The 288,358-nt window shown below is 42.2% G+C and overlaps 1 protein-coding gene across 3 annotated transcripts; it reads left to right on the top strand.

The window, feature by feature from the left end:
- The first annotated feature begins 2,818 nt into the window (after window positions 1-2,818).
- Window positions 2,819-236,761, top strand: LOC124595404 (synaptotagmin-15-like). 3 transcript variants are annotated; one of them, XM_047134133.1, is made up of 9 exons: window positions 2,819-2,916; window positions 162,443-162,595; window positions 184,405-184,526; window positions 192,568-192,752; window positions 200,738-200,881; window positions 208,400-208,665; window positions 211,464-211,788; window positions 229,976-230,105; window positions 236,216-236,761. In XM_047134133.1, exons 2-9 carry the CDS (start codon window positions 162,474-162,476, stop codon window positions 236,527-236,529), a joined length of 1,608 nt encoding a protein of 535 aa, XP_046990089.1. In that variant the 5' UTR covers window positions 2,819-2,916; window positions 162,443-162,473; the 3' UTR covers window positions 236,530-236,761. The 3 variants fall into 3 exon arrangements, with proteins under 3 accessions (XP_046990089.1, XP_046990091.1, XP_046990090.1); XM_047134134.1 differs by having other exon boundaries at window positions 2,826-2,916; window positions 162,461-162,595; XM_047134135.1 differs by lacking the exons at window positions 229,976-230,105; window positions 236,216-236,761 and adding an exon at window positions 213,559-213,789.
- The last annotated feature ends 51,597 nt before the right edge of the window (window positions 236,762-288,358 follow it).

The following is a 288,358-nucleotide window of genomic DNA, read 5'->3' on the forward strand; positions in this document are numbered from 1 at the left end:
AGGACTCCTAAAAGTGGAAAGCTGTTCCTTGATGACGTCATTGTTCGAAATCAAAGGAAGAGTTGGATGACTGACGCTTAAATGCTTGACTGCCTCCGAATCGTAGGGAACTTCTTACTGGTGGGTTTTCCGAAGTGACATCAATGCTTTGTCTTGATGCATTCCGTGGTATCACACTGGTGATGTATAAAGGAAGAGCCACAGCCTAACCAATGACCGTGTTTTTAGTCCTGGAAGAATGACTTCCGTGTTACAACCCCTGGACGTTAGTATAAATAAACCTTTCAAAGGTTACATTCGGAGACAGTACGAAAAATGGCTTTGCGAACTAAACCGTAACTGATTCAGACAGGATAAACTTTGCATGCGTGCTGCACCCTACATTATTGCGCACTGGGTTTCGGCTGGCTGGAAAGGCATAGAGGTACCAATGATTGTAGAATCATCCAAGAAATTTATTTATTTATTTATTTATGCATTTATTTTACCTGGCAAGATTAGGGCCTTCAGGCCCTCTCTTACACCTAACCAGGCATACTCAGATTCAACAAATTTCAGTGTCTACAGAAAATTAGGACGTATAACATGTTAGCCGGCCGAAGTGGCCGTGCGGTTAAAGGCGCTGCAGTCTGGAACCGCAAGACCGCTACGGTCGCAGGTTCGAATCCTGCCTCGGGCATGGATGTTTGTGATGTCCTTAGGTTAGTTAGGTTTAACTAGTTCTAAGTTCTAGGGGACTAATGACCTCAGCAGTTGAGTCCCATAGTGCTCAGAGCCATTTTTTTTTATAACATGTTATACAGTATTAATGTTAAAGAAAAAAATAGAGATTATAAAAGTAGTACAATGATAATTATAACAACCAAAAAATAATTATAACAATCAAGAATAATAATAATAATAATAATAATAATGACTATGTATATGAAAGTAAACATATTTTTCTTTTATGAGTGTCAGTCCTATTGCTAGTTGGGAATTTTCTCGTTATATTCTTGCAGCTTGTGAGTTATTCTCATCAAGCAGAGACATAAGACGATGGAATGGGGTGAAAGAGATATAGGAAAGGTAGATAGGTTAGAGGAAGAGAAATAGAATGGTAAAATTCGAAGCTATGATGGAGGGGAGAAAGAAAAAGATGAGGGGGGGCACAACAATGGTGGCTATACCGTCCCTAATATGTAAGTCTTAATGCTGCATTTCAAATCCTGTTGATGGCAGGGAAGATGGTGTACTCTGGAACTGTACCAAGGATGATTAGGAAAGGGGAAGTGAATCTGTTTCTGAATAGACTCCACCGAGGATACCAGTTATGTTGACATTAATGCAAAATGATGAGTAACGCCTGTGATTTACGGTATGCTTGTTTGCATGTCATGTAGGTACTCAAGTTAGGCGATCTTTTTCAATAATGACAGTGTCCATTAAGAACGGGGCACGTAAAACTTGTTGTTATTTTGATAGTTCGTGTATACATCCACTGTTGTGTAAAATAAATTTAGCCTGCCAGTGATGCAACAAACTCTTTTATGCTTTTAATTTTTAAAAGTGAGTGTGCATAGCGAAGCAGATTCGTGTAAATACGGTATTCCTGGAATCAACAGAAGTCTCCAAAGACGCAGTACTATGAGGATTTTTGGTACTAGTACTCCGTTAGTTTTACAACCAGCCTCGACACTTCCACAATAGCCTATAACTTTGATATAACCGCATTTTGCTATGGTAACTTGTAAACATGTTTTGTATGGGGACATAATTTCTCCGCTAAAAATATTCTAAAGGCAAGATCGCATAAATATGCCTCTATTTAAAACAACAAGTTTCGACGGACTTTGCTGTTTTTTCAGGTCGTAAAAAATCTGTTTGTTACGAAACGTGTTCATTTAAGTTGGACCTCACACAGAGTTGCCATGTTGATAAGAAACAGCATTACAAAAGGTTTGTCATAACTAGAATATTTAAAAACGTAAAGGACATATTGTAGATGACCATGTCCATATATATACCGCTCACAGATGATTGTTACGTCACAAAAACACGGTACACACTAGCAATTCTGTTTACGTAAGCTGGACATACTGTAAGTATTGAAAATGCACTTTAAACGGCTGGTTTTTTTAACCATGTGACAACTTGGCGAGAGGTCCAACTTAAAATGAACATGTTTCACCACAGAAAGATTTATTAAGAGCTGAAGAAGACAGAAAAGTCTGTCGTAATCGGTTGTTTCAAATAAAGAAATATTTATGCGGTCTTGGCTTTGGAATATTTTTAGCAAGTAAAACAGATCGCTGCTTCTGTCTTCTGAAAATGAGAAAATTCAGTAATTTCTCCGGCTTTAGTTTTTCGGTTTTATATAAAATTTACAAGCCTCTTAATTTCCGTTTAGCGATGTTCCGGTGTCGTGCATGGACTATATTTGTAATTCAAAGGTAATTTTGGGCATGCAGCTCTGACGTTTGTCCTATCAGTCATTTACGTGCTCACAGAGCACAACAGGCGAACATTGTGCCACGAAAGGCCGAGAGTGTGTGCGCACCGCTTCGTTATTTTATCTGCGGCGGTCGTCATAAAGTCTGCTCTGCCCATCGAATATGGCTGTGGGAACATTCTGCGAAATCCTTCTCGGGCTGTCCTGCAGTGTAGTGTGGTGTGGCTGTTTGAGGAACGACGCACCGTAACGAGATAGGCGCCACGATGGCAGATAGGGGAAGTGGGGTGAGGGGAGGGGAGGCAAAGTGTCGGGGTGTGGGGTGGTGGGGGGTTGGGGGGGGGGGGGAGGCGTTTCGCCCGGCCGTCGCCTCTGACGCCGCGTGTGCAGATCGCCGGCAGACCCTCTGCGACGCCGACGTCGAAACGCACGGCGCTACGGTCGCGATCCGTCAACTGTTGCTTCTGATTCACCCGCCGCTCTCAGTAAGTCGCTGGACGTCGCTCGCAAGCTACCTACTGCCTTAGCTTTGTCGCCGCTTTGCGCCTGTAATTGTAGCCATCGAACTTGTTTTATACGTAACGAACCTTGGCCATACTACCAGCAGTGCGAGCGCAACGCTTCTGAACGAACTCACCCTGAGTCTAAATCAGGAACGTCGCGTTCACTATTTTTGCACATATGGGAATTCTAAAATAATTAATTTGTACTAGTACTCCCTGGCGGCCTCCACTTGCTCATGGTCTGTCCAAAGAAAATGACAGTAGTACGTTTTCCTGTATCGGCCGTAATACAGCAATGCTCATCGGCACTTTAACATAGATCAGTGTACAGCAAAATTCAAATGTATCCCACTTACCGCCTATACTTGCGAAACTGTATCTTTAATAATGAACTTTTAGTACGACGCACTTTACGAGTGCTGTATTGATCGTTAGATAAGCGGCGAATGACTCTTTACCACTAACTTGCTTCATAAATTATAGTCTAGTGCCAATGGCCAGTTACAAAAATACCCATCCAGTAGGACTGTTTCCTTAAAATTTTTCTGATGATGAACCCAAAATTTGCCCTATTGCGCTAAAAGTATGTTATCTTTTACCTGCGAGTACTTGAGAACTATGTGACTATGCAGCCTACTTCACAAGTCAATATCGTCCACTAAATGCATTATTTTTACTCCAGATATTTTAGAAGAACTCTTTATCTGAACGGCAAAATTGTACATTTCAGAAGGCATGTATACTAGAATTTGAGATGGGATTAGATCCAGCATTAATAATTTGTTCATTGGAGAAAATTAAAACGGGTTAGAGGGTTTTCTTCATTTTTGCAATACGTAAATAGCTGAAAATGAATGTCATTTCGTCACACTGCGCTGTGCCACGTTGTTAAGTACGGAACAACAGCTGCTTCATATCCTCCCTGAAGTCCTTTATCCATCCCACATGTCACAGATAGTATCGGTTCGAGACATCTGTTTCTGTACATAAATACTACCTGTGAAACGGTCTCGATCATAAACATATGTGGAAGTTGTGTGTTACTCCATCTGAAACGAAGGAAGTTACAGCAACGCAGTGAGTTTTAAATGTATAACTGATCATAAACAGTAGAGTTTGCATTCGTTCTAGATGCAATCCACTCGGAACGGATCGGCGGGACTATACACGGCACGTCAGGCTTCAATTTTTGTAAGACTTTCGGTGTTTCGAAAGGTTCCGAATTTGCAAACCATCTGGAAGTAAGGCAACAGCTGTTTCGCGCGCCACATCACGCCTGAGATGGACGAAGCAAGGACAAACAGCAGATCGATCGGGTAGATGTGTTCTCGGCGTCGTCGACCCGCTCTCGTCACTGACGCGCCGTTCGTGTTCGTTAAAGTGATGGACGCTGCGAGAGGGACGTGCCCGTTCCAGCTGCGAGAAACAACAGAACCGCGCTCGCGCTGTAGATGTTTTCTGAAATATCTCGAGGTGTAACTAGTAACGATCTCCAGTCTAGCAATATGAGTGTGAAAGGCGAAGTTCAAGGGGAAGTTCAGAGTTACACACACTATATATATATATATATATATATATATATATATATATATATATATATATAAGAGAGAGAGAGAGAGAGAGGGAGAGAGGGAGAGAGAGAGATCAATATCAAAAAGTCAGTATAAATCTGAAAACTGAATAAATCACGGAATAATGTCGATAGAGAGGTACAAATTGACACACATGCTTGGAATGTCATGGAGTTTTATTAGAACCAAAAATATACAAACGTTCAAAAACGTCCGACAGATGGCGCTTCATCTGATCAGAATAGCAATAATTAGCATAACAAAGTAAGACAAATCAAAGACGATGTTCTTTACAGGAAATGCTCAATATGTCCACCATCATTCCTCAACAATAGCTGTAGTCGAGGAATAATGTTGTGAACAGCACTGTAAAGCATGTCCGGAGTTATGGTGAGGCATTGGCGTCGGATGTTTTCTTTCAGCATCCCTAGAGATGACGGTCGATCACGATACACTTGCGACGTCAGGTAACCCCAAAGCCAATAATCGCACGGACTGAGGTCTGGGGACCTGGGAGGCCAGGCATGACGAAAGTGGCGGCTCAGCACATGATCATCACCAAACGACGAGCGCAAGAGATCTTTCACGCGTCTAGCAATATAGGGTGGAGCGCCATCCTGCATAAACATCGTACGTTCCAGCAGGTGTTTATCAGCCAGTCTCGGGATGATGCGATCCTGTAACATATCGGCGTACCTCTCACGCGTCACGGTAGCAGTTTTGCTGTCCAGCGTCACCTGTCAGACATTTTGTGAATTTTTTTTCTTTTTTTTTTTGCTCTAATAAAACCCCATGGCATTCCAAGCATATGTGTCAACTTTTACCTCTCTATCTACATTATTCCGTAGTTTATTAAGTTTTCAAATTTATACTGACTTTTTGATCACCCTGTATATAGAGTGTGTGTGTGTGTGTGTGTGTGTGTGTGTGTGTGTGTGTGTGTGTAACTCTGAACTTCACCTTGAACTACATCTGATTTTCTCCATTTTTTCCATATGGCGACTATTCAGACCTCGTCCATACAGAATTCATATATCTGTTTTCGAATTCTGTTTGGACGAGGTCTGAATAGTCGCCATATGGGAAAAAATGGAGAAAATCAGATACAGGGTCATGAATCTATTAAGAGGCGCGGAGGAGGTATTTTCTCTTTCTCCTTCTTCTTCTTCTTCTGCTGCTGCTGCTTTTCCGGACTCACTGGACCACTTCAGTCAAAGATTTTCCGTTCATCTTCCAAAAATTTTCTTTCTGAACTGTCCAGTACCTTTTCATTCGTTCTGGTCTAGTTTGTTTATTTTTGTGTTAAGTCTTATATTTATGTTCTTGAGTTTCTTTAAATTTCTATTTTGTTTTGGAAATCGTCCAGAGCTAATTGTAGCTCTTTCATATCCTCCCTGTTATTCATTAACCCTCCTACATGTCACCTAATGACAAATGTTTCTCTATATTTTTTCTTGGTAATCTAGTTTCTGGTTTTCTCATAATGTGCCAAAAAAAAGAAGGAAAGAAAAAAAAGAGATCCTTTTCTTCATAACATCTGTAACAGGTTGGGTTGTTTGGGGGAGGAGACCAAACAGCGAGGTCATCGGTCTCATCGGATTAGGGAAAGACGGGGAAGGAAGCCGGCCGTGCCATTTCAAAGGAACCTAGGGAGATTTAGGGAAATCACGGAAAACATAAATCAGGATGGTCGGAGGCGGGATTGAACCGTCGTCCTCCCGAATGCGGGTCCAGTGTGCTAGCCACTGCGCCATCTCTATCGGTCATGTATAATAGGATCTACTTCTTTGAATACCACTTCATTTGGCACTATCCGCCATTGTTCATCTTTTTGATATTTCTTATTTATGCGTGTTATAGCGGACGCTCACCATTACTGAATAGAGCCGAAATAGTGTTTGCAATCTTTTCTTTGCCGCTTTATCGTACAGCCCTTATTGAGCTGCAGAGGGCCGGTCCAACACCCTGATGGGATGATTTCGGAGACATTTCCCAAACAACGATAACATGACTGCAATGTACACTGAGGATCAAAAGTCATGGGATAGTGATATGCACATAGACTGATAGCGGTGGTATCGCATACAAAAGGTATAAAAGGGCAGTGCATTGGAGAAGCTGTTATTTGCATTCAGGTTATTCATGTGAAAAGATTTCCGAAATGATAACGGCCGCACCACGGTTATTAACAGACTTTGAACGCAGAATGGTACTTGGAGCTAGACGCATGGCACATTCCATTTCGGAAATCGTTAGGGAATTAAATATTCCGAGATCCACAGTGTCAAGAGTCTACATCTACATCTACTTTTATACTCCGCAAGCTACCCAACGGTGTGTGGCGGAGGGCACTTTACGTGGCCACTGTCATTACCTCCCTTTCCTGTTCAAGTCGCGTATGGTTCGCGAGAAGAACGACTGTCTGAAAGCCTTCTTGCGCGCTCGAATCTCTCTAATTTTACATTCGTGATCTCCTCGGGAGGTATAAGTAGGGGGAAGCAATATATTCGATACCTCATCCAGAAACGCACCCTCTCGAAACCTGACGAGCAAGCTACACCGCGATGCAGAGCGCCTCTCTTGCAGAGTCTGCCACTTGAGTTTGTTAAACATCTCCGTAACACTACCACGGTTACCAAATAACCCAGTGACGAAACGCGCCGCTCTTCTTTGGATCTTCTCTATCTCCTCCGTCAACCCGATCTGGTACGGATCCCACACTGATGAGCAATACTCAAGTATAGGTCGAACGAGTGTTTTGTAAGCCACCTCCTTTGTAGACGGACTACATTTTCTAAGGACTCTCCCAATGAATCTCAACCTGGTACCCGCCTTACCAAGAATTAATTTTATATGATCATTCCACTTCAAATCGTTCCGCACGCATACTCCCAGATATTTTACAGAAGTAACTGCTACCAGTGTTTGTTCCGCTATCATATAATCATACAATAAAGGATCCTTCTATCTATGTATTCGCAATACATTACATTTGTCTATGTTAAGGGTCAGTTGCCACTCCCTGCACCAAGTGCCTATCCGCTGCAGATCTTCCTGCATTTCGCTTCAATTTTCTAATGCTGCAACTTCTCTGTATACTACAGCATCATCCGCGAAAAGCCGCATGGAACTTCCGACACTATCTACTAGGTCATTTACATATATTGTGAAAAACAATGGTCCCATAACACTCCCCTGTGGCACGCCAGAGGTTACTTTAACGTCTGTAGACGTCTCTCCATTGATAACAACATGCTGTGTTCTGTTTGCTAAAAACTCTTCAATCCAGCCACACAGCTGGTCTGATATTCCGTAGGCTCTTACTTTGTTTATCAGGCAACAGTGCAGAACTGTATCGAACGCCTTCCGGAAGTCAAGAAAAATAGCATCTACCTGGGAGCCTGTATCTAATATTTTCTGGGTCTCATGAACAAATAAAGCGAGTTGGGTCTCACACGATCGCTGTTTCCGGAATCCATGTTGATTCCTACATAGTAGATTCTGGGTTTCCAAAAACGACATGATACTCGAGCAAAAAACATGTTCTAAAATTCTACAACAGATCGACGTCAGAGATATAGGTCTATAGTTTTGCGCATCTGATCGACGACCCTTCTTGAAGACTGGGACTACCTGTGCTCTTTTCCAATCATTTGGAACCTTCCGTTCCTCTAGAGACTTGCGGTACAAGGCTGTTAGAAGGGGGGCAAGTTCTTTCGCGTACTCTGTGTAGAATCGAAATGGTATCCCGTCAGGTCCAGTCGACTTTCCTCTGTTGAGTGATTCCAGTTGCTTTTCTATTCCTTGGACACTTATTTCGATGTCAGCCATTTTTTCGTTTGTGCGAGGATCTAGAGAAGTAACTGCAGTGCGGTCTTTCTCTGTGAAACAGCTTTGGAAAAAGGTGTTTAGTATTTCAGCTTTATGCGTGTCATCCTCTGTTTCAATGCCTTCATCATCCCGGAGTGTCTGGATATGCTGTTTCGAGCCACTTACTGATTTAACGTAAGACCAGAACTTCCTAGGATTTTCTGTCAAGTCGGTACATAGAATTTTACTTTCGAATTCACTGAACGCTTCACGCATAGCCCCCTTTACGCTAACTTTGACATCGTTTAGCTTCTGTTTGTCTGAGAGGTTTTGGCTGCGTTTAAACTTAGAGTGAAGCTCTCTTTGCTTTCGCAGTAGTTTCCTAACTTTGTTGTTGTATCACGGTGGGTTTTTCCCGTCCCTCACAGTTTTACTCGGCACGTACCTGTCTAAAACGCATTTTACGATTGCCTTGAACTTTTTCCATAAACACTCAACATTGTCAGTGTCGGAACAGAAATTTTCGTTTTGATCTGTTAGGTAGTCTGAAATCTGCCTTCTATTACTCTTGCTAAACAGATAAACCTTCCTCCCTTTTTTATATTCCTATTAACTTCCATATTGCGCTGAGAATACCAAATTTCAGGCGTTACCTGTACCTCTCACCAGGAACAACGCAATGGCACACGGCCTTCACTTAACGGGCGAGAGTAGCGCTGTTTCCGTATAGATGTCAGTGCTAACAGACAAGCAACACTGTGTGAAATAGCCGCAGAAATCAATGTGGGATGTACGACGAACGTATTCGTTAGGACAGTGCGGCGAAATTTGACGTTAGTGGGCTTCGGCAATAGACGTCCGAAACGAGTGCCTTCGCAAAGAAAACGACATCGCATGCAGCAGCTCGCCTGGGGTAGTTATCATATCGGTTTGACCCTAAACGATTGCAAAACCGTGACCTGGTCAGGTGAGTCTCGATTTCATTGGGAGAGAGCTGTTGGTAGGTTTCGAGTGTGGTACAGACCCCACGAAGCCATGGACCCAAGATGTAACAAAGCACTGTGCAAGCTGGTGGTGGCTCTATAATGATGTGCGTCGTGTTTACGTGGAATAGACTGGGTCCTCTGGTTCAGCTAAACCGATCATTGACTGAAAATACACTACTGGCAATTAAAATTGCCACACCAACAATAAATGCAGATGAAACGGGTATTCATTGGATAAATATATTATACTAGAACTGACATGTGATTACATTTTCACGCAATTTGGGTGCATAGATCCTGAGAAATCAGTACCCACAACAACCACCTGTGGCCATAATAACGGCCTTGATAGGCCTGGGCATCGAGTCAAACAGAGCTTGGATGGCGTGTACAGGTACAGCTGCCCATGCAGCTTCAACATGATACCACAGTTCATCAAGAATAGCGACTGGCGTCTTGTGACGAGCCATTAGTGGGCCACCATTGACCAGACGTGCTGAATTGGTGAGGGATCTGGAGAACGGGCTGGACAGGGCAGCAGTCGAACATTTTCTGTATCCAGAAAGGACCGTACAGGACCTGCAACATGCAGTCGTGCATTATCCTACTGAAATGTAGGGTTTCGGAGGGATCGAATGAAGGGTAGAGCCACGGGTCGTCACACGTCTGAAATGTAACGTCCGCTGTTCAAAGTGCCGTCGATGCGAACAAGAGGTGACCGAGACGTGTAACCAATGGCACCCCATACCATCACGCCGGGTGACACGCCAGTATGGCGATGACGAATACACGCTTCCAATGTGCGTTCACCGTGACGTCGCCAAACACGGATGCGACCATCATGATGCCGTATACAGAACCTGGATTCATCCGAAAAAATGACGTTTTGCCTTTCGTGCACCCAGGTTGGTCGTTGAGTACACCATCGCAGGCGCTCCTGTCTGTGATGCAGCGTCAAGGGTAACCGCAGCCATGGTCTCCGAGCTGATAGTCCATGCTGCTGCAAACGTCATCGAACTGTTGGTGCAGATGGTTGTTGTCTTGCAAACGTTCCCATTTGTTGACTCAGGGATCGAGACGTGGCTGCACGATCCTTTACAGCCATGCGGATAAGATGCCTGTCATTTCGACTGCTAGTGATACGAGGCCGCCGGCATCCAGCACGGCGTTCCCTATTACCCTCCTGAACCCACCGATTCCATGTTCTGCTAACAGTCATTGGATCTCGACCAACGCGAGCAGCAATGTCGCGATACGATAAACAGCAATCGCGATAGGCTACAATCCGACCATTATCAAAGTCGGAAACGTGATGGTGCGCATTTCTCCTCCTTGCAAGAGGCATCACAACACCGTTTTACCAGGCAACGCCGGTCAACTGCTGTTTGTGTTTGAGAAATCGGTTGGAAACTTTCCTCATGTCAGCACGTGGTAGGTGTCGCCACCGGCGCCAGCCTTGAGTGAATGCTCTGAAAAGCTTATAATTTGCATATCGCAGCATTTCTTCCTGTCGGTTAAATTTCGCGTCTGTAGTACGTCATCTTCGTGGTTAAATTTCACTTCTGTAGCACGTCATCTTCGTGGTGTAGCAATTTAAATGGCCAGTAGTGTAGTTATGTTCAGCTACTTGGAGACCATTTGCAGCCATTCATGGACTTCGTGTTCTCAAACAACGATGTCATGTCACTGAGCCGCAGTTATTCCGGATTGGTTTCAAGAACGTTCTGGACAGTCCGAGTAAATCATTTGGCCAACCAGATCGCCCAACGTGAATCCCATCAAACATCTGTGGTACATAATCGAGAGGTGAGTTCGCGCACAAAATCCTGCAGCGGCAATACTGTGGCATTTATAGACGGCTTTAGAGGTATCAGGGCTCAATATTTCTGCAGTGGACTTCTTGCCTGTGGAGAAAAGAAAAACTGTGACTCCTTCCTGAGTCTACGCTCGGTTTCACAAGTCAGAGCTACTGCAGTAGATAGGGAAGAACGTAGCCATACAGTTGATGTGTACATCTATACGTCATCTGTTACCCCAAAACATCGAGTGTGAAATTTCAAAGTCGAAAAAAGTGTCTTCTTCAGAAAACGAGAGCTTTTCAAAGCTTATGGAACGCAACGCGGCGCGATATGCACTCGTAGAAGTACGAATCCTGCTGTCCAGTACCAGTGGCAGGACAGTGATGTGGAGACGCGAGCCGCCTTGGTTCAGTCCTAAGCTGTCAAAAGTCAGTTATACCGATCAATTACAGAGTACAAGGAAGGCTTCGCATATGCATCTAGTCGAATGCAGTTCTTGGGCTACGCTCTACCCAAACAACACAAAAAATTAGCTTTCCAAACACATTTTGTCCCACTTTAGTAATGCCAGTCAACATTCAAAAGGTAGGGGGTATGAAACCAATGCAATAAGTGAGTTAAAATGCTCAGACGTGTGATGTTATATGAAAACAAAATGTTATAGATTGCAACCAGACTTGAATAAGCGTTTTTTTAATGTTCATTTCTTATTTCTCGTCTTTGACGTGCATTAATATAGCAATTTTGATTGGCTTTTTATTGATACACAACAAGGATCTTCTTAGTCATTCTTTTCTTTTTCTATTCCGTATTTATAATTTTTACTGTCAATGTAACGTTATTAGTATACGAATGATAATATTTGTTGTGCAAAACTCGTTGGGTACCCTACATTTAAAGAAAAAAAGGGTGTTATTTCAGAATCAGAAAGGTGGCATTCATACTTCGCACTAGTGAATCGGGCAGTATTTAGCAATTGCTATATATGTATGAGAATTGGATATATGTCCTAATCTCGTCCTGCCCCTTCTCTCTCCATCTTTTCCTCCCCCCTCTCTTTATCCTTCTCCTCCTTAACCTTCTTTATGTCCATTCCTCCCCCCCCCCTTTCAGTCCTCTTTGCACCCCCTCCCCCCGCTCTCTCAGATCTTGAACGTTTTTTTGTTGTTATTGCAAATTTAGGTTCAGTAGTAGTATTCTAACCATAAGCCCGAAATATAACTTTCCTGTTTTCTGTGAAAGCCGTTCGCGAGAAAGAAAGCAAACCAGCACATTTCCTGTATATAATTTTTGTAGAGCAATGAAATTTCGGAACTACATTTGCCTAAGTGATTAACAGTGCAAGATCACAGGTTAATGTAATAGCAAATGTTCCGGCCGCTGTGGCCGAGCGGTTCTAGGTGCTTCAGTCCGGCACGGCGCTGTTGCTACGGTCGCAGGTTCGAATCCTGCCTCGGGCATGGATGTGTGTGATGTCCTTAGGTTAGTTAGGTTTAAGTAGTTCTAAGTTCTAGGGGACTGATGACCTCAGATGTTAAGTTCCATAGTGCTCCGAGCCATTTGAACCATTTTGAATAGCAAACGTGAAATGTTGGTACATTAATAACCACTGTAACTGCCAGCATGTTGAATGGAAGCAAGCAAACGTGCATGCAACATGCCGGATGTCAGTTTGTAGGAGGGAGTTCCATGCCTGTTGCACTTGGTGAGTCACTACAGGGACGGTTAATGCTGGTTGTGGACGACGCTGGATTCAAATGTTTCAAATGACTCTGAGCACTTTGGGACTTAACATCTATGGTCATCAGTCCCCTAGAACGTAGAACTACTTAAACCTAACTAACCTAAGGGCATCACACAACACCCAGTCATCACGTCGACGCTGGAATTGTCGTCCGATGATGCCCCACATGTACTCGATTGGAGACACATCTGATGATCAAGCAGTCCAAAACAACAAGTCGACATTCCGTAGAGCATGTTGGGTTATAGCAGCTGTTTACAGGCGAGCGATATCCTGATGGAAAAAACCCCTGGAATTCTGTTCATGAATGGCGGCACAACAGGTCAAATGATCAGATTGACGTACAGATTTGCAGTCAGGGTGCGTGGGATAACCACAAGGGTGCTCCTGCTGTCATACGAAACCAGACCTCAGACTATAGCACCTGCTCTAGTTCCAGTGTGTCTAGCATGCAGTTAGGTTGGTTGCAGGCCCTCAACCGGCCTCCTTCTACCCAACGCACGGCCATCACTGGCACCGAAGCAGAGAAAGCTTTCATCAGAAAACACAACAGACCACCACCCAGCCTCCAACGAGCTCTCGCTTGACATCACTGAAGTCACAAAAGGCGACGTTCTGGGGTGAGTGGAATACACGCTAAAGGGCGTCTGGCTCGGAGCTGTCCTTGAAGTTACCGTTTTGAAGCAATTCGTTGCGTCGTCTTCTGTGGTGCCAACTGCTGCTCAAATTGCTGCTGCAGATGCAGTACGATGCACAAGAGCCATACGCCGAACACGATGGACTTTCCTCTCGGTATTGCCACGTGGCCGTCCGGAACCCGGTCTTCTTGCGATCGTATATTCCCGTGACCACCGCTGCCAGTAATCATATACAGTGGCTACATTCCTGCCAAGTCCTTCTGCAATATCGCACTAGGAAATCCAGCGTCTCATAGCCCTATTTCACGACCTCAGTCGTCTTTGTGGCCGTAAAGGCCTACTTGACTAACATCAACTCACAACATCCAATCTCAAAGGTAACTAACACTCACGACCGTTACAGCATCCATTTAAACACTGGCGCGAAATCTGAATAGACGTCATCTTTCAGGTGTAGAAACACGCCTACCAACTTTCGTTTATGTCACTCAGCTCCTTCTTGGTGTTGCGATTTTTTTCCGGTGGGGCAAATAAAAGTGGTTCGGACGAGTGGATACGACTTGGTGTCAATGTATGCGTATAACCACTCCACCGCGACGCGCACACCACGCGTCCGCCCGCCAGGCGAGCCACAGCGTTTCAAAGCGCAGTGCGGGCTGTGTCAGTGAGAGTGGAGCAGTGCAAAGGGGATGGTGGTACACTCAAGTGGAGCATCGGGTGTTCGTCTACGCAGCTCGTGGGCTAGGGGCTAGCGTTGCTGCCTCTGGATCACGGGGTCTCGGGTCCGATTCCCGGCCGGGTCGGGGATTTTCTCTGCCCGGTGACTGGGTGTTTGTGTTGTCCTCACAATTTCATCATCATCATTTGTGAGAGTGACTAGATTGGATTGTGAAAAGAAAATGGACTGTGTAAAAATTGGGACTTTTGTACGGGCGCTGATGACCGCACAGTTGAGCGCCCCACAAACCAATGATCATCATCATCATCATCGGTTGTTCGTTGTGGAAAGTTACATGACAACAAAGTTGTGGAAACGGTGTGGTCAATTGTTTTTTGAGAAGTTTAATTGTCTTAAAGAGCCAGCCAAGAGTGCCTTGTATCACTTAACGCTTACTTCGATAATGGTATCGGACAGGACCTGTTTTGAACAGGCCAGTAAACATTGCGAAACCTGCCCGCACACCAGGAAATGTGACTGCACTTCACTAGAAAATACTGCAGAGTCCTACCAAATCAACCCCTGGCCTGTCGGAAGAGACCAGCATATCACCTCGATTATGCGGATGAGTATTCTACCTCGACCTGCTGTCTGCTCGCTGCCCTAGCTGGCCACCCAGGTAACGTGGTCCGTCAGTGTGCGATTACTTTGTGTGGGGAACCTTCAAGTCTAAGGTGTATCGCAACAATCCTCATAGTCTGCAGAAACTGCAGCAGAATATTTCGGATGAGACTGCAGCAACTCCAGCAGTCCAGCTTCCACCTTCAGCAACTTGCTGACCAGGGCCCATCAGTGCCAAAAGATGAATGATGGTCGCTTTCAGCATCTGCTATAGTCAGGTTAGCACTGTATTTCTTTTTCTCTGCTGTGTTTCTTTCTAGCCTGGAGCTCTGTTCTCCGGGCCACTTTTATTTGCCCCACCTTATATATATATCCTCGCAGTCAGTTTTAACAGTCAACCAATAGTGACCTCCTTTACTGCTTAAGAGAGACACTTGACATGTGTCCATATGAATGTTTTTTGGAGTACCATGTAAAAATTTGTAGTAAATCGTCAGGTACTTTTCGAGCGTTTTAGTAAAAACGCTATACAACGACTTATCTTTATATGGTAGTATAGATTAATAACACAGATGTACTTCACTTTTAGTCGTACTTACCTTTTAGGTAGCAAAGTACGTAAAAGCTCTAAGTGGAAGCCTATCACGCATCTGAGATACAATACGGCGTGTGTATTTTCTGTCATTGTTACCTCCTGAGGCACGATGCATTCTCATAGCCACTGAATAATTTATAGAAAAAAATGGCAGTTTCAAAATGTTGCCTCGTTTTGGATAAATTTGTATGGATGTAAGACACTGGCAACTAGCTCTTAATGTAGAGAGACGTACAGTTTTTCACTTCAAGCACAACACTGGAATCTGGCAAGTTAGACAAAAAATTGGGAGTAACAGTGAGTGTGTGTGTGTGTGTGTGTGTGTGGGGGGGGGGGGGGGGGTACGAGAGGGAATGATCGCATCGACTCCATTTCCAGTTCAAGCAACTGACAGGCATCTCTATGTATTAATGGGATACTGATAATCTGCAACTTTTCAGCGAGAAAAATTACTCACAGAACACTTATACGGTCTATACATACTGCTCAGCTGTGTGAGCCCGTATCATGTCGGGCTAATAATCGCGTATACGAAAGATGAGGGTAACACGACATATGCTTATTTGTTTTCTTGTAGAGTTTTACATCAAGGCTCGAAAATCTAAACTGGCAGACAGTCCAATAGATACGCCAGACATCTCGAAGAAGCCTGCTCAGAAAATTTCAAGAACCTGCGAATATTTTTCAGCCTCTTATGAATCGCTACCTTAGATAACTGGACATACACACATATAAACTGTCTTTTCTGCCACGTTCCCGCGGTAAATGCCATATGCAGAAAACTAAATACACCATAAAATAGAAAAGTTTCCTCTGCCATGCACTCATAGTGGTATGTATAGATGTATCAGTCTCAAAAAGAGGAATTATGGCGACGAAGATTTCATTTTGATTTTATTTTTCTGGGTGGCCGTTTAAGTGAATTATAGAACAACGAGAGAAATTAATGCAGGCGCAGATCATCTACCCTTGTGCGTTTCCCGATGTAGAAAAATGAAACAGTTCATATCCATGGCAGTTACAGAAATTCCCATGCTACGTCAAGAGGTGCATTAAGGTATCTGTTGGTGCAACGACTTCTTACGACAGCATCGTAGTTCAGGTGTTTTTTTCGTACTAGCTGAACTTGCATTTCTTGGACTCGCTATAAAATCAGCAAAAAGCATTGATTGTGAGGGAGTTGTCACGACGTCATAAACTCGCAGTCGACGTCCACCATGTTAGTAGTCTCAAACAGTAGCTTGTGGAGAAAGCGTTTTGATAAAAAATGCCAGTTTGTATCATTACATGTGTACTAGTCGTCCAGATTATAGTCTAAAGTTTAAAGAAATCAAATTTCAGTCGTAACTGTGCTCACTCAAGCGCTATTTTCTTTCACATACATGAATTTTAGTCGCGCTGATTACTTTTACTGTGCCGGCCGCTGTGAACGAGCGCTTCTGGGCGCTTCAGTCCGGAACCGCGCTGCTGCTACGGTCGCAGGTTCGAATCCTGCCTCGGGCATGGATATGTGTGATATCCTTAAGTTAGTTAGGTTTAAGTAGTTGTAAGTCTAGAGGACTGACCTCAGATGTTAAGTCCCATAGTGCTTTGTTACTTTTACTGTAATGGTTATATTTCTATAATTAGATTTCGTATTTTCTATCAGTGTAACTCGAAGAGCACTCTGGTTGAACTCTGTGAAAAAGAAATATTTCGAACAGACCAGACATAGCAAAACATGTTCGCAGCATTTTTGGGAAGGGGACGTAGATGGAACACGAGTTTCGTTGTTCCACATCCGGAAAAATACCGGATTACGAAAACAGCCTTTTCACATCACATGCATCGCTTCTTGTTTAGAAAAGCGTCCGAAAATGCCTTCGCGATACTGCGTTATTCACAAAGCACCTTAATATTTACTATTTTTTAAAAAAAGTGTTGCGTGGACACAACAGAAAACAAGAACAAGAAGCAATTGTAAAAACCGTCTGATAATGTTTAGCGCTTCTAATATGGCGACGCCCGCTTCAAAGCAAGTCTGTAGCACCACCTCGATGCAGTATCAGAGTTCACGATGGTGGAACTCTCCCTGGCAAGTCTGTACAGCTACAGTATCTGTCTCTGTCTACAGACAGAGAAATGCTAAAGAAAGCGCTCTTAACTGTCAGGAAAGCAATGCGTGAAACCTTTAACGAATGTTGTAGCAGAGTCTTACCGAAAGACTTCTTGCGAAATCGAAAGAAATTCTGGTCATGTGTAAAGGCTGTTAGTGGCACCTAAATTAGTGAGCAGGCGCTCATGGATGACACAAGACAAACTGAGAGTGGCAAATTAAAATAAAAAATGCTGAACTCCGTTTTCAAATGTTCCTTTAGATACGAAATTGCAGGAATACTTCCACTGTCTAAATCTCGTACTAATGAACAGATGAATAATATAGATAATAGTTTCAATGTCGTTGAGAAATCGCTAGAATTGAACAAAGGTCTAAGGACCAGAGGAATCCCTATCAGGTTATCCACAGAATTTGTGGTTGACATAGCCCCTGTTTCAACCACAATATATTATAGATTCCTCGATGATGATTAGTGTTTTAGGGCGCACAACAACCAGGTTATCAGCGCCCGTAGATTCCTCGAACAAAAACTCTGTCCAATATGTGGACACCTGTTTCACCCATAATGTATCGCAGGTCTTTCGAACAAAAACTCGTCCAATACATGGAAGAAAACACAGGTCCCAACCGACTACAGGAAGAGTAGTAGAAGTGACCCACAAAACCAATATCTTTGAGATGAAATGTATTCGCAGATGCGAATATCAACAACCATCAGCTGGATAATGGGAATGACGACAGTGAAAATTTGCGCCAAAACGGGACTAAAACTTTTCCCGTTTATCGTGAGCGGACGCCTTACAATTAGGCTATCTGAGCGCAACCCACGGCCACACATCAACTTTCGTTTGACGTCAAACATGTGTCTACAACCAGTGCCCGTGTACGGGAATATACGTAATGGATGTACGAGCGCAGGCTGTATACACGTGGTTGACGACATATGGAAGTTAGGATGTGACTGTTGATCGTGCGCGGATAATCTAATTGGATAATCTAATTGATGAGGCGGCCGCTTGCAATAATCAGAAAATCTAGGATCGAGTCCCGGTCCGGCATAAATTTTCATTGCTCTCATTCCACTATGCAGTTGATAGTTGTTCATATTCGCAACTGCAAATACTGTATATTCCATAACGGCTGTAGTCGCTGCAGTGCTCTCCCTTCGGACATGCATGCGTGTCCGAAAGAACATTCCACCGCAATTCGGAATAATATGGACACCGCAATCTCGTAAATGTCTTTGACATCCAACTAGAGCTCGAACGTAATGAGGAGTAAAGAACAGGCTCATCTCGCTCATTTCCAAAACATCTGTCATACGAAACCCAAATTGTACTTTTCTCACATGAGATCCTGAAAGCCTTGGGTCAACGTGCCTGCTAGATGGGATATTTCTTGACTTCCGAAAAGAATTTTACACTCCACCACAGCAAAGCTTATTAACGAAAGTACGGTGATATCGAGTATGAAACGAAATTTGTGACTGGCTCTGAGCACTATGGGACTCAACTGCTGAGGTCATTAGTCCCCTAGAACTTAGAACTAGTTAAACCTAACTAACCTAAGGACATCACAAACATCCATGCCCGAGGCAGGATTCGAACCTGCGACCTAGCGGTCTTGCGGTTCCAGACTGCAGCGCCTTTAACCGCACGGCCACTTCGGCCGGCGAAATTTGTGACTGGCCTCAGGATTTTTTGGTGGGTAGAATCATCGGCAGAAGTAAAAATAACTTCATGCGTATACCAGGGAAGTGCTTTGGGACCGTTATCGTTCATGTTACATATTAATGACCTGCCAGACAGTCTAATAGTGACCTCACACTTTTTTCTACTGTTGAAGTAATCTATAATAAAGTACTCCCTGAAAAAAAGACCACAAATACCCAGTCAGATCTTGAATTCAAAGCGGCATAAAAGCTAGTAACGTGCTTTAAATTGTTTCGAGTTCAGGAAACAATAAATCATAGTATCCTACGACAGCAATATCAGTGAGTCACAAGTGGGATAAATCAACTCGTACAAATAGTTGGGGAAACATTTGGGGGGGGGGGGGGGGATATGAAATGGAATGATGACATAGTGAAACTGCTGAGAGGATACCGCGAAAATGCGGTCAGTCTACAAATAAGACTGTATAAACGAACAGTAGTGGAATATTGCTCAAATGTGCAGGTCCCATGCCGCACAGGACTACTAAATAAACAAATAAATGTCGCATGGCACGACGACTTGGTACAAGAATTTCCACTGAACCCCATTTCGGCGACTTGGGTGTCCTGAAAACCAATGGTACCTGGTTTTCCCCGAACGGTCACCCATCCAAAGTATTGGTCAGGCCCAATATTGTTTCACTTCGGTAAGCCGGCGGGAACCGGCGTTACCAACGTGGCAAGGCCATTGGTACAAGACTATTAAGGGATACTGAACGTATACAGAGAAGGGAAGCGCTCTCACGGAGATTCTAAACGACCTGAACCAGCAGACGTTTGAAGACAGAAACCAGTTACCCTGCGGAAGCCTACATAAAATAATCCAAGAGCTAGCATTGAGGAATCTGGTTATATACTACAACCCGCTACAGATCGCTACCGTAGTAGAATAGACTAATTACAGCGCACACAGAAGCATTTGAGTAAAGCTTACTGCGCTCCGCACACGAATGGAATGGGAGGAAGCCGTGAGTGGCAATGTGGGAAGTACTTCCAGTGATTTGTACAGTATAGATGTAGGTTAAGATTTAACAAAAAGTAGCGCGCTCGCGTGAGCGTGTGTTGGGGTGTGTTTAATTTCTATACTCGCTGTATTGTTTCGATACTCTGGTTTAAAATATGTTCTTCTGGTGTCCTCTTTGACTAGTAGATGCTTCCGTATGCGGTTATAACAAGAATTGTATTTTTTCATCACATTCAAGTGTCACACCCTATTAGCAGAACTACACTCCTGGAAATTGAAATAAGAACACCGTGAATTCATTGTCCCAGGAAGGGGAAACTTTATAGACACATTCCTGGGGTCAGATGCATCACATGATCACACTGACAGAACCACAGGCACATAGACACAGGCAACAGAGCATGCACAATGTCGGCACTAGTACAGTGTATATCCACCTTTCGCAGCAATGCAGGCTGCTATTCTCCCATGGAGACGATCGTAGAGATGCTGGATGTAGTCCTGTGGAACGGCTTGCCATGCCATTTCCACCTGGCGCCTCAGTTGGACCAGCGTTCGTGCTGGACGTGCAGACCGCGTGAGACGACGCTTCATCCAGTCCCAAACATGCTCAATGGGGGACAGATCCGGAGATCTTGCTGGCCAGGGTAGTTGACTTACACCTTCTAGAGCACGTTGGGTGGCACGGGATACATGCGGACGTGCATTGTCCTGTTGGAACAGCAAGTTCCCTTGCCGGTCTAGGAATGGTAGAACGATGGGTTCGATGACGGTTTGGATGTACCGTGCACTATTCAGTGTCCCCTCGACGATCACCAGTGGTGTACGGCCAGTGTAGGAGATCGCTCCCCACACCATGATGCCGGGTGTTGGCCCTGTGTGCCTCGGTCGTATGCAGTCCTGATTGTGGCGCTCACCTGCACGGCGCCAAACACGCATACGACCATCATTGGCACCAAGGCAGAAGCGACTCTCATCGCTGAAGACGACACGTCTCCATTCGTCCCTCCATTCACGCCTGTCGCGACACCACTGGAGGCGGGCTGCACGATGTTGGGGCGTGAGCGGAAGACGGCCTAACGGTGTGCGGGACCGTAGCCCAGCTTCATGGAGACGGTTGCGAATGGTCCTCGCCGATACCCCAGGAGCAACAGTGTCCCTAATTTGCTGGGAAGTGGCGGTGCGGTCCCCTACGGCACTGCGTAGGATCCTACGGTCTTGGCGTGCATCCGTGCGTCGCTGCGGTCCGGTCCCAGGTCGACGGGCACGTGCACCTTCCGCCGACCACTGGCGACAACATCGATGTACTGTGGAGACCTCACGCCCCACGTGTTGAGCAATTCGGCGGTACGTCCACCCGGCCTCCCGCATGCCCACTATACGCCCTCGCTCAAAGTCCGTCAGCTGCACATACGGTTCACGTCCACGCTGTCGCGGCATGCTACCAGTGTTAAAGACTGCGATGGAGCTCCGTATGCCACGGCAAACTGGCTGACACAGACGGCGGCGGTGCACAAATGCTGCGCAGCTAGCGCCATTCGACGGCCAACACCGCGGTTCCTGGTGTGTCCGCTGTGCCATGCGTGTGCTCATTGCTTGTACAGCCCTCTCGCAGTGTCCGGAGTAAGTATGGTGGGTCTGACACACCGGTGTCAATGTATTCTTTTTTCCATTTCCAGGAGTGTATTAAAGACCTGAGAAGGGAGAAAGGAATAATTCCTTTGCCATCTCTGTATCCTGACAGGTGGATTCGAAGACGAATTATTTCTTCCTGAATCCGCCTGTCACTGCCAACTGTACGCTTGAGAAACATCACAAAAGGAGAGCTTTCCGGCATACAGAACTAAAATCAATTGTAACATCAGGTGCACTTCACGTAAGTGTAACGGGATCATTAACGTTTTCAGTATATAGGGTGAACATTAATGAAAGCGAAAAACTGCCAGGGACGGGTAGAAGAAATGGGGGAAGAGAGGTCCTATGAGCATGAATCCGGAAATGTACGGTGTGCGTGCAACGACAGCAAATCGTCCCGGAACTCAGAACAGATTTGCATCACATCCACGTCACAACAGATGTTCAAAGTGGCCTTCATGGGATGCAACGCACGCGTTCACACGACACATCATGGACTGCCGCACTTTTCGCATTTTCCGGTCTCTCTCCGAATCGCGTCACAGGCGTAGTGAACAGCCTATTGAAGGGTCTGCACATCAGGAGATGTTGAAGCATATACAACGCCTTTCAGCTGCCCCCAGAGGTAAAAGTGCAGGGGCTTAAGTCCAGTGATCTAGCAGGCCATGCTACAGGGCCTCTGTATTCTATGCAACGCCCGGGGAATATGCTGAGGTGTCGATGAACTGTAATGCGGAAGTAGGGTGGTGTTCCGTCATGCAGAAACCACGTAGCCTGTTGTATTCCCAAAGGCACATTCTCAAGAAGACCTGACAGAGCATTCCCAAGGAAGTCCGTCGAGGCATTGTGGAATAATAACTGGTCCAAGTACACTACTGGCCATTAAAATTGCTACACCAAGAAGAAATGCAGATGATAAACGGGTATTCATTGCACAAATGTACTATACTAGAACTGACATGTGATTACATTTTCACGCAATTTGGGTGCATAGAACCTGAGAAATCAGTACCCAGAACAACCACCTCTGGCCGTAATAACGGCCTTGATACGCCTGGGCATTGAGTCAAACAGAACTTGGATGGCGTGTACAGGTACAGCTGCCCATGTAGCTTCAACACGATACCACAGTTCATCAAGAGTAGGGACTGGCGTATTGTGACGAGCCAGTTGCTCGGCCACCATTGACCAGACGTTTTCAGTTGGTGAGAGATCTGGAGAATGTGCTGGCCAGGGCAGCAGTCGAACATTTCCTGTATCCAGAAAGGTCCGTACAGGACCTGCAACATGCAGTCGTGCATTATCCTGCTGAAATGTAGGGTTTCGCAGGGATCGAATGAAGGGTAGAGCCACGGGTCGTAACACATCTGAAATGTAACGTCCTCTGTTCAAAGTGCGGTCAATGCAAACAAGAGGTGACCGAGACGTATAACCAAACACGGATGTGACCAAAATGATGCTGTAAACAGAACCTGGATTCATCCGAAAAAAATGACGTTTTGCCATTCGTGCACCCAGGTTCATCGTTAAGTACACCATCGCAGGTGCTCCTGTATGTGATGCAGCATCAAGGGTAACCGCAGCCATGTTCTCCGAGCTGATAGTCCATGCTGCTGCAAACGTCGTCGAACTGTTTGTGCAGATGGTTGTTGTCTTGCAAACGTCCCCATCTGTTGACTCAGGGATCGAGACGTGGTTGCACGATCTGTTACAACCATGCGGATAAGATGCCTGTCATCTCGATTGCTACTGATACGAGGCCGTTGGGATCCAGCACGGCGTTCCGTATTACCCTCCTCAACCCACCGATTCGATATTCTGCTAACAGTCATTGGATCTCGACCAACGCGAGCAGCAATGACGCGATACGATAAACAGCAATCGCGATAAGCTACAGTCCGACCTTTATCAAAGTCGGAAACCTGATGGTACGCATTTCTCCTCCTTACACGAGGCATCACAACAACGTTTCACCAGGCAACGCCGGTCAACTGCTGTTTGTGTATGAGAAATCGGTTGGAAGCTTTCCTCATGTCAGTACGTTGTAGATGTCGCCACCGGCGCCAACCTTGGGTGAATGCTCTGAAAATCTAATCATTTGCATATCACAGCATCTTCTTCCTGTCGGTTAAATTTCGCGTCTGTAGCACGTCATCTTCGTGGTGTAGCAATTTTAATGGTCAGCATTGTATGTTGCGCCAAGAATTCCTGCCCACACACTGACGCTGAACCGAAGCCGATGAGACGTTTCAACTATTCCCAAGGATTGTCTGTAGCCCAAAGATGTCGATTATGCAGACTGATGATGCCAGTTCTGATAAAGGTTGCCGGTAAAGAGGACTGATGACAGAAATCCCCTGATTGTGATGACCTGGTGCAAAACCATCGGCAAAATCTTTCCTGTACAGGGAAATCCACTGCTAATAGTGCTTGCACTCGTTGCAGGTGACTGGGATAGTAGTGTTTGACATGGAGTGTACACATAATCGTACTTTGACTTACAGCATGTTGGCGGGCCACTTGCCTGGAGGTTGTACTAGGGTTCGTCTCAATATCCTGTAGAATCTGGTCCTCCATATCTGGTGTACGCACAGTTCGCCGCCTCTCTGCACGCTCGTCTGTCTCACAGGACCCGTGATCACATAAATGCCCATAAAGGGGCTTGAAAAGTTGTGTGATGTGGTTGGTATCTGCGAGGGTACTTGTTTTGGTAAAGCCGTGCTTCCTCTCGACCGTTTCCATTTGCTTGGCCGTACATAAATACCATCTCGGCTTGTTCCCGACATGAATTCCGGACCATTCTGCTGCTTACAGTACGCTGCGTCAATCACAAAGCCTGCAAAAAACAGGGAATACACGGCATGTGGTCAGTGGAACTGTCATTCGTTGGGGGCCATCTACCGTGATAACGACGCATTTCCAGATACATGGTTTATAAGACCTTTTTTCCCCCATTTCCAGTCAGGAAATGTCTGTACCTGCGATTTTTCGATTTTATTAATGTTCACCCTGTATCCAGGATGACTTACCTAAGTCTTGAACTGCAGATATTGCGGAAATGGAAAGTTCTATAGTGTGCGGTTTTTACAGAGCGGGTTGGTAGTCAGTGGTTAAAAAACAGATTGTAATAATATTTATAAAGTGTATTTTTTGTGCAAACATACACTTTTTAAATGGAACTATGCCAATTAACATTAACAGACTAAAGGCAAAATAAATTAGAATGTCAGTAGTGTTTGTTGCAGGAGTCTAGTGCGAGTCGTTTACGAGGTACCGTATTCTGAAAAGTTTTCATACTGTCACTTGTTTGTGCAATTCAAAAAAATGGTTCAAATGGCTCTGAGCACTATGGGACTCAACATCTATGGTCATCAGTCCCCTAGAACTTAGAACTACTTAAACCTAACTAACCTAAGGACATCACGCAACACCCAGTCATCACGAGGCAGAGAAAATCCCTGACCCCGCCGGGAATCGAACCCGGGAACCCGGGCGCGGGAAGCGAGAACGCTACCGCACGACCACGAGCTGCGGACTGCAATTCAACCAGCGTAGTTATCAGGTACGATGTTGTTTTGTTTGTTTACTGTGGGCGTGTGTGTTCCTTGCAACTTACAGTCAGTTAGTAGTGAGTGGACGATCGGATTTAAGAACGCAGTTTGTTCATGTACGGTGTATATGGCAAGATATCCCAACAGACGCATACCGTACCGGCAATTACAATAGCCAATAAAATTTTACATTTTTTCTGTAACTGGCATGAAAAAAGCTAATCTTTCTGTTTTTAGATGTGCTGATAACGAAAATGTTAATGAAAATGTAAGATTAGCTATTGTTTTGAAGTTATAATAACTTTATATTACTGCCCACATAAACTTATTCATGTGGCTATTTACCTCGGTGTTACCTTGGTCACTGAGGGCGCAATCGCGTTGCCTGGTGTTTTTTGTGATTCCCTGATTAGTGTCCAGTGGTAATCGGCTAACAGTGATGCACTCCACATTCCCTGGTATCTCATTTCCATGTCAGAAATTTGCAGTAGAAGCGTTCTCCGTGCTCGTCGGTTACAGCACCACAACTGACAAGAAAGAAGTCCAAGTGGGAATCTAGGAAATGTAACTTAAGGACTTGTTGCACCCCACTTTCTTGTAGCAGTGCCGAAGATTTGCCACAAGATCCTTATAGTTTTCTGCCCTCTTATTTTGTAGAAAGTTTGTCGACAGTTGAACAAAGGTATTCCTAGCTAGCTTTTCATCACTTGTCAGGATGGTGTGGGAATGCTCATCTTTGTAGAGTCTGCGTATCTGGGGATCCACAAAATACCCGCTTTCATTTTCGCCTTACTAAGACGTGCAAATTTCTCGCGCAAATAGAGAAATACTTCTCCGGTTTCGACCATGGCCTTAACGACGTTTCTCATTAGTCCCAATTTCGTATGAAGAGCAGGCAGAATTATGTTCCTGGATTCAAGTGCGTCGAGCATTACATTGTGAGATCGCAGTTCAAGCCAAGTTCAAGTGATTGATGTTTAGGCCAATTTTTCTTTTTATAATGAAGTACTTTGGCGCGGCTATCCCAGAGGCACAGGAAGCAACAGAATTTGGTGTAGTCGTGTTGTAGGCCAAGTAATATTGTAACGTTCTTTTGTTAATGATTAATGCTTTAAGATTACGCTGAATGAATGTCTGAACTGTGGAAAGGGTACTGAACTCGAAGTATCGTGTAGCGTGTTGTAAGTGCAAGTGGTGTGCTTATTCTGTGCTGTTCCTAGCAAAACTTTACACGAATTGATCGGGAAATGTAGCTCCCAATACCAATAAAGAAATACAGTCACAGCAAAATACATACAGCCCGTTAGGCACCGAATCATGTGGCCCTGTTCAAAGTTGATAACTTTGGTCCCTGTGCACATAGCAAATAAATTAAATTGTCTTACCTGTAAAGCAGCAGCGGAGAAACGCGGTAAATTCTGGTGTCTCATGAAAAAATATGAATATGCTAGCTACAGGCTCAGCAATGCTGGCCATAATACTTGAAATTCGCATGAAATTCATTTGGCTGATAAACTATAACATTTAAGAAAATCCAAATTCTTTGAAAAATATATGTCCTGGACTGGGAGGCGGTACTGATTATGGGGAATTACTATCACTCAGTTTTTTTAGCAAAATTATATTGCAAGTTAAATTTGGCTTTTCAAAAACATCTGACAACTGAAGTTACATTACTCGCAATTGATTCACAAACAATGAGATTTAAACAGCAAGTATTATCTAACTTCATAAAACCAACATAAACGCAAATCATCAAATTAAATGTAGCTCTGTTAACAAATCTTAGAAACATCACAAAAATGAAATATCTAACTAGCCTTTTTATCAAAACGGTTTACGTATATTCTGGGGTTACTCAACAATTACAAATTATCAGCCGCCTCATCTATACTAACGCGCTGGCAAAAACAGAAACCACAAGTATTTAACATGTTTATCTTGGTTGCATGAAGACTTCTGCTTCCATGTTCAACAATATTGACACACCTACATTAATCTAACATTCGGTGGCTTCACACTGCACACGACAAAGACTGCCTACTCCATCGCCTTTCTCTCACATACAGCTACCTCCAGATGTGTGCCCAGCGTTCCCTTACTCCAACACTATAATAATGGCAGACCAGATATCTTTGGCTCTGCGGTTGCGCGCAGTCAACAAGTCGTATTATCGTTTGTAATATACTAGTTTCATTTTAATTTATTAATATTCTTATCTTATTCTAATTCCACATACAAGTGCGCCCCAGTATACTTCTTTCAATATGCCCGTGACTTTCAATTCCCCGGAAATGTGCCATTTAGACTTATGATAGTTCAATCGCAATAACAATTGTTTCATGTTATCACATATTTCTTTCGTGTAAGGTGCATGCCAAATCGGAATCGATAGTAACACGTTGCCATTACGCAGCACATACACTTTAGACTTACTTTGGTAGAGTCGCCGAACAATCTTCACTGATCGCTTTTATAGTCAATGTCCATGCTGCCATTAGTTCCTATACATAAGAAAAATACTAAGTGACTTTCACTTTCGAAGAATGGAAAGAATGGCATATGGCGATTACGGAACTCAGTCACATTTGCCATCTTATCAAGACAATTCCATGTTGGAGTCCTTACTCCAGCAGTTAAGCTTTACCTTCCGCCAAATCCAGACCTCCCATAGCTCATTAAATTCACACTGTGTTATTTTGTGAATCTGTGCAGCCACCGTTCTTTCGAAGAACTGGGTTTTAAAGGTGATGGTGCAGTATTAGTTGCACTACCGGCCTCGTCACTATCGTAAACAGATGGGACAGAAACAGGCAGTCTTTCTCCGCGAGGCACTGGTCGCATGGCCGACAGTATGCTAGGACATGTCAAGGAAGAGTTCTTCTTGTTGGAAATACCATGTGTTAATGAAGTTTTAATACAAGAGGAACAGTGATTTGATGGTCCTCCTCCACAGCTGCTGTTACCTGAAACTTCATCACTCTACCATCGGTGGGATTTCGAAGACTTTATGGGATGCTAATGAAATATAATTATAATTAAAGGCACCCCCTCCCCCCCTTTAGCTTAGAAACGAGAGCTAATTCGAGTTTTCCATCGTCGTTTTCGTTATCAGCGTGGTCCATACAGTTAACAACCATTTATTTCATCCCAATTACATTTTCACTGTTGACGAGTGTTATTTACCCATCTCTTCAACCAGTTACGTGAAAGCGGTGGTGTAACAACTAGACAACTTAACAGAAGGAAACATGGACAACAGAAGAGGAGAAATTAATGTTTTTGCTGCTGTTGCAGTTGATCCACACGTTAGCTCCCGAAGAATCGCACGAGGATGCGGCATGAGTCAGGTAAGTGTCCTACGCATAGTCCATCGACATAGGTTCTATCCCTATCACATCTCTCTCCGTCAAGAGCTGCATGGAAACAATTATGAGAATCGTGTTAACGTCTCTACATGGACATTACGATAGGATATGTATCTTGTGTTGACAATACCCGTTGGTTTCATCAGGTGGAACGTCAGCGTCCATGGAGTGTAAAAGTGTGGTGTGGGATAGTGAACCATCAGCTCACAGATCCCGTTTTTCACAGACGGAACACTGAACTTGCACAAGTATTACACCCTCCAAACAGACCGTCTTCCACAGATGCTCTGCAAAGTAGGAGGAAACTGTGGTATCAAATGGTTCAAATGGCTCTGAGCACTATAGGACTTAAAATCTGAGGTCATCAGTCCCCTAGAACTTAGAACTACTTAAACCTAACTAACCTAAGGACATTACACACATCCATGCCCGAGGCAGGATTCGAACCTGCGACCGTAGCGGTCGCGTGCTTCCCGACTGTAGCGCCTAGAACCGCTCGGCCACATCGGCCGGCCACTGTGGTATCAACATGATGGCTGTCCAGCCCATAGTGCACGAAGTACTACAGCATATCTTCACGAATTGTTTCCAAATCGTTGGATAGGATGCAGAGGACCTGTACCTGGCCGGCCGTAGTGGCCGTGCGGTTAAAGGCGCTGCAGTCTGGAACCGCAAGACCGCTACGGTCGCAGGTTCGAATCCTGCCTCGGGCATGGATGTTTGTGATGTCCTTAGGTTAGTTAGGTTTAACTAGTTCTAAGTTCTAGGGGACTAATGACCTCAGCAGTTGAGTCCCATAGTGCTCAGAACCATTTGAACCATTTGAACCTGTACCTGGTTGGCCTGTTGCCCAGATTTGACGCCTCTAGACAATTTTTCTGTGGAGAAAGCCGAAAGATGCTGTCTAAAAGGACATGTCAGCTACACACGATGATATGCAACGACGTATTACTCGTACTTTGGAAAGTACTTGTATTTCTGTTTCCTCCTCCATTATTGTACACTACTGGCAATTAAAATTGCTACACCAAGAAGAAATGCAGATGATAAACGGGTATTCATTGGACAAATATATTATACTAGAACTGGCATGTGATTACATTTTCAAGCAATTTGGGTGCATAGATCCTGAGAAATCAGCACCCAGAACAACCGCCTCTGACCGTAATAACGGCCTTGATGCGCCTGGGCATTGAGTCAAACAGAGCTTGGATGGCGTGTACAGGTACAGCTGCCCATGCAGCTTCAACACGATACCACAGTTCATCACAAGTAGTGACTGACGTATTGTGACGAGCCAGTTCCTCGGCCACCATTGACCAGACGTTTTCAGTTGGTGAGAGATCTGGAGAATGTGCTGGCCAGGGCATCAGTCGAACATTTTCTGTATCCAGAAAGGCCCGTACAGAACCTGCAACATGCGGTCGTGCATTATCCTGCTAAAATGTGGGGTTTCGCAGGGATCGAATGATGGGTAAAGCCACGGGTCGTAACACATGTGAAATGTAACGTCCACTGTTCAGAGTGCCGTCAATGCTAACAAGAGATGACCGAGACGTGTAACCAATGGCACCCCATACCATCACACCAGGTGATACGCCAATATGGCGATGACGAATACACGCTTCCAATGTGCGTTCACCGCGATGACGCCAAACACGGATGCGACCATCATGATGCTGTAAACAGAACCTAGATTCATCCGAAGAAATGACGTTTTGCCATTCGTGCACCCAGGTTCGTCGTTGAGTACACCATCGCAGGCGCTCTTGTATGTGACGCAGCGTCAGGGGTAACTGCAGCCACGGTCTCCGAGCTAATAAATAGTCCATGCTGCTGCAAACGTCGTCGAACTGTTCGTACAGATGTTTGTTGTCTTGCAAACGTCCCCATCTGTTGACTCAGGGATCGAGACGTGGTTGCACGATCCGTTACAACCATGCGGATAAGATGCCTGTCATCTTGATTGCTAGTGATACGAGGTCATTGGGATCCAGCACGGCGTTCCGTATTACCCTCCTGAACCAACCGATTCCATATTCTGCTAACAGTCATTGGATCTCGACCAACGCGAGCAGCGGTGTCGCGATACGATAAACTGCAATCGCGATGGGCTAAAATCCGACCTTTATCAAAATCGGAAACGTGATGGTACGCATTTCTCCTCCTTACACGATACATCACAACAACCATGATCTTCCACCTACGCCCAATGCAGCACGTTATCATGATTTCATACGGGGTACTCTACCTGTGCTGCTAGAACATGTGCCTTTACAAGTACAACACAACATGTGGTTCATGCACGATGGAGCTCCTGCACAGTGTTCGTACGCTTCTCAACAACAGATTCGGTGACCGATGGAATGGTAGAGGCGGACCAATTGCATAGCCTCCACGCTCTCCTGACCTCAACCCTCTCGACTTTCATTTATGGAAGCATTTGAAAGCTCTTGTCTACGCAACCCCGGTACCAAATGTAGAGACTCTTCGTGCTCGTATTGTAGACGGCTGTGATACAATATGCCATTCTCCAGGGCTGCATCAGCGCATCAAGGATTCCATGCGACGGAGGGTGGACGCATGTATCCTCGCTAACGGAGGACATATTGAACATTTCCTGTAACAAAGAGTTTGAAGTCACGCTGGTACGTTCTGTTGCCGTGTGTTTCCATTCCATGATTAATGTGATTTGAAGAGAAGTAACAGAATGAGCTTTAACATGGAAAGTAAGCGTTTCTGGACACATGTCCTCATAAGATATTTTCTTTCTTTGTGTGTGAGGAATGTTTCCCGAAAGTTTGGCCGTACCTTTTTGTAACACCCTGTATGTTTGAGTGACTGTGTGTGCTTGTTGTGTTGAATACCTACACCGTTAGTTTGATACAGGGGGATGTGTGAAACTGCTTTCACACTACATGCTTCCGATGTTGTAGCGATCTGCTCCAGCTGCTGCAGACGCTGTATTGAAGCTGAAAGTGTTAATCAAAGTTGCGGAGAGATTTTTGCCTGGGCTCTGTTGCATATCAATCAGATTTGCTTTCATTTGTTAGAAATGTCCAACATCGGTGGATTTAAATGATCCGTGAAATTACTCCTTTTCCGAAGAAAGCATCAAATTATTTAATTACAACTGAACGCTCCCGCCGGAAATGTTCTCGAGCTGGTTTTCATTAATAGATCATAATTGATGTATACGTCAGTTGTGAAATAAACACGTGCCTTCTTGAAATGAACAATCTTTTACTGACTTTTTTGTCAATGAAATTCTTCTGGTAACATAAATTATCTGTTCACTGGCTTATGTACAAATATATAATACAATTTCCTTCAAAATCTCGCAATGGCGTCGATTTCTACTTCACAAGAATGAAAACTCCTAATGAACTACTTCCTAACAAGAACAAAGACTTACTACTCTAAGAATAATTATCTGAGCGCTAACCGCCACAGAGTAATAAAGAATGTCTTTGTCTCTCTCTCTAGTACCGTCACGTCAAGTCACGCTGCTTTCTCTCGTATTGTATGATACATCATGCCACTCTATCGGTACATGGTGGACAGGGAGTTCAGGAGGGTGAGCAGTTTTACGCCGTAAATAGTTGTAGGCTGTATAGACCAGAATCAGAAGCAAGATGGTACTCGAAGTGGAGACACCTGTCACCATAATTTTGTGCTGGTACTTGCTGCGGTACTGCTGTATTGAAGAAACATTTGCTCTGCACTAATCCGCCCCTCCAGCACTGTTATAAACTTATCCAGAGAACGGAGTACACATGGATCCAGGGTATTGTTCAGAAAGGTCGGATTTTTAGCAGGTTTGTCGGGTAAGTACAGTAGCAGGTATGTCAGATTCAGGATTGTAGCCCCTGTTAACGTTACTGGTAGGTGAAAAGGTTGCCCTGAAATGTCACACATTGAACCGTTTCGTTTCTTAATATTGTGCTACCCTGCAGCTCTAACTATTCTTCTCCCCTAGGTCACCACATGCATGTGAATGCAGTCGGTGGTGACCCGCGCTGATACGATGTGATATAACAACGATAGGGTTTTCTGCTCCAACACTAAAACGAACTCCAACATAGCTGGCAATTCCTTACGTACTTGGCGTAAGCCAATTAGGTAGGGTTAACTAATCGAATGGTGGATGGATTCCTGTAATATCACTATCTCACTGTGGCAAAACGTGAGAAAGAGCCTTGCCACAGCCAAGTGGGTATCCAGCAGGCCCAACCGGCCTTCTGTTATCTAAAATCCTGGTTCACAAAATTGGTGGTCATTCTCACGAGACTCGTCAGCTCTCATGTTAATCCCTACAGCAGTCTAGTATTATTAAACACGCCTGTCTAGCTTTACATAAGCCAGCGAGAGACGGCAGCCAGCACAAAGACCTGGGCTAGAAAGGTGGCAGCAGCAAAGGAGCTATGTCAGTGTCTCGGTGGCGTGTGGCGACGTCTGGTTGGCAGACATCAAGCTAGCAGCGACAGCAGTCTCGGTGGCAGACTGGCCTCGCCATTGGGTGTCAAAGCGGTGGCCAGCCAGCAGCTTGCAGTGGGCTCAGTGCTGGGGGCACCTCAGTGCCGTCTGCGAACCAAAGGACCAGAGAGGTCTTGGAGTTGCCCAAGACTCAGCTGATGTCAGCCAGCTGCAGGCCCCAGCCGGGAGGTGCTGGTTCAGGAGTAGGCGCAGCGAATAGAGCAGGGGCTAGTGGAGGAAGCCGCTAGTTGTAGATGAGGCTGGATGATTCTCACTGGGTCGACATGTGGCGTGAAGACGTTCTCAGTGTAGGCAGCAATCGGCGACATAATACTGCATGGGCGGAGCGGCCATTATTTACTCTACTGGCCATTAAAATTGCTTCACCACGAAGATGACGTGCTACATACGCGAAACGTAACAGACAGGAAGCAGATGCTGTGGTATGCAAATGATTAGCTTTTCAGAGCATTCACACAAGGTTGGCGCCGGTGGCGACACCTACAACATGCTGATATGAGGAACGTTTCCAACCGATTTCTCATACACAAACAGCAGTTGACCGGCATTGCCTGGTGAAACGTTGTTGTGATGCCTCGTGTAAGGAGGAGAAATGCATACCATCACGTTTCCGACTTTGATAAAGGTCGGATTGTAGCCCATCGCGATTGCTGTTTATGGTATCGCGACAATGCTGTTCGCGTTGGTCGAGATCCAATGACTGTTAGCAGAATATCGAATCGGTGGGTTCAGGAGGGTAATAGGGAACGCCGTGCTGGATCCCAGCGGCCTCGTATCACTAGCAGTCGCGATGACAGGCATCTTATCCGCATGGCTGTAACGGATCGTGCAGCCATGTCTTGATCCCTGAGTCAACAGATGGGGACGTTTGCAAGACAACAGCCATCTGCACGAACAGTTCGATTACGTTTGCAGCAGCATGGACTATCAGCTTGGAGACCATGGCTGCGGTTACCCTTGACACTGCATCACAGACAGGAGCGGCCGGCCGCAGTGGCCGAACGGTTCTAGGCGCTTCAGTCTGGAACCACACGACCGCTACGGTCGCAGGTTCGAATCCTGCCTCGGGCATGGATGTGTGTGATGTCTTTAGGTTAGTTAGGTTTAAGTAGTTCTAAGTTCTAGGGGAGTGATGACCTCAGATGTTAAGTCCCGTAGTACTCAGAGCCATTTGAACAGACAGAAGCACCTGCGATGGTGTACTCAACGACGAACCTGGGTGCACGAATGGCAAAACGTCTTTTTTCGGATGAATCCGGGTTCTGTTTACAGCATCATGATGGTCGCATCCGTGTTTGGCGACATCGCGGTGAACAAACATTGGAAGCGTGTATTCGTCATCGCTATACTGGCGTATCACCAGGTGTGATGGTATGGGGTGCCATTGGTTACATGTCTCGGTCACCTCTTGTTCGCATTGACGGCACTTTGAACAGTGGACGTTACATTTCAAATGTGCTACGACCCGTTGCTCTACCCTTCATTCGATCCTTGCGAAACCCTACATTTCAGCAGAATAATGCACGACCGCATGTTGCAGGTCCTGTACGGACCTTTCTGGATACAGAAAATGTTCGACTGCTGCCCTGGCCAGCACATTCTCCAGATCTCTCACCAATTGAAATCATTTGGTCAATGGTGGCCGAGTAACTGGCTCGTCACAATACGCCAGTCACTACTCTTGATGAACTGTGGTACCGTGTTGAAGCTGCATGGGCAGCTGTACCAGTACACGCCATCCAAGCTGTGTTTGACTCAATGCCCAGGCGTATCAAGGCCATTATTACGGTCAGAGGTGGTTGTTCTGGGTACAGATTTCTCAGGATTTATGCACCCAAATTGCGCGAAACTGTAATTACATGTCAGTTCTAGTATAATGTATTTGTCCAATGAATACCCGTTTATCATCTGCATTTCTTCTTGGTGTAGCAATTTTTAATGGCGAGTAGTGTATGTAGGCTAGAGCCGACTCAAAGGGTTCCTCGCAGTTCTTGAATAATTGATCAACCTGCTAAGTCTACAATGCACATCTCTATTAAAATTAAAAAGTTCCTCTACAGTTTCATATTCGGAATAATTCCAATTATGTGCATTGAAGGTGGCGGGAGAAGAAGGGAAAGGAAAGTAACTTTTGATGTCAGTTACAATGGGACTTTATCGGGAATCAGCGGCGACAAGTAAAAAAGTGTCCGGATGTCTCTTGCTTAATAGGCAGTTGCATTAACCGCTGCGCCACCCGGACATAATGTTTATCGTAATTGCGCAGACTATCTCGCCACGCCTCACGGCCGACCCAAATTCCCTCCTAGCGCCATTTATCCGCAGTCTCTGTCCATGTCCTCCATGCTCGCAACTTTGTGATTCCTGCAGGAAGTCGAAAGTAAATGAGCATCCGCACTGCAGTGGATCATCGACTATCGAGGCGAATCAATTAGATGAATCCGTGGTGTCTGTTCATTCAGACATGTCCGAAAGAACACGCACATCGCATTCTTATAAATAATTCAGAGTCACAATGTGACATGAAATCGTGAAATAATCTAATTTCTAACCTCGTACTATGAGGCCACTGGCCACCAAGACAGCAAATTAAGCACAAATGTAATAACCTCACGCCCGCAAGGCAGAGCTCCTCACTCATTCGAGTCTAAACATCATGTTCCTCGCGTTCTCCTCTTCCTGAGTTTCGACATGAATGTCCAGCTTACTATCTACATCTACATCCAAACTCCGCAAGCCACTTGACGGTGTGTGGCGGAGGGTACTTTGAGTACCTCTATCGGTTCTCCATTCTATTCCAGTCTCGTATTGTTCGTGGAAAGAAAGATTGTCGGTATGCTTCTGTGTGGGCTCTAATCTCTGTGATTTTATCCTCATGGTCTCTTCGCGAGACATATCTAGGAAGGAGCAATATACTGCTTGACTCCTCGGTGAAGGTATGTTCTCGAAACTTCAGCAAAAGCCCGTACCGAGATACTGAGCGTCTCTCCTGCAGAGTCTTCCACTGGAGTTTATCTATCATCTCCGTAACGCTTTCGCGACTACTAAATGATCCTGTAACGAAGCGCGCTGCTCTCCGTTGGATCTTCTCTATCTCTTCTGTCAACCCTATCTGGTACGGATCCCACACTGTTGAGCAGTATTCAAGCAGTGGGCGAACAAGTGTACTGTAACCTACTTCCTTTGTTTTCGGATTGCATTTCCTTAGGATTCTTCCAATGAATCTCAGTCTGGCATCTGCTTTACCGACGATTAATTTTATAGTCATTCTATTTTATATCAGTCCTTATGCCTACTCCAAGATAATTTATGGAGTTAACTGCTTCCAGTTGCTGACCTGCTATACTGTAGCTAAATGATAAAGGATCTTTCTTTCTATGTATTCGCAGCACATTACACTTGTCTACATTGAGATTCAATTCCCATTCCCTGCACCATGCGTCAATTCGTTGCAGATCCTCCTGCATTTTATTACAAGTTTCCATTGTTACAACCTCTCGATAGACTTACTACAGCATCATCCGCAAAAAGCCTCAGTGAACTTCCGATGTTATCCACTATGCTTGCCTCCGATTCTTCGCAAGTTTGTTTCCCATTCGTTAATGGTACCGTCTCTTCCTGCTATGCTGCTCCATCCTAGTAGTCGTGCATTACATTACAGTTAACGATAATGCCTTTGAACCAATCGTCCAACAGTAATAAAAAATTTTCATGAGAAATCAACTTCAAACACGGATCAAAAATATGTCAAACACAATGTATCTAAATGAAATACTTGTCATAACACAGGGGATCATAATTGCACTTCCGCTGCTTGAGAGGGCACCCTTGAGAAACGTGTGATCGTAGGATGATAAAATTTTGTGGAAACATTTGCAAGGACATGCAGAAGAGATATAACGAATAAAGCATTAAAAGAAACGCATTTTACTTTTCACGTGAGAGAGTAACATTTATTTATTGCTTATCATATTGACTTTCCAGGTTAAAAAGATTGCTCACTGTGACGATCATCTACACTGAAGCGCCAGAGAAACTGGTATAGTCATGCGTATTCAAATACAGAGATTTGTAAACAGGCAGAATACGTCGATGCGGTCGGTAACGCCTATATAATACAACAAGTGTGTGGCGCAGTTCTTATATCGGTAACTGCTGCTACAATGACAGGTTATCAAGATTTAACTGAGTTTGAACGTGGTGTTATAGTTGATTCACGAGCGATGAGACACAGCAGCGATGAAGTGGGGATTTTCCCGTACGACCATTTCATCAGTGAACTGTGAATATCAGGAAACCGGTAAAACATCAAATCTGCGACATCGCTGCGCGTGGAAAAAGACCCTCCAAGAACGGGACCAACGACGACTGAATAGAATCGTTTAACGTCACAGAAGTGCAACCGTTCCGTAAACTGCTGCACATTTCAATGCTGAGCCTGTAACAAGTGTCAGCGTGCGAACCATTCAACGAAACGTTATCGATATGGGCTAAGCCGAAGGCCCACTCGTGTACCCTCGATGACTGCACGACATATAGGTTTACGCCTCGCCTGGACCTGTTGATGACTGGAAACATCGAGTCTCGTTTCAAATTGTATCTAGCGGATAAACGTGTACGGGTATGGAGACGGTCTCATGAATCCAAGAACCCTGAATGTCAGCAGGGGACTGTTCAAGCTGGTGGAGGCTCTGTAATGGTGTGGGGCTTGTGAAGTCGGAGTGACATGGGTCTCCTGATACATATAGATACGACTCTGACAGGTGACACGTACGTAAGCATCCTGTTTGATCACCTGCATCCATTCATGTCCACTGTGCATTCCGATAGACTTTGGTAATTCCAGCGGGACAATACGACATCCCACACGTCCAGAAATGCTACAGAGTGGCTACAGGAACACTCTTGTGAGTTACACTTCCGCTGGCCACAAGACTCCCCAGACATGAACAATATTGAGCATATCCGGGATGCCTTTCAACGTGCTATTCAGGAGAGATGTCCATCCTATCGTACATACACGATATTAGGCATGTCTTAGGTGGGATGTTAGCTGCGACCCTCGCCACGCTCATCTTCAACCCCCAATGTGTGTTAGTGTCTCACTGACAAACCGTGTCTTTCAGGTGTCTCCACAGCCAGAAATATCAAGGGTTCCTGTCTGGTGATCTTGGTGGTCACGCTTTTTGCAAAGATCTGTCAATGATTCGGTTTTCCTCAAATGCGTTATGGAGTGACCGAGTGACCCCACGAGCAATGTGCGGTGGAGATTCATCGTGCATCAGAAGAACTGAGTTCAAAGTCTTTCCTCTAGAGCAAGAGTCACATGTTGGTGAAGCAGATCATAGTAGTGTGTGCCGTTCACACTGTATGTCCTAGGTCGTTGGGCCCGAGTTCCTCCTTTGGTTGGCATACCGGTGCGGCGCCCAACGGTAAGTCATAACACTAGCACCATTAATAACGCAAATGGTATAGCGCACAGTTTGAATCTGTGTACCTGTACAGTAAATAGTTTTCCGCCTACGTTGGCTCCAGTAGTGAAAGTTTAATTGTAACCACCCTGTGCATTACATTAACATTAATATTCTGTTGCTAACTTAAAGAAATGAGTAATCTGCACACTTTAATATTAACTAAGAATGTGATCATTTAGAAATAAGATAACCTAGTTTTTCACGCTGTTTGGTGTGCATTAAATGTTTCTAAATATGCTTCTGAGAAAATTACGCCTCAGTCACTGGCTAAGAGATACGCTCCTCTTCTCCAGTGGAGGCAGGCAGCTGCTTATCTGGACCTGCCCACGGCTGGATAAGCATGACCGCAGCCACCTGCTCAAGTACCTTGACCGCTCTAAATTGCATACCAGAGCGCGTTCGGTAAAATAGCGCCCCTTTTGCGCTTTCTGTACTGGAAATACTTTGGTCCCATTTAGACACAGAAACAGCCAAAACAGTTTTATAAACTGTGCTGCGAACTCACGGCCTACGTTTGTTCTCTCTTGTGCTTTGTAGCCAGCGCTCCTCTCTAAGCTTATTTAACACACTGAAACCAACACCCAGGAGTTCCGAAATGACCGTTTACATGGCTTGGAACGTCTGTCCAAACGATCAAGAACAAAGTTCCCCATATTGAAATTACTCTTGGAAAAGGTCTGCTCAAACCAGATGCATGTACCCACGTTTGTGAAAAATGTAACTGAATCATAGCAACTGTGAAGTAGTTGAACAACAGAAATTCAGCACACCATGCCAAAATCATCCCAGTACAAAAAAATTTACCCATTCATTTGCGTATATTATCTTTTCATGCCATACTGCCTCGCTTGTTGTCACTGTCACGCTCTTCTACCATACATGGATTTTTCCTTCACTTGACTGAGGCAATGCTTGAGTTTTGTTGTGTTCAGGCATTTTCTCATCCAGTATACAGAGACAGAGGATGCTTCAGTAAAATGCTGTGTTTCTAAAGATAGTGTAGTGATTACGATTCTAGAGTTGCATTTGGGAGAAGAGGGGCTTAAATTGTCTCAAATCGCAATGATTACAGATCACCAGGATCCCTCTTCACTGGTTTAACCTGAAACAACACAAGAATTTTCATTCTTGTGTTGTAGATATTTATGAAGATGCAATATGCAAGTGTAATGAAGAGGACGCTAGTAACAAAGAACAACATTCTAGGAGTTAATGTGTATAATTTGCTTAAAAGTAGGAACTCGTGTTTAGTTTCAAAAAACGATGCCGATAATGTTCATTGACTGACTGAGAACGAACGGGTGAACAGAAGACAGGAAGTATACCGTGTAAATCAGCACTAAGACGCAGACAAGGAGGAGATAAAATGTATGCTTTTGACATAATTTTGATATTAGTAAATTATTCTATCCCCCCTTTTCTCTCCCTCTCTTTCTCTCTCGTCCTGACCCTGCCTCTCTGCCTTTATTCAATCTGTCGGTTAGTCTGTCTGTCTCTCTCTCTCTAAATATATCCTTTTTTTAGGTACAGTAAAAATTTAGTTCTGACAACAGGAACAATTGTAAATAGACATTTTGAAGTGTTATACCGCTAACAATAGAAAGATATACATTAGAATGTTCCTCATTCTCTTTTGTTTTCTATTTCTCTATCTCTGTTTTCGAAAACTGCATGCTTGAGATATAGCAGAAAGTGTTAGTTGTAATAATTGTACTCAGATATCTAAAAGTGTGGTTTACGCAAGTAGAGAAAGTTATACGCCGAAAATACTTGTTGCTGTGAAGTATGATCTACATTAGCATCTACATGGCAGGTTACAAAATTAAAAATAAATAAATAATTTATATATGAAGACTGAGCTGACGAATGACAATTTGTACCTAGGCCGGGATTTGTACATCATAGAAGTTTGTCCTACGACTTATCTTAGAAGCTAGATTAAGGAAAGGCAAACCTACATTTCTAGCATTTGTAGACTTAGAGAAAGCTTTTGACAATGTTGACTGGAATACTCTCTTTCAAATTCTGAAGGTGGCTGGGGTAAAATACAGGGAGCGAAAGGCTATTTACAAGTATACAGAAACCAGATGGCAGTTATAAAAGTCCGGGGACATGAAATGGAAGTAGTGGTTGGGAAGGAAGTGAGACAGTGTTGTAGCCTCTCCCGGATGTTATTCAATCTGTATATTGAGCAAGCAGTGAAGGAAACAAAAGAAAAATTCGGAGTAGGTATTAAAATCCATGGAGAAGAAATAAAAACTTTGAGGTTTGCCGATGACATCGTAATTCTGTCAGAGACAGCAAAGGACTTGGAAGAGCAGTTGAACGGAATGGATAGTGTCTTGAAAGGAGGATATAAGATGAGCATTAACAAAAGCAAAACGAGGATAATGGAATGTAGTCGAATTAAGTCGGGTGATGCTGAGGGAATTAGATTAGGAAATGAGGCACTTAAAGTAGTAAAGGAGTTTTGCTATTTGGGGAGCAAAATAACTGATGATGGTCGAAGTAGAGAGGATATAAAATGTAGGCTGACAATGGCAAGGAAAGCGTTTCTGAAGAAGAGAAATTTGTTAACATCCAGTATTGATTTAAGTGTCAGGAAGTCATTTCTGAAAGTATTCGTATGGAGTGTAGCCATGTATGGAAGTGAAACATGGACGATAAATAGTTTGGACAAGAAGAGAATAGAAGCTTTCGAAATGTGGTGCTACAGAAGAATGCTGGAGATTAGATGGGTAGATCACATAACGAATGAGGAAGTATTGAATAGGATTGGGGAGAAGAGAAGTTTGTGGCACAACTTGACCAGAAGAAGGGATCGGTTGGTAGGACATGTTCTGAGGCATCAAGGGATGACCAATTTAATATTGGAGGGCAGCGTGGAGGGTACAAATCGTAGAGGGAGACCAAGAGATGAATACACTAAGCAGATTCAGACGGATGTAGGCTGCAGTATGTGCTGGGAGATGAAGCTGCTTGTACATGATAGAGTAGCATGGAGAGCTGCATCAAACCAGTCTCAGGACTGAAGACCACAACAACAACAACAACAGAAGGTTGATACTTGAAAATGCCTCTGGAACCATATAGTTTTATTTTATTAAATCGCCTATGCCCGTGTTTCAGGCAGGATCCCTCGTTTCGTTCGATGCTGAGGAGCAATTCCAGTATAGTTGGAAAGCCTCTGCAATGCTGTTGGAGTTTAGTGGGGATACCAGGTGGGCTGAGAAGTGAATGGGACTTTGGACTGATGAGGAGGCGTGCTAGCGTAGTCCGCGCAGTGGCAGAAAGCCCCTGTACTAGGCTGGTGAAGTGGTTAGCGCATCCGCCTGGTGAGCAGGAGACACACGTTCGAATCACAGCCCTCATACAAACTTTCATTTGTCGCTTCAGTCTGCGTATACAGGGTGGTCCACTGATCGTGACCGCGCCAAATATCTCACGAAATAAGCGTCAAACGAAAAAATTACAAACAACGAAACTTGTCTAGCTTGAAGGGGAAAACCAGATGTCGCTATGGTTGGCCCGCTAGATGGCGCTGCCATAGGTCAAACGGTTATCAACTGCGTTTTTTTAAATAGGAACCCCCATTTTTTATTACATACTCGTGTAGTACGTAAAGAGGTATGAATGTATTAGTTGTACCACTTTTTTCGCTTTGTGATACATGGCGCTGTAATAGTCACAAACGTATAAGTATGTGGTATCACGTAACATTCCGCCAGTGCGGACGGTATTTGCTCCGTGATACGTTACCCGTGTTAAAATGGACCGTTTACCAATTGCGGAAAAGGTCGATATCGTGTTGATGTATGGCTATTCTGATCAAAATGCCCAACGGGCGTGTGGTATGTATGCTGCCCGGTATCCTGGACGACATCATCCATGTGTCCGGACCGTTCGCCGGATAGTTACGTTATTTATGGAAACAGGAAGTGTTCAGCCACATGTGAAACGTCAACCACGACCTGCAACAAATTATGATGTCCAATTAGGTGTTTTAGCTGCTGTCGCGGCTAATCCGCACATCAGTAGCAGGCAAATTGCGCGAGAATCGGGAATCTCAAAAACGTCGGTGTTGAGAATGCTACATCAACATCAGTTGTACCCGTACCATATTTCTATGCACGAGGAATTAACGTCGAGTACAGTTCTGCCACTGAGCTCAAGAGAAACTACGGGACGATGACAGATTTTTTGCACGCGTTCTATTTAGCGACGAAGCGTCATTCACCAACAGCGGTAACGTAAACCGGCATAATATGAACTATTGGGCAACGGAAAATCCACGATGGCTGCGACAAGTGGAACATCAGCGACCTTGGCGGGTTTATGTATGATGCAGCATTATGGGAGGAAGGATAATTGGCCCCCATTTTATCGATGGCAATCTAAATGGTGCAATGTATGCTGATTTCCTACCTAATGTTCTACCGATGTTACTCCAAGATGTTTCACTGCATAACAGAACGGCGATGTACTTCCAACATGATGGATGTCCGGCACATAGCTCGCGTGCGGTTGAAGCGGTATTGTATAGCATATTTCATAACAGGTGGATTGGTCGTCGAAGGACTACACCATGGTCAGCACGTTCACCGGATCTGACGTCCCCGGATTTCTTTCTGTGGGGAAAGTTGAAGGATATTTGCTATCGTGATCCACCGACAACGCCTGACAACATGCATCAGCGCATTGTCAATGCGTGTGCGAACATTACGGAAGGCGAACTATTCCCTGTTGAGAAGGATGTCGTTACGCGTATGCCACATGCATTGAGGTTGACGGACATCATTTTGAATATTTATTGCATTAATGTGGTATTTACAGGTAATCACGCTGTAACAGCATGCGTTCTCAGAAATGATGAGTTCACAAAGGTACATGTATCACATTGGAACAACCGAAATAAAATGTTCAAACGTACCTACGTTCTGTATTTTAATTTAAAAAACCTACCTGTTACCAACTGTTAGTCAGAAACATATGGCTCACAATTTTAGACGATTACAGGGCCATCTATCACAAAGCTAAAAAAGTGGTCCAACTAAAACATTCATATTTCTTTACGTACTACACGAATATGTTAAAAAACTGGGGGTTCCTATTTAAAAAAAACGCAGTTGATACCCGTTTGACCTATGGCAGCGCCATCTAGCGGGCCAACCATAGCGCCATTTGGTTTCCCCCTTCAAGCTAGACAAGTTTCGTTCTTTGTAGTTTTTTCGTTTGACGCTTATTTCGTGAGACATTTGGCCCGGTCACGATCAATGAACCACCCTGTTTATGTCTCTGGAACCATATAGATTCATCTGAGATGTGTAATTCCTTAAAATTCTTGAGAATGACGGGATGATTCCGCCATAGGGGCTGTGGACGATGTCCTGAGCCATTTTTGTTCAGTCTCTGGTTACGCTCAGCTCCTACTGGTCTCGTTCGATTAATCGTTATCATCTTTCATTCTTCTTTCCTATTTAACCATTTTTCATCGTTCTCCCATCGTACTGTATTTAAACGAAGAACTGTAGCTTTTAGAAACCTATCGTCTGTTCCTCGAGTTGCCAGTGTCAAAGTTTTTTAATTCTACACTCTTCGTAAATGCTATCGTTTTCACGTAACATTAGGTTCTTACAAAAAATTTTCTCGCTTCTTATACTGAATCTGTCTTTGCTTACGATTCTTTGTAACGGGCAGTCTTAGAAATCCATTGAGTCTTGCACGTATAAGTTTATCTTAAGCACATAGTGAAGATCAGTGTAAGGAGGGGAGCATTCGCAGAGCTTGCCCTTCAGTCATTCAGCTGAGTGTGATGACTAATCGTCCACACAAATCGCCGGCTGTTCAGATCGCAGTTTCCGCTAGTTAAAAGGCTTCACTGACTAACATAAACGGTACAGCAATTTTTCAGACGTACTCTGTGTCACCCTGCAGCCGCTAAGATAGCCTGGTACCAGATGCAATTAACGATATTCTTGCAACCCATCAGCTGTCGGCGTGAATACCTACTATTCCACAAGAGCACATCGCAAACACAGCTGCGACTGTACCGTTCGTGCAAACAAATACACCTGTGCACTTCGTTTCGCACCACTGGGCGGAACTCTTACGTTATTAACTCCAGAGCACTAAAGGCGGGAAAATGTTACATTTTACTAAGCCATCGTGAAGTTCACTTCTCCACATTCTATTCAAAGTTAGTCGTATTTTATAGGATATGGATTAGTTAGTTACAATTACAAGATCTCCAATGAAACATACCAAATTAAGTACAAAATGTCATGTTTCATATCCTACTGCAATCGTAAATTGTACCACGGTTTAGTGGTCTGGGGTTAATGAAGGAAGTAAATTCCCCAGATGATTCTGTGATCACTGTGTGTTTTTGCCGATAGCGTCGTCCAGATCGTCTAATAAGTACTGGGCAGTCAAATGAAAACAAGGCAGATGGAAGAAATGTAAATAAACTGTTTATTATTTCAAAAGTAATCACCATATCAGTTAAAACACGTATCTCACTGTGAGACAAGATGGTCAATGTCTACATGGAAAAATGTTTCTGGTTGCGTATGGAACCATGATTGTACCCAGGTGTTCACCTCTTCGCCCAAAGCAGTAGCGTAGTTGAAACAACCGTGGCAACGCGTGGGCGGGCATTTTGTGGGCAGATTGCTTCGACTAGGCTGCAGAAGATTCGCTGAGAGACCTTTATCCTTCATTATGGCCTCAATCTCTCCCCATGCGATTTCCATATTTTTGGAGCCGTGAAAATAGACATTTGTGGCTATTCACGAAGGCATTCGCCGTCTTGTCTCACAATGGAGTGAAATGTGTTAACAGTTATGGCGATTACTTTTCAAATAATGAACAGTTTACTTATGTTTTTCTATTTGTCTCGTTTTAGTTTGACTGAACTTTATAGTTGATGATGGAAGTCTTTTTTGACGTCTGTTGTTGTTGTGGTCTTCAGTCCAAAGACCGGTTTGATTTAGCTCAACATGCTAACTCTATTCTGTGCAAGCCTGTTCATCTCCGAGTATCTACTGCAAGCTACATCCCTCTGAATCTGCTTAATATATTCATCTCTTGGTCTCTCTCTACGATTCCCCCCCCCCCCCCCCCCTCCCCTACCAACCACGCTTCGCTCAAGCACTAAACTGGTGATCGCTTGATGCCTCAAAATGTGTCCTACCAACCGATCCCTTCTTTTAGTCAGGTTGTACCATAAATTTCTCTTTTCCCCAGTTCTATTCAGTACCTACTCATTAATTGTGTGATCTACCCATCTAATCATCAGTATTCTTCTGTAGCACCACATTTCAAAAGCTTCTGTTCTCCTCTTGTCTAAACTGTTTATCGTCCATGTTTCCTTTCCATACACGGTTACACTCCATACAAATACTTTCAGGAAGGACTTCGTGATACTTATATCTATACTCTATGTTAACAAATTTCTCTTGTTCAGAAACACTTTTGGTGCCATTGACAGTCTACATTTTATATCCTCCCTATTTCGACCATCATCAGTTATTTTGCTCCCCAAATAGCGTACCTCAACTACTACTTTAAGTGACTTATTTCCTAATCTAATTCCCTCAGTATCACATGATTTGATTCAACTACATTCCGTTATCCTCATTTTGATTTTCTTGCTGTTCATCTTCTATCCTCCTTTCAAGACACTGTCTATTCCATTCAACTGCTCTTCCAAGCCCTCTGCTGTTTCTGACAGAATTACAATGTTATCGGTAAACCTCAGAGTTGTTATTTCTTCTCCCTGGAGTTTAATTCCTACTCCAAATTTCTCTTTCGTTTCCTTTACTGCTTGCTCAATATAGAGATGAATAACTTCGGGGATAGGCTACAACCATGTCTCACTCAGTTCTCAACCACTGCTTCCCTTTCATGCCCCTCGACTCTTATAACTGCCATATGGTTTCAGTACGAATTGTAAATAGCCGTTCGCTCCCTGAATTTTACCTTTGCCACCTTTAGAATTTGAAAGAGAGTATTTCAGTCACCATTGTCAAAAGCTTTCTCTAAGTCTACAAATACAAGAAACGTAGGTTTGTCTTTCCTTAATCTATCTTCTAAGATAAGCCGTAGGGTCAGTATTGCCTCGTCTACGACTGTTCAATTGGAGCATAACAAATGTGTTTATTTTCTGTATAATTAGCAGGTATCGCGCAGTCGGCTTTCGAAACCCTGGAGCTGTTTATGAATAATATCATGTAATTCATCTTGTACTGTCCCTAGGTCCTCGCTGGTAAATGGCACGTAAAGAAGCTGTGAAATTTGGGGTTCTAAAGCTTCTCGATGCAGCACTTGTTCCGATTGTGCTCAGTGGGAGGACTAATGTCATTTTCTTTGTATTTCTTTTTTGTTTGTTTGTTTGAGACGTCCGGCGTTGAGATTATTAGCGCCCTCGTAGGAGTACGGATCACTGTTGTATCCAATGGTGCACTAATCCACTCATCAATGCAAGCTACCAGACTGCGGTCTCCACTGTACTTTCTGACACTTATCTGTAAATGGCAGGTTGAGGAAGACGTCCAAATACACTACTCGTACTTTGCCACTCATCCCATCAGCAATGACATCCCCGTCCCCAATATTCCGAAAAGGGTTGTGGTTTCCGGAGAATCTAAGCTGAAATGCGTAGAGAATCTAAGCTGAAATGCGTACCAGCAAACGAATTCGTAGCCGATCGCGTTAAAACGTTGTCGCCCAGGTGCACACGTACTGTTGCTATTCTCCATCGTTTAGCCAGCGCTGTGGACGAGCAGTTCTTAGATCTGTCGGACAAGAGTGGCTGCAGAGTATATATGGTGGAACATAATATATCGGTTGGTTCTTTTGCATTTGATGTGATCCACGGTGGGCAATAAGAGGGTTATGGAGGATCATTAGTTCATGGACGGTTCCTTAGGAAAGCTGCAAGAAGGGAATTTCTGTACCATTTGTTCGTACCAAAACCGAGCCGCTGATTCCATACTGCTATGCACAGCAAAAGGCTGAAATTTTTATATATTCCTAAAATCCCGATGTCGTACAACTTTAAACATTTTTTTAATACTCATATATTTATCCGTTTACGAGGTGTAGAGTTTCAGAGTTATCCTGTTTGTATTCGTTCAACACGCACGTCAAATCCGGTACGAGGTGAGACCGTAGTTTATAAAGTGATGCAGTCCAGGGAAATTTACTCTAAAGCGCCTTCATTGTCATCAGAAGGGTTCTGGGAAGCCCATGTTCTAGTCCTGAAGCACATGCAAAATTGTTGTGCTCCTAAAGTCCGGCCTTATATGTAAAACCAGATTTGCGTTATTTTAGTTTGGCGTAAGTACACTGTCAAAAGTTTACTGACCCATAAAATTCTTTTCACATGAGTGACATACCGTATTGTGGGACGGAAAAGAAGGGAACCAGTGGAAAATTGCTCCTGTCGGAGCTCAAAGAAAGCAAATATGCTCCTGTTTAAAAGACTCTGACTGAAAACTGGGACACAAGTTGCCTCATTCTACCTTTTTCAGCACATTTAAAGATTTTCCCAATAATTTCGGCATGTGAACACATTCGTGCTTTTTTAGTGGCAGTGGCAGTGGGAAAGATAAGGAAAGGCAACAAATAGTGGAAGATTGTAGAAAGTGGTTGTGTTGTCCAAAGAGCGAAGGAGACAGTGGCAGTGTCAGAAGAAGAGGGGACACAGTGGCAGTAGAACGCAGTTCACAGTGACAGAAAAGTGGTAGGAAAAGAGTGAGGGAGACACTGACAGTGGGAAGGGAATAAAGAGTCTGAGAAAGTGGAAGTGGATGAGAGAAAGTGATAACGAAAAACAGAGTCTGTGACAATGACAAAGAGAGAGAGAGAGAGAGAGAGAGAGGGATAGTGACAGTGAGAAGAGACAGCAGCAGTGTGAACGAATGAATGAGATAGTAGCAGTAAGAGAGAGCAAGAGAGAGACAGATAGTGACAGGAGACAGTGGCAGTAGGACAGAACGAAGGGGACTATGGCTGCGACACAGGAGACAGTGACAGCGAGGCACAAAGAGATAATGGCAGTGAGTAGGGCTGAATGAGTTACTGAGAAGGGGCAAATGGGAATAGATGGGTATGAGTGACTTACAGTAATGGACTAGTGGGTGTGAGCGAGTATTAGGGGAGCTTTTGAGAGTGAGAGGTGTGTTGCATTTTAAAAAGAGCACGAATATGTCCGCACTCCAAAATTATTGGGAAAATTTTTAAAGGTGCTGAGGGAGGTAGAATGAGGCAGTTGGTAAGCCCACTTTTCAGTGAGAGTCTTTTAAACAGGATAATTTTCGCTCTAGTGTATAGTTCACCTTTACTTATAATACTTTCTATTTAATTTTCGACTTATTGAAGTCTATCGATGTCGACCGTTATAGACCATCTTCAAATTACTTACAATGTACCATTAGTATGTCAACATAGGTGCCGTGTACGGCTGCCTCAGCATCACTAAAAGACTACTGTTGAGGCATCCATATACATACGGCGACTACGTTGACGTATTACATTGTAACTAATCTGAAAAGATCTGAACACAGCCGATGACGGCCAAAAACAGAATAGCCTATATTTAACAGCAGCTGTCTCTGAAATAAACAGCCAACTTTTCACCATTTCCTGCAACTTTTCACAGACATTATGTCATACATCACTGTAGTCTGTCTATGGACCGTTGTGATTATCTTGTCTTCTGTCCTCTTGTATCACATAAAACAGTTTTATCTACGATGGCAAAAGAGACAATAACAACGTCCACTTTTCTGAAATGTAGTCGTTGTTTAATATGGGCGCTGAATCGATTATGATTAAGAGCGTGTGTACTTATTTTTATCAACGAAAATTGAAAAATTGAGGCGAACAGTTTTGAAATGAGTTGCTATGCTTTCCATGCGGTCCGCAATCATCTAGAAAAAACTGAAATATTAAACAATACAAGCGGGGAAATATCAAACTACGACATCTGGAAAGTCGGGCGAAGTGTGTGAGATTCAGGTTCTCAGAGAGGTGAAGGTAAAATGCTGGACTCGTATAAGGAAACAGCATGTTCCAAATCGTCGTCCATCCAGGCTTGACGTAATTATATGTCGTTTCCCCTGAACCGTTACAGATGAAAACCAGAATGCGTCCACTATCAAGTATAGGGGTCACTCATTTCTCATCGTTATCGAAACAGCTGGAGCGCGGCCTCTTAATGTTCTTTTTACTGATGGGCCTTTAAAACATAACCATGAGACTTATCTTCACGTGCGAAACGATGCCCGTATCGAAATAGATTTCACCGTCGAACAGGAAGACGTAAACAGTAACAAGAAACTGATCGCTTCAGTTTATCATCGTATCATTATAATTTTAAATGGCACGGTTACAAAGTGCATGTGATTTTTACACTCGAATTAGTAAGATTATGTAGAAGTGGAATGTACTTTTATGCGTCGTCAATAAGAAGATTTATAACAAATTATCGCTGGACGCAGCCATGTCTCTAATGAGTTCAGATGTGTGTTTGCGAACATATATCAGAAACACTTCCTCGAAGCGATAATGCCAGGCGGTTAGCAGATGACCCGCTTAGCAAACGACTGTACAGTACAGTGCATTGATCCGCATTAATCATTATTACAATACTGCTATTCCCATAAATTTTGTTTTTCTCAACAAAGCAGGCTCACATGTACTTTTACGTTTAGACACCAAAATTTTCTTTTGCAGTTAGCATTAAAAAAATGGCTCTGGGCACTATGGGACTTAACATCTGAGGACATCAGTCCCGTAGAACGTAGAACTACTTAAACCTAACTAACAATTAGCATTCATTTCAGATATTTTATCCATATGCGTGTACCAGATTACTGATGAGGCACTGTTTGCCAAAAAGTACGAACAACATGATGGGACATCAATATGGCAAAACGTTTAAGTAACGACTGAATGATGTGATGCAAATAGAGTACGCAGACTGCACGCTGCATAACACCAGGGAACACAGAAATGGACAGTGTACTAAGATTGCTAAATTTATAGAGCGTTTTAGTTTTAGCGATAGAGCTGCAGAATGATATTTTATAATTTTATTTTCATTACTGACGCCACGAGAGAAGCGATGTATGTTCTACAGCAATTTTATGTTGTATGATAGTGATTGTTTGAGTCGAAACTGGTAACGAATAAAGGTATCTTTTATCTGCGGCTCTTAGTTTTAAACAATAATGATTCACTGAATTCATCTGCATATGAATCGATAAATGCAAAAGGAAAGTCAAAATTTTTCACGATTCGTTTTATTGCGTCAAGAAGTCCACTTGGTTAGACTCATCGTTTATTGCAGGTACGGAACTTAACCACAGTCAATAAAACGAGGCCTTTATCTAATAAATTTGATAGAGGAAATAGAGAAGATCCAGAGAAAAGCTAAGCTTTTTCGTAACGGGGATATTTAATAAGCGCGAAAGCGTCACGGAGACTCTTACTTAACCCCGGTGGCAGACTATGGGAGGCCTTGTGCGTCACCGGTGTGGTGTACTGTTAAAATTCCGAGAGCAGACTTTTCTAGAAAAGTCAACGGATTTATTGATTTCCCGCGTAAAGTCTACGAAAGTAAAGCTGGATATATTCGAGCTCGCAGGCCGTCTTATCAACAGTCGTTCTTGCCGCGCACCGTCCGCGACGAAAGAGACGGTAGTACCGTACACGAAATGGTTTCCGTTACATATCGTAAAGTGGCTAGTGGAGTGTCGATATAAATGGTGGTTTTAGGTAAACTTTCGCTACTTAAGAGGACCCTCGTGAAAAACGAGTGATCGTAGAACAATGAAACTCTGTGGAAACATTTGTAAAGACAAGCGGAAGAGAAATAACGAATAAATCATTGAAATAAATACGTTTTAATTTCCATATTAGAGGATAACATTTGTTAACAGCGTACCATGTTTGCGTTCGTGGTTACAAACGTTGCTCAGTGTGACGACCATTTGCTTCCACGACAGCCTGGAACAGCACTAGAGATTGCTCTACTACTGCCCGAAACAACGGTGGACCATGGGATGTTCAACTGCTGTGACACAGCTCGTGCACTGCTCGAAGATCGCACATCGCATCCAGTATTCACAGCTATTACAACAGTAACTTCTTCAACAGTCTGTGGCGCAATTGGTCGTCGGCATTTACCAGGAGTGATTCCGAAATTGGCACCCAATTCGAACTTCCGAATCATGTTCTTCAACTCCAATGCGGAAAGAGTATTCCTTCAATGCGTCGATACTCGCGAAGACCAGCATCGCTGTTGCTATTGTTTTGATAAAACAGCTTTGCGAGTGAAGCCCAGCTCACCTTGTCCAGACCCATGTTATCCGCAACTGTAATGAACTCTGAAGCTTGCGTTTCAACCCTATGTCACCAGTATCGGCGCTTAACGGCGAGTCATGGCACTAACACCATTAACAAAGCAAATCCTGCCGCACACAGTCCGAAAATCATTCCTATGAATTGGGTACCGATACGGTAAATAGTTTTCCGTTTACTCTGGCTCAAGCAGCGGAAGTTTAATTATAACCACACTGTAGAGGTAGACTGCAGAGGCACAAAGTTTTTCGTCGGCTGGTCGCATCAGACGAGTAGTCATTTCTGATCACCACGCTACCGCAGTACAAATTAGGACCAATTATGTGATCAGTGTCTGTTAAGACCATCAATGATCCATTTATTGCAAACTGGACAAAGAGCTCTCGCCAGGGGTCTGCCTCCAGCGATGCAGAGAGCTACGCTACTGTGAGGTTCAGGGACGCAAAGATATGTGTTGCGGTAAGGCTGTCTCTGGTTTGGAGTCAGTGACGGTAATAAGCACGTGCGGCGTGGATGAGGAGAATGGAAATTACCAGATTGTATGAGGTAATGATACACACGACGAATGCTGGAAAGTATGGTCTGGAGAACAAATGCATCCAATGATCTGATGATAATGTGTGACGCGACCATTGAGTGCTGGCTATTGTTTAGTTGGCACCAGTTTTACTGTCTACGGAAGCTCTGGGCCTGTGACGTTTTAATATTATGATCTAGCCCTCATGAAACTCTGTTGCGGACAAATTCATTAAGACCATGGATCTGTAATGGATCAGTATTCAAATTCTTTCTCTGTTCCGTACGCTGTGCCGACTCAAAAAAATCCGTACGTCTCCTTAAATACCTAGAACACATTCACCTCTCCTACATCTCCCATAACGCGAGTGTTCAATCCCGCCTAGTCGTCAACTATGAGGAGTCCAGGAAACCGGCTTTCTCGGATAGCTAGACAACAGTTGAAGCAAATCATATTAATGAGTTTTATTACGAAAAGTAAATGACAAACTTAACTTTGAGAATTACATAGATGTGTCGCAAGCAAAGGGCGACCTACAAAATAAGCAAGCTTCTTCAGTATAACAATTCTAATACAAATGAATTAATACAGTTGACTCTTCTATTCAGGTCGCTAGTGTTGAAACTTCGTAGAAATGGGCCGCGACCAGTCGGGCGCGGCGCTTATGTCCTCTTCACATAGAGGCCGCTGCTGTCGCGTTGTTGTCCTGGAGAGGGGTCGGTCAGCGGGCAATTGGCTGACGTCTTCTCACAGCCCTCTCTGCTCTGTCTTTCCCGAATGGCGTGCCGGCGCTTAACTTTACGCCGTAACAGTGAATCCTAACGCCTTATAGTCTGTCTCATCCACAGGAGCTCTCGCCTGCTGCCGCGCTCCTATCACCGTGTCTCGACTTCCCTTCATACTCAAAGACTTCACGTTCGTCCACAGCGTTATTTCGGTCGTCTGCCTCTGGCAGTCTGTTCTCTTCCCCCGAGTCCTTTTTGCTCTCCTCTCCACTGCCTTTCCCACTCCTCACGTCGCCCAGACCCCTTTTTTCTATGTCCTCTCCCTCCGTCGGCTCCCCCCTCTTTTCCTTTCCTCCCCTCTTTTTTCCCCTTCATCGGTCCGGGTCCTCTCTCTCTCTGTCTCTCTCTCTCTCTCTCTCTCTCTCTCTCTCTCTCCCCCTTTCTGCTGTCTTGTCGCCTGTATACTGCTGTTTTAAGTGAGTGTTCAGTGGTGTGCATCCCCTGTCAGTGTTGTGAACAGCTACCATACTGTAGCTAGTTGTGTTTTTTTTATCTCGTGCGAACAGAAAGCAGACTGTGGCCCTGTCTTTTAATTGTGCCTGTCTGTTTATTACGTGCTTTAATCAGCATCGCCGACGGTTTTGTTTTTTATATTTTCTTCGTATCTTTTTCTCTATGTTTCAGTTTTTAACAGTCACCATCTTTTGCCTGCTTTTGTTTGTTTTTCATATCTCCTGAGTCTGTTTTTTAACTTTTCTGTAGGCTGTAGAGCGGCTTATTGTGCTGCTACCAGCCCGCCCCCCTCCCTCTGGGGGGGGGGGGGGGGCAATCGAAATCCAGTAAGGAAAAAAACAAATCTGGCAGTCTGTGAATTCATCCCTGAGGTCTACCTTCACTTCCATCACAATCAACCCTACCCATCCCTAATGAAGGCTCCAACACACACTAACTTACCTGGTCCATTTAGCATCCCACTCATCTCTTAACAATGGCATTTCACCTATCAATTCCTTCCCACATTGACATCCTGCAACATTTCCCAAATAACATCTTTTCCAATACTTCCCACATCTCAATCTCTACCCCATCGTATCATCGACATAACGAAGAGGATATGCATCACATCATCATAACTGTGCCATAAACTTCACAAATCTTAGCATGTTAATTTTTCGTCTTAAAATTATAATTTATTGACGTCCTGACAACAACAATGCAGCACCCGGGAACGTAGGAGGAAACGAAATGAAACGTCACAAGTTGACGAGTTTGTGATATTATTTCAGTGATTACAACGTCGAGTGAAATTTAGAAAGAACTTGGCAGTGTGAGCTCACTTGTCAGTATGACGCTGCACTTCCTCTGGCCTGGATGCATACCGTGATTCGGTTGGGAAGGGCGTCATAAGCCGTTGTATCCTCTCCTGAGGTAAGCTAGCCCACTACTGTTGTAACTGGTCCTTGATATTCTAGACACTTGCAATGCATGTTGATGTCCGTAAGGTCCCACAAATGTTCTATCGGAGACAGATCTGAGGATCTTGCTAGCCACTGGAGTACCTCAAAGCCTTGCAGACAGTCTACAGAGAGAAGTAGACGAGCGCTGTCCTATTTCAAAAAGGCACTGGGATACTGCTGCACGAAATGTTATACACTGAAGAGCCAAAGAAACTGGTACACGTGCCTAATTTCGTGTACGGCCACCGTGAGTACGCATAAATGCCGCAACACGACGTGGCATGGACTTGACTAATGTCTGAAGTAGTGCTGGAGGGAACAGACACCATAAATCCTGCAGGGCTGTCCATAAATGCGTAAGGGGGTGGCGATGTCTCCTGAACAGCACCTTGCAAGGCATCCCAGATATGCTCAATAGTGTTCTATCTGGGGAATGTGGTGGCCAGCGGAAGTGTTTAAACTCAGAAGAGTGTTCCTGGAGCCACTCTGTAGCAATTCTGGACGTTTTGGGTGTCATATTGTCCTGCTGGAATTGCCCAAGTCCGTCGGAAAGCACAATGGACAGGGATGGATGCAGGTGATAAGACAGGATGCATACGTACGTGTCACCAGTCAGAATCGTACCTAGACGTATCAGGGGTCCCATATCACTCCAACTCCACACGCCCACACCATTACAGAGCATCCACCGGCTTGAACAGTTCCTTGCTGACATGCAGGTTCCATAGGTTCGTGAGACTGTCTCCATAGCCGTACACGTCCATCCGCTCGATACAATTTGAAACGAGACTCGCCCGACCAGGAAACATGTTACTAACAGTCCAATGTCGGTGATGATGGGACCAAGCGAGACGTAAAGCTTTGTGTCGTGCAGACATCGAGGGTACACGAGTGGGCCTTCGGTTCCGAAAGCCCATATCGATGATGTTTAGTTGAGAGGTTTACACGCTGACACTTGTTCATGGGCCAGTATTGAAATCTGCAGCAATATGCGGAGGGGTTGTACTTGTGTCACATCGAACGATTCTCTTCAGTCGTCGTTGACCCCGTTCTTCCAGGATCTTTTTCCGGCCGCAGTGATGTCGGAGATTTGATGTTTTGTCGGATTCTTGATATTCACGGCACACTTGCGAAATGGACGCATGGGGAAATCCCCACTTCATCACTACCTCGGAGATCCTATGTTCATGGCTCCTGTGCCGACTATAAGACCACGTTCAAGCTCACTTAAATTTGGTAACCTGCCATTGTAACTGCAGTGACCGATCGAACAACTACACCAGACACTTGCTGTCTCGTATTGGCGTGCCGACCGCAGCGCCGTATTCTGCCTGTTTACATTTATCTGTATATGAATACGCATGCCTAGACCAGTCTGTTTGACGTTTCAGTTTACATGCGGACGTGGGATGTCTGTGACGTAGTGTTGTGCAGTTGGAATTCCCTCAATCAGTACCAGCTGTGATCTGAAATCGTAAGCGATGGTTCCTCACACTCTTAACACCAGGAGCACCACCGCCGTGCCGCTCCAAAGCTTTGGAAGAATGGGACCTCTCCTCAGATCGACTACATACTCACCGATGATCGGTAACCGGGGTATTGCAGAACTACGATTCATAGCTGAACAAAGTGCGACGCCGTTCGTCAGCAGTGTATGCTTCCCAGCAACTGCACCAGTCCGAACGTACCCGTTTGTGTTGCGTTTACGGCAGCGTGCGCGTGTGACAGTAATTCCTAGACAGGCTGCTGCTGCACTGGTGCGGGTTGACACAGGAAGTGGCAGGGAGTTCTTTACTAATTCTCAGACGGCAGGTGCAGATGTGAAGTGGTTACGATATGCGATGAGCTTGGTGCACAATACCACGTTCCTCCCCTGTTGTGCTGTATATGTATATAGACGTAGAAGTAAATTTTAATTATTTTGCGTGCTTTTGGGAGTAATCAGTATGCCTTTTCCATCACATAGTAAGTCTCCAGACAAGGGTTTATAAAGCACCTAGAGTTCCGCAATGGAAAAGTTCTAGGGGACTGATGACCTAAGATGTTAAGTCCCATAGTGCTCAGAGCCATTTGAACCACTTTTGAATTGAATCCTGTATGGTTTGAAAACGTCGCAACAAAACACGCCAGACAAAACCAAGAGGAACTGCTAACTCTCGGCTGGCACGACGAGCGCACTTCTGTGAACTACCTGCAAAACTCAGAAGAGATTCGTGTGTCTGTGAAAAGATCTATGAGGTAAGCATACAGATACCACCAACGTCATACCTTAGCAAAAGATCTGGCAGAGAACCCGAGAAAATTCTGGTCCTATGCAAAATCGCTAAGTGGCTTCCATCCAGTCAGCTGTTGACCAGCGCAAAGTCCCAAGCGACGGAAAGAAAGCGCAAGTGACTCCTGTGCATAAAGAAGGACAAAAGAACGGAGCCGTCAAATTAGAGACCAGTATCCCTAACTTCGGCTTGCTATAGAATCCTTGAACATATTCCCAGTTCGAATATAATAAATTTTCTTGAGACTGAGAAGGTTATGTCCACGAATCAGCATGGTTTTAGAAAACATCGCTCATGTGAAACTCAGCTTTCCATTTTCTCACATGATATACTGCAAACTATGGTTGTCGAACAACAAGCATATGCCATATTTCTAGATTTCCAAAGAGCGTTTACCACAGTGGCCCACTGCATGTTGTTAAAGAAGACACGAGCATATGGAATAAGTTCGCAGATATGTGAATAGCTTGATGACTTCCTAAATAATAGAATCCAGTATGTTGTCCTCGATGGCGGGTGTTCATCAGTGACAAGGCTATTGTCAGGAGTGCCCTATGGAAGTGCGACAGCACACAGCACACAGATCTCTAAGATACCAGGGGATACGGGAGACAGTCACAAACAGCGTTTTGTCCGTGGCAGGTGTTCGACCCGCATGGCTGCAGCGGTTACGAAATACGGCTAGGGGGTCATCCATCCATCGCTCCTGCCGACGCATCTTGCAGTGCTGCAGACGCCCGCAGGACGTATCCGAACAGAGTGAATGTGTGCATTCACACCGCGTAATGGAGACACATAATTATACCTGTTCCACTACCCCACTTTTACCTTCCTTTCGTAAGTCGGATGGTGTGAACTTAATAGTCATGTTACGCACCAGTGGAGAACTTTTAAAATTTAGGCATGATGTAGACGGCTACTGCCTCTTAAATCAGAAATGCATTTTTAATTACATCGTGTTGATCGCGGTTTAGATGTGTTGTGCGTCACCTTTAGGCGTTACGATCGGTCTACACCTATCTGCTGTAAGATAAAGGCTGAAAATAGAGCTGACTATGTGTCCTATGGTAGGGACACCTGTTCTGGACTCGGTTAGTAGAGGAAATCTTCAAAAAACTGGAAATTCCAAGGCTCCAAAACTGCAGTAGGTACGGATTTTCAATCTTTGAGCATAAGCAACTACTCAAGAAGTGCATACGTAGGTGTTGCAGAGGGACCGCGTGAAAAATTCAAACCCTGCGAGAGATATAGCGCTACTGTGAAAAGCCGAGACGCAAAAAAGGAAACTTCTACATCACTGGTCGGAAATTGGGCGTCACGGGTTCGGTGCACTTGTTTTATGGATGCCTATTCTTCTCCTTCCTCTGAAACGGGAATAGGGGCCAGTTCCGTTTGACGGATTTCCGAAACCATCACGGAACTATTCGAAGTGTGCCCGTCTTCCATCGTATGTCGCCGCGAGGGTTTCTTGCCTTTTTTGGTATAAATAATATAAACAACTACCCGTAACCGGGCACGCGTTGCTGTGGCTATACATGGTTAAATGGAAAAAGAAAAGAAAATGGTTCAAATGGCTCTGAGCACTACGGGACTCAACATCTGAGGTCATCAGTCCCCTAGAACTTAGAACTACTTAAACCTAACTAACCTAAGGACATCACACACGTCTATGTCCGAGGCAGGATTCGAACCTGCCACCGTAGCAGTCACGCGGTTCCGGACTGAAGTGCCTAGAACCGCAGGCCACCGCGGCCGGCAAGAAAAGAAAGCACACGTTTCTAATATGTATGGAAGCTGTCCATCTCCTCCTTTCCGCTCTCTATATCCATTTCCTTCCACCCCTCTGTCCATCTCCTCTCCCCTCTCCCTCGCCTTTTTGCCCTTGAGCGTTGCTTACTGTTATTGCAAATTCAGATCTTATAGCAGTATTCAAATCATAAGCCGACAAGCCAGGAACGCAACTTTTCTGTTTTCTGTGAAAACCATCTTTGAAATGGTTCAAATGGCTCTGAGCACTATGGGACTTAACATCTGTGGTCATCAGTCCCCTAGAACTTAGAACTACTTAAACTAAACTAAACTAAGGATATCACACACATCCATGCCCGAGGTAGGATTCGAACCTGCGACCGTAGCAGTCGCGCGGTTCCGGACTGAAGCACCTAGAACCGCTCGGCCACCGCGGCCGGCCCGTCTTTGAAGAAGGGAGCAACACAGTACATTATTATGTATTCAGTTCATGTTTAAAAACATATATATATATAATAAGAAAGAATACATATGAGAGAAACAATCTGAATAATGAAACTTCCTGGCAGATTAAAACTTTGTGCCGGACCGAGACTCGAACTCGGGTGGCTCAGTTGGTAGGTCCCGAGTTCGAGTCTCGGTCCGGCACACAGTTTTAATCTGTCATGAAGTTTCATATCAGCGTACACTCCGCTGCGGAGTGAAAATCTCAATCTGAATAATGGTTTAAATGTCCCGCTATCGCAGTTAAAACTGCCTGCGGCAAAGGAAGCAAAGTTGCACATTTTTACAGCAAAACATTTTCATTCTCGCAGTCGGTTGTAGCAGAAAAACTTAACATTGTTGTTTAAGAAATATGTAGTTCATTTCCGCCTGAAAGTTGAACAGAGTATCGTTTAAAATTCCAAGTAAATTGGTCAAGAACCTTTCGAGATTTCTGCTAACAACGTTTCGCTACTACAACTGTATACGTATTACATTCGCCCGAAAGTCTGTTAGAGTAACATGAACTTTTTAAATTTTTGGGAACTATATTTCCCTTTTATATACTACACACACACACACACACACACACACACACACACACACACACACACACACACTATCGTGAAAAAATTTGAAGTAAATCGGTGAAGAACTTTTTGAGATTTTTGGTTACGATGTTTATTTCTATAGTATATGTACTAAAAGTAGGTATATTAAAACACGCGTGTATTCGAATGCAGCGTTGTGACATAATTTCAAGTCAATCGACTGACTACTTTTCGAACACGAACGTATGCAGTCTGAATTTTTGAATGGGTATAAAGATTGTCGCTTGCAGTGTTCGGAGAGGTTGCGAATGACTGTTATTTCTCCATTTCTAGAGCGGCGACCCGCTGCTGTCACACTTTCACTGCGTTTTGAAGCCTAGAACACTGTTGCACAGCGTTTTGAGGCCCCTGAGACTGTTGGGTTACGAGTCCGTACAACGCGCTTACGGCGGGTCTAATATAACAGTGTCGCTGGAAACGTCTACGTCAGAGGCCCGGTGTTGAACCTTCTCGAGAGCTCAGATCTGGCGACCCACCCGGACAGTCCCAGGGATGAAATTGCACGCGGTGGGACCCACATTATGAGTGTCTGCGTTTCTACTGTTTGTTCATCCGTATCATTTCGCGCTTCTGGTTTCGCCTCTCGGTTTTTCCCACGCTAACGATGACGGCTGTTGTCACAAATCACGTCAGAAATTATTTTCCTTGTATTCCGCTAAGAGACGCATCATATCTCACGATCTTCACACTTTACTTTAAAGAAATCTGCGTTACCCCAACAACTGACAGGGGTTGGTCATAAGACAGGGTATTTGAAAAAGATCCATCTGGTTTTACAGGACTATATCTTCTACATAAATGATGATAGAAACTTGAAGTGAATTTTAACTTACGTATTGAAACCAAAAGTTTACCTTGGCGCCAATTGTAAGTTGCCGCTACGTGTGGTTGCTGGTTGGAGCCTCCGTGGCTCAACTACTTCGCTCGTTCGTTACCAAATGTGCGTCGAGTCGATATGGCGATAATACAGCAACAAATATAGTTTTGTGTTCTACGTTTCTACGGGTGCATTTCAGTTACAACTATGCGGTGTGATTTTCGTCGTGAGTACGACACTACACACGTCACAGCTCAAAACAATCGATGATGTCATCAGTACTTTGAGCCATTCATCAAATCGAGTACAAATTTTGTCTGAGGCATCTTGTATTCTCCTACAGTCACTCAACTTCGACGCCTTACCATACATCACAGCATCATCAGCAAACAACTGCAGATTGCAGCCCACGCTGTCCGCTAAATTATTTATGTATATAGAGAATAACAACGGTCCTGTCGCACTTCCATAGGGCACTCCTGACAATAGCCTTGTCACTGATGAACACCCGCCATCGAGGACAACATACTGGATTCTATTATTTAGGAAGTCATCAAGCTATTCACATATCTGCGAACTTATTCCATATGCTCGTGTCTTCTTTAACAACATGCAGTGGGCCACTGTGGTAAACGCTCTTTGGAAATCTAGAAATATGGCATATGCTTGTTGTTCGACAACCATAGTTTGCAGTATATCATGTGAGAAAATGGAAAGCTGAGTTTCACATGAGCGATGTTTTCTAAAACCATGCTGATTCGTGGACATAACCTTCTCAGTCTCAAGAAAATTTATTATATTCGAACTGGGAATATGTTCAAGGATTCTATAGCAAGCCGAAGTTAGGGATACTGGTCTCTAATTTGACGGCTCCGTTCTTTTGTCCTTCTTTATGCACAGGAGTCACTTGCGCTTTCTTTCCGTCGCTTGGGACTTTGCGCTGGTCAACAGCTGACTGGATGGAAGCCACTTAGCGATTTTGCATAGGACCAGAATTTTCTCGGGTTCTCTGCCAGATCTTTTGCTAAGGTATGACGTTGGTGGTATCTGTATGCTTACCTCATAGATCTTTTCACAGACACACGAATCTCTTCTGAGTTTTGCAGGTAGTTCACAGAAGTGCGCTCGTCGTGCCAGCCGAGAGTTAGCAGTTCCTCTTGGTTTTGTCTGGCGTGTTTTGTTGCGACGTTTTCAAACCATACAGGATTCAATTCAAAAGTGGTTCAAATGGCTCTGAGCACTATGGGACTTAACATCTTAGGTCATCAGTCCCCTAGAACTTAGAACTACTTAAACCTAACTAACCTAAACCTAACTAACCTAAACCTAACTAACCTAAGGACATCACACACATCCATGCCCGAGGCAGGATTCGAACCTGCGACCGTAGCAGTCAGGATTCAATTGCAATTAACTCTTCATGATAGTGGTAACAACGTTTACAGTTTTGTGAATTCATTATATGCGTGTTATTTTCATGTTAGTTTTCAATGGTGAGCCAACTTATCATTTAAGCGGAAAAGTGAACAACCACAAAAAAGAACATAGGGAACACAGCAGCTGCATGCCTCATAAAGAGGCTGCAAAACATATGTTTTGCAGCTTTTACCGAAAATAAACTTCAGGCCCGTCCTATTTTTCACGGAAAAGTCACAAGAATCGCGTATGTGGATATGTTGGAGATCTAGTTATTTCCGCAACTGAGAGAACATGTCGAAAATTTCATTTTTCAATTACGCAGAGCACCACTGCACTGGCACCATGTCAGAGCGTTTCTTAAGAACGGGTTGCCTCAACTATGGATCAGCTGTAAGGGGCTGAGTAGATCTTGTACTGCACCTTTGGCTTTCCAAGGTAGGCTCATCTTATGTAGTGTGAGCTTTTTTGTGTTTGTTTTTGAAGGACGCACCTCCCCTTCCAACAGCTCACGGTGAACCGCGACGCCGCACAGCAACAGCACTGAATGCGGTAACTCCAGAGAGGCTGGCAAATACTGTATATGGGACGACTCTATTGTCTTCAGGTTTCTCGTGCGTCTGGTAAAGGGTGCACTGATCGTTTATCAAATGTAAATGAAAACTTTGGTCCTAAACGTAATTATAAAACGCAGAAGAGACACCGGTTAGTTGCCATAAGGGGCTAGTTGCCCCACAGCTCCTTCTACCTGCCACCGTGGATCTAGAGCGCTGTCATCGTGATAACGGGGAGTAAGGGTACATCATTCAGCTAACGTCAGTCTCATTGCCACGAACGAAAGACCCTGTTTGGTCCAAATGGTTCAAATGGCTCTGAGGACTATGGGACTTAACATCTGAGGTCATCAGTCCCCTAGAACTTAGAACTAATTAAACCTAACTAACCTAAGGACGTCACACACATCCATGCCCGAGGCAGATTCGAACCTGCGACCGTAGCACGGTTCCGGACTGAAGCGCCTAGAACCGCTCGGCCACCGCGGCCGGCTCGAAAGATCCTGTTTCATCGTTTTTCTGAGTGGTAAGTTAATTTTTTATCGTAATTTTTTTTATTCTGGTGAATCTGTAGAGCGAATTGAGGTGCTGTTGGATTTTCAAAACAGTGGTTATACGTGTCATAATGTTTTGTTTCTGATGTATCACATTCTGTGGCGCCCATTTTGTTCTACGTATCCCTTTGCGGTTAGTTGGCACAGTTCGATATGGCATCAGGTGGCTTAGCTATCTCAACGTGTCACATATAACAAGACCAAAAACGAATGGCCTACAATCTCAAGGGCCTCCTGATCATCCTGAGTACATTTAAATGGCTTTCTTTCTGTGAAGTACTGTGCCCGTTAGTATCCTGGGAAGATTGTCAAAACCGATGGTAACGAAATTCGCGTGTACACATGGTCAAAACGGGAAAAACCGGAAATGGCCAGACGTTGATGATTCAATCTGATATGACCAAAGTGAAATTGCATGAACATTAAACTCACGTGTTCAGATAAACGAGCGGCCAATTCCTACATTCGTGGTTAATTCAACACACTGAACTAATTCTATTTGCATAATTACAGGTACGTATATTAATAGGGAGAAGAACTTATTTTTCTTGAAGAATTTATTGCTTGTCCATATATTTAAGTTTGTGCTCTTGTTTATACATTTAAGTAGAATTTATTATGGTTCAAGTATTATTTCTTCGTGAGTAATTTACATTTCGAAAAATTTATTCTCTGAAAAGGAAGTTACTCCAAGTTTTCATAAAATAAAATGTTTTTCCTTGAAGGTTGCTGTGTCCTGCCAAATAAGAATATGCCATCTCACTTCTAGGCGTATACAGACTAATCCCACATCTGGGCTTAGTTTATATAGTTGCAAGCTTTTAGGAAAAGTGTTCCCTGGTTACCAAAATAGGTATTTAATTAATGGTCCTACGTGATTTTGAAGTAAAAAAAATTAAGCTATCTACCACATTCACCAGAATCTCTCCACGTATGGCAAAATTAAAATAAAAAAAGAGATAAAAAATCAAAAACCAAATCTATCCCAATTAGCCCTGGTCATCCCTACTCCAAAGTTGTAAGTTTCTGTTTATAAAAGATATATGCTTGTAAAATCGGACGGTGAATTATATGTATATTCTGTATATGTATTTAAACCAGCTTCGTTACCCTCTGTGTCAGTTAAAATTTAACATAATTTTCTACCACAACTCTTGTGAAATCAGATGAATCTTTTTGAAACTCTCTAACATGAATGGTCTAGCTTCAAACAATTCACTGAGCTTTAGTTCTGACTTATTTGTAATGCAATGAGATTCACGTTTGTTAACCCTTATACCTTAACATGTTTCGAAGTGTTCTGAACTGCAAGTACTACTGTGATCGTCGCTGTGGAGTGTTGGGGTACTGTACTGCTTAGCCTCAGGAAATCCAAACGAGGTCAAATGGTAAGTGTGTTTTGTTGCTGAGACCATGGAAAAAGTCGCAAAGTCTGTTAATGTTGCCTGTAGCTAATGAAGCTAGTCGTGATAGTATATTGAGTTAATGGAAAAATTTAATACAGTAATGATAGGAAACCTCAACCTTACGGACAAGAGGGAGTTAATGATGACTTTCACCAATAATAAGAAAACCACTTCCACGGAAGTGGCTGCTGAGCTTAAAATGTGTAAGGGGATCACTGTGAAAATGGAGCAATAGCGATACTACCTGCGTCAACAAAACGCTTATGGTAGAGATGAACTTCCCAAATCCCTACTAAGTTAGGTGAATGCAAAGAAGTAACTTCAATGGTACAAGGAGCACAAAATGGACTGCAGACCAATTTAAACATGTAGTGACATCAGTAGAATTTAGTTTTATTCTCTTCCTACCACGGGAAGTGTAGGAATTCCATAGAGCCTTTCTGGAACCGTGAACCAAGGCGCAACTTCAGTAATGGCTCGAGTGTTCGAGTTTATTGTGACGTTCCAGGAAACCATAAATCTCTCTTGTAGGAATCAACGAAGATTCCTTAAACAACGATTGTACGAAACCCAGTTAACTCTGTTTGTCCATTGTATACAGAAGGCGCCCAGATCTGTGCTATGTTCCTTCACTAACGAAAAGCGTTCGAAACAGTTCCGCAATGTTCCCTAATGAACAAAATACGAGCGTACATAATAGCAGACGAGCTTTCTGATTGGGTTGAAGAGTTCCTAGCGAAGAGAACATACTACGTCATGTTTAACAGAGAGAATACTTCAGACGTAAGAGTAACTTCGGGAGTGCTTGAAGGGAATGTTGTAGCACCATTACTTTTCACAATATATGTAAGTGACCTACTGGTGAATATTTCCTCTCTCTCTCTCTCTCTCTCTCTCTCTCTCACACACACACACACACACACACACACACACATACACATACAAGCGCGCTGCTGGTTCTAAAATAGCAGTTTATGAAATGATACTCTCTTTGAAATTCTGAGGGTAGCAGGAGTAAAATGCAGAGAGTGAAAGGTTATTTGCAACTTGTACAGAAGCCAGATGGCTGTTGTAAGAGTCGAGGGGCATGAAGGGGAAGCAGTGGTTGAGAAAGAAGTGAGACAGAGTTGTAGCCTATCCTCGACGTTATTCAATCTGTACATTGAGCAAGGAGTAATAGAAACAAAAGAAAAATTTGGAGTAGGCATTAAAGTCCAGGGAGAAGAAATAAAAACTTCGAGGGTTGTGGATGACATTGTGATTCTGTCAGAGACAGCAAAGGACTTGGAAGAGCAGTTGAACAGAATGGACAGCGTCTTGAAAGGAAAGTATAAGGTGAGCGTCAACAAAAGCAAAACGAGGATAATGGAATGTATTGGAATAAAATCAGGTGATGCTGAGGGAATTAGACTAGGAAATGAGACACTGAAAATAGTAGATGAGTTCTGCTATTTGGGCAGCAAAATAACTGATGGTGACCGAAGTAGAGAAAATAAAATGTAGACTGACAACGGCAAGAAAAGTTTTTCTGAAGAAGAGAAATTTACTAACACCGAGTATAGGTTTAAGCACCAGGAAGTCTTTTCTGGAAGTATTTGTATGGAACTGAGACATAGATGATAACAGTTTAGACAAAAAGAGAATAGAAGCTGGAAGGGATCGGTTTGTAGGACACATTTTGAGACATCAAGGGATCGCCAGTTTAGTACTGGAGGGAAGGGTAAGTGGGGGGGGGGGGGGGGGGGGGTAAAAATCGTAGAGTAAGACAAAGGTGACTACAGTAAGCACTTCAGGAGAATGTAGGCTGAAGTAGTTACTCGGAGGTGATGAGGTTTGCATAGGATAGAGTAGCATAAAGAGCTACATCAAACCGGTCTTCGGACTGAAGACCATAACAACAACAACAGGAAATGAGAAATGTAACAAGCATTTCCCATGGACTGGACGTATTTACTGTGCGTCTCATTTCAGAAAGCTATCGAGGACGTAGTGGTTTCGGCCGAAAAACTTTTTCAGACAGCTCCCTTCCAATAGAGAATTTACGGTGTAAAGTGACGGACATAGTACTCTAAATCGATAAAAAAGAAGTGGGTTCCTCACTTTGAAGTTACCATCAATTAACAGACTAATCGCTCGTTGTTAATAAGGAAATCGAGCACTTAAGGTGACAGGAAAGTATATAAGATGAAATGTTTCACGTTGCTAAGAGAACAACATCTGGGCATTCACGTGGCCGATCTAAGAACATGCTTCAGAATTACCACAACCGAAATTCAAATAGTTATTTTCGTCATAGGCATTGTGTTATATCTGAGTACCTCTACGCTTGAGTTTCTTTAACCGTGGAACCGATATCAGGAATAATTTGAAGAATTTCCCTTTAAAGGTCTTCACTCTTTATTTTTATATTTGCTGCCGGCCGCGGTGGTCTAGCGGTTCTAGGCGCTCAGTCCGGAACCGCGCGATTGCTACGGTGGCAGGTTCGAATCCTGCCTGGGGCATGGATGTGTGTGATGTCCTTAGGTTAGTTAGGTTTAAGTAGTTCTATGTTCTAGGGGACTGATGACCACAGATGTTAAGTCCCATAGTGCTCAGAGCCATTTGAACTATTTTTTATATTTGCTTGCTGTTGTAGAAACTTTTGCAAGTCTTTTTTGACACTCCTCGTTTATTGGGTCATTAAAGACGGCAACCGTCTACTTATACCACACAAGGTCATTGAAATAAGATGGTCTTCGGATGTGTGCCAAGACGTGTAACGAAAGAGGAAAGAAAATGAGTCGATATTGACCCATTCGGAAACGACTGCCGGCCGAAGTGGCCGTGCGGTTAAAGGCGCTGCAGTCTGGAACCGCGAGACCGCTACGGTCGCAGGTTCGAATCCTGTCTCGGGCATGGATGTTTGTGATGTCCTTAGGTTAGTTAGGTTTAACTAGTTCTAAGTTCTAGGGGACTAATGACCTCAGCAGTTGAGTCCCATAGTGCTCAGAGCCATTTGAACCATTTTTGGAAACGATTACGGAATTCTCTGGTTACAACTTCCTTGTTGTAGGATACAGGCGATTTCGTCAGTTGCTGGTTCACGTGACACAGGAATATTTTAACTACAGAATTGTTGATTATGAATATGTTCATCATGAATTATTATAGAGTAACGCCGTGTCGACAAGAGTTTAGGAGAGTCGAAGAAAAATCTGGAACTGTACAAGCTTTAGGAAAACGCATCACACATGACCTAAAAAAACGTACTTGAAGTGGTTTAGGGAGATTACGGAAACCCGCGTCGCTGTGATCGGACAAGAGTTTCAATCCTAAATACGGGAGTAGCGCCTTCCTGGGCCATCAAGAACCGTACATCATCATCATCTGGTGCACCCCTTGTTAAAGTGCACGTTTTGCTTTATTTTATATTTCTTTTACCTGGCACTAAACGATAGTTGTTAACGAACGGAAGCTGTAAGCTGAGTAACACAGGAAACTAAGTAAAAGAAGAAAAAGAATACACGGAAGCTGTTACTCAGAAATGCTGTTGGTGCCTTTCAGGAACAATACAAAAAAAGCGTGACCAGCACCCAGACCCTGTTTGAAAGGGTGGATGATTGTACGACACTTGACGAAGCTTGTGTTAGCAGTAAGAGAGGATGGTTCCACAAATAATGAAGTAGAAAAAGTTTTCATGAATCTTTCCACTGAGAACGAAATAAGGTCTTGCAGACATACTCGCAGGTGTTTCGTATCTTTATGTCATATGTAAGTCATGATAACGTCACACTCTCATGTGAAGATTAATATCATATGTGTTTCAGTATTACTTGATTCACACGTGTTCTTTATTAGAAATGTGTTGATTGGTGTAGGGTGACTAGACTTCCGACGACAATATTTGCAAATCCATCATTAGTGTTAATGTGTTGATTGGTGTAGGATGACTTGATTTCCAACATCAAAATATGAAACACAACTTAGAAATTGAAATGAATCTGCATTTTACGAAAACTTTCGTTAGTACTATATTTTTATATAGGAGAATACTTGGTCTATGCCACAACTACATAGAAGGGTCGAATCTCAGGAACAGTTCTGAAGCGAATGCCACGAAGTGGTTCCTTCATCTTCGGAATCAAATCAAAGTCAGTGACACGTCCGGCGAGTATGGTGGATGGTACAGTACTTCACAGTCTCATCGACCGAACAGAGCAGCCACAGCTTGCGCTGTATGCGCCCGCGCATTGTCGTGCAAAGTAATGAGTGGGTTGCGCAGAAAGTGTCGCCGCTTCTTTCGCAAAGCTGGTCGCAGGTGATGCTCCAGAAACTAACAATAAATCTGTGCACTGACAGTCTGCCGTGGAGGAACGTAATGCGTTAGGATAGCACCCTCACAGTCGTACACAAGAATCACCATAACTTTACACCGCTCCATTCGCACCATCAACAGAACAGGCTCTGCTAACGGTAGACTACGCCTTCCACATCGTTGGCAACGGGTTGTACCCAACGCTGGTGACTACTTTGAAGGACAGTAACAGGTGCAAACATGTAACTCTTATGTATCTGTTGTGAATAAATAGTTGTCACTATTTAAGTTCCAACCCTCGTACATCATCATACCAATTGGCTACAACCACATGGATCATCATACAATTTTGTTAAAACTCCACAAATAAAGATCAAAATACCTTGCATTATTAATCGAATTAATTCAGGCGATGCTGAAGGAATTAGATTAGGAAATGAGACAATTAAAGTAGTAGATGAATAGGAATTAAAATCCATGGACAAGAAATAAAAACTTTTGCCAGTGACATTGTAATTCTGTCACAGATAGCAATATACCTGGAAGAACAACTGAACGGAATGGACAGTGTCTTGAAAGGAGGCTATAAGATGAACATCAACAAAAGCAAAGTAGGATAATGGAATGTAGTCGAATTAAATCCGGCGATGCTGAGGGTAGTAGATTTGGGAATGAGACACTTAAAGTAGTAAATGAGTTTTGCTATTTGGGGAGCAAAATAACTGATGATGGTCGAACTAGAGAGGATATAAAATGTAGACTGGCAATGGCAAGGAAAGCGTTTCTGAAGAAGAGAAATTTGTTGACATCGAGTGTAGATTTAAGTGTCAGAAATTCGTTTCTGAAAGTATTTGTATGGAGTGTAGCCATGTATGGAAGTGAAACATGGACGATAAATAGTTTAGACAAGAAGAGAATAGAAGCCTTCGAAATGTGGTGCTACGGAAGAATGCTGAAGATGAGAAGGGAAGATCACGTACCTAATGAGGAGGTATTGAATAGAATTGAGGAGAAGAGGAATTTGTGGCCCAACTTGACTAAGAAGGAATCGGTTGGTAGGACACATTTTGAGGAGTCAAGCGATCAGCAATTTAGTATTGGAGGGCAGCGTTGAGGGTAAAAATCGTAGAGGAGACCACGAGATGAATACACTAAGCAGATTCAGAAGGATGTATGTTGCAGTAGTTACTTGTAGATGAAGAAGCTTGCACAGGATAGAGTAGCATGGAGAGTTGCATCAAACCAGTCTCTGGACTGAAAACTACACCTACAACAACATTAATCGAGTAAATATTTTTTTGTTTTACTGTTATCACATTACGCAACTTTAATAAAACGTGGACTTCAACTGGGTTCGACTGTGATTATTACTTCATAGGTTACTTATTTTTCGCTCTCCATTATATTTTGCAGAAGAATGTGTGTAATTTAGAAGTTTCATGTTTTCAAACACAATTTTATAAAAATCAGTCCATAAAGCATTTGTGATAGAGAATACTTTTCCTGCTGAATGATTAGTGCCAGGTAGAGCTAGCGCAAATGCAATAATGAGCTGCAAATCTTTGCAGCTGTTATCTTGAGATGTTAGGAAGTTGAAAAGAATAGAGTATTTTTCACCATCACACTTAACAGTTCTTAATTCATGGTTTTTCACTTCACATACATATTTAACATGGTTCGCTTCCCAATAAAGTTCATTTTCACATATTTATTTCAGAATATTTTTATCAGACTGTGCTAGAGTCTTATGACTTTGCTGAATCGACTTCCAAAGAAGGCTGAAATGATAGATTGGAAAATTCTGGCAAAAACGACTTGATACCAAAATCCAAGAAATATAGTTTCCAGAGATCAACAACTATATCAAAAATGGTTCAAATGGCTCGGAGCACTATGGAACTTAACATCTGAGGTCATCAGTTCCCTAGAACTTAGAACTACTTAAACCTAACTAACCTAAGGACATCATACACATCCATGCCCGAGACAGGATTCGAACCTGCGACCGTAGCGGCCGCGCGGTTCCAGACAACAACTATATCCCTATACTATGTATGCCAAGCAACTGTTTGCAGACATAGCACCCCGGTAAGAAAATTGGCAAGTCAAAAAACGGCAATTTTTAGTTTTTGTCACTGAAAAATATGTGCGAAGTGCCCCAACGTGCACGAAAGAGTCACATCTCGCAATTTGACCTCTTCTGGGCAGTTGTGTCAGTTTTGTCGTAGGCTACTTCATGATTCGTCACGGCAAGAACGGAGCCACTTCAGCGTTGCTAGTGGCACATGTGCATGGATCACTCAAGAAGTGTGGCACATTATGAGTTGTTAAACTTTTCATGCACTGTATAAGCCAAGTTGAAAGTAATTTTTAATATCACCGATTATTAAAATGTCCGTGTTTATACTGTGGCAGTATATTACATTACAATGTCCTTCCGACATGCATGCATGTCTGAAGGAGCAGACACTGTTTTGGCGCTTACAGTTGTTGTAAATGCACTGAAGCACCAAAGGAACGGGTATAGGCAGGCGTATTCAAATACAGATATGTAAACAGGCAGAATACGACGCTGCGTTCGGCAACGCATATACCAGGCAAGTGTCTGGCGCAGTTGTTGGATCGGTTACTGCTGCTACAATGGCAGGTTATCAAGATTTAAATGAGTTTGAACGTGGTGTTATAGTCGGCGTACGAGCGAGGGGATGCAGCATCTTCGAGGTAGCGATAATGGGATTTTCTCGCACGCCGTTTCACGAGTGTTCCGTGAATATTAGGAATCCGGTAAAATATCAAATCTCCGACACGCTGCCGCCGGAAAAAAAGATCCTGTAAGAACGGGATCAACGACGACTGAAGAGAATCGTTCAACGTGTCAGCAGTGCAATCCTTCCGTAAATTGTCGCAGATTTCAGTGCTGGGCCGTCAACAACTGTCCTCCTGGGCCCGTCAGCACCGACATTGGCCTGTTGAAACTTCATTGGACTGTTGATGATTGAAAAGATGTTGCTTGGTCGGACGAGTCTCACTTCAAACTGTATCGAGCGGATGGAAGTGTACGGATATGGAGACAACCTCATTAATCCACGGACCCTGCATGTCAGCAGGGGACTGTTCAAGTTGATGAAGGCTCTGTAATTGTATGGGGCGTATGCAGTCGGAGTGATATGAGACCCCTGATATGTCTATATACGCTCTGACGGGTGACATGTACGTAAACATCGTGTCTGATCACCTGCATCCATTCTCATCCATTGTGCATTCCGACGGATTTGGGCAATTGCAGCAGGACAACGCGACACTTCACACGTCCAGAATTGCTACAGAGGAGCTCCAGGAACGCTCTTCTGAGTTTAAACATTTTCGCTGGTCACCAAACTCTCCAGATATAAACATTATTGAGCATATCTGGGATACCTTGCAAGTAATGTTCAGAAGAGGTCTCCACCCTCTCGTACTCTTACGGATTTACGGACAGACATGCGGGATTCATGGTGTAAATTACCTCCAGCACTATTTCAGATATTAGTCGAGTCCATGCCATGTCGTGTTGCGGCACTTCTGTGCATTCGTGGGGGCCCTACACGATATTAGGCAGGTGTACCAGTATCTTTGTCTCTTCAGTATATAAAGAAATTTCGTGCATTGGAGCGTTCAAGAGAACAAATGGAAATTTGTTCTATAAAGGCAGTTAAAACGACTTTCAAATAACGTAGCAAGGTTCCGAGATACAAAGGGTTTTACTTTTAGTGCTAACGGAAAGAACGTTCTAAGTCGGTCTTCTCACAGAAAGAACGGGGCAAGTCCAAGTTGACTTAAACTATCTGCAATACACCTGTTAGGTCAGTTGGGTTGCGGCTGCAAACACGACAGGTTGAGTTTCTTACTCTGTGTTGCTTCCTTACAGTTATAGTGTTTAGTTTGAAATGTGGTAGTAGTGTGGTCCTCTTGCGATCTTCAAAATGTGTATATCATCACAAGATGAAGATCAAATGGCATTTGTTAATCAGTCAGCTAAAAAGAGAAAAAAAAATGACAGAACGATTAACGTTTGTAGGAACCTTCGGGCTGTTTCTGATGAGTTAGGCAGTGACAGCAAACGCTCGCTGTTTGCTTGTTTCAAACAAATACCACGATAAAAAACGGTTTATCAGTTTGTTAGGTGATTGGAATCACAGATCTTTCTATTTAACCAACTTAATTTCGGTGATATTAATTGCTCGTAGAAGGCCTAGACATGACGATTCCAGTGCCTGAGATTGCTCTTTACGATATTTTGTAAGAATCAAACAACATGATACCATGAGTGAAACTCCTGTTTGCCAAAAGGTCTTATTTGCTTTGCATGCAAATATCATTTTACTGTTTCAACATTCATCAAATGTCCAAAAGTGATGCAACGTTTTATACTTACACTGAATATTGGGGAAATAAAGGGAGCGAATGAAATTATGATTTTTTCATTATTATGTGAGTGAAATTCTTGGTCCAAAAGGATGGCTTCTTGGAATATTTTGTGATTTGTGCTCAGGACAGAATGAGAACTATACACTGTCCATATACCGTCAGTATCTCGTCATACCATTAAGACATTAGATAATGTCGAAATATTATTTTCAATAACAACACTCTCTGACATGGAATTTGATAAAAAAGAAAGTTATTGCAGAGTTATCAAAATGCTTTTGAAACAGAAAGAATGAATCAAAGGCCATACCAAGTCATTCCTTTTCAACATGACCTTCTAAAAAGCATCTTACAAACCGAAGGGTTCTTTCAAGACACGACTGTTCAGAGGAGCTCACATTGTGAAGGAAGAGAAGCTGTTCAAACACAGATTTACTTACAGTGGAGCCTGAACACCAGTACATTTGGAACATTCTGTTGATCTACAAGTAGACGTCGAGCCTGAGTATCAACCGTAGGGACTTGACGATTTCTTATTGCAGCATCGAGCATATAACGGCTTTTTGTAATATTAAATTTTTTAAAGGTAAACCACGATTCATTTTGCAAGTAACTAACTCTGGGGGTACGTCTTCACAACTCCCGCCAATAGCTTATGAAAAACATGCAGACTTTCAAAAAATTAAACAGTGTCGTGGTCAAGACGCAAGAAATTGCGGTCTACCACATAATGAACCAAAATCCAAGACCAACAAATAGAAACTTCCAATGCTAAAAACCACAAAGAAGGGACGAAATCTTACCAAAAAGCGATGGACTTACAAGTTCTTTTTGTGGTAGGATGTGCGTCTTTTGTATGTATTGTCTTATTTGTCGTATAATTTCAACTGTCAATATTTCTGATGTACATCCTCTACAACCATTAAATCAGGCATCATAGTTATGTTGGTTACACTCGATTGGATTGTTCCTTAAATTGTACCTAATTGTCATTCCTTTCTAAACTGTATTAATTTTCATAATTTACGGTTTTGCATTTTGTATTTTCCGCCTAATATCGTGTAGGGCCTCCGCGAGCACGCAGGAGTGCCGCAATACGACGTGGCGTGGACTCGACTAATGTCTGAAGTAGTGCTGGAGGGAACTGACACCACGAATCCTGCAGGGCTGTCCATGAATTAGTAAGAGTCCGAGAGGATGGAGATCTCTTCTGAACAGCATATTGCAAGGAATCCCAGACGCGTTCAATAATGTTCACGTCTGGGGAGTTTGCTGACCATCGGATGTGTTTAATCTCAAACGAGTGTTCCTGGAGCCACTCTGTAGCAGTTCTGGACGTCTGGGGTGTCGCATTGCCCAAGTCTGTCGGTATGCACATGTACGTGAATGGAAGCAGGTGATCACACAGGGTGCTTACGTTCATTTTACCTGTCAGAGGCGTATCTAAACGTATCAGGTGTTCCATATCACTCCAACTGCACACACCCCATACCATTAAAGAGCATCCACCAGCCTGAAGGGTCCACTTCTGACATGAGACGTCCATTTATTCACGAGGTTGTCTCCATACCCGTACACGTCCATCCGCTCGATACAATTTGAAACGAGGCTCGTCCGATCAGCGATCAGGTAACATGTTTCCAGTCCGATGTCGGTGTTGACGGGCCCTGGCGAGACGCAAAGCTTTGTGTCGTGCAATCATCAAGGGTACATGAGTGAGCCTTCGGCTCTGAAAGACCATACCGATAATGTTCCTTTGAATGGTTCGCTCGCTGACACTTGTTGATGGTCCAGGATTGAAATATGCAGCAATTTGCGAAAAAGTTTCACTTTTGTCACGTCGAACGATTCTCTTCAGTCGTCATTGGTTCCGTTCTTGCAGGGTCTTCTTCCGGCCGTAGCGATGTCGGAGATCTGATGCTTTACCGGATTCCTAATACTCATGGTACATTCTTGAAATGGTCGTACGGGAAAATCTCCACTTCATCGCTATCTGGGAGATGCTGTGTCTCATCGTTCGTGCACCGACTATAGGCGGCCGAGGTGGCCGGGCGGTTCTAGGCGCTACAATCTGTAACCGCGCGACAGCTACGGTCGCAGGTTCGAATCCTGCCTCGGGCATGGATGTTTGTGATGTCCTTAGGTTAGTTAAGTTTAAGTAGTTCCAAGTTCTAGGGGACTGATGACCTCAGAAGTTAAGTCCCATAGTGCTCAGAACCAATCGAACCATTTTTGAACCGACTATAAAACCACGTTCAGACTCACTTAAATCTTGATGACCTGCCATTGTAGCACCAGTAACCGCTTTAACAATTGCGGCAGACACTTGACACTTCTTGTTTTGTGTAGGCTTTGCCGACAGCAGCGCCGTATTATGCCTGTTTACGTATCACTCGCTGTATTTGAATACGCATGCCTATACCAGTTTCTTTGGCGCTTCAACATATATATATATATATATATATATATCGCTTAAGCGCCAAAGAAACTGATATAAGCGTGCGTATTCAAATACACAGATATGTAAACAGGCAGAATATGGCGCTGCGGTCGGCACAGCCTGTATAAAACAACTGTCAAGTGTCTGGCGCAATTGTTAAAGCGGTTACTGCTGCTACAATGGCAGGTTATCAAGATTTAAGTGTCTGAACGTGATGTTATAGTCGGCGCACGAGCCATGGGACACAGCATCTCCGAGGTAGCGATGAAGTGGAGATTTTCCCGTACGGCCGTTGCACGAGAGTACCGTGAATATCACGAATGCGGTAAACCATCAAATATCCGACGTCGCTGCGGCCGGGAAAAGATACTGCAAGAACGGGACCTACGACGACTGAAGAGAATCGTTCAACGTGACAGAAGTGCAACCCTTCCACAAATTGCTGCATTTTCAATACTGGGTCATCAACAAGTATCAGCGTGCGAATAATTCAACGAAACATCTTCGATATGGGCTTTCGTAGCCGAAGGCTACAACCTCATGAATCCATGCACACACCATGTCAGCAGGGGACTGTTCAAGATGGTGGAGGCTCTGTAATGGTGTTAGGCGTGTGCAGTTGGAGCTATATGGGACCCTGATACGTCTAGATGCGACTGTGAAAGGTGACACGTACGTAAGCATCCTGTCTGATAGCCTGCATCCATTCATGTCCATTGTTCATTCCGACGGACTTGGGCAATTCCAGCAGGACAATGCGATACCCTAGACGTCCAGAATTGCTACAGAGTGGCTCCAGGAACACTCTTCTGAGTTTTAACACTTCCGATGGCCACATTTAAAGGACGCGTACACCATTTCAATATCTGTTTTACAGAATTCTTTAAATCGATGTTTTCAAGTAATGCGTGTTTTAGTTGTGTCACTTTCTTTTTGGTGTGTCACTGTTCTTGCAGGGCTACGATATAGTATTTCGTTTCATCCAACGTACTTTCGAAGAAATTTCAGCTGTGAACAAACTCAGTGAAACAACAGCACCACCTGTTGTCTGTTTTCGTACTGAGGAAAAGGCTTTCCAGTTTTGTTTGTTTTAGGAAGTGTATGCTTGATTTCAGGACTTTTCTTAATTACGTATACCGAGTATTTAACGTTGTTGCCATCTCTTGCGTAATAGCATTAAATAACCAGCATGTGGACGTTATGATGACATATATGCATGTTAAAGCTTCGACATGTGCTGAGGCACAATTTTCGCAGTGTTCTACTTGATAATCGCCACACGGTCGAAATGCAATAGTTGATTTTATGAATAAATAGTTTTACAGTCAGAGGCTATCACAACGACCTTTAAAGTTCTTTCTTGACTTGAACCCCAGCCCCGAAAAGTCGTAACATTAATCTTACCGCAAGGAATAACTTCATTCCTACGAATATAAACAAATGGACTGACATGGTCTAAAGCAAAATGAACGTGTTTAGCCATACCTTTACGCTACATTTGCCTAGACAATTATTAGCTGCGTGAAGATCGGTGATTATTTATTTAATATAGAATTCAGTCTCATCAGTTTGCTTTTGGAGTAAGAAGACTTCGTTCTGACCTTAGCAGTTGATTCAAAATCTGAAAACCATATGATAATTTGGAACGAAAGTACACAAGACATCCCAGCATTCTAATTTTTATATTACTTACGCATGTCACTGGAAATAAAGTTTGGTTTAGGAGTTTCAGTTCCGTGGTATAGTCGTCCCAGCCGCATATCGCAAAGATTTGAAATGTCATTCTGTCTGAAATCTGCAAGTCAGAGGATTTTATTGATATCCGAGAAGAAAGCCACTTTCAAGTCCTAAACTATCTACAGTGACGCTTTCCAAAGTTTAATGACTATAAATTGACTATTTATGAAGGTCCATGAAAATTTCATTACCAGCACTTTCAATAGTTGTATTAAAAATGCACTTGGCCACACACGAATTATAGAAAATCCCGTGTTATGCGTATCTGACTACAAAGGAAAGCGGTTGGAGCCTACTCATCTTGTGAACGAAATGCTTGAGAAACCGTAACGATGGTAACGTGCGAGCCCTGTTACCCAAGCTGGCACATTCATAAAGGAACTAGCTCTTTTTACGCACCGTTATGACCATGAGCCGTAAAACTCGCCGAACGCGATCCACGCCGCAATGTTCATCCACATTCCTGTAGAGGGAAATTCTGCCTATCTGCTACACATGTTAATGAGCGAATTCATTAGTCTCGCAAACCCCGACACTCATCAGTTAAATATCACAGTTGGAAACGTAGGAAGGTCAGTGAAAGTTTCGACAGCGTCTTGGAACTACCAGGTCAGACACGCAGGAGCAGCACCAGCACCAGCATCAAGTTAATCTACTATTTTATATGTCCGTTCGTAATGGGGAGCTCCTCATCCTTCGTACTGAAAAGCTGTAAATACGCTGATGTCCAAAATTAAAGCAGGAAAACGCTACTTCCCGATTCTGTGTCTAATTCACGATATAATCACACAAAGTGTCAACAGACGTCAATACGATCGTGTTCTGCGCGATCAACGGACAACCACGTCATCAATGACGTCAGGGCACCTATCAAACAGGGTTGTATTTGCCGGGTAGTCCCACATCCGCATTCGCTGTGTATACGGTCACAGACGGTGCAGTATGGCACAGAGAAGACGGATACCAGACTCTCTGTGGTGGAAGGCCATAGGAAGAAAGGAAACAGGACAGTTGCAAACTGATGTGGCCCGATGGCTTAATGTGAATCGTTCTGTTGTTTCTCGGATGTGGCGACATTTTATAGAGACCGAAACTGTACCCGAAGACCAGGGCAGGGCCGACCACGTGTGACATCAGAAAAAAAGAACCGGTCTCTGGCCGTAAGGGCACGACGGTGCCGCCATAGTACTACAAGGCAACAGGGATCTGACCACAGCACCCACTGGACGTGTTGTATCGAAGCAAATGGTGTACAGAAGGATTCGGCAGAGTCTCGGAGACCTGCTGTATATGTACTTCTGACGCGTCTTCACAGAAGGGGAAATCTAGACTGGAGTCGTCAATATGCCACCTGGACGGTCGAAAAGAGGGCCAATGTTCTTTTCACAGATGAGTCCGGTTTCGTCTGTAGTGTGATTCTCGGCGGATTTACATCTAAAGGAACACCATTTCTGGATCCAAACACTGTGGAAAGAGACCGATATCGAAGAGATCCCTAATAGTGAAATTTTAGGGGTGAATCGGCAAGGTTTAATTGCTGTAGGTATTGTGACGAGATCTTCGAACAGTTGTCACGAGGTGCTGTGGGCCCAGACTTCGTAACGATGGACGATAATGCTCGACCTCATAGAGCACCGCTGGTTGATGTTGTAATATCTATAATCGATAGTCTGCAAATGACGTAAATACTGATGCAATGTTGTTCGGTACATAGTCCTCGGTCACCTATAGAGATATCTGCACCTATACCCGTTATACCCAGTATATTAATGACCAGGCAGACAATGTAAATATTAATCTCAGGCTTTTGCAGATGATTCAGTTGTCTCTAACGAAAAAAAAAGCTGCACAGATTCAGCCAGATCTCGATAATATTTCAAAGCGGTGAAAACTATCGACAAATTGTATTAAATATTTATAATGTGAAATTTTACACTTCTTATAACATAGTATCTTATTACTGTAAAACCAATAAGTCACAACTGTAATGATTCAGCTCAAAGAGATAGCTGGATTTAACGCGTGGACTTATTCGTAGCTAAAGGAAGTAGTAGATTTCGGTTAATTGGTAGGACACTAGTGAAATGAAACGAGTCTGCAAAGGAGATTACTTACGAAACACTCGTGCGACCAATTCTACGGTACTGCTTAAGTGGGTAGTACCCCATAGGTGTTTATTTGGCCCATGGGAGAAGGTCGCGGAGAAGCTGAAAAATGTGGATAGACAGATGTTTGAAAATATAAGCTAACTATCCTGTGAATGTACGAGTTTCATGAAACATTGTTGAGAAATCTAGGAATATGCGCCGGCCGCGGTGGCCGTGCGGTTCTAGGCGCTCCAGTCCGGAGCCGCGCTGCTGCTACGGTCGCAGGTTCGAATCCTGCCTTGGGCATGGGTGTGTGTGATGTCCTTAGGTTAGTTAGGTTTAAGTAGTTCTAAGTTCTAGGGGACTAATGACCACAGCAGTTGAGTCCCATAGTGCTCAGAGCCATTTTTTTAGGAATATGCTGCAACCCCAGCGTATCGCTCCCCTGGGACTTTGCAGATAAGATCAGACTAATTACAGCGCACAGTGAAGAAAACATTCTTCCATCCTGCCTCGGGTGTGGATGTGTGTGATGTCTTTAGGTTAGTTAGGTTTAAGTAGTTCTAAGTTCTAGGGGACTGATGACCTCAGAAGTTAAGTCCCATAGTGCTCACAGTCATTAGAACCATTTTTTATGAGGGTTTATTCCTAAACACCTAGGACTTGAAGGCCCCCCGCACAAAGTAATCGCATACTGACAGATCAGGCGGCCTAGGTGGCCAATTAGGGCCGCGACCAGACTGACCCCTGCTAACAACTCTGTCCGGCTTGAAGACTGTGTAAATTTGTTCCAAGGTTCGGCCAGCTGTATGGGCAGTTGCTCCATCCTGCTGTAAGTAACTGCAGGTCTTTTCCTCTTCCGTTAGTGCTGCCACAAATGGTTTCAAAAAGCAATGTAACGCGCCAAAGTCAGCGTATGATGAGAGAAGATGGGACCAACGATGCGGCGTGCAGACTGCACACCAAACCCCAACCTTCTGATCATGGAGTGATGTTTCGTGGAAGTTATGCGGATTCTCCGCTGACCAGAACCTGTTATTCTGAGAGTTGACATAACCACTCAGGTGAAACCAGGCGTCATCAGACATAAAGCACAGATACCTGTCCAAGCCATTCACTGTTATCTCAGTGAACAGCCACTCACAGAACTGGAGGCGCTGAGAAGCATCTGCTGGTTTTAATTCAAGAGACCCTCGGTAGGGCATGTGCAGTTCCAGGTGGAATATTCGTCCGCATGATCAACGTAATATGCTGGTCTCTTGTAATAGGTGTCTGATTTGGTGGGACATTCAAGCATTTTCTGGTTAACTGCAGCCACATTTTCTGGTGTGCAGGCACGTTTGGGAGCGTTGCATGGCACTTTGACACCATTAAACTTCTCAGCAAGCAACTGACTACACCGTTTTCACGACGTTGTTGTCACGTAACTTTCCACAACGATCACGCGCAGCTCCATTTGAATACCATCGCCCCCTTTGCGCTGCTCCACTCACACTGACACAGCCCGCACAGGCTCTGAACCGGTGTGGATCACGTGACGGGCGTACATCTGGTGCGCGAGTCACGGGGTTTGGTTATACATACATTCACATGCAATCGTAACCACTCGTCCGGGCCACTTTTATTTGCCCCATCATGTAGATGCAGAATGCACTTTCTTCAATATGTGGTAGTTAGAAGCGATGGAGCAGCCCCCAGTGTCCTGTATACAGTATTCCGTCGTTGTCGGCCATGGAGTTACAAATGAATCTTTCCCGTACATGACAATTTGTGTGAATTTGCGTTTGCATTGGTGCCACGAGTGCCCTCATTTGGTTCTTGAGGATTCTTCTTCATCAATCACGACTATGTTATGGTTTTAGACCCTTTGTGACAAGAATGAACTGTTCTTGAATGTTCGCCCGGGCGTCAACAAACAGTAGAAAATGCGTCACATGTGCTAGGACGACTATAAAGGAAGGCCATTGCAGCTGTCGTCTGTTCAGCAGACACGAGAGCGACTGCGTTAGCTACTGACTCTCTGTGCTAACCGTCAGCGTGGTAGTCGTCTAGAGGATGGGCAAGGCTGACGAAGCCAGTGCTTATCACTGCGAGAAGATCGTTCGTGCCGGACACCTCCGTCGCACAGTTATAGGGCCATCGTGTCTCTGGTGTACAGCGAATACCTCGTTTCGATGATAACTATCGGGGGGTCGCAATATTGATGACAGACGGCGCCGTCGACTCTCTCGGATTCTTGCAAGCGTGAAGCGTGGAGGGTCTTCAGTAATGAGTGGTCTTACTGAGGTCCTCAGCAGGTTCTATGTTCACACTGACAGAACTGATACAAGTAAAATACGTACAGCTAATATGCGGCCGCGCGGTTTGGGGCGCCATGTCACGGACTGCGCGGCCTCTCCCGCCGGAGGTTCGAGTCCTCACTCGGGCATGGGTGTGTGTGTTGTTCTTAGCATAAGTTAGTTTAAATAGTGTGTAAGTCTAGGGACCGATGACCTCAGCAGTTTGGTCCCTTAGGAATGCACACACACACACACACACACACATTACAGGCGGCAATTCAATGACGTAGCGCTGTACACAGCATGGGACAGCAAAATTCAAGATTCTAAGGAAACGCAAAACATCAGATTGTTAAGTGTGAGCCGGCCGCTGTGGCCGAGCGGTTCTAGGCGCCTCAGTCCGGAACCGCGCTGCTGCTACGGTCGCAGGTTCGAATCCTGCCTCGGGCATCGATGTGTGTGATGTCCTTAGGTTAGTTAGGTTTAATTAGTTCTAAGTTCTAGGCGACTGATGACCTCAGAAGTTACGTCGCATAGTGCTCAGAGCCATTTGAACCATTTTTTGAAGTAGAGAGCCATTTGATTTGATAAGTGTGAGAGTGAAAATACGGGGTCTGTTCAAAAATTTCCGGAACTTTGTCCACAAAACTTTTCTACTCTTACCTTTTACTTATTGTCCATAGTTTCCTTCGAAATACCCTCCTCCACAATTGATACATCGCTCCCAACACTGTTTCCTCTTCCGGAAGCAGTCTCGGTACGAGTTTTGCTGGATCGCCGAAGCGCCGTATGCGAATTTTCTTTTATCTTGTCTATCGTTGCAAATCTTCGTCCTTTCAACGGGGTTTTCAACTTTGGAAATAAAAAAAAAGTCCGCAGGGGCCAGATCCAGAGACTACGGACGATGAGGCAGCTCAGTGATTTTGTTTTCTGTGCAACTGTCACGCACCAACAGGGATGAATCTGCGGGTGCGTTGTCATGATGCAAGAGCCATGGATTGTCTCGCCACATTTCAGGCCGTTTCCTTCTCACATTTTCTCGCAGGCATCGCAACATGTCCCGCTAATACCATCGATTAACAGTTTGTCCCTGCGGCACGAATTCATGATGAACTAATTCTTCAAAGTCAAAGAAAACTATCAGCATGGCCTTGAGATCTGATCTGATCTGTCAACCTTTTTTGGTTGTGGAGAACTTTTCCCGACCCATTGTGAAGATTGAACCTTGGTCTCAACATCATTACTTTAGATCCACATCTCATCACCAGTTACGATTCTCTCAAGGAACATCTCGCTCTCATTTACACGATCCAAAAGCTCTTCACAGCTTTCGCAGCGAAGCTGTGTTTGGTCTTGACTCTTGAGCCGTAGGACGAACTTGGCGGCAAAGCGATGTATTGCAAACTGCTGTGTCAGGATTTCATGACGTGATCCAAATGAAATGTTACATTCTTCTGCAACCTCTCTGATGGTAAGTCTTGTCACGCACGATTTCATTGACGTTCCTGACATGAGCGTAGTCGGTAGACGTCGAAGTGCGTCCTGAATGAGGATCATCTTTAACTTCCGTCCGGCCATTTTTAAACCGCGTGGCACAGAGTACGGCTTAAGCACTCATCACCGCAGGCTTCCTGCATCATTTTGTGTGTCTCTGTAAAGGTTTTCATGAGTTTCACGCAAAATTTAATGCAGACGCGTTGCTCCTGTAAGTCTGCCATCTCGAAATTCGCAAACTGTGTGACACAACGTTCTGTTCAATACAGCACTGAACAATAACTAACAGACATGCAACAAAGCAACTTCCGACTGTTACACATTAAACTCAGGCGCGTGCAGGGATGCCAAACGCATTTCGCTCCAACACACCATTGGCGCGAAATAACCAATGATCCGGAATTTTTTGAACAGACCTCGTACGGATATTTCCTATCTTAAACAATCGCCGTATACGAAAATCATAGACCTGCTGCATCTAGTATTTTTTAAAAAATAATGAAGCGCTCATTACCTTTCAGCAGCATCGCTCAATGAAGTAGCAGATGCAGCGCGAGAAATGATACAAAAGTACATTTACCGCAATTTAGAAGTTACAAGCTTCGATTTCCAGAAGGCTTACGGTTGTTCTGGGCGTCCAAGGTGGTTGCACAGTACTATGTGATTATAAATTTTATTTTGTGCAAACTCTGTGTTGCCCAAACAACAGGTTGTTGACCAAATGTCGAGGGTATTGTAATTATCGTTATTATGGGATACAAATAAAACTCGTGGGAATTTTAATTTTAGTTATTGATGTATTTATTGATTAATAAACACGATGTTACAAGCGTGTACTGAAAGGAAGGAAGTGTTTACGCAATGGAATGCGCCAATATGTAAATCAACGTTATTTTTACATTCTGTAGACAAAACGTTGGGGGATATGTAGTTTATCTGGATCCGTTGTTGAAAACACAAACGTTTTAGTTACAAAGAAGCAACTTTTTCTTTCTTTCGCGACGACATAACTGTAGCTAAGCACTGGCGCAGTTTTTAATAGGATAATAACGAATAGCTGCCAGCTAACTATTGTTAACTGTAGTGGAGTGTTTGGCGATATTCCCCCAGAGTCCTGCGTGCTATTTGGTTCATCTCCTATGATGCAGAAATTAATGAACATTAATCAGTCCTACTTGGGTTAATTTCAGAGTTCATTTAACTGAGGATTTTACCGTATTGGGACTGTTGTGGAGCGCAGTAATTGAATATGGATGCAACGGTCTCTCTCGTACATGGGACCCTGTGACAGGAGACAGACAACGTGTTTAGTCGAACTGGCCATCTCAGTATCCCCTACCTTATACACCACTGACGTTTTCAGGGCTGAGGAAGAATGCGAAGATTTCTATAGTTTGTGTTACTCTGGTCTTTTCCCCAAGACGTTCCAATTCTAAAACTACATATTCTGGGAGTGGAAATGTTGCTGTTGTTTGAAGTTTAAGAAGAAACTTACCTACTCATCTGCCGGGGAAGTGACGGAAGACTACGTAGATTTATTCTCCTACTCGTTCGGATCTGCTAAACGAAAATAATTTTAATATTTCGTGTGCAATTGCTACCCCGCTGCTTGTAAATATTTACTGAAAATCATTTTTATGTACCACCATGAGCTGCTGATAAAACAAACCTTTTATTGACTATCAGTTTCGACCAAAACGACCATCGTCAGGTAAATAAAATTATTCAGAAGCCTATTGGTGGCACTCTAACCCTAGCGTCAATAATGAAAATAAAATTATAAAAAGGTTCCTGCATCACTGTTGCTTGGTAATTGTCGTTTCGACTTACACTAGCAGCAAATAAAGATTTGTTTTATCAGCAGCGCTTTATGGAACATAAACGTGCATATCTTGGAAGAGCATTTTCGTCGTGGTCTACAAGAACTGAAAAACTATAGCTGCCAGTCGCCAAACTGAGAGTCAAAGTTGGCGCTATGGCCTGAGGGCGTCTACATTCACTTGATTACTCCTAAATTCATACCTTTTGGCGGAAGGTTCATAGAAGCACTTGCAGATCATATCTCCACCGTTATACTGTCCAGAAGCTCGTGGGAAAAGGCACCTAATACTTAGAATGAAAAATCTTACAAATACGTGCAATAGTCTACAATATTAATTTCTCAGTCCACTTACAACTTTCGGGGTCAGTGTCAGCAGGCCTTTGTATTGCCTGGATATGAAGTTAAAATACACAACCTATACTGCATTAGGTGGTCCGGGGTGTCTCGCCGCAACTGCAAAATTGGTCGGGCCTCTTTTTTTCCAAGGGAAAGGGCAATCCTGACGACCACCGAAGAGACGAGACAGCAGTTGGTCCAGTACATCCACGGAATGAGGCAGACAAATAGGGGAAACCCTAGTCAGCAGAAGAAGACTTTTTCCGCTATAAAAGAAAGTCCTTGAGTAATCCACGGTTCTTGCGTATTCCGTTTGCTGTTTTAAACGTACGTCGGGGCAGATCGAAGCCTGCTGGCTTAGTGCCCGTGTTTAGAGCGGTTTCTACTCTTGGTGGCGCTCTCTTGATCCATATTTGTTTCCATTTATGGTGTATATCAAATCCTTGAACAAGATACTCTGCTGCAGTTTTTATTACTGGTTGTCTGGAGTTTAGCCTGCCAGATGTAGCACTTCGGATACAGCCATGGATGCGAACACTGAGGTTGTCCATTAACTTCTCATACTCATGTAACAAATATCCCCGAATTCTGAGTTCGAGTGGAGAGATATGGCTTTGTATTTGGAGCCAGTAAGTTGATGTAGTGATCCTATGCTTTGTTGTACTGAGTGGGGTATCTTACTTGCTGGTATGGTTACTGTTTATGCCAGTGAATACAGTAACTAGGATTCCTCTCCTGCAGACGCATTCAGCTCATTGCGTCAAATGTGAGTAGGATGGGTGCGAAACCATTGCCCCAAAACTGCTTAAAACTCAATACCGCGCGACTGGGGTCGCTGTTGTGATGGTGGCCTCTAGGGACTGGGGCAAAATCACACAGGGCAGATACAGAGAGTAAGGTGGATGCAAAACTATTATCTTCTTGCTTTTGGCTAGAAACAGCCTGTCAGTTGCAACGATAAAAGTTCGATGGAAGTGGAGGAAATGTTTGGCAGAATACTACTTTTCTTCGCGTTGTAAGTGTAAACATGACACATATGAATTCCTTACCAAAAAATTTGTATTCGTTTGAAACAAGAGTCCAGGAAACACAAAACAGGGCACGACAAAAGACAGGAAAATACAAAACAGCGAAGACGCACTTTCAAAATTTCTAGTGGTAATTGTATGGTCACTTACGAAAGCCAAGTATTATATGGGCGGGATTGTTACCAAGTGGTATAAATCACAAAAATTGAGAAATGGACTGACACCACTTAGCATTACTAGGCACGCACATCTTTGCATCCGACAAGTGGTGTGGTTACTAGTTCAACAGTTCGCTCACAGAGAGTGCTGAATGTTATTGCACTGGACGAAACTGCTTAGCGCCTTGTCAATCAAGTGGTGTAAGTCCAAGTGCTTACGTCAATCAGGTCTGCTACCACCACCTGATAACCTTGTTTACTTGTGTGCTTCGTGTTCTGTCGTATGTGACACATTCCTATCAGGTTTGTGCTGTTCAAGACTAAAATAACGCGACCAGTGCTAAAGACTTTAAAAATATGGATGTGACTGTTGCAGTTCCATGATCTAAAAAGGTTAGAAAATATGATGGACATTAACGTGATAGCCAATAAAGGTTGCGAAACATTGGTGAACCATACAAGGATCGTTCAGGTAGACTTATACCGCCTACAATATTTCGTAATGCTGACAGCACTGCCATAAAAGGTGTTTTCAGTTAAGAGACGTGAGCACTAGATTTACGCGTTCTGACTGAACTTTTATACGAGTATTTGCAAGTCATTGCCGTGTCATAATTCAATTAAGAACTATATAATTATAAATTTACAGTGAGCTGCAAAGTTTAAATTTTCTCTCCTGAAGACCTCGACTTTTGGACATACACCACTTGGTAGCCTTGTGCCAGAAACCATATGTGAATACCATGCATCCTTCATCAGGAACAGCAGCTACTGACGATTGGAAGAATGTTAACATTAATGACGACGCTTGCGAATGTGAGTGCGTCCAGAAGCAGGGACTGTCCTCTCTGCTGTTTTGGCGACTGTGCATCCGGCGTAATTGATAACTTTCCGGAGGTTAATCGCAGCCGCACGGCTTCAGGCGTCATGTCACGGATTGCGCGGCCCTCCCCCCGGAGGTTCGAGTCCTCCCTCGAGCATGTGTGTGTGTGTTGTTCGTAGCATAAGTTAGTTTAAGTAGTGTGTAAGTCTAGGGACCGATGACCTCAGCAGTTTGGTCCCTTAGAAATTCACATACATATATAAGAATATACAGCCTACAGTTGCAGGTTAACTTTATCGTTTACCTAGGTTTCAACGTTAGTAATAACGTCTTCTTCAGAACGTGGATCAAGTTAATATTATAAGGCGCTAGTAGATTATATTAGATATGGTCATCCTACAGGATGCAACGTATAGTACTTACATAAATTATTATTCAAATGTTTGCCTAAAACAGGCCATGTCCTAAGTCAACTTCATAAAACTTGATGCATAACCATAAGGTTTTGTCACTTGTATTGAACCAACTGTAGAAATTCACTTTAAGCCCGTTGTATGGGCCTCGTCGTGTGACTAGAGGCCCATACAACGGGCTTAAAGTGAATTTCTACAGTTGGTTCAATACAAGTGACAAAACCTTATGATTATGCATCAAGTTTTATGAAGTTGACTTAGGACATGGCCTGTTTTAGGCAAACATTTGAATAATAATTTATGTAAGTACAATACGTTGCATCCTGTAGGATGACCATATCTAATATAATTTACTAGCGCACCATAATATTAACTTGTTCCAGGTTCTGAAGAAGACGTTATTACTAACGCTGAAACCTAGGTAAACGATAAAGTTAACCTGCAACTGTAGGCTGTATATTCTTATATAAACAATATCAGTTGCTGTCGCTGCATAAAAATGTTAAAAATTATGAAATTCACATGCATTTGAACATTTTTGTTATTCGCAGCCGCGATCTTGTTAATGCATCGCCGTTTTCGTAGCTTCGGCGGGATTATTTAAGATTGGAAGTACAACAACAACACAGCACTTTTCTTTCAATAGCTGTATTGTGATTCTCTTTTCGGCCAACACAGCAATATAACACAATAACCAGCGTCTTTACGATCACTACAAGCGACTATAATAGTACGGTATCGACACGTCTTCTTTATTTGTAAAACAAACACCAGCACTGTCATCTCCTTCTTATAGCCTCTGTAGCATCACTATTTTTCAGCCAACGGATCACTTTTATCCATGGATACTGGTCAATAGAGCTGACTAGGCAGTCTTTGAAAGAACGGTAATGACAAAGAATATTTACAAAGATATCAGGTGCAGGTTTGGCGCCGCGAATGCAAGAAAGACGTATAGAAATGTTTCCGTACGTGGTAGATTAGGAACGGAATGTGGGCAGAAAAGGTCAAACAGGTGGGAAACGGGTAATGTTGATTTGGTTATTAACCACCGCTTAGAGAATTTGTTCAATATGAACACTGGAGACGTTGAGGAGATGCTGCATCCGTAAGACGCCAGAAATGGTTCAAATGGCTCTAAGCACTGTGGTACTTAACATCTGAGGTCATCAGTCCCCTAGACTTAGAACTACTTAAACCTAACTAACCTAAGGACACCACACACATCCATGCTCGAGGCAGGATTCGAACCTGCGACAGTAGCAGCAGCGCGGTTCTGGACTGAAGCGTCTAGAACCGTTCGGCCACAGTAGCTGGCCGTAAGGCGACATGATCAACGGTTGCTCGCAGCAGTTCGAGTGGAGCATGAGCAACGAGTTCCTGTATACTGGCCTTCAGATCAGGTAGAAGTCGATCGTGTGCCTGGTAAACGCTTTCTTTTAGATATAAAAAATTGTTCAAATTGCTCTGAGCACAATGGGACTTAACTTCTGAGGTCATCAGTCCCCTAGAACTTACAACTAATTAAACCTAACTAACCTAAGGACATCACACACATCCATGCCCGAGGCAGGATTCGAACCTGCGACCGTAGCGGTCGCAGCGGTTCCAAACTGTGGCGCCTAGAACCGTTTTAGATATCCCCAGAGGTAGAAGTCACATGGGTTCAAATCGGGTGATGATGCAGGCCACGCATCTGGAAAACCTCTGGAGATAACACGTTCGTGTAAGGTTGTATTAACCAGATATTTCATTAGGCGAGTGACAAGAGGAGTCGGCCATCTTGCATGAAAACAGTGGTTTCCACGCAGCTGCGCTCTTCCAAAGCAGCAATCGCTTGCTGGAGGTACCGATGACGTGCACACGTCACGGTACACAGGACAGGCCCACTGGCTGTATTCTCTTCAAAGAAGAATGGACCGATAATAAAGGTGCTTGTGAATCCACACCACACAGTCACGTAGGGCGAGTGTAGTGGCAGTTCATGCACAATACGCGGTTTAACAGTACACCAAATTTGGCGGTTTGGTGTATCCTCTGCAACCTGTATGTAAAACATGTGCCTCGTCACTCCACAGCATATTGCCCGGCCATATGTCATCAACTTCGATTCGTGCCAGAACGGAAGAGAAAACTCAGAACGATGCTGCGGATCGTGTGGCTTCAGTTGATGTACCGTCTGAATCTAATACGGGTACCAGTGTAAAATATACCGAAAAACTTTCCGTACTGTTGACCATGGGACGGACAATTCTCGTGACACTGCTCGAGCCCTAGCAGTACTCGGAGCAGGAGCTGCATGGTCAGTTACAGCAACAGCAACCTCGTCAATAATTTCCACCGAGAATGTACGCCTTCCTCTTCTACGTGCCACACCAAGCTCATCCGTGTCTTCAAATTTTATTGTATGTTCTTTAAACTATTTGATGACATGGGGTCTCTCCTCAGACCTTTCTGTCAGCGATACTCTCTCAATGTAGCACTGTAATTCCTGCCGTTCACACAAAACAGTTCCACTAACAGCGCACAGTCTCGCTCCTCGATAGCCATAATGTTCACTCACGTTATGGCTTGTCAGATGACAGCGTGGAAGTCATACCGTAATACAAACGGTGTACAGCGCCAGATTTTCACCTGGGGGCCAAAATTGTAACTGTTTTTTCCAGAGTAAATTGGTTCTGTATTAGCATATCTACCAACTTTCGCTGCCATACAATTACAGCCAACACTGTACCTGCGTGAGTCGCTGCACTTTAATTATATGGTTCAAATTGCTCTAAGCACTATGGGACTTAACATCTGAGGTCATAATTCCCCTAGACTTAGAACTACTTAAACCTGCTAACCTAAGGACATCACACACATCCATGCCCGAGGCAGGATTCGAGCCTGCGACCGTAGCGGCCGCGCGGTTCCAGACTGAAGCGCCTAGAAGCGCTCGGCCACATCGGCCGGCCCTTTAATTATAATCACCCAGTATTTAATATGTGTAAATTTCATTCAATGGAATATACTTACAACTTCGGCTTGATACAGACATACGTTTTACAGTTCACATTTACAAAACATACTACGCTTTACAATTATTTGTTACTGATTTAGTAACACATTACAGTCATCATTCTTACAGAAACATTCGTAAACACTCATTCACACTTGGGTTCGTATGAAAATTCGACTTGAGAAGTCAGAAAAATTACAAAAAAAAAAAAAAAGAAAAAATATGTATGGGAGAGTTGGGGCAATTTTCAGTGTTCCAAGAGCGCAATGAGTAAATTATTTTCCGTTTACTTGCAACCATATTGCAATAGTTTAGAAAGGACGGCAGGATGATTTAGCTACGAGAGATGATGTTGTTCATCTACTCATCCATTTTCTAGTGTCAACAACTCTTGCTCGACAGTAAAGGAAAGGATTCACTAGAGAGAAATTTAGATCTCTTACCTCAACCTTGACTTCCCAGTCACATAATATTGCTTCTAGGCATGACTTATCTTCATAGAAGTGTTGGGCGACGAACGGTGCCTGCGTTCCTTCCTCTCTCTGTGTGCCATTAACCGCAATTTCGAGCTGACTGCACAGCCGGACTTCCGCACGCAACGTGTGTAGCATGGCACGTATAGTTCGTCACGGTAACGAGAGCAGGCCCTGAACAGCTCTGCGGACCACGCAGCGATTTCTCAGAGGAGAAGGGCAACACCTGGCGGAGAAACAGCACCGCGGCAGCGAAACATTCCAATAGCGCAACTGTCAAACACTCTAGATGACAAACATCACATTTGTCAGGAAAATAAAAAAAATAATATATCTCTTTTTGTACATTACTTGTTTGTGCCCAAAAAAATTGAGAAGGCATTCTGCTACAGCAGAATTACGGTGCCCACCTCGTTACCGCAAAATATTATGAGGCAAATTAGAAATAAATACACTACTGGCCATTATAATTGCTACACCACGAAGATGACGTGCTACAGATGCGAAATTTAACCGACCGGAAGAAGATGCTGTGATATGCAAATGATCAGCTTTTCAGAGCATTCACACAAGGTTGGCGCCGGTGGCTGACATGAGGAAACTTTCCAATCAATTTCTCATACACAAACAGCAGTTGATCGGCGTTGCCTGGTGAAACGTTGTTGTGATGCCTCGTGTAAAGAGGAGAAATGCGTACCATCACATTTCCGACTTTGATAAAGGTCGGATTGAGGCCTATCGCGATTGCGGTTTATCGTATCGCGACATTGCTGCTCGCGTTGGTCGAAATCCAATGACTGTTAGCAGAATATGGAATCCGTGGGTTCAGGAGGGTAATATGGAACGCCGAGCTCGATCCCAACGGCCTCGTATCACTAGCAGTCGAGATGACAGGCATCTTATTCGCATGGCTGTAACGGATTGTGCAGCCACGTCTCGATCCCTGAGTCAACAGATGGGGACGTTTGCAGCAGCATGGACTATCAGCTCGGAGACCATGACTGCAGTTACCCTTGACGCTGCATCACAGACAGGAGCGCCTGCGATGGTGTACTCAACGACGAACCTGGGTGCACGAATGGCAAAACGTCATTTTTTCGGATGAATCCAGGTTCTGTTTACAGCATCATGAAGGTCGCATCCGTGTTAGGCGACATCGTGGTGAACGCACATTGGAAGCGTATATTCGTCATCGCCATACTGGCGTATCACCCGGCGTTATGGTATGGGGTACCATTGGTTACACGTCTCGGTCACCTCTTCTACATCTACATTTATACTCCGCAAACCACCCAACAATGTGTGGCGGAGGGCACTTTACGTGCCACTGTCATTACCTCACTTTTCTGTTCCAGTCGCGTATGGTTCCCGGGAAGAACGACTGTCTGACAGCCTCCGTGCGCGCTCGAATCTCTCTAATTTTACGTTCGTGATCTCCTAGGGAGGTATAAGTAAGGGGAAGCAATATATTCGATACCTTATCCAGAAACGCACCCTCTCGAAACCTGGCGAGCAAGCTACACCGCGATGCAGAGCGCCTCTCTTGCAGAGTCTTCCACTTGAGTTTGCTAAACATCTCCATAACGTTATCACGGTTACCAAATAACCCTGTGACGAAACGCGCCGCTCTGCTTTGGATCTTCTCTATCCCCTCCGTCAACCCGATCTGGTACGGATCCCACACTGATGAGCAATACTCGAGTATGGGTCGAACGAGTGTTTTGTAAGCCACCTCCTTTGTTGATGGACTACATTTTCTAAGGACTCTCCCAATGAATCTCAACCTGGTACCCGCCTTACCAACAATTAATTTTATATGATCATTCCACTTCAAATCGTTCCGCACGCATACTCCCAGATATTTTACAGAAGTAACTGCTACCAGTGTTTGTTCCGCTATCATATAATCATACAATAAAGGATACTTCTTTCTATGTATTCGCAATACATTACATTTGTCAATGTTAAGGGTCAGTTGCCACTCCCTGCACCAAGTGCCTATCCGCTGCAAATCTTCCTGCATTTCGCTACAATTTTCTAATGCTGCAACTTCTCTGTATACTACAGCATCATCCGCGAAAGGCCGCATGGAACTTCCGACACTATCTACTGGGTCATTTATATATATTGTGAAAAGCAATGGTCCCATAACACTCCCCTGTGGCACGCCAGATGTTACTTTAACGTCTGTAGACGTCTCTCCATTGAAAACAACATACGAGGTGCATTCAAGTTCAAGGCCTCCGATTTTTTTTCTAATTAACTACTCACCCGAAATCGATGAAACTGGCGTTACTTCTCCACGTAATCGCCCTGCAGACGTACACATTTTTCACAACGCTGACGCCATGATTCCATGGCAGCGGCGAAGGCTTCTTTAGGAGTCTGTTTTGACCACTGGAAGATCGCTGAGGCAATAGCAGTATGGCTGGTGATGTGCGGCCACGGAGAGTGTCTTTCATTGTTGGAAAAAGCCAAAAGTCACTAGGAGCCAGGTCAGGTGTCTAGGGAGCATGAGGAATCACTTCAAAGTTGTTATCACGAAGAAACTGTTGCGTAACGTTAGCTCGATGTGCGGGTGCGTTGTCTTGGTGAAACAGCACATGCGCAGCCCTTCCCGGACGTTTTTGTTGCAGTGCAGGGAGGTATTTGTTCTTCAAAACATTTTTGTAGGATGCACCTGTTACCGTAGTGCCATTTGGAACGCAATGAGTAAGGATTACGCCCTCGCTGTCCCAGAACATGGCCACCATCATTTTTTCACCACTGGCGGTTACCCGAAATTTTTTTGGTGGCGATGAATCTGTGTGCTTCCATTGAGCTGACTGACGCTTTGATTCTGGATTGAAAAATGGCATCCACGTCTCATCCATTGTCACAACCGATGAAAAGAAGGTCCCATTCATGCTGTCGTTGCGCGTCAACATTGCTTGGCAACATGCCCCACGGGCAGCCATGTGGTCGTCCGTCAGCATTCGTGGCACCCACCTGGATGACACTTTGCGCATTTTCAGGTCGTCATGCAGGATTGTGTGCACAGAACCCACAGAAATGCCAACTCTGGAGGCGATCTGTTCGACAGTCATTCGGCGATCCCCCAAAACAATTCTCTCCACTTTCTCGATCATGTCGTCAGACCGGCTTGTGCAAGCCCGAGGTTGTTTCGGTTTGTTGTCACACGATGTTCTGCCTTCATTAAACTGTCGCACCCACGAATGCACTTTTGACACATCCATAACTCCAACACCACAAGTCTCCTTCAACTGTCGATGAATTTCAATTGGTTTCACAGCACGCAAATTCAGAAAACGAATGATTGCACGCTGTTCAAGTAAGGAAAACGTCGCCATTTTAAGTATTTAAAACAGTTCTCATTCTCGCCGTACGGTGCTGCCATCTCTGGGACGTATTGACAATGAATGCGGCCTCATTTTAAAACAATGTGCATGTTTCTATCTCTTTCCAGTCCGGAGAAAAAAAAATCGGAGGCCTTAGAACTTGAATGCACCTTGTACTGTGTTCTGTTTGCTAAAAACTCTTCAATCCAGCCACACAGCTGGTTTGATATTCCGTAGGCTCTTACTTTGTTTATCAGGCGACAGTGCGGAACTGTGTCGAACGCCTTCCGGAAGTCAAGGAAAATAGCATCTACCTGGGAGCCTGTACCTAATATTTTCTGGGTCTTATGAACAAATAAAGCGAGTTGGGTCTCACACGATCGCTGTTTCCGGAATCCATGTTGATTCTTACAGAGTAGATTCTGGGTTTCCAAAAACGACATGATACGCGAGCAAAAAACATGTTCTAAAATTCTACAACAGATCGACGTCAGAGATATAGGTCTATAGTTTTGCGCATCTGCTCGACGACCCTTCTTGAAGACTGGGACTACCTGTGCTCTTTTCCAATCATTTGGAACCTTCCGTTCCTCTAGAGACTTGCGGTATACGGCTGTTAGAAGGGGGGCAAGTTCTTTCGCGTACTCTGTGTAGAATCGAATTGGTATCCCGTCAGGTCCAGTGGACTTTCCTCTGATTCCAGTTGCTTTTCTATTCCTTGGACACTTATTTCGATGTCAGCCATTTTTTCGTTTGTGCGAGGATTTAGAGAAGGAACTGCAGTGCGTTCTTCCTCTGTGAAACAGCTTTGGAAAAAGGTGTTTAGTATTTCAGCTTTACGCGTGTCATCCTCTGTTTCAATGCCATCATCATCCCGGAGTGTCTGGATATGCTGTTTCGAGCCACTTACTGGTTTAACGTAAGACTAGAACTTCCCAGGATTTTCTGTCAACTCGGTACATAGAATTTTACTTGCGAATTCACTGAACGCTTCACGCATAGCCCTCCTTACGCTAACTTTGACATCGTTTAGCTTCTGTTTGTTGAGAGGTTTTGGCTGCGTTTACACTTGGAGTGAAGCTCTCTTTGCTTTCGCAGTAGCTTCCTCACTTTGTTGTTGAACCACGGTGGGTTTTCCCTGTCCCTCACAGTTTTACCCGGCACGTACCTGTCTAAAACGCATTTTACGATTGCCTTGAACTTTTTCCATAATCACTCAACATTGTCAGTGTCGGAACAGAAATTTTCGTTTTGATGTGTTAGGTAGTCTGAAATCTGCCTTCTATTGCTCTTGCTAAACAGATAAACCTTCCTCCCTTTTTTATATTCCTATTAACTTCCATATTCAGGGATGCTGCAACGGCTTTATGATCACTGATTCCCTGTTCTGCACTTACAGAGTCGAAAGGTTCGGGTCTGTTTGTTGTCACTAGGTCCAATATGTTATCTCCACGAGTCGGTTCTCTGTTTAATTGCTCGAGGTAATTTTCGGATAGTGCACTCAGTATAATGTCGCTCAATGCTCTGTCCCTACCACCCGTCCTAAACATCTGAGTGTCCCAGTCTACATCTGGTAAATTGAAGTCTCCACCTAAGACTATAACATGCTGAGAAAATGTATGTGAAATGTATTCCAAATTTTCTCTCAGTTGTTCTGCCAGTAATGGTGCTGAGTCGGGAGGTCGGTAAAAGGAGCCAACTATTAACCTAGCTCGGTTGTTGAGTGTAACCTCCACCCATAATAATTCACAGGAACTATCCACTTCTACTTCACTACATGATAAACTACTACTAACAGCGACAAACACGCCACCACCGGTTGCATGCAATCTATCCTTTCTAAACACCGTCTGTGCCTTTGTAAAAATTTCGGCAGTTCGCACTGACGGCACTTTGAACAGTGGACGTTACATTTCATATGTGTTACGACCCGTGGCTCTACCCTTCATTCGATCCCTGCGAAACCCTACATTTCAGCAGGATAATGCACGACCGCGTGTTGCAGGTCCTGTATGGGCCCTTCTGGATACAGAAAATGTTCGACTGCTGCCCTGGCCAGCACGTTCTCCAGATCTCTCACCAATTGAAAACGTCTGGTCAATGGTGGCCGAAAAATTGGCTCGTCACAATACGCCAGTCACTACTCTTGATGAACTGTGGAATCGTGTTGAAACTGCATGGGCAGCTGTACCTGTACACACCATCCAAGCTCTGATTGACTCAATGCCCAGGCGTATCAAGGCCGTTATTACGGCCAGAGGTGGTAGTTCCAGGTACTGATTTCTCAGGATCTATGCACCCAAATTGCGTGAAAATGTAATCACATGTCAGTTCTAGTATAATATATTTGTCCAATGAATACCCGTTTATCATCTGCATTTCTTCTTGGTGTAGCAATTTTAATGGTCAGCAGTGTAATTTATTAAAAAAGTTGTAGCAGGCAGCTGACTGTTTCTACATGCCAATAAGAAAGTTCATATTTCAAGAGCCATTAACACTGAGGCACTGGGTTTTATTTGCGACAACGCAAGAACGAAAATACAGCAGTCATGTTCTAACCAGTAGAATTGTAGTCAACAGAAAAACATTTCTCATATCTTCTGAATTTTTTTACGAGAGAATACCTAAACTAAACTAAACAAAAGACTCTTTCGGTATTGACTTTTGTCTGTTACACAACTCTGTTCTTAGGAAGAGATGCTGCAAAGTTTACTGTAGAGCTCTCTGTGCTGTTAAAGAAGAAATGACTTCTCCGAACATTTTCTGGACACAAGTTGTTTGATCTGTTCACTTCCCAACATTTTTGACTATTTTTAAAACCCTAATTATCTCCCTGCATTACAAAGCTGTTTTACTGACACTAACAAAAGATTACGTGCACTATGATTACCACACAAACTGTTCATCAACTAAACGGAGGAGGCCTCGAGGTATGGCACTTGGGATTCCAGAGGTAACCAAGTCCATCCGCCATCAGCTAGTAATTAATGTCTGAAACATTTTCTCCACAATTTGGCACTTGGAACAATTCTAGGGAAGTGCAACAGAGTACCGAGAACACACTGTCACTGAAAACCCTTTTTGTGGAAAAAATGGCACTTAAAACGGCTGATATTCCCACTCTTCATTTAGTGCAGAGTCCGCTAGTAGTACAGTCCGCGACCTACCATTCTCAGAAGGTCGTGTGGTTCGCGGGTTGCACGTGTGGTGTACGACACACAGCCATCACAAGCAGGCGCTTCCATCAAGGAAACTACCCCAGCCACTTTCACGGGGTATGCGTCAAGCACTCCGCGAGTTGCTCGTCGGATTCAGCATCAGAACGGGATTTAAATCACATATTCTTTTCGTGAGATCATTACTGAGACCGACATGTATTTTTGCGCAAAAGACTAGAAAAAACAGAAACACCGAAATCCCTCTAACGTTATCGGTATCCTCGTACAAGAAAAAGTGCAATTTGCTTAAACATCATGGAAGTTTTAATAGATTGTAATCTACATATATAACTGTGTGTTCTTTTTTTTTTTTTTGCACATTACTACTGAGCTGTAGGTTATTTCCGGTGTTTTCAATCCGTACATTGAGCAGGCAGTAAAAAAATCCAAGGAGAAGAATGCTGAAGTTTCGATGGGTATATCAGATTACTCACGAGGAGGTGTGGCTCGAATTGGGGAGAAAACGAATTTACGGCACGACAAGGCAAAAGATGGAATCAGTTAGTAGGACACACCTCGAGGTATGACTGAATAGTTAATTTGGTACTGAAGGAGGTGTTTAAATGGGGTGGGGGGTTAAAATTGTAGCGTGAAACCAAGTCTTGGTTACAGTAAACAAGTTCGGGTAGATGTAGACTGCAATAGTTATCAGAGATGAAGAGTCTTGCACAGAATGGACTAGTGTGGAGAAATGGATCAAACTATCATTCGGACAGAAGACCACAGCAGCTTTTCCCACGAAAAGATTTGGGCCATACCATGGACTGTCTATTAAGTGATAGTGCCAAACTTTGACGTTTATTAATATTTACCTTACCGAATCTGTTGTACAATCTGGAGATGTAATAATGTTACGTCAGAACAAATTACGGTATCTACATTGTGCTTTCACAATAACGTAAAATAATTCTTCACCAGATTCCCTCATATTTTATAATGACCTGTCATCAGCTATCATTTGTGCTAATCACCAGCCGTACGACTTATTTGATAATTTGCTGGCTATTTGCAATGTACATCAAATAAAAAATAATAAAAATAAATTTAATTTATTTTTACTCTTAGTAATCGAGTTATTTCAATAGTTCACTAGGAGTGTACACAGCTAACGTGGTTTACTTCTACGTACGAGAGGGAAACGGAAGAATCCGATTCACAGATTCTGTTTTCAAGGGGGAGTTGCGATTCGCACAGGAGCAGGAATTTCAGGTCTTTGAGGTAGTGGACTTCGACCGCTCAGTGAATTAAAGTCACCGGCTTCTTAGCATTTTTTGTACAAAAGTCATAAAATGTTGCCTTCTTCATTTGCTAAAAAGATTGGTTCTAATTTCGAAATAATTAATGTCCTCTACGGGTGAATTTTCTCACGGAATCAATACACAGGAAAGATACAAAATGTACTTCGGTTTTACTTTGTACTTCTTTTAATTTTTCAATATAGTCACTTTATGTAATGAGAAAGTAAGCTTTTCCTTTCTTTTGAATGAGCACTTTTGCTGACAGGCGGTGTATGTTTTCAGGGGTTATGTGTTACTTAAAAATATTCATAAATACCAAAGGAACAATTTATAAAATTGGTGTAAGACCGGCGTTATTGTATTGCAGTGAAGTCTTAGGCATCAAAAAAGACTCACGAACAGAAGCTCCATACAACAGAAATGCGCATGTTACGATGGACAGGAGGAATAACACTGATGGGCAAATAGCGGTTTGAATTCGTAAGTGGTTGTTTTAAGGTCGTCCCCACAAACGAAAAACTCTCACAACCCACGCTGAGGTGGTACGGTTATGTAACACGAACAGTTGACGACCACGCCATGAAAAAGTGCCTTACCACGTATAGAGTGAGGAGAGGGAGAGGAAGAACTGAACCAGATGGTTGATGAACATCCAAAGTCATACGAAGGAGCTGAGCAACGGGAAGATACAAAGACAAAGATGTACTTTTGTGGACATGCTGATATGAAGAGAACCAATGATCACCAAAACTCTTCTGGGTTTTTTAGCCTAAAGGGCGTGGAAGATCAACGGCACTTAATGGTAATGGCAGCGAGAAATGGTAGATGAATCCTTTAAGAGAAAACGAACGAGGAACTCTTATGCATACGATCACTAGCTGAGGAGATGGATCGAGCTATATCGCTGTGAGATTAAATGATGTGTATTACCTGTAGCCAGTGCTGCAAAGCTTCAATGTGCTCAAAGAAAAACATCAGAAACCACCAAAAGCTGTTGTAATGAATTTTTATTTACAGATTACTAGTTTGTCTAGCAATCTTCTTTAATTCACGAATTAACATCAGATCAGAAATAAAGAAGGTTTCTTGGCGTATATATGACAGATGCTGTAACTAAAAAAATTATGTATTTAATGCCAATGAATCTTCCCGAAACTTGATGTAGTGTTAATAGATTAATTGAAGGTTTAACCGAAATTGCCTGTCTAAAAATTGATATTCATTACCTACAGCTACTTTTGATGGTTCTACGATTTCGTGTTATGGATTTCTATTATGTATGAGCATGGCGATAAGGTTTATAACCTTCCAGATTGACATAATTTTGTCAAAGGGAGCTATAACTTGGCGTTAAAAGGGACGGGATTTAATGTCTTAAGAGAAGCTGTCTTGGGACATTAATGCTTCATATTCGATTCACGGGAACAAAGACTGTAGATTCTTCAAAGACAGCGTGGTTGATATGGTGTCTTCTGCGAAGCATCTCGTTCAGATAGGTCCTAACTTTTGTCTCGTTGTACTCAACATTCTCTCCTTAGTCCTCCAGGAAAGTCTCCCTAAACTGCTTGAAGAAGTGAGTCGGGTTTGATAGAGTCCCGTAACAGCAGTTTTTATGATGAAAAAGTTCGAACGGAAAGTAATTTTTTATTTGACTCTAACGTACTTCCCATTTCTGGAAACAACATCGCACCGATCGCTACTGTGGTTTAACGACGAAAATGGTACACAAGATAGCCGGTCCGTCAAAGAAGCTGCTATACAAATATTTTCCCTGTTGTACAATCTCTGGTGCAGAAAGCGTTAGTCTGATGGAGCCACCATTTCTGCCAACTCCTCGCTCTCGCGAAACGAATGTTCATCTCAAACAACCGCTGATGAAATCTCTAAACAGACTACACTGCAGGCGGTAAACTTAAAGAGCGAGACGTCATCTTACGGCTTTATGTGCTCCTCAGATGACCTACATTCGCGCCCAGTGATGTAGCGCGGTTAGCATTATAACTTGATTACAACACAAGTCGTCCAAGGAAATTGCTGCTGCCTGATTACAGAGAAAGTCTAACTGGGAGAGCGGCCAACGAACTTTGCAGTGGATTCTGTATTATCATCGCGTTTCAGCTGTTCGTTACTTACAAGACACTGTTTCGTTTTCTTCATTTACAAATGCATATGTGTATCGCAAGCCACTTCGCACGACATATACAATGGAGGCAACAGATTTGTTTTGCAGTCTATTTGAAGTACACAACAATCTTTTTACAGTGTAAATGAGTAACAAATGATTTATCCTTCTACAATGAGGGCCCAGAGTCACACAGCTAGCCAAAAATAACAGCTCTATTTTTAATATATTTTTATTAAAAGCTGGATTGGTTTTACTTGTTTGTTATTGGCCGTACAGATTGTAGCTAAGGTAGTGCCCTTAGAATCTTTTTGATAGCCTCCTTTGGAGAGAAGTTAATACTTATATCACTTTATCATAATCAAAACGTCAAGTGTTAAGTTGTTCTTCTAATTAAAATAATTATCAGAACTCGAGCTGCTGTTTTTGGCATTGTATTAGCAAATTCCACTTGTACTCCATTCTGGAGAGGAAGACGGAGAAATGATTGACTACATGAGTTAGCTTCTATTTTAAAAAACCTAATTTCATTCACACAATATGTACAAAAGCAGTATGTGTGGAGCTGCTGGATATACCTGATCCTTACTGGAAATTGAAGTTCTGAGTAGTCGCGAGCTGACAAGTATCTTCCTCCTTGTATCTCCGACCGTATTTCGGTTAATATTTTTCAATCACGGACCACTCTTTCTCTCCTTCTCTGTATGCAGTTCGTAACATTACATCGCGACTGGTGCCACGAGTGTCTGTTTAATAGTCCATATCGAAATCAATGATTCTAGCATCTTATTAATGACTTGATGATACCTATATTTAAGTATTTTACTCATTAATGCGTTAAGAAGCCAACTGTACTCAATATGACTAAACATTGTCACTCACTGCCGTCTGACAATATTTAATATTACTTTCAAAATCTTCTTAAAAGTTGAACCAAGAGGCAAAAGACTCCCCGTTACACACTGAGGACAATACTGCAGCTAAGCCATTTGTTTGACCAAATTGGAAGTGCACTAAAAATCTAAAATCAATTAATGAACAGGAAATCTGACGACAGCCGTTTTTACTTTTGTTTTTGTTTTGAGGCACACATAGTACCGACGTGATTTAATGATAGAGGGCTAAACACAGAGGGTCTCTTAGTAGCCAATCTTGTCAGACCATTTGCACAGCGAACTTAGTAGAACTTACAAAAATTATCTTTATAAAAAGCGTTCTTTTGCTAGAGGACAATTTACCGTTTCGACGACAAAAAGTGCACAAGTTGCGCTTGAAAATAATTCGTCACACATCCGATTTCTCATGTTTGGCCCCAAAAATTGCTTTGGACAGAATGAAGTTTTGTCGAATGAAACGTTTATATGTGCTGTAAACGAGTATTATCCTGAGTTTGAAAGATATTGCCCTACCAAGAGAGTAAAAAAGGCTGGATTAAGTGCACAGAGATAACTGCGTTATGCTGAGGCAAAGAGTTGTGTTTCTGAAAAAATATATTGTTTACTATATTTCTTTATCAAGCTTATCACGCCTTCTACACAGATGGTATACAGTACTCCCTACAAACTTATATTAGGACGTTAAAGTCAGTAAAGGAATAATGAATTAAAACAAAAAATTATTACAATCACCATTATCTTTAAATGAGGATAAACAGTACTCTCTATGAACCCATATTAGCAGTTCTAAGAGAGTAAGGAAGTAATGAATCGAAACAAAAAGTTTGTTACAATCGTCTTTACTTATAGCTAAGGATAATCAGGATGGAAAATGTTGCAGTATGTATCGATTCCACGCCCCAGGCGTCCTTACGTTGGTAACGGAAATGCAAGTCTCTGTTCGACGGCGATAGTGGTCGCTCGGGATCAGGCGGACCTTACGATGCACGCCCACTAAGCCACACCTCCAGCTCCATACCAGCAGCGCCCGGCGCTGTTGTTATATAGGATGGCCAGTGGCATCCGCTAAGCTCACCTGCACTTGCAGCCGCTACACTATGATACATCGCTGTTCATATCGAGATAGCTGGACTCTGTTTCTTGCTGCATTATTTGTATTGAGCCTTCGTACACTTGGAGAATACAAGTTAAATAATTCTTCTGGTTGCTGTGTTAACTTGATCACTAATCGTTTCTGTTGTGTCTAGACAAGACAGCCTAGACACAATGAGAGGAAGCCGAAAGGCACGCGCTAAGCCAAAGCAGGGTGCGTGAGGTCTGAAACAGGATACGTAATGAATGCTATAAAGAAAAGTACGTAGCTTCTGGAATACTTAACTTTAATCCATCCTTTTGGTACATCTGGAGATTGTGGCGATACAAGTGAGACTCTTTAGATACATGCAATGTTACTAATGGCGCCTTGCTAGGTCGTAGCCATTGACTTAGCTGAAGGCTATTCTAACTATTGGCTCGGCTAATGAGCAATGCTTCGTCCGTGTAGTCGCTAGCAAAGTCGTCCGTACAACTGGGGCGAGTGCTCGTCAGTCTCTCGAGACCTGCCTTGTGGTGGCGCTCGGTCTGCGATCACACAGTGGCGACACGCGGGTCCGACATGTACTAATGGACCGCGGCCGATTTAAAGCTACCACCTAGCAAGTGTGGTGTCTGGCGGTGACACCACAGTTTCTGCTCCTGTCCAGCTTTCCCAACGACAGTTGCCGCATCACTCTCTAGCCCACCTCTCCTTACCATTGTGCACGAATCTGTACACTACAGAAAGAAACTACAGGGAAAAGGAAACTTCTGGAGGTTCCTCCTGAAGGGAAAAGAAATAGAATTGGCTTTATACACTACTGGCCATTAAAATTGCTACACCACGAAGATGACGTGCTACAGATGCGAAATTTAACCGACGGGAAGAAGATGCTGTGATATGCAAATGATTAGCTTTTCAGAGCAGTCACACAAGGTTGGCGGCGGTGGCGACACCGACAACGTGCTGACATGAGGAGAGTTTCCAACAGATTTCTCATACACAAACAGCAGTTGATCGGCGTTGCCTGGTAAAACGTTGTTGTGATGCCTCGTGTAAGGAGGAGAAATGCGTACCATCACGTTTCCGACTTTGATAAAGGTCGGATTGTAGCCTATCGGGATTGCCTTTTATCGTATCGCTACATTGCTGCTCGCGTTGGTCGAGATCCAATGACTGATAGCAGAATGTGGAATCGGTGGGTTCAGGAGGGTAATACGGAACGCCTTGCTGGATCCCAACGGCCTCGTATCACTAGCAGTCGAGATGACAGGCATCTTATCCGCACGGCTGTAACGGATCGTACTGCCACGTCTCGATCCCTGAGTCAACAGATGGGGACGTTTGCAAGACAACGACCATCTGCACAAACAGTTCGGCGACGTTTGCAGCAGCATGGACTATCAGCTCGGAGACCATGGCTGCGGTTACGCTTGACGCTGCATCACAGACAGGGGCGCCTGCGATGGTGTACTCAATGACGAACCTGGGTGCACGAATGGCAAAACGTCATTTTTTCGGATGAATACAGGTTCTGTTTATAGCATCATGATGGTCGCATCCGTGTTTGGCGACATCACGGTGAACGCACATTGGAAGCGTGTATTCGTCATCGCCATACTGGCGTATCACCCGGCGTGATGGTATGGGGTGCCATTGGTTACACGTCTCTGTCACTTCTAGTTCGCATTGACAGCATTTTTAACAGTGGACGTTACATTTCATATGTGTTACGACCCGTGGCTCTACCTTTCATTCGATCCCTGCGAAACCCTACATTTCAGCAGGATAATGCACGACCGCATGTTGCAGGTCCTGCACGGGCCCTTCTGGATACAGAAAATGTTCGACTGCTGTCCTGGGCAGCACATTCTCCAGATCTCTCACCAACAGATAACGTCTGGTCAATGGAGGCCGAGCAACTGGCTCGTCACAATATGCCAGTCACTACTCTTGATGAACTTTGGTATCGTGTTGAAGCTGCGGGCAGCTGTACCTGTACATGCCATCCAAGCTCTGTTTGACTCAATGCCCAGGCGTATCAAGGCCGTTATTACGGCCAGAGGTAGTAGTTCTGGATACTGATTTCTCAGGGTCTATGCATCCAAATTGCATGAAAATGTAATCACATGTCAGTTCTAGTATAATATATTTGTCCAATGAATACCCGGTTATCATCTGCATTTCTTCTTGGCGTAGCAATTTTAATGGCCAGTAGTGTACATTTTCCAAAATAGCTGCCAGTAAGATTATTCCGTAAGTACAACGGTTTTTGCAACATATCAAGTTTTTAGTGAACGTAGTCAGTAGTCCGTCACTAAAACAAGTCAAGTTGGTATTGACATATGCCCACGAGAATGGAATTAGTGAGAAGCCACACGAATTTGTTCTCACAGATTGTACCACCCGCATCACAAGACTTTTGCAGTTATTTTTGGCCGTTTGTGATTTAAAGTGTGTCATTGGTGTTGGGACAGGTATTGTGAATGATGCATGATAAAGTGTCAACTCAGTTCCATATTGCCCTTCCCCAGTTTCTCAACAACATCCTCCACCAGTGGTTGACAGGTGAGCAGGTACTGGTGCGTGACACGGCCGACCACAGATCTTACATGCTTTTGGATTTCATTTGCAACGGCACCTGCGTATGTGTAGATGCATTCACTGTATTGCATGTTGTACAGTTTGTTGCACTACTACTGTGGTGTCTGCTTCTGTGGCTGAGCATCTGGCGTATCTGACAGCGTGCGGCGGATATGGCTTCAATTCAGGCTGTCGTCAGGAATTTTTCCTTAGTGAGGAGACTGGAACGGGGTTCACTCAACCTCACCTGGCTAACTGAGGAGCTGTTTAAGTGAATAGGATCGGTTTCATGCATTGGGAAGCAGACAATGGGTGGGAGACCTGTGTGTTGACTGCAGGCTGCCACAAACTGTACCCCAAATTATGCCACAAGGCAGAGGATGACAAGGTGTCCAGTTTGCGCTTCGAGTTTCTTTGGACCTGATTGCGGAGCTACTTTTTAAGGTTCCGTACCGCAATCGGTAAAAAGGGAAACTTTTTGTATCATTTTGTTGTCAGTCAGTCAGTCCGTCCGTCTGTCTGACTCTTAAAACGCCCTTTTCTCAGGAATGGGTAGCTGTATCACATTGAAATTTATACCACGTGATAAGTCTACGGTGACTTGGCGGCGTAAAGAAATAAGTTTCTAAGTCAAGGCATTCAAAAGATTTATGTCACATATTTTGATACTCGCAAACTCAAAGCCTTTATGATACTTCCCGTTGAGCTAGAATCATGATATTCGGCAGGAAGCAAGGTGTAACGGCACAAGTACAGGACTTTCAACGTCCTACTTTATAATAAGGTGCATACTTTTCTGATTACACGTTGAAGTAGCCTCCTCCGCCCCTGCCCCCAACATCTCTCTCTCTCTCTCTCTCTCTCTATCACACACACACACACACACACACACACACACACACATGCACACGCAAGCATACATACACACTCGGAATAAAGTTTATAACAATCCGTCAGCATCAAGTTCGGGGTGTAAGTATGGGTCGACATTTACTCAACAGTTGGTACAGAATGAATAAAAGTAGTACCCATATTTTCTACGCAATTTCATTCATTTTTAGGGTGCCATACCTCCATCGGTAGAAATGGTACCGTTATACACTGAAGAGCCAAATAAACTTGTCCACGTGGCTAATATCGTGTAGGCCCCCGCGAACACGCCACAACACGGCGTGACATGGACTTGACTTATATCTGAAGTAGTGCTGGAGGGAACTGACACCATGAATCCTGCAGGCCTGTCCATAAATCGGTGAGGGTACAACGGGTTGGAAATCTCTTCTGAACAGAATATTGCAAGGCATCCCAGGTATGCTCAATAATGTTCATGTCTGGGGAGTTGGTGGCCAGCGGAAGTGTTTAAACTCAGAAGAGTTTTTCTGGAGCCACTCTGTAGCCTGGACGTTTGGGGTGTCGCATTGTCCTGCTAGATTTTTCCAAGTCCGTCGGAATGCACAATGGACATGAATGGATGCAAATGATCAGACAGGATGCTTAAGTACGTGTCACCTGTCAGAGTCGTACCTAGTCATATCAGGGGACCCAGACCACTCCAAATGCACATGCCCAACACCATTACAGAGCCTCCATCAGCTTGGGCAGTCCTCTGATGACATGCAGGGTCCATGGATTCGTGAGATTGTCTCCATCCCCGTACACGTCCATCCGCTCGATACAATTTGAAACGAGGCTCGTTCCAGTCATCAACAGTCCAATTTCGGTGTTGACGGGCCCAGCCGAGGGTTCACGAGTGGGCCTCCGGCTCCGAAAGCCCATATCGATGATGTTTCGCTTAGTGGCTCGCACGCGGACACTTGTTGATGGCCCAGCATTGAAATCTGCAGTAATTTGCGGAAGGGTTGTACTTCTGTCACGTTGAACGCTTCTCTTCAGTCGTCTTTGCTCACGTTCTTGCAGGATCTTTCTCCGGCCGCAGCGATGTCGGAGATTTGCTGTTTTACCGGATTCCCGATATTCACGGCACACTCGTGGAATGGTCGTGCGGGAAAATCCCGACTTGATCGCTACCTCGGAGATGCTGTGTCCCATCGCTCGTGCGCCGACTATAGCACCACGTTCAAACTCACTTACATCTTGATAACCTGCCGTTGTAGCAGCAGTATTCGTTCTAACAACTGCGCCAGAAACTTGTTGTCTTAAATGGGAGTTGCCGACCGCAGCGCCGTATTCTGCCTGCTTATATGCTCTGTTTTTGAATACGCATGCCTATTCCAGTTTCTTTGGCGCTTCATTGTAGAATCACTACGTTGTCCGTCTGTCTGTCCGACCGTTAAGACCCCTTTATTCTGAGGAATCGGTAGACGTATCAAGTTGAAATTTATGTCACGTACTCTCTACTAAAGAAAAAATTAGTTTCGCCGTCAATGCAATCAAAAGATACGGCCATTTACGTCAGACTCACTCATCAAAACCTGTATAATACTTCCCGTCGACACAGAATCATGAATTTTGGCAAGAAGCAAGGAATCACCGTACAAGTAAGGGGAAAAATCCGAAAATTGTTAATTCGTAATTATATCATAGAAGAATTATTTCTTTTGTCGTTCGGACTCAAACGTAAAATTAAAAAAATCTCGAAAGTTTTGGAGTACCCGGGACCGATATCTTCATAGTATCAATTTCAGAACAGGCAAAACTCATTGGGATTCTTAAGACTTGATTCTCGGGATGGGTGAACTGTCTGTATACATAACGAATTTTGTACGGAGCGCTAGTCCTCGCACTTGGCAAGGTTTGTTTTCCACTGCTAGTCGCAATTCAGTGCTCTGTTATAGATGCTCAGTTGCAGATTCGACGCATGTTTCAGTAATACGTTAGTATGCACTTTTTTGTTCTTTCTGAATTTTGTCCATATAGATCCTGTACCCCCTGCTCGAATTCAACTTCCTGCTTTAGCATAAGGCCCATACTTTTCTGGTTACACGTTAAAATAGCCTCCTCCCCACACCACCCCACGGCTCTCCCTCCCACCCCCTCCTCTCTCTGTCTCTCTCTCTCTCTCTCACACACACACACACACACACTCACACACACAAATACAAAATGGTTCAAATGGCTCTGAGCACTATGGGACTTAACTTCTGAGGTCATCAGTCCCCTAGAACTTAGAACTACTTAAACCTAACCAACCTAAGGACATCACACTCATCCATGCCCGAGGCAGGATTCGAACCTGCGACCGTAGCGGTCGCTCGGTTCCAGACTGTAGCGCCTAGCCGCTCGGCCTACCCGGCCGGCACACAAATACACAAACATACTCGGAGTAAACCTTTAAACGATCTATTAGCTTTGAGTTCGGGGTGTCAAGTATCGATCGACATTTCCTCAACAGTTGATATAGAATGAATAAAAGTGGTAGCCATCTTTTCACACAAAAATTGATTCATTTTACGGTTTTGTACATCAACTGGTAAAAATGGAAGCTTGATAGTGAAACTTCCCCTTCGAAAAATTGAGAATGACTGTACTGGTAATCTTCTACGTTATTTGATTTTCAAACAGCTGAGCAAAACTCACCGTACTCAAACAGTTTTCTCTTTACTTATTCTGATCATCACTAAACTGACACAATATTTTTAGCGCAACGCAATCTGACTTTCAATAACCCCTACAAAAGAATGGCCCTGTCTAACAATAACCTATAGCTTTCATGAATCACTTATCTCAAAAAATCTTCGTTACTCGAAATACTGCAATACAGCGAGCACCAATACTCCCAGCAAAATAAAGATTGTAACTACTGAAGGCACTAACTACTGATAGCCATAGTTAGCAAATGAAAGATTTTGATAGAGAAAAAACAATGTATTTACCTTAATAGTATTCAAAAGTTATTATATATATATATATATATATATATATATATATATATATATATCAGTTCATGACATCCATCTTTACAAATTTCCTTTTTCTGGCGGACACACGTCCAGATCGTCCGCTTATAATAAACTCTGGCATCTCTCTCTCCACATTCACCACTGCTGGCGGCTCACATCCAACTGCCCAACACTACACAAGCGAATATCCCAACAGTGAGTCCAACCAGCCATAGACTGCACACAGCGCAGTCAGTGATTTTGTTAGAGAGCACTTCGTGGCGTTACCAACATAAAAACCTAAACAGCCTACTCACAATAGTATCACTTTGCTGTATGTCTGTCTGTCTGTCCAACCGTTAAAACCCGTTTTTCTCTGCAACCGGCAGATATAAGTAGTTGAAATTTATGCCGCATACTAAAGTCTGCGGTTCATTCGCGGAGTAAAAAAGTTTAACTTCTACGTCAATGTAATGAAAAGATACGGCCATTTATGTCGAGCACTTTGATATTCCCCATCTCGCTCATCAAAACCTATAGGGTACTTCCCGTTGACTTAGAGTAATGAAATTTGTCAAGAAGCAAGGTTTCACAGTACAAGTAAAGGAAAAAATCTGAAAATTATTAAATTGTAATCATATCAGATAAAAAATATGCCATTTCCCGTTAGAACGTACATTCACCATTAGTCAAAAGCGTATAGGAAAATATTACTGCACGCAAACATAAAATCTAAGTTGTAGTCATGTTTCTGCAAGTAAATAAAAAAATATTTTATTAAATCTTCTCTCTCTGCATATATTAACTGAAGACGGCTACTCGTTCGTTTTGTATGTCAGGGCTATTCTCAGATTGTATATACAAAATTATAAGATATACTTAATTATATACATAATTATAAGATTGTATATACATCAGTTTCTACACAACCCTCAGAGCACAAGTTCTACTGGCACATGACCAATTCATATTTAAAAACAATAGGCTGAGGAAGATACCGGTTATTACATATCCGCCGGCCTGTGTGGCCGAGCGGTTCTAGGCACGTCAGTCTGGAACCGCGCGAGACCGCTACGGTCGCAGGTTCGAATCCTGCCTCGGGCATGGATGTGTGCGATGTCCTTAGGTTAGGTTTAAGTAGTTCTAAGTTCTAGGGGACTGATGACCTCAGATGTTAAGTCCCATAGTGCTCAGAGCCAATTACATATCCATAGCCTAACATAATACAAAGTGAAGCTGAGACCTCCAGTTACAAAAATGGTTCAAATGGCTCTATGGGACTTCACATCTGAGGTCATCAGTCCCCTAAGACTTACAACTACTTAAAATAACTAACCTAAGGACATCACACACATCCATGCCCGAGGCAGGTTCAAATGGTTCAAATGGCTCTGAGCACTATGGGACTCAACTGCTGAGGTCATTAGTCCCCTAGAACTTAGAACTAGTTAAACCTAACTAACCTAAGGACATCACAAACATCCATGCCCGAGGCAGGATTCGAACCTGCGACCGTAGCAGCAGCGCGGTTCCGGACTGAAACGCCTAGAACTGCTCGGCCACAGCGGCCAGACCTTCAGTTTCACCAGCCTGGATTGAGAGTCTGTAATTTTTTTTCCCCCTACGTATGTTACAGCTTACCACTCGCATTACTTAATTTTCAAAGTACTTTTATATGGAAAGTCTTTGATAGTTTCGTTGGCAGTATCAGATGCTGTTGGTCTTCTTGAGCATATGTTTCCGATGCCTCCACAACCGTAGGAGAGTTTATTCGTTTAAGTACGGGCGCCTGAACATCAGTTCGCTCAACGGCGCGGCAACAAACCCAGCAAATCGGCCACCAAACCGACGGTGCGCCGTGTCGGTAGCGGCCTATCAGCCTCCGGGGGAAGTACTTGTGGTCTACATTTTAGCGCCCGGCGTATCTAATCGCGGCGTGCATACCGCGAACTTTTAAGCGTGTTCGTCCTCAACACTTGTGCCGGGTCGTACAGTAATGTTGGAACATTAACGATGTAGCTGCGTATTATATAATTAATGCAGTGTGTACTTCATTAAAACATATTTTATTTCTTCAAAGATAGGAAATAAACCTTAATGTTTCATTTACGTTTCTGATAAAGCTACAGAACTATGATTAACAGAGCATTCTGTGGCAGTGATGTTACTGTTGTTTGTCGAAAGATGGTGTTGGCCGTGCGGCCAAAATGATCCTCTGTTCGGGAACTATTGACAAATAACAGAAAGCAGCACGAATATGTAATTATTTTGTTGTAACTTATTAAAAATTTGAGTCCAGAAATAGAAATAATAAAAGTGGTGAAAACTCTATCCTTCATCTGCATATCGGTCTGTGTACGGCAGCTCTATTCATCACAGAGATGAAGGGGGAAATGATTTAGTTAACCGTTGACCTAGCGTACATTTGTATACCTGTAGGAAGACTGGGCTTACTGAAGCTAGCCTACAGTACAAGGTCCGAATTTTAACATTACACACTTCTTCCAGTTCAGGCAAATTGAGCAAATCGCATGGTTCTTTTGTATTAGGTGTGATCTACGGTAGGCCATCACTATTTGTCATTCGCGGTTCCTGAGAAAATCCCTAGAAACCAAACTTTTTGGGTATGGAAAGTACCAGTTGTAGGGACGGCTACATTTATAATTTCTGTTCATGGCAAAGAGTCGAAATTTTTACCGTTTGTTCTTAAGATGATGTTATCGGTGAAGCTTGAAACAATTTTCGATGATTATCCGTTAGTGAGGTACAGAGGTTCAAAGTTACAGTACTCATGCACCTAAAATGCGCACGTTAACGTCCGGTCAGAGGCCTAAATGTAGTTTTAACTGATGTAGTGAACACATGGCAAGGGTTCTGGGGTCATCTCAAGAGTTCTGACCTAGTTTTACGCCTACTATTGTTTATATGTGGAAAAGTATGTACATGTGTCGAAGTATATAAATAAGTCGTCAAAACTTTACTGAGCTGTAGAATTCGGTTTATATAGGCAATACACGCTGTTGTAACACTGAAAAGAAGGGACCCGCTACGTCAATCCTCATTCCACCTTTCTCGTCAAAAATTGTGGCATGCGAACATAATCGCAATTTTTTGTGCTGAAAAAAAGTAGCGGAGAGACAGTGGTGGTGAAAGAGAGAGGAGAATTTGCCAGTGGGAGAGAAAGAGAGAGGAGACATTGATGCAGGAGAGAGAAAGTGGCAGTGAAAAGAGAAAGAGAGATGGATGAAGACAACAGCAGTGGGAACCAAAGAGAGAGGAGATAGTGATGGTCAGTGAGAGACAGTGGCAGTAAAAGTGAAAGAGAGATGGATGGCGATAGTAGCAGTGGGAGAAAAAGAGAGAGAAGACAGTGGAAATGAAAAAGAGGGTCTGGTGTTAGTTTCCTGGTCTAGGAATCAAAACACTGAACAAACTGTTCCCAAGGACTTGTATGAAGAGGAGATGATGGTGGTTGAAGAGAAAGACAGCAGACTGTAAATGAGAAACAAAGAGACAGTGGCAATGGAAGAGAAAAAGAATGAGACAAAGATAGTGGCAGTGGGATAGTGAGACAATGAAACTGGCAGAGAAGGAGACATTGGTAAGGAAGATCGAGAGGAGGATGTGAAGACAGTAGGCAGTACAATGGGAGAGACAGACAGGAGAAATTACCAATCGTAGAAATAGGAGACAGGGACAGGGTGATTATAATTCAAGTTAAACTATCAAACCGCTGTAGAAATAACACCACTGGCCAGAATGACGTCAAATATCGACGGAATATTATCGGAAAAGGGGGAAAACGTATAGCGGAAGAAAAATAAGTAGTTACAAAATGTAGCAGTAGATGACGCTGTAAGCACCATAATTTAACATTGGTCGACTACAAATGACAAATGAATCATGCAACAATGCCGAAGGTGTTTGTTTGAGGTTGAACAAACTGTACTAATGAGTGTGCATGGGTGTACAGGTGCGAACTGTTAGTTACATATGCCCATTGAGGCGTAGCGCCATATACCGATCCTGCCTTGGAGGCAGTTAAGTGGCAGATGTGTCTCAGAGATGGTTAGTGAAAGATGGTGACGCGAGACTGGTTGCGCACGTAGTTTATGTATCAGCCGATAGAGGAAAATATAGGGTAGTGGATTGATTTAGTTTCGATTGTGGCCACTAGAGTGCACTAAAGTAAAAGAATGTTTTTCATAAACTGTTCTAGTATTTTCATAAAGTGTTATTATGTCTTTTTTGTGTAGATAAAATGTTATAAATGTGTTTTAGCAGTATGAATGATGCGTTTGTGTGGTTTAAGCTTAATAATAAGATAATTGTTTAACGAGTTATGTAGTGGGATTTAGTGTGGGAACATTTCGAAGAAGTATGGATGTGGACAAAGGGGATTGTAGGATAGATTTGTAAAGTAAGTTTTTGGTAAAAGGAAAGTTAATTCAGGTATAAATAACAATAGCAAATAACTTAACGCATAAACAAAACTTCAGCATGTTAGATAATTACGTCGGTAAAAAGTGCAGTCGTTAGGTTTACTGTTTTGCAATTGGTTATTGATGAAAAGCGCGGACTGACGAAGGAGAATGTTGTTTCGCTATTGGCTGTTGAGTAAACTGACCAATGGTAAAGCAATATTCTTCGCGCACCTTTCTCTGCTGGTAGAGAAGACAGAGTATTCTAGGGAAAGTCGGAGCCTAGCCATGAAACAGTTCGAGTCGGAGCCTAGCCATGGAACAGTTCGGACGCGTGAAGTAGTAGTTCCGATGTAAATGATAAGTTGCCAGATCTAGCAGTGTTTCATACATCAAAAGTGTTGTAAAGTGACGGCATAATTATTCCGATGGGTGTGTAGAAATTCTGGAATTTTTAAGTGAATTTTGTGACGAGAAAAGACATAAATTCCTCGTGGCGTATTTAATAGGTCGGTGGCTAAAATCTGTGACTGCATTAGGTACCGACAGACTTAATATTTGGCGAGCATTCTCAACCAAAATCAATACATGCTTTTGTAGCTATTACGTTTTCGGGAAATGCAACACCATAAACTTGCTGACGGGACTGAAAGGTATAGTGAGTGACTGCGTTAAGACTAGCACGGGCTTGGCAGTGATACCCGTTCACCTAAGTTTCAGAATACATTAATTAAGGACAAAATTTCCAACCTTTCATTTCGAGTGAAAATTTTCTCCAGAAACGTAGATTAGTGACTTTAATTGCAGCCTGGTTCACGTCGAAGTACAGTAGGTTTCACTCGGCTTTCCTACTGATGATCTGCTGAGACAATGTTCACAGATAGGTGCAGGTTCGTCGTCAAGGGACGGAAAGAACTGCTCCGCCGCACCATTCACCATGGCAAGGTCATATCACATCGAATGGGAAAAATCAACTTTTAAATGTCCTCAGGCCAAAATTCGCATAAAAAGCATCACTCACACCGGTTTTTAATCGTACTGAGGCCAAAGCCGCATAAAAAGCATAAATAAAAATCAAATCGGATTATTAATTTCCGTGTGACAGGGGCAAAACATCTTCAATATGCTGTCCACGTTTTCTGCAACCAGTTGAAATCGAGAAACAGCATATTCCACAACTAATCGAAGTGTTTCTGGGGTCAAGCAACACATTGTGCAATGCATGCCTTCAATGCAGCTAAATGTGGAGTCGGGACTCTGAACGCAACATCTTTCAGATAGCCCCAAAGCCAGAAGTCACATGGATTTAGATCAGATGATCAGGACAGCCACCCATTCCACACAGTTACCTTTTCAGCGTGAAGTGGTACTGCTTGATTTGTGTGTGGATATTCAGCTTCCCATATTCGACAATTCTGTGTATTGATATATCCTGTCAGATCGAAGTGGGCTTTGTCTGTCCACAAAATCTTCCAGGGCCAATCATTGTCCACTTCCACGTGAGCAAGAAATTCTAAAGTAAAGGTCTCTCTTGCTGGCAGGTCAACAGGAAGCAGCTCATGCACATGGCTAATTTTGAATGGATACCAAAGAAGGATGTTTCATAGGATTTTACGCACCATGCTCATGGGGATGTCCAAATTTTGGGCAATTGTCCATGCACTACACGTTTGCACACCACCACTCGTCTCCTCCTGCATTGCTGTGGCCTTTGCTGCCACTGACATCGAATCAATTCGTTTCCTCCCTCTAATAGGTTGCACATCAAAAGAATCCGTCTTTTCGAATTTCTGAATCATTTTTTCCAGACCCAAGGCAGTCATCGGATCAACATCTTTTTTCAAACCCTTTTATGTCTGGAACTTCTGCAGAGCGACGTTTACATAGTCATCATTCCTGTAGGTTTACAAGCAGAGCGTGATCCAGTATTGAGACAGTCGGCGAACGTCGCAGATGCGAAAGGAAGAAAAGCCTTTTTCTTTTCTTTTTTTTTCTTTATTGTAATTTCATTACCCCGCCCCACACAGGCAGGGGAGGGCTGGCAGCAGCACAGTCCACTGCTCTTCAGCCAAATGGCTTTATAAAATACATAAAAAGGGGGATAAAAAAGGGGGACATTAAAAACGCTGGAAATGGAGATGATGGGAGTTAAAATACACACTTATATGGGAACATGCACTGGGGGACAGTTAAAAGTCGACATAAAGTTAAAAGAACACAGCTGGCAATTTGAAGCATAATTAAAAAAAACACTTGAGGCAAAAACAACGTAAAAGCGGGCCACACTATAAAAAGCCATGTACATGCCATGTTTATACCAACTTCAAAAGGGGTGTGCGCATGGCAGGAGTTCTCATTTATGTATTCTGACACATACAGCGCCATCTATTGATCAATTTTTGCACTGTTTTTTTCCTTCTGCCATACATTTTACTCCTTCTCCGAAAATACTCCATTGCAATTTGACATCATTCTGACCAGTGCTGTTATATCTACAGCGTTTCGAAAGTTTAACTTTAATTATAATCACCCTGTATATAGACAGTGCATTGCATGTCCCACCTGCATAAATATATTAAAAATAACCTTTCATGATACTGAAAAATAATCTAAATCCCACTAATAAGAAAGTGTAAGAATAAATCAGACAATAGTGCTTGTCTCTGATGGCAATAGCTATTAAGTTTTCGATAATAAGCAACCAACAACAAGTGTAATACAGCTGGTTTCTAACAACCAAGAAACAATGTTCATCACAGAGGTCTAATCAGATAGAATTAAGCAAAGGAAGAGCACCAACTGAGACATGATACAAAAAATTCACATAATAGATATTGCCAGCCACAACTTCCTTCGTGATCGCCAAATCGAGCCTCTACCACTCAAGCAAAATACGCCAGTAAAAGGTTTGGAACTAAGTGCACACGCCCTCTATGGCACCTCGCACGAAGCCATTGCTTGGTAACTGACAAACAGCATAACCACGTGCAGTATCGACAGGAGCCAACACTGCTCAGTTTTTACGACTCTTCGGGAGCTGGCTAATCTTTCCTATTAATGAACCACTGAACGATAAAAACGAAAGCTCCTTCATCTACTCCTCGGAGGCTTCCTGCTTACGAATCTTTGATGAAATGGCTTGCGAATTGGTTGATTGTTGTAGGTGGTTTCTTTGAGAACTCTCTCTAAGTAGCTCAGTTTTTCGATGTTTTTTCTCCACTCAACCCCCCCCCCCCCCCCCCCCCCGCCCCGCCTCCTGCTTCTAGCTCTTGTAGCTCTTGGGGAAAGGAAAAAAATATAATGTGTTCAGGTGTTTTTCTTTCAAGAAAACAATTTAGAAGTCAGTATTACACAGGTTTTTAACATTGTAGGATCTGAAAATTTTTATAGTTATTTACAAGTTACCATTCATCTTCCAAAATATTAAAAACTATTGAATCCGGCAATGCTTCACAATTGCTAAATATGTGTAGGAATTGCATATACATTCAAAATTCCTTGCCATCCATCTCTCTATCCATCTTCTTATCCCTTCCTTCTCTCCGTAGAGCTCCTCCTCCCCTCATCGCTATGTGCATAACCTTAATCCCGATCTCTGTGTCCATTTCTGTCTGAATAGCCAGTACCCCCTCCCCCGCCCTGCCCCTCTTTCTGTCCATCGACTCCCTCCCTCCTCCATACATCCATTTCTGTCTCAATGTTCAGTAGAGAATCGTGTAAAAATTTGAAGTAAATTCGTCAAAATCTTTTCGAGAGTTTACTAACAATGTTTCCCCTTTATACACTGCATGTATATATGAGTATATATGTATATAATATATAGCTTACATCTGTCTGAATGCTCATCAGAGTATCGTGTAAATATTGGAAGTAAATAGGTCAAGAACATTTCGAGATTTGTGGTAACCACACTTCTGTATATATGAGGTGTGTTTTTAAGTAAGGTCTGTCTGAACGTAAGTACACAACGAAAGGTTACTTCAAAAAAGTAAATTTATTTTCAGAAAGTACATACTTCACTATATTTTTCCAGATAGTTGCCAAGTTTGTTCATACATGTATCATACCTCTCAACCAATTTTAAAATACCCTCTTCATAAAAATTTGCCGCCTCCTCTGATAACAAAGAGTTCACTGCCATTTTCATGTCATTGTCATTGTAACGGTGGGCACTGAGGTGTTGTTTGAGGTGGAGGAACAGATGGTAATTGCTCGACGCAAGATATCAGGACTGTAGGGTGTGGTCTAAAACTTCCCAGCCAAAACTGTGCAGTAAATCGCGGGTCTGACCTGCAGTGTGAGGTCTCGCATTGTTATGGAGAAGGACAATTCCCTTTGTCAGCATGCTGTGTCTTTTGTTTTGAATCACTCTGCGTAGCGTTCTCAGGGTTTGGCAGTATGCTTCTGCACTGATAGTGGTTCCTCATTGCACGAAGTCGAGCAACAGAACACCGTGCCTATTACAAAACACTGACGCTAGAATTTTGCACTGGGATAGAGTCTGTTTGGCCTTCACCTTTACAGGCGAGTGTGTGTGTCTCCATTCAATGCTCAGTTGCTTCGATTCGGGCGTGATATGCGAAACCCATGTTTCATCTCCAGTTACGATCTGACTCAAGCAGCCGTCACCTTCTTCATGAAAACGAGTCAAGAACTTCATCGTACACTCAAATCTTTGGTTTTTGTGGTCCTCTGTTAGGAGTTTCGGGACCCAACGGGAGCACAGTTTCCTAAATTTTACGTGTTCAGAAACAATGTTCTAAAGCACTGATCTCGACATGTCAGGATATTTGTTTGAGAGACCTGTTATTGTGAAGTGCCTGTTCTCACGAATCCTCGCTTCAACTGAAGCCACCAAATCGTCTGTAATCAAAGAACGGCGACCGGCGTGGTCCTCATCATGGACGTCGTCACGGCCATCTTTGAATTCTCGTACCCACTTACACACTTTGTTTTCACTCATAACAGTATCATTGTACACGTCGCAAATCTGTCGATGAACTTCTGCGGCAGAAAGGTTCCTTGCTGACAAAAACCGTATCACTGAGCGAACCTCACACGTGGCGGGCGAGTCTCTAAACATTTTGAAAGCACAGAACAGAACCGTACAGGTTAGCTACAGAGCTGAAACTGAGCACAGTTGTTCCCGAGGCATGCTGGTAACCGACGCACGCGCTCGTTGCGGTTCGCGCGCGAACTACTAATGTCTACAACAAAACGGACCTTACTTAAAAAACACGCCTCGGATGTGTGTGTGTGTGTTGCAAAAGTATATATCCTATATCTGTCCGAACGTTCATTAGAGTGTCGTATAAAAATTTGTAGTAAATCGGCCATGAACTTTTCTAGATTTTCGGTAACAACGTTTCCCCTTACTGTTCTCAAGTGAAGATCTTTCACAATTGATTTTAATCTCCGACTTTCTCTGGTGGATTTTCCAACAAATTTCTTTCATAGAAACCTTGCCCTGACAGTTACGAATGCAACAAAGACAAAAATCAATCAAATCTGTCGGGCTGTTCTTAACTGATTATATTTCATACATGTGGAAAATGACGTTAATTTCCGACTTTTCTGCAGGATTTTCCAAAACTTTTCTTTCATACAAACCTTGTCCTGACAATAATGGACACACACAAAAAAATAAATCAACCAAATCGGTCAAGCCGTTTTCAGGTGATGATCTTTGATACACGCGGCAACTGTTTTTTTATTTGTACATAGACATAGATACACTATACCCTCAGACCTAGCCCCCCCCCCCCCCCCACACACACAAAGAATCGTAGGGGCGCCCTTTAGGGACGTGTTGCAGCTGCTGAGTCACTGGACTCGAATTCACGAGTAGCGAGGTTCAAATTTCACCCTCTTGATTTAGCGTCCATCCTTCTGACTGAAGATTTGAGGAACTTCGGCCGTTCACTTATGCAATAAAATGGAACATCTGCAGCCGACGTTTCGATGTTATTTATTATATTACTACCAGTTTCGGTGCTTCAGTAGGCTATTTTCAGGCCTTAACTGACGTTGAGGGAGTTAATTCCAATCGTAAATACAGTTCCGTCAGTGGCCAACATCTACGAACTGCTTTCCACAGACTACCTGTAACAACGATGTTGCGTCTTCAAGCATCAACTACTTGGTAGCTCCAACTACTATTCCATGTTCAAAGTTTGTTAATTCCCGTAGTGTGTCCATAATCACTCCGGACTCCTTTTCACATGAATGACTTGAGTACAAATGACAGTTTCCCCAGTGCACTACCCTTTCATAGCTCATGGACGCAATACTACCGCCATCAGTATATGTGCATATAACTATCAGAACAAGTCTAAGGTGTCGACATAAAAGTTTTCTGGGTATGGTACCCCGTCATAATGTATAAAACTATTGCTGCTGGAAAAAACCAAAGTTTCGGCCACGGTTGCAGCGGCCTTCTTCTGTAGACCCAGGAGAACGCCGGTGCAATCGTGGCCGAAACGTTGGTTTTTCTCCAGCAGCAGTAGTTTTATACATTATGACGCGGTACCATATCCAGAAAACTTTTATGTTGACTGACTTTGGCCGCGGACGCCTACGCAATGTAAGTCCAAAATGGATTAAAAATATCAAATACATCGGACAAACAAAAGTTAAACACGAAATCCAGAAGTATCGCGCCTTTTGAAACCATTAGTATTCATGATTTCGAATTAATGAAAATATACGTGACTCAGAAAAAAAGAGGAGGAGGGGTGTTTCACGTTTCTAAAGGAACAAATTCAAAGATGCAAGGAATTCATTCACAGATGCCACTGCATTGATCAGTATACATTAACGTCACTGTGGTATGATATCGTTCTTATCGTCTCAGGCTCGCATTCACCTGCTCTTTAATCAAGACGACAAACGCAATGTTTATATTTATGCGCCGATTAGATAAACTGGTTGCCAGTCAACATCAGGAAAAATGCAGAGGAAATTTCATCGTCGCTGCGCGCCAAAATGCGTTAGCTGCCAATAGAAACTTCGCGTTACGAGAACATGCCTGAAATCAATAGTACCATAAGGGCAGTTCAGTGATAACTCTCGGCGAGGTTGCTGATAGTGCCCCTGAATTGATGTAAGTCGAAGTATTTTGGTTAGTACTCGCTGCTAATTTGGCTGGAAGACGCTACGTTTAAAACGAAACGTATATATATATATATATATATATATATATATATATATATATATATAGTTATCATTATTATTATTATTAGACAGGATTAATTCATACTAAGATCAATTAGGGGCCTAATAACATTTATCTGCATTCCTATTATCTTGCTTCAAGCCTCTTTATTCAGGGTATCCTCCATGCGTACACCGCGATGCTCCATTGTTTCCAGTAATGTCACTGTCTCCCGCATTTACGTCTTCCGTCTAGTTTCCATTCGAAAATTTTCTTTCGTCACAGATGATCTAACGTTCTGACAAGTATCCATACCAGGTTACGGTTTTCTTTCAGCCCATCGCTCTTTCATTTGTCCTCATTCTCGCTCTTAGTTCATCATTAGTTTATTTTTCGATTCTGTGTATTCTGGCACTCTTTCATAAATAATCTACACTCCTGGAAATGGAAAAAAGAACACATTGACACCGGTGTGTCAGACCCACCATACTTGCTCCGGACACTGCGAGAGGGCTGTACAAGCAATGATCACACGCACGGCACAGCGGACACACCAGGAACCGCGATGTTGACCGTCGAATGGCGCTAGCTGCGCAGCATTTGTGCACCGCCGCCGTCAGTGTCAGCCAGTTTGCCGTGGCATACGGAGCTCCATCGCAGTCTTTATCACTGGTAGCATGCCGCGACAGCGTGGACGTGAACCGTATGTGCAGTTGACGGACTTTGAGCGAGGGCGTATAGTGGGCATGCGGGAGGCCGGGTGGACGTACCACCGAATTGCTCAACACGTGGGGCGTGAGGTCTCCACAGTACATCGATGTTGTCGCCAGTGGTCGGCGGAAGGTGCACGTGCCCGTCGACCTGGGACCGGACCGCAGCGACGCAAGGATGCACGCCAAGACCGTAGGATCCTACGCAGTGCCGTAGGGGACCGCACCGCCACTTCCCAGCAAATTAGGGACACTGTTGCTCCTGGGGTATCGGCGAGGACCATTCGCAACCGTCTCCATGAAGCTGGGCTACGGCCCCGCACACCGTTAGGCCGTCTTCCGCTCACGCCCCAACATCGTGCAGCCCGCCTCCAGTGGTGTCGCGACAGGCGTGAATGGAGGGACGAATGGAGACGTGTCGTCTTCAGCGATGAGAGTCGCTTCTGCCTTGGTGCCAATGATGGTCGTATGCGTGTTTGGCGCCGTGCAGGTGAGCGCCACAATCAGGACTGCATACGACCGAGGCACACAGGGCCAACACTCGGCATCATGGTGTGGGGAGCGATCTCCTACACTGGCCGTAAACCACTGGTGATCGTCGAGGGGACACTGAATAGTGCACGGTACATCCAAACCGTCATCGAACCCATCGTTCTACCATTCCTAGACCGGCAAGGGAACTTGCTGTTCCAACAGGACAATGCACGTCCGCATGTATCCCGTGCCACCCAACGTGCTCTAGAAGGTGTAAGTCAACTACCCTGGCCAGCAAGATCTCCGGATCTGTCCCCCATTGAGCATGTTTGGGACTGGATGAAGCGTCGTCTCACGCGGTCTGCACGTCCAGCACGAACGCTGGTCCAACTGAGGCGCCAGGTGGAAATGGCATGGCAAGCCGTTCCACAGGACTACATCCAGCATCTCTACGATCGTCTCCATGGGAGAATAGCAGCCTGCATTGCTGCGAAAGGTGGATATACACTGTACTAGTGCCGACATTGTGCATGCTCTGTTGCCTGTGTCTATGTGCCTGTGGTTCTGTCAGTGTGATCATGTGATGTATCTGACCCCAGGAATGTGTCAATAAAGTTTCCCCTTCCTGGGACAATGAATTCACGGTGTTCTTATTTCAATTTCCAGGAGTGTATTTTTAACAGCCGTCAGGCCTCTTTTATGCCAGCGTTTAAAATCCATAGTTCTGATCCACAGCATTGTTGCTGCAAATGTCCTTTTCCCTCTAAAAAGAATTCGTACACTCTTTTAATTTTCTGTTTTGTGGTATTCTGTATTTTATTTCTGTATAACCCAATACACTTTTGTCGCTATATGTCTCTAGATATTTAAATTTTTCTACCTGTCTCATAACTGCCTTATTTCCTCATACATAATTTTGTCAAGTATGTGGATCGTTGTACTTCTGTGGCAGTGAGTGATTCTTCTGCCCCTCTTCTTAAAAATGGGAACCGTATATTTTTTCCGTTCTTGACAACAGTTGTTAATAAATTTCCTTTAATTTACGGCTATGGTCACAAACTTTTTGTTCACAGATTACGGGTTTCGGTCTATAATGACCATCTTCACATCTGTGTTTTATAAAAACAATGTCCTAATGCACTGCAGCCATAGTGGCATCGTCAAATGTTAAATGCAAAATCAGCACCAGGATCGTCAAATATATATATTTATATATATTTGCGATGTTGGCTGCAGTATATTAGGACATTGTTTTTATAAAACACAGATCTGAAGGTGGTCATTATAGACCGAAACCGATAATCTGTGAACAAAAAGCTTGTGACCATAGGCGTAAATTAATGGAAATTTATTCTATATACAGGTCACTGTTTCATTCGCGACAATGACGCAGATTGTGAAAGTTGTTAATAAGATGCGTTATTCCGTTCTTCAAATGACGTCCTCCATCTTTCAATAATTCCAGAGGAACATTTCCAGAATTAGGTGATCGACAATTCTTCATTTTAACTTATGTGTTATTTATCTTTTCCATCGTAGTAATCATATTTCGAATAGTTTCTTCAGACTTAGCTTATCCTATGTTATGAACTGGAGTCTATATTCAATGAGAAGGTCCGCATAATTATTTTTACATTGCGTTAATGGAATTGCCTGCTGCTTTGTTACTGGTGTTTTCTTCATGACTGTAATTTTTAGCCACACTTCTGTAGCTTGTTGTTCCCCGATTAAACTATCAATTGGAATGTATTTCTTTCCAGACCGCTTGTTCTAGGTGAAGTCAGCTGTGATCAGAACGTAATCTTTATGGCGGTCGACGTTATTCTATTACTATCGATTCAGCTACTCCCATCAGCCACCTCACCATGTTGTAAACGGGCGTCCACTACGAATGCTCCGAGCTGCTCTGAAAAACTCAAAAGAAGGGCGGCGCAACGTCGCGCGTTCAGTGAACAAGCAACCACTCCGCGCACAATCCACTGACTGTCGGTACATCAAAGCGAGAGATTCGTACGAGATCGTTGTGTCTGGACGGTTTTTGAGGGCTCGTTTGCGCACACTGTTGAAGAGTTTCACCAAGTGCGTGATTTGCATTGTGTGTAAACAGTTTTGTTACTGACTTCACAAAGTGAGTCCTGAGTGGAACCGCAGATAAATTGGACATTTCATGGGACCTTTAACATTACAAACATCGTATGTAAAAGAAGCCTGGAAGTATTTTGCAAGTGGTGTAGGATGCAGAGAGGAGAAATGACGAACGAAATGACCTCCTTATTGTCTTATTTGATCATTGAGGGAGAGATGTACGTGGTTGTGTTTGCAGTAGCATACGTCAGATAGATATATTTTGCTACCCACGCTCCCAGGTGTAAGCATACCGCGCAGTATCTCTGACAGAAGCCACCCAGTAGCCAGTAATCTCTACTCTCTCCACATAAAACTTGAAATCATTCTTTTACTGTTGCCTTTTATCAAGAACGCAGTGCTATTCCGCATCATCGCTCCAACTCACTCTGGGGACTGGAATATATCCAGCAAGTACTTGAGAACGTTGGGTGTAAGAGCAATTCTATGTTGAAGAAATTGAAACAGCACAGAAAGTTGTTGTGACTTCATCACATCAAATCAGCCAGACGACTAAAAAAAAAGCCCACGTATTAATTCATACTCGATACCTCTCCATAAGTGTTCTACAAGGACTCAGTATTACGTTGTTCCTTGCCTTTTATTATGTACTTACGAAAAACCACATGTTCTGCGGCATCACAATGGCGCCCAAGCATGCCTAGTGTTCCAGCGTAAATATTAGTCCTTACAGAACCTTTCGCAAACAAAGCACACAGCATACATCTGTGTGTGGTCTGTCATATGATACGTCACCTTCAGGCTGTCATCTCCGCTGCGACGTGAGAGAGATAAAGTAGTAGATTTCCTTGTACTCGTTGCGTTAATTTCATGCAGACTTCTGTTTTTAATGAGATATCGGATACTTGATTTTAAGGCCCTTTTAACTCTTCGAAAAGGAGACTGAACTCATCTTGTTGTGCTAATTAGGGACTGCTCCATTTACATTTAAATACATACTCTACGAAGCATTAAAGTCTATGGCAGATGATATTTTCGCTACTATTATGCTATAGCACTCTCTGATAGACCACAAGAAGAATGATTTGCTCATAAGCTTCTGTGCTTGCTGCTGGTTGACTACTTTTATCTTCAGCGTGTAATATTTTATTACAAAGTCTATGGTAAACTTTTGGAGTCTCAAACATCGATTAAATGTTTAGTAATTATACAAAGAAGCCACATGAAGTGGTACGAACACATAACATTATAAGTAGGGAAGACAAATGGATAATTTACATTTGTTGGAAGGACTCCAGCAAAATGCACTACATTTGTGAAGGCAATCGAATACAAGACTAGTGAGAATGACAACAGAGATCAAACGAATTAAGAGGCGTGTTGTTAGGAGAGTAGCAGGTCGATTTTTATTTTTATCATCAGTCTCCCGACTATGTTGATGCGCCCCGTCACAGTATGCTCTTTTGAGGCAGACAATACCTCATCTCTCCACTCAGAGAACCTAAGCATGGTATCACGAAAGTTATTCCCCTCATGTCGTAACACATGTTCTATATTTCTTCTTCAAGGTCAGTTTTCCACACGATAGTATTACAGAGATGCTACGGAACATGTTTGGAAGGAAAATGACGTTGTTCTCTAGAAAGCCTGTTAGGTAACTTAAGAGAAGTGGTGTCTAAGGCAGACTGAGAGACAGTTCTGCTACCGCCATCGTTCAATATGTAAATGGTTCAAATGGTTCTGAGCACTATGGGACTCAACTGCTGAGGTCATTAGTCCCCTAGAACTTAGAACTAGTTAAACCTAACTAACCTAAGGACATCACAAACATCCATGCCCGAGGCAGGATTCGAACCTGCGACCGTCGCGGTCTTGCGGTTCCAGACTGCAGCGCCTTTAACCGCACGGCCACTTCGGCCGGCTAATATGTAAATGGACTAGGGCAGAAAATCGATAACTTTGATATGTGGTACACCCCCCCCCCCTCTCCTCCACCAACTGCAGTCTGTCTTGTGGTGTATAACTGTACCTAAGGTAAGCTGCTGTTCACCAAGTCGTTACAGCTAATCAGCCTTTACACTTCTATATACAATAGAGTTGTCAGCTAACAATCTGAGACGAGCGCTCAGTAATGTATCTTTCATACACACATATCAAAAAAGTTTTGCATCACCGCGGTTCCCAGAACTCCTGAAGACAGACGTTGACTGTGGATATTGTATCACAGACACAGTCCCTTTGACTGTTCATAGATGTCACTAAACCCGCCCAAAGATGTAAGCAATCATGCATGAGCAGCGCCTACTAGACGGAGGGGGCCAGACAGGCTATCAGTTCCTGTGATTCCACCAGGAAGGAGGTACACAGCTCGTGTTGTCTGTAGTTCAACCATGCTTAGATGGTCAATACCGCGGTTCGATCTCGTCCGCATTGTTACTTTCTGCCAGGAAGGGGTCTCAGCAACGGAAGTGTCCAGGCGTCTCTGAGTGACCCAAAGCGATGTTGTTCGGACATGGAGGAGATACAGAGAGACAGGAACAGTCGATGACATGCGTCGCTCAGGGCGCCCAACGGCTACCACTGCAGTGGATGATCGTTACCTACGGCTTATGGATCGGAGGAACCCTGACAGCAACGCCACCATGTTGAATAATGCTTTTCGTGCAGCCACAGGATGTCGTGTTACGACTCAAACTGTGTGCAGTTGGTAGCATGATGCGCAACTTCACTTCCGACGTCCACGGCGAGGTGTATCTTTGTAATCACGACACCATGCAGCGCAGTACAGATGGACCCAACAACATGCCGAATGGAACGCTCACATTGCCATCACGTTCTCTTCACCGATGAGTGTCACATATGCCTTCAGCCAGACAATCGTCGGAAACATGGTTGGAGGTAACTTGGTCAGGCTGAACGCTCTATACACACTGTCCAGCGAGTGCAGCAAGTTGGAGGTTCCCTGCTTTTTTGGGTTGGCACTTCGTGGGGCCGACGTACGCCGCTGGTGGTCATGGAAGGCGCCGTAATGGTTGCACGATACATGAGCGCCATCCTCTGACCGATAGTGCAACCATATCTGCAGCATATTGGCGAGACATTCGTCTTCGTGGACGACAATTCGCGCCCCCATCGTACAGATCTTGTGAACGACTTCCTTCAGGGTAACGACATCGCTCAACTAGAGAAGCCAGCATGTTCTGCAGACATGAACTCTACCGAACATGCCTGGGATCGATTGAAAAGGGCTGTTTATGGGCTACGTGAACCACCAACCACTTTCAGGGCTCTACGCCGAATCGCCGTTGAGGCGTGGGACGTTCTGGACCAACAGTGCCTTGATGAACTTGTGGATAGTATGCCACGACGAATACAGGCATGCATGAATGCAAGAGGATGTGATACTGGGTATTAGGGGTACCGGTGTGTACAGCAATCTGGACCACCACCTCTGAAGGTCTCGCTGTATGGTGGTACAACATGCAATGTGTGGTTTTCATTAGCAATAAAAAGGGCGAAAATAATGTTTATATTGATATTTATTGCAATTTTATGTACAGGTGCCGGAACTCTCGGAACTGAGGTGATGCAAAACTTTTTTTGATGTGTGTATACAGTAAAAACATTAGAACTTCTATCAAGCTTCTTTGTGTTACGCTCACTCTTGTTTATGATGAAAGTAGAAACCGTGAAAGAAACATTATGAAAATGAATAATCACATCATGCAAAATGTCTAAGTAGGGTCTTCAGAAAGTACGAGGGCATGCTGGTAAATAATGACTCCGAACTTTAAGTGTGAAAACTCTTAATGCTTTTTAAGTAGCGTAAAACAAATTTTATTACCATTCTAAATATTTACTCTTGATGTCTACATATTTATTTCTCAACACAGGCACGCTGCCGACCAACACATTTCTCCCAACGAGAGACCATTTGTTGATACCATCACTGCAGCATCTTTCACTTTGTTGACGGAGCCACAATATCACCGCAGCTTTCATCACTTCATCGCTTTCGAAGTGAAGTCATCGAAGGTGTTCTTTAAATTTGAGAAACAGATGAGAATCGGACGGGGCCAAGTCAGAAATGTATGGAGGACGACCGATGACAGTGAACTCAAGGCGTCGGATTGTTGCATATGTTGCAGAGTTCGTGTGTGGTATGCCACTGTAATGCTGAAGACGAGGGTGCTCGATGTGTGGACGAACCCTTCGAATTCGTGCATTCAGTTTCTGAGGGTCTCGCAGTGCCGAGCAGTGTTTATTGGGGTGTCTTTAAGCACGAATTCCAAATGGCCCATACCTTGATCATCCCAGAATACTGTGAGCATGACTTTGCCTGCTGATGGCATGCTCTTGAACTTTATTTATGTCGGTGATCCTCTGTGGCGGAACTCCATTGATGCTCTCTTGTTTTCGGGGTCACAATGCTGAACCCAGCTTTCTCACCCGTCACAGAGTTGTTACGGAGTCGAGTTCATCATCCTCAGGCTCAAAATGCAAAAGAAATTGTTGACAGGTGTCCAGTCTTCTCTGCTTCATGTCAGGAGTGAGCATTCGAGGAACCCACTCTACACAGTTTTCCGTACTGCAGTGCTGCAATGATGGCCTGTACACGCTGTCGTGATAAGCCACCCTTACCTGAGAGCTGTGTCTCTGTTATTCGACGATTTTTACAGATGAGTTCATCAACCTGATTCCTGTGAGTCTCTTCAGTTGCCGTACGCGGTCGTCCGTTCCGAGCGCTGTCATACCCGCTGAGGTTAGTAACAGCGACTACTTCATTACAAGCACGAACAATCCAACGACGCACATTACTGACGTCGATAAACTCTTCACCTTACACAGATTTCATTCTTCTATGCATTTAAATTGGAGGCATGTTTTACGCGGCTAGAAACTCGATTACAGCACGCTGTTTCTCACGCATCTACATAGTACGTTACACGTCGCCTTGTTTCACGCTACAATTCTGTGCCCTCTACCTGCAGAAGGTTGCGACTTGCGTCTGCGAACCGGGAAAGTCGACCGAGTAATATGCATGAAACGTAATACCTTTTAATAACTCTTCTTACGTCTTGACCACACACTTATTTTTCCAACAACCTTACGCGTTTCGACTTCCCGTCATTCTCAAAGGCAGTATTACGACAGCCATATAAAATTGTTCATTAGATACGTTGTATCACGTCAACATCCTCAGTCACAAGACAAATGTACTTGCAATGACGCAAAGTCGAAATGCGTAAGGTTGTTGGGAAAATAAAAGTGTGGTCAAGACATAAGAAAAGTTATTAAAAGCTCATCTAAATGGCCGCGTCGTTTCACATTACTTTCATCCAAAATGTAAATGTAATATCTCAAAGGATACTGTAAACAGAATAAGAAATTTGGAGGCATTACTTTTCATCACGCACTTATATGTTGGACATGCCGTCCCACACTAAGACCATTGCGCAATAAGACTGGCATACTATCAGAAAGAGTACTTATTTTTGCACTCCCTGGACAGACAGTTCTGCTGTGGTACGTGCACCGCAGTGTGGCAGTGATACGGAGCGGCAGCTGGAAAAGTGCTCCAGACTTGAAGTACATAGTACAGCACGATTCATGTGGGCAAAACGTCTGAACTTCACACAGATTCACCGTAAATTCTGCTGCTATATGGACCAAGTGCAGTGTCGCGTTCAGTGGTAGTGAAATGGTGCCAACAATTTGACAAGGCTGCACGAACGTAGCTGATACTGATCGTGATGGAAGGCCTTCGACATCAACCACAGAGGACAATGTTCAGGAAATCGAGGTGAAACCATCTGGCGGTAAAGAGATTTTCCAGTGACGAGGATGCGATTTCTATCGTTGAGGAACTGAACGATTGGTAGAACGTTCAGACCGTTGTTTACAGAGACTTGGTAAGTACCATGACGAGTAATAGCACTTCAAGTGTACGATATATCTTTATTTCTGATCCAAATGGTTTCGCGACGTTAGATCCACATCTTCAGTGATACAGATTTATAATTTATTCCAAACGATAAGCAGTAGATGACCCAACATTCTTTGTCCAATTATGATAAAACTGTTTAGCGGTCAAGAGATCAGTAGTCCAATTTAAAATAGAGCTGAATGCAGGGAACATCATCTCGATGCAGGAAAAGTAAGGCTTGGCATTGTCATGATAACATGAGGTCCACAGAGACCGCTTAGACAAACTGAGATGAACCAACTCCGTGGCCGATAAGTGAAACGGGTACATGCGTCCAAGAACGTATGCAGCGGAAGGCTACATGTAACAGCTATTCCTGATGAGGAAAAAGGGTGCCTGTATGTAGGGACGTATGCAGCGGAAGGCGAGATGGGAATAGCTACTCCTGATAAGGGAGACAAGTGCACGCGTGTAAGAACGCAAGCAACGGAAAGCGACACAGTAATAGCTATTCCCGATAAGGAACACGGGTGTACGCGAGCAAGAACATATGCACTTGCATACGTTTTTACACGTGTGCACCCGTTTTCCTTATCGGCACCGGCGCCAGTTCAGCTCATTTCGTCTAGGTCGTCACTGTGAATCTCATGTCCCCTGCATTCAGCTCTGTTTTATACTAGACTACCGATCTCATGACGGTTAAACAGTTCTATCATAATTGGACAAAGAATGTTGGTCATCTACCACTTATCGTTTGGAATAAATTATAAATCTGTATCCCTGAAGACGTGGATCACAAATAAAGACACACTATGTGATCAAAAGTATCCGGACGACCCCAAAAACATACGTTTTTCATATTAGGTGCATTGTGCTGCCACCTACTGCCAGTTATTCTACATCAGCGACCTCAGTAGTCATTAGACATCATGAGAGAGCAGAACTCACGGACTTCGAACGTGGTCAGGTGGTTGGGTGTCACTTGTATCATACGAGATTTCGACACTCCTAAACATTCCTTGGTCCACTGTTTCCGATGTGATAGTGAAGTGGAAACGTGAAGTGACACGTACAGCACAAAAGTGTACTGAGCGACCTCGTCTGTTGACTGACTGAGACCGCCGACAGTTGAAAAGGGTCGTAATGTGTGATAGGCAGATATCTATCCAGTACATCTTACAGGAATTCAAAAATGCATCAAGATCCACTGCAAGTACTATGACAGTTAGGTGGGAGATGAGAAAACTTGGATTTCATGGTCGAGCAGCTGCTCTTAAGCCACACATGACGCCGGTAAATGTCAAACGACGCCTCGCTTGGTGTAACGAGCGTAAACATTGGACGATTGAACAGTGGGAAAACGTTGTGTGGTGTGACAAATCACGGTACAAAATGTGGCGATCCGGTGGCAGGGAGTGGGTATGGCAAATGCCCGGCGAACGTCATCTGCTAGCGTGTGTAGTGCCAACAATAAAATTCGGAGGCGGTGGTGTTATGGCATGGTCGTGTTTATCAGCGAGGGGGCATGCACCCCTTGTTGTTTTGCGTGGCACTATCGCAGCACAAGCCTAAATTGATGTTTTAAGCACCTTCTTGCTTCCAACTGTTGAAGAGCAATTCGGGGATGTCGATTGCATCTTTAACACGATCGCGCACCTGTTCATAATGCACGGTCTGTGGCGGGGTGGATACACGAAAATAACATCGCTGTAATGGACTGGCCTGCACAGAGTCCTGACCTGAATCCTATAGAACACCTCTGGGATGTCTGGAACGCCGACTTCGTGCCAGGCCTCGTTGACCGACATCGATACCTCTCCTCAGTACAGCGCTCCGTGAAGAATGGACTGCCATTCCCCAAGAAACCTTCCGGCACCCGACTGAACGTAAGCCGGCGAGAGTGGAAGCTGTCATCAAGGCTAAGGTTGGGCTAGCTGCGCGGGATTAGCCGAGCGGTCACAGGCGAGTCCTCCCTCGGGCATGGGTGTGTGTGTTTGTCCTTAGGATAATTTAGGTTAAGTAGTGTGTAAGCTTAGGGACTGATGACCTTAGCAGTTAAGTCACATAAGATTTCACACACATCTGAACATTTGAATAAGGTTGGCTAACAGAATATTGAATTCGAGCATTACCGATGGAGGGCGCCACGAACTTGTAAGTCATTTTCAGCTGGGTGTCCGGATACTTTTGATCACATAGTGTATATCGTACAGCTGAAGTGGTTTTATTTATCATCGTTAAATTCTACGGCTGTGGATGCCCACAGAACAAAATTTGCTACACTTGGTGAGTATGTTGAAAATGGTGTCACGTATCTGTGTCACTTTGAAGTATAGTGTAGCGTTTAGAGTTACTAGCCCTTCCATAATAACGTGCAGCTCATTTTTTGAAAGCCGCTAAAGTAATATTATAAATGAAAATTATACTCTGTCGATTTTAATTATCTACGGGAGTATTTACAGGAATTTGTTCAGAGCGTTTAGACCATGTGCACATAGAATCAAAAATACTGCACACTTATGATGCTGCTAAGTAATTTGATGTGTACCGATTGTATACAACACTATGAGCATTCCTGCGTAATAGCAATGAACCACGCGTTGATCATCTGCATATTGTAAAGGTGTTCACCAGTTGCCGGAGAGACAAAAAAGTTTGACTCGGTACGTAGAGAATGGAGAATTGCTGATTTAAACGACTCTGACAAACGATTGAGTTTGATGGCTGACAGGCTGCAAAGGGCGAGGTTAGTGGTATGGTCAGTAGTATGCATCGAAAGCGGACGAATAGCACTGAAGCAGCTGGTAGTGTGCAAGGTGCTAGATGCGCCTGACCAGTCTAGGCATGCGCACGTCACAGGCTTAACAGCTGTGTAAAGGAGTACAGCTGATAGCTGACAGCAGACTAGAGTACAGGAGGCAGCACAAGTGGACGGTGGTAGACCAGTATGCACGGTAACCATTTTACGAAATAAAACGAAATCTTGTCAAGCGTCACGAACACTGATAAGCAGGAATCTTGCAATGGTTTTGTACGAACTTTTCGAACACAGGCACCTCGCAGTTACTAGTTGTCTGAAATCTTAATTGATCTGTGTACCACGAATCTTAAAAATGTCCCAACAGAAGTATCGTGCATTAATAAAACAATTTTATTTTTAAAATCGCTATGCGCCACCACTATTCAAAATGAATTGAGAGAGCTTCGTGTAGATTTTGACCAGTACTTGAGACAATTTGTTACTGGATAAATTAATTTAAAAGTGCACGAGCCATGCAATTTTCTGCGCGTTCCTGGCACACGATTGTGTCTTCGCAAGACACTGTCGCTGAAATTCTGACTACCCTGATAGAAGATAAATACACTGAGATCTGTGAGCACGGTGTGATGGTCTCTCACGTTAATGGGTACATAATATCCTGGATGGAGGCTGAATGCTGAGTTGATTACAGAAAAAAATAATTTAAAAAGGAAACCAAAGGATCAAAATCTTGTTGAGTATGTTTATTTTTATTTATGTATTTATTTTTGAGCCATCATTTTTCTGACTGGTTTGATGCGACCCGCCACGCCACGCAACTTCTTCTGCAGCATCACATTTCAAACGCTTTGTTTCTCTTCATCTCAGTGTTAGCACGTGCACCCTACGTCATCAGTTAATTGTTGGATGTATTCTAATCTCTGTTTCCCCTACACTTTTTACCTCTACATCTCCCTCTGGTACCATGGAAGTTATTCCCTGGTGAATTAACACATATCATCCTATCCCTTCTTCTTATCAGTGTGTTCCATATGTTCCTTTCTTTGCCGATTCTGAGGAGACCATCCTCACTCCTTACTTTATCAGTCTACCTAATTTTAAACTTCTTCTGCAGCATCACATCTTAAACGCTTTGTTTATCTTCTGTTCCGTTTTCTCTACAGGTAATGTATTACAGTTGACGAAACGTAGATCCATCACTAAAATGCCTTCACAAAACACCAGTAAAAAAGAAAGTGCGCTGGAGAAGGTAAAAGTGCACCGAAAGGAGTAAAAGCAGATTTGTAAGTGGGGGAAGTTCTATGCAAATTTTTTTGGGTTGTCAGGATATAATCATTATTGACTATTGGAAAACAGTAAAACATCAGGACATATACCGTTTGCTTCGAAGTACTTGCATAAAACGTCTTGGCGTGGTACATCGGGTCCTGGGGGACAACTTTTGTCAAAGACAAAGTGCACACTGACCCTTCCCGGCGATGCTAGATGTCCTTCAGTACTCGCCAGTCCTGGGACGAAGAGATTGCACCGAACAACCAGAGTATACTAACCAGGTGCGCTGCATACTATCTGCCCCAGTAAATTAAAAGTGTGATTTTCAACGAGAAAACATTAAGAATGGTTGTCTCTAAGCGGGGAAAGATATTGTAGAACCGCTTCAGGAACTCGGCTTATCCCCTGTCAGGCGGGGCAAATGACTGGATTATGTTCTTTTTGTTGTGGTCTTCACTCCGAAGAATGCTTTGATGTAGCCCTCCATGCTACTCTATACTGTGAAAGCCTTTTCATCTCCGAATAGCTACTGCACCTTACATACTTCTGAGTCTGCTTACTGTATTCATCTCTTGGTCTCCCTCTACGGTTTTTACCCACCACGCTTCGCTCCAGTACTAGGTTGGTGATCCCTTGATGCCTCAAAATGTGTCCTATCAGTTGATCCCTTCTTCTAGTCAGGTTGTGCCACAAACTTCATTTCTTCTCAATTATATTCAATACCTCCTCATTAGTTGCGTAATCTACCCATCTAATCTTCAGCATTATTCTGTAGCACCATATTTCAAAAGCTTCTATTCTCTTCTTGTCTAAACTGTTTATAGTTCATGTTTCACTTCCATACATTGCTACACTCCATACAAATACTTTCTGAAAAAGACTTCCAAACACTTAAATCTATATTCGATGTTAACAAATTTATCTTCTTCAGAAACGCTTTACTTTCCATTGCCAGTTTACATTTTATATCCTCTCTACTTCGGCCATCATCTGATATTTTACTCCACAAAAAGCGAAACTCATCTGCTGCTTTAAATGTCTCGTCTCCTAATCTAATTCGCTCATATTCATCTGATTTTATTCGACTACATTCCATTACCGTTTTACTTTTGTTGATGTTTATCTCATACCCACCTTTCAGACACCGTACATTCCGTTCAACTGCTCTTGCAAGTTTTTTACTGTCTCTGACAGGATAGAAAATGTTATCGGCAAACCTCAAAGATTTCATTTCTTCTCCCTGAAGTCTAAATCCTTCTCCAAGTTTTTATTTGGTTTCCTTCACTGCTTGCTCAATGTACAGATTGAGTAACATCGGGGATAGGCTACAACCCTGTCTCATTCACTTCTTAATCATTGCTTCCTTTTCATGCCCATCGACTCTTACAACTGCTGTCTGGTTTCTGTACAAGTTGTAAATAGACTTTCGGTTCCTGTATTTTACCCCTACTTCCTTCAGAATTTCAAAGAGAGTATTCCAGTCAACATTGTCAAAAGCTTTCTCTAAGTCTACAAATGTTATAAACGTAGGTTTGCCTTTCCTTGGCCTACATTCTAAGATAAGTCGTAGTGTCAGTACTGCTTCGCATGTGCCCACATTTCTCCGGAGCCCAAACTGATCTTTCCGGAGATCGGTGTCTACCAGTTTTTCAATTCTTCTGTAAAGTATTTGTGTTATTATTTTGCAACCATGACTTATTGAACTGATAATTCGGTAATATTCATACCTCTCAGCGCCAGCTTTCTTTGGAATTCGAATGATTATATTCTTCTTGAAGTCTGAGGGTATTTCGCCTGTCTCCTATATCTTGCACACCACGTGGAAGACATTTTGTCTTGGCTGGCTCCTACAAGGCTATCAGTACTTCTGAAGGACTGTCGTTTACTCCCAGGGCCTTGTTTCGACTATGGTATTTCACTACTCTATCAAATTCTTCTTGAAACATCATGTCTCCAATCTCATATTCATCTACGTCCTCTTCCATTTCTATAATATCGCCTGTAAGTTCATCACCCTTGTATAGGCCCTCTATAGACTCATTCCACCTTCCCTTTTAATCAAATTTTTAGACGTTTGTATACCTTTTCGCCTACTTTATCTACTGCATTTGTGTCTTTCTCCTTTCATCAATTAATTTCAATACCTCCTGTGTGACTCAAAGATTTCTACTAGGCCTTGTCTTTTTACCTATTTGACGTTCAGCTGGCTTCACTATTTCATCTCTCAAAGGTAGCCATTCGTCTTCTACTGTATTCCTTTCTCCTGTTCTAGTCCATCGTTCCTTAATGCTCCCTCTGAAACTCTCTATAACCTCTGGTTCTTTCGACTTATCTAGGTTCCATCTCCATAATTTCTAACATTTTTGCAATTTCTTTAGTTTTGGTCTACAGTTCATAACCAATAAATTTTGGTCAGAGTCCACCCACTGGAAATGTCTCACAATTTAAAATCTGGTCCCAGAATCTGTCTTACCGTTGTATAATCAATTTGAAACCTTCCGATGTCTCCAGGTCTCTTCCACGCATAAACCTTATTTCATGATTCCTAAACTGTTAGCTATGACTAAATTATGCTCTGCGCAAATTCTACCAGGCGGCTTCCTCTTTCATTCCTTTCCCCCAAGCCACATTCCCCCACTATTTTTCCTTCTCTTCCTTTTCCTACTCGAATTCCAGTCCCCCATCGCAATTAAATTTTTCTTCTCCCTTAACTATCTGAATAATTTCTCTCACCTCATCTTCAATTTCTTCAATGTCTACATCATCTGCGGAGCTAGTTGCCATATAAAAGTGTGTTACTGTAGTTCATGTAGGTTTTGCGTCTGTTTTGGCTGCGCTAATGCGTTCACTATGCTGTTCATAGTAGCTTACCCGCATTCCTATTTTGTTATTCATTATTATACCTACGCTTGCAATACCTCTGTTTGATTTTGTATTTATAACCCTGTATTCACCTGACCAGAAGTCTTGTTCCTGCTGCCACGGAACTTCACTAATTCCCATCTAACTTACCTACCAGATTAAGGGGTCTAACATTCCACGATCCGATCAATAAAATGCTAGTTTTGTTTCTCCCGATGACGACATTCAGCTGAGTATTCCCCATCCGGAGATCCGAATGGGGGACTATTTTACCTCCGGAATATTTTACTCAAAAGGATGACATCATCTTTTAACAATACAGTAGAGATGTGTGCCCTAGGGAAAATATGGCTGTGGTTACCCGTTGCTTTCAGCCATTCGCACTACCAGTACAGCAAGACCGTTCTGGTTCATGTTACAACACCAGATCAATCAGTCAGACTGTTGCCCCTGCAACTACTGAAAAGGCTGCTGCCCTCTCCAGGAAACACACGTTTGTCTGGCTTCTCAACAGATACCCCTCCGTTGTGGTTGCACCTACGATACGGCTATTTGTATGCCTGAGGAGCGCGAGCCATCCCACCAACGGCAAGGTCCGTGGTTCATTGCGGAGGGGAGAGGGGGGGGGGGGGGGGAATAGGGACTGGACATAGGCAACACACCACATATTGCATACGCCTTGCTGCCTCTTAGGGACATAATCCATAAAAATGGATGTACGTATATTTGTATGTACACTACTGGCCATTAAAATTGCTACACCAAGAAGAAATGCAGATGATGAATGGGTATTCATTGGACAAATATATTACATGTGATTACATTTTCACGCAGTTTGGGTGCATAGATCCTGAGAAATCAGTACCCAGAACAACCATCTCTGGCCGTAATAAGGGCCTTGATACGCCTGGGCATTGAGTCAAACAGAGCTTGGATGGCGTGTACAGGTACAGCTGCCCATGCAGCTTCAACACTATACCACAGTTCATCAAGAGTAGTGACTGGCGTATTGTGACGAGCCAGTTGCTCGGCCACCATTGACGAGACGTTTTCAATTGGTGAGAGATCTAGAGAATGTGCTGGTCAAGGCAGCAGTCGAACATTTTCTGTATCCAGAAAGGCCCGTACAGGACTTGCAACTCGCGGTCGTGCATTATCCTGCTGAAATGTAGGGTTTCGCAGGGATCGAATGAAGGGTAGAAAAAATGCTTCAAATGGCTCTGATCACTGTGGGACTTAACTTCTGAGGTCATCAGTCCCCTAGAACTTAGAACTACTTAAACCTAACTAACCTAAGGACATCACACACATCCATGCCCGATGCAGGATTCGACCCTGCGACCGTAGCGGTCGCGCGGTTCCAGACTGTAGCGCCTAGAACCAAAGTCGGAAACGTAATGGTACGCATTTCTCCTCCTTATACGAATCATCACAACGACGTTTCAACAGGCAACGCCGGTCAACTGTTCTTTGGGTATGAGAGATTGGTTGGAAACTTTCCTCATGTCAGCACATTGTAGGTGTCGCCACCGGCGCCAACCTTGTGTGAATGCTCTGAAAAGTTAATCATTTGCATATCACAGCGCCTTCTTCCTGTCGGTTAAATTTCGCGTCTGTAGCACGTCATCTTCGTGGTGCAGCAATTTTAATGGCCATTAGTCTATGTTCCACATCGCCTCCTAAACTACTGGCCCGATTCCAAACAAAGTTGGTACACATATCCCTTTCTGTATAAAAATCATCTCTGTGGGGGCAAGAACAATCTACCTATCAAATGGGTGGGGTAAGGAGTGAGTAAGTAGCGTAGCCCATGACGCGCGAATAGTCATACTTCAGCCATTCAGTGTTTGAGAATGAGAGCACTTAGAGACATCCAATAAACTTTACATATAATTCCAAACCTTTACGAAACTTTGTCTCCTTGACAACCTCCACAGAATGATGAAAGGAAAAAAGTTATCGCTTACTACGTATTTGCTGTTCATGTAGCAAACCTGCAGCTTGAAGCATGACGTTTTCTTGTATCACTTCCTTACTACTAACTGTACTCGCTACGCCTTTTTCAGATAGGATTTACAGATACCAATGAATGTACCAGAAAGATTATATCATTGTATGACAGTATTTCAGGATGTATGATGACATTAACACCGGGATGAGTGAAAAACTGGCGCAACATGAAAGACGTTTAAATTTATTACTTCGTTGCTACTAACTCTATTCGCAAAAATTTTCGCAGATAGTATCGACATATCCCTCTGAGTGTACATACAAAAATGTGTCGTTGTACGACACATAGTTAAGAAGATATGACGTCAAATACTGAGATGCTTGAAAAATTACTGCATCATGGATGACATTTTAGTTTATCACTTCTTTACTACTAACTCTATTCACACATTTCGCACGATGTAGCCACGTGTACCCTTGAATGTGCTTACAGTTCAGGGAAAACAATGTCATAATCATTGAGCTGTATGAAAATGAAATTGCAGGGCGAAATTCGCAAGAGATACAGGTGAAATATGTACAAATACAAGTGAAATATCTTAAATATATGTGAAATATATTTGACATGTGCATACACAGGTAAAACCAGGGGTAAAAAGCCCATCCTAAACCGGAATGATTTCAACCAAATTTGGTGAATATATTAGTTACAACCTGGAAAGAAACACTGTGTAGATTACAACCACCAGCCTCGTATTGCGGTAAGCGTGATAATGTGGAGAGAGAAAGGGGCGAGGAGGAGATGGACAGACAGCGAGTAGGAAGGAGGAGATGGCCACAGATAGGTGGGAGGAGAGATGGACAAACAGAAGGGGAGAGGGAAAAGGACAGAGAGAAGAGAGAAGAGAAGATGGACAGAGAAAAGAAAAAGGAGGCGATGAACAGGGATGGAGGGGGGGGGGGCGAGGAGATCGATAGAGAGATGCGAGAGGAGAAGATGGACAGAGAAAGGGGGGAAGATTAGATGGACAAGGAGATGGGAAGGAGGAAATGGAATTAGAGGTGAGGAGCAGGAGATGAAAAGAGGGGGAAGGAGCAGATGGTCAGAGCGGGTGAAGGAGATGAACAGAGTGGGTGTGATGGAATGAATGTACAAAGAGAGGGGAAAGGAAGAGATAGGCTAATAAAAGATTGGAATAAATACATATCCGGGCAACGTCAGGTACTCAGGTAGACTGGTTCTAGGCGCTTCAGTCCGGAACCGCGTGACTGCTACGGTCGCAGGTTCGAATCCTGCCTCGGGCATGAATGTGTGTGATCTTCTTAGGTTAGTTAGGTTTGAGTAGATCTAAGTTCTAGGGGACTGATGACCTCAGATGTTAAGTCCCATAATACTCAGAGCCATTTTCAGGTAGACAATAATAAAAGACGCCTAACATTGCTGGGAAACTACAGCGAATATTTTGTCTCTTAACAAAAGTTGTGACCCCATGACGTGATCTGTCACCTCTAGATGTTTGATGCAAAGGCTTGAAACACCCTATATATGTGACCAGGCAGGTAACACCGGTTGTCTTGTAGATCTTACTTCCTTTCTATGTATCTGGAGGTCAATGTATGGGGTAAAGATATCCTTTCTGAAGTAGTTTTTGATTGGTACCATAGAAACGTCGGCTAAGACCCTGTAGTTTACGATGACGAAGACATTTCTGTGTACCATCGTCATTGTGACAGGTCCAAGGCAAGAATAAGCACGCAAAAGTGCATCGGTTACAAGTTATATATACTCAGGAGATGTTTCATGTGCTTACTGCAATCGCCTCAGTACCATAGAAACGTCGGCTTAGACCCTGTTGTATGCAATGTATCATCGTCACTTACCTTTTACTTTAGTCAATGGCTTTTTTAAACACTGAAGTAATATTAGTATTTACGTATATCAGAGAAAGAAGAGGCCCTCTGATAATGGCAAGGCCCTGATGAAACATACACTGTCTGACAAACATAAGCTATGTATCTTGAAGAACAGTAGGAACTGAAATGAAATTCAGATGTCGAGAGCATATTCGAGAGTATATTTGATTTTATTACAGTGATTACAAAAATCAGGTAGAAGGAGCCACAAAGTTATCAGCACGAGTGCACAGCTAGTCCCTTGTCAGTAGGATGTTTCACTCACTCAAGCCGGTATGTACGCACAGATTCAGCTGGAAAGGGCATGATGCAGCTGTTGTGTCCTCTCGCCAGGCACGTTGGCACACAACCGAAATTCCTGGAGTTCCGTATCATGACCATTGGCACTGTGGTGACGTTAACATACGAACTGACTCCACTGAATGGGGAATCTTGGTGGCTCAAATATTTCTAAAATAGAGCTTACTAATAATCATATTCATTAAGCCAAATATTCCTTCTGGCAGTACTGCATACCGTGTTTAGTAAATTCAAAAAGGAAAGAAGATAGGCTTCCACGATCAGTCGACGACGAGATGTTAGATTAGATTAGATTAGATTAGATTTACTTTCATTCCAATTGATCCGTAGTGAGGAGGTCCTCCAGGATGTGGAACATGTCAGAAAAACAACAATATATGACAAATATTTACAACTAAAACAAATAAGCTAATGTACCATTCCACAGGTCCCAAGTGGAATGATCGTCATTTTTTAATGAACACTAAGAGTCATTTTACAAATACTAATGCACTGAACTTAAAATAAAAAAGTTTTTTATTTATTTATAAGCTAGTAAACATGTAATACAACTACTGTAATACTTATTTACAATGAACACATTACTGCACTGAAATGGTGCAGTAGTTAGATTATACTTACACACACACACACACACACAGACACGCAAATTTTCAATGAACACATTACTGCACTGAAATTGTGCAGAAGTTATGTTGTACTTATATACAAATCAGTTGGTTTTACTAAGAAATTCATCAATGGAGTGGAAGGAGTTGGCCACCAATAAATCCTTTAGGCTTCTCTTAAACTGAATTTCAGTGGTTGTTAAGCTTTTTATGGTTGCTGGCAAGTTATTGAAAATGTGTGTTCCTGAATAATGCACACCTTTTTGTACAAGACTAAGTGACTTTAAATCCTTGTGAAGATTATTCTTATTTCTAGTATTGATTCCATGAATTGAGCTGTTGGTTTGAAAAAGTGATATATTTTTAATGACAAATTTCATTAAGGAATAAATATATTGGGAAGCAGTAGTTAGTGTCCCTAGTTCCCTAAACAGGCTTCCACAGGATGTTCTTGAGTTCACACCACATGTAACTCTTACTGCACGTTTTTGTGCCCGGAAAACTTTAGCTTGGCTTGATGAATTACACCAAAAAATAATCCCATATGACATCATGGAATGAAAGTAAGCATAGTATGCCAGCTTTTTCATTTTTATATCCCCTATGTCTGACAAAATTCGCATTGCAAACAGAGATTTGTTAAGACGCTTCAGCAATTCTGTGGTGTGCTCCTCCCAGTTAAATTTATTATCAAGCTGTAATCGCAAGAATTTAACACTGTCCACTTCTTCTATCTTCTTGTCATCGTATGTTAGACATATACTCTTGGGACACCCCTTACAAGTTCTGAACTGCATGTAGTGTGTTTTTTCAAAATTTAGTGACAAAGAATTGGCTAGGAACCAGTGATTAATGTCCACAAATATTTTATTGGCTGATCTTTCTAAGACTACACTTGATTTGCTATTTATTGCAATGTTTGTGTCATCGGCAAACAAAACAAACTTGGCATCTGGTAATGTTACTGATGAAAGGTCATTGATATACACAAGAAAAAGTAAGGGCCCCAAAATGGAACCTTGTGGGACCCCACATGTAATTAGTTCCCAGTTGGAAGATGCCGGATATCTGGATACATGTCTCTTTCCTAATAACACCCTTTGTTTCCTGCCAGAGATATAAGATTTGAACCATTTTGCAGCATTTCCTGTTACACTATAATATTCTAGTTTACTTATACTACTTTCGAAAAGCTCTCCTTGTAACTGAAATGTTTCGAACACTGTTTGATTGCATCGTTCAGAGGTTAAAACTTACTGCGTGCTCCAAAAAACGTCAAGAAGCACTGGAATTTCACTAGTGTAAGTGGTCAAAATGGCGAGACTACAGAGACAATACAGAGACTCATTAGACAACACAGAGCACGCTAGCAGGCAGTTTTCGTTGGCCCCTCCATGACATACTGCGGAGCTACGCCAGTCCAATAGGGAACTCATCCAGGCAAGGTGAGATGAGGTGAGGTCGGCCGCAGTCTGAACAAGCCTCTTGGGTGGCAGCCTTTGTCTCTACAACCCCTTCCCGCCCACCTCTCGACTGTCAGTCTGGCCTGCCTTTCCAAAAACAGCGCCTTGCATGCTTACTAGGACGTCATACGGTTTAATAAACACCACTTGTTTGCTACATTGGAAACACAAATACGAAAATTACAAAAAAATATAAGTTCTGATATAAATCAAAGTCCTGTGAAAGGTTTTATAAGCCACTACTCCTATAATTTATCAGAATATTTGGCCCCAGGAGGCTAAATTCCGCTACACTCTCGTCGTATAATTAAAGAGGTTTTGGACTAGCCTTTATTTGGGCAGTTGACAATGTGTAAAATAGTAAAATTACTTTATTTGAATTATTATGTTCTAATATTACCCCTTCTACTGATTCGAAGTACCAACTGCCACGCACTTGATAGTGGCTTGCGAATTATGTGTGTAGATATACATATAGTGTTAAAATAATCTAGAAGTATGCTTCACGATTATTAATGTGAATACATTATCACTAGCAATAATTCTTTGTCATCATACCTTACAGAAGCAGCCTGCAGTGGCTGCTTTTGCCTGTTAATATTATAACTCATTCCATGTCCCTTAAAGCAGAACTGGACTAACGGGTTGGAGTGAGGAGGGGGCGGTGTCCCGAGGGCATAGCCCTTCCCAGGCCTCTGGTCCTTGGGGGAGGGGTCTCCAAATCTAGAGGCCCCCCAAGACAGACCACTTTTAATTAAATCCCAAACAAGGATGAAATATTAACTTCTCTAGGGTTCACAGTCATGTAGGATTTCTAAAGGATATCGTTTTCGTGGTTAAATGTAGAAATTATTTATTTCTCAACTGCAGTTTCGGCCTTTGTGTCATTTTGAGGTGGTACTGAAAAGCTAAAAGAATACAAAAATGAACCACAGAGTGTATATACACAACTGCACAAACTTGTCATATAGACAGTAGTACTTACAAAACTGGTGAAGATAATACACCGCATATATTTTGCTTCAGTACAGGCCAGACTTTAAAATCCTCGGTAATCTCCAAGAATGATTGCCTATCGAAGTCGCTGGGTCAAAACGATACATATCGCATTTACGATCGGAAATCGATCATGTGACTCCACGGGCGGGCGTTGTGATAAATTATTTGTGATCGTCATTTTTATCTGTTTTCCGTCGTTCCCTTACTTGCGAATTATTTGTGAGTTGCTGGGGAAACGCAGACGATTTGTGTCGTTAGTGAGTGGGATGTCTGGTGTTCTTGATGTTTCTTCAGCGGATTCTCTCACATGGAAGAATCTAATTCCATGTTTATCCATTGTAGAAAATTGTTCGACTTTTTGTCGCAAATATGGAGAACTACCGGACGAGGAAAGAAGGGACTGTGTAGACTGTGGTGGTGCGAAGTGTGTAAAACTTCGTAAGAACAGTTTCAATGCTGAAATACCGTTACAATTTCATTACGGACACATGTAAACATGTCATCGTCAAAAATTAGCCTTTTTCGCTGTAGAAATGACACATCAAACTAGTACGAAGCTCTGTACATCATGAAGTGATTTAAATTACGTGAACTATCACCAATGTTAACGCCGGCCGGAGTGGCCGTGCGGTTCTAGGCGATACAATCTGGAACCGCGCGACCGCTACGGTCGCAGGTTCGAATCCTGCCTCGGGCATAGAAGTGTGTGCTGTCCTTAGGTTAGTTAGGTTTAATTAGTTCTAAGTTCCAGGCGACTGATGACCTCAGAAGTTAAGTCGCATAGTGCTCAGAGCCATTTGAACCAAAGTTAACATCGTTCACGTAAATCGCTACAGTAATAGGTTTAAAGAACATATTAGGCAGATAGCATTACCTATTCAGTCAGTAAACAGTTAAGTGAGAATACGGCAAACATATGATGAGCAACATACATACTGCATACAGTGTCTAAAAGTACAATTATGAATATTCTCGAAGACGCAGAAATTTAAAATTACATTAAAAATCATTCCGACGACTTACTTAGTGAGAAAATGTGCAAATGACACAAGGTAACACTGGTTAAGGATGCTTTACCTTTCCCATCTGATATGGGTTTACTGCCCTAAAAATTCTGTATAGAAATTTGTGTACCCTGATTTCATAAAATGTATGGTGCTTATGACGTTTTCATTCGGTAACATGAAAGAATCGTACTCACAACTACTTTTTTATTTTCATCTTTAATTTACTTATTTTTAGAATCTCTTATCTTATGTGGTGTATTTTACCATCTCTTCATAAATACTGTGCAACAAGTTTTATACGTGCTCCAGACGTTTTCTATTGTATTGCAATTTTATACAAGATAGCGAGGGAGAATCAAGTGCAGTCTCATACATTTTATTTTTGTAAATTACTCTTATCCTCTACATTTCATTTTACCTTTAGAACATGTCCTGTCTTATCTAATCTATTTTAGCAGAGCATAATAATACTGTATAATTATTTTATACAGCTTATAGATACCATTTTAAGTATTTGGAGCTTGTTATTGTATGTACATACAGTTCTGCATAATTACATTCCATAAATTAGGGCTTGGTAAAACACCTATTTTGTATTTACGAGGTACCATCGTGTGACGTAAACAAGGGGATTCCGTTGGTTGCTCTGTTGTTTTTCCGGATCGTGTCCTCAAGGTCCGACTGCCTCAGACTTTTACTGTCTTTGATGCAGAATTGTCTGCGACCCTGCGGGCACTGGAGCACATGAGACGTTCTTCCTGTCCTAAATGTCTTGTCTGTTCCGATTCACTAAGTGCCCTTCACTCTTTGCAACGTTTGTATCCGGCAGATAATATAGTCCAGACCATCCAGGATGCCCTCCTCCACCTACAACGATTGGGGAAGGTGGTGGCTTTCTGCTGGGTTCCGGGGCATGTCGGCATTGCTGGGAATGAAAGGGCAGATCTCGCAGCCAAGGAGGCGTGTCTCGATCCACAAGTATCTCAGTATGCTATACCCCTGCACGCACTCACCTCGCTGTTGAGCTCACGAGTCATGCGTCGGTGGGAGGATGAGTGGCTGGAAGTGACTGACAATAAGCTCCGTATAGTCAAGCCCACAACGCGTGTGTGGTGTACTTACTTTCAGCCCCGTCGACGGGACGAGGTTCTCCTCACTCGGCTTCGGATAGGCCACAGCCCTATGACGCATGGCTTCCTACTCCGGCGGGAGCACCCTCCAATGTGTGGTGCTTGTGGCGTCCAGGTCACTGTGCGCCACGTTTTATTGGATTGCGTTTTATTTTCTGACCAGCGGGCCGCGGCTGACTTGCCAGCGGACCTGCCATCTCTTTTAGGCAACACTCGGACGAATGTGGTTAAAGTTTTGAAGTTCTGTGCTATGTCAAATGTTTTTACAAAGATTTTAGGAAGAGGATCTTAATTTGCTCACTGTGTGACAAGCTCGCCCATATTTTATGTAAGTGGCCAGCCAATGACAATTTACTGTGGCATTCTTGTTGCTACGTTTTCCCTTTCCTTACGTTCTACTTTCTTATGTAGCATTTTCCTTCTTTTCCTGCTTTCTTTGCGTGTGTGTTTCAGTTTTATTAGGTCTGTCCACATTCGTTCCCTTTAATGTGTGTCAGGGCGCTGATGACCTCGACGTTGAGCGCCCATAAGCCCCAACACACACACACACACACACACGCATATTTGAATGTACTAAACAGCCTAAAAACATACTCCCATAATAGCTGTAAACATTAATCAGCAAAGGAAATAAATATTGATCTAATGTTGTTCCACACACTGTTCTCAGTCATCACTTCAATACCTGCGCTTATACCGCTAACAACGTGTGTAGGTGGCAATTACTCAAAAAGCAAGAAGGAACAGGTTTGAAATGATTGTCTGATACTCACTGTAGTGCTTATTAAAATTGAGGTGAAGTCATAAAAGAAAACACCGAAAAATTGGTGAGCACTTTGGAAATATACTAGATCCATCCAAACCAAACCCTGACACTGGACCTGCATCAAGCCCTTTCCTTCCAGCTATATATGATTTTACCGTTTTGACCTACATCACTTCTGGCACAGGATACTGGAGAAAGCAAATCTAGGTCAACAGTTTCAGCAATCTCCGAAAATGACTTTGGATAAGGGACTCGCCGATTTAATAACCATGAAAGAGTCTTTAGTGACGGAACTAACTACAAATTATATGCAGTTCTGTGACCTTTGGCACTAAAAAAAATCAATGAAGTGAGCATTAACATTGACCGACGAGGAAGAAGCAGAGTAAATAAAACAATCCCGGGTATTAACGATGCCTGATTATTGATTTAAGAAGTAGTTCGTCGATCAGTATTTGAGTGCACAGACCGATTTATGCAAAATTGTGACAACAATGCACGGCCACGAAGAAAATCGATGAAATTTTCCAGATTGTTGAAACAAAATTTATGCTTCTGGTGACATTCTGGCTGTAGTACCGGAGAATCTGGTAGAAATTTACGATTAGTTTCACAAGGAACAGGTGCTACAAGGAATAAAATTGTGCAACTTTAATGGTTTCGTAATTTCTTTGAATCATAGTAAGTTGTTGACTATTGCCATCAATTATGCTGGAAGTGAGTGACTAAAATGGTATCGTAGGGATCTAGTGCAGCCGATACGAGTGCGGACGTTGCTGCTAGATGGACAGCCCAAGAAATCCTTCAATTTATAATTAAATGGCACTTCAGTGAATCATTACCCTGTACATCACTTAAAATTCAATACTACCTGACCATTTGTTTCTCAATCGCATCATACGAGAGATGTTTCTCTTAACTGAAACTAATAAGAAACTATCTTTGCTCTACGATGAGTCAAGAACGCTTTGCCAATCTGTCCATTTTATTAACTGAAAGAACAGTTTCATGTTAAATGGATGTCAATGACGTCACTGAGAATTTCGGTAAAATAAAGGCACCAAAGCAACATGCACATATACAATGGCGATAGTGTCCGCCCCCGGTAGCGCGACAGACTGTCAATCCTAAGGGCCCAGGTTCGATTCCCGGCTGGGTCGCAGATTTTCTCCGCTCAGGGACTGGGTGTTGTGTTGTCCTTATCATCGATCATTTCATCCCCATCGACGCGCAAGTCGCCGAAGTGGCGTCAAATCGAAAGACTTGCACCAGGCGAGCGGTCTACCCGACGGGAGGCCCTCGTCACACGCCATTTGTATTTATCGCGCACACAAGATACAAAAGGGCAGAGCTTTGGCGGAGCTGTCATACATAATTAGGTAATTCGTGTAAAAAGGTTTCCGACATCATTACGGTCGCACGACAGGAATTAACAGACATTCTATTTCGGAAATCGTTAGCGAATTTAATATTCCGATATCCACAACGTCAAGAGGGTGCCAAGAATACCAGATCCCAGGAATTACCTTTCACCACAGACAACGCAGTAGCTGACGCCCTCACTTAACGACAGAGGTTCAAAATGGTTCAAATGGCTCTGAGCACTATGGGACTTAACATCTGTGGTCATCAGTCCCCTAGAACTTAGAACTACTTAAACCTAACTAACCTAAGGACATCACACACATCCATGCCCGAGACAGGATTCGAACCTGCGACCGTAGCAGTCGTGCGGTTCCGGACTGAGCGCCTGAACCGCTAGACCACCGCGGCCGGCACTTAACGACAGAGAGCAGCGGCGTTTGCGTAAAGTTGTCAGTGCTGAGAGAGATGCAACACTGCGTGAAACAAGCACAGAAATGAATGTAGGACGCACAACGAACGTATCCGTCAGGATAGTGCGGCGAAATTTGACGTTAACGGGGTATGATAGCAGACAACATGCGAGTACCTTTGCTAGCAGCATGCAGCACATCGCCCACAGCGGCTCTCCTGGGCTCGTGACCTTATCGGTTGGATCCCAGACGACCCGAAACCCATGGCCTGGTCAAATGAGTCGCGATTACAGTTGGTAAGAGCTGTTGATAGAACTCGAGTGTGGCGCAGACCGCACGAAGCCATGGACCCAAGTTGTCGACAAGGCATTGTGCGAGCTAGTGGTGGCTCCATAATGGTGTGGTCTGTGTTTACGTGGAACGGACTGGGTCGTCTGTCCAACTGAACCGATAAGTGACTTGAAACGGATATGCTCGGCTACTTGGAGACCATTAGGAGTCATTCATGGACTACATGCTCCCAAACAACGATTGAATTTTTATAGAGGACAAAGCGTCATGTCACTGGGTCGCAATTGTTATGATTGGTTTGAAGAACGTTCTGGACAGTTCGAGCGAATGATCCGACCACCAGTATCTCCGGACGTGAATCCCACTGAACATTTACGGGACGTGACTGAAAGGTCAGTTCGTGTTCAAAGTCCTGTACCGCCAATACCTTCGCAATTATGGACGGTTGTAGAGGCAGCATGGCTCAACATTTCTGTCAGGAACTCCCAATGACTTGTTGAGTCCATGCCACGTCGAGTTGCTGCACTACCTGGGCAACAGGAGGTCCGATACGATATTACGAGGTACCCAATGACTTTTGTCTGGTTAGTGTAGTAATACCAGTAGTAACTACTATTTCGTATTACTGTTACGAAACTAACTGGTATCGTACAAGCTTTGTTTTCAGCCAAATAAAATAAAAGGTAGTTTTCTTATTCAATTCTTCATTATTACTTTGCACTCTACCTGATGGTTGCTGTGATAATTGCACTTTTGTATTCCAAGTTTCTCACCAACATCTCTAATTATGCATATTACAAATACCAGAGCGTACACACATAAATACGAAGGTTGCCCAGAAAGTAATGCATCACATTTTTTTTCTTCAACACTTCCTTACTGAGCATAATGAGAATTACACACACGAAATAATGGTGTTTTATCCACACATCCTACATTTCCACGTAATCTCCACCTCATTCTATGGCTTTCCTCCAGCGCGAAACAAGGGAATGGATGTCCTGTGTGACGTATAAAAATTTTCGGTGCCTACAGTGTCACGTCTTTCAGTGTCACGCAAATTTTTATTTTTAAAGGGGATAACTTAAGACTATTTCCATGGGTTCGCCCTTTAAATTCCTCCCTCATATCACAAAATTATCGTCTGATGTAGTACAAACTGAAAAAATAAATTACTTTTAAAGCACAGTTTCGTATATAATTTATATTCAAAACCTTACACCAGTGTCACAGGACAAATTCTACATCGAGAATACTTTACACAAGTTTAAGGGAAGAAATGCTTCTGATAATTATTACAGTATTTAAAGTTAGATATAGTGGGAATTAGTGAAGTTTGGTGGCAGCAGGAACAAGACTTCTGGTCAGGTGAATACAGGGTTATAAATACAAAATAAAATAGGGGTAATGTAGGACTCGGTTTAATAATGAATAAAAAAATAGGAGTGCGGGTAAGCTACTACAAACAGCATAGTGAACGCATTATTGTGTCCAAGATAGACACGAAGCCCACGCCTACTACAGTAGTACAAGTTTATATGACAACTAGCTCTGCAGATGAAGTAATTGAAGAAATGTATGACGAGATAAAAGAAATTATTCAGATAGTGAAGGAAGACGAAAATTTAATAGTCATGGGTGACTGGAATTCGACAGTAGGAAAAGGGAGAGGAGAAAACGCAGTAGGTGAATATGGATTGGGGGGAAGAAATGAAAGAAGAAGCCGCCCGATAGAATTTTGCACAGAGCACAACTTAATCATAGCTAACACTTGGTTCAAGAATCATAAAAGATTGTTGTATACATGGAAGAAGCCTGGAGATACTGACAGGTTTCAGATAGATTACATAATGGTAAGACAGAGATTTAGGAACCAGGTTTTAAATTGTAAGACATTTCCAGGGGCAGATGTGGACTCTGATCACGATCTATTGGTTATGAACTGTAGATTAAAACTGAAGAAACTGCAAAAAGGTGGGAATTTAAGGAGATGGGACCTGGACAAACTGAAAGAACCAGAGGTTGTACAGAGTTTCAGGCAGAGCATAAGGGGACAATTGACAGGAACGGGGGAAAGAAATACAGTAGAAGAAGAATGGGTAGCTTTAAGAGATGAAGTAGTGAAGGCAGCAGAGGACCTAGTAGGTAAAAAGACGAGGGCTAATAGAAATCCTTGGGTAACAGAAGAAATACTGAATTTAATTGATGAAAGGAGAAAATATAAAAATGCAGTAAATGAAGCAGGTAACAAGGAATACAAACGTCTCAAAAACAAGATCGATAGGAAGCCAAAATGGCTAAGCAGGGATGGCTAGAGGACAAATGTAAGGATGTAGAGGGTTATCTCACTAGGGGTAAGATATATACTGCCTACAGGAAAATTAAAGAGACCTTTGGAGAACAGAGAACCACTAATATGAATATCAAGAGCTCAGATGGAAACCCAGTTCTAAGCAAAGAAGGGAAAGCAGAAAGGTGGAGGGAGTATATAGATGGCCTATACAAGGGCAATGTACTTGAGGACAATATTATGGAAATGGAAGAGGATGTAGATGAAGATGAGATGGGAGATATGATACTGCGTGTAGAGTTTGACAGAGCACTGAAAGACCTGAGCCGAAACAAGGCCCCGGGAGTAAACAACATTCCATTAGAACTACTGACGGCCTTGGGAGAGCCAGTCCTGACAAAACTCTACCATCTGGTGAGCAAGATGTATGAGACAGGCGAAATACCCTGAGACTTCAAGAAGAATATAATAATTCCGATCCCAAAGAAAGCAGGTGCTGACAGATGTGAAAATTACCGAACAATCAGTTTAATAAGTCACGGATGCAAAATACTCTACAGAAGAATGGAAAAACTGGTAGAAGCTGACCTCGGGGAAGATCAGTTTGGATTCCGTAGAAATGTTGGAACACGTGAGGCAATACTGACCCTACGACTTATCTTAGAAGCTAGATTAAGGAAGGGCAAACCTACGTTTCTAGCATTTGCAGACTTAGAGAAAGCTTTTGACAATGTTGACTGGAATACTCTCTTTCAAATTCTGAAGGTGGCAGGGGTAAAATACAGGGAGCGAAAGGCTATTTACAATTAGTACAGAAACAAGACGGCCGTTATAAGAGTCGAGGGGCACGAAAGGGAAGCAGTGGTTGGTGAAGGGAGTGAGACAGGGTTGTAGCCTATCCCGGATGTTATTCAATCTGTATATTGAGCAAGCAGTGAAGGAAACAAAAGAAAAATTCGGAGTAGGTATTAAAATCCATGGAGAAGAAATAAAAACTTTGAGGTTCACGGATGACATTGTAATTCTGTCAGAGACAGCAAAGGACTTGGAAGAACAGTTGAACGGAATGGACAGTGTCATGAAAGGAGGGTATAAGATGAACATCAACAAAAGCAAATCGAGGATAATGGAATGTAGTAGAATTAAGTCGGGTGATGCTGATGGAATTAGATTAGGAAAAAAAATGGTTCAAATGGCTCTGAGCACTATGGGACTTAACATCTATGGTCATCAGTCCCCTAGAACTTAGAACTACTTAAACCTAAGTAACCTAAGGACATCACACAACACCCAGCCATCACGAGGCAGAGAAAATCCCTGACCCCGCCGGGAATCGAACCCGGGAACCCGGGCGTGGGAAGCGAGGACGCTACCGCACGACCACGAGATGTGGGCAATTAGATTAGGAAATGAGACACTTAAAGTAGTAAAGGAGTTTTGCTATTTGGGGAGCAAAATAACTGATGATGGTCGAAGTAGAGAGGGTATCAAACGTAGACTGGCAATGGCAAGGAAAGCGTTTCTGAAGAAGAGAAATTTGTTAACATCGAGTATTGATTTAAGTGTCAGGAAGTCGTTTCTGAAAGTATTTGTATGGAGCGTAGCCATGTATGGAAGTGAAACATGGACGATAAATAGTTTGGATAAGAAGAGAATAGAAGCTTTCGAAATGTGGTGCAACAGAAGAATGCTGAAGATTAGATGGGTAGATCACGTAACTAATGAGGAGGTGTTGAAGAGGATTGGGGAGAAGAGAAGTTTATGGCACAACTTAACTAGAAGAAGGGAGCGGTTGGTAGGACATGTTCTGAGGCATCACGGGATCACAAATTTAGCATTGGAGGGCAGCGTGGAGGGTAAAAATCGTTGAGGGAGACCAAGAGATGAATACACTAAACAGATTCAGAAGGATGTAGGTTGCAGTAGTTACTGGGAGATGAAGAAGCTTGCACAGGATAGAGTAACATGGAGAGCTGCATCAAACCAGTCTCAGGACTGAAGACCACAACAACAACAACAACAACATCAAAATACGAACAGGCTGAAATGAACAAACAGTACATAAGCCTATGTTAATCAATTCAACTGTAAAAAGCTAAGGAGCATATTATTAGCAAAATGAGAAATATGCCAAAGTGAAACGCCAAAATGAGCACTTCTCAATTGGGAGTAAATCAAAACAATCAGAATGGCTGAAAGAGAGCACAATAACATGAGCCATAAACGAAGAAGAGCTAAGCAACTAAGGAAATAAAAGAATAGGCAAAAATGAGATGCCAACAAAATGAGAGCTGGCCGAACTCCGTCGGCACTTATATACGGTTGCGCTCGTGGCGGCACCTCGCGGCCCGTACGCAACACGCGCGCCTGCGATCGCAATGCACTCTTAGCGCTCGCGGCGGTGTTTAGCAGCCCGTACGCTGTCGCAGGTCGACCCTTAATCTATGATGTTACACCTGTCAGTACCAATCCTTGTCCTGGTGGTGGAGCCAGTGCTTCACTGTGTGAATCACCTCTTCATCGTCCACAAAATGTCTTCCATGAATGGTATCCTCTAATGGCGAATGACAAAATCAGGTCGCTGCAACATGTCAGGTGTGACAGCCGTGGATGGTCTCCCCGACCGCTGTAAATCGCCCAGCTCCGCCGAACCGCTTCTGACGACCTCACCCCCCGTGCCCAGTGACTAACTATACTTCTGTCGACAGCAGATGCTCCATAGACTTTGCACAAGCATTTGTGAATATTCCCCACAGTTTCTTTCTCTGCCGTGAGAAACTGAATGACAGCACGTTACTTGTAACGTACACCACCCGTAGACGCCATTTTGAAACTGTCCTGCAGCTACAGTATTAGTCGGAAGTGACGGAAACAGCGCGTTCACTCAGGAGACTTCAAATAATACGTATGTAACGTTTCGCATTCGTAGCACTGGTTACGACTGAGAAAAAATGCGGTGCATTACTTTCTGGGCAACCCTCGTACTTGGCTTTTTGTCAGCCGTTACATCTATATTAGTCATTTTCTTACGAAATATACACTAAAAATACATCAGTGTCGAAGCAGACTGAGGACCTCCTTTACTTGCTCCGCCTACGATCTCCGACAGGCTTAATCTCCTTCATGATGAGAGTTACGGTATTGGGTTCATGAAGATATTCATGTACTCAATGACCACCAAATCTTTGAATATAGTTAAGACTCACCGGTCGACATTATTGTGACTCTATACTGCTTCCCTATTTGCGTCTTTTCAAGGGTGCATTCAGCCCTAACTTCTTTTTTATCGGTGACAATGGGCAACCGGATAGCGCGTGTGGAGGAGCTCTTGGAACGAGAGGATATTCGGCGTATGGGCTGGCCTGCCCGTTCCCTTGACTAAAATCCCGTCGAGCAGGTGTGGGGTGCGCTGGGAAGACGTATTGCAGCGTATCAGCATGCACTAACGGCAACCCACCAGTTGTCAACCACACTGGTGGAAGAATGGAACTCCTTACCACAAAAACTCCTTACCAATCTTCTTATCAGAATGAGAATACGTTGCTGAGCAGATTTTGCCGTCCGTGGTGATCACACACCATGTCTTTGAATAAGAGGGTCATTTCTGTTCGTCTCATTACATATTTCTTCCTGTTACCCTCTGTACTATACTGTAGCAATTCTTTCTACACTACTGGCCATTAAAATTGCTATACCAAGAAGAAATGCAGATGATAAACGGGTATTCATTGGACAAATGTATTATACTAGAACTGACATGTGATTACATTTTCACGCAAATTGGGTGCATAGATCCTGAGAAATCAGTACCCAGAACAACCACCTCTGGCCGTAATAACGGCCTTGATACGCCTGGGCATTGAGTCAAACAGAGCTTGGTTGGCGTGTACAGGTACAGCTGCCCATGCAGCTTCAACACGATACCACAGTTCATCAACAGTAGTGACGGGCGTATTGTGACGAGCCAGTTGATCGGCCACCATTGACCAGACGTCTTCAGTTGGTGGGAGATCTGGAAAATGTGCTTTCCAGGGCAGCAGTCGAACATTTTCTGTATCCAGAAAGGCCCGTACAGGACCTGCAACATGCTGTCTTGCATTATCCTGCTGAAATGTAGGGTTTCGCAGGGATCGAATGAGGGGTAGAGCCACGGGTCGTGACACATCTGAAATGTAACGTCCACTGTTCAAAGTGCCGTCAGTGTGAACAAGAGGTGACCCCACACCATCACGCCGTGTGATACGGCAGTATGGCGATGACGATGACACGCTTCCAATGTGCGTTCACCGCGATGTCGCCAAGCACGGATGTGACCATCATGATGCTGTTAACAGAACCTGGATTCATCCGAAAAAATGACGTTTTTCCATTCGTGCACCCAGGTTCGTTTTTGAGTACACCATTGCAGGCGCTCCTGTCTCTGATGCAGCGTCAAGGGTAACCGCAGCCATGGTCTCCGAGCTAATAGTCCTTGCTGCTACAAACGTCGTCGAACTGTTCGTGCAGATGGTTGTTGTCTTGCAAACGTCCCCATCCGTTGACTCAGGGATCGAGACGTGGCTGCACGATCCGTTACAGCCACAGGGATAAGATGCCTGTCATCTCGACTGCTAGTGATACGAGGCCGTTGGGATCCAGCACAGCGTTCGTATTACCCTCCTGAACCCACCGATTCCAAATTCTGCTAACAGTCATTGGATCTCGACCGACGCGTCAGCAATGTCGGGATACAACAAACCGCAATCGCGATAGGCTACAATCCGACCTTCATCAAAGTCGGAAACGTGATGGTACACATTTCTCCTCCTTACACGAGACATCACAACAACGATTCACCAGGCAACGCCGGTTAACTGCTGCTCGTGTATGAGAAATTGGTTGGAAACTTTCTTCATGTCAGCACGTTGTAGGTGTCGCCACTGGCACCAACCTTGTGTGAATGCTCTGAAAAGCTAATCATTTGCACATCACAGCATCTGCTTCCTGTCGGTTAAATTTCGTGTCTTCGTGGTGTAGCAATGTTAATGGCCAGTAGTGTATGTATGGCCCAAGTTTCATCGAAGATGAGGATGATGATTATTAGTGTTTGAGGGCGCACTTTTCATCGAACTATAATACTTGACAGCGACACGTACTGCGAAAGTTACTTTCGTCCCTAAGTTTTGCAAAGCAGTGTACCAACGGAATATGCATACCACTTGCGTAACAATATGATATTCCTTAAAAACATTGAATGAAAACCTATTAATCATCCGGGATACATTAAGTTTGTGTACTTCCTGCCAAATTTATATAAAAATGGCAATTTTAGAAACCTGACCCCTCCCTCCCCCGCCCACAGTCTTTATTTTGTTCGCTGAAAACTTAAATCATATTTTTGTACAATTTGTTATCAAGGTTATGGATACAATTAAATGAAAATGGTTCATACGGCGTTAGCCTCTTTCACCCTGCCGTGTGGAACAGCCGGTGTTCGACGCAGAGCAGTTTGACATTTGTAGCCAGAACAAAAGGAACAAGAAGTAATAAAGTGAAGCAAAGGTGGAAGAAAATTGCGTGGTGTGCATGTGCAGACGGACTGTCTTATAGCATTCTCTTTCTAGTATACATTATATCTATTTCAAAATGTCTTTTACGAAGAAAAATTCATCCTTTTGTACATTAATACTTCTCTTTGTACAAACTGTAACTTACAGTTCCTTCGCATTCAACAGTATCGGCACGAATTTGCTATGAACGTGTACATCGTAACAATATTATTCACTTCCACGTGATCATCACAGAAAGTACCCCTTGTGACGCGTAATGCAATAAAATCTTTGTCAAACAGCATACGTCAGCATGTGTCTTCTACGAGAGTGACAGCTGTTGTGGGAAGTGTCCAGGTAACGAGAAAAGAGACACGGCATGCAGGAAATGGCAAGTACGGTAATGAAATCAGAGTGCATCGAATTTATTTGTGCCTTACTGCAACAATGCATGCAATTTAGAGTCTATATTTATTCTACATTATTATTCATATTTTGTATTGTGGAGTTGGTGTTCCATTTTCTATTCCACAACTCTAATTTCAAGAACAGTGGAAAGACGATAATGGTTCGAGTAGTTGTAATAAGAGTGTTTGAAATATATAATTATAAGACTTTTAAAACGTCTTAGATACGATGCTACTAATACAGATAAAAATAAAGAAACAACATTCATTTCCTTCATATCACACAGTCGTCTCAAAAGGAGAGCTTTGACATATTTCAGTTATTGATTTTATCTGTAATGTAGACAGATGAATCCGTAATAATGATACGACATAGAGGGCACGGGCTGCCATTTTAATTCAAGGAGACATTGACGTATGAAGCGTTGAATTTGCCTCTGAACGTTGTAATTAGTCTAAGCGATATGGACAGGGTTTTAATACATTGCTAGATTCCTCACCTGATACTAGTTCTTAAAATTATGTAAGCAGTCTGTGGCTGATTAGTTGGCATCTATCTTCAAGGATCCGCCAGTTTTTCAGTTCAGTTCAACATGAACATTCTACCCTCATACCTTTCGCTTTCGTTGACAAACATAATGTACCAACGATGTTCTCGGAACTTATTACCCTGAACGCAGACACTTAGTCGTAACTGAAACACACTGGCAGAGCGTAAGAGCATATTCCGAAACAAGACCTACATGTGTGCATAGAAAATTGCAAATGAATGTAATTTTTAGGATGACAATACGGGAACAATTTCTGAAGCGACAATGGCAACATAGCGCTCAGCAGTAACCTAAAAATTACATAAAATCCAAGTTCAAAATATAAATTTATCTGTGCTCCACGTCCGCAGAAACTATCACAATTGGTACAAAGCTGGGACGATCAAAACAATTCCGTTTAAAAGAGGCCTTCATGGTAACTTCCAACCTGCAACAACTCGATCATCAAATCTCCGTTCTCAGCCGTAACTTAGAATCGAATCATTTCAACATTTATTTATGTTTTAATCAAAATATGAGATTATTCCTCGCCAGCAAATTAACACAGCTCGCAGTGAATCTGGCACTACTCTCTCCGTGTTGTATCTGTTCCGTGAAGGCTGGGAGTTTACCAGTAGAACAATGATTTTGCATCTAATTGCGTCTGAATCACAAGTGTTGTCTGTGTTGGCACAGACACGCGAGAAACCTGCTGTCGTTGCAGAATAAGAGTTACGCAGTAGACCCATACTTTACCCAAGTACACACGCGGAACAAACAATATTAGGCAACCTTAGGGCGAACCATTTAGCCCTGAAATCATCGAAAGTCATTTGAAGGTACTTAAGGGCTTTCACTTAGCCTCACAAACTCATATACTTGTTCAGTACACAACACACCAACGTTTCACGTATAACAATCTTAGTCTTCATCAACTTACCAGATGCTCATTCTTATAAAGCCGCTTTCTAATTGTTTAATTTTAATTTGTGGTAAGCTTCCATGGGACCAAACTGCTGAGGTCATCGGTCCCTAGACCTACACACTACTTTATCTAACCTAACTTACGCCAAGGACAACACACACACACATGTCAGAGAGAGGACTCGAACCTCAGATGAGGGGAGCCGCGCGAACCGTGGCTGGTTGCCTTGGACCACGCGGCTACCACGTGCGGCCCACTTTCTAAACTCATTAATCTAATTAAGAAGGTAGACTGGTGGAAAAATATTCCTATCGAAGCACAGAAAAAGTCAAATATGCTCCTTCTTAAAGGATTCTGATTGAATAGCTTGGTAACAGCTTCCTCATTCTATCTTCCTTACCACCTTTAAAAATTTTCTCAAAAATTTTTGACACGCGAACATATTCGCGCTGTTTTCAACATGCATTTCCACAATCTCCCCTAATGGTAACTGGCTCACATCTATTTATCCATCATTGAAATCCTTCGTCCCTGTCCAGCTTCGTTGTCATTGTCGTAGACTGTCTCTCATTATCACTAGCTCTCCCACTTCCACTTTCTCTTTCTCTTTATTCCTGTCCCATTGGCACTGTCTCTTTCACTCTTTTCCTCTCACTGTCAGTTATGTTTCATTGCCACAGTGACCCTCCCTTTCTCTAAAACTGCCAATGTCTCCTTCACTCTTTGCATACAACTACCAGTCTACTATCTTCCAGTATTTATTACTTTACTACAGTGTTAATTGTAGTCCAACTAGCATCACAAAGAAATGACTACCAACGAACAGAAGTCCATCGATGTGTGGTTTGCGTGGCAACTGTGCGCTCGGTTCCAACAGCTGCCGCCTACAAAGATTCGAAAATAGAGCTCTAACTGCTAATTCACTACAGTGTTGTAGGATCTGGAAAGTTGGTGAGCGGATGATGACTATTTCACCGCAATTTTGCGATTTGTGGCAACGATACGTATTTTTGTTATCCAGATGTGAATGAAACTCTGGCACACGCTGAATCATCGAAACTGAAGTTTCTTTGTTAATCACTGTGCTAAGCGTTTAACCTATGTAGTACTTGTACCAAACCTCACTGGTCAGTCTTATGAACATGTAGCTCTTATGCGCGTGTATGAACGTAGGAAAAATTGTTTAAACTTAGTTTTTTGTTTTATGATCGTTCGTGTGCGCGCGTCCAAACGTTGTGGAGGAGAAGGGGTGGCTTTTTTTTTGGGGGGGGGGGGGGAGCAGCTAGCTTTCGGCAGTTCTCAGTTCTGTCAGGGGCTCAAGATCACCTCGTTACGGTACTGTAGCCATTGATACCATTCTCATCGTGGAATGAATATACAAAATTGGATTACGCTACTGCCTAGCCTTAGTTGGGATCGGTGCTACATGATCTCTTTTCTTCGCTACTCTTTCGGATGGTACGTGTAAGAACAATTGTGGAAATGGACCAGCGAGAAACTAGCAATGTTAAACATAACTGCTTCACATACCTTCGAAATTACTGACATACTGTTGAACAATTCGTTAATGTTTCTTGATGCAAAGCAGAACAATGAAAATTAGATGATATTACTACTTTTCTTCTGATTTTTCATGGATGTCATTAAATGCTCTATTTGGAACTCTGTGTGGAGTTTATTTGGTGATTTCCAGGTTTTCTGTTTGCAAGGCAATCCCTTGAGAACTGTACTTCTTCGAAATATTGTTAGGTTCTTCGTGTTTTATCATCTTAGCTTGTCCTTGTTGTATTTCCTGTTTGTACCTTTTCTGCGAAAATAATTTTTGATGCATTTCTGCCTACTTTTCTATGAGCCATCAGTTTTCTACAAGTCATTCTAATTTCAACTGTTAAAGCCTCATCTATCAATTTCAGACGTGCCCAATCAATATATCTGATGAAAAATCAAGCACCTTTCAGCTGTCTAATTTCAAATTTTATTGGGCTACCAGTTTCACTGAAATATTTCATCATCTTCAGGGTCCTGCTGGATACAATGATCACTTCAGACATCATGTCGTATGATGTTTGAAGTGATTACTATATCAAGCAGGGGCCTGAAGGTGGCATAATATATTGTTGAAACTGATAGCCCAATAAAATAACTGTTTGTAAATTAGATGGCTGAAAGGTGTTTGATCTGATGTTCAGTATGAACAGCTGAGGTCTCACAGCCACCTCTGAAAAGATGGACATACAGAGACTCAATGAGTATCTGTCTTGATCTATGGTTCTGTGTGACTTCTTTCTTTTTTGTATACTTTACTTACCCTTAAATTTTCTCAATATTAAGAAAAATTCTGCATCTAAAATTTGGAGATAGAAAATGTTACTCCAGATGTGTGTCGGTCAGTCTTACACATATTTTTTCTCATCAAATAGCTGGTAAGTTTGTGGTTTTATTCTATAGCACACATTGTTAAGTGATTACTTCATAATTGCTGAGTTCCTTGTGAAGAGTGAAAGATTATTTATCACTTTGTTTTTATGTAGTACAATAATCCTCAGCTAATGCATACATCTAGTTCTGTGATATGCCCATTTACAGATATCTTTTAAAAACTTTTCATCTTGTTATGCACCGTAATTGTTAATTATCCAGAATGAAATTTTCACTCTGCAGTGGAGTGTGGGCGGATATGAAGTTTGGAGTGTGGGCGGATATGAAGTTTGGAAGGTAGGAGACAAGGTGTTAGCAGATGTACAGCTGTGGGGCGCGCTTGGTTAACTCATTTGGTATAGCACTTATGCACGAAAGGCAAAGTTCGAGTCTCAGTCCAGAACACAATGTTAATTATCATCTATATAAATATAAATAATTTCTATTTTTCTCCACTTTTGTTTATAAATGCCTCTAAACCAAATTTAAATGTTTATTTTCATCATTGTTGTTGTAACAAATAAAAATATGTTCAGGGATTTGCAATCAGAATGTTTTATTCTTACATAGAAAGTAAAAGGAAATATTAGACCATCACTTATGTCAAACCTGGTGTTTTGCACAAATTGATCAAGTTAAGATCCAAAAGAAGCCTGTAAGGTAATCGGACATTCTCTTTTTAACTTGGTTCAGGACTTTCTTTCTTTTTCTTCTTAACTCCAAGTTAAGTTTTCTGTAACCTTAAAGAGATTTCTGATAACTTTTTTTCCATAATGTCTGTGTTCATAGGTTTCATACTGTCAACAGAGCAGACTCTGGTATGTGGCGATGTTGCTGCGCATGCTGCGACTGCTGTCAACCAAGTGTCCAGGATGAGACCACGCTATTAGGTTGCAAACGACCTCAAGATGGCCACCTGTACACTGTTCGCCGCATATCAAGGTATTTATAATGCATTCCCTTAATTGCTTTGCTAAGTGTTCCTGATTGCTACAATTTCTTCAATTACAGTAATGTAATATTATACTCTGTGCAACATTAGATGGATAATGATCAGCTTGTTGAACAGAAAGGTGGCAGTGTAGAATCCACAGGCAAAATGTGTGGTGGAAACCACAGTCTACAACAAACAGTTGCAAAACTGTATGGGAAAAAAGTGCAACCCTTTGACAGCTGAAGTGATGCTAGCATTCCAAGCGGTTAGCATATAGTATCAGATGAGTGGTATGATGTAAACTGAGAACTTGCTATTTTTGAAGCTGTTACTTCCATATTTCCCAATCACTAAATTTGGTAATTATCTTTCCAATTTTCGTAGGAAAATGCAGTCAAAGTAATATCTTGTTAATATTGGTATTTAATAATAAAATCTCAGTGAATTTTAATACAGTGGGACCTTGCATAGTAAGCATAACTCATTCCAGAATCTTATTCATAGTGCGAAACGCACGTTAAGCAAAACTATTTATCCCATATAAACTAATGTAAAATCAGTAATGCGTTCCATGCAGAAAAAAATATTAAAAGTTTTATCTTATTCATGCCACTTACTCAAAGAAAATTATACATACAGTATTACATACTTTATTATTCATGGTACAGAACTAATTCTTTTTCACTAGGAAGCTATCTACAGTCATTTGTTATTGCTGACGTTTCAACACTTGGTGAAAATGGAATACATCATTATTGTATAGTAAAATTGTAGTGCGCGTAGTCACTGCTTTATTGGGGTGGTGGTTTTCATGTATGATGCAACTGTTTCCCATACTTTCAGCTTTTCTCTTACTTTGCCAGAAGGTTGCTGCTTTGTTATTACCGCCTTCTCCTCCTCCTCTGAAGAACTCCTCACCACAACTTCCTGCTGTTAAACATACTGCAACTCCATAAGCTCTTTAGGGGTCATTTCTTCAGTAGATCTTCCACAAGTTCATCAGTATCATTGTTATCCACTTCTAGTCCATGTCCTTGGCAAAAATACAATCTTGTTCAATACAGGCTCCACAGGTACTGACTCAAATGCCTTAGTCACATTCGGCAACACATTCCGACCAAAGATTCTTCCAAGCAGAAGTGAGAGTTCTCTTGGTGACCCCTTCCCATGCCTTCTTGATCGTCTTGACACATGTTTCGATGTTGAAATGATATTTCCAAAACCCTGAGAGTGAGATTGGTAACTTCAGTCAACTCAAAGCAATGCTTGAAGAGTGCTTCTTAAAATTAGAAATAATCTACTGGTTCATAGGATGAAGTAATGGAGTGGTGTTGGGGTGGCAGAAATTGGATCTTGATGAATTGAAGTTCTTCATGGAGGTGGTGTTGTAGGCCTGGAGAATGGGCAGGAACATTGTTCATAACAAGGAAGACATGGAGTGGCAGATTCATCCCAAGCAAATATTTTTTTATTGAAGGACCAAACACTTCGTTGATCCAATCGCAAAAAGATCATGTGTCACCCAAGCCATGTTGTTGGACCTTCACATCACATTTAACCTGCTCTTCTGGGCTTTACACTTCTTGAAGGCTTGTGGAGTTCCTGAATGGTAAACAAGCAGTTTAATTTTCAATTTGCTGCTGGCATTGCCACAGAATAGCAGTGTGAGATGGTCTTTCATTGGCTTGTGACTGGGCAATGCATTCTTCTCTGCTGATATAAAGGTATGCTTCAGCATCTTTTCTCAGAATAGACAAATCTCCTCACAATTAAAAATATGTTGCGGCAGATAACCCTCAGAATCTATGAGCATCTTGAAGTTGCTGTTAAAGTTCTCTGCTGCCTTTGTGTTAGAGCTGCCTACTTCACTGTTCCTCACGACACTCTGGATGCTGGTTCTTCTCTTAAACTCCTTGAACCACTCATGGTTTCGCTTAAACACTTCTTCACTGCTGATGATTCTGGTATTTCTTAATGAGGTCATCAAAAATCATTATCACTTACCCACTAATGATATTCTCATTAATACTGTCACCTTCCAATTGCTTTTCATTTTTCCATATAAGGAGCAACCTTTCGACATCATCCAGAATATGGAACTGTTGTTTAGATACTCTTGTCACTCTCTTTGAAGCGTCTGTCTCTTTAATCTTGTCCTTGTTCTTGAGAATAATGCAACTAGTTGATGTGGACTGATCGTATGTGCATGCTAAATTGGCAGTGCTCACACCATGTTCGCATTTTTCAGTGATTTTACGTTTCATTTCTAAGAACATTTTCTTCCACTTGTGGTCCTCTTCTTGTGACTTTATCTTCGGAGATATGCCTATGAAGTTTATTAAAATTTGTACACTAAAAAGCACTGTGTGAACACAAGTTAAGAAAAATGTGTAATCAGAAGTTGCACTTAGATGGTAGCAGAAAGAGCACTAAACCAAGACTGCAGTATATTTTCCTTGCTGCACGTGATCGGCTGGTGACATCACACCGAATCATTGTCACTCATTATGTGAAACATCGCTTACTAAGCAAGTCATTTTTTAATGATTCGTTTTGCTCATTATGCGAATTGTGCATTACGGGAGGTGCTCGTTAAGCAAGGTTTCAGTGTATATATGATTCAAAGTAGGAGGGACATAATCATATAACTGAAAATACTTCGAGATGGGAAATGAATTCTTACGTGATGTGTTTAAGTTCAAAGGAACTCATTTCAATTATATCCACATACTTGGCATATACTTTCTGAGGCTTGTGCCAATTGTAGTTCACTTCAGTTTTTTGTGGATTTCAGACACATTTTAATACATTCGAAACTAGGCACAGTTTTTACATTCCTGGAGATTAGGTGCTACATATAAATGTTGTTTTGGCATTGTCCTTACTTCTACGCCTTGTGTGTACCTATCATGTTTATCTTTCCCACTTCCCAGATCCTATAAAAAGCTGTATACTTATCTTCAAGGTCCTCTTCCCCAACTGTGACATTTGGTCCTCAATCATGTCCATTAGTGTCACTTTCTACTTATTTGTGTGTCTACCTGAAATTATAGCTAACACATGTCCCATTACATTTAGCACAAAAGCTATTCCTCTTCACTTCAGGCTATCATTGTTGTATCATCAGGTAATTGTATTTTTTGTCCTTAATAATAATAACAGTCCTTTGCAAATACCAAATCCAACTGAAGCTCCTACAATTTATAGTGCCACTCTAAACCCCTAAATAAACCATATCTGCATTTTGAATGTGCTTCTGCATTCCATATACACAATACACAAATGTTTCACAGTATGTTTATACATGCCAGCCACTTGTCGGCACTGCAGTGATGAAGTTTCAGAGAAACAGTGAGAGTTTTGCAGTAGCCACCAGAAAGATCGCGGGAAGCGCACATCGGCACGGCGCGTCACGGACGGTAGTCGCCGCAAGTAGAGTCCCGTCCCACCAGAGGGCACGCGAGAACTCGGACGCGACCTCTGCCGGCGGAACAACAACAACAACAACTCAGGCTGCACGGGCCGTGCCCAGTCAGTTAACATCGGGCATGCCTAGGACACAGTCCCGGTCTACGCTAAATGAAGTGCGACGTAAAACATGAACAGTGTTACTACACAATTGGCGACGAGTAGGGTTGTTCTTACGCATGTTGCGTCGTTGTTCCGGTTTCGCTGCTTATCCACGGCATGGAGGATTTAGTGCGGGTTTTGGTTGAGCAGCAGATGGAGCTCATGGCCACCATGAAACAAGTGCTTCCAGCGTTGCTCTCCACGCAGTCTGCTCCAGCGCCGTTGCCTCCTCCCTTTCCCCCGTATGACGAGACGGCGGAGGATTGGGACACATACGAACATCGCCCTCGGCAGCATTTCCAGGCGTTTCATGCTGCCGATGCGGAGATATGTCGTGCTCTCTTCTTGTCTTGGATATCTCCCTCGCTGTATCAAGTTTTGCGGCAGCTAGCGCCGTTGCAGGAACCCTCGTCCTTGTCTTTTGACGCATTGTGTTCATTGCTGTCTTCATATTATCGCCGCCGCACGCATGTTGTGGCGGCTAGGGTCGAGTTCTATCAGTGCAAGAAACAGCCCCATCTGTCTTACTGGGCGTGGGCCGCTACCCTGCACGGTCTTAGTCGCAAGTGTCATTTTGTCACGGAGCAGACGCGAGAGTCGTATGCCCACGTTATGGTATGCGACGTCATTGTTCGTTCGGTCCCTGATCGGGAGGTCCGGCAACGGACCCTGCAGTTAGAAGACCCTTCCCTTGAGGAAGTCCTGTCCATTGCTCAATCGTATGAAGTCTCTCACGCCGCCGGTCAACAGCTGGAAGCGTGGTGCGACGTTGCGGCGGTTCAGGGCGGCGCGTCCGCGTCCACTGTGTCCGGGGTGGACGACGTGCGAGCGGTACAATCCGGCCGTTACGGCCGCTCCCGTACGGCGCGTAAACAGAATTCCGGCCGCCGGCCCCTGTTGCCGTCCTGTGCGTCGTGCTATATACATCATGATCGGTCAGAGTGTCCCCAGCGTTGGGCCGTTTGTCGCAAATGTAATAAAAAAGGTCACATTGCTAAAGTTTGCCGCTCAGCCTCAAAAGAATCGAAGGAAGCAGGTACAGAGGTCATGGATGTTGACATTCAGGAAGTTTCATTGGGCCACGCTCCCGACGCATCGGCACGCAAACTCTTTATCGAGGTGTCTGTTCGGTCGCGCCGGTTACAACTGCAAGTAGATACGAGCGCGGCAGTTTCGTTGTTGAATGCACAAACTTATTCCGACCTTGGATCGCCCCCGTTGGCGCCAGTTTACTGGCGTCTACGCGGTTATGGTAAATAGTTCATTCCCCTACTGGGTCAATTCACTACCGACGTGACTTACAAATCAGTCACTCGGTCTATTGCTTTTATTATTGTCAGTGATGCGAGCTCCGCTAACCTTTTTGGCCTGGATGCCTTTCAAGCGTTCGGTTTTTCTATCGCTGACACCATACAGTTGGTCTCCAAAATGTTCCCTATCAATCATTGGAATCTTTGATCTCAGACTTTCCAGATATCTTTGAGGACGGCGTGGGGCGTGTTTCAGACTTTGAAGCTCACTTAAAGTTGAAGTCGTCGGCTCGCCCGCGTTTTCTAGGCGCGGGGCAGATCCCCTTGGCTCTCCGCCCTCACTTCTAGTGAGTGGGCTTCGCCCCTCGTTATTGTCAGGAAGCCCTCGGGAAAATTACGTCTTTGTGGCGATTTCAAGGCCACCAATTGGTGGTGGACACCTATCCTTTGCCTCGTGCTGATGAATTGTTCTCCGCCGTGGCGGGAGGCCAATATTTTTCGAAAATCGATCTTTCAGAAGCTTATCATCAGATACCACTTCATGAGGCCTCCAAATGGCCGGCGGTCGTCAACACCCCGTTTGGCCTTTACCAATACCAGCGGTTGGCATTCGGAATATCCAGTGCCCCGGCGATATTCCAGCATTATCTTGAGCACGTCACGTCGACAATCCCTCATTGTATTAATTACCTGGATGACACAATTGTCACAGGCCACAGCACGAAGGAACACTTGCACAACCTTCGCACCCTCTTTCTCAAAATCAGGTCTGTGGGCTTGTGTTGCAACCTGTGTAAGTCAAACTTCTTCCAACCGTCCATTGAGTATGTGGGCTACACCATCTCTCGGCACGGTGTCCAGCCACTAGGAAGTTTGGTCCAAGGTATCGTCGACCTTCCTCGACACTCTTCGCTGAAAGAGTTACAAGCTTTTTTAGGCAAGATAGCCTATTACCACCAGTTCATTCCCAGGGCTTCCACCATAGCCCGCCCCCTGTACTGCCTTCTGCGCAAGGGTGTTCCTTTTGATTGGTCGCCTGCATGCGAGCAAGCGTTCACCTCATTGAAGGGCCTCCTCACGTCAGCGTCTTGTTTGGCTACTTTTGACCCCCATAAGCTGTTGGTCCTGGCTACAGATGCTTCGCAGTATGGGATGGGGGCAGTCCTGGCCCATCGCAATGCAGATGGTTCCGAGCAATCGCTGGCATTTGCGTCTAAAACTCTTAGTCCCGCGCAGGCCCATTACTCCCAGGTGGAAAAAGAGGCTTTGGCCATTGTCTACGCTGTTACCAAGTTTCACCCTTTCTTGTATGGCGCGAAGTTTCAGTTAATCACTGACCATAAGCTGTTAATATCGTTATTTGGCCCCGCCTCTCAGATTCCGGATAGGGCGGCCCACAGACTACAGCGCTGGGCCTTGTTCCTCTCTAAGTACTATTATGACATTCATTTTTGCCATGCCAACGCCGACGCTCTTTCCCGTATTCCGGTGGGCCTGGATCCTAAGTTCGATCGAGAGGAGATTGTTTTCATTTGGATGTGGCGTCCCACCAAGTGGTTGATGGCTTCCCGATCACTAGTTCTCGAGTCACCAGGAAAACGGCAGCTGACCCGGTTCTCCGGCAAGTAGTTCGCCTCATTCAGCAGGGGTGGTCCTCCCGCCCTCCAGGCTGGACCTCGGACCCTCTTTATAATTATTTTATTCTACGAGACCGCCTCTCGGTCTTGGAAGGAGTTCTCCTTCTGGCTGCCGATGATACAGCTCCTCGTGTGGTTGTTCCTGCAAGTTTACGAAGGGAGGTCCTCACGTTATTACATGAGGGGCACTGGGGTGTTTCCCATACTAAAACCTTGGCTTGCAGACATGTGTAGTGGCCTGGTATTGACAGAGGAATTGAGCACCTGGTGGCCGCCTGTTCCCAGTGTGCGAGCCAACAGGCATCTCCCAGGGCAGCGTTCTCTTCATGGCTGCCAGTAACCCAAGCATGGGAACGTGTTCACATCGATTTTGCGGACCCGTTTCTCAATGGCTTTTGGCTCATTGTCATTGATGCTTGTTCCTGATTCCCATATGTGGTTCGCTGCTCCTCAACCACTTCAGAAGTTGCAATCCAGGCACTAGCAAAAATCTTTTCTGTGGAAGCTCTGCCAATCATCCTGGTCTCGGACAATGGACCGCAGTTTATTTCGCAGACCTTCCAGGATTTTAGTAGGCGCTTTGGTATTCGGCACATTTGCTCTCCCCCCTTTCATCCACAATCGAATGGGGAAGCCGTGTTGGATACCGGCGGTGGTCCTGCGCCGAAATGGCCGCCGGCTCTATACCTTGCAAGCGGGGGACCAGGTGGTACGTTGTCACCAAAATCAGCTACGTCCACGTTTGGGCACCCACCCTCCGACTTCTTGGACACCGGCTTCCCCATTGCCTTCACCCGTGTTGGTTTCTCAGGGGACGTTACCGCCTCTCCCCACTGTGACTCCGCCACACTGCGATGGTTCTCAGCCTTGGCAGCCTCCAGTAGCTCCATCTTTAGAGATGCCCCAGCGAGAGCCGGCCCCCCTCGCAGGCCTGGTTTCTCAGGAGGCTGGTTCACCTGTGGTCGTCCCTTCCCCATCGCCCGCGCCACTGGGTCTTGCCCCTCCCGAGGTGGAACAGAATCCGGAGTTAGACAGCTTGTCGCCCGTTCTGTCCCGGGCTTCGGTGGTGGGACGATGGGGGCCTCTTCGTGTGGGTCACTTCCAGCCGTATTCGAAGGTTCTGGCTTGAGGGTTGGCAGATCCCCTCGACTCCAGCCTTCCAATGCATGTGGAGGTCATTGCTCCTGCCCGACACTCCACCTTCCAAGGCAGTGGATCACAGTGGCTTCACCCCCTGAAGGAGGAGGAGTGCAGTAGCCACCAGAAAGATCGCGGGAGGCGCACATCGGCACGGTGCGTCACGGACGGTAGTTGCTGCAAGTAGTCCCGTCCACCAGAGGGCACGCGAGAATTCGGACGCGACCTCTGCCGGCGAAACAACAACAACAACAACAACAACTCAGGCAGCACGGGCTGTGCCCAGTCAGTTAACATCGGGCATGCCTAGGACACAGTCCCGGTCTACACTAAGTGAAGTGCGACGTAAAACGTGAACAGTGTTACTACAAGTTTCATGTCATCATCGGCGTGCCTCCATAGCTGAGTGGTTAGCGTGGCCTACTGCCATGTGGGGGCCCAGGCCAGGAGAGAGTGTTGCTAATATGTAACAAACTTCTAGCTCAATGAGTTATCATTCTGTTTGGCATTGCAAAAGTGGATGAGGTATGAAATACCATATTCTGGTGTTTGTTCAGGGCTGCAAAAATCTCGAAACTGGGTCTCAGCATTTCCAAAATATTGCTGTTTCCAATGTAGTGTAATTATAATTCAGGTAACTTCTTCAGATTTGTCATAACAGTTAAACAGTCATTTGGTAGACACAGTTTCAGCCTGCTGGATTCACTAAACAAAGCATCTTGCTGTCTACACTCTTTATGGCAGTCAGTGCTCATACTGCTATTCCGAGTAACTGATGAAGTATGACTTATTCATCTCATTACAAAAAACTGTAAAATCATTTGAACTGAGTAGGTTGTAGTTGAAATAACTTACAGAAATGCAGCTGGGTACCATCCTCAACAATCACCAATATTTCGATAGGTGAACAGTCCATTTTGAAGGCATACATTTGTGCCTCAAAAATAACAGGGTGTTCAACTGTGGAAATATTGGTGTAGATGAAGTTAGCTGACAATGTCCCTGTTAGTTACGGGAACATTTAACATACAGGAGGAGGGGGCTGGGGCAGCTCAAGTGCCACATGCTTATAGCTGGACTGGGAAAATGACACCTGTACATCCAGTGCTCATCTAAAAATTTCGTGTGTGGTCTTTTACCATACTTCGATAACATAGAATCCAGTCTGTTGATGGCTCATATTCTCTGCACGTTGCAAGTATCACCAAATATCAGAGCATTTTTTTAGTATAAAGTAAATGCACAGATAAAAAAATCTACTTATCAAGTGACGGCAGGGGAACACACACACAAAAGGATTTAACGTTTACAAGGTTTGGAGCCATTGGCTCCTTCTGGCAGAAGAGTTGAAGGGCAAGGAATAGGGATGAAGGAAAAGAGCTGAAGAGGTTTAGTGGAAGGGGTACAGCTCAGAAGTCACCCAGAACCCCAAGTCAGGGGAGACCTACTGTCTTCTGCCAGAAGAAGGAGCTACTGGCTCCTAAAGCTTGTAAACATTAAATCCTTTTTTGTGTGTTCCCCTGCTGCTGCTTGTTGAGTAGATGTTTTATCTGTCCATTTACATTATATTATCAATAACTGGTTATTTTCATTGTTATGTTAGAGCGTTTTTTTCTAATTTCAAAAGCCTTCCATTTAATGTATTCTTACATCACTTCCTGGAGGCTGAAGTGTTTAATATATTTCAGTACATTTTGATGCATATGCCACCAGTATATATGACCAGTATACTCAAGGGTCAGTCCATGTGATATCAACAAATGGTGTGGTTATTAAGACCTCAGATTTTGATAATTTTTATACACTTGTAATAATAGCTGTTTGCATGAAAAATCCTCAATTAAATGTTTTTTGGGCCTTTCATTTTTGAGTTATTATTTTTAAAACTTCCAAAATTCTGTGATTTTTGTTACATTTTTTACCTTAAAAATCACTATGTCTCAAAAACTCTATGACTTATGGACCTAAAATTTGTACTGTTTTATTCAGTTTCTTATGAGCTTTAAAAGTAGGTGGTAATTGAAAATGTTCATAAAGCTGCTGCATTTTCCCAGATGAGATTACTTTTTAATTTTGAAAAGTTCAAAATCACAATATTTTTTGGTTTTGAAGAAACAAGTATGTTACTTGTACACTATTTGTTAATACGTGTGCCATGTTTCATGATGTTCCAATGGGAACATATTAAAATAAATTTTATTTTACGGGTAAGCAAAACACCTTGTTCATAGTCTAACAATGATGTAGCTGTTATTATTTCATAATATGTTATTTGACTGTCTCGCAAAGAGAAATTTTTTACTCATCTTCAGCAAGAAAGATGTCATTGTGATCCACTAACAATCTTGTAGAGTCTAAAATTATGCGTTGTGATTTTCTTTTAAATGATTTAACCTGGTTCTCCCAAGCAACACTAACATAATTGCTGTAGCAACACATTCTTTTGCAATATAATCTGAGGCTTTTTGCAGCACTTCATCTGACAGTCTATATGTTCTTCCAGTGGCAGTTGAGAGATGTAATTTACAGAGTGTGAAGTTTTTTATTACAGTCAATTTATCTGGTCTTCTTGGTTATGAAAAGGAAAGAGATGGTCCACAATCATGCCTAAATAAACGATTTACTTCTACTCTCTCATCCCTCGGTAGCATTGAAGCCTTCCGCTATTTGTTGTCATACACTATGTGATCAAAACTATCTGGACACCTGGCTGAAAGTGACTTACAAGTTCATGGTGCCCTCCATTGGTAATGCTGGAATTCAGTATGGTGCTGACCCACCCTTAGCCTTGATGACAGCTTCCACTCTCGCAGGCACATGTTCAGTCAGGTGCTGGAGGGGTTCTTGGGGAATGGCAGCCCATTCTTCATGGAGTGGTACAATGAGGAGAGGTATCGATGTTGGTCGGTGAGACCTGGCATGAAGATGGCATCCAAAACATCCAAAAGTTGTCCTATGCGATTCAGGGATGTTATTGTTGTATAACCACTCCGCCACAGGCTGTGCATTATGAACAGGTGCTCAATCATGTTGAAAGATGCAGTCGCAATCCCCGAATTGCTCTTCAACAGTGGGAAGCAAGAAGGTGCTTAAAACATCAGTGTAGGCCTGTGCTGTGACAGCGACATGCAAAACAACAAGAAGTACAAGCCCCCTTCATGAAAAACACAGCCACATCATAACACCACCAGCCCCAAATTTTGCCATTGGCACTACACACGCTGGCAGATGATGTTTACCGGGCATTCGCCATACCCACACACTGCCATCTGATCACCACATTATGTACCGTGATTTGTTACTCCACACAATGTTTCTCGACTGTTCAATCGAACATGTTTATGCCCCTTACACTAAGCAAGGTGTCATTTGGCATTTACCAGCATAAGGTGTGGCTTATGAGCAGGCACTCAACCATGAAATCCAAGTTTTCTCACCTCCTGCCTGTCATAGTGCTTGCAGTGGATACTGATGCAGTTTGAAATTCCTGCATGATGGTCTGGATACGTGTCTCCTTATTACACATTACGAACCTCTTCAACTGTCTGGTGGTCTCTGTCAGTCATCAGACAAGGTCGGCCTGTACGCTTTTGTGCTGTACGTGTCCCTTCATGTTTCCACTTCAGTATCACATCGTAAACAGTGGACCTAGGGATGTCTAGGAGTGTGGAAATCTCGTGTACAGACGTATGACCAAAGTGACACCCAATCACCTGACCATGTTCGATGTCTGTGAGTTCTGTGGAGTGCCCCATTCTGCTCTTTCACGATGCCTAATTGGCAGTAGGTGGCAGCACAAGGCACCTAAAACGAAAAACGTATGTTTTTTGGGATGTCCGGATATTTTTGATCACACAGTATACCTACAAGCAACAAATATTGTAATTTCTCCAAAGGATGCAACATTTGGACCCTCATGGATTTTTTACGAACATCAAATTCCTTAAAAATCAGAAACAATTCTTGCTTTACCTTTGACTTTACTTACAGCAATACGTGCATAATACTTCTGTGTCCCTGTGACTGCAATGGCTTTGTAAAAATTTCATGGCATGCTCCTTTTTTATGCTTTAAGATCATCATTTGTCACTTACAAGTGACTGATGACATATGCTTTGCCCCACTCAGACAGTTGGAATGAAGTTAATATTTGATCATGTTGTGCTTCCACTACTGATTAATATGAGTATCAAGAAAACAACTTCGACTATTGTTCTATATGCATTTATTAAACCACTAGTTTCATGCTATATGAACACCACTAGGGGACAAAGAGACAAAAATGTGCCAGTCATGATTTAAAATGCTAAATTTCCCAGTATAAAAATGAAATGCGCATGTCGTAATATGACAAGTACAATATTCCACTTTGTTGTCTATGCTTGGTATGTCATATTCCAACACTTGCCTTTCAACAGTTTATTGGGTGACTAAGCATTCAAAATCATGACACTGGAGTTTTCTGCCACTTTATCCACTGAACTCATGTGCTTAAGGAGTTATACATCCTGGCTGGAGCTGCGTGACTGCTACAGTTGCAGGTTCGAATCCTGTGTGTGATGTCCTTAGGTTAGTTAGGTTTAAGTAGTTCTAATGTCTAGGGGACTGATGACCTCAGAAGTTAAGTCCCATAGTGCTCAGAGCCATTTAAACCATTTAGTTATACATCCATGACCCCCCCTCACCCACACACACACACAGTAAATATGTACTACAAGGACTGTGAATTATAACTTATATAAAATGGAAAATGCATGCTATCTCTTACATAATTTGTCAGTTCACCCATTTAGGATCAAAAAAATGTAACTCCAAAAACAGTGTTTTGAGATAATTCGATTTAAAGGTTTTGTCCAAAATGCTGAGTACCTTCTAATAGTTTTTCACTAACCTTTCTTTTGTAAATAAAGAGTATACTTCATTGACTGTTGTTTTCTTCTAGGTGTTACATATTATAGTCGCTGGGTGGACACTAATGAAATATTTTATGAAATTATGCATGTAGCTATGTTTTTCCAATCCTTAACTTAATGGCTGCTGCTGTATAACAATTGAACATCAAACAAATAATATGCAGCTTTAAGCAATATTATCATATTAAACATTCCTGCAGTTGTGTTAATAATGTCTTCATAAATACAGATTACATGGAATAAGCTATGGGAATGTCTGTCAGTGCCATTCAATGAGTACTACAAGCAAGAGAATAAAAGTCATTATTATTTTCAGTCATTATTATTTAACACTGAACTTAAAAAAAAAATACTGGTAACAAATAATATTCTTGTTTTTTAATCTTTACATAATGTAGGAAAAATCACTTTAACAGAACACAATGCTCCCTCACACCTGTTTTTCTGTTTGTGGATTATTGTTTCAAATGTAATACAGACATTTAAACGAACCAAAATTAGTGGTTTACATGAAATAACTGAGGTGATGAACTAGCATTAATAATAATAATGAGCGTCTGGCATTGGTGGCCGGGAGACCCCTCGCGGGGCGGTTCGGCCGTCGCTCCACAAGTTCTTTAACGCCACTACGGTGACTTGCGAGTGAATGAGGATGAAATGATGATGAGACACACAACACCCAGTCATCTCGAGGCAGAGAAAATCCCTGACCCCGCCGGGATTTGAACCCGGGACCCCGTGTGTGGGAAGCGAGAACGCTACCGCAAGACTATGAGCCGCGGACCTTAGCAGCATTGAGTCCTTGATATAATGTATAATACTTATGAGGTATAATACCCTTATTACATAAATCTATAAGATTTTTTTCTTTACTTATGCAGACAGGACTGTCACATGCTGGGCACAGAGTATTGTCTTCACGTCCTGAATTCGAAGAATTTCTTAGGCCAGGTCTTGATGTGCAAAACTTGAGTCAGGCTGATCTTTCCTATATTGCATCCAAACAACCTTAAGCCATTTCACAGTTTCTCCATTCTCAGCAATTTTCCTATTTCAAATTATTTGCTTCTGAAGTGGTTGAAATCTAAAATTTGAGTGTTATTCATTTCTTTCACTCTATACTTGTTGAAGGTCATTCTTACAATTGTATACCAGCCAATGGGATCAAAAACATCCACATGTTTACTTTTTCTTTCGATGCTTGGATGCACTGAGTCTACTTCCATTTGTAAATGTCCAGGCTCAAAAAAGCATTGGTCAGTAGTTGGAATGTCAAGTGTATTCACTGCATGCCCACAAATGGTGCTCATGTTGGCATTCCTGTTCTGGTCCCCACATGTATCGGAAAAGTGCCCATGTTGGCATTCCTGTTCCGGCCTCCACTTGTATCAGAAAACAAGGTTATTGATTTTCCTATTGCATGATTTTTCAAAAAATCCCACAGTCATGAAACCACTTGTATGGATCCCCTTTTTGCTGTTGTCTTGTCCCAAATGTGGCAAACGGTTTTGTTTTCTCCTACATTAAGAAATGTGAGATTGTAGATGGAGAGCCTTCTTTTATAAAATACTGCCTTTGCATTCACTTAAGGCTGTAAAGCACAGCTTGTAAGTCAAATTCAGCTTGCAAAGATTCGCCTTTTCTTGCACTTTCTTTTCTAATGTTCTTGAATTCCCTTGTCATTTCTTTCCTTTTCAAATGTTCTTCCTGTTCCATTTTAAAATCTCTGCCTTCTTTTTCCTCAGCCAAAAGATGTTAAAACTTTAAACATTTATCACACACATCTTTTTATGGTCTGTGGAATTTCAGATTAAATTTGTTTGTGAATATCTCCATATACAGCCATAATTTCTGGACTGTCTTTCCTTCCTCATAGCATTGTTCCCGATATGACTCATACACTATCTTAATACTCATATCAGCAGATAAATGATCTGTACATTCTTTTGTCTTGTTATGAGAAAGAAGGGTAGGAAAACTCTTAATGTGTTTCCATATAGCCTCTTTACTTTCTTCTGGTCTCTTTATACCTGGCTCATGAAATCCTCTTCACCCTTTCTTAATTACATGATGTGCGTCTCTTTTTTTAATAGTATTTCTTACAAAGGTTTTGCAAATGTCAAATGTCTTGAGAAAAAACTGCACACACACTTGAATCTTATCAGATCCCTTTATTAGATAGAATTTCTTGGTCCTCTTCCTTTGTGAGTTATCTGATTTTGTCCTCACACTTTGTTTCTCTTCTTCTTCCACTGGCTTATTTAGGTTAGTACTCAACTGATCCAAGATCCCAGTAGGCTCTATGGATATTTTGTCTGTCTTGCTCATTAAACTTACTGCTGCACTGTCGTTGACATTTAGAGCAATCTTTTGACTTCATATTTTGCAGGAACTTCGGAAGTCTTTGTAGAAATATATGCCCTACCATGCCGTCGATTAATTTTCTTTGATTTGTTTTCCATTCTTCTTTAACCGCTATCATTTTTTGTCTTCTTGTTTCGTTACTATTCTCAGTACCAGCATTGTCATCTGCAATTTCCTTATCCTGATTGTGATGATTTACTTCTGCAGTAGCTGCATTCTCAGCAGTTTTTGTGAAATTCTTTACAAGGGACGTTCCATGTCCAACACCGCTGCCTATAACAATAACATGACAGGTATTCAGAGGAAGGGAAAAGAAAATTAACTGGAACTGCTCTAGTGTCTAGTAATTGCTTGGCTACTCACCAGAATCTGTAGTGTTGTCCGGTTCATAGGAAGAAGCATCATCATCTGTATCTGAATGGATGAATGTCCTAAGCATCTACACATCACGTTCTTCCTCAGCTATGAACATGAACAACAACAATAATAATAGTTATAATAATAATGACAACAGGAGTAACAGCAATAATTAGAAAATAATAATAATAATGGCAACAGCAGTAATAGCAATAATAATAATAATAATAATAATAATAATATTATTATGTTCTGCCAGTCGTAAAAGGCGACGAAAAGAACAAACCACTAATAGGGCTAACCCCCCTTTTAGTGTGATTAGTTGGTTCAGGACAGAACTAATGAAGCCTCGGACAAGCGCCGTCATGGTCGGGGACGACGCTTGAACCCTATGCCCGCCCACAATGGTAACGACACTGCTAGCCAACTGGAAAATGATTTAAATCCAAATAGAGGTGTTTTGCAGGATATGCTTCCTGCAACCACCCTAGAAGGAAAACAAAGGCAGAGGATGAGATGGTCAGATGAAGTTAATCGACACCTCATGTTCTGTTATTACCAAGCAACAAACCTAGGAACCAACACAACTGGATACAGATCACAAGTATACACAACATTTATTACCAGATACCCAGAATTAAAATTTTTAACAGAACAACGACTGGCTGATCAGATCCGTGTAATAATAAAAAATAACAGGATACCCCAGTCAGAATTAGATAACATCAAACAACAAGTACAACAAATACTGGAACAAAATAATGTGCAATCAGAAGAAGAAGAAAATACAGTAATGGACTCAAACATCCCAGAGCAAACAAACAAAGAACAACACGCACCAATTAAACAATCAGAGGAAAATGAAATCCTAAGGCAGCCACCAGAACAAGCACAAATAGAACACAAAGTGACACAGATATTAGATATAGAAGAAAAATTTCAGCTAACATATATAGAATACAAAGACACAAATACGGACATTAGACCATTCTTGCATAGACCACCAAATAACCCACTAGTCGAAACAACAATAAAAACTATCAACACAATCATACACAACAAAATAAATGAAAACACAACTATGGAAGAGTTAAAACTACTGGTATATATAGGAGCACTCACTACACTAAATATACACACTAGGCAGAGATCAGAACCAACCAACACACAGAAGAAACCCACAAAGCCAGCATGGCAACACAGGCTACAGATCAAAATAGAAAAACTGAGAAAAGACATCGGACAGCTAACACAATTTATAAGAAATGAAATCTCGGAAAAAAAACGAAAAAGGTTAGGTAAAATCTCACAACAAGAAGCGACAGAGCAATTAGACGAAAAGAAGCAGAAATTACAAGCATTCGCCAAACGACTCAGAAGATACAAAAAAAGTGAAAATAGAAGGAAACAAAACCAAACATTCAACACAAACCAAAAGAAATTTTACCAGACAATAGATAACACACACATTGAAATAAACAATCCACCAAACATAACAGACATGGAACACTTCTGGAGCAACATATGGTCAAACCCGGTACAACATAACAGGCATGCACGGTGGATACAAGCAGAAACAGACACATACAAGATGATACCACAAATGCCTGAAGTGACAATTTTGCAACACGAAGTCACCCAAGCAATTAATTCTACTCACAATTGGAAAGCCCCTGGAAATGATAAAATAGCAAATTTCTGGTTAAAGAAGTTCACCTCAACACATTCACATCTAACTAAATTATTTAACAAAAGCGCTGGCAGGTCGATAGACACACAAACAAACACAAACACACACACAAAATTCAAGCTTTCGCAACAAACTGTTGCCTCATCAGGAAAGAGGGAAGGAGAGGGGAAGACGAAAGGAAGTGGGTTTTAAGGGAGAGGGTAAGGAGTCATTCCAATCCCGGGAGCGGAAAGACTTACCTTAGGGGGAAAAAAGGACAGGTATACACTCGCACACACGCACATATCCATCCACACATACAGACCCCACGTGGAATGTTTCCTTCCATTATATTAATAAATTATTTAACAGTTACATTGCAGACCCATACACATTCCCTGATACACTTACACATGGAATAACTTATCTGAAACCTAAAGATCAAGCAGACACAGCGAACCCAGCTAAATATCGCCCCATAACATGCCTACCAACAATATACAAAATATTAACTTCAGTCATTAAACAGAAACTAGTGACACATACAACACAGAACAAAATTATAAATGAAGAACAAAAAGGCTGTTGCAAAGGAGCACGAGGATGTAAAGAGCAACTGATAATAGATGCAGAGGTGACATATCAAGCTAAAACTAAACAAAGGTCGGTACACTACGCATACATCGATTACCAAAAAGCTTTTGATAGTGTACCCCACTCATGGTTACTACAAGTATTGGAAATATATAAAGTAGATCCTAAATTGATACAGTTCCTAAACATAGTAATGAAAAACGGGAAAACCACACTTAATATCCAAACAAATTCAAATAATATCACATCACAGCCAATACAGATTAAGCGTGGAATATACCAAGGAGATTCATTAAGTCCTTTCTGGTTCTGCCTTGCTCTGAACCCACTATCCAACATGCTAAATAATACAAATTATGGTTACAATATTACTGGAACATACCCACACAAAATCACACATTTGCTATACATGGATGATCTAAAACTACTGGCAGCAACAAATCAACAACTCAACCAATTACTAAAGATAACAGAAGTATTTAGCAATGATATAAATATGGCTTTTGGAACAGACAAATGTAAGAAAAACAGCATAGTCAAGGGAAAACACACTAAACAAGAAGATTACATATTGGATAACCACAGCGACTGCATAGAAGCGATGGAAAAAACAGATGCCTATAAATATCTAGGATACAGACAAAAAATAGGAATAGATGATAGAAATATTAAGGAAGAGCTAAAAGAAAAATATAGACAAAGACTAACAAAAATACTGAAAACAGAATTGACAGCAAGAAACAAGACAAAAGCTATAAATACCTATGCTATACCAATATTGACCTACTCATTTGGAGTAGTGAAATGGAGTAACACAGACCTAGAAGCACTCAATACACTTACACGATCACAATGCCACAAATATAGAATACATCACATACATTCAGCAACAGAAAGATTCACATTAAGCAGAAAGGAAGGAGGAAGGGGATTTATCGACATAAAAAACCTACATTATGGACAGGTAGACAATTTAAGAAAATTCTTTCTAGAACGAGCAGAAACTAGCAAAATACACAAAGCAATCACCCATATAAATACATCGGCTACACCACTACAATTTCATAACCACCTCTACAACCCTTTAGATCACATAACATCAACAGATACAAAGAAAGTAAATTGGAAAAAGAAAACACTACATGGCAAGCACCCGTATCATCTAACACAGCCACACATCGATCAAGACGCATCCAACACATGGCTAAGAAGAGGCAATATATACAGTGAGACAGAAGGATTCATGATTGCAATACAGGATCAAACAATAAACATCAGATATTACAGCAAGCATATTATTAAAGATCCCAATACCACAACAGATAAATGCAGACTTTGCAAACAACAAACAGAAACAATAGATCACATCACAAGCGGATGTACAATACTTGCAAATACAGAATACCCCAGAAGACATGACAACATCACAAAAATAATACATCAACAGCTTGCCTTACAACATAAACTTTTAAAACAACACGTTCCTACATACAAGTATACACCACAAAATGTACTGGAGAATGATGAATACAAATTATACTGGAACAGAACCATTATAACAGATAAAACAACGCCACATAACAAACCTGACATCATACTCACCAATAAAAAGAAGAAATTAACACAACTAATTGAAATATCCATACCCAATACAGCAAATATACAGAAGAAAACAGGAGAAAAAATTGAAAAATACATCCAACTGGCTGAAGAAGTCAAGGACATGTGGCATCAGGGTAAAGTTGACATTATACCAATTATACTTTCAACTACAGGAGTCATACCACGCAATATCCACCAGTACATCAATGCAATACAGCTACATCCAAACTTATATATACAACTTCAGAAATCCGTAATTATTGATACATGTTCAATTACCCGAAAGTTCCTAAACGCAATGTAACATATACCGTACAGTTAAAAGGAAGTGACGCTTGATCAAGGTCCGCGTCACTTTCATTCCGAACCAGACCTAAGGTCTGAGAAAGGAAAGATAATAATAATAATAATAATAATAATAATAATAATAATAATAATAATAATAATTTGTTATTGTTATTATCATTATTATTGTTGTTATTATTATAGTACTTACTACCGAAATATACACACTAAGAAACAGGTTCTAATACTTATAAGATTCCATTAAATTCTGTTCCTTCTCCAGGCACATTTTCACCATCCTTCTTCCTTTGGACTCCATAGTGCTCCAACTTGCTTGTAAACACATTCACAACTAAAACAATATTTATCTTACTTGCCAAGAAGTCGCATTTCATTGTTGTCACAGAGTGATGACAACAATGTGTCTAAAGAGAAGTAGAGGAAAAAGCAATTTCTAACAGTTCTGTTAGGATCAGAGAAACGTAAGAGCTGTTCTGTTTCACAAATTAATGCTGTATAATGTGGTCTAAAAATGGATCAGCTCTTCCGTCTATCTGATTTTACTATTATTCATAAAAAGTAGATACGTTGACAAGTAAATTGGAAACCACAGAAGATAGAGTTATGCTTGTTTGATCGTAACATAGATCTCGATTCCGTGTACCTTATGGTACTAACAACTCAAAAGTGGCAAAAATGTAGTTACGGTTGTCTGATCTTAAAGGAGCAAAATGTTATATGGCCTAGTTTAGTACAATTTTAAATTGATAAAGCAAGTATGCTTAATTACTACATAACATTTTCATTTTTAACAGTACCATAATTTAACATGGTGTCTACAGGTCATTAAAGTAGTGAAAAGTAATGAAAATGAACAGGTGGTCATGAAAGTAATGGAAATGTAATAAAATTGAGTGGGTTGTCATGAATTTTGTTTTGGGTGCCAATCAGGTGCAGTTCTAGAAAGAATAACAAGGTAACAAGTTAATACTAAGTCCCCTTCCCAAAACGTTGTATCCAGCTGTCCATTTAATAAGCTGCGTAAGTAAAGCCTCTGCTACTGCAGTTTGCATCCTTGAGGGTCAGGTGCGGATAGAGAAATTTGGAGGTGTGGCTTTGTTGAACTATATGTGGTGTATACACATAGTAAAAATGACTTATAAATTGTAGCTCTGCCCATGACAATGCTGCCATCTCAAGTGTTGCTGGAAGTGTGTCAGCTGCAACAGTTTCTTTAATTTTGTTTCCTCCCACTTCTGTTTAATGCTCTTTAATCCACATCTATTTTGGAAAGATATTTCCTTAAAGACTTTAGTAATTAATATAAAACTACTGTAATTTTAGTCTTATTTTAAAGGTATTAAGGATGATGAGAGTAAAATAGCTTTTTCACAAGCCAAAATGTTTCCCACACTGTATTAGTACTGCTTGCAAAATGTAACTTGGCATCTGTAAAGTTGGGGTAGCAGGGAGAACGTACAGTGTTCGCTGCAGGAAGGGGTGGAGTGCAAGGGTAGGGGGGAGGGGGGGACCCTGCCTCCAAATACTGTAAATATGCAGTACAGACAACACAAATATATGCTTTGAGTTTCCACAAAAGCAGCAATGTATGTGATGGATGTAATCATTAGGTAATCAAAAAGTCAGGATAAGGTCATGAATTTGATCCTTATTATGTTAATTTCCTCTTTGAATACATTCATGTAATTTGGTGTATATATTAACAAATAGTGTACAACTAACATACTTTTTTTCAGAACATAAAAAATTCTGATTTTTAAATTTTTTAAATATAAAAAAGTTTTGGTTTGGGAAAACTTAGCATTTTAATGAATTTGGTCAGACAGTGCATATTTTCAAAGCCTACAATGAACTGAATAAAATGGTATAAGTTTTAGGTCTGTACATGAGATATAGTCATTTTAAGGTTTTGAAACATGACAAAAACACTAAATTTTGGGCACTTTAAAAATTAAAACTCAAAAACAAAATGTCCAAAGAATTTTTAACGTTGGGTTTTGTCTTATTTTGGATGGTGGAATATAAGGATAAAAAATTTCAAAATTCTAAATCATCAGTGTTCAAATTTATTGTTTTATTGGTTGATTTCACATGGAATGACCGTCACATGTTGTAGATAGTCTGTTAATGTAGTCAACATAGTCCATTAATGCAGTCACCAAATCCCTGGTCAAGGGATTCAACAGTGGAGTTTAAATTCAAGGTGTGTTATATTATTAATATGAAGGCAATGGCATTCAGTTTATGTTCTCCAGTCAGGTTAAAATACTGTTATAACATATCAAAACAAAAATGTAGTGATTGCTATGTTTCCTGTATTTGGAAAAAATAATGTTTAATAATTGTTAAAATTCTGATTTTCTGGTCCTTTTATTTCTATCTCGGGGTTCAACAATGCTCATTTTTTCTCTCTTACAGTTTTGGGAGAACAGTCTCTAAAGAAGATCTAGATGATTCCTACACTGATCTCAGATCTGCCACTCCTCAGCAGTTTTCTGACAACATAGCTGGACAGCTAAAAGTCTGCAGAGTGCAGCCTGGTAATAACATGTTGATTTTCTGCCTTTACAACATTTGTTTCTTAATTAAGTCAGCTGATCATTAACAAAAAAAAACTCTTTTCCATCATAATAACTACTGCTCTTACTGGTCTTGTGTTACAATCATGGAATATTTTGAAATGTACATTTGGAAATAAGCGTGGAAAATTATAAAGAAACCAGAGTCAAGCAACAAGATAAAGGTCACATCAAATGAAGCAGCATGTTTTAAAAGCAGAATTTGCTATTAAATTGTACAGCAAATTCTGAGTTTCTGAAGGGTCTGTGAATGCTTTCCTGTAGTTTGACTGGATCCAAATGAGATACAGTATAGCTTTAGTTATCTGAAGTAATTGGGGGATGTGGGTGTTCGGAAATCAGGTTTATTTGGCTAATCAAACTGTATGCTTTTATTTACCAATAAAAACTACACACATTTGTAGTAACGTGAATCTGTTAATATTATTACAAAGGCAAATGCAGTAGGAATGTATGAATGAAGGTAGTAGCAATACAAAGACTGGCATGAGAAGATATTGTGGTTTGAGAAATTGCACAATGTTTTGAAAAATGTTTATGTTAGAATTTAATAATCCAGATGTTCTGTATGTTTTGATAGTAATCTTGTTCAGAAAATATGTGGTGGTTTAGGAAAATACAAAAAATTGTGGAACTGTGTTGTGCATCCACAGTGGGAATAAGACATTTAAAAATAATGACACCGTATTAGATCTATAATCATTTATGCATGTTGTAGGTACTTCTTAATCAAAGGCTTAAGTTCTTAGCAAAGTGTCTCATTCAGTCCCATAAATGTAGAGTGCCAAGAGCACGGTGGTAAAAATTTGAATCTAACAAGCATAATAGCTAAATTGCAATGGAAAATCTAGGTACAGTTGAACTTTATCATGAGTTACGTTAAGTTAATTAGTTTTAGTAAAATCAAAATACATTATTATAAAGCATGGATGTTGATCTTTCTAATGAGCAGTGCCATCATCACACAGTCAGTCTGTTAGCTCAAAATGTTTTTCCCCTTAAATATTGTAGTAGAATTATTATTATTATTATTGTAGTAGAATTATTTTAAATAATAATTGGATAGATTTGTAGCTATGATGCATATAGAAAATTAGAATCAACTAGCAGTGAAAGACAGACAAAAATCAACTATTAGTAGGCATATATGGGGGGTTCCAGTTTGCTCTGTTTCAAATACACCGAGGTGACAAAAATCGTAGGATAGTGTTATGCACATGTACAGATGGCAGTAGTATTGAATGCACAAGGTATAAAAGGCAGTGCATTTTGGAACTGTCATTTGTACTCAGGTGACTCATGTGAAAAGGTTTTTTTTTCCTTTTTTTTCACCTCAGAGTAGCACTTGCAACCTACATCCTCAATTATTTACTGGATGATTTCTAATCTCTGTCTTCCTCTACAGTTTTTGACCTCTACAGCTCCCTTTAGAACCATGGAAGTCATTCCCTGAGTTCTTAACAGATGTTCAGATCATCCTGCTCCTTCTTCTGTTAGTGTTTTCCACATATTCCTTTCCTCTCCGATTCTGTACAGAACCTCCTCAAACCTTTCACCTAATTTTCAACGCTCTTCTGTAGCACCACATCTCAAATGCTTCAATTCTCTTCCATTTGTTTTTCCACAGTTCATGTTTCACTTCTGTATAATGCTGTGTTCCAAACATAGATTCTCAGAAATTTCTTCCTCACATTAAGGCCTATGTTTAATAGTAGTAGACTTCTCTCTGCCATGAATGCCCTTTTTGCTAGTGGTAGCCTGCTTTTGATGTCCTCCTTGATGCATCAGTCATGGGTTATTTTGCTGCCTAAGTAGCAGAATTCCTTAACTTCATCTGCTTCATAACTATCAATCCTATTGTGGCAGCCGCACCGCTCAAACACGCGAAGGGCTGAACTACGGCACAGCCGACACAAGTAAGTGACGCCCGGCATTCACGAGTGCAGCTGTACCGCTGCACCGAATTTTGGCAACGGTGCATCTCGCACCGGACGCTCGGAACAAAGCAAGTGGACAGTGCGAGCCAGTCAATGAAATATGACACACGTCTCCGCTCCACCGACTTCACTGTCGCAGACCACATGCGTCGAGTGAGCGCGACTCCCCCGCAAATGTGTACGCGCAATCTGAAACGCAGTCGCTCGTTTCGTGGAGTGCACCCTTCCATTTGACAGTGCCTTCCTCCCGTTCACGGGCTTCGCGGCGCTTCCGCTCGCGCCGGGAGCTGGACATTCGGCAATGCGGCCTTTATCTTGCTCGGTCCATGCAGTCGTGCCACGGCTGATCACTGGAGTGTACACCCTCCAGGATCTGTGATCAAGCCATACCGCTAGGGCAACATGCCTGTGCGGACGAACGTCAATGGTGCATTGCATTTGTAACATAGTGTAAGTCTTCCAAAGAATAAATGTGACATGACAAAACTGCTGTAGTCATTCCGTCACCAGCCCTCTCCCTTGAACATAGTGTGTGGGCATGGCAATAAAGCCGGTTCACCGCACATTAACGACTGTGAGCGGTGATACCACATGTCACCGCTTCACTATTGTTAAATTTCTTGCTGTTCTCATTTCTGCTACTTCTCATTACTTTTGTCTTTCTTTGATTTACCCTTATAATTCTATATTCAGTAGAGTGTTCATTCCATTCAGCAGATCCTGTAATACGTCTTCAGTTTTGCTGAGGATAGCAAGCTTATCATTGAAATCCATTCTCTTGAATTCTAATTTCACTCTTGAATCTTATTTCCATCATTGCTTCTCCAGTGTCCAGATTAAACAGGTGGGAAAGACTGCATCTCTATCGTACATCCTTTTTAAGCCAAGCACTTCGTTCTTGGTCTTCCACCCTTATTATTCCCTCTCAGCTCTTGTATGTGTTGCACATTATGTGTCTCTCCCTATAGCTTACCGCAATTTTCCTCAGAATTTTGAACATCTTGCACCATTTGACATTGTTGAAGGCTTTTTCCAGGTTGACAAATCCTATGAATATGTCTTGATTTTTCTTTAGCCATGCTTCTATTATGAACTGCAACATTATAGCTGCCTCTCTGGTACCTTTACCTTTCCTAAAGCCGAACTGATTGTTGTCTAACACATCCCCAATTTTTTTTCCATTCGTCTGTGCATTATTCTTGTCACCAACTTGAATGCAGGGCTGTTAAATTGATTGTGCAATAATTCTTGCACTTGTCAACTCTTGCAGTATTTGGAACTGTGTGGATGATATTTTACTGAGAGCCAGATGGTATACCGCCAGATTCATACATTCTACACACTAATGTGGATAGTTGTTTTGTTGCCACTTCCCCCAACGATTTTAGAAATTCTGATGGAATGTTACCATCCCTTCTACCTTATTGGATCATAAGTCTTCCAAAGCTCTTTTAAATTCTCATTCTACTACTGGATTGCATATCTCTTCCCTATCAACTCTTGCTTCTTCTTCTATCACATCAGACAATTCTTCCCCCTCATAGAGGTCCTCAATGTACTTTTTTCGCCTATCTGCTCTCTCCTCAGCATTTAACAGTGGAATTCCCATTGTACTCTTGATGCTATGACGATTTATTTTAATTTCACTAAAGGGTTTTTGACTTTTCTATGTGGTGAGTCAGTCCTTCCAGCAATCATTTCTTTTTTGATTTTTACACATTCTTCATACAGCCATTTCACCTTAGCTTCACTGCACTTCCTATTTGTTTCATTCCTGTGTGACCTGTATTTCTGTATCCCTGAATTTCCATGAACATTTTTATATTTCCTTCTTTCATTGATCAACTGAGGTGTTTCTTCTGTTACCCATAGTTTCTTCGCAGTTACCTTCTTTGTACCTATATTTTTCTTTATAATTTCTGTTACTGACCTTTTTAGAGATGTCCATTCTTTTCAGCTGAACTGCCTACTGAGCTGTTCCTTATCATAGTATCTACAGCCTTACATAACATCAAGCATATCTCTTCATTCGTTAGCACTTCTGTATCTCACTTCTTTGTGCATTGATTCTTCCGGACCAGTGTCTTAACTTCAGTGCAGTCTTCATCACAACGAAATTGTGATCTGGGTCTGTATCTGCTCCTGGGTATGCCTTACAATCCAGTATCTGATTGCAGAATCTCTGCCTGGCCATGATGTAATCTAACTGAAATATTCCTATATCACCCAGCCTTTCCAAGTATGCTTTTGTGATTCTTGAACAGAGTATTTGCCATTACTAGCTGAAATTTATAGCAGAACTCAATTAGTCTTTCTCCCCAATCATTCCTAGTACCAAGCTCTAATTCTACTGTAATACCTTCTTATGATTCTTCCCCTACAACCACATTCCAATCCCCTATGATTATTAGATTTTCATTTTCTTTTACAAACCGAATTACCTGCTCAGTGTCCTTACATACTTTCTCTAGCTCTTCATTTTCAGCTTGCGACATTGGCATGTTTACCTGAACTATTGTTGTCGGTGTTGGTTTGCTGTTTATTCTGATAAGAATAGCCCTATCACTGAAATGTTCACAGTAATGCACTCTCTACCCTACATTCCTATTCATAATGAATCCTACTCCTGTTATACTGTTTTCTGCTGCTGTTGATATTATCCTATACTCACCTGACTGGAAATCCTAGTCTTCTTTCCATTTCACATCACTGATCCCCACTATATCTAGATTGAGCCCTAGCATTTCCCTTTTCAAATTTTCTACTTTCCCTACCACATTGAAACTTCTGAAATTCCATGGCCTGACTTTTATAATGTTATCCTTTTGTTGGTTACTCAATCTTTATTGTATGGTAGCCTCCCCATTGGTAGTCCCTACCGAAGCTCATCATGACACTTTTTCAGTTACAGGCGACATGTTATGTGGACACACATTATGTCTTGCCCTCTGCATCTTCATGCCATTGGTCATTGCTGATTATTTCACCTTTAGGGGAAGTTTCCCATGCCAAGGCCTAGAAAGTACCTCTGTCTGCTTCTCTGCCCTCTTTGACAGTGCCATTTTCAGAATGGAAGTCATGGGCTGCTAGAGCTGATGATTTTTATTCAAACTTTAAGCTGTGGCAGGGTTCAAACCTGGAATCAGGGATATTTTGATTACTAATCAAAGACGCTACCCTTAGACCATGGGTTACTGACATGATTGTGGCCACGTGAAGATAATTAACAGACTTTGAATGCAAGATGGTAGTTAGAGCTAGGTGAATGGGACATTCCATTTCGGAAATCATTAGGGAATTCAATGTTCTGAGATCCATATTGTCAAGAGTTGCCAAGAATACCAAATTTCAGGCATTACTTCCCACCACAGACAATGCAGTGGCCAACAGCCTTCATTTAATGACTGAGAGCAGCAACATTTGCATAGAGTGGTTGGTGATAACTGCATGAAATAATTGCAGAAATCAAATCCATTAGCAGAGCGTGGCCGAATTTGGCGTTAATTGGCTGTGGCAGCAGATGACCGTCATGAGAGCGTTTGCTGATAGCACATCAGCTGCAGTACCTCTCCTGGGCCTGTGACCATGTTGGCTGGACCCCACATGATTGGCAAACCGTGGCCTGTTCAGAGTTGAGTTCTGATTTCTTTTGATAAGAGCTGTCGGCAGGTTTTTAAGTGTGGTGCAGACCCCATGAAGCCATGGACTCAAGTTGTCAACAAGGCACTGTACACAATAGTGATGGTTCCATAGTGGTGTGGGCTGTGTTTATATGGAATGGAAATGGGCAGGGCCCTCTGGTACAAATAAACGAATCATTGACTGGAAATGGTTATGTTCGGCTACTTGGAGACCATTTGCAGTCATTCATGGACTTCATTTTCCTAAGCAACAGTGGAACTTTTATAGATGACAATGCAGCATGTCACAGTTGTTCGTGACTTATTTGGAGCACATTCTGGATAGTTCAGGTAAATGATTTGGTCACCCAAATTTCCTGGCATGAAGCCATCAAACATTTATGGTACATAATTGAGAGACCAGTTCTTGCCCAAAATCCTGCACCAGCAACACTTTCACAGGTATGGAAAATTACAGTCAGCATGGCTCAAGATTTCTGCAGGGGACTTCCAACAACTTGTTGAGTCCATGCCATGTTGCGTAGCTGCACTGCACTTGGAAAAAGGAGGCCCAACACGATATGAGGTGGTATCCCATGACTTTTGTCACCTCAGTGCATAGTCAATATTGTCACATGGTACTTGTCATCTAAAAATGTGATTATCAAAAATCTAGTTAACAGTACAATTTTGCTTTTGATTAGCAATATACTTGCAACATCTTGAGCATGCACAGCATGAGTTAAAAAACAATAACATGAAATAAAAATAGTTAGGATGGAAAAAGTTACAGCTTCTTTTCACAGAACAGCAAAATGTTGCTTCCTGAGATGGCACAAGTGAGGCCTTATAGTAGATCATCATTTCCTTGGAGGAATAAGAGAAAGAGTAAAGTTCCCTTGGTCCTGTGGTTATGGAGTTTAAATAAGTCTGCCAAATGTGGTGTGCTGCCATATCTGAGTATGGGAATATACCTGAATATCAAGTATATTAAATCGCTCTCCAATTATGGAAGCCTGGATATTTTGCTGGAATATTATCACAATCTGGCAAAGTATTCCAGAAAGAGAGAAAGTTGGCTGAGTATATAGAGTATAATGTAATATGAAAATGAACTGCTGACTAAGAAATCCAAATTCCTGATATACTAAACCATGTAAAACTATTTGAAACAGTCATTTCCCTTAGAATCCTAAATCATCAGCATATTTATCAGCCATGTTTGAGGGCATGGTTTGGAACTGAGATGGTATGACACATACCTGGTTCACCTTCGGTGATTGCAGCAACCATAAGTGTAATGTGAAATAGTACTGCATTAGAAAACATATATACATTGTCGTTACTATTTCTACACAACCTGTCAGTACCTCGTAGCTGCAACTGCAAAAAACAACCATATAGTTGTCACAAAAGGTTTAAACTGTATAGTATATGTTAATATAATGTAACTGAACAGACAAAAATGTCTATTCACCAGCAGTGGCAGGAAAACACACATCTATAAAGGTTAAGGAAGCTGCAAGTTTTCAGAGACAGTGGCTCATTCTTCTGGCAGAAGTGTTAAAGGAGAAGGAAGAAGTGTAAAGGATAGGCAAAGTTTAGGAAATGTGGAGAGTTTGGAAAAGTCACTCACAACTGTGGCTCCGGGGAGACATACCGGATGGGATGAGAAGGAAATACTGATTGTTGGGGGACTACACGGGATGATATTTGAAACCCTGAGGGCTTAGAGAGGGAATATTGATGAAATGACATGCAAGAGTTAACAAGACAGGAAAGCTAAGTGCATTGTCAGTTGTTGTGGTAGAAAACTAGACAGGTCAGAAAATAAAAGATCACTACTAACAATAACTACTAAGAAGAAGAAGAAGGATAAGAGAAAGAGAAAAGAGAATTGTGTGGTGGGAATTTCAGATTGAAAATATTCAGTTTATAATGACTTTATGTAAACAGAATTTTATAGAACTCTTTTTTGTGTGGGTCGTGTGATAGATGCTCATCTCTTGGGCCACAAGGTTGGACACCCCTGTTGCAGACCATGCTTTTAGAGTACATGTTAAGCTATCTATTATTACACAACATTTTTATGAAATGCTCTATAAGTTTATACAATTTATAGAAGATTTCTCTGCCTAACCTCTTGTGTTTGAACATTGCACTAAAAAAGATTTGTACAAAAAAAGAATTAAAAAGTGAGAGTATTTGCCATTCAAAATAGTTATTGACATACACATGTGTTTTCCAATCATGGTGCAAGGCAGAGGGAGATGGAGAAAGGGGGGGGGGTGAGGTGTGAGGTTCTGGATCTGGTCAGATTTATACTACATTTTTTAACTGAAAAGCACAACAATTTCTGTTATAAACTCCTGTATGACAGAAATCAATTTGACTGTAATTCTATTTTTTTCTATTTGAATACAAGTGGTGACTTGTTTTGCACAGAGCCCAATGACTGTGAATATGCTGCCAGTACTCCACCTCCAACTCCAAGTCCTGCAGGCAGGAGGAAAGGTCGCTGGCATCGTGCACTGGATACACTGCGTCCTCGGTCTAATAAGAATCTTCCTCTTAAGGCTGTCAAACAGTCAGCAACTTTGCCCTCTATTACAGTATCCTCACCAGATATTGTGAGTACCACATACTACATCTTAACTAATTTACTTGAAATGAGGATATAACCACTGATTATTTCAAGTTTATTTGTGCAAGCTCACATAGCTATAATGATATTTCCAGAAATTAATAGCTTAATTAATTATATTTTATGTGTTATTTACATGTATGTATATCACTGCTGAAAAGATACTTTCATTTTGTTGTTAATTATCAAATTGTAATAGTTTAAATATAACTATGTATTTATCTTTTAATATGTAATATTTCATGGTGTATTATGGAGTATAGTCACTTACCAACATATGCAGTATATTCCATCTATTGGGTGTGCATCCACTATTTCAGTCAATAAATACAGCTAAGATGGAACACAGGGTGTGATGTGTGAACTTCCTTATTTCTTTTTTTTTTTAAAAAAAAGACATAAAACAGAAAGTATTGGAGATAGCAATTTAATTCTCTTTTCTTTACATAGAGGTACATTTAAAGTTTGATTTCATCTTGTTTGGTAAATGATACCTTGAAGGTGGCCTCCATTCTGCAAAATAAATTTGGAGAGTGAAAATCAGAAGTTTCGGTCCACTTTGTCTAGCGATTCTCTGTCTGTGTTGTCAATAGCAGTGTGAATATAATTCTGTGACTCATCTCCAGTACATAAAGACTGTTATTTACCAAGTATTTAAGATACCCAAGAAAAATTCATAGGGGACTAAATCTGGTGAGCATGCTGCCCACTGAAGATTGCCCCTCAAAGAGATGAGATGTGTGGGAAGTGATCGTAGAAGAGATTCATTTCCTGTGAGCTATGGTGCAATCTTGTTAGAACCAGGCATCCCCCACATCCATTTCTTCAAGGTGAGAAAGAAAAACTCCTCAATCATCTGGAGATAACACTCAGAAGTGACCATAACTGCACTTTCATTCTCTTTAAAGATATTGAGCTGGTAATGCCATTTTTGGATGATGTGCACCTAACAGGCAAATGTTCTGTATGCAGCGGCTGCTTATGAAGTTTTGAGAGGTTCGTGCTACACCAATATTGCATGTTTTATTTATTCACACATCCAGACAAACGAAAATGTGTCTCATTGCTGAAGAACATAAGGGCATCATGAGGCATGTTATTGATCAAGGTTTCGCGTACATTTTTTCATGAAACAAAATTGCATGGGTTAAGTGTCTGCACCACTGCTAGTTTCTGTGGATGAAATTTCAAGTTTCATGAAGAATTTGTATCACTGTGTTATCAGAAATTGGAAGAGCAGTTGCATGTTTGCGTGCAGATAATATGGGTGAATTCAAAACTACCAGCACTACTTTCTCTATGATTTATGATGTCCTGCTGGTTTTTGAAGATCCTATCTTTTTTCTTTTTCTTTTTTTCCCCCTCCACACTACCAGTATTCATAAATGTGTCCTTGCACCTGACAATTGGTTTTTGATCAGGTATATGACCTGCAGGTGTTATATTAAACTGTTCCTTGAATGCACTCTGGGTTGTGATGAACGAACAGCCATTGGAAAAGTAAGGCACAATGGCGAGTGCACAATCCTCTCTCATTCACTGCATAATTCTTACCAAACTAACCTTCTTCTTTCTTTTCTTTTTTTCAAGAAGGTAGGTTCCGCCCTTTAGGACATGCCCAACCCCACACAACAATGACTAATGGCCACTGTGTGCCACTCATTTCAAATAAGGAAGTTCCCACACTGTACCCTTCTTTACTGTTCCAGATGCATGTCCAGAAGGTGATGGAATATTATATTGTTTGGGAACGCTTCACGAAAATCATCTGCACAGCAATTTTGTGTGTTTGTGAAACATCGTGTGAATTGCTTATGCAGAAATAAATTTACTGTTATACCTCTCGTAAAAGGAAGGAAAAGAATTCTAGAACATTTCAGGTTGTGTATTATCTGCAGAATCCAAGTCAGAGTAATTAAACTGGAAGATTAAGAAAGACAAATTTGTCTTAAGAATGTTGTAAGGCAGGGTTGCAGCTTATTTTTATTATGGGGATTGTTCTTGCATTACTTGATAGGTGTAACATATATGTAGTAAAGTTCCCAGAAATGAGTAATAATGACAGTACCTTGTAGCATTTAAGAGAAAGTATAAAATATAATCCAATGAAGAAGTCATCAAATCAATAGTAAATGAAAACGACATATGTGTAAATGGAACACAATGCTGTAAGCACTTAACTGCGTAGAGACATATACTATATGACATGTACTATAGTATCTCACAGTTAATAAAGCTTCTTGCTTATAGAATGTGGAAAATTTCCATTTTTTAATGGTGTAAAATGACTGATATGTTTTGCAAGTTAAATACAACACAAGAAACTTTATACATATGGCATCTTTGTAGATACAAATGTCCTCTTCAAACTACATAAGATTTTGCAAACAATGGCATGACTAAAGATAACCACTCATATATTAGAGGTAGAGTAGTGGATAGGCACTGGAACTGCACGACCGCTACGGTCACAGGTTCGAATCCTGCCTCGGGCATGGATGTGTGTGATGTCCTTAGGTTAGTTAGGTTTAAGTAGTTCTAAGTTCTAGGGGACTGATGACCTCAAGTGTTAAGTCCCATAGTGCTCAGAGCCATTTGAACCATAGACACACAAACAATAATGACAACGCAGTAGCTTAACTTACAACTTGGGTTCTTCTTTAGAGGACACAGACACATATTGAATGACTATCTTTAGTCATTCCATTGTACCCCACTCTGGATCTTGAGTATAGTAAATAATATTTCGTCATGCACAGATATTTGTTATCAGCATTACAGAAGATCTCTAGAAACACTATTTACCATATACATTTTTAATGACATTATTATATCCAGTTTCTAGACCTAACAGCTGCACTAAGATGTGTCAGATTTCTCTGTATTATTTACCTTGTAGAGTTTCACAAAGTGCATATTTTGATATGCACTGGAAAACCATTCACCAATGTTATGGATTAAAGAGGCAATTTTCAAAAACCAAAGTTGTTTCCTTGTGGGCCAAGGGAGGGTGGTATTTATGAAGTGATGAAGTTTGTTAACTGTCCATGTGTATGTATGGCAAAAATGAATAATGAGTGGGCTAGTGACACCAATGTGAATAGGCACTGTGGAAGCTGTGGTGCTTCTCACAATATTTATGTCAGAAGTGAGCATAAGAAATGATGGAGGTCAACCAACATGCTACAGTGGAACAAAATACCTGAGCCATGCTTCCAACCAAATCTATGTCTTTTTAACAGTATAGAAGGTAATGTGCCTTGTCATATGGCTTGAAGTGTGTATAAATGCTGGAAGAACATGATAAAAACTTTTAAGTGCTTCCATGGTTACAAAATTTCTGCCAATTAACTCTGCCAATGATGTGCTGAAGTACGTAGACTGCAATGCGCACTGTGTGGAACCTCAGGCCTGTAATCTCTGATATCTGTGCAAAGCATTGATAACAAGACCTAAGAAACCTGTTGAGAACTAGCCTATTACTGTCTTACTAAATCACTTCTGTCTCATGTAGCTGTTGCTTATTTTGAAAACTATGGTTAATCTTGATATTAACTGCTTGTCAACAAGGCACATTTGTCTGTTTGCTACATAACCTTTTGAATATTGATATATTCTCTAGTGATTCAACCAATCATGGTAGCACCACTGAAGCCCTCAACACCTGAAAACTGCTTACCAACAAGATATTCTTTCATTTACAGTCTCAATAAAATGCCAGAATGTCTCCTTACAGATTCTGCATGGATCAATGACTTTGCATGCCTGGAAAGTGTGCATCATTGTGGATCCAAACAACGAAATTGAGAATGTGCCTCTGTTGCTGTTCTCCATAGATTAAAGAAGGCATCAAAGAATATTACAATAGCTACCAACATTATTGGTTGTTAAAATATGACATCACATCTGATTATAATTCAGGAATTGTTGTGAAGTAATCAGAGTCTTTTGTGATGGCATGCGTGAATAAAATTCTCTCAATTTTTAAAGTACATCTGTTGAGTTATAATCCTCAAGATTTTGACAGCTGTCATTGACATCACCTGTGGGAGGTAGAATGTCTGACTGCTGGGTGTGATTGTCATATATGTAAAAAAAAGCAGCAGAGTCCAGATTCATCCAGCAATGGGCCAAATTGATACATGTGTGAAAAGGAAAGTGAAGTAGCTCTTAGCAGACCTGGTGCACTGAAGGGCCACAAGATGACACCAAACATAAGAACATGGTCACTGCTGTTTCCCACCCGTCTGTAGCTGTCAAACATTGTTCTTTGTATTTGTGTTGAAAGCCCACATCCTAGGCCTGCTAAGTGCATACCCCTCTGATGTCTACTGAAATTGTGGTACTGTAATTCAGCCTTGGTTACTCCCCTTAAAGTTGAAACTAAGAAGTTGTTGCTTGGACCAAAATTCTTATCTTTTCTAACAGATTTTCTGGCCATTCTATAGATAATAATGAACCACCACAACCAACTTCTCTTTCACTGTTTCTTAAAATTTTGTCATATTCACAGGCATACGCTCTGGCACTCTAAGGCCTGTCACCTTTAGACAGGTGTAAAATATTTCAGATCACTGCTTTTGCATCATGTGCATAAGGAAGACAAATTGTCATTCAAGGCAGTCAGTTTTTGCACTCCTAAGATGGTGGTAGTAACATCTGGAAAAAACTTGAGAATTATAACTGAACTGATGTGGCTTGAAAGCAGAACAGATGTTCAATTGTTCAGAACGTTTTTTATTCCAGTCTTTCTTCAGAAATTGCAATTAAGGTTGACTGGTTTTGGTATTGTTTATTATATTTATACATCTCTACTCAGTTGTGCTTTTAATTGAGTTATTTGTGTATAAAGATGTGATGATGTTCATAACAACTGAATCCTATTTATTGATATTTACAAAGACTTGAATAAAGAACCTTTACAGTCACTGGCTTTCCAGTGATCCAAAACACCAATGAGTATAATTTGTTGACAGTTCCAGTAAACAGAAGCATTTAAATTTTGGGATGAGAGTATTCCTTTGATTTTTTTAATGGTTTGTGGCAAATAGGCATGCTGGTTTTCCCTGAACTTATTGTTGTAATGAGTAAAATCGATGTTTCAACCCCCTTGAAAATCCATTCGTAACTCAGCAAGAATGTTAATGTCAACGTCAACCCCATTCCTCAGTATCTGAGAGTAAAATGAGAAACATTACAACAAGCCACAGCACAGGATAACATTGCTATTAATTTAGGTGGAAGGGTTAATAGATTAGCAGCCACAGGTAGCAGATATGTGATGATGATTTCTTAAATGTTGTAGAAAACAGTTTAAGAGAAGCATAAAAAGAGTATATTGAAGAAGCTACTTGCATAATATTCAGGCCTCACCCACTTCTCCTTCTGAAACTAAGAAAATTATATATTCTCTCAAACATAAAAGCTCATATGCATTTGAAGGTGTTTCCAACAGACTATGAAAAACTTCTTTCATACAATAAACACCATCTTTTTTGAGATACGTAATGCATCGCTAACTCAGGGCATTTTCTCAGAGACATTGAAATATGCCATTTTTAAACCTTTCTATAATAAAGGTGACAGGAGAGATGTCCATAACTACCAACCCGTTTTACTACTGAATCATTTTCCAAAATTTTTGAGGTTATGTATTTGAGAATAGAATTCCACCAGAGGAACGGTAATATCCTCAGTAAATCACAGTTTGGAATTCAGAAGAATTGCTCAATTGAGAATGCCATTTACACATTCACTCTTCAAATTGTCCACAACTTATGCTCTAGTGGCTAGCATTGCTGCCTCTGGATCATGGGGTCCCGGGTTCGATTTCCGGCCGAGTTGGGGGTTTTCACTGCCCGGGGACTGTGTTTGTGCTGTCCTCATCATTTCATCATCATTATCATCATCATCATATCATCATCATCATTCATGGCAGTGGCTGCATTGGACTGTGTAAAACAAGACTGGACTGTGTAAAAAAAATTGAACTGTGTACGGGCACTGATGACTGCGCAGTTGAGTGCCCCACAAACCAAACATCATCATCAAACTCTCCAAATTTTACAAGCACTAGATAACAAAACAGCACAGCTTGGCATTTTCTATGACCTGTCTAAGACACTTGATTGCATGAATCACAATATTTTCTTTGATAAACTGAGGTTTTATGGAACTCAGAGATCCCACTGACTGAGGAGAAATCACTTATCAGTTTCCACAATGCCCAATCTTAGGTCCTCTATTGTTTCTTGCATATTGAAACGACCTTATGTGTAATATACAACAGGCAGAATTAAGCAGTGGAAAATCCAGGATGGAATGTAACAGCAGTATGAAAAGGATAGTTGCTACTGACCATATAGCAGAGATGCTGAGTCACAGCTAGGTACTGCAAAAAGACTGTCGGAAGATGAGCTTTTGGCCACAAGGCCTTTGTTGAAAATAGAGAAAACACACACACACACACACACACACACACACACACACACACGCACACATATGACCACAGTCTCTGGCAGCTGAACCCAGAGTCTGGCTGCAGATGACAGACTGTGGTCAAACAAGTGTGAGTTGCATTTCTCTCTCTCTCTCTCTCTCTCTCTCTCTCTCTCTCTCTCTCTCTCTCTCTCTCTGTGTGTGTGTGTGTGTGTGTGTGTGTGTGTGTGTGTGTGTTCAATCCAAGTATACATACATCAACAGAGGAAATGGTAAATAATATTCTTAAAAGCGTTAGTGAGTGGCTTTCTGTTAATGATCTCCCTCTCAGCCTCAGAAAGACACAAAATATTCTGTTCTACACACCGAGTGGTAGTTCACCTGTGATAAGTGTAACATGTGGTTAGGAAATAATAACTAGGGTGGAAACATCAACATTTTGAGGAGTACACACTGATGAAAGTTATAACGGAAAGAAACATTTTGGAATTCTTAAGACAACATAGTTCAGCCACATTTGCACTTCCAGTAATTGTTAATCTTGGGGACAGTCAAATCAGTAGTTTGACATATTTTGTCTATGTTCATTCAATAGTGTCATATGGAATAATATTCTGGGGTAACTCATCTTAAAAAGAAAGTCAACGTTAATTCACACATAAAAGTGTGCATAACAATGCCACCCAAAATTTTCTTCACTTAACCAGTGCATAAAATGTCTGACATTCAGGAAAGTTAAATATGAAAACAAACTGAAAAAAAAGTTTCTCCTTGACAGCAACTCTTATTCTGTAGAAGAATTTATGTACGTAAAAGGTGGTGGGTAGGAATCATTAACCCCAGCTGTACTTAAAAGAAAATGCAAATAGTCAGCATGTAACCATATTTCTCTATGAACCTATCAAGTTAATTTCAAGTGGCTCATTCTACATTATTACAATTAATCATGCAAATGATCCATGGAACATGAAACTGGACAACTAACTAGTAGTGCCAGATTTTCAGAGATTTCTTCAGTAAGCAATAATTTGCAATGAAGGTTGCAAACAGAACTGTACATAATACTTTGAGACATTGATAGAATTTTGCTAACTGTCAGACAATGATTATACTCTCTGAATTATAATTATCAGTTTATCTGTTATTAAACATTAAGCACTACTCGGAACACTGTACACATTCGTAACACTTTCGACTACACCAAATGAAGTCTACACTGAATGTGACAAAGTATTATATTTTATGCTAGCAAAAATGGCACTTCATCTCACTGTTCACAATAAGCAGGATGTGCAGCTAGTGTCCACAATTTTATAACCCTCATCAGATAAAAGAATCCACAGTGCCAATGATACCAGGCAAGTTTTTATATCATATTGAAGCTAAAAAATGAACATGCTGCTGCCACAAAATAACAGTGCACAGTCTCTGCACACACATATACTTTTTTCTGTATGACCTTCAGACAAAATTGTATCTGTGATAATTTGTGCTGATATTATCTCTGTTTGTAATGTTAACAATTTTCTGCAGGTTAGGGACATCAAAATGCAGGAAGCAAAACAGTGTGTTCCAGTGGAAGAGCCTAACTTGAGACATGCAGGAACAATGGTAGACATAAGTTCTGTATCAGTTTTAAACAACACTGCTAGCTGGTTAAAATCACAAAGTATGCAGGTGAGATGTACAAATAATAAGTGTCTAAATATCTCCTATTTTGTGTGTGTGTGTGTGTGTGTGTGTGAATGAGCACCTGCTGATTTAGTGTTATTAAACATTTCTGATGGTTTCTCCATTAATGTTTGTGAGTCAGTGAGCCAAATTGAGGTACTACAATTCTTTGTTAATGAACTGTTATATAAAGATGCTCCCCACAGAAGGTCTCTAATTACAGTATGTGAATAACTTATACTGTGGTAGCCTTCATTTATTCATATAAGTGTTAAACATGCACTGGTAAATAAACAGCAGTGGAATGGGATAATGGAAAAATGTACAAAAGTTATTCTTCTCTCAGAGTATTACAATTATTTGCAAGCAAAGTATTTATTCTGTCCTGTTGGTCTGTATCATCTTTTAGGTCGTTATCAAATGCACATGATACACATACTCATTTTTGTGATACAGTATTATACTTTATACAAGGTGGGTAAAATAAGACTGGCCTGAGAAAGCAAAATTGCGAATTGTGTGAACTGACCCATTCAGTGAACAAGAGAACCGCCTAGCACAGAAAATATTGAGAACTGTGATTTTGATGCACCAGACAGGTTGTTGCCACATGGGTGCGCAAGTGCATCTCCTGCATGCTCTATCCTGTCGCTGTGTCCCTAGATTTGAATGAATGAGAAGAGCAGACATGTTTAGTGACTAGTTGAATGCAACACAAAATGACGCTCATCATAAACAGTGTCTGTTTATTGCTGAATGATATCCAAAAATACAATTTTTATAAAACATACATGAAATTGTTTGCCCAAGAGTTTGAGATTGAAAGTGCTTTGGCAGAACCAACTATCCATAAAAACCAGCAAACATTGCTTGAGTGAAGGAAAGCATGGAACGGAGTCCGATGAAATCTTAACACTCTTTATGTGTGTGCTAGTGGGGATTAAGAGATCATCACGTTGAAACTTTTATCAAAAAGGCCCTGCATTTGTATCCCTATAAATGTACTGTTATGCATGTATTTACTGTTGTGGATAAGTCATAAAGTGTCTGAACAATTTTTCATGTGTCAAGTTCTTTTTGAGTGAAGTGGAATCACAACTTTTGGGTACTCAGTTTCTCATTTCTTTAGATGAGGCCTAGTTCAGTCTGTTGTGGTTTGTGAACTCACAGACTGAACGAAGTGATGCAGTGATTAGCACTCTGGACTTCTGTATTTGGGAGGACAATGATTCAAATCTGCTACCAGCCGTCCAGGTTTAGGTCAGCCTGGATTTCCCTAAATTGCTCCTGGAAAATGCCAGGATGGTTCCTTTGAAAGAGCATGGCTGATTTTCTTCCCCATCCTTGAAACATTCAGAGCTTGTGCTCCATCTCTAATGATCTTGATGTTGATGAGATGTTAGACACTAATCGTCCTTGAACTTTGAAGAGCCATTTCATATCTCAAGGCTGTTGTTTGGAGTTTAATGTCTGGTGCCCACATAGTATCATCATTCTGTTGCCAAACTGTTAATTAACTGGTGCATGCAGAAACTTTTTAAGCCATATGTGGATCAATTCACAGAAGATACCCCCTGTATGCATATTTTTACAAGTCAGAGCAACAGCATAAATCATCTTGACAATCTTGTTGTTAATGCATGAGCCTTTACATTAAAGCATGAGGTGTTTGGTGAGGCAAGGATAATCAGCAGAGGCAATGCAATCGCTTGGATATCTTGATTGCCTAATCTCTCTCCCTGTAATTTTCAACTGTGAGGCATATCGAAGGGTCAGGTGTTAAGCCTTCTCAAGTAATTCTCAAACAGTGGAACAGTTACACTAGAATAATGAAAATGTTATTGCCGCTGTCTCTCAGGCAGAGCTGGTACACTTGTCTCACAGTTAGATGAACTGAGCACAGCACTTGTATTGATATCAACGGTGACCATTACCAGCATCTTCTGTGAAGTACATTAAGAAGGGCCAGTCCCACATCATTGTTATTGTAACTTTTCATGCCAGTTTTATTTAGGCCACCCTGTACATCAAGTTCATTATATTGCCATAAACCTCAGGCATGGTTGGTTCCAGAGGATTTTTCCAAACAAGTGACATATCATTTGGTGTCCCTCCCACCCAGTTTTTCCACATAAGCCACATATCATTTTGCTTCCTCCATTTTCCCTCCCTCCCTCACATATTAGTTGCCATTCTTTGGGCTTTTGCTAAGAAGTTTAAAAATAAATCTAAATCTACTAAGCATGGAAATAGCTTGTTTTTGCTACTAATTATGGTAGACAAATTTTCCACATATCAGGTGTTCCTGTCAACTAGGGGCACCAGCGGCTGCTTTAATGCTTAGGTATTAAAAGAGCCCTGACCTCAGGCCACCAGACGTTGCAGACCTGCAGGAGAGCTTCTGTGAAGTTCGGAAGGTAGGAGACGAGGTACTGCCAGAATTAATACTGTGAGGGCAGGCTGTGAGTTGTGCTTGGGTAGATCACATGGTAGAGCACTTGCCCATGAAAGGCAAAGGAACTGAGTTCGAGTCTCAGTCTGGCACAAAGTTTCAATCTGTCATATCGGTGCACACTCTGCTGCTGAGTGAAAATTTCATTCTAGAAACATCCCACAGGCTGTGGCTAAGCCATGTCTCTGCAACAGCCTTTCTTCCAGGAGTGTTAGTTCTCCAAGGACTTCAGGAGAGCTTTCTGAACCTTGGAAGGTAGGAGACGAGGTACTGCAGAATTAAGGCTGTGAGGATGGACCATGAGTCGTGTTTGGGTAGCTCAGTTGATAGAGCACTTGCCCGCGAAAGGCAAAAGTCCAGAATTCGAGTCTTGGTCCAGCACACAGCTTTAATCTTCCAGGAAGATTCGTTTTGTTACATCTTTATTACTAACTCTATTCACAACACATTTTGCAGACAATAGTCACATAAACCACTGGATGTATCTACAAAGTTTTATCATTGCACATCACATAGTTCAGGATATATGACATCATAAACATTGAACTTCATGAAAATGAAACTGCTAGGGTATAGTTGAAATGAGTGTACAAATGTGTGTGAAATATGTTAAATATATGTGAAATGTATTTGATATCTACGTACACAGGCAAAGCCATGGGTAAAAAGCTCATCCTAAATCCTTGGAACAATTTTAGCCAAATTTGGTATGGGTATTAGTTATGATTTGGGAAGAAATACAGTGGGGTTAAGAACCACCAGCATCCTATTGATCTGAGGTGACATGTGGAGAGAGAAAGGGGAGGACGAGATGGACAAAGAGAAGGAGAGGGGGAAATGGATAGAGGGGGGAGAGGAGGAGGTGAACAGAGAAAGGGAAGACGAGGAATAGATAGGGAAGGAGATGGGGCAGTGCCAGATGAACAGAGAAAGGGGAAGGAGGAAATGGACAGAGAAAGGGAGGAGGAGGAGATGAACAGGGAGAGGAGGAGATGGTCAGAGAGAGACAGGAGGAGAAAATGGATAGAGAGGGATTAGGAGGAGACAGACAAAAAGGTGAGGAGGAGATGAAATTAGTGGGAAGGGGGAGGGGATGGACAGAAGAGGAAGGTGTGCTCCATCTACTCCTACCCCCTCTGTCTATCTGTGCGGGGTACTCAGCTGGTGTATGTACAAAAGTGTGTCCTCAATATGAGTGTGAATACACAATTTTCAGTATGAGCATTAATATATTCACAAGCATCTATAATGTTGCACAGGATAATCATCTATAGGAAGCTCATCATTCCAGCTTTCAAATTGAAGATCAGAAAAATAATATAGTACGAAAAACCACATTTTGTATAATAATGCTAAGCAACATTATAGATCGTCATCATCATCATCTTGCAAAGCCTCTGGAAGCTGGCCAAGATTGACTCTCCACACAAGATGACATGCTGTGTCCTCCTTACCAAAAGTCCTCAATCCAGTCACAAATTTCACTTGATACCCCATATGATTGTACTGTTGACAATAATCATAGGTGTGGTACTGAGTCAGGTGTTTTTTGGTAATCAAGAAACATCTACCTGTTTGTCTTGGTCCAAAGATTTCAGTATGTCATGTGCGAAAAGTGTGAGTTGGGTTTGACATTTCATTTTTCTTCTAGTTTTGACCAATACAACCTCCTATAGGAATATGTGACTCTTTTTTTTTTTTTAAACACCATGTACATAATTGATCTATTGAATAATGTTGGAAGTACCATGAGGCTTTTTGCAGGTAATGTTAGTGTCTACAGGAAGTTGGTAATGCCAGAAGACTGTCGCAAAATGTGGGAAGAACTGTAGAGGATTGATGATTGGTGCAGTTACTGGCAGTTGACTCAGAATGTAAATAAATGTAACATATTATGCACAAGTAAGTGGAGAGATCTGTTATGGAAATGATGAGAATCATAAAATACATGATGTTAATTGTAGGAAAAGCAGGTGCCATACTGACATTCATCATAAGAATCTTAACCTGTTAAGTGGGTAGTTTGCGCGCACGTGCTCCTCTTCCACAGTGGGTAATATATGCCAGCACACCCGTTCGCGGTGGTGCTGTGCACTGTTCTCACATTTTCCTTCACGTTTTCATTGTTGAATTTAAATTGATATTGGGTGGAAATGAATAAAATATATTGCAGAAGTTAACAAAACTGTAATTTCACAATATTATATATCGTTTTCAGTGTGAAACATTTTAAAACAAGGTGCTGCACACAAGGAAACTTTGCATTCTGCGCACCAGTATGAAGTCTCTTTGTGAAGGCCTTTTCTCGTACACACCACACACCTCCTTGTTGGTCTTTTCTTTGTTGTGGGTGGCAGAAGGTCTGGAAAATGCCTGGCTATAAGGCATGTTGCTTTTGGTGTTCGAGGTGGGCATCCTACTGATGTCCCTTGATGTGGTGAAGATATGGTCAACTGTTCACAAAGACTTATCAGGAAGCTCATTCTACTTTGTTCGCCACCATGCTTCTTGTACAGAATGTATGCATTGTAGCATGCAATGTCCAACAAGTGGCGGAAAAGCTTCTGATAGTATTTTTTCAGCCTGCTTCTGGCCATCTGGTAGCTTTGTAACTGAGAATCGCACCTATCCACACCCCCTATATTCTTGTTGTAGTCAAGGACAACTTGTGGCTTTTGAATGATTCCCTTCTTCGAGTTTACATTTACAAATGTATCATCATGGAAGGTGCTGACCATAACAACGTCTCTTTTGTCTTTCCATTTCATTACCATCTGCTTGCCTTTGTACCCTGTTATGTACTCCCCTTTCTTCAGTTTTTCCTTTTTTACGAAGTCAGGGAACCCCTTCCTGTCTTGCCGCATTGTACCGACAACATCGGTGTTATTGCTGGTTAGTTTGTCCACCAAATATGTACTGGTGTACCAGTTGTCAAGATAAATACAGTGGCCTTTCCTGAGTAGATCATGTGCAAGCACCAAAACAATTCGAGAGGTTATTTTTTCGTCTCGATAGTGGCTACCATAATTAGTGTCCTTTCCAGTGTAAACAATAAAGTCCCATACATACCTGGAACTGCTTTCACAGAGTTCGTACAATTTGATGCCAAATCTGCTACGCTTTGATGGAATATATTGCTTCCATCCAAGCCGTCCTTTCCAGAGCAACAACAATTCGTCACTGGTGATGTTCCTTTCTGGCATGTACACTGATCTGAATTTACGCTGCAGATGCTCCATAATGGGGTGAATTTTGAATAGTTTTCTGCTGATAGTGCCTAGTGGATCATATGAGGTATTGTCAGCAATCTGGTTTGTGAAGAATTCCTTGAAGTACAAGCATACCAATAAGTGGTTTTACCTTGTCGTGTGTAGTATTCTACCAGGTGTGAACCCTGGAGCATGCTGCTAAATTGGGATGAGAAGCTACGAACTGTTCTGCATATAAGTTCGTCTGTTCAGCTATCATTGTGCACAAAGCATCGTCCACAAAACACATAAAACAACTCATCACATCGTTTTGTTTTAGAGACACAACTGTACCACTATTACCACTGAACAAATATTGAATACGAACTGAACTAGCATGCACAAATTCACTAGGTACTGTCTGCTGCAGTAGTATCTCGTCGTCAGATGTTTCTGAATCGAAGTCACTTTCACTAGCCTCAACATCTGTATCTTGAAAACTGTCAGAACTGTCACTGAAATTATCTTCACTTTCTAAAAGCAGCTTCTCAATCTCCGAATCTGATAAATGACTTATTTTCGTCATTGCAAAAGATCACTCACTAACGCTGCGGTAAACACAGACGACAAAGGCGCGCTTTTGCGGCTGCTTCACAGGACGCATTTTCTCAATGCGCACTCAGGTGGACAGTGTTATAACTAGCCTAGAACACATTGTGTTGCATGACAAGAGCTGCCATCTCGTGAATGAAGCTCAACTAATACCACAGTGTCAACAGCAAGCCGATAACTCGTCATTCCCACTAGCTACTAGCCACAGAACGCAGTGGACAGATATATCTGTCGAACCCACTGTGCAATAGCAGAGCATGAACGGATATATCTGTCATGCCCACTTAAAAGGTTAAGGACATGTAATTCACTCATGAAAGAAATGGCTTGCAAAACAATTGTTTGAGCCATTCTTGAGTAATTTCACCATTCTGAGACCTTTTGCAAGTAGGATTAATAGAAGTTACAGTAAAAGATCCTATGCAGAGTAGCATGATTGATCAGTGGATTGCGTGGTTGATACAAGAACATTACAGAGATGCCAAACAAATGCCAGTGAAAGTTGCTACAAGAGAGGCACTGTTGAAATTCTGAGACTGTACTTGCAAACAGGATACAACAACTTAATACTTCCTCCCTCATGTGTTGTGTGACATGACCACCACCAGAAAAACAGAGAAGTTAATGTGAAGTGCAAAGACAGCCGTTCTTCACACATACCATTGCAAATGGAGCAGATAAAGGGGAAAATGTTGTAGGTACAAGAGGTAACCTCTGCCACACACCATTAAAATGGCATGTGGAATATCAACTATAAATCATACAGGTATCCCATCAGGTTAAGTCACCTTTCCCCTCTTGAGTGATTTCAGTTGATTTCCTATTCTGTGGGCGATTATTACGATATCTGTAATTCTAACATTTGTGCAGCAGGATAATTCTATTGAAATGGCCGTACATGATGTCCTGCCCTGTTGTTGCCCATTCAGAGGTTGTACTCTCGTCAATTTCATGTAGCTTCTGAAATCTGGACATTCAGTTACAGCCAGGTTGGAGGCTGACTGCAAGTGTGGAAACTTCAGGCTCTAAAATCTCCAAAGGTCTATTTCTGTATCATGAGTAGAAATTTATTGTACCTATAGTGTAAGCCTGTTTATTTCAGCCACTTTGAATAATTCGCAATAGAAAAGTGGAAGTGATAAATAAACTTATTATAATCTATTGCCACTGTAGTTTATATTTAGCCATATTTTGTTTGATCTGATGTTATTTATATTAAATAATTTGAAACTTTTATTATCTAATGACAACTTTTTTTTCTTTTTTACAAAGGATATAACAAGTGAAACAGAGCTGCACATAGAAGCAGAAAGTACACCAAAAACCAAGTCTGGAGATCTTGCTCGATCTTTTGGTATTGATACAAGCCTGTATACTACTAGTAGATCAAGTAGCCCAGGAGCTCACTATCAGTGTGGTGACATCATTGACAGCATCTATACATTACCAGATATTTCTGGAAAAGAATGCACAGTTGCACAAGATTTTCCAAGTGGACTCTTAGACTTCAGTTGTTCCTATTTTCCAAAGAGCAAAAAGTAAGAAAGTTACTGTTCATAGTTAATTAGTAATTTAATATCTAATAACTAAATTAAAATTTTAATGTGCAAATTCATGAAATGTCTAAGACCTGCAAAACAAAGTGTATTTATGAATCATTTTATTGTCAACAAATCAGTCCAGAGTTTGGTGCATCTGTTGTATGGAAGCAGTCGTCTGTAACATTTTGTGCTTACAAACATGTTGTTAATTGTACTAAAGGCACCAGAACTGAAAGAAAACCTAAGAAACTCTACCAAAAACCAAAGCTTATAAATTCTTACTTCTATTATTTGTTTAAAACCATCTGTCTTTTGACAGGTTTCATTCTGTGCTCTATTTTAACCTATCTTGTGCTAATCTTTTCTTCTCTGTATAACTATATCTCTTGGCTTGCTCCTGTCACTGACAGGTTAACTACTCCTGGATTCATAGCAGCTATCACACTAGCCTATTTCTTATTCTGGCAAGGGTCTTCCAAAGACTCCTTTTCCCACCTGTTCTTTTTAGTTCATTTTCATTCTATACTTTATTGGACGAATTAATTTTTAACAGTTTTGGTAATGGTTAATTGTAAATGCTTCCAGTTTCTTCTTCTATGGATTTGCCATTGTCCACATTTTACTTCCACATAGTACTGGGCTTCTGATGTTTACTTTCAGGATCTTTCTAAATTTTGTACTTATTCTGATACCAATAGAGATATTTTAGAAAATAAAGCTTTATTCATATGTGCCAATATACTTCCAATATCTTCCCTTCTCTGGCCATCCTTTCTAATGTTACTTTGTAGAGAAAATTCTTTAAAGTTTAAATGTAGATAATGAAAATGATCAAAGAAAAAGTCTATGAACTTTGAAAACACGTTTCATCCTCAGTGCAGATTGTGTGTGTCTGTGAGCGAAAACTGCATAACACTTTCAGTCTCTTTTTCATTTTCATATTCTCAAAAAGGGATAATAGATTCAGTTTCTTCAAGATTCACTAGTTGTCCTCTTGTCTTGTGTCTTCACAGATTGTCAGGTGGTACTCATCACAAAATCAGGAGCAGATAAAACAGTGAACATGCTGCAAACATTGAGTGGTTGATAACTGTGACCATGGTGATCTGTGGCAGCCCTGTAAATCTGCCATTGGTGTTCTGCTATATGGCACAGCATCAGCAGATCTATCCTTCTGCACCATGCCTAGTGATTTTGTTGAATGGATGCATAATTATATTGAGTGAAACGTCCAGCAGGATTACAAGGATCTTGAATGATTAAAATGATTAACTTGTTCAATTATTTGATCATTCACAACAATTTTTCTGTTTGTAGGGTCTTTTTCAATAAATGCTATGGTTTTTGTTTTCTTCTCTGAAATTTCAGTTCACATTATTTAAATGTTTTCTCCAGAATGTAGGCTCTGTTTTGTAGGTCATCTTGTTAGTAGGATGAGATGACCTAAATCTAAAAGAAAGTTCAAAACAGTGTGAGTATGTATATATGAATAACTTTATCAGAAAATACATCATTCATATATATCATAAAAACTGTGGCTAATATACTATGCATGTTCCTGAATCATCTGTTTATTGTGAGAAATTGTATCTCTTTTGTCATTTACTTCTACAGAGGCTGCTTTTATTACGTGAACTAGATATCCCTCTGTTTTACATAATGCTCCAGATATTTTCTTATCTGAGATAATCAATACTCTTTTTGTGGCCTATAAATGTCATGTGTTTCTCTGTGTTGAACTAGCTGTGTTTTTTGATTGTCTGTAATATATACTATGGAAACAGGATCCATTGTCATCTCTCCATTTCTAAAACCTATTTGTTACTCATCTTTCAGATGTTTATCTCAGCTTTTGGGTATTACTGTATTTTTCCAGCACATATTTTAGATGTGGATTAATCATAAGTTTATTCCTTCTGTTCATCCTTTTTTTCTACTTTTCAAAGCCAAGCAGCTTCTACCTCTTCTTATAAACCACTTTTTCTTCTTAGTTTCTGATGAATGCATTTCTTTACAACTTTCTCTTTTGACAAACAATTTCATTGCCCTAAATGCAGACTTATCTTCTGTGATTGCCGTCCTCAGTGTTGCTACTAAATTTCTCGCAGTGTTCTTACGTAGGTTGCCTTCTTTGTTTTCTTTCCAATGTTTTTCTTCACTTTGTGAAGTTAATGATTTAATTCATTTATATTGTTCAGAGGTTGGAGATATGGTAATGATTTATTGAATTTATATTAAATCTAAAACAGTGATTGAATCATGATTTCCATCTATCTTGCTAAATAGAGTAGAAGTTTCATGCTTTTATGCCTGGCTTTTTTGAACGTAGTAAGGAAAGGAATTAATTAGTGCGAGGACACTTCTGAGTGTTAGGAGTCAATGGTTCTCAGAGAATAGAATCTAAAGCCTTGTGTAATGGTGTAAGGGGACTATCTTTAGATCGTTCTTGTAATGAAACAAGAGTGCATTTTCCATAATGATGCAGCATTTTGATACTTGGATCTCATAAAAATAGATGATTTTATGATGACCACATAAATTTGTCACTTTTGATGAGATTGTTTCATTGATAATTCATTCATGCATACATTATATTCTGTAAATCTCATTATGAAGAGGGAACTTCATGTGTGATTAAGTATCTCTTCAGAGTAACTTTATATATTTTAACTTCATGTCTTTGATTAGTGTTGTAGAATGAACCATAAGCTTTCATTTTGCCTGGATATGTTCTGTTTATTTTATTACCCTGTAATTGTAATGAACTATAATGATTATGTTTCAAATCATTTCAGGTTACTAGTGCATGTTAATAAAATAGAAGACCTGGAAGTGAAAAATGAGAATAATACATATGAAATAAATTTGAGGTTGACAATATTACCAGCAGAGAAGCACAACAAGAACTCAAAATCTTACAAAGTGACACAAGTTGTTGAAATAGAAGAGGACTTTCAGTTTACTTTGAAGGACATATCAGAGAAGATATTGAGAATATCAGTTTACAACATAAAGAATATTGGAAAATATAGTGCAGTTGGCCACACTCTTTTAAACATTGAAGATGTACCTTTTGGAAAGGCACAAAGATATTCATTGAAGCTCTATAAACAGTCACAAGTAAGTATTCTATTATATCCCATTTTCTACAACAAAGTAGCTCATTATGTGTTTATTATACGGAAAAATTGTTTGCAATAAATATGGGAAAACAATTATTGCATCAATATTTTTTGACAGAAGACAGGGGAGGAAATAACTCTAAGCAATGTAGTGCAAGAAATACAGGCTATACCAAATGAATGGGAAGTAGCAATGGGATAGCAGCATGCATTCAAATTCCAGTGTAATGTAGATGATGATACACTTGCACAGTTCTACATATTCAATGTCCTTTTTTCTGAGCCTTTGTGTATGTTGTCTTTACAATTATTTAAGTATACTGGCACTCATATGCTTATAAATAAACCTAGTTTTAAACATCTGAGATTAGAAAGACTAGTACCTCAGGCTGTCTTGCCTTAAGTCAAGTCTCAATATTTGCTGGAGCGTTAGAAAATTGAGTTTTGGCTGTACAAGTCACTTCAAATAATGCCATGGATTTGCATTTAACCGAACACTGATTCATGTCTTTTGCAAGCCAAGGAGTTTGTTTCAATCTTTCTGCCTTTCTCATGATCTGACAGGGTCAAGATTTACTTAATCTTTATAACACATGTTGTACTGTCCATGTGTTTTGATTTATGTGGTTAGTTAGTTGGCGGTAACAGCTAACTTGAAATCCAATTTACCAGGCCCGTCAGTCAAAATATGAGGTATGGCTATAAAATAATGGGACTATAGCGGTAAAACATTTTATTTCAAAAACATACATATGTGAATTTTATATTAATTGAAACAGTGCTGGAAGTCTTCCTCTATGAGACCCTTAATGAAGTGTCCCACGTTTTCTTTCACTGCCTGAACAAACTGAAACCTTGTTCCTTTTAATGCAGATATGGCCCTGGGGGAATAAGTAAGTCACATGTGCTAGGTCAGATTAATAAGGTGGGTGGTCTAACACTAGGCAGCTGTATTTTGCTAGAAACCTCTGAACAGACAGTGCTGTATGAGCTGGTGCATTGTCTTGATGCAGCACCCATGACTTGTTCTTCCACAATTTGGGTCATTTTTTTCTTTTTTTTCTCGTGGAGTTGAACAAGAACCTCTAAATAATAATGCTTATCAACAATTTGACCTTCAGAAATCCAAGAAGATTCACAATTCCATGAATATTGGGAAAAAATCATCATTGCTTTGTATCTTGATTTGCTTATTTGAGATTTTCATGCTCTCAATGAAGTTGAACCCTTGCAATGCAAGGACTGGCACTTAGTTTCTGGATTATCAGTGAAAAACCAAAATTTGTCACATGTTATCACTTATTCCAAGAAATTAGGATTGTTTTCAATGGTATTCAAAGCATCAGCACAAATATTTTCATGAACTTCTTTTTGTTCGATTGAGAGAATTTTCAACACCAGTTATGCACACACTTTTCTCAAGTTCAATTGTTTATGCAAAATTTGCCTTACACATAATTTGTCAATTTCTACAGTTTCAGCAATTGATCGAATACTCATCCCGTGGTCAGAGTGAATCAGATTGACTACTTCATCAATATTTTGATCCATTTTCGATGTTGAAGGGCATCATAGGTGTTAATCATCTCCAGCATTTTCTTGGCCATCTTGGGAATGCCTGAACCACACAGAAACTTGTGTGTGTGAGTAACAGTCATTGCCATTCAATTCTTCTACTAAAACATAGGTTTCAGTAGCAGTCTTTCCAAATTTCATGTAAACTTCATGACAGTTTGTTGCTCCATTACTACACTTATCATTTTTTCAGGAAAACAAAATAACAGCTCTTACACAAATGAAGGTGATGGATGTGTTGGTGCTGCAAGATCTGCAAGATCTGCCAACTAGCCCTTCCTGTTCCAGTCTTGTCACGAGTGTATCTTACCTCATAAAAGGCCAGGCACCTGTGAAAGCAGTCATGTCATGTACCAGCTCTGTTGCAACCATTACACAACTTTTTATGTTGGTATGACTACCAACCAACTGTCCACTAGCATGAATGGCCACCACCAGACTGTGGCCAAAAGCAAAGTAGACCACCTTGTGGTACAACATGCAGCTAAACATAACAAGCTTGATTTCAGTGGTGACTTCACAACCTGGTCCATCTCGATCCTCGCTCCCACCACCAGCTTTTCTGAACTGCGCAAATGGAAGTTACAATTAAAAGACATTTTGCACTCCCGAAATTATCCTGGCCTCAATCTATGGTAACCTAATAATGTCCTCACATCTTCCACCCAACAATTTCCACCACTTCTGTCCTGTCATCTCTTCTCTTTTCATATCCCTCACCCTCATTGCATGCCACTCTCTGCCAATTTACCCATCTGTCCTTTCCCCCTCTTTGCTTCTCTCTTTTCTGCTCCCCAATTTTCCTCATTCACCCCACCTTCTGATGCTGCACCTGGCAGTTCATCTGGCCAAGTTCTAATCCTGTCCCTCACCTGTGTACTGCTATCCTTCCCTCTTCCCCACCCCACTCCAAATTGCTATTCACATGACATTCACATTCCAGTCAGAAGTGCTGGTGGTAGCAGTCCTGTGTGCATGAGATGTGCTTGCTTGTGTGAATGTGTGTGTGTGTGTGTGTGTGTGTGTGTGTGTGTGTTTTATTTGCTGAAGAAGACTTTGGACGAAAGCTGTAATAGGTAACAGTCTTTTTGTTGTGCCTGCTTCAACTCAACAGGCCATATTTACGGTGACTAGCAATTTATCCTTTTGAGATATGATGTACATAGTTTTGAATTTTTAATGACTTTATTTAAGAAATGTTACAGTATGCTATAGTTCTACTTTTTATGGGATCAACAAATATCCTTTGTAATTCACACAACTTTATTTTTGTTTTACAGCAAAATCTGGTCCCTATAGTTATCCAGGGTTTCCTTTTAATAACCTGAGGATTGTTTTTTATGACTGTTTTTAAATATAGCTGCAAGTGACACAAGCTCATTAGGAAACATGTTAAACATGTTAAAATGGTATTAACATTCTTTTCCATATCTATAGGGCTCCAGTCTATCAGTTGCAGATAAAATCTGTGAATGAAGATAGAAAAATATGTGTTGGCTAAGAGGGCTGGTAAATTAGCTTCCAAGTTAGCAGCTGTTACAATCAATTGCTTAGCCATGCAAATGTAGGCACATTGCTGGTACAACATGTTCTATAAAGGAGTATAAATAAAACTTCCATCCCATGAAATGAACATAAGGTGTTGTGTCTTAGTAGAAATGGTACAGAGTTTACTTTTGTCCTACTTACATAAATGATCTTCCAATCCCTTCCAAGTCTAGTTTAAAAACTGTAATTTCTTTGATGACACAAACACACTATTGGAAGGTCCAAACTCAACTTTCCAACCACAGTTCGGGTTATAGGTAATTGAGTTACAACTGGTTCACAGCAGACAGTTTGAATCTGAATCTCACAAAGTGTCATAGTGTGCAATTTTAAACAAACAAAAATGATGTGCTAGAAGTAGACATTAATGGTTGTTAATTAAATCAGATGATTTGCATAGATTTTCTTGAGATGTAGCTTTTATGAATAGATAAACTAACCAAGGAGCTCAGTTCAGCATGTCTGTGCTGAGCTAAAGACAACAGTGTTTGCTTAATTAGCATATTTTCAGACATTATTGTCTTTTAGAATCAGCTTTTGTGGTTTCACACTTAAAATGAACAAAATATGTATTTCAAAGAAGAAAGTTTTGGTTGTGGGCACTTAAGATTAATGAACACAGTTTTGTTCTGATTCTAGCTTTTTCAGTGTATTATGTGCACATAATAGCTCATGCTTTATGAGTAATTTTGAGTCACCAATAACAACTCTTGAGCAGTTTGGTCATGCCCCTTACCTGTTGATGCACTCAGTTTCATGTAGCTCAGAGTTTCAAATCTTGGTGTTCCGAAATAATATGGTGAAAGCTGATTCTATAAAGGATAGTGCCAAATGATGTAGGGCACACTTTATTAGCACTATAATGTTGTTAGTGACCAGTTACAGTTTTACATATCACAGTTACACAGGTAAAGAGATGTGCATCTCATCCATCATCATTGTTTTCGAAAGAGAAATAATTTAGATATTAATTAGTGACACAGTCTTTATTTAATTTCACAGTGGCATAATTTGCAGTGACAGAAATGTGAAATCACCATGCACATGATGTAATTTGCAGTACAATTACCAAAATTAATTATGCTGTCCAATTAAATAGTGTTTGTTGAACTTTAACCATTTGAGGTTGCATGTTTACTTTTGTACAGTAGCTTTTATGGTGCAAAGATGTACAGTTGCAACTTTTTCCATACATAGTTGTTATACCCCCCCATGAACCATGGACCTTGCTGTTGGTGGGGAGGCTTGCGTGCCTCAGCGATACAGATGGCCGTACCATAGGTGCAACCACAACGGAGGGGTATCTGTTGAGAGGCCAGACAAACATGTGGTTCCTGAAGAGGGGCAGCAGCCTTTTCAGTAGTTGCAGGGGCAACAGTCTGGATGATTGACTGATCTGGCCTTGTAACATTAACCAAAACGGCCTTGCTGTGCTGGTACTGTGAACGGCTGAAAGCAAGGGGAAACTACAGCCGTAATTTTTCCCGAGGACATGCAGCTTTACTGTATGATTAAATGATGATGGTGTCCTCTTGGGTAAAATATTCCGGAGGTAAAATAGTCCCCCATTCGGATCTCCGGGCGGGGACTACTCAAGAGGACGTCGTTATCAGTAGAAAGAAAACTGGCGTTCTACGGATCGGAGCGTGGAATGTCAGATCCCTTAATCAGGCAGGAAGGTTAGAAAATTTAAAAAGGGAAATGGATAGGTTAAAGTTAGATATAGTGGGAATTAGTGAAGTTCGGTGGCAGGAGGAACAAGACTTTTGGTCAGGTGATTACAGGGTTATAAATCATCATCATCATCATCATCATTTAAGACTGATTACGCCTTTCATCATTCAGTCTGGAGCATAGCCCCCCTTATAAAATTCCTCCATGATCCACTATTCAGTGCTAACATTGGTGCCTCTTCTGATGTTAAACCTATTACTTCAAAATCATTCTTAACCGAATCCAGGTACCTTCTCCTTGGTCTGCCCCGACTCCTCCTACCCTCTACTGCTGAACCCATGAGTCTCTTGGGTAACCTTGCTTCTCCCATGCGTGTAACATGACCCCACCATCTAAGCCTGTTCGCCCTGACTGCTACATCTATAGAGTTCATTCCCAGTTTTTCTTTGATTTCCTCATTGTGGACACCCTCCTGCCATTGTTCCCATCTACTAGTACCTGCAATCATCCTAGCTACTTTCATATCCGTAACCTCAACCTTATTGATAAGGTAACCTGAGTCCACCCAGCTTTCACTCCCATACAACAAATTTGGTCGAAAGATTGAACAGTGCACAGATAACTTAGTCTTGGTACTGACTTCCTTCTTGCAGAAGAGAGTAGATCGTAGCTGAGCGCTCACTGCATTAGCCTTGCTACACCTCGCTTCCAGTTCTTTCACTATGTTGCCATCCTGTGAGAATATGCATCCTAAGTACTTGAAACCGTCCACCTGTTCTAACTTTGTTCCTCCTATTTGGCACTCAATCCGTTTATATTTCTTTCCCACTGACATTACTTTCGTTTTGGAGATGCTAATCTTCATACCATAGTCCTTACATTTCTGATCTAGCTCTGAAATATTACTCTGCAAACTTTCAATCGAATCTGCCATCACAACTAAGTCATCCGCATATGCAAGACTGCTTATTTTGTGTTCACATATCTTAATCTCACCCAGCCAGTCTATTGTTTTCAACATATGATCCATAAATAATATGAACAACGGTGGAGACAGGTTGCAGCCTTGTCTTACCCGTGAAACTACTCTGAACCATGAACTCAGTTTACCGTCAACTCTAACTGCTGCCTGACTATCCATGTAAAGACCTTTAATTGCTTGCAAAAGTTTGCCTCCTATTCCATAATCTCGTAGAACAGGCAATAACTTCCTCCTAAGAACCTGGTCATATGCCTTTTCTAGATCTATAAAGCATAGATACAATTCCCTGTTCCACTCATAACACTTCTCCATTATTTGTCGTAAGCTAAAGATCTGGTCCTGACAACCTCTAAGAGGCCTAAACCCACACTGATTTTCATCCAGTTGCTCCTCAACTAATACTCGCACTTTCCTTTCAACAATACCTGAGAAGATTTTACCCACAACACTGATTAAAGAGATACCTCTGTAGTTGTTACAATCTTTTCTGTTTCCATGTTTAAAGATTGGTGTGATTACTGCTTTTGTCCAGTCTGATGGAACCTGTCCCAACTCCCATTTCAATTATCCTGTGTAGCCATTTAAGACCTGACATTCCACTGTACTTGATGAGTTCCGACTTACTTTCATCCACCCCAGCTGCTTTATTGCACTGCAATCTATTGACCATTTTCTCCACTTCCTCAAACGTGATCCTATTTCCATCATCATTCCTATCCCATTCTACCTCGAAATCTGAAACATTACTGATCGTATTTTCACCTACATTGAGCAACTCTTCAAAATATTCCCCCCATCTGCCCAAGGCATCCACAGGATTCACCAGCAGTTAAATACAAAATCAAATAGGGGTAATGCAGGAGTAGGTTTAATAATGAATAAAAAAATAGGAGTGCGGGTTAGCTACTACAAACAGCATAGTGAACGCATTATTGTGGCCAAGATAGACACAAAGCCCATGCCTACTACAGTAGTACAAGTTTACATGCCAACTAGCTCTGCAGATGATGAAGAAATAGATGAAATGTATGACGAGATAAAAGAAATTATTCAGGTAGTGAAGGGAGACGAAAATTTAATAGTCATGGGTGACTGGAATTCGTCAGTAGGAAAAGGGAGAGAAGGAAACATAGTAGGTGAATATGGATTGGGGGGAAGAAATGAAAGAGGAAGCCGCCTTGTAGAATTTTGCACAGAGCATAACTTAATCATAGCTAACACTTGGTTCAAGAATCATAAAAGAAGGTTGTATACATGGAAGAAGCCTGGAGATACTGACAGGTTTCAGATAGATTATATAATGGTAAGACAGAGATTTAGGAAACAGGTTTTAAATTGTAAGACATTTCCAGGGGCAGATGTGGATTCTGACCACAATCTATTGGTTATGAACTGCAGATTGAAACTGAAGAAACTGCAAAAAGGTGGGAATTTAAGGAGATTGGACCTGGATAAACTGAAAGAACCAGAGGTTGTAGAAAGTTTCAGGGAGAGCATAAGGGAACAATTGACAGGAATGGGGGAAAGAATTACAGTAGAAGAAGAATGGGTAGCTCTGAGGGATGAAGTAGTGAAGGCAGCAGACGATCAAGTAGGTAAAAAGACGAGGGCTAATAGAAATCCTTGGGTAACAGAAGAAATATTGAATTTAATTGATGAAAGGAGAAAATATAAAAATGCAGTAAATAAAGCAGGCAAAAAGGAATACAAACATCTCAAAAATGAGATCGACAGGGAGTGCAAAATGGTTAAGCAGGGATGGCTAGAGGACAAATGTGAGGATGTAGAGGCTTGTCTCACTAGGGGTAAGATAGATACTGCCTACAGGAAAATTAGAGAGACCTTTGGAGAGAAGAGAACCACTTGTATGAATATCAAGAGCTCAGATGGCAACCCAGTTCTAAGCAAAGAAGGCAAAGCAGAAAGGTGGAAGGAGTATATAGAGGGTTTATACAAGGGCGATGTACTTGAGGACAATATTATGAAAATGGAAGAGGATGTAGATGAAGACGAAATGGGAGATAAGATACTGCGTGAAGAGTTTGACAGAGCACTGAAAGACCTGAGTCGAAATAAGGCCCCGGGAGTAGACAACATTCCATTAGAACTACTGATGGCCTTGGGAGAGCCAGTCATGACAAAACTCTACCATCTGGTGAGCAAGATGTATGAGACAGGCGAAATACCCTCAGACTTCAAGAAGAATATAATAATTCCAATCCCAAAGAAATCAGGTGTTGACAGATGTGAAAATTACCAAACTATCAGTTTAATAAGTCACAGCTGCAAAGTAACTGGTAGAAGCAGACCTCGGGGAAGATCAGTTTGGATTCCGTAGAAATGTTGGAACACGTGAGCCAATTCTAACCTTACGACTTATCTTAGAAGAAAGATTAAGAAAAGGCAAACCTACATTTCTAACATTTGTAGACTTAGAGAAAGCTTTTGACAATGTTAACTGGAATACTCTCTTTCAAATTCTGAAGGTGGCAGGGGTAAAATACAGGGAGCGAAAGGCTATTTACAATTTGTACAGAAACCAGATGGCAGTTATAAGAGTTGAGGGGCATGAAAGGGAAGCAGTGGTTGGGAAAGGAGTGAGACCGGGGTGGTAGCCTCTCCCCGATGTTATTCAATCTGTATATTGAGCAAGCAGTAAAGGAAACAAAAGAAAAATTCGGAGTAGGTATTAAAATTCATGGAGAAGAAGTAAAAACTTTGAGGTTCACCGATGACATTGTAGTTCTGTCAGAGACAGCAAAGGACTTGGAAGAGCAGTTGAACGGAATGGACCGTGTCTTGAAAGGAGGATATAAGATGAACATCAACAAAAGCAAAACGAGTATAGTGGAATGTAGTCAAATTAAATCGGGTGATGCTGAGGGAATTAGATTAGGAAATGAGACACTTAAAGTAGTAAAGGAGTTTTGCTATTTGGGGAGCAAAATAACTGATGATGGTCGAAGTAGAGAGGATATAAAATGTAGACTGGGAGTGGCAAGGAAATCGTTTCTGGAGAAGAAAAATTTATTAACATCGAGTATAGATTTAAGTGTCAGGAAGTCGTTTCTGAAAGTATTTGTATGGAGTGTAGCCATGTATGGAAGTGAAACATGGACGATAACTAGTTTGGACAAGAAGAGAATAGAAGCTTTTGAAATGTGGTGCTACAGAAGAAAGCTGAAGATAAGGTGGGTAGATCACATAACTAATGAGGAGGTATTGAATAGGATTGGGGAGAAGACAAGTTTGTGGCACAACTTGACTAGAAGAAGGGATCGGTTGGTAGGACATGTTTTGAGGCATCAAGGGATCACAAATTTAGCATTGGAGGGCAGCGTGGAGGGTAAAAATCGTAGAGGGAGACCAAGAGATCAATACACTAAGCAGATTCAGAAGGATGTAGGTTGCAGTAGGTACTTGGAGATGAAGGAGCTTGCACAAGATAGAGTAGCATGGAGAGCTGCATCAGACCAGTCCCAGGACTGAAGACCACAACAACAACAGTTGTTATACACATGATTGTGTAGTGCAAACTCTTTCTTTAACTGAAACAGTTATTGCATGTACAAAAGCTAATGACAGACTTTGGCTTTAACGAAGATGTGGTTATTAAGTGGTTGCTTGCCAGTCGCAGACTCTAACCTGCCGTAGTTGTTACTTGCTTACTCGCTGAACCAGGACTTTCATGAACTGACATAGAGAAGTTAAATCATTGCTTGCTGATTGTAGACTTTCACTTTAACTGTCACAGACATGTGAGCATCAATCTAGCTGGACGTAGTGAGCATCAAGCTAAATGGACACAGACTATTGATTTTAGGGGAGGGATTTGCTTCAGCCTGCTTTTCAAGACAGTGTCTTGGATAGATGTGTTGCTCTTTGGAAGTAGAATTTTTGTTGAATTTCAAGTACATTTTTTACAAAGAGAGGATTATTAAAGGTATTGGATTGTGCTCAGGTTTGCAAACATGGATACATATAATTTCTTTATATGAACTAAATTCAACTAATGCATCGTAATTGCTAAGTCAGACTCCGGTATTTAGGAATACATTATAGAAACAGTCATACATGAACTTTTGCAGCAAAAAGGTGTTGTAAAACCTCAAATATGTAATAAAATCACCCAGTGTGTGAATTATTCTGTAAACAGATGTGGAACGAGGAGTACATTATGCCTAAGAAAATTGTCCATGTGATTTATTTTATTTATGTATTTTTTTTTCATCATTGGATCGCTTTTGGTAGTGACATTGAATACATCAGGATCTACATGGATGGGTTACAAACTAAATGGTATTTAAAAACTCCTTTACACTGTAACAACAAGCTGAGACCAGTTGACCTTTTAGTTCTTGTTTGAAAGCAGATGGTGTTTTCGAGTTCTTAGTACTGCTTGGAAGTTTGTTATATAATGTACATACACGATTTCAGGTTTTTTGTCACTTAATATGTCTATTTCAAGGCATGTGATAATTATCTTTACACCTAGTACTGTAGTTATATATATATACTTGTTCATCAAAGCTGTACACTTTAATTTTAGGTACACAATTGTTTCATATATGTACAGAGCAGGCACTGTCAGTATTTGCAATTCTTTGAATTCATTTCTGCAGGACTGTCTTGGTGTCAGTTTCCAAAGCACGTCATTACTTTTGTTAGGAGTTTAAGTAATCTGCTTCAGTGTATATTAGCTGCACTATCCCACACAGATATGCTTTAAGAGATATGTGGATAAAGTAGAGCATAATACATTTGTAGCAAAGTGTCATGATCAACAGTTTGTGACTTTTTAGCAGGAGAAATATATTTGTGCTAATTTTTGAGCATATTTTATCTATATGAGTCTCCCATGTCATGAGGCTGTCCACCATCAATCCCAGAAACTTGCTTTGATGAATTTTTGAAGAAGGCCTACTGGAGTCTCCAAGCTTGATATCAAGATCATCTGCTTTGACTGCCCTATTTGCCTGTAATCTCATGTAAGTTGTTCTACTTCCATTTCTGAAAAGGTTGCACTCCCAAAATATTTGTATGCCGTACCATCTCTAAACATGTCCTGGTTACAAGGTCCTTTGCAAACTTGCATGTAATTAGCAGAGATGTGTCATCAGCATACATGATCACTTTCTCATTTATACCTCTTGGCATGTCATTTACATATAGACCGAGCGAGGTGGTGCAGTGGTTCACACACTGGACTCGCATTCATTAGGACGACGGTTCAATCCCATGTCCGGCCATCCTGATTTAGATTTTCTGATTTCCCTAAATCGCTTCAGGCAAATGCCCGGATGGTTCCTTTCAAAGGGCACGGCTGACTTCCTTCCCCGTCCTTCCCCAATCTGATGAGACCGACGACCTTGCTGTTTGGTCTCTTCCCCCAAACAACCCAACAATTTACATATAGAATAAAAAGTATTGGTCATAATACCAAATCTTCCTTTCCACCACTTTTTTTCTTCTTTGAATGCTGATAGCACATTTTCCCATCTGTTGCCCTTTCTATATTTTATCCCTATGCATTGTTGCCTATTTTCAATAAATGTCTTGATAATATCGTTTGCTCTGCCTCTTATGTCATACTGGTTTAATTTTTGTAACAGGACTCTGTGACATACACAACCAGAAGCTTTTGACAGATTGAGGAATAAACTACAAACATGTTCCTATTTTTCCAATGCCCTGGTTACATAAGTAGTGAAATCTGCCACTGCTGTCTTTGTAGATCAACCTTTTCTGAAACCATGCTGTGTGCTGTTTAATATGTTAAGCTTTATATGAAATTTTTTATCCTATCCTTTGTGGCTAATTCTACAATTGTAGACAGTGCAGATATGATTGTAATAGGTCTGTAGTTTCTGTAGTTGCTGGGATTCCCTTTGTCTCCCCCTTTATATATGGGAATTACTTTTCTTTTCTTTGGGCAATTTGGAAATATTTCTTCGTGGAGTACTTGACTTATAAGCAGTGTGAGAGGCTTACTTATGTACAAAGAAATATGCCCAATTATTTGAAGAGACATACCATCCAATGCCTCTGAATTTTTCTCTTCTAAGACTTTAACCGTTTTTATTACTTCCGACTCATCTGTAGGTGATATATACAATCTGTTACCCTCTTGGACTGTTTTTGAATGTTTTGTTTTCTGACCAACCCATCCATTACATCTCTGTAGTACTGACTGAAAATAGCAGTGACTGATACAGTGTAACACAAAGTTTACACTCGCAATAATCATGAAGGGAGTAAATTGATGAAAAGTGGTGAATTAAACATACTAGTAACAAAAAATAGCTCATTTAGAAATAGGTCAAAGCTGATCTTGGAGTTTAACCCTTTCAGTGCTGTGGGCATCTACACACGTCCTGCAACACCATTCCCCAGGTGTTGTGAATGTGTATATGCATGTTGCTTGGGTTTTCCTACAGTGCTGTGCCCCATTGCATACTATCATTTGCAGAGAACCTCATTTAAATTTCTTGAATCATTTGTGAGATATGATGATGTTATGACCACATGGTTCACGATTTGCAAGGATGTGAAAGGGCGAGTCGCGCCAACAATATTTATCACAATGAAAGCCAGCATGTGATATCAACAGTGAAGGGGACAATACTTAAATTACTACTCATAAACTTTTATGTGGTTAGTTTTCCACAGACACTCAACTTAATTGAAAATGCAGAGGTAAGCATGTAGGATGTAAAACAAAGTATCTGGAGAACAAACTGAAATATCATTCTGCTCTCAATTTTAAATAAAATATCGACAGCTTATTTATCTTCCAGTCACTGCTACGTATGAGCTTAAATCAACAATATGCGAAGTTTACACAGCGTGTTTCTAGCTTTGCGAACTCTTTAAAAATTTCGTCCACTGTTTTACATAATTTGATGCAGCACAGTAAGTATTATGGACCAAAAAAAAAATATGCAGCTGCTTTACCAAGTTAAGATATCAGACTGTAATATGTGCAAAAATTAAATTTTTTAGACTAATAGTTTAGAAAAAAATCGGATGATAAGTGTTTTATATCAGCTGGAATGCTGTCTGTCAGCATAGGCATCAGCACTTTTTGTGAGGAGTATGACCATAACAAAAGCAGCCTCAGCACAGAATGCAAAGAGCTCGTCTGTAGCAGCTAAAAAGTTAAACAAATCAAAAATAGAAACAGATCAGTCAGAGAACCTAAAATGTTTAATTTAGTAGGTAGTCATAATGGGGTTGCAATAGAAATTCTAATAAATAGTCAACCAGGCTCATAAGTAACCGGTATTATTAAATAGGGTGCACTCTCCGTAAGTTTTAAGGTCTGTAAAAGAACAGTAATGCCTGACAGCAGTTGCATCATAAGTGGGGGTGCCAGCGAAGTTTATCACAATAAAAGCCAGCCAGCTTGTGATGAGGACAGTGAAGGGGACAATACCTTAATTATTACTCATAAACTTTTATGTTGTTAGCCTTCCACAGAGACATGACTTAACTAAATGTTTATGCATGAATTTTTGATTAACAGCTACAAACAGAAAGTTCCAGAAGATATGCAGAAGCATCTCAAATCCTACCTATGTAAATGTGAACAGCTATTTAAGGGAATACTTCACAAGATAAGCTTTACAAAGGAACATCACAGGGAAGCGGGAAATGTGTTAAGAACTCTTGAGGAAGATAGAGAATGGAACTGCCATGAAGAAAGCCAAAATCCTACTCCTAGCAAAAATGAAATCAAAACAAACCAGTGTCAAATTCAGGAGCAATATCAACTCAGGCAGCTAAATCAATGTCAACACTGGGAATAGCTCTGTCATCCCCAACAGCACCTTTGAAAGATACAGTTACAGTGACTACAGAAGTGAAAGCAGCAGCAAAATTTAAGGGCAGCTCTACAAGTAAGGAAGTAGTACTGACAACAAACACATCAGCAACCAGCAGAAACCAACAAACAAAACTTCTTACATCATATCTGGATGCCATCCTTTCTACTCCAGCAACAGAAGACCATGTTACACCTGAGAGCAGAGGTTCCACAGAAAACTCAAAAACAGCAGCACCAGAAAGTATTTATAGAATGCGTCTGAGGCCCAGAAGAAACATAGCAAACTTATCTTCAGAAACAGCAGCAGCGAACACCCAGAGAATGAGACTGTGACAATAAGAACCATAATACAGGATGATGACTTTTTATGGTGTCATGCTGGAATGAGGACAGATCCATGGAGTTGTAATTTTTGTCAGGGACAGTCTGTGATTCACAAAAGTTGATATAAGCCAATTTTGTTGTGAATTACACATCAATTGCATGGGTTGTTTGTGCCTTCAGTGGAAAAAATTGGGAACAGAATCAACTTGGCCATCATGTCTGCAGGTGAACTACTTGGCAAGCAGTTGCCAGTGAAAAATTATCACATCCACTGATGACAACTTGGCCATCATGTCTGCATGTGAACTACTTGGTGAGCAGTTGCCAGTGAAAAATTATCACATCCACTGATGACATAATAGTGGTAAAAAAATTCTCCAACTGTAAAACTGTGGATAATTACTGGCTATCAAGCTACCTTGTTAAGAAAACTCTTAATTTGATCTGTGAACCTTTGGCACACATTTTTAACAAATTTCTTCAGTTTGGAATTTTCTCTGAGTCATTAAAAATTTCAAGAGTTATGTCTTTAGTTTGGAATTTTCCTTAAGTCATTGAAAATTTTAAAAGTTATACCAGTTTTTAAAAAAGGAGACAAAAATCTGCCCACAGAATTATTGAACTGTCTCAATAGTACCTAGAATATCCAAAATATTTGAAACTGTTCTATACAATCAACTATATGATTATTTTGAAGGAAATAACCTCCCTTATGACAGCCAGTTTGGTTAAAGATGGAGAAAAAGTACCACTTCAGCAGTTCTTAACGCTGTAAACCAATAAGCACTGATTTTGAAAATAAGAATAATGCTTCACTTGTTCTTTGTGACCTAAGTAAAGCTTGAGAAGCTTGAATTTTATAGGGTACATAATACATCAATAAAATTAATAGCTTCATATTTGAGTAACAGAAAGCAGTATGCCACGGTGAGAAACGTTCTATGATGAAAATTGTTAATACTGGGATATTGCAGTTCTGCATCATTCTTTTTCATAATTGCAGTCAACAATTTGCTGCATCACGTTCCTCAAAAAGTGATTTGCCACAATGACACAATGATAATTACACCTCATCAGGACAGCTCAGTATTACAACAAATGTCACTGCAACCACTAGATGCTGTAGTGAAATGGTTCTCCTGTAACGAACTTCTGTGTAACCCTGACAGGACCCACCATCTTCTTTTAGGACTACCTAATAATACAGAAGATAGAGTGTTTAATATTTGAGGATTCCATATTGACCTGGGGAGAACATATCAGTTCTACCAGGTGATTATAATTAAACTGAAGGTGTAGTGCAGTATGGGCTGCATACATTGCAAGCTGGTGAAACATTGTACGCACTTTCATTAATCAGTGTACTCACAGAGTATGCTGAAAAAAATAGTGGTCCAGTTTCTACGCAAAGTGAAAAGATGGTGCTGTAAGCTATTGGTATGTGAAATGTTTCCTGCTCTGACAACAGTATGCTGTTTGTCACTCTGTGGTGCATGTTGATTTCTTTTGTGAAGTGACTGTTAGTGTAAAGTGTAATAAGGTTGAAGTTTTCTGTACAAAACACAATGGCTATTGAGAAGAAAAGACCATGCACTGCTGCTAAAGTTGTTTTATCAGAATGGGAGCAGTAGCAGAACTGCATTGTGGAAATATCACCAAAAGAAACAGCTGTGAAGAGACCCTATACCAATAGATGGACTAAAGGATATGACCAAGAAATTTGAAGAAACAGTTGAATTAGATGGTGCAGCAGGGAGAGGGAGGAACCATATTCCCACGGCAGTTGATGATGAAGTTGCTATAGCTTTTATTGACTGTGCAGCATATGCTTCAAATTCTGGAGCCAGTGCCATGAGAATTATCTCCCCCTTGACCACCAATTCAAAGATTTTATGATGCACAGGATTCAGAATGCGCATCATATGAAGCCCCAAGAAAGGCATGGATGGAAATGGATGACATGGGGATGGGGAGTATTCTTTGGACAGGTGAAGCACATTTTAGTCTGCATGGTGCCGTGAATACACAGAACATGGGATTCTACTAACCCTTGTAAGCCACATATTGTGCAGGAATATTCTTTGCACTCAGCTTATGTGACTTGCGGTGTGGTTTCACAAGCTCATTCATTCTTCGAGGAGGACCTGTTAGGTGTACAGTGACATCTGCAAATTATAAGGACCTCCTTGTGCAATATGTGATCCCAGCTTTGTGAGGATCATTTATTGCACAAGGAGGTCCTTTGCAGGAATGCAACTGTGTCCACACCATTATTCTCATGCAAGATGGGGCACACCACACACACCTGCCAGTGAAAGATTTGCTTTGTGAAACCTTCAGTAATGACTGCATCATCTCAAGGAAATTTTGAGATGTGTGGCCTTACAGATCCCCTGACCTAAATCCATGGGAAATCTGGTTGTGGATATATCTGATAGATCGTGTCTATTAGAGCTGTATCCAGACTCTTCATGATCTGAAGAAGTGTGCACAATGACATATTGGTCTGATTACACCAGATATGTTGTGAGCAGCTGTTGACCATGCTGTGTTACAGATGCAGGATGTTGCTGAGCAAGGAGACCATATTGAATGTTGTAGTTTGTGACCATATTCTAATAAACATGCCAGAACCACTGTTACTAAATGTTTGATCGTTCCTCCAGTTTTCCTGCACCTGAACCACATTCTCACTGCTTACAGTGCCATATTTTCACCTAGTGGTAGAAAGTGAAACAGCTATTTTTTAGCTTAATCGATGAGCACACCAAGTAATGAACATACCTATGATGTTTCAGTGTCTCATGATGTACACAGCACACACAATACAGCTACTCCAGAATATGTAAGATTGGCCTATTTTGTACTGTTACAGTCTCTCATTTCTCATGTGACAGCTGGAATGCGGGCACTCTACACATGTATGTGATGTATTGAAAATAACAAAAGTCATAAATGTGTAGGGCTGGTCAAAGAAATTTCGTCAATCTGTGTTTAGAAACCTTCATATACTTACTATTGTAAATCTGTACATATATGTCACTATACATTAAACTAAATGGAAACGAATTTCAAATAAGAGGAGATATACCCCAACACAACATGAGGACAAAAATTAAAATGGATACTCCAAGACATAGATTGGTAAAAGCAGCTTACTCCCCCATAGTCAGCTCCCTAAATTTTTTTAACGAATTATCACCCTCAGCATGATAGATCTTGACTGCAAATCCATTTTATAACATGAAAAGATTTTTTAGTGTATAGATTGCGAACATCTGTTAAAACTTAAAATTATGCTAAATGTCTGTAACTGTGTGTGCAATTAAATATATGAGAACTGTATTATGTATTACATCCTATTCTGTTGTACAGGTGTATATGGTCAATGGCAAATAAAGATGAATATTTAAAGTCAACTGTAAGACTATTTCTGAAACTGTTTAATTGTTTTGAAAATTGTCTTTTTTAGACTTTGCTATGTTATATGAACTATAAGACTGTACTATTACCTGGTTTATGTAAATGCTGAATGTCAATAAATCATAAAAGTATAAGGAACCTTATAATGCTTCTGTTGTCTGCAATCCCCTACTTATGAGAATGGCATCCATCTTGAAATCAATCCATATTATTCAAAATCTTTATTAGTGATTTAAGTAATTAATAAGTGGCATTGCCTAATCCAGAAAACAATAGAACAACAGAAATATATTATCAAAGTTCAGAATTTTGTAAGTATTGACGCAAAATAGGCAATCAAAATCATGAGTCTTCAAACTTTCAATTCCAGTTATATTAGAAATTAATTAGTTTCAAGTAATTCAAAATAGGTTTCTGGAAAGAGAAGAGTGTCTGCTTTTGAATGAGGGATAACAGTAGCTTGGAATGTATGAATTGGTTCAAAATGTTTTTCCATTACATACTGTGGTTGAAACTGCACTTAGCCATAACTTTTTATTAACTGAGCTTCTAGTGGAATTAACTGCATCTTTGGCATCAGGAAGTTCACTAGGATCACTTAACTTACTGACATTAATGTAAATAATGTTCTGGAACACTCATATGCATTTTATACGTTTTGTGTCTTTACTATAGAATAAAAAAATGAAGAAATTTTAGTAGAAAAGAAAACATATGGAGAAGTTTCCAAAATCTTAAGTTTCATAATCTCATATGAATGTATAGATTGATGCTGTTTATTTTGAGTATGTGTAGTGTTTGTGTCATTATCAAATTTGCTGTCCTCCTTTCCAGCAACAACGGAACCTTGGAAATGTGATGGTCTCCATGTCATACCAAAGCAGTGACCAGCAGCTTATAATTCATGTGAAGAAAGCAAAAAGCCTTTCAGGATCACACATTGTAAAAAATAATAAAGCGACAGGTAAAGTCTTTCTTGTAATGATATTTAATGGTAGGTGAGAGCCTAAACGTAAGATATAACTAGTCTATAGACAGTGAGTGATAGGAAGTTTTACTGGAATTAATGAATGTGTGGCATTTTTAAATAAGAAAAGCCATATCCTTTATTATGTATTGGAATAATCTATCTGTCATACCATTCAATAGTTGTAAATCAGAAGTCCTTCCATAAGCTTTAGTTAATACGAACAATTGTGTAATCTGTTTCTGTAGCTCATGTTGGTTACTGTGGAGAGCAACTTTGTACTAAGGAAAGATTTCGTAACATAAATTTGCAAATTTTTTTGTTTTGGTTCTTTATTTTACTTTCTAGCTTCCAAGCAATAAATTATGAGACTTTCGATATGTAACAGTTGTTCTAGACAAGGCTCTTCTTAACCCTCAAGCAGGCACACAGATTTTTGTAATATGAGTGGGCATGTGGTGTGCTTCGTACATGTGTGAAGAATAGTGGTCTTTATGTGACCAAAATCACTGTTTCATCGTAGTTTAATTAAACAACAATAAAATAAACATACATTATATGAGCTAAATCACTGTTTAATTAAACAATGATAAAATAAACTTTCATTGTATCACTCTGTTGCCGCATATGGTTGTTATCCCTAGTAATGACCCACTTGAAGCACTAAACAGTGCAGTTGCATCAGATCCAAGCCAAACGCTTACTCAATTACTAATTACCTTGTAGACAACTGCCTCACTGTGAGATTGTGCTGCCCGATTGGAATGTGGGGCATTTTCTTGCACAGAACATAAATTTTTTCTCACCTTTCTTGCTGTTTATTTTATATGATTCCTGCTCATTTGGACATATGACAACACAAGTTATCACTGTGTTAACTAAAACAATGAGGGAATGGGTATGGGTTTGCTATTTTAAAACAACAATGGAATGATAGAAGACAATGTTATTTGTGGTTGGCGCACTTTATACATAGGCCAGCGTGCTTGAGGGTGAAGAGGCTGATGGAAACATCATTGAGAACACAAGGGCTAAACTTAATATGATTGAATCCAGTAACCGTTCACCCCATTAGCTGAAAGGTCAGCGCATTGGAATGCCACGCACGGGGTCCCTGGTTTGATTCCCAGCTGGGGTGGGAGATTTTCTCCCTTCAGGGGCTGGGTGTTTTGCTGTCCTCGTCGTCATTTTACCCCCATTGTTGATGCACAAGTCGCCCAATGTGGCGTCACACTCAATAAGACTTGCATCTAGTAGCCTATTTCTTTTATTAATTAATTTTTTATCAGATAATACTAAAATTGAACCATTTCATCTCTGTACTGATGTTGCAATCTCACAGTAGAAGTCAGTCTGATTCTTATTTCCAAAAACTTTGTGGAAGTAAGATTTAACTTATGATCATTTATTAAAAAGATCACCTATTCTGAGAGAGGGTGAAGAATGATTAGAAGACTTGTGATGATTAATTCTTATAGCCACCAGAAAACATACTATGTGGAGTACAACCAATCAAAATAATCAAAATATCACCTGCTGTGTGTTAAATTGATGGATATGAGAGCATATAAAGATGGAAACAATCAAGCTAACTTTTCATCTTGTTATGGAATGTCAGAACTGCTACAGAAACTTTAGATACTGGTGAAAGTGATCTATATGTTTTAAAAGGAAAATAGAGGTCTGTTAATAGATAGTCCGGTGTGTGAAAACTGTATGTTTTTTTTCTTCATTTTTTCCTATCCCCCTGTCTTCACCATTAGTCTGGCTACATCATAGTGAGACACTAAAACACAATTTTTGTTGCTGAAACTAGGCCATTTATTTCATGGCTTTCCAAAGGCCACACCTTTTGCCCCAGTCCCAAATTCAACCATGCGGAACCAGTTAAAGACCTTCTCTTCTTCTCCCGGTCCCTACAGTGGAAACACTTTTTTGCCACCAACCCGACCAATCAGACTCAACAAAAGACCAACATTGAACCTTGCCTAACTCAGTTCCTCCTCCATCCAACCGTGATCCACCCCCACTGCCTCCAAACCACCCCTTGTTACCGTTCCAGAATTTCTTATCCTCGAACCTTGCCTCACCATCATTCCCCAAATCCCTCAACATGCATACTAACCTTACACCCGCAGAAAGAACCACAGTCCACCATCTAAAAACTGATCACGATCTTATAATCCTACCTGCAGACAAAGGCTCCACCACCGTTGTTTTGAACCGCAAGGATTACGTGGCAGAAGGACTCTGTCAGCTATCAGATACATCCACCTACAAACCATGCCACATTGATCCCATTCCAGCAATCCAGCTAGATCTCCAGTCACTATCCAAATCTTTAGGCCCATCCCAGAACCTCTCCCCAGAGTCCATCTCTCTACTTACCCCTACCACTCCCTGCACACCCACCTTCTACATGCTTCCTAAAGTCCATAAACCCAACCACACAGGATGCCCCATTGTGGCCGGTTACTGTGCCCCCACTGAGAGAATCTCTGCCTTCAACCTATTACCCAGAACCTATTCTCGTATATAAAAGATACCAACCATTTCCTCAACTGACTCTCCACAGTTCCTTACCGTTTACCGCACGGTGCCCTGCTCGCCACTATTGATGCCACCTCCCTGTACACTAACATTCCTAATGCCCATGGCCTTACTGCTATCGAGTGCTACCTTTCCAGATGCCCTATGAATTACAAACCAACAACCTCCTTCCTAGCCTCCATGACCAACTATATCCTCACCCACAATTATTTCTCCTTTGAAGGCATTACCTACAAACAAATCCATGGTACGGCTATGGGCACCCCCATGGCACCATCCTATGCTAACCTAATCATGGGCCATCTAGAGGAATCCTTCATAAAAACCCAGAATCCTAAACCCCTCACCTGGTTCAGATTCATTGATGACATCTTTGCTATCTGGATTGAAGGTGAGGACACCTTATTCACATTCCTCCAGGACCTCAACAACTTCTCCCCCATTTGCTTCACCTGGTCCTACTCAACCCAACAAGCCACCTTCCTAGATGTTGACCTCCACCTCAGAGATGGCTACATCAGTACCTCCATCCATATCAAACCTACTAATCACCAGCAGTACCTCCCAAGTCGACAGCTGCCACCCGTTTCATACCAAGAAGTCCCTTCCGTACAGCCTAGCTAGCCGTGGTCATCACATCTGCAGTGACGAGCAGTCCCTCTCTAAATATACTGAGGGTCTCACTGAAGCCTTTGCTGACCGTAATTATCCTCCCATCCTTGTACAAAAACAAATCTCCCGTGCCTTATCTTTCCAGTCTCCCACCACCTCCCAAAGTCCCACAGTCCGGCCACAGAGGAGCATTCCCCTCGTAACTCAGTACCATCCGGGACTGGAGCAACTGAATTAAATTCTCTGCCAGGGTTTTGATTACCTCTTGTCATGTCCTGAAATGAGAAATGTCTTACCCACTATCCTGCCCACCCCTCCTACCATGGCATACCGCCGTCCACTGAACCTACACAGTATACTCATCCATCTTTACACAACCCCTGCTCCCAACCCTTACCTCATGGCTCATAACCCTGTAATAGACCTAGATGCAAGACCTGTCCCATACATCCTCCTACCACCATCTACTCCAGACTGGTCACTAACGTTACCTATCACATCAAAGGCACACCATTTGCATGAAAAGTATATTGTCAGCACTTCACAACATGCTTTCACCCCTATATGCACTTATTGTTGAAGAGACATTCCCACTCTCCACACATACAAGCTCATTTTACGTATGTTAGTGTGATGTGGTGGCTGTGCTGGCTATTTGCTGATTTAACAAGATTGCCAGTCAATAAGAGTTCATTAGCCAGAAATGGGCGACTATTCCTCAATTATGACCAAACATATTCCTTGAGACTTAGTGTTTGAATTAAAAATTTTGACAGTTGGTATTGTTGCTGAATACAGTGCATTGGAAATACGTGCAAAAAGATGAGACGTAGTTATAAGTGGCACAAGAGGAGGTGGTGGCTGACCCCCTTCACCAAGTATTGGCTCAGTCTGGAACACTTCGCACTGACTGTCTTGTTTTTCAATTACCACTGCAACCTGGCAGTAGCTGTATCATAATTGCACATTAAGCTACATATTGGAAGTTGTGGTTGGAACATTGATTGTGGACTATGTCAGCATTTTCTCTCTCACATCTTCCCTCTCCACAATGGCCTAAAATACTCCCTTAACTCCACCATCATCCATGGTGAAAACATCTATCTTTTGTGTCACATAATAACTCATTTAGTCATATTGAATGTCAATAGGAAGAAAATGGGACAAAGTCAAGGGAGACGTCAACTAAGAACTTAGAATTGAGGTAAATCTTACTAGGAAGAAATGTAAAATCGGGGCATTTTTAGCATTTATCTTATGGATTTTTCACAGGGGCTACAAATTTATGGTGGAGAAATACAAAAAATTTAAAATGAGAGAATGTAAAATCGAAGTTCCACTGTATTGCCTCTAAACTTAATATGCCAAATTACCTTTTAGGGTGTGTTTTACCACTTAACAGTGAAATTGGGCAAAATATTGCATAATTTGACTCCTCTATATTCCCATCAAGTTCCATGAAGATTGTTTATTTACACCTGGGAATGTTCCATTGTAAGCAATCATCAATATAATGTGCATAAAAATGGAATCTATAATCCAGGCCGGCCAGTGTGGCTGAGCGTTTCTAGGCACTTCAGTCTGGAACCGCACGACCGGTACGGTCGCAGGTTCGAATTCTGCCTCGGGCATGGAAGTGTGTGGTGTCCTTAGGTTAGTTAGGTTTAAGTAGTTCTAAGTTCTAGGGGACTGATGACCTCAGATGTTAAGTCCCATAGCGCTCAGAGCCATTCTGTTTTTATAATCCAGCTTAGCACCTGAAAATACATTAATGTCAACAACACTGGAAAAAACTTGTAAATCAGGAGTATTCTTATTCTTCTAGGTGCAAGACTTTGCAGTCATCACTTCCTTATACAGGGACATTTTTGAGAAATATCTTGCTTGCATCATTTTGAAATTTAACGTTTCATTTTTAATGAAAGCTGAAAAAGTTAATAGAAAATGCATTCTGCCATATGCACATAAGTGGTGATGCTTCAGAGTCATATATAAGCTTAATGCTCCACAAGAAAAGCAATTGTTTAGAAATCCAAGACATGCTGCAATTTGTGGGATAAAAAAACTGTTCAGGACAGATTACTCTGAGCCACTAAAATGTAGTAAAATAACATTGTGATGCAATATGTACATTTCATAGATAAGTTTGTCTCCATTCTAATCCAATGAAATCTCTTGCAGAAACCAATATGATATTAAATGTCAGCAGTGTTCCTTGTTGTAGACACTAAATACCTGAGCTTTTAACAGTCCTCTTCCTTCCAACAGCTCATCCCTCTTGCCAGAGGAAGAAACCCTTGAAGTTCTCATGTCTTTTTGACCTTTTCTTTTGTTAGTTGTCAACTGTTGATTTGTTTGTTGAAGTTAAGTAAGCAAAATGCAGAACAAATGGTTAAGGATGCTTGATGTAACAGGTACTCTAATATAAAGAGAAATTTAACATAGAGAGAAATATATTACTCAGTTGGACCAGTTAAAAGACTGATGACTATGTAATAGGTGAAATGGTATGCTGAACCCTATCATCTCTTCCCAAAAAGCTGAACATGGGCTTTATATATTCATTTAACTTGGGGCATTGATGTATAATCTTGTGAATAGATGCTATGTGCTTTCTTCTCTCTCACTTTGTTGTCCAAGTCCTGACGGTGAACACTATTCTGAGCAACTGCGTTAAAACTACTTACCAAGTGGCTGACTATCACCAGATGGTGTATCTGGAAAATAGGAGATGATAGAACCAAACAAAAATAAAGTTAGACTTTATGTTACTTTTAAAATAAGAATAAAATAATTCATGAATTTATAATTTTATATTTTCCATGTTCCAGGTAACTATTCTCCAGTATTGTGTTTATGTAAATTACCTGTAAATGTTTTGTGTCATTTACCATATTAATTGAAACTTGGTCTAATATTACTACTTTGCTTGAATTTTGTTTCAGTGAAATGGAATACTTTTGTTAAAATCACTTGCTTCTGTGGTGATGAGAAGATCAAAACAAAAAAGTCACCTGTAATTCAGGATGAGCAAAATCCTGTGTACGACTACAGTTGTGCTCTCAAGCTACCATCAGAACATTCGGATGAATGCTATGTTGTTATATCTGTGATGATGAAAGGACTATTTAAGAAAGATATACCGATTGGGCGTCTGATACTGGGACCCTCTTTTTACTCAGGACATGCTGCAACCATATGGGGAAGGGTTATGCTTTACCATGAGTCCATAACACACTGGTTTCCCTTGTATTTATAGTGATAAAAATGCTTATAACTTTGTATTTACTTCTTGGATGATGCTTAAATGTTCATGTGCACATAGGATCTGTGTCATCAAATGGTTGCTGAGTGCATGTGACTTACATTCCTGCTATCACAATCAAGCAGTTACATATTTAAACAAAAAGAGAATGCAACTTTGTGACCTCCAGGTTTCTGTCTGTGGTACAGATGGTAAATGAAGTGTGAGAAAGTTTTGTTAAGCACAATAATGAGAAATTACTAAACTGTCATACCTCACCAGTGACCCCCAAAAGCATCGCTACAAATTCAGTTTCCTGATATTGATCTGTATATCTGTGAGAACTGCAGAACTTAAAAATGATTGGATATTAGTGTCAACACCTAGTGTGGAAGCAGAATGACCCAGTGCACTACCACATAATGCAATATGAAGGGGGGGGGTGGCAGGGGAGGGGGGGGGGAGTGAGTGAGTAGTGAGTGAGGGAGAGGGAGAGGGAGAGGGAGAGGGAGAGGGAGAGGGAGAGGGAGAGGGAGAGAGAGAGAGAGAGAGAGAGAGAGAGAGAGAGAGAGAGAGAGAGAGAGGGGCTGACAGAAGTGTATAAGACAGTTATGAGATTGCCTCTGTAGACATTCACTGTAAGAAGATATAACACAGATGAAGATATATTAGTACACAGCAAAATTTCACGGTTTTGGCAACATTTTAAATCTCCTTACAGATTTAGATTGTGCTGAGCTAGTACTACAAATGCAAAGTTGTCTTATCAGCTGAGCTTTGCAGACAAACTTCACAGCTAAGACCAGGGCTTTCACCTGCCATTACTTTATTCCTCCTGCTAGAAGCACCCTGTGAGCTGTGTCTAAGACACCCAGTGTTGCATTTTTTCTTTCAGGGCTGTTAGCTACACAATGTAATAGACACACATCCATAGAGTTTGGAAAGTAGGAAAGAAATGCTGTGAAAATTATGCTTGGAATGAGCTGTGAAATGCTGTGAAGTGTAGTTCAGCTGATAAGAGCACTGTGTAAGAAAGGCAAAGGTCCAAATTTGAGTTGTAGTCTAGTATATAGTTGTAATGAGTCAGGAATTTTTGTTAAAATTTAAATCCTGCTGCAGAATAAAAGACTCTTTCTCAGCAGCATTTTGGCACAATCATAAAATAAATCATGTATTTTAGGTTCTTGTTAGCAATCCAGTTCATTGGTTTCCTAAACAAAATCAGTGGGCCTTATGATGTCAAATGCGGGATATTGTTTGATAAATTGTGTTCATAAAAGTATCAGAACATTCCCCATGCAAGACTGAGATTTGTCAAAAGTATTTTATCCATCAGCAACCTTATACATGAAGAATGTTTCCATTTGATGTGTTTTGAGTATATTTTGCTCAGAATCTCAATGATTATTGTTTGTATTATGACTTCATAGCATAGCATAACCAGTATATTGAATGGGTCCTATGTGATATATCTGCAAGAAACTGTAAGAAACTGCATTCAATATTAGAAGTAATATACCAGCAAACAAAAAAGATCAGAGACATAATAAATCATGAATTACTGTCTTCTACAGCTACAGTCATGCTCTACAAACCATTGTGAAGTGCATAAAAGAAGAAATTTTCCATTCTACAATTTATTAGGGCTTCTTTCCCCATTCCATTTGCATGTGGCATGCAGGAAGAATGGTTGCCTAAATACTTCAGTGCACACTGCTTTGGGAAGAAGGATGTAAATCCACTTTCCACAGTTGAACACAGTACGCTTACATCCTTATGCTTGAAAGTTCGTGCATTTAACCCCAAATGAAGAAAAGAAACATGCCCACTTAAAGTATTCAAAATGGGCTGATAACCTGTTGCTCAAGAAAAGTTCTCAATATTCCCTGTTAGAGAGTTACACTATCTCATTTTATTCCTGTTTCTGTACTCACACACATTTTCTGAAAGAAGAGCGATGTATGAAGATTGCTTCAGATGTAATGTACCAGCTCTTTTTCTCAGAGGTTGTGTATCAGAATTTTTTTGGGGTAAAATGCTTTTTAAGTCATCCGATAAGGGTAACTGAGTGAAACGGGTTATGAAGTAATGTTTTTTGATAAATGTTTTTCAATGATAATGAATTTTGATGCCCCTAACAGTTCCTGTACGTTGTGTGTGCATACTCACTCAACAGAAGCTGCAACACCGACCTCTGCAGTTGACACTGTTAAACATCTTAACACCGAGTTTGCCAATTTGAGTCCTGGCAACTGAAATTTGTTTTACCACTTATAAGGTAGTGCAGAAAAAAAAACAAAAAACATAGAAAAATAATGTGAATACTGTACAGAATTAAAGTTCACAGAAACGGATTCCTTCCAAACTGTCATAATGTGATGGAAGTCTGACCTTGGTTCATATGCTGATGAGCCAAAACATTGCGACCACTGTCCTCCACAAGACTGAATGCCAACTGGTGACATTGTTGACACAGAACACAGTATGGGAAGTTTGTGAGTGCAGCAGAGATGAAAGGAGAATCATTCATTGACATAAGGAACTTTGATAAAGGACAGATTGTTGTGATCCAGCATCTGAGAACATGCATCTCAGAGAGCAAAGCTAGTTGGTTGTTCACATGCTACTGTTGTGAGAATCTATGGAAAGTGGTTGAAGAACAGTGAAACCATGATTAGGTGACAAGATGTGGACATCCAAGCCTCATCACAGAACATAGAGATCTCAGGGTTGCCCACTCTGTAACACAGATAAGCTGTGATCTATGGCAGATATCATGCTGGTGCAGTACAAGTGTTTTGAAACACACCTGAATGGTGGGAACAAGTTGGGCATTAGGGTCTGCAGCAATCACTCACTTTGTGTTCACATGTTGATCCAATGATACCACTGAGCAGAGGCCCATCGATATTGGACCATGAATCAATGGAAATATGTTGCCTGGTTGGATGAATATTTTGCCTGGATACACTGTCATCCAATTCACATCTACTCAAAACATACTTTGCACCATGAACACTGCCCTTTGAGGGCTGTAATATGCTACTGGGGGGACATTTTATTGTGCTTCCATGGGTCCTACAATAGTAATCAAACAAAGCCTGAGAGCTGCTGGCTACATGGGCATTTTTGTGGACCACCTGCATCCCTTCCTGTTTTCTCCAGTGGTAAAGGCATCTTCCAGCAGGATAACTGTCTAAGGATCACTTGTGGGATGCTACTTAGTGCCAGTTATGAATGCTCACAAATAGTGCCCCACAATTTACAGGGTCTGAATGACCAATGCATAGACTTCTGGTGCACATACCTCCAGAAACCCAGCAAGGACATGTCAAATTTGTGCAATGTAGAATCATTGCTGTTTACATTTGCAGTACTGTCCTGTCATTCATTTCTAATAGTTGCTCATTGAAGAATTAATATATTCCAAGTATCATGTTAGAATATGGGCACTAGTTACAGTTGGGTATGGTTACCCCTGATAGCATGTTTACTAGTAAATTATTTGTTTTGATGTAGCATCACAACCTTTCACAGCAAATAAAACAGACAAAAATTCACAATTCAGTTTTATGCTGTGGCTTCCACCTTTTTATCTACAGTTGATGAGCCTATGTGCAAGCATATGGGGTCTTTTAAAAAAAATCCAGAACATTTGTAATTCCATGCCAATTATGTTTGTTGTTGTTGTTGTTGTTGTTGTAGTCTTCAGTCCTGAGACTGGTTTGATGGCAGCTCTCCATGCTACTCTATCCTGTGCAAGCTGCTTCATCTCCCAGTATGTACTGCAGCCTACATCCTTCTGAATCTGCTTAGTGTATTCAGCTCTTGGTCTCCCTCTACGATTTTTACCCTCCACGCTGCCCTCCAATACTAAATTGGTGGTCCCTTGATGCCTCAGAACATGTCCTACCAACCAATCCCTTCTTCTAGTCAAGTTTTGTAACAAACTCCTCTTCTCCCCAATTCTATTCAATACCTCCTCATTAGTTATATGATCTACCCATCTAATCTTCAGCATTCTTCTGTAGCACTACATTTTGAAAGCTTCTATTCTCTTCTTGTCCAAACTATTTATCATCCGTGTTTCACTTTCATACATGGCTACACTCCATACAAATACTCTCAGAAACGACTTCCTGACACTTAAATCTATACTTGATGTTAACGAATTTCTCTTCTTCAGAACGCTTTCCTTGCCATTGCCAGTCTACATTTTATATCCTCTCTACTTCGACCATCATCAGTTATTTTGCTCCCCAAATAGCAAAACCCCTTTACTACTTTAAGTGCCTCATTCCATACTCTAATTCCCTTAGCATCACCTGAGTTAATCGACTACATTCTATTATCCTCATTTTGCTTTTGTTGATGTTCATCTTATATACTCCTTTCAAGACACTGTCCATTCCGTTAAACTGCTCTTCCAAGTCCTCTGCTGTCTCTGACCAATGATGTACAGGAGCATAACATGGTTGGTGTTGCTGCATGTGCCTGTGTTTAAAGTGTAACTGCCAGAAGTTTCATTGTTGTATGTCTGTTAGCTATTGTTCAGTGCTGTATTGAGTGGAATGCTGTGTTACACATTTTGTGAATTTTGAGATGGCAGAGTTAGAGGAGCATAGTGTCTGCATTAAATTTTGCTAAAACTCAAGAAAACCTTTACAGAGGCACTCCAAATGATGCAGGAAGCCTACGGCAGTGAGTGCTTAAGCCATGAATGGTTAGCATGGTTTAAAAGTGGTTGGATGGAAGTTAAAAGATGACCCTCATTCAGGATGCCCTTCGACATGTACTAATGGTACTCATGCCAGGTACATTAATGAAATAGTGCATGCCAATCAAAGACTTGCTGTCTGAGAGATTGCAGAAGAATGTAATATTTCAGTTGGATCATGTCATGGAATCCTGACACAGCACCTTGGAATGCATCACCTTTCCACTAAGTTTGTCCCACAGTTCACGAGTCAGGACCAGAAAGACCTTCACCTGCGTGACTATTGCACAAGAAACAGAATCAGTATGCTGCCTCAGCCTCTGTATTCTCCAGACATGGTGCCTGCAGACGTTTTTTATTTCCAAAGTTGAAAACCCCATTGAAAGGATGAAGATTTGCAATGACAGAAGACAAAGAAAATTCACAGACGGTGCTTTGTGTGATCCAGCAAGACATACCAAGACAGTTTCTAGAAATTGAAACAGTGTTGGGAGTGGTGTATCAATTGTGGAGGAGTGTATTTTGAAGGAGACCATGCACAATAAGTAAAAGGTGAGCACATAAAAATTTTGTGGACAAAATTCCAGAATGCTTTAAACAGACCTTGTATGTCTTATTGACATGGAAGCAAGCTACTGTGTCTCTTCTCTTTGTGGCTTAAACAGTACTTGCTGTAACCACTACAGTATTGTGCTTTGTTACATAACTAACCTAAAAAGATGGATGAACATGCTACTAAGAAAAACAAATTTCAAAAAATGTGGACCAACATATTATTAAATGGGTGGTCATAATGTTCTGGTTCAACAGTACATATGTCTGGAATATCAGTTTTACATAGGACACAATACCATACTAGATAGCACAACCTCTCACTAAATTCTGTCTGATTACTCCAAACTGTATTCAGAGTTATGAAGACAAGTGATGCAGTTGTTGTCCCAGTTGACATTTGCAGAATGACTTCCTGCTACACTGCATCCAAACCTTAACTGACTACTGTTGGTCACCTGATTTCTAGCACTGGGTTTCTAGTACCAACACTGTTCTTGCAAACATGCGCCATTCAGCAACAAGCATTTGCACTGAATGGCAGCTGCTAGTCCAATCGGTGGATATAAAATGACCCAGTTTCTAACAAAAATGTAAAATATTCCTTATTCATTGGTATCTAGTAATTTTCCCTAAGGAGAGGTTCACCTGCTCACATTGTGTATCACTCTTGGTCACAAAATAAAGTGAAAAGCTTTTTGAAAGCCCTATGAATGCTGCTGGACGCTCTAAGAAAAATACAATTGTTTTCTGGGGCCAAGGTATTTACAATGGGGCTACTTGGCACAGCCTCATGCTATATTAATGTAAAGCTAGTATTGCAGTATGAGATGTAAGCTCCAGTAATGTGTATTACTTATGTCCTTGGAGTCTTTCGTGGTTGCATGTCTGAAAAAATCTTGGTTTTCAGGCCAAGTCAATTTGAAAAAAAAAAAAAAAAAAAAAAAAAAAAAAGCTTTTGGGGTTTCAACGGCTGTTCTTGCAGTAAATCTCAGCGCACATTTTTCCATATGAGCATAAGTAAGACATTGAGAAATCTGCGTGGTAGTGGTTTGTACCCATGTCAAATTCATGTTCATGAGGCATTAAATAAAGATGAATTCCAGTCTACAATTTCCTTCTGCAAGTGACTGGACTCATAGCAACTACATAGATTCTGCAGTATGGGCTGGTGATATCACTTTCAAATCTGTAGATGGAGTAAATATAAACAATGTTCACTTTTGATTGGAAGAAAATCCTAATTATAATGTCAGCATAAATAACTGGTGTGGGCTCATACATGATAAAGTTATCAGCTGTCCTTTTGTGTTATGAACATTCAAATATTGATCAGTGCTCTGAATTTCTCCAGCATATACTAAAAGAGTTGCTAAGTGATGTCCCACTAGCAGCATGGTGTTACAGAAAGATGGATGTCTGACATTTTTCTTGGTGGTCAGTGTACCATGCCTCCAATGTTTTCTGTTTCATGGATTGGCAGCGGAGGACTATTGACTTTGTTCTGACCAGGCAAAATTACTTTCCTCTGGCCATAACTGTGGGTTCTTTGATAGCTCTGGGAGAAGGCCCATCATACTAGAACACATGAAATATTAGTTCACTTTATTACATAAATGAATAAAAGATTTACTTAATTTTGATGTAGACCTTTGCCACAGGAGTACTAGATAATTTACAACTGTCATGGACTAGCAAACACTATCAAAGCATCGTTTGATGCAGTAAGTAACAAACTGTTCTCTCTCTTGAGGTACAATGTTCGACATTAACAAATGTATATGTCCATCTGAAAAGATGAGGTCATGAACTGGGAGAGCTCTGGCATGCTTGACACTATATTCATCTCAATGTGGAGGTGTTGTGGAGCTGATATGGGCGATGTGGTGTTCAGGATTGTAAAGAGACCTTGCTAATGCTTGTGGTACTGATTTGCTTTGCCAACTTTAGTGTGGCAACATGATCTCTGTACAATACCACAGACTTTGCCACCAATTTTCCAAATTTAACTTCTGTTGGTTATTTCCTTTGGGCAGCCATCAGACAGTGTATCAACAGGTTTATTGGTGGTCACGCACAGTGTTGATTTACACAATTCTTCCTGCCTTATACACTTCTTTCAAGAGGCCTACTTTTTTTTGAGGTTGTTTCTGAAATCAGTGAAGGTATTTTAAATCTGTCTTGTGACTCCAAGGAAATGTGTTTTTTTGTCAACAAATGTGTTTTGTTCTTTTGAAGAAAAATAACATCAATGGTCTTACTGAAACAAATATACCATTTGGCTTGTTTTCTCCATATAAAACAGTTTGTTACAAAAGATGTTGATGTTAAGTACTTAAGATTTTTGCTCACATCAGGAAATGCCATCTTTTCCAAGTTTGTTTTAGATATTTCCTCATTTGCGCTGTTGTTTCTTGTACTGTAGCTGCAAAGACAGATTGTCAACATACGGTTTAACGTACCTATGATATCTCAAAATTTGTCAGAGTAAAATGCTAAAATTTGTGTGGAAATCAGGGAATTTCACTTAGGGAAACTTGTGGCAACCCTGTGAACACAATTGTGATTAGCTCAAGGTGAAAAGCATTAACTCCTACTACCATAGTGTAAACAGGAAAATTTGCTCTTTTATAATAGTGTTTAAAGGTGCTAAAGTAGCATACAGTATTTATTCACAGTTAAAAGTATCATAAAAGTATTTTACATACTTGTACTTTAAAAGAGACACACCTTTTCCTGAAAAATCTACTTTTCATTCCTGAAGCATTGTTCAAGTAATCATCTTCATATTGATTAACATTTCACAATAAAATCATTTTGTATTAGTGCATTATGTCTTAACAATAGGTAAACCTAGTTGTTGTCTTGAAAGAGATGACCACCTAGAATCAGATGTGAAATCACTCTGCTACTGATGTATCTGATTTTCTTGTCTGACCATCTAGCCAAACTGTGCTTGTTTGTATAGACATGGTTAATACATGATATAATTTTTCTAGGTGTATTTATTAAACAGCAGATCTTTAAAGCCCTTGAAGTACACAGTAACAGGTTACCAGGAAGACCAAACAAAAACAGCCAAATGGTGTATCTGGAATAGCATCAACATTTTCCCCCTTCAAAGTAGTGACCATTCTGCGCACCAGAAAAGATATTCCTTTTCAGCCATGTTACATAATAGCCTAGGTAGAGTGAATCAGTCATCTTGATTAATAGCACATAACCAGACCACTAATAAGTAAGTTAGCTATCAGTGTAAAAGGTGAAACTAGTTTTTAATAATCAGAATTTGATTTGGAAAAGAAAAGAAAAGAAAGAAAAAAAAACAATGGAGGTTCCAGGGGTGTTTTTGATATTTAGACTTATTAAAATGTTGTTTTAATGCTTTTCTGAGCATTTTCAAAGGGCGAACACAACATTTGTTTTACATCATGTAAATAGCAGCAAAAGTTCTACCATACCATATCTCAGAATCTGCAATTCTGAGTGTGTGTGTGTTTTTTTTAAATCAGAGGTTCCTGTATGGCATACTGGTGCACACCATCACAAATTAAGCACTGGTTATAACTGTGTTCTCTGCAATTCTATATCTGCTGAGTTATTCTGTATTTTTGATTGTGATGCTTAATGTTGATATCGTGACTGGGTGTCAGGATAGCTTGGAGTGGGCAAGTGATTATCTTTTAGAGATGGGTGTGGGTGTAGCAGAAGAAGACAGTCCATGGATATAAATGCCCTTCATTGTTTATTATTTACAATCATTCAGCCTTCTTTGCCATGGTTGTTGATTTCCGGGGCCTCAGTGAATGCAGCAAGTACATTGCCACAGTGTCTCCCAATGCATTGTCCACTCAGTGTCATCCTTGTCAGCCCTGGCACATATCAAGCTCCCACTGCAGATGTGTCATCCCACTGTGGACATCTCATGTAACTGAGCCAATAGCAGTCCCAGCTGCATCATCTACTGTTGTCCCAGGGAAGGTGGCAAAGTGATGGCAGAGCAACCCAATGCCCTGAAATCAGCAATGTGTCAGTTCACAGTGGTGCAGGGCTGGGGAGACCTCAGTTTGAGCCCTGGTATATGCAAAGCTGGCTGAATACTGACAGGTTGACGTGAGGTGGTGGCAGAGAACAGGGCTGCAAAGATTCTTGGTGATCGGGTAGCAGTCAAAGGTTCAAGATGTAGTGGCGGCTGCTGTGTGGGCATCATAGCATAGTCCAGATGTCCCATGATGACTGACTGACCCTTTGGGGTACAACTACTACTGTCTGGAGGCTGATCATGTGGTAAAGTAGCACTGCTGCATTCCTCCATCATACAGAAGCATCTCAAAGGGTGGCCAATGTCCGAGGACTAGCCTCACAGAAATAAGTTGAAGTTTGGAAGAGGCTTACTGATTTTGGGGGTGCTGTGTCAGTACAGGTTGTCAACTACAGCAGTCAGTGCCCAGTACACAGTACTATGGCTAGAGGCATTTTTTGGTTCATTACAATATTTATGGCACCTTCATTACATCATGTATTAATGTTTATCCTCATTCCACTCATACATGGATTAAGCTAGGGGAAGAATTGCTTGCGTTCGTCTGTGCAGGATGGTGTGAGCCTAATCATAACCTCACAAATTATACAGAAGCTGAATCCAGGAAAATATCTGCAAATACTATTATCAAAAGAAATTCTTAGAAGTTTCTAAGGAGGTTTATGGCACATATGGATATACTTCTTCATATCTGCTGGTACAGATTTTTCAGCATTTCTGTTAAAACACCAGCAAGCCAAAGAAGCTTGTAACCATTTGTACGTTCTTGTTTGTGCAGATCAGTATTCCCTCTTAATACAACCTGATATGGTTCCCACACACTTGAACATTATTCCAGCATGTATATTACAAGCAGTATCTGATATTAAGAAACTGTATTCCCATTATTTTCCTAATGAATCACTGCCACTTAGTTTACCTGTAACTGAATTTTCAGTAATGATTCAGTTTCATATTTCTAGAAGTTTTGTTCCAAAGTATTATATAACACCAGTGGCTCTACTTGTGACATTAATCCAGTGTCAACAGATACTACTTTATACCACACTATGTTGTAGGAGCACATGTGCATTTTTATTTACTTAAGTCCAGTTGTGAATGTTTGCACCATACTGCAATGTTATAAGATCTTGCTGAATACTCATGCTATCTTTTATGAATAATGCTTTTTAATGTAAGTAAATATTTGTAACAGTAGGTTCTCACCATGTAACATGAATCTTGTAAGTGGATAAGGAGGATTTGTATAAGAGAAAACTCAAATGCAAACTAAAACAGGAGCATAAACAACATTATTTAACAATCTGAAATGATTGTCCACAATGGATAACACTAGTTTTTAACCAAGGGATTGTAGTAACAGCAATTTTTGTGATTTAAAAGTGTACACATACTTTTAGTACATAATTGTACAACACCTCTAAAGTGAAAAATATTTCCTGCAATATCAAATTCAGTGAGCACTGTCCCCAAAAGGTATTCTGCCTAATAATGTGAAAAAAAAGGAATAATGCTGCAATATCATATTGCAACGCATTAAAATTTACTTACAGGATTTTGTATCGCCAGACCTACATTATTGGAATGACTCTTCAGAACAGTATTAATAACATCTTAATATGTAAATTGATGGCATATCAAGCCAATGGAAGACAAGAAAAGCAAATCAAACATGATAGGAATATAATAAAACAAAACTGTAAATTTTGGCAGAATCATTGGTTATACTTAATATCAAATAAGAAATGTCCCTAGGCTATGTCAACGTTCAGTTGTTGCATGAGACTTAATTGCAGTATGAATTATTAAAATTCGCTTTAGCAGAACTGCAAAATTGCTGAATAAACATGAATTCATTTACTTTCAATGAACAAACCAATGATTTATTATCCCAAGGACACAGCTGATAAAACATACAGAATCCTGATCCTGCTATTAACGAACAAGGTCAATTGTTATGGAAAGTTCAGGATGGAATAATCACAATATTGTGAAAAGGATAGGTAGCTTCTCACTGGAATGTTGAGTCACAGCCAGTCAAATCAAAAGACTGCTAAACGAGTAAGCTTTCAGCCAAAAGGATCAACCACACACACACACACACACACACACACACACACACACACACACACAAAATCACTGTCTCTAGCTAATGAGGCCAGACTGTGAGCAACAGTGCATTACGGGAAAAGCAATGTGAGTGGTGGGGGTAAGGAGAAGGCTGGGGTAGGGAGGGGTAGGGATAAGCAGGGTAGCAGTGGGGGATGGTAAAGTGCCACTTATGGGAGCACACAGGGTTGGTTGGGAGAGGGTAAGAGGGTAGGACAGCTGGTGCAGTCATGGTTAGACCGAGTGCATGGAGGTGGGGGGGGGGGGGGGGGCAGCAGTAAAGTAGAGGATTAAGAAGACTGTGGACGAGTTGGTGGAATAGAGTGCTGTGTGTTGCTGGAATGGGAACAGGGAAGTGGATAGTTGGATGAAGGACAATAACTAATGAAGGTTGAGGCCAGGAGGATTGTGGGAACGTAGGCTGTATTGTAGGGGAAGTTCCGCCAGCACAATTCATAAATGCTGGTGTTGGTGGGTAGTATCATATAGCACAGGCTGTGAAGCAGTCATTGAAATGAAGAACGTTGTGTTGGACAGCGTGCTTAGCAACTGGACGATATAGCTGTTTCTTAGCAATAGTCAGTGCCCATTTGTGTGGACAGACAACTTGTTGGTTATCATGGCCATGCAGAATGCTTGCAGCTTAGTTTGTAGATCACATGACTGGTTTCACAGGTAGCTCTGCCTTTGAAAGGATAAATGATGCTTGCGACCAGAATAGGTATGGCGGGAGGATGTATGGAAGAATCGGCCAACTTTTTAATGCTGAACTATGTTGGATCCCGAAGTGGTGCACATCATTTATATTATGTTAAAGTTCACTACTTTAGCTTTGAGTACAAGCCATGTTGCTCTTAAAAGGCAAAAAAGGGCTAAAGAGATGTGCAATTTGTTGTATGTCTGTTGAGACATAGGCCAGGATGAGAATCTTTATGGACACTTTCTAATTTTGATGAGAAGCCTGGCAGCCATGACCCACTGTCTCTGTGTTTGATTGACTGCTGGCCAATACATGTGTCTGTGATAGCTCTCAGCCATTAGATGCCCCAATGTGTTTTCCACATTCTCTGTAGTCAGAAGAATGAATAAAATTAATGACTCCTTGAAAACTGTGTTTCAAGGGTTGGCATAGTGTTAGCAGGGAGATTCTGTGCTCATTGTGTGCATATGTATTTTACTACGGACTGTGGCTGTTGCCTGTTGTGCTACATAAACCATCAAAGGAAATCTGTCCAGGCTACTGTGGAAGTCTGCATCTAATTGAAATTCTGCTTATCGAGATATGGCCCTGTACCTATGAGCTGACGGTGATTTAGTATTTTGAAGTACACTAGTTTTTCTATAATGCACATTATAGTTGTAGTGGTTTGCATGTAGTGTCCATCACTGCAGTCCATGGGAAATTTTTCTAGGAAATTTGGAACCTCTATTATATAGAGCAATAAACAGCTAATGATTGATGAATCTACAGAATTTTATGCTGTACAGATTATTCTGAGCACCTCTTTTTCATTGTGAGAATGTAGTAGGCTGCATTTGGCATTTAGAATGTAAGAAATATTTAAGGGATTCTTCTGGGGAAGAACTGCACAGACACTGTTTTGAATCATGTCTGCAGCTAAGCCAAACAATTCCTGGTGCAAATCATGATAGAGGTTAGCAAAATGACATGGGAAGGTGACAAAGATTTTTAGCCATTGAACAGCATTATTAAATGGTATAAGATTAACTGCTGAACAGAAAGGAGCCATGTATGGTTCACATGTATTTTGAAATAACTTCTGGGAATTCAGCCTGGTAACACTTTCAGCGGCCGCCGATATTTCGGCCAGAGAACACCCTGCTATTTTCAAGGGAAACTGCAATGGACAGGTGACATAAATGCAAATTTAAAATCTTGGTTCTCGGACTGATGCAGGAAAGATAATACACACACTGAACACTAGTGCCACCAAAGATGAGCAAAGTCAGGGACATCGACAGTGAGATTACGAACTCGCAGGTGAGGTAGCATTGACTCTGTCCCTCTGTTTTTTTTTGACGAGGGAGAGAGCCGGATTCCAAACAGAGTTTAAACAAAAACCTCCATCCCTGTTAAGGAGGTTCCTCGCTAATTTAATCTCAACTACCTCCTTAATAACACTGTCCCAATAGCTGGACGTGCATGCCAATGTGTTACGTCTGCCACAGACGGCCCCTGCCAGACAGACTACACCCAAGACACCCCTGTGTACCATATAACATACACAAGCAGTTGCAGGCGCAAACAAGAGGAAAACAATTCTTCAAAATAAACAGAACTTGCTAGACACTAATGCGAACCTTTTTCTGCAGAGGTCGCCTCACAGACACAGGGAAAGTTGGAGTACTCCACCGGCTTTATAAGGCCAGCACAGCAGCAGGAGAAAACGCATCACCTTTCAGCAAATCACTCCAGAAATGCTGCGTGCCATGTGGCGCAACATGGACACGAGATAAGAGATATACTACAAGAGCTGTGACTTCTGAAATTTTCCCGGCGTATTTCTTCTTCTAATAATTTCCGGGTATGCAGCCGGATCCCGTCGACATTCTGCCACGATAATGGTATAAGATTAACTGCTGAACAGAAAGGAGCCATGTATGGTTCACATGCGCGAGATTCGGCATAAATACCGCGACTGCACCTGGGCTCTTCAGTAGTTGTGTACTCACCTGATGATTGCCGGACGTCTCTGGGCCGAAATATCGTGGCAGAATGTCGACGGGATCCGGCTGCATACCCGGAAATTATTAGAAGAAAAAAAAAAAAAAAATACAAGAGCTATTCGGAAAGTAAGGACCAGTCGGTCGCGAAGTGGGAACTACAATGGAAATCACAAATGTTTCATTTTCAGCGGTTAGCTATACCTTCCAGCTACTTCTGTACATAGTCGCCGCTCCAATTTAGTTATCTGTCGTAGCGTTGTGCCAACTTCCCAAAACTCTGGTCATAGAAAGCAGTATCCTATGCTTTCCGCGAATTCCCTGCTCTGGTCTACAGCTCGTCAGTGCCAAAATGTTGTCTACGTAGCCAGCGGTTCATGTGAGCAGGGATGAAACTCAGGGGAAGCCAATTACCGGCTGTATTGTGAGTGATCAACGCTGCAGGATCATCTTCATTGCCTCTGCACAGTGCGGCTGAGAATTATCATGAAGATGGAAACGCCTAACAGTTGTTATCTGCATGGCGTCAGACGAAATCTCTCACCAGGCACTCCTACGTGGCGGGAGACACTATTTTCTAAGAATATTTACGTGCTTACTGTGTGCACAGAACTAAAAAGAGCGACATGACGCGATCGACGGGTATTCTAGATACACTGCCCAACACACCTGCGCAAAGCTTCATCGGAGTTTCACTGTGGCTTCCATTTTGCACCCGATCGGATCTTACATTCCGAACAGGCCATTTATGTGCCTCATCGCAGTGGCGGACATGTTGAGTACAGTTTGTTTCGTGTTATCGCGCAGTAGGGGTGAGAGTGTCACTGATACGATACGCGAGTTGGGGTGGCAGTCACTGAAACAAAGGCGGTTTTCTTTGCGACGAGATCTATTTACGAAATTTCAGTCACTAAATTTCTCTTCCGAATGCGTAAATGTTTTGTTGACACCCACCTACGTAGGGAGAAATGATCATCATAATAAAATAAGAAAAATCAGAGCTCGAACGGAAAAATTTAAGTGTTCCTTTTTTCCCACGCGCCATTCGAGAGCGGAATGGTAGAGACCAGTATGAAAATGGTTCGATGAACCCTCTGCCAGGCATTTAAGTGTGAATTGCAGAGTACCCATGCAGATGTAGATGTAGTCCTGTGACACAAATCTCAGACACACATTCCAGACAGTTAACAAGCAATAAATTTGCACAGTTTCTTGTACATAGTGTTTCACTTTTCTGACATTCCAAACGGATCACCCTGTATTATAATGTAATGCAATATAATATAATACAATAATGTACTTTATCAGAATTACTCTGCGGATTCAGGCTGACTTCGGTATTTTTCTTTATCATTTGCGTTACAGTCGTTGAGTCCCCATCCAACGCGACCAGTAGTATCGCAGAACGATAAACCGCGATGCTTTGGCTGCCAAATTCCGACCTGTGCTGGCAGGCGTCTCTCTTTCTTAAACGAGCTTCTCACAAACGAAAACGTTCAAATGCAGTTTCTGAATGAGACAGCTGCTGCGTTATCATTCTTCATACACAGAATGTAGATTCCGTTACTTCTACCTACTCGCACTTTGTGCGGATGCGCTGAAATATTAATCATTTGCATATCAAAATATGTAGAACACTTCTCACCAAAGAGACGTTTGTTGCATTCGGTCTTCGTGACGTTGCAGTTTTAGTGATAAGCTATGTATTCTCTTACGTTTCATCATTTGGCGTTCAGTGTTTCCGTACCATACTTCTACCGCAATAAACAATGGAACACTATATCGAGATGCTTTATGCATTAGGCATTACAAAAAATCATTTTGTGGAAGTACTTTAGTTGAGTAAGAATTAACGAAGTAATGTTACACAGATTCATTAACTGTTGTTCTCGCTGTCGGCGATTATGCCAGCACAACAAACAGTTTGCACAATCAAAGCAATGAATAAAAGTATTCATCATAATACATTTATTTTCTAGCTCTGAACCTCAATTAAAGCTAATGCTGAGGAAGAGTATCCCGCTTCTGTCCTCTTATTTGTGTTAAAGGCGAAGAAACACAGCTCGTAATCTGCCGACGGTGTAACATTAGCGTTCGCGTTACTTGACAGTTTTTCTTCCATCTGGAAGTAATGCACCTTTACTCCGCAAGCCGCTTAGTTCTATTTCTGCTACCGTGCTCCCTCTCTTCCACATATCTCTGCTTTTTTCACGAACTTGGCTGCTATACTGTATTTTTCCACTTCAAAATAAAAAAAAGTAAGTTCACTCTTGTTAGAACAGGCACTCACACTAGGATTAGGCTCTTACGCAATAAGGTTTGTACATGCCTAACAGTATTACACGATTCATATTACCGTCGTTATAATCATTTGGTTCTACCCTTACACATTCCGAACTTTGTATAAATGCGCTGGATAGCTTTGGTGTTTTTGAGTCTGGTCTTCTGAAATCAGAGTCTTGAGGCCATCAGTGGACATGGACCCACAAAACGTTGTTTAGCTCTGTGTTACTCAGGTGTCTTCCATTCTAAATTACACTCCTGGTACAAATATCATTGTATTTCAGCTGTGAAGTCTATTCTACAATAGGGATCCTTGTTGATTGAGAAGGGCCTTCACTGATGTTTTGCTTTGCGATTTGGTCCACAAGTTCATTGCAATGCTATGCCAGGGTGACATTTTATGCAGAGAAGATCAGCATCTGTCTCGTTTCTCTTCCACGATTTTTTTAGTTACAAGTACTTCCAGCACGGAAAATCCTGTAAGAAATACAGTGAGGTTATCGATTAACTGTATTTGTAGCTATTTAATTAACCTCGAGTATCATAACTGGGACAGTTCCTTTGTTTGTAAAGAAGTTCGGAAAGGAGTACTCAAACAAGTTTTAGGTAGTATTATTACGTTAATGAACAGGTTTTACACATTGGTTGAAACCTGGAGTAATTCATACTACGAGTGTCACCACTAATGGTTCAAAACATTATCGTACATGAAAACTGGAATTGTGTGTTTGGAGCCCAAATTACGCAGTATGTCGTCTAATCTTCTGTATATTACGGTGCATCCATTACCCTTCGTATATTAATGTGATAGTAATCATCTTCTAGAATATTGTATGTAGTCGTCTTTACAACTAGTTCCACGATGGTTCTGATTTCAGGTCAATCGTTATTTTGTGTAATAATTCAAGTATTTCGGTTGAATTGAGTATTCATGTGAAGAAAAAGAATGGAAATGAAATAGTTCTATGAGTCTACTGTATGACAAGTACGTCATCAAAGCTATTTTAACAAGTAGCAAATCTTCCTATATGTAGCGCACCTGTTTTAGCACGAAAATTACAAAATAACAACATTAAAATTAAAAATTATTTGTTGGAATAAGATGGCCGGAGTTAAGGTTTGCACTTCGTTACCTGAATACGGCATATTGTTTTTCTGGAAAACTAACCTCGCGATTTCTTTTAATTCAGTAATGATCCTACTCAGACACTGATAGTTCGTGGACAAAGTTATTTTCCCATTAATATGTAACGGGTACGTCTGTTAACGCAAATATATTTACACGTTGAGACTGACAATGTCGAAAATGAAACTAATGAACTCGAGTGGCTCGTGATTTCTTCTCGTGATGTTACCTCTGAGATAGGGTTTACAAAAGTTTGGCCCCAGCTGCTGACATGCTACGAAAGGTGTATGGGGCGGAGATTCAATCGCAGCTAGGAGTCTCGCAGAATGTTGTAAACGTCTACCAAAGGTGGTGGACTACTGTAAGACTTAGTGTTCGCACTGTAACCTTGGTAGTACTGATCTTGCGTAGTACTGATAAACATTTCTATTCTTTATTTATTTAAAAATTGTCTTAAAATGAAACTGAAAATGTTAAATATTTATTTAGAACCCCCCCCCCCCTCCCTTATTCAAAAACTTATAACGCTGTTTCAGTTTGATTGTTTGAGCTGTCAGAGGAGCTAATTATCCCATTGACTGTACGCCATGATCTGTTGAACACAGTAAAAATGCACAAAATAATTATGTATGAACAGTATCCGAAATAATCTAGTTGTAAGTGGCAAAACTCAAGCCTTCACTAAACGTAATCCTAAAGAACTCGATTGTATCTAGGAAGGTTTTATAAATTTCGACGGCGAAAAAATCAGGGCTGATGGTAAACATAACGTGCTGGTTGAACATGGCAACAGTATACTTTTAGGGGGCACCGGGCCCCAGAAGCTGCTGTAGTACAATGCTTCATGGAAAATCTTAGGTATTAAGTGGGTAAATTTCCGATCAAGCCATTTTAATGAGGAGAATATGCAGTTTGCCAGCAATGAAATGGGAGAGTCATACGATTAAAACTGGTACTAGGAACAAGGATTCGTGTCATACTGTACTGAACATCTTTTCTGAAAATTACTGCCAGAAATTGGTTAATTAGCTCTTGAGGGCAAGTTTTCGAATTACTTAACATACGGGAAGTGACCGCGAGGCCGTTATGGTATGAATAACTAAAGATATTAAAAAGTATGACAAGAAAAGCAGGAAAATATTTTTGCTTATGAAACAAACGATTGAAAAGGCGAAAGCGATTCTTATTTGCAAGAGGTATCATCGGGTAAACGTACACGATCAAATGGCATGTATCGCTGACCAGCCTGTTGTAGAATGATGAAACTAGTTTTATTCTCCGGTATAAAGAAGAAGGAAAAATCGTCTCTATAGGAATCAACATGGACTTCATAAACAGAAATCTGAAAGCTCACTCTGTCCGTCAATGACATCAACTGTGTGTATGAGCATTATGGGTACAACCTAAGGGAGCAAGTAGAGGACATTGAAACAAGCAAGTAACCCTAATAAACATAGGTCAGGAAAAATTCGGAAATTTGTGTTAAGTTTCTGTGGGACCAAACTGCTGAAGTCATCGGTCGCTAGGCTTCAACTAATTTACGCTAAGGACAGCACACACACACACACACACACACACACACACACACACACACACACACACCCATGCCCAAGGGAGGGCTCGAACCTCCGATGGGGTGAGCCGCGCGAACTGTGGCAAGGCACCCTGGACCACGCGGCTACGCCGCGCGGCATAGGTCAGGATGTATTGCGACTCAGCACATGGACAGCTTATAACAATGTTCCCCAAGGATCCAGACTGCAGATACGGACTTGAGGACAAACACATTACAAGTGTTCCACATGGCCGCCGTTCATTTGAAGCCAGGCCGTAACACGTCTCCTCCCGTACACGTTGAGAAATCCTAGGCTGGTTCCGAATGCACTGACAACTACTCACAACACTCTCCGAGAGTTCATCGACTCTGTCAACAAGGCTGGAATACACGAAAGGTTTTAAATATCCCTGCAAAAAAAAAAAAAAAAAAAATCCTACTGGATCAAGTCGGGGTATCCGGGAGGCAACGTTACTGGGAGTCACTATCGATAAAGTACTTAGGTATCAGGAATCACGATAAAATCAAACGACGACGGTTTCTCACTTTGTAAATTTACGCTTCACTTGTGGTGTTTCGAAATAAACGTAGCCTTAGAAATTAACGGTGTTGTAACATTAGCATATCTGCAGTTCTGCATACGTTGTGTCGGGAATATCGTTGGTTTCCGGACCTATGGTTACTGGCGTTATTTGCTTGTTTCATTGTCCTCTACTCATCTCTGTCGTTTGTATCTATACCATGCTGTAGACCGCTGTAAACAGCTGCGCCCAGGTTGACGCCGTGTTTCCTGACCGCCGAATGGCATTCCATGTACACTGAAGCGGCAGAGAAACTGGTACAGCCACGCGTATTCAAATACAGAGATACAAGTGTGTAAACAGGCAGGATACGGCGCTGCGGTCGGCAACACCTATATAAGAAAACAAGAGTCTGGCGCAGTTGTTATATCGGTTACTGCTGCTACAATGGCAGGTTATCAATATTTAAGTGAGTGTGAACGTGGTGCTACAGTTGGTGCACAGGGGATGGGACTCAGCATCTCCGAGGTAGCGAAGAAGTGGGGATTTTCCCGTACTACCATTTCACGGGTGTATCGTGCATATCCGGATTCCGGTGAAACATCAGATCTCTGACATCGCTGAAGCCGGAAAAATATCCTGTAAGAACTGGACTAACGACGACTGAGGTGCAACCATTCCGCAAATGGCACCAGATTTCAATGCTGGGCCTTCAACAAGTGTCAGCGTGCGAACTATTCAACGAGCATCATCGATATGGGCTTTCGGAGTCGAAGGCCCACTCGTATTAACTTGATGATTGCACGACACGGGTATGGAGACAATCACATGAATCCATGAACCCTGCGTGCCGGCAGAGGACTGTTCCAGCTGGTGGAGGCTCTGAATGGCGTAGGGCGCGTGCAGTTTGAGTGATATGGTTATGACGGGTGACACGTACATAAGAATCCTGTCTGATCACCTGCATCCATTCATGTCCATTGTGCATTCCGATGGACTTGGGCAATTCCAGCAGGACAATGCGACACCAACAAGTTCAGAAGTGCCACAGCGTGCCTCCAGGAACACTCTTCTGAGTTTAAACTCTTCCGCTGGCCACCACACTCCCCAGACATGAACATGATTGAGCATATCTGGGATGCCTTACGACGTGGTGTTCAGAAGAGATCTCCACCCCCTTGTACTCTTACTGATTTGTGGGCAGCCCTGCAGGGTTCATCGTGTCACATTAAACCAACAACTAAACCAAAAGAACGAGCAATTTATCACTGGAGCAGCTTTTCATATAAATTAAAGGAAACTTGACCAGGTATAAAAATAAGTTACACTGTTAAAATAAGGGATACCAAACAGGCGTAGAATAACTGGCCGCTCAGGCCCTTAGAATGAGAAAAACAGCAGTTATATGAAAGATTTACTAGATTATAATTATATAAGTTAGCGAGCGGCGACCTCCTTCGCGAAGATGGTGCAGGTCGGTATGGCGTATAGAAGCACGGCTGCAAACGCACTAGTGTTCGAGAGTCCCACAAGACTCCATACCACTCTGTCTGTGACGCCGGAACAGACTAAAGGCGCGTCTAAATTCCTGCATGCTCGACACTGCCACAGTTACCCCATTCGGCGAGATGGCTAAAGGTGAGTAAACGTGTTATAGTAGACACTTTGGGTATCAGAAAACGAAATGATAGAATAGAAAAATAATGCCAGAAGTACTGCCGAGCATGGACTAAGAAACCTAAACAGCCAGAAATTTGCAACTCAACCCGACTCCTCTCCGATTTACGGGAACGAGACAGGCGGGGAAGTGAGACTCGTTCAGCCAGAATAATCACACTCACCCGCAAAAGTTCGATCTACGCTTTCAGACAAGAAGTGGGTTACTTGGAGCGAAAATTCACACTAGGCGAACAAGCAACAAGGGGGTTTCATTCCGCGCCCAGCTACCATGCGGAACTAGATTAGCAGACGGCAAATTAACCAATTCAGGAAAACCTGGATGACCTCTGCACTAAGAAAGGGTCTGATCCCATAAATCCGTTGTAGACACACAAACTTCCCAATGCCCAAAGTCAGTATGCCTCGCCACATATTCGAGCCACGTACCCCCATGCCACCGAGAGAGGTGGACTTTGCCGCCCAAGCACACCAGTCACAGCTCACTTTCCCGATTTCGACACCACCACCACGCACCCAAGATAAACAGCACACTCATGCGGACGCGACCGGGAATTTATAAAAGTAAAGGGAGCCGACACGGTTCATTTGGGATACTGTCTGCAAAACGTGTTGCAAATAAAGTTAGATAAAAAAGAAATAAACTGAAACGACATTCCTTTCGCTGAAGTGTTAGTTCACTTTTATTCTCATTATTTAGTGATGGGTGCAAGAAAGAAAAGGTTTGAAATCCATACATATTATAAAAACAGATGTACGTATACACTGATCAGCTACCTACCTAATAGCAAGTACACCTAACTTTGGCACGAATAACAGTGGCGGCGAGTCCTGGCATGGAAGCAGTGAGGCCTTGGTAGGTCGTTGGAGGGAGTTGACACCACATCTGCACACACAAGTCACGTAATTCTCGTAAATTCTGTGGAGGGGTGGTGAGCTCAGACGCCACGCTCCATCACATCCCAAATGTGTTACGTCGGGTTCTGGTCTGGCGAGTAGGATGGCCAGCATATCAATTGGAACTAGCCACTGTGTTCCTCGAACCACTCTGTCACACATCTGGCCTTGTCACATGGCGAATTATCTTGTTGAAAAATGCCACTGCTGTTGGGAAATGTGGTCGTCGTGAAGGGGTGTACGCGGTCTGCAGCCAGTGTATGATACTCCTTGGCCGCCATGGTGCCTTGAACGAGCTCCACTAGACCCATGGATACCCAGAGCATAATGGTTCCGCGGCTAGCTTGTCTCCGTCCCGCTACTGGTGTCAAGGAAGACGACGGATTTGCACCGGCATGATGAAGAAGGTTTCGGGATTCATGAGACAATGCAACGCTCTGCCATTGCGCCAACGTCCAATGCGGATGTTCACGTGCCCATTTCAGTCGTAGTTGCCAATGTCGTGGTGTCAACATTAGCACATGCGGCCCTGGAGGCCCATCGTTACGAATGTTCTGTGCACTGTATGTTTTCGCCGCATGTCCTATTTTACCAGTCCGCTTACCCTACGAAGTCCGACATCTGTAATGAGGGGTGGCCGTCCAACCCCACGACGTCTGGACATTGTTTCACCTTGATTTCGCCATGTGTCGAAGATACTCACCACAGTACTCCTCGAACACCGAAAAAGTCTTGCATTTTCCGAAATGCCCATGCCGAGCCTTTGGGCCATCACAATCTGCCCTCAGTCAAACTCAGAGACATCGCACGCCTTCCCTATTTTACACACGTCAGCACGCTCACTGATACTGCATGCAGAGTTTCCTAAATGCTCGTGCCGCGCCTTTGGGAGATCACAGTGTGCCCTTGGTCAAACTCAGATGGTAGGGGACCTTTCTCACGGACAGCATGCTAACCGATACTACACTGTGTCTGACTAGCAGTCATTCCTCACCAAGTGACGCTGCAATCGCCTGGACGGGTTTATATCGATAGTAGATCGGTGGCCATATACATACATAGAGGTGACAAAAATCACGAGGTAGCGACATGCATATATACAGATGGCGGTAGTTTCGGGTACACAAGGTATAAAAGAGCAGTGCATTGGCGGAAGCGTCCTTGAACGGGAAATGGCAGTTGGAGTTCGACGCATGGGACATTCCGTTTCGAAAATCGTTAGAAAATTCAATATTCCGCGATTCAAAATGACAAGAGTGCGCCAAGAATATCGAATTTTAGGTGTTAGCTCTCACCATGAACAATCAGTGGCCGATAGCCTTCATATAACGACCGGTAGCAGCGGTGTTTGTATAGAGTTACCAGTGCTAATAGATAAGCAACACTGCGTGAAATAACCACAGAAATCAATGCGGGACGTACGTATCCGGTGAGACTGTGCTGCGAAATGTGGCGTTAATGGACTGTGGCAGCAGACGATCGATGCTGCAGCTCCTCTCCTGGGTCGTGACTATATCAGTTGGAAGATCGTGGCCTGGTCAATTGGTAAGAGTTGATGGTAGGGTTCGAGAGTGGCGCAGACCCTACGAAGCCATGGATCCAAGTTGTCATCAGAGCACTGTGCAAGCTGATGGTGACTTCATAATGGTGTTTGCTGTGTTTACGTGTAATGGAGTGGGCCCTCTGGTCCCACTGAACCTATCGTTGTCTGGAAATGGTTATGTTCGACTACCTGGAGACCATTTGCAGCCATTTCCAAACAATGATGGAATTTTTATGCATGACAATGCTTGTCACCGGGCTACAGTTGATCGCGACTGGTTTTAAGAACATTCTGGACAATTAGAGAGAATGATTTGGCCACAGAGATCTCTCAACCATCGAACATACACTCCTGGAAATTGAAATAAGAACACCGTGAATTCATTGTCCCAGGAAGGGGAAACTTTATTGACACATTCCTGGGGTCAGATACATCACATAATCACACTGACAGAACCACAGGCACATAGACACAGGCAACAGAGCATGCACAATGTCGGCACTAGTACAGTGTATATCCACCTTTCGCAGCAATGCAGGCTGCTATTCTCCCATGGAGACGATTGTAGAGATGCTGGATGTAGTCCTGTGGAACGGCTTGCCATGCCATTTCCACCTGGCGCCTCAGTTGGACCAGCGTTCGTGCTGGACGTGTAGACCGCGTGAGACGACGCTTCATCCAGTCCCAAACATGCTCAATGGGGGACAGATCCGGAGATCTTGCTGGCCAGGGTAGTTGACTTACACCTTCTAAAGCACGTTGGGTGGCACGGGATACATGCGGACGTGCATTGTCCTGTTGGAACAGCACGTTCCCTTGCCGGTCTAGGAATGGTAGAACGATGGGTTCGATGACGGTTTGAATGTACCGTGCACTATTCAGTGTCCCCTCGACGATCACCAGTGGTGTACGGCCAGTGTAGGAGATCGCTCCCCACACCATGATGCCGGGTGTTGGCCCTGTGTGCCTCGGTCGTATGCAGTCCTGATTGTGGCGCTCACCTGCACGGCGCCAAACACGCATACGACCATCATTGGCACCAAGGCAGAAGCGACTCTCATCGCTGAAGACGACACGTCTCCATTCGTCCCTCCATTCACGCCTGTCGCGACACCACTGGAGGCGGGCTACACGATGTTGGGGCGTGAGCGGAAGACGGCCTAACGGTGTGCGGGACCGTAGCCCAGCTTCATGGAGACGGTTGCGAATGGTCCTCGCCGATACCCCAGGAGCAACAGCGTCCCTAATTTGCTGGGAAGTGGCGTGCATCCGTGCGTCGCTGCGGTCCGGTCCCAGGTCGACGGGCACGTGCACCTTCCGCCGACCACTGGCGACAACATCGATGTACTGTGGAGACCTCACGCCCCACGTGTTGAGCAATTCGGCGGTACGTCCACCCGGCCTCCCGCATGCCCACTATACGCCCTCGCTCAAAGTCCGTCAACTGCACATACGGTTCACGTCCACGCTGTCGCGGCATGCTACCAGTGTTAAAGACTGCGATGGAGCTCCGTATGCCACGGCAAACTGGCTGACACTGACGGCGGCGGTGCACAAATGCTGCGCAGCTAGCGCCATTCGACGGCCAACACCGCGGTTCCTGGTGTGTCCGCTGTGCCGTGCGTGTTATCATTGCTTGTACAGCCCTCTCGCAGTGTCCGGAGCAAGTATGGTGGGTCTGACACACCGGTGTCAATGTGTTCTTTTTTCCATTTCCAGGAGTGTATATGGGATCTAATCGAAATGTCAATATGTGCACAAAATCCTGCACCCACAACACTTTCGCAATTATGGCAGCTACAGAGGCGACATGGCTCAATAGTTCTGCAGGGGACTAGCAACAACTTGTTGAGCCCATGCCAAGTCGAGTTGCTGCGCTGTGCCGGGCAAAAGGAGACTCGACACGAAATGTCGATTTATCCCACGACTTTTGTCACCTCAGTGTATGCATCATCCGACTTCGTAGCTGGGTGGTCAATGCTGCCGACTTCCGTGCAGAGGACTCGGGTTCGATTCCGTGCATTACCAGGGATTTTTCCTTAGTGTGAGGACTGCAACGGGATGCACTCAACCTCTTGATACCGACCCAGGAGCTACTTGACCGACCAGTAGCAGTCCAGGTGACGAAAACTGACGGCAGCATGGAGAGTTGTATGCTGACATCACGTCCCACCATACCGCACCCAATGTAGCGATTCGCAGAGGATGACAGGGGGTCGGCCGGTGTCTATGAGCCCACCAGCGCCTGTGGCGGTGCTTTACGTTTGTAGCTACCTAAAGTGAAACGATCATATGAAACTGTTGTGGGAATAGCAGATAGCAAGTTGAGATTCTTTGGAGAATGCTAAGGAAATGTAATTCCTCCAAGGAAACAGTGGATTACAAAACAGTCTTTAGATTCTTGAGTAATGGTCGGCAGTCTGGAACACTTATCAGGTAATATTAATAGAAGAAGTAGAGAAGATCTAAAGAAGCTCGATGTATCTCGACAAGGTTTCGCTTGGTTGGCGCAACTGTTTTACAGAGATGCTTATCAAGCTCCAGTGGCGGACGCTCAGGCATTGCGCCTCACGAAGAGATTTATTCTCAGAATTATGAGAGCGCACAGGACAAGAAGAGTTAGTCGACACCTTACTTTATCTCACATACACCTGGCGAAATGACAACGACGGGGAAAACAGGGAAACTGTGGCATGTGTGGAGAAGTCGTATCCGCTACACATCATCACTTTGTTTGCGAAGTATAGACTTAGATCCACTATGAACCAGAGACACAGCGATTGCACAGCTCCTGCAGTAAGCAGCAAGGCAATAACCACAATAGCACGTTGAGTCGTAAACATGATCCGAACAAAGTGCAGTAGTGATCAGCAGATCATTGATAAACTCTATCGCGTTTGAGAATCATTTGATTATTTCATAACCCCTTACACTGAGCTGTCAGGATGGGAGGATGTGTGTGTGTGTGTGTGTGTGTGGGTGGGTGGGTGGGTGGGTGGGTGCGTGGGTGGGTGGGGGAGGGATACTTCAAATGAATACAAAACGGATTTTTAAAACAATAAAATATTATTTGTATAGAAGACACTTCTATGTGAAAAGCAAAGTTACAAACACAGCCTTGCGAAATTCCTTTACCAAAGAAGACAAAGTAAATACTCCAGAATTCGAATCAAGAACAGCTGGCAACATGAGTAACTTAGAATCCTAGGATTAGTGAAGCAACTTAAATCACTTAACAAAAACAAGTATACCAATTAGGTTCCTTTCAGAGTATGCTGGTACAGTAGCTTCTTGCTTAACAATAATACAAAACGATCGACGAAAGACTCATATCTAAAGACTGGAAAGCTGCACAGGTCGCATCAATATTCAACAAAGGTTGCAGGAGTAATCCACTAAATTACAGGTCCATATCAGTAACGTCAATATGCAGCAGGATTTTGGAACACATATTGTGTTCGAACATTATGAATTACCTCGAAGAGAATGGTCTATTGACACACAGTCAACACGGATTTAGATAAGATCGTTCTTGTGAAACACAACTGGCTCCTTACTCACACGAACTGTTGAGTGCTATTGACATGAAATTTCAAACTGATTCTGTATTTCTAGATTTCCAGGTGGTTTTAGACACTGTACCACACAATCGGCTTGCAGTGAAACTGCGTGCTTGTGGAATACCGTCTCAGTTATGTGACTGGATTCATGGTTTCCTGTCAGAGACGTCACAGTTCGTAGCAATGGACGGAAAGTCATCGAGTAAAACAGAAGTGATTTCTGGGATCCCCCGAGGTGGTTTTATAGGCCCTTTGCTGTTCCATATATAAACGATTTAGAAAACAATCTGAGCAGCTCTCTTTGGTTGCTTGCAGACGACGCTGTCGTTTATCGTCTAGTAAAGTCATCAGAAGACTTAAAAACATTGAAAAACTGTTTAGAAAAGTTATCTGAACGGTGCAAAAATTGGCAGTTGACCTTAAATAATGAAAAGTATGAGGTCATCCTCGTGAATGCTAAAAGGTTACATGAAAAATCAGTCAAATCTAAAGGGCGTAAATTCAACTAAATACTCAGGAATTACAGTTGCGAAAACCGGAAACAACAAATAGAAAATGTTGTTGGGAAGGCAAACCAAAGGCTGCGTTTTATCGGCAGGCCACTTACAAAATGAAACAGATGTACTAAAGAGACTGCCTATACTACTCTTGTCCGTTCTCTATTAGAGTACAGCTACCCGGTGTGAGGTCCTTACCAGATAGAATTAACGGAGTACTCCGAGAAAGTGCACAGAAGGGCAGCACATTTTGTATTATCGCGAAATAGGGGAGAGAGTGTTACAGAAATGATACAGGATTTGTGGTGAACATCCTTAAAACAAAAGCGTCTTTCGTTAAAGCGGAATCTTCTCACGAAATTTAAATCACCAACTTTCTCCTCCGAATACGAAGATCTTATATTGACGCCGACCTACATAGTGAGGAACGGTCACTATAAAAAATAAGGGAAATCAGAACTCGCATCGAGAGATATAAGTGTTCGTTCTTTTCGCGCGCTGTTCGAGTTTGTACTAATAGAGAATTATTGTGAAGGTGTCCGCCCCGACAGCTGAATGGTCAGCGTGACGGACTGCCATCGTAAGGGGCCCGGGTTCGATTCCAGGATGGGTCGGGGATTTTCTCCGCTCAGGGACTGGGTGTTGTGTTGTGTTGTCTTCATCATCATTTCATCCCCTTCCGGCGCGCAGGTCACCCAATGAGGCGTCGAATGTAATAAGACCTGCACCAAGGCGGCCGGACCTGCCCCGTAAGGGGTCTCCCGGCCAATGACGCCAAACGCTCATTTCCATTTCCATTGGGAAGGTGATTCGATTAACCTTCTGTCAGGCACTTAAATGTGATTTGCAGAGTATCCATGTGTTTGTTGATGTAGGTGAAATACAGGTGACGATAATATGATGTTGTGACATAGGAAACGATAGTTCATCTAGCGAATATGAGATGGATATTGTTGATTATGATAGTAAGCTACTAGGGTACTGGGGAGATGGAAGCTGGAAGAGGAAAGAACGAGGGTAAAAAGAGGTCGTGTGTAACTGTATGTAAGGAGAGACTACGGGATAGAGAAGGGCAGTGTGTTACAGTTTCCTTGGGGTATGATACAAAGTGTGTGAGAGTGAAGGCGCGGTCACAGCCCGCGTTGAAAAGGACTGAGACAATGACATTTTAGTCATAAGTTTACGAAATAGGTAGAGTTCACGGAGATTTTCTGAGTACTTGGAAAGAGGAGGGCGGACTGGCTCTTTGTTATAGCTTACGAGCTGTTCCGTGGGAGCATTAAAAATCACAGTCGAAAACAATATAAATAATATGCACGAAAAATGAGTGGAACAACATGCAGCTGGAGTACGTGACGTGTTTATTCTGGTAACAAATATCATATGACATAAAGAAGACCACAATGTAGGATATGTAAAAGTTGTCCAGTATCTAGGTTGACGTTAACATCATGATTTATTTTATATTGTATGTTTTTAATGGTGACTTGTTCACATTTCGGTTTATGCTAATGTGTCCACCAGCAGTGTTGTGCAACGCGTTTATGGAATGGCTGTCATATGTCTTCCTGATACTTTGGTAGACTATCACAAATATGTTTCTGCAATTGTTCAGTAATATTGTTTGAATATAGCTTTCGATTTAGTTCAGTACTTTAACAACTTACATGGATGCGAGGTAATGGTAGTTACATCTATTCGTTATACTCATAAATTAGTAGCAATCAACACAGAGCAGTGTTAAAATAACACAGCAACATGTTTTGAGAGTCATCCGGCTGACAATGTACAAACTACCTCATAAAAACTAGAAGGCGCCATAATATCAATTACATTCGATACCAAGTGTCAACTTCTTCCTCTTCGGCATTCCCATTACAAATCGCACTTGGACGCCAGTTTGTGTCCTCTTCGTCTACTGTTGGCCCCCATCACGTTTGCTAGATACCAGTCCAATCACAAGGAAAATGCTCGGTTCAATACGCTGTTCACATAGTGCTTCCGCGAGCCCAGCAACATATTGTTATCTCTGGTCGGTCTAGTGTAGTCCGAAGTGGGCACATACAGGATGATTTCGTCATTATATTACAAACTTTCAGGGAGGTCAGTCGCTTGACGGCGCGTTTCGGCGCGGGCCTGCCTGTTGCCGGCGCGCCGTAAGGTACGGAAGCTCGCACTGGGGCGTATCGCTTCCAGTCGGGCGTGCAGCGGCAGTCCTCACTCGGGGAAGTGACGCGTCTCTCATAGCCTCTCCTTCCCAAGTGGCTCTTTCCGCCTTCCCGTGGTGCCAGATGTTAAGCTCGGCATTCTGCCTTGCGACAAAAGGGAGAGCTACGACCCAACCCGATGCGAAAGCGAAGGGTGCGTGGCACAGGGGGAGCTGTGTCAAGGGACCGAATACCAGTCCCTCTCTGTTCGCAGGGTACAGACCATCAGGTGCTCTGCATGCCGGAGACCTCGTTTGTCGGCGTAGGATCGCGGCGCGACTCGGCAAGGGTGCTTCGCCGCGCCCCTGGGTAACCGGGGCGTGTTCTGCCAAACCCAGGAGGTGGTGACATGGCCTGGGCTAGGTTAGATGGGTCCAGACCGCTGAGCGACTGGGTGACCGACCCACCACCTGAGTACGAGTGGGTCCTTGGCCGAGAGGTGGAAGCTCGGGCTAGTAAGCGGCGAAGGGCGAGAGGTGCATCCGCCTCTCCGGAGTGCGAGGTGCACTTGCCGAGAAGCGTCGGTGAAATCGACGATGACGGAGCCACCGAAGGGGACCAGTGCGCTGGCAATGGCGCGCTGAACCCTGCGGTTCGAAGAGTGCCCTTGGCCTTGGGGCGAGGCCGGTGGGCGAGCTGCAACAGTCCCCCCCCCCCCCCCCCCCCCCATGCTAGAGGAGCCGGTCCGGGGCAAGAGACGGGCTCCCAAACCTTTTTTTCGCTTGTCGACAATATGGCTGAGACAGAGACAAGCGATTCATGTGCGCCTTCGAGGGCTTCTTTGCTTACTGTTCCCTCCCCATCAGGGGGCACGGGGCAGACCGAAGAAAGCATTAGTGAGAGGCATGCCAGGATTACACAATACCTGGAAGCCAATGTGAAAAACGGCAAGATAAGCCAGGGTGCGATCTTGACTTGGAAAAATGAACCTCCTGGCCTATTGCTCATGCGAAGCTCGAGGGGCGGGTCGAAGAACTCCAGAAGGAGAATAAAAGGCTGCACAAGCAGCCAACAAAATCATGGGCTAGTTTAGTCGCTCAAACTGCACTTAAGAACCAAACTACAAGGGATACCATTGTTAAAGTATCACAAAGACCGGACACTGCTGTCTTTTTGAGACCATTGCCCGGTCAAGACACTAAGAAAGTGCAAGAAATCTTCACAACAATGATCAATCCTGCAAAGGACAAAATCAAAGTAAACAAAGTGAAAGCTACAAAGAACGTAGTAATAGTCGATGTGGCAACAGAAGATGACAGGAATAAAATACTAAATAATCAGAAACTGTGCAAAGCCGTAAAATGTGAACCCTCGAAAAAGAGAAATCCGCTTGTGATTATGTATGATGTACCAGTCACATTTGATAATAATGAGCTTCATGAAACAATCCGAAACCAGAACTTTGACGATATAAGTACAGACGATTTCAAGAATGAATTCAAACTTAAATTCAAAACGGGGCCAAGAGACAAAGACGTTGTGCATCATGTGGTGGAAGTCTCTGGCCAGATGTGGAGGAAACTAACCTCAATGGGTAAGATCTACGTTGGCTTCCACGCCATTAATGTGCGGGACTTTTCGGTGGTACCTCGCTGCCATAATTGCGGCGATCTTGATCACGTGCATAAATATTGTGAAAGGAAGTCGGCTTGCTCCAGGTGTGGAGAAGAAAATCACATCAGAAAACACTGTACAAGATCTGGAATATGTATCCCCTGCACAAGGAGAGGCAGAAAGACTTGCAATGCCTCTGGTCGCAACTGCCCAACGTACAGGATGCCCGAACAGAGGTTAATATCAAGAACTGACTATGGCTGAGTCTACTACGGCACCCAGGATGCCTAAAAGAAAATCCCCATGCAAGAGGAGAAGGGACGCGGCAAGAGCAGCCCAGTTCAAACAGTTCCTCGCAACACTTGCAGAAGGAAGAGATGGCAAGAGGGGAATGAAGGATGCGTGTGTCCAAACGGACCCACAAGAACAAGCGGCAGCCCCCTCTCCCTATTGCTCGGGATCGCGAACGCCAGGAAATCAGGCAACTCGAGACAGGCGTCCTGTAGCGGTGGGCCGACCAGCATTCGTTCAAGGGAGTCCTGTACTGGAACCGCCGGTGCCGGTCAACACAATTACGGGCTCAAATACAGAAACAACAAATAACACCAATGTCAGTACTGACTCGAGACAACCAACAGCTGTGAGAACAGCGGTTGATCCGGTCAGAATATACCCCAACCTTGAACATTCTCTACAATTATCCCGCCTGGAGGAGCCGGCTGTCCTGACCACCGCACTGCGACATCTAGTGCGAGTAGGACATAGGTACGGGCGTAAGGTCACCTTCTCGGCCATGGAGGCTGTTGACAGGGTACAACTAAAGACTATGAATCTTCCCACCGACTTCGGCGTCCTGCGTGACCTAGCAAAAAAGGTGTTTGAGAGAAGAAATGAAACCTTCAACTTAAACGAAATATACAATCAGTCTGTCCTATCCAATGGGAGAATAGCTTACGACTGGACGAAAACCTTCCCAGAATCATACGTACACACATATTTCCCATGACTACAGAAATACAGATAGGGCAACTAAACGCACATAACAGTAAGCTGGTCATGCAGGAGCTTCGGAGGGTGGTGGAGGAGAGGAGCCTTGATGTGCTCTGTTTGCAGGAGCCATACTCTCTTGCGGGGAATGTAGCCTTCGCTGCTATGAGTTGGCAAGTAGTAAGCTTCGGGGACGACCCAAAAGCCACCATCATAATAACTAACAAGGCACTGCGGGTAACAGTGCTCTCACATCTTTTGGAAGACCATTGCAATGTCATTGAACTTCAGTCACCAATTGGCGTCATATACCTAATAAATATGTACTTTCAGTACGGTACAGACGTTGACGTGTACCTCGACCAACTCACGCAGGTGGCAACGGTGCTGAGGGGCAGAAAGACAGTTGTGGTGGCGGACGTGAACGCCAAATGCCCCCTGTGGCACAGTGGCACTCGAGATGAAAGAGGAGGCAAGCTGGAAGAGACTATCATGTCTTTACAACTTCTCATTGCCAATAGACCAGGAACCCCCCCCCCCCCCCCACCTACACAGGAGGGGGAGGAGACGGAACCAACATTGACATTACGATGATGACAGCCAACATCGCTGCCAATGTACAAAATTGGGTTGTTACTGACGGAGACACAACCAGCGATCACAATTTGATCACATTTACAATCTCAGATCGGGAGTGCCACTGGGACAGAGAGTGGGAAGTACAACTAAACTACAACAGGACCAACTGGGAGCGCCTTGCAAGAGAGTTTGACCCTCCGACATAGCCAGAAGATGACGATGATATCAACAAACACGCCGAAGATCTGGTGGGCGCTCTTACCAGGGCGGTAAAGGCTGCTGTACCAACCAGGAGGAGAGCCGTTGCGGCTTCTCCATCACCATGGTCTGCGGAGCTAGGGCAGATGCGTCAGTCTGTCAGGAGGGCGAGGAGGTATTACCATCGAAGTGTCGTCTGGGAAGAAAAACAAAGATGGCTACAAACATCCAGGGAAGCCAAAGAGCAGTTTCAGAAGGAACTGCGAGCAGTCAGGTTGGAAAGTTGGAAAAAATACGTGCACAGCCAATTGGCTATGGATCCCTGGGGCACTCCTTACAAATTAGTAAGGGAAAAAATCAGGTCGCCAATGGTGCTCTCCACTATCAGAGACGGAAACCGGATGACTGGGTCTTGGCAGGAAACTGCTGAGGTCCTCCTCCACTCACTCCTCCCTGATGATAAAGTGGAAGAGGACACAGAAGAACAACGCCTAATTAGGCAGGCTATGCAGGAAGACTACCAGAATAACACCATGGTGTACCCTTTCTCAGAAGAGGAAGTGGCAGCACACATAAAATCACTAAAGAAAGGAAAAGCCCCAGGACCAGACGGCATAATCGCGGAGGTGGTGCAATACCTCGCTCCTCAACTGGTGACACCTTTAGCAAGAATTTACAATGGGGCCCTGCGCCTCAGAACATTCCCCACAATCTGGAAACAGGCCATCGTCATAATTATCAAAAAAGGGCAGGACAAAGACCCTAAAGAAGCAAAGTCCTATAGACCTATCTGTCTGTTGGACCTGTTAGGCAAATTGCTGGAGAGGTTACTAGCTGATAGACTGACAGCACACCGAGTGCTCTGCGGGGTGAGTGACAGACAATTCGGTTTTCGGCAGGGGCGATCTGCGTGAGACGCAATTGCCCTCGCGTCCGAGGTCTGTGGGTCGTCTCCGCACAAGTACATAGTTGGCATCATGGTGGACATCAGTGGCGCCTTTGACAGCCTGTGGTGGCCTTCGCTCTTCTCCTGTCTGCGGGAGAAGGAGTGTCCAGGGCCGCTATACGGCTGTCTTAGGAGCTATTGTATGGAAAGAGAGGTCTGGCTATCGTCCCCTAGCGGGCGAATTGGTAAGAAAATCACGAAGGGGTGTCCACAGGGCTCTGTCCTGGGGCCACTCTTTTGGAATATAAATATGGAGCCTCTCTTGGAGAGCTTGGTGAACAGTGTGGATGTGCTAGAGGCGATAGCTTACGCTGGCGACCTCCTTCTGCTTGTTGGCGGCCGAAGTCGCGAAGACCTTGAACCCAAAATCAATAGAACACTAGAAATTCTCACACAGTTGTGCCAGAACACGAGAATGACTACTGCGCCTAACAAGTCGACATATCTATTACTGAAAGGCCAATTGGCCAGGAATCCAACGGTAAGAATCGAGGGCTCACCGGTGATTTGACGTCGTGAGGCCCGGTATCTAGGAGTAATAGTTGATGAAAGGTGGAACTTTGGCAAACATATTGCAACAGCTACACAAAGATCCTTCCCCCATGAACCATGGACCTTGCCGTTGGTGGGGAGGCTTGCGTGCCTCAGCGATACAGATGGCCGTACCGTAGGTGCAACCACAACGGAGGGGTATCTGTTGAGAGGCCAGACAAACATGTGGTTCCTGAAGAGGGGCAGCAGCCTTTTCAGTAGTTGCAGGGGCAACAGTCTGGATGATTGACTGATCTGGCCTTGTAACATTAACCAAAACGGCCTTGCTGTGCTGGTACTGCGAACGGCTGAAAGCAAGGGGAAACTACAGTCGTAATTTTTCCCGAGGACATGCAGCTTTACTGTATGATTAAATGATGATGGCGTCCTCTTGGGTAAAATATTCCGGAGGTAAAATAGTCCCCCATTCGGATCTCTGGGCGGGGACTACTCAAGAGGACGTCATTATCAGGAGAAAGAAAACTGGCATTCTATGGATCGGAGCGTGGAATGTCAGATCCCTTAATCGGGCAGGTAGGTTAGAAAATTTAAAAAAGGAAATGGATAGGTTAAAGTTAGATATAGTGGGAATTAGTGAAGTTCGGTGGCAGGAGGAACAAGACTTTTCGTCAGGTGATTACAGGGTTATAAATACAAAATCAAATAGGGGTAATGCAGGAGTAGGTTTAATACTGAATAAAAAAATAGGAGTGCGGGTTAGCTACTACAAACAGCATAGTGAACGCATTATTGTGGCCAAGATAGACACAAAGCCCATGCCTACTACAGTAGTACAGGTTTATATGCCAACTAGCTCCGCAGATGATGAAGAAATTGATGAAATGTATGACGAGATAAAAGAAATTATTCAGGTAGTGAAGGGAGACGAAACTTTAATAGTCATGGGTGACTGGAATTCGTCAGTAGGAAAAGGGAGAGAAGGAAACATACTAGGTGAATATGGATTGGGGGGAAGAAATGAAAGAGGAAGCCGCCTTGTAGAATTTTGCACAGAGCATAACTTAATCATAGCTAACACTTGGTTCAAGAATCATAAAAGGAGCTTGTATACCTGGAAGAATCCTGGAGATACTAAAAGGTATCAGATAGATTATATAATGGTAAGACAGAGATTTAGGAACCAGGTTTTAAATTGTAAGACATTTCCAGGGGCAGATGTGGATTCTGACCACAATCTATTGGTTATGAACTGCAGATTGAAACTGAAGAACTGCAAAAATGTGGTAATTTAAGGAGATTGGACCTGGATAAACTGAAAGAACCAGAGGTTGTAGAGAGTTTCAGGGAGAGCATAAGGGAACAATTGACAGGAATGGGGGAAAGAAATACAGTAGAAGAAGAATGGGTAGCTCTGAGGGATGAAGTAGTGAAGGCAGCAGAGTATCAAGTAGGTAAAAAGACGAGGGCTAGTAGAAATCCTTGGGTAACAGAAGAAATATTGAATTTAATTGATGAAAGGAGAAAATATAAAAATGCAGTAAATGAAGCAGGCAAAAAGGAATACAAACGTCTCAAAAATGAGATCGACAGGAAGTGCAAAATGGCTAAGCAGGGATGGCTAGAGGACAAATGTAAGGATGTAGAGGCTTGTCTCACTTGGGGTAAGATAGATACTGCCTACAGGAAAATTAAAGAGACCTTTGGAGAAAAGAGAACCACTTGTATGAATATCAAGAGCTCAGATGGAAACCCAGTACTAAGCAAAGAAGGGAAGGCAGAAAGGTGGAAGGAGTATATAGAGGGTTTATACAAGGGCGATGTACTTGAGGACAATATTATGGAAATGGAAGAGGATGTAGGTGAAGATGAAATGGGAGATAAGATGCCGGCCGAAGTGGCCGTGCGGTTAAAGGCGCTGCAGTCTGGAACCGCAAGACCGCTACGGTCGCAGGTTCGAATCCTGCCTCGGGCATGGATGTTTGTAATGTCCTTAGGTTAGTTAGGTTTAACTAGTTCTAAGTTCTAGGGGACTAATGACCTCAGCAGTTGAGTCCCATAGTGCTCAGAGCCATTTGAACCATTTTTTTGGAGATAAGATACTGCGTGAAGAGTTTGACAGAGCACTGAAAGACCTGAGTCGAAACAAGGCCCCGGGAGTAGACAACATTCCATTAGAACTACTGATGGCCTTGGGAGAGCCAGTCATGACAAAACTCTACCATCTGGTGAGCAAGATGTATGAGACAGGCGAAATACCCTCAGACTTCAAGAAGAGTATAATAATTCCAATCCCAAAGAAAGCAGGTGTTGACAGATGTGAAAATTACGGAACTATCAGTTTAATAAGTCACAGCTGCAAAATACTAACACGAATTCTTTACAGACGAATGGAAAAACTGGTAGAAGCGGATCTCGGGGAAGATCAGTTTGGATTCCGTAGAAATGTTGGAACACGTGAGGCAATACTAACCTTACGACTTATCTTAGAAGAAAGATTAAGAAAAGGCAAACCTACGTTTCTAGCATTTGTAGACTTAGAGAAAGCTTTTGACAACGTTAACTGGAATACTCTCTTTCAAATTCTGAAGGTGTCAAGGGTAAAATACAAGGAGCGAAAGGCTATTTACAATTTGTACAGAAACCAGATGGCAGTTATAAGAGTCGGGGGGCATGAGAGGGAAGCAGTGGTTGGGAAAGGAGTGAGACAGGGTTGTAGCCTCTCCCCGATGTTATTCAATCTGTATATTGAGCAAGCAGTAAAGGAAACAAAAGAAAAATTCGGAGTAGGTATTAAAATTATGGAGAAGAAGTAAAAACTTTGAGGTTCGCCGATGACATTGTAATTCTGTCAGAGACAGCAAAGGACTTGGAAGAGCAGTTGAACGGAATGGACAGTGCCTTGAAAGGAGGATATAAGATGAACATCAACAAAAGCAAAACGAGGATAATGGAATGCAGTCAAATTAAATCGGGTGATGCTGAGGGGATTAGATTAGGAAATGAGACACTTAAAGTAATAAAGGAGTTTTGCTATTTAGGGAGTAAAATAACTGATGGTGGTCGATGTAGAGAGGATATAAAATGTAGAGTGGCAATGGCGAGGAAATCGTTTCTGATGAAGAGAAATCTGTTAACATCGAGTATAGATTTAAGTGTCAGGAAGGCGTTTCTGAAAGTATTCGTATGGAGTGTAGCCATGTATGGAAGTGAAACATGGACGATAAATAGTTTGGACAAGAAGAGAATAGAAGCTTTTGAAATGTGGTGCTACAGAAGAATGCTGAAGATTAGATGGGTAGATCACGTAACTAATGAGGAGGTATTGAATAGGATTGGGGAGAAGAGAAGTTTGTGGCACAACTGGACTAGAAGAAGGGATCGGTTGGTAGGACATGTTTTGAGGCATCAAGGGATCACAAATTTAGCATTGGAGGGCAGCGTGGAGGGTAAAAATCGTAGAGGGAGACCAAGAGATCAATACACCAAGCAGATTCAGAAGGATGTAGGTTGCAGTAGGTACTGGGGGATGAAGAAGCTTGCACAGGATAGAGTAGCATGGAGAGCTGCATCAAACCAGTCTCCGGACTGAAGACCACAACAACAACAACACCAAGATCACTAGAAGCCCTAAATAGTTTAAGCATGATAGGACACAGCAGATTTCATCTTCCACCAGAACTCATAAAGCTGTACCATAATACCATTCTTGTTTCCATTGTGGGTTACGGATCCGGAGTGTGGGCACACAGGCTCACGAGGGTCGTGCCCGCTATGTCTGTGAGGAGGGTGCAACGCAACATGCCTCTACGCTCCACTGGAGCATACAGAACATCTCTGGGAGGAGCACTACTAACACTCATGGGGGTGTGTCCCCTGGACATCAAAATCCGGGAACAGGCAGCCTGGTACTGGGTGAAAAGGGGAGATGTAGAAAAGACTGAGAGCATCTTGGGAGTGCGGGTGGGGGACAAGTTTGCAATCAAGAGGAGAGGAGAAGAATTACGGCAAGAACTCTGGGACGCAGAGGCAACAGGCCGAATGACTTACCAGCTGCTCCCAAACATCAAAGAACGCCTCCAACTTTCGCATTTCCAACCGAGTAAGGGACTGTTGCACTTCCTCACACATCATGGACCGTATCCGGCATATCTTTGCCGATTCGGGAAAAGGGCTACCCCCTCGTGTGATGAGCCGAACGGGGTACTCCGGATCACGTGATCTATGAGTGCCCTGTCTTCGATGACATAGCCAGTGATCTAAGAAACCAGCTACCTAACAACGACACATATCAGTTAATCAGAGACCCTACCACATTCGATATAATAAACCACCTTGCCAGCGAGGTATCAGCAAAGGTCCTGCGAGAATATCTAAGGGAAAATATATGAACTACCAGACATGACATGACTTAAGGCGACCCATCCCATTCCGCCGGGGCGTGGACTGGCCAATCGCCGTGACGGTAGGAATCTGCCACGCTCTGGAACAGGGGGAGGGAGCGCTAACACCCAAATTTGACAACTGCGCACAGATAGTCACTTAGTAGTTATTTAGCCATTACGTAGATAGTAGAAAGAAGACCCCAAACAGAACCTGAAGCGATCTCCTAAAAGGGCAGCCCAGTGCCAGGGGCATGCTCACTGGGATCAGCTCAGTGGGCACGGCCACACAGTAGGTTTACATGCAACAAATGGCACGCCTGTAACGCTGCAGGAAGTAGCCCCTAGATTAGTTAGTTAAGCCTAGACATTAGATCTTACCCATTAAGAAACTAACTCATCATTTCCTGTAGCAAGTAAGCTTACTAATACCTAGAAATAGAAGTAATAATGCTGCTAATACTAATAAAATGTAATGTAGATTTAAGACCCACTAATGTATAAGGTGGTGGGTTATGATGTATGAAATAATTGGATAGAATAAAAGAATTTAAAAAAAAAACTTTCAGGGGTGATGAAGAATGGTAAAAAGAATAATTTCACGTAAGAGACGCCGATTTGGAAGCGACCGACTCGATAGTTATAAGCGAAAATCTTTCTGTTACCTCTCTGACAGTAGAATACGTGTGCCGGTACTGTTGTTGCTAAGATAACAGGAGGGCAAGTTTCGGAGGTGGTGGTATGGACCAAAACAAGAAAAAAGTGTCAATTAAACATGGGCTCTGAAGTGGATACCTTAAGAGCTATGGGAACGTGTTAAGAAGAAGAATTCTGTTTCACTGTAGCGAAGGTGAACAAGTACCCACAGCTCTTACGGTAAGCATTTTAGAGTCCAAATTTACTAGACTTTTTTTTCTTGCTTTGGTTCATACTACCACCTCTGAAAGTTGACTCTCTTGTATTCAGAACAACAACAGTACAGGTACATGTGTTCCATCGTCAGGATCAGAACGATTTTCGCTTATATTTTTCTACTCGGTCGTTTCCGGATCAGGGTCCCTTCTCTTTTTCAGAAATTATTCTCTTTCTATTGGCATTCTGCATATTATCTCCTCTCTAATAACGACACCATGAGTTATTTTGAGAATGTCACCCTATACGACAGACACCTTTCTACTGGAAAATGTCAAAGGTACTCAACTAAAATAACGCAGACTGTAAGCACTGTTCTTCTACCAATGAATATAGTCGCTGTAGAAGCTTTATGGAATTGTTGTTAAAGTCTATAGTTACTGTCTAAAGTCATAGCAGTGAAATGACAGGATCTGCAGATAAACAGTCACTACAAGGGCAAATGCCTACAATAAATTCAGCAGCTTATTGCATCTACGTGTATACTCCGCTAACCACTGTACAATTCGTGGGAGGAACTTTCCCCGGCCGTGGTAGCCGAGCGGTTCTAGGCGCTACAGTCTGGAACCGCGCGACCGCTACGGTCGCAGGTTCGAATCCTGCCTCGGGCATGGATGTGTGTGATGTCCTTAGGTTAGTTAGGTTTAAGTAGTTCTAAGTCCTAGGGGACTGATGACCTCAGAGGTTAAGTCCCATAGTGCTCAGAGCCATTTGAACCATTTTTGAGGAACTTTCCTCCAATATTAATCACCCTCTGTCCTACGAGTGACCCCCACCCCGATAGCTTAAAGAATCGAACATCCTGCATAAAAGAGTTTTTCATGCAACTCATATTATGTGTCGGTAATAATATAATTTTGCAAGTGCATTCAGTGGTATACAGGGTGATCTAAAATTCTCTTTACAAACGTCTAGGACTTGCAGAGGGTACTGAGTAAATAATGTTTTCAATTGGAATTCATGTCCGGAAACGTACCTTTCTCGGCTACAGCAGTGTGAAAACATTTTGGTAAAGCAACCAGTTTTACAAGTAAATTATTAGGCGTGACCCAATACATCAGTTGGTTTTCAATCTCACTCGTTAATAATAAAAGAAATAAAAAAAGAAACTTATTCATTTTTCGCAAACTCTGTTGTTTACTGTTAAACTTAAACCGTTTTTGTCCTTTTCAAAGGAGGGTAGAATTCTGATCCGCTTCAAGTGGCGGCCGCCAAGTTCGGTGCACACATTGTACCTTAGAATGACGTTCTCTTCAAAGTGATACAGTACAGCCTCTGCCAGTTCGGGTGCGGGTCGTCACCTTGGACACCACAGTGACGTCTGCTGACATTGAAGGTACCCATTTCTCGAAGCCGTCGTATAATTGTGGCGAAAAGGTTACGCGATGGAGTCGAACGTTGTGGATAACGATCTTGATAAAGACATCGAGTAGCACTTCTATTACCGTGAACTTCGCCATTCAGAAGGATCATGTCGGTGTATTCTGCAAACGTGTAATAAGTCTTGTTGCACTAACACTCACAGACACGTGAATGAGGCCCGAAACAGGTCAGCGAGGTAGAATAGACGTCAAATGACAGCAGCCGATCCGACGTAACAGCCCGCCACTATTACTACCCTGCTGCATACCTATCTAGCAAATATGTTTTCAAACGGCTGTAGCACGGAAACGGTACGTCTTCTGACATGGGTTCCAATTCAAAATATTGTCTATTCCAGTCGCCTAGACAAGTCCTAGAATTTTGTAAGGGAAATTTTAGAACACCCTATATGTGGATACTGTCTGAAAAATGTGTTCCTTTTATTATTCTGTGTGCGTGGAGGTTCACGGAGAGAAACGTTGGAAAAAGTCTGAAATCATATGTAAAGTTTTTCCAAATCGCTAAATGCTCTCATTCTCAAATACTGGACGAGTATGATGCGGGTAATCTGCACACCATGAATTACGCTGCCTCAACACATAAACACAGTTTCTAACTTTAATACTTGGCTTACTGTGTTATTCCTTTGATGTAAGATTATACCCTTTAGTGAGTAGATTATGACAACCTTTTTAAATTTGGTCAATAATAATATGAAGTAATCAAAACTGAATTTTTGTTGCTACTGGAAGCAGCATCCTGCAAGTGCTTCTGGGGTTTTCTACCCGTTTAGTAATGCCTGTCCCATTGTCATAAAGTGCGATGGAGGTATACTGTGGAGAAATTGAGTATTGAATGCCTTAATTTATTAAATTGTTTTTAGAGAGAACTCTCTCAGCACCTCTGCTACACCTTCGCATTGGTCATACGTAGCTGTTACGATCCCAGTGGCGCGTCTCCGAATGCCTTGCATATCTCCTCACCTACCTGCTTCATACGGACTGCTAAAAATGGGGCAGAATTCTTCGGATTGGCCGCATTAGGGTCTTGTGGACAGTTTCCTTTACAGCTGCGCCACACTTTGACTACGTCCTCTCACAAAATCTATATCTGCCATTCGCGTTACCTATAATCTCTTATGTTTGTCCCAGTTCATATCGGTTCGCTGTTAATACTCCTAGATATTTAAATGAACTTCTCCCAACGAAACTATGTCTGCCATTCTCCTCCCCAATAACTGATTTCACATATTGTTCCATTTGATATCGGTTCACAGTTAATGTCCCTAGAAACGTAAGCAGATTCCGGAACCTAGCCACTAATATTGTAGTTGGGCACTATCGCGTTCTTCTCTTTGCTATGGTCAGCGACTTGCAGTTATCCTTACTTAAAGAGAGCTACCATACAGTCCACCAACGGGGAAGACTGTCAAAATCGCTCTAAATTTCCTAAGAATCATTCAGCGATCATATATTCTTGTAGACCACACCATCTTCAGCGAAGAATCTATGCTACTGACAAATCGTTTTATTGTGAACACATATACATATATACTGGGCAAATCACTGAGAAGTGCATAGCAGAGAGTACTTAGCATTGTACATTATGTTGGGGATTCTTACTCGTTCCTATCACGTATGGAGTACAGAAAGAATGAAGTACTTGAATGCCTCTATATGCCCTGTAATTGATATTGTCTTTGCGATCGCTACGAGAGCAGTACAGAGGATGCTGAAGTATATTTCTAGATTTTCAACTTAGTACTGTTTCCTGAAACTTTATAAGTAGACTTTTACGGAGCAAATGGCGTTCATCTTGAAGCTTCTGCCAATTCAGGTTTTTAAACAATTCGACGACGCTCAGCCGTGAGTCAAACAAAAATATAGGGTCTAACCGGTATAACTGTACATATTTTTATATGCGGTATCTTAATGCGTACACACATTAGTGTGATGGTTGTTTTTTTTCTTCACGTCAAACTGCCTTCCTGCAAACACGTCACGTAATTTACTAACTGATGTTTTCTGCTTGATCATAACTGCACCCCTAAATGGACTATCTCTGTCGGTATAGACTAACCATTTTGCTTTCATACGTCCAGACTTCAACACCTGACATTTCGCTGAGGGCAAAATAAGCATTAATAGCTTGCTCTTGCCACATGTACTTGGAGGTACTACCCAAACCCAAAACATACTACTTGTATTAGCTATAATTATTAGTGGGCAGATGACGTAAATATTGAAGTAATGCTGTTCAGTACACCATCCTCAGTCACCAGTAGGAATATCTGCACTTATACTCATTCCACCCTGCATATTTAGGCAAAAACTCTTCCATCCTGCCACAAATTCGTGAAAATTGTATAATCGTAATTTGCTTACCAGAAACGTGATACAGAGTCGAAACCATTCCGTATATATAGGAAAGTGAACTCTACTTGCAAAATTACGTCAGTTACTTGCAAGGCAAACATTAACAGCCGTTGTGCAGAAGAACCACTCAGGTTTAGTTTATTTGTTTATCAATTTATTTGTGAGATTGTAAGTGTGTACTGCTAAAGAGACAACATTTTCGGAGATAATTTATTTTGTAATGTGTCACACAGCATATACAGTTCAAAATTAATTTTATGTTGAACGTAATGCATATTCTAAGGAAAATAAACCAACTACCTGCTAGTCGAATGTATTTTGGTTAGTCTCGCTTCCAAGATGACGTTCAAGTAAACGTCTCTGAGGCCGTATTTTTCTGCGGGCAAAGCTACAAGGACGATGCTGTGTTCTCCTTCGCTATTAGCCTCGGCACATGGCAGCCAAACTGTTTTCTTTGATGGATAGCCAACTGCGGTCGCATAGTCGGTGGTGTGGAGAGGGGTGAGGTGGTAGGCACACGTCAGTCGCTTGTCCAGCCGGATCTGGTACCACAGCAGTCGGTTGAAAACTTTGACTGAGTCCCTATTCTCCATTTCAATTTTTATTTACACCTCTGTATCACTCTAGGACACAGGGTACCTTTGAATGATGAAACTTTTGTTACTTTATTAAACTCTGTAATCTTTCCTGATTATTTTGATAGATACATAATTCGGTTTAGAATGAAAAATGACCGCTACATACTCCATTTTAAAGTTACAGTCGTATACGCTGTCATGCAATTATAAAAACTATTTGCAATTCGCAAAAAAGAAATAAAAGTAGGAAAATTTTTGCTTCCAGCGGTTCTGTTTGGGAGACATTGCATATGTTCGTAACACTGCTGGTTTTCAGCATCTGTAAATGAGCATCTTTGCTCCAGTTTAGTTTTGCTTTGGCGAAGTGTTTTGTTTATGTCCTATTGAATGTTTGTTGTCTAAGTATTTGTGGGTGCAGATATTCTTCTGTTTGCAGTGATATGTTTCAATGATGTAGTGATAGCTAGATTGGATGAGTCGAGAAATTTAATGTGAAAGCCCAACTGCTTGCCTGTGACAGACTATGGGTGCAGGAAACAGAAAGATTCTCTCTTCAAGTCACCAAGGAAGTAAAAAGTGGTAAAAGGAATGGCAAGGGGGAGCTTGAAGATGATGAAACCCTTCAGGTATAATCTGAGGCACAGTAGAATATGACTCATATCTCGAGTCACAATATCTTGATTTCCTGCAAGTTGGATTTTTTCAGAATTAAGGCACATGTATCCCTTAGGGTTATAAAGCATTGCACTAATTTGTTTTCTGTGGCTTGCAATTGTCTGTACCTATCTAGTAGACATACAATTTTTTTCCATTTCAGCTAAATTACAGAGAAATGAAACTTTTAATAAGGGGAAGATAATATTAAAATATAAGATGTAATAATATTTTTGCTGGTTAACATACGTAATATGTGGTACTGAGTAGGTCTAGAATATGAACCATCATGACAAACATATCTGGTAAAAATTTACTGTCAATGAGATGTATGTTATGAGGTTCAATGTTACCTGAATTTGAGGAAGGATTTTAGAAAATTGTGCACATCAGTTTTTTATTATCATTTTTTGTAAATATCATTATGTCCTTAATCGTTCAAAATACTTGTAAACTGTTTAGAAAATATTCTGCATTAACGTCAAGAAACTACAAAACTGTAAATCACATACAAAATAAATAATGCATGAAAGAAACGTGCAGATTATCACATAACACGAAGCTGAAAGAGTGCCACGTGTCCTTATTAATCAGCCTGTTTGCCTTTTTAATCTCAAAGCAATGAACGACATTCAAATACACATGTTGTAACCTTTGCATCATAAAACCACTCCAAACCCAACATAGCATTTTTCTAAAGCTGTTTCGCGTCGAATCACTCAAAATTTGCACTCCTTTGACTTCGTGAATGGTTCTAGATGTGGAAAAATGTTTTGATAGCAGACAGTAAATTGTTAATACTCGTAAGTCTTGTATCAACCGAGATACTGAATAAGAAATGCCATTTCTTTAATGAAGTGATGTTGTTTAAATGCGCCAGGAATCTTTTTAAGAGACGAGTATAGGTAGTGGTATAAAGTTCGGTAACGTTGGCGTTTAAACTTTTCGCAGAAATATCAAAGATGTGTGCTTAAGCTGAATGGGAAGGCGGCCTGAATCATCGTAGTGGTGTAAACTCGTTGCCGACTAATCTGGTTACAACGTGCTGTGATAAATGACTCTGATGTTCACACCTCATATTACACACTCAGCTCCTTCTTTGGCACAGATGGTACACTTCCTAACCAAGCACACTGGAAAACCCTGCCAGAGAGTGATGGGGTGATGGAAATGGTCGAACACGGCTTAGCCGCGGCGGTCAGCACCTTTGCCACTGTTGCCAAGTCGGCATGGGCTTCAGCCCATGTGGCATCGAAGGGCCAGTGGATTTTGTCTTAATGCCTTCTGCTTGAGCTAAAGGTTGAACAAATGAGGTGCCGTATTTGCATTTGTATTTTTCTGTATTTGAATGTTTTAAATCCTAAAGTGACGGGTGGCGATGTTCTTAAGATTGTTTGCGCTTTACATGAAGCGGATCCGCGCCTAAGAAAATAACAAGATGGCAGCGGACAGCTCTGGAACGCAAAGCAGACCAAGTCCCCAAAGTGACAGAAGGTGATGCACAAAACCATGTCGACAAGGCGTGCAGAAGAAGGAGAAGTAGGACGAACTCGAAGTGCTCGTCAACAGGGTGGTGTAGAGGCTCCACCAACAGCTAGAAGCCAACCTCTTCTAGTAGGTGACGCTTATGCTATGAAATAGGTGGCAACGTCAGCAGTTCCAGCAACCTTTTACAGAGGTTTTCCTTGGCCACTCAAAAGGGCATAATCATTGACTCCAGACTTAGAGTGGAAGCATTTCTGTAAAGACTAAGTTTGTGAACAGTTAGTGTGCCATCATCCTTAAAGTGCATCATGCACAGAAAAATGGTGTTATAAAAAGCTGACACCGAGGCAAATGTGGTGCACCATGGGCCATAGATGATATGGGTGAACAGCGGCTGTGGAGATGCGTTTGGGCGAATAGATGTGCAGGTATTGAGAACTAACCACCTACACTCATGCTCATAAATTAAATTGCAGAATGTGGTGGCACACAACGTGACACAACACAAAACTGGCACTAATAGCATAGGCACATAGGGAACACACATGGCACAGATCTGTAGGTCCACGATATTGGTGATAAGTTGAGAACACCGTCCTGAAACACATGTGCTACAAAACGCCACTGTTTCTTGCGCATGTACCCCGACATCAATATGGGATATGATCACCATGCACACGTACACAGGCTGGACAACGGGTTGGCCTACTCTGGATCAGGTGCTCGAGTAGCTGCTGGGGTATAGCCTCCCATTCTTGCACCAGTGCCCGTCGGAGCTTCTGAAGTGTCGTAGGGGTTTGAAGACGTGCAGCCCAGATGTGCTCGATGGGGTTTAGGTCTCGAGAACAGGCAGGCCACTCAGTTTGCCTGATATCTTCTGCTTTAAGGTCCTCCTCCGTGATGGCAGCTCAATGGGGCTGTACGTTATCATCCATCAGGAGGAAGGTGGGACCCACTGCACCCCTGAAAAGGTGGTGCAAAATGACGTCCCGATACACCTGACCTGTTACAGTTCCTCTGTCAAAGACATGCAGGGGTGTACGGGCACCAATCATAATCCCACCCCACACCATCTAACCATGACCTACATACAGGTCCCTTTCAAGTACATTAAGGGGTTGGTATCTGGTTCCTGGTTCACGCCAGATGAAAGCCCAGCGAGAATCACTGTTCAGACTATACCTGGACTCGACTGTGAACATAACCTGGGACCATCATTCCAATGACCATGTACTGTGTTCTTGACACCAGGCTTTACGGGCTCTCCTGTGACTAGGGGTCAGCGGAATGCACCTTGCAAGTCTCCGGCAAATAAACCATATCTGTTCAGTAGTCTGTAGACTGTGTGACTGGAGACAACTGTTCCAGTGGCTGCAGTAAGGTCCCGAGCAAGGCTACCTGCAGTACTCTGTGACCGTCTGTGGGCACTGATGGTGAGATATTGATCTTCTTGTGGTGTTGTACACTGTGGACGTCCCGTACTGTAGCGCCTGGACACGTTTCCTGTCTGCTGGAATCGTTGCCATAATCTTGAGATCACACTTTGTGGCACATGGAAGGCCCATGCCTTGACCCGCTGTGTTTGACCAGCCTCCAGTCGCCCAAGTACTACCCCTCACAACGTCATCAATATGTGTTCTTTGAGCCGTTTTCAACACACAGTCACCATTAGTGCGCCTGAAAACATCTGCACACTTACTCGCTGCACTGTACTCTGACATGCACCAACACATCTCTGTGTATGTGGACTGTTGCCAGCGCCACCGTGCAACGACCACAGGTCAAATGCACCGCAAGGTCATACCCCGAGGTGATTTAAACCCGCAAACCGTCCACCAGAGCGTTGTTTCACTATGTATCAGCATTATCCTTAATTTATGAGCATGAGTGTAGATTAACCAAGCAGCTACACACAGTGTCCCCTCAATAACTGATCAGCCAATGTGCTGCAAATGGGCCTCTGCAGAAGGCTCCTGGTTCATGCACCCATGCTGGCTGTTGTTTATCGGTTATGAAGGCTGGAATTTGCACACTAATACCACACCCCAACAGACCTGAGTGGTGACAGGTGGCCTTTTCAGATGATTACGTTTCACACTCCATCAGACAGATGGCTGCTGGCATGTACAGTGTGAAACGTCTGAAAGCAAACACACTGCAACAGAATCGTCCAGGCTTAATGGCATTCCCTGCGTCATACTCTCATTCTGGTAGGCATAATGGATGAACACAAGTATGCATCTATCTCTGTGGACCGTGTCCATCCCTGTATGCAGTCTTTTTTCCTTAGCATGATGGCATCTATCAGCATAACTATGCAATGTGTCACACAGTTCTAAGCGTACGTGCGTGGCTTGAAGAGTACCAGGATAAGGTTATCGTACTCCCCTAGCCACTAATCTCTCCAGATTTAAACCCAGTTGAGAATCTGTGGGATGACTTCGATCGGACTGTTCGCGCCATGGATCCTCAATCGAGTAACATAGTCCCTTGAGTCGGCGTGGATCCATATCCCTGCCGGTACCTTCCAGAACCTCACTGACACACTTCCCGCTCGGCTTGCAGCAGCCGGGGCTGCAAAATTTGGTTATTCCGGACTTTTACAGGTGATCACGTTAGTGGTGACTGGACAGTGTAAAACTTGTAATGTTCTCAGCTTCGAACAGCATACAGAACACTCTCAAACAGTTATTAAGAGGGTAGCTTTGGAACTGTCACCACGTTAGTTAGCTACAAATGTAATAATTGTCCCAGTCAGAGTAAATTATGGTCGCTTTTCACGTGAAGCTGCCCAAATAATAAAACTCATCTACTATTTTTGGTGTCTCATTTCCCAGTCTAATTCCTCCAGCGGCACCTGATTTAATTCAACGACGTCCCATAGCCCTTGTTTTGCTTTTGTTGCAGTTCATCTTATATTCTCTTCTCCTGCGAAGGAGAGCTTCTGTAAAGTTTGGAAAGTAGGAGGCGAGGTACTGGTAGAAGTAAAGTTGTGAGGACGGGGCGTGAGTCGTGCTTGGGTAGCTCAGATGGTAGAGCATTTGGCCGCGAAAGGCAAAGGTCCCGAGTTCGAGTCTCGGTCCGGCACACACAGTTCTAATCTGCCAGGAAGTTTCATATCAACGCACACTCCGCTGCAGGGTGAAAATCTCATTCTGGATTCTTCTACATGTTTGTGCCTGTGGGTCGGTAAAAATACGTCTCTGAACATGTGATCATACTGAAATCGATATCCACACAGGGCCCTCTCTACGCCCTAGTGGTTTGTTAGGAGAATTTAGGCATTCTCTCCATCTTTACTGTGTACTGTGTATAAATATCGTTGGAATGATGAAGCCTTGGTGCTGTGCAGTACCGTAAGAAATATTGGGGTAGCATTTCGTCGACGATGTGGTCGTTAGAGACAGATCTTACACTCGGATTGAACAAGTATGGGGAAGTAAGTCCTTTTCCAAAGGAACCATCCCGGCATTTGCTTTAATAGATTTAGGGAAACCATGAAGACACAAATCATGGCAAGACAGGATTCTTTACCCTATTCCACATATACATCGCTGCTGTGAATGATCCATTCGTGTCCAAACTTCTGTATTTTCCAAAGTATTACATGTACAAATATGACAGAGTTTGCATTGTGTCCACTAGTTACCTTTAGAGTGCAGTGCCTTGACAAAATGGTGACAAAGGAAAGAAAGAGTTTCCGTGTGTTGTACTGTGCGAGATGTTTATCTGTTACTACAGTGCTGCTTGCATTCCGAAAGAATTTTAGAAAAGAACTGCCATGTAAACAGAGTACTGGGTGTTGGTATCGACAACTCAGGAATAATGGTTGCCTATATAAAAAGAAGAGTACCGGTCGAGGCCAAGTTTGCCAGATGCAGCCTTAGAGAGGGTGAGGAAAACTTTCGTACGCAGTCAAAAAAAAAAAAAAAAAAAAAAAAAAAAAAAAAAAAAAAAAAAAATCAGTTACATTACAAGCCGTACAGTCTGCAGCTAGTGCAACAATTAAAACCGGAAGATTATTGTCGGCGCCTTGAATATTGCATCAGAATGCAAGAAGCAATTGAGAACGAACATTTCGACTAGAAAGCTGACGAAACAACCTTGCATTTATTTTGAAAGGTTAATCGCCACAGTCTGAGAGTGTGGGGCACGAAGCATACTCATGAAATTGTGGAGCATGATGAGATTCGTCGAAGGTTAATATTTTCTATGCAGTGTCGCAGATGAAGGTGTATGGGCAGTTTTTCTTCTGTGAGAATACTGTGACGGGTACCTCTTACCTCGGTATGTTGCAGTTGAGGTTATTATTTCCACAAGTGACTGCCGATTCCGAGAATTTCAGCTTCCAACAAGACAGGGCATCCCCTCTTTGAAGCACTGTTGATCGTTGCTACCTAAATGACGAACTTCGGTTCATTGGATTGGATGTAGAAGTGATGATGTGGCTCTGCTCCCTTGAACCCAGATCGCCTGACCCAACGTCTTGTGACATTTTCGGTTTGGGGGTACACAGGCTGCACAACAGGTTGGCATACTCTGGATCAGGTGGTCGAGCAGCTGCTGGGGGTATAGCCTCCCATTCTTGCACCAGTGCCCATTGGACCTCCTGAAGTGTCGTGGGGGTTTGGAGACATGCAGTGATATGTCGACCGAGAACATCCCAGATGTGCTCAATGGGGTTTAGGTCTGGAGAACAGGCAGGCCACTCCATTCGCCTGATATCTTCTGTTTCAAAGTACTCCTCCACGACGGCAGCTTAGTGGGGCCGTGCGTTATCATCCATCAGGAGGAAAGTGGGACCCACTGCACCCCTGAAAAGGTGGACATACTGGTGCAAAATGACGTCCCGATACACCTGACCTGTTACAGCTCCTCTGTCAAAGACATGCAGGAGTGTACGGGCACCAATCATAATCCCACCCCACACCATCAATCCACGACCTACATACAGGTCCCTTTCAAGGATTTTAAGGGGTTGGTATCTGGTTCCTGGTTCACACCAGATGAAAACCAGGCGAGAATCACTGTTCAGACTATACCTGAACAGGGTCATGTTTACGTACCGCTACTGTTCAGACTATACCTGAACAGGGTCATGTTTACGTACCGCTACTGCCAAGGACACTGGAACAGCTGAGATGACCATCGACAGGATGGGGCTACATGAGACACGCAAGGAACCTGATTACCGCTTGTACGAGCGTCACGTGTCTTGGGGGCCATTCATAGATCATTTGTAGAGCGCAAAACGCTAACTTGGAGAATTTACGATTCTATTGATGCATTAACCACACTTGTATACGTAATACTTTGGAACATACAGAGCCTTTAAAACGAATGAATCATCTGTAATAGCCCTGTGTTCTTGT

This window comes from Schistocerca americana, chromosome 2 (genome assembly GCF_021461395.2).
Source record: "Schistocerca americana isolate TAMUIC-IGC-003095 chromosome 2, iqSchAmer2.1, whole genome shotgun sequence".
Classification (NCBI taxonomy): Eukaryota; Metazoa; Arthropoda; class Insecta; order Orthoptera; family Acrididae; genus Schistocerca; species Schistocerca americana.

Coding starts and splice junctions, on each gene's coding strand:
- LOC124595404 (XM_047134133.1), top strand. CDS start 162,474: ATGTGGCGATGTTGCTGCGCATGCTGCGACTGCTGTCAACCAAGTGTC. Junction 192,753..200,737: donor CAGTATCCTCACCAGATATT/GTGAGTACCACA, acceptor AATTTTCTGCAG/GTTAGGGACATCAAAATGCA. Junction 211,789..229,975: donor AGCTCTATAAACAGTCACAA/GTAAGTATTCTA, acceptor CCTCCTTTCCAG/CAACAACGGAACCTTGGAAA.